At 41.1% G+C, this 288,358-nt stretch overlaps 2 protein-coding genes, 1 long non-coding RNA gene, 1 other non-coding gene and 1 pseudogene across 6 annotated transcripts; 2 read left to right on the top strand and 3 right to left on the bottom strand.

Moving 5' to 3' along the window:
• Positions 1 to 30,214: 30,214 nt before the first annotated feature.
• Positions 30,215 to 31,456, top strand: LOC123804014 (mitochondrial-processing peptidase subunit beta pseudogene; annotated as a pseudogene).
• Positions 31,457 to 40,332: 8,876 nt separating this feature from the next.
• On the bottom strand, positions 40,333 to 40,439 carry LOC123804115 (U6 spliceosomal RNA). The gene has a single exon (XR_006783080.1). It is a non-coding gene; the product is annotated as a U6 spliceosomal RNA (small nuclear RNA).
• A 45,203-nt stretch (positions 40,440 to 85,642) lies between these two features.
• Positions 85,643 to 128,847, bottom strand: KDR (kinase insert domain receptor). Of its 3 annotated transcripts, none has more exons than XM_045815861.2 (30): positions 128,472 to 128,831; positions 124,183 to 124,276; positions 122,000 to 122,196; positions 118,922 to 119,052; positions 118,519 to 118,687; positions 117,787 to 117,926; positions 116,932 to 117,109; positions 115,398 to 115,512; positions 115,148 to 115,311; positions 113,182 to 113,335; positions 112,144 to 112,267; positions 111,504 to 111,612; positions 110,320 to 110,661; positions 107,910 to 108,056; positions 107,443 to 107,574; positions 105,043 to 105,149; positions 104,475 to 104,610; positions 104,002 to 104,106; positions 102,562 to 102,675; positions 101,898 to 101,986; positions 101,161 to 101,314; positions 99,172 to 99,269; positions 96,808 to 96,930; positions 96,545 to 96,656; positions 96,219 to 96,318; positions 95,717 to 95,822; positions 94,471 to 94,622; positions 89,619 to 89,718; positions 89,032 to 89,117; positions 85,643 to 87,317 (listed from the first exon to the last, which is right to left on the bottom strand). In XM_045815861.2, the coding sequence occupies exons 1-30, from the start codon at positions 128,536 to 128,538 to the stop codon at positions 87,095 to 87,097; spliced, it is 4,068 nt and encodes a 1,355-aa protein (XP_045671817.2). In that variant the 5' UTR covers positions 128,539 to 128,831; the 3' UTR covers positions 85,643 to 87,094. The 3 variants fall into 3 exon arrangements, with proteins under 3 accessions (XP_045671817.2, XP_045671818.2, XP_087720258.1); XM_087864132.1 differs by lacking the exon at positions 85,643 to 87,317 and adding an exon at positions 87,384 to 87,902 and having other exon boundaries at positions 128,472 to 128,847; XM_045815862.2 differs by lacking the exon at positions 96,808 to 96,930 and having other exon boundaries at positions 128,472 to 128,847.
• Positions 128,848 to 165,380: 36,533 nt separating this feature from the next.
• On the bottom strand, positions 165,381 to 265,868 carry LOC123804066 (uncharacterized). Its single transcript, XR_006783052.2, has 4 exons — positions 265,730 to 265,868; positions 264,685 to 264,757; positions 166,761 to 166,856; positions 165,381 to 165,526 (listed from the first exon to the last, which is right to left on the bottom strand). It is a non-coding gene; the product is annotated as an uncharacterized LOC123804066 (long non-coding RNA).
• Positions 265,869 to 265,975: 107 nt separating this feature from the next.
• SRD5A3 (steroid 5 alpha-reductase 3) lies at positions 265,976 to 287,107 on the top strand. Its single transcript, XM_045815942.2, has 5 exons — positions 265,976 to 266,278; positions 273,081 to 273,223; positions 275,083 to 275,280; positions 278,807 to 278,941; positions 279,829 to 287,107. The coding sequence occupies exons 1-5, from the start codon at positions 266,058 to 266,060 to the stop codon at positions 280,086 to 280,088; spliced, it is 957 nt and encodes a 318-aa protein (XP_045671898.1). The 5' UTR covers positions 265,976 to 266,057; the 3' UTR covers positions 280,089 to 287,107.
• The last annotated feature ends 1,251 nt before the right edge of the window (positions 287,108 to 288,358 follow it).

The raw sequence follows: 288,358 nt of genomic DNA, 5'->3' as shown, positions 1-288,358 counted from the left end.
TCAACTCCTTTAGGGAAACACCAAAAAGTGCAATTGCTGAATGGTATGGTAAGGGTGTATTTAGTTCGTAAGAAACTGCCAGACTGTCTTTCAAAGTGGCTGTACCATTTTGCATTCCACCAACAATAATGAGAGTTCCTGCTGCTCCACATCCTCACCAGTGTTTGGTGATATCAGTGTTCTAGATTTCAGCCATTCTAATAGGTGTGTAGTGAAAATATCTTTTTTAACAAAGGAAATAACACTGCTCCCCTACTCAAAGTCTTCCACTGCCTTCAAACTCCTTATAATAGTCTGTTAGGAACTTGACCATATAATTTATATATCCAAGCCAGGCACTTCTGAGACTGAAAGGAGGCTCTGCAAATAGTGATGTCAGGAAAGATGACATCACCATGTAAGCCTTCCTTGTTCCCTCGGCTCCAACCACACTCACTGTGTTGCTCTTTTTTAATGGTTCCCACGTTGAGACTTTTGCACTAGCAAAAATTCAACAAGAATGAATGAAATGCCTGGTATGTATCAAGCCCTGTATCTGGGGACATAGTGAACAAAACAAAGTTTCTACTTTTATGGAGTTCACATTCTAGATGGTCCCTCTAAAAGACTCTCCCTGAAGATTCTCACATGGCTCACTCACTCACATCATTCAGGTGTTTATTCAAATGTCACCTTCTTGGAAAGGTCTTGCCTGAATATCCCATCTACGATAGCCAGCCCCCACCACACCGTCAATCTCTATTCCCTGACCCTGATTAATTGCTTTTTATTAGCACTTGAAATTATATTAGTATATTGTCTGTCTTTCTATAGTTATTTCACCCTAGGAATGTAAGCTTCCAGAAGGCAAGGATTTTGTCTGCTTTCATCACTGCTATATCCCCAACCCCAGGAACACTGCTTGAACCATCACTATTTGTCTCATAAATAAATAATGAACAGTTCATTGGGGACATTTAATATATGAAAACCTTTCCTCTGGGAACATTTAACCATGTTTTTGAAGAACATTTAATAATAGTGAATTCCCCAGAGCTATCTAAAGAGATAGCTCACAAACATTTCTTTTGAAAAAAAAATTTTTTTCTATCTCATTCACTTAATTTAAATGGCTGTTCTCTCTGCACTAAAAATTGGACTACACAAGTAGAATTCACATGTAATTCTGAATTCTCTTAGTATCACTAAAACCCAGACTGAAAGCACATGCATGAAAGAGTGGATAAGTCCTTTTTCTGGTGTCTTTCATAGCATATTTATCCACTATTCTCCCTAATAAAATGCTGCAACTTTTAAACTGCAGAGAAAGCCCTGGAAAGAGAGCTTTGTTTTTCCTGAATACCCTTAATGCTGAATTCTGAGATGCATGGGCTCCCTAGAGGTATGTCCACCTCTGGCCAAAGTCCAGCTGGCTCTCATTTTTGCAGGTTATTACCTATACGCTCCAGAGAGCTCTCTGTAGATAAGTATGTGAACAAGAATAAACTATACAGTTGACACTTGAGTGATGCAGAGCTTTAGGGCACTGACACCCCCATGCAGTCAAAAATCCACATGCAACTTTGGACTCCCCCAAAACTTAACTACTAATAGCCTACTGTTGACTGGAAGCCTTCCTGATAACAGCCAATCAACATATTTAGCTTGTTATATGTGTTATACCCTGTATTCTCACAATAAAGTAAGCTGGAGAAAAGAAAGTGTTATGAAAAAACCATAAGAAAGGGAAAATATGTTTCCAGTACTATGCTGTATTTATTGAAAAGAATCTGCAGATAAGTGGGCACGTGTAGTTCAAACCCGTGTTGTTTGAGGGTCAACTGTAAGTATAAAATAATGAAAATAATTTTTCTGTAGAACTTATGGATATCATTCTCATGAAGCCTGCCTGCCTAGTCAAATGTTTTCTCCTTCATTCTGCCAAGTTTCTCAGAAATTTAATTAAAAATGGCTTTGGTGGTGTGTATCCAAGGGAAACCAATTCCTGGTTTTAACTAAGGAAGAAATGAATACTTAAAGCAGGTTGCTATGATGGACTAGGAGAGCACAAGTAGGGCTTCAAGACACTGAACTGGCTTGCACGCCAAATCCAGGTGATGGCTTAAGGAATGTGTTGAGAAAGATGGTTGTTTAGAGCAGAGAATATCACAAAAGCATGTGATTCAGCATAATTTTTGAAAGATGTGTGTCAAGTACTCCTTGGAAAACAATTGCTTGGACCCTCCAGGCATAGCGCTTTGAGCATCCTGCAATCTCAATTTCGATTAGAATACTTCTTACAATGAATTTTATTCATATATTTCAATCCATTATTACTGGATTCCTTATGCTATCTTTTGTATTATTGTCTTGGACTGCAGTTGTGTTTTGGTGGAAAGAATGCAACTTGTGTTCAAATTCAACTTGAAAAGGTTCAAGTTTTCAATTTAAAGTTTGGCAAGATGCTTAATCTTTCTGTGGCTCAGTCTGTTTCACTGTAAGATGAAGCTAGTGATCCCTACATCTTGGGCTGCTATGAGAAGTGAATGGGATCATATGTGCGAGTGTTTGCCCTTCAGTTTGGTATGAGCAAGGCTGGGACCAAGGTGAGGGGAGTGGGGAGCAAAATTTAAGTCCCTTTCCCCCTGCAATTCAGCAATCGAGATAAAATAATTATTTAATGCAATATGTTTTAAAAGCCAAACTTGATGTAAAAAAAAAATCTATGAACAAAATATCAAAAGTGCTTGCCCTAGGTATGAGAATGTGTTATAATCATCTGTTTGGTAGAGCTATAAAGGAACTTTGGCCAACAGTGTTGCATTGTTACACGGTTTTAACACTGTTTTTTGTTTTCAGCAACTGGTTTCAGAGCCAGGTTGCCATCTGCTCCTACTTCCTCACTGTCAGGTCAGCTGGAAGCTGTTCTTAACTTGCTGTTTGCTTAAACTGGCTCTCTCTTCCTTGCAGTTACATGGTCACCTTTCTGACCATTCTCTCATCTTTCGAGTTCCTCCATTGTCCTGCAAGGGGCACTCTGGTTCTTTGAAAAACCTTTAGTTTTAGCTCAAGATTTGGTGCCAACAGTTTGTTTTTAATCTTGGTTTTCCTGACATGAACTCCTGAACCAAACACAGGTTTTTTCTGAGGCTCTCAAGGTGGTGAAATGTCAAAAGAATCACCTGCTTTAGGAGGCACCACAATTCTGGACTTGAAACTGTATCACAAAGCTGTAATCATAAGAGAGTATGGTACTGGCTCAAAAACAGGCATACGGGTCAATGGAACAGAAAAAGAACCCAGAAACGGACCTTCAACTCTATGGTCAACTAATCTTCAACAAAGCAGGAAAGACTATCCAATGAAAAAAGACAATCTTCACAAATGATGTTGGAGAAATTGGACAGCTACATGCAGAAGAATGAGACTGGACCATTTTCTTACACCATACACAAATATAGACTCAAAATGGATGAAAGACCTAAATGTGAGACAGGAATCCATCAAAATCCTAGAGAACACAGGCAGCAACCTCTTTGACCTTGGCAGCAGCAACTTCTTGCTAGACACGTCGTCAAAGGCAAGGGAAACAAAAGCAAAAATGAACTACTGGGACTTCATCAAGATAAAAAGCTTTTGCATAGCAAAGGAAACAGTCAACAAAACTAAAAGACAACCTACAGAGGAGAAGATATTTGCAAATGTCTTATCAGGTAAAGGGCTAGTATCCAAAATATATAAAGGACTTATCAAACTCAGCACCCAAAAAACAAATAATCCAGTCAAGAAATGGGCAGAAGACATTAACAGACGTTTCTCCAAAGAAGACACACAAATGGCCAACAGACACATGAAAAAAATGCTCCACATCACTCAGCATCAAGGAAATACAAATCAAAACCACAATGAAATACCACCTTACACCAGTCAGAATAGCTAAAATTAACAAGTCAGGAAATAACAGATGTTGGTGAGGATGAGGAGAAAGGGGAACCCTCGTACACTGTCGGTGGGAATGCAAGCTGGTATAGCCACTCTGGAAAACATTATGGAGTTTCCTCAAAAAGCTAAAAATAGAGCTACCCTATGACCCAGCAATTGCACTCCTAGGTATTTATCCAAAAGATACAAACATAGTGATCTGAAGGAGCACATGCACCCCAATGTTTATAGCAGCAATGTCCACAATAGCCAAACTGTGGAAAAAGCCCAGATGTCCATCGACAGATGAATGGATAAAGAAGAGATGATACACACACACACACACACACACACACACACACACACACACACTGGAATATTACTCAGCCATCAAAAAAAATGAAATCTTACCATTTGCGATGACATGGATGGAACTAGAGGGTATTGTGCTAAGTGAAATAAGTCAATCGGAGAAAGACAATTATCATGATTTCACTCATATGTGGAGTTAAGAAACAAAGCAGATGAACATAGGGAAAGGGAGGGAAAAATAGATAAGATGAAACCAGAGAGAGAGACAAACCATAAGAGACTCTTAACTATAGGAAACAAACTGAGGGTTGCTGGAGGGGAGGTGAGCGGGGGGATAGGGTAATTGGGTGATGGGCATTAAGGAGGGCACTAGATGTAATTAGCACTGGGTGTTACATGCAACTGATGAATCACTAAACTCTACCTCTGAAACTAATAATACACTATATGTTAATTAATTGACTTTAGATAAAATTTTTAAAATGCTAACAACAACAACAAAAGAGTCACCTGCTTTAATGTACACTCACTCTCGGTGCATTGTGCACCTAGAACTGCATTCACTGGTCCAGCGAGGAGACAAGTCCATGCCTACAACCTGCACATTTCATGGAACAGAAAGGCAACCAGTATTTAAATATGGAATAAATGATGCAAGTTCAGAAGTCTAGGACGTGTGGGGTGCCTAGGTGGTGCAGTCAGTTAAGCATCCAATTCTTGGTTTCAGCTCTGACCCATGATCTCAGGGTCATGAGATTGAGCCCTGTATCAGTCTCCCCACTCAGCTCGGAGACTGCTGGAGATTCTCTCTCCGTCTCCCTCTGCCCCTCCCACTTGAGCTTGCTCTCTTTCTCTCTCTCTCATAAATAAATTTAAAAAAATAATAAGTCTAGGACATGTATCCCACAGAGAGAACCTACTCAAACTCTCTCCTCTTATGAAAGAAAGGGGTTATTCATTGATTTATTGTTATCACCATAACCAGATTCATATTCTACCAATAATAACTACTCTTTACTGCTTACGTACTAAGTACCAGTTGCTCTGCATACATTATCTCATTCAATCCTTACAACATCCATTTGGAGTAGGAATTACTAGCAATAACAGATCCATTCATTTATCCATGTAACAAATACTTACAAATTTTCTTCAGTGATTGGGGCTCTGTGTTAGTATCTTTGGAGGCTGAAACAGACTCTGACTGTGTTAAACAGAAAGGGATTCATTAAAGAATATTAAATAGCTCGCAGAATCCTAGCGTGATGTGGCTATGCCAAGGGACAAAGCCTAAAGTCACATCGCAGACCCAGTCTGGTGAGGAAACTGTCATACTGACTTTGTTATCGTGGGCACTGAGCGATGCCGTCAGCAGCATGAGCACTGCTACCCTGGGGGCTTCGTCCTGCTGCACTGCCAGCTCTAGCAAAGAGCATCTTTGCTGTTCTTGCTGCCTTGCACCATTAGCTTTCCATTCAAGGCCTCATTTGTGGCATCTGTTTGCAAGAGTATAAGTCACATGGACACATCTTAACTCTAAAGACACCTGGGAACATGAGTGTCTGGGAACTTCTATAGTAGAAGGTGGGAAGGGTCTTCAACAAAGACTCAACTCTCAAAATATAGAAAGGGACTTCAGATACTGGTACATCCAAAACAATAACACGTGACCACTACATTGACTCCTTGACTTCCAGGCACTTACAAATTGACAGGAGTAAAGAGGCACGCAAATGACCACAGTATGTAAGATATGCCACCAAAGTGAGGTGGACAAGAAGTGTCACTTGTGGGGAGAGTAGGAGATCAGTTCTGGCTAGAGATAACAGGACAGACTCAAAGAATGGGTCGCACTGCTGTTGGGTCTTAAAGAGTGGTAGAATTGGGATAGATAAAAATGGGAGTGGGTCAGATAGGAAAGGCAATTCAAAGAATGAGGCAACCAGGCAAAAAGGCCCTAGGATGAGTCCTCAGATTGTGCTGAGACAGAGAGAAGAGAAGGTCTGTTGCAGAGAGCTAGGTGTGAGAGGATAAATATGTCTGTGGGAAAGGGAAATAAGGAATGAACTCAGGAGTAATCATGTATGAAGCAACAACTGAGCTTATTTCTCCTTTCAGCGCTTGTCCTGGTTGGGACTCCTTATATGTGTCTATGATGACTTAAGTAACATCTGTCTTCTCTGTCAGACAGCGGCCACCAGGAGGCAGGGAACATGTCTGCTATTCCCCCACCCCCCATACACCCAGAGCCATGCACAGTGCCAGCTGAATAGAAGGAGCTCAGTAGATATTTACTGAAGGGAAGACAGGTTGATAGACTGATATATAATTTGATAGAGAAAAGGAAATGAAGATAACAGATAATTCTGAGGTTTGGGTCATATAGAAGTCTTACTGACATTTTGAATTTGAGGTTCAAAAGGGACATCTCAGGGGAAATTTTCCAATGAGTTTTTGGAGATGAGGGAAAAATGATTTCTAGCTCAACAGTATTAGACAAGTAAGTCTGTTCTATATAAATGGGCAGTGGCTACCATATCTCAAGCGTGCATTGTCATGATGACATATTACATATGCAGTATAAAAAATTGGCTTAGGGAAGAAATGATGTTTGACTATTATCTTTTATTTCATATTACCCATGCCACTGTTCATACATTCCCCTGACAGATACAAGTATTCTGACAGTACTGTGTGGCCTGAGTGGAGAGCTGTATCTCCTTGGTTAAGCTTTGTTCAACTGCCAACCTCGTACACCTGCTGTATGAAACAGAATAAGAGTGAACATCCAATCGAGGTTGGGAGAAGAAAAAGAATGTATGTCAAAGATGCAGCCCCCAAGTCCCCCTGGGGGCAGTATAAGAGGGTCCCCCCCTACCACGGTATACATAAGTGTGTTCCTTGGTCTTACACCATAATTCACATCAAGAGCTGAGGCTCTTAGTGTGTGTCTTTGTTCTTCAGTCTTGCTCTTCTGGGGTCGAGTGACCCAAGCAGGGTTTGGTGGCTAATACGGGCACAGGATTTAAGGAATAGCACAAGAGCTGGAAGGTTCCCAATGATCTCCCCTGGTAACGCAGTGAGGTGATGGGGAACATTTTATAAATTAATCTGCTTTAACTAGGAAAGGAGGCAGAACTGTTGCTTCCTTACAGTTAACTATTTCTCTCCCAATAATCAGAAAAATAAATGACATATGTCCGCTATGTCTCCCCCAAATTCAGGTATATATAAACCACTGAATCTGGGCCATAGGGATCTCAGAAGAAACTTAATTGTCCTGGCTAGTAAACAGGGGACATGTCTGAAGAAGGGACAACCAGGTAGCGGACATTTGAGACTCTGAGCTACCCAGCGGCCTTTATTTTGGCAACAGAACACACACCTTCCCTTGACAATCGCACCTCCTTGGTCTCAGTCCAGGCTACCAGAATGGGCATGTGGCCCAAACTGCTTCCAGACGTCCAAGAACATTGCACCCCTGGCTGGCAAGGTTGGTTTAGGGATTGGCGTATTTCTCACCAAGTCAGTCAGAGAAAACCCTGGAGTCTATAGCTATTCTTATTTTGAGGTAGTTTCAGAAATGTCTGAGTCCAGCCTCATAACATAGTTATATCAAAAGGGTAACAAACAAATAACCCAGTCAAAAAATGTGCAGAAGACATGAACAGGCCCTTCTCCAAAGAAGACATACAAATGGCAAGCAGACACATGAAAAAATGGTCAAGGTCATTAACCATCAGGGAAATACAAATCAAAACCACAATGAGATACTACTTTACACCAGTTAGAATGGCAAAAATTAACAGAACAGGAAACAACAAATGTTGGTGAGGATGTGGAGAAAGGGGAACACTCTTACACTGTTGGTGGGAATGCAAGCTGGTACAGCCACTCTGGAAAACAGTGTGGAGGTTCCTCAAGATGTTAAAAATAGAGCTACCCTATGACCCAGCAATTGCACTACTGGGTATTTACCTCAAAGATACAGAGGTAGTGAAAAGAAGGGGCACATGCACCCCAATGTTCATAGCAGCAATGTCCACAATAGCCAAACTGTGGAAGGAGCTGAGATGCCCTTCAACATATGAATGAATAAGAAGATGTGGTCCATATATACAATGGAATATTATTCAGCCATTAGAAAGGATGAATACCCACCATTTGCATTGAAATGAATGGAACTGGAGGAGATTATGCTAAGTAAAGTAAGTCAAACAGAGAAAGACAATTAGCATATGGTTTCACTCATATGTGGAACATAAGGAATAGCACGGAGGACCATAGGAAAAGGGAAGGAAATCTGAAGGGGAAGAAATCAGAGAGGGAGACAAACCATGAGAGACTATGGACCCTGGGATACAAACTGAGGGTTTCAGAAGGGAGGGGGAGTCGGGGGAGGGGGTAATAGGGTGATGGGTATTAAGGAGTGCACGTGTTGTGATGAGCACTGGGTGTTACACGTAACTATTGAATCATTGAACACTACCATCAAAAACTAACGATGTACTATACAGTGGCTAACTGAATATAATTTTAAAAAGGATATAAAAATTTCTTTTGAAAATGAATTTACCCCAAAGCTCTTTGTTTACACTTTAAAACAACACTAAACACAAGTGTTATAGATTGAATGTTTGTGTCCCCCAGAATTCAGATGTTGAAATCCTAACTCCTGATGTGATGGTACTGGGGAGGGTTGGTCTTTGGCAGGTGATCAGGTCTGAGGTTGGAGTGCTCATGAATGAGATTAGTGCCCTTATAATAGTCAGGAGAGTTTGCTCCCTCTCTCTGCTCTCTGCCATGCAAGGATACAACAAGGAGACAGCCTTCTGCAAACCAGAAAGAAGGTCCTCACTAGACACTGGATCTGTCAGTGTCTTGATCGTGGATTTACCAACTTGAAGAATGGTGAGAAATAAATGTCTGTTGTATAAGCCACCCAGCCTATGGCATGCTGTTTTAGCAACCCAAACCAACTAAGACAACAAGCTACTTTGTATGAGAATTATTTGTGTATTTATGTGTTCCCCCTCACTGGGCTATGGATGCAGGGGACAAAGTCCACATCTCTCTCTTTTTGAAGTCTTATGTTCCCAGAGCACTAGATACATTTAGATACATTTAATAAAAATGTGTCAACCTCAGCTTTGCCCAAGCATGGGTGATTGATCCCCTAAAATGGATTGACATCATGGTAAAGTGCTATTCAGGGAGATTCTACAAACTACCCAAGGCTTCATTTCATGGATATATCTTTTTTAAATTTTATTTTATTTATTTTTTTATTTGACAGAGAGACAGAGAGAGAGCACAGTAGGGGGAGCAGCAGGAAGAGGGAGAGGAAGAAGCAGGCTCCCCAAGCAGGGAGCCTGATGTGGGGCTCTATCCCAGGACCCTGGGACCATGACCTGAGCCAAAGGCAGACACTTAACTGACAGAGCCACCCAGGCGCTCCTCATGGATATATCTTAAAATAGGTAACTTTATGAAAACGTTCCTTCATTTTCTGAAGTCTTCCATGAGACATCTTCAGAACTAAAAAGCAAAATGCTTTACTTCCTGAGAAAACAGTATTTTTTCCCTAGTGGATAATAATATCTGTGTAAATGACCATATTTCTTTCTTTGCTTTGGCCATCAGAAAACTTTGAAGTGAATTTACTGCTCAATTATTGTAACTGTGTAAGATCTTTTTAGTTCCCTCATCTTTATTCTGTACTTTTTCTAATTTACATTTCTCTGCCCTTTTATTCAATTTTAAACTTATATTTTATTATATGTATTTCCTATATTATTTGTTGGACAAGGTATGGGATATTAATAAGCCAATTCTCGCACAAAAAATGCAATTTTTTCAGTGTATGAATGCTTGAGATAACAGTGCTGTCTAGAACAAGGAGCTCTTTGCTTGATTCTTATTAGGTGGAATGCTTTGTTTTCCTAAAGTGTAACTCCTGTTCTGGAGGTGGTACAAGTGGTAGGAACGCTGGGCTTCTGCCCTGACCAGCAATGAGTGATTCAACCTCGACAGTTTCGCTTTTCTAATACGGGGTTGGCATTGCTCACTGCTCAACTCCATTTGGATCAAAGGGTTAATGTTTGAAATCATTTTGAATGTGAAAATTCTGGGTCGTTCTTATCTTAGTTGCAACATTAATCCTTGTCTTTGTGACAGATGAGTATGCTTAAAGTCTTTCTATTCTATGAAACCACTTCCTTTAAAAGTCTGGGGAAGTCACCAGTAAACTCGGTAGAGCCAGCCACCACCAAGAAGAAATCCAATCTGAACATCTGAATATGACTCAGAGACACCAAACAAGAGACATAGAAAGAGGTCGGGGGCAAGAATTTAGGTCTTGCGGGGACACAGGACCATCAAGATTTCTAGGAGAAATTATGGAAACATCTGCAAGGTCAGGGCAGGAAGTCCAGGGCTACTTCTCAGAGAGGGAAGTGCCTCTCTTGGGAACCGCTGTGGCAGCACTGAAATGCTGCATAATGCAGGGCCCCAGAGGCCCACTGAAGACCAGGGAGTAGATGCTGGGAAGGACCAACAGGCCATCAATCCAACTCCAAGTCCTTCATCCACACAGAGGGGAAGCCAAGCCTTAGGACTTTGGGACCCAGTGAATTGCGTTAGCGGGGCCAAGACGTAGCTCACCATTAGTTGCATTACAATGAAGAACTGTGTTCAGGAAATCTCTTGAGTGCTTTTGCTTCTGTTCCCACCCAGGCTTTGCCAATCGTGCTCTGCAAAGGGCAAACCAACGGATAACGCAAACAAAGGTCAATTGATGAATTATAATCAAATAGTTGTGAAACTTCACAATTTTGGTGCTTGAAAAATACAAAGTGTACAAAATATCAGCTGAATAACAGATAATTGGCCAGAAAAATACATCCAAGAGGGGCTTGGACTGCTTTGGGTGTGTAAGGAGTGCCTCCCTTCAGCACCATGGGGGTGTGGTGAGGTGGGACTGGGGTGGGAGCTGGACAACTGGGGACTCACTTCAAGTTCTGCCAGCTCGGCAAAGTGTCTCCTGCTTCTCTGGGCTGGCCCACCCAGCCCACATCCCACCCTTCTCTGCTTGCTGTACAACCTTTCACACTGTTGCCCAGAAGAGCTCACTTTCAGCCTTAACACTTAGAATCACACTACCTTTGTGACCCTCACCCTTCACATCAGTCCAGCATTGTTCAGCCTGACAGATGACCCAGCCTCCTGGTTTTCTTTAAATAATGGGAGAACTTTTGCTGTCTGGAAATATCAGCCTGCATCCAAATTTAAAAAAGAAAAATAAGAGAGGAAAGCATTCAAACAAAACTCTTGGAACTGGGCTCCTGTGGTAACATACCGAATAAAGGAAAACAGGAAAGCAATTGCAATATTAAAAATAGATGACTTCCTGCATGTAAATTCTTCACTGACCTTGTTGATTAGAGCAATGTTTACTGGCCTGCCACCTCCTGACTTCATGAGGGTTCATACCAAGGGACAGTTGTCCAGGGTTCAAAAATCCCCCTCTCGCCATTTTAAAAGCATTTGTTTATAAATTTGCCTATTGGCATCAAAACTTTTCTCCCTGGTCCTCAATGCCTATCAGAGATCAATTCCTTCTCCTTTGCTTCATTGTTGCATCTAAGGAGAAGGTACCGAATATTGAGAATAACTCAGAGGACCCTGGAGCAGAGAGGGTACCTGAGCATAGCACCACGCACCCTGATACCGGCAGCCACTGCCCACACGATGTGAGAGTAGGAGTAGGGAAGATCATGCTTCATCACCCTGCTGAGAGCCCGTTCCTCTACTCAGCGAATATTTAATGAGCACATGCTACATGCCAGGTACTGCTCTATACACTCGGGACATACCTGTGCCCTCAGCGGGCTTATGTTGTAGTTAGAGAAAACAACGATATACAATAAGCAGAGTAAATCAGTAAATGACATAGTATATTATAAGATAGATGTACAACAACAATAACAACAACAACAAGAAAGGACAAGAAAAGTAGGGTGAGGAGGACTGGGCAGGTGGGTGGTATTCAATAAGGTCAGGTGGGCCCTGGTAAGAAGGTAATATAAGCAAAGGCTAGTAGCTAGGCAGATCTCTCAGAAGGTGTCCAGGCTGACACAGAAGCCCAAGGGAAGGTCCTGAGGCAGAACCATTGATGGGTCTCCCTGAGACTTGAATTCCCTCTCCTCTGCTGTCAGGGAGACCTCAGACAAGACAGTTATTCTCTGTGGACAGCAGAGGGGATGACTTTGCAGCAGCAAGAACAACAAGGAAGATGGTTTCAGCAGGGGTAGCTCTTTGAAACTGGGCTGTGCCTGGGTGAAAAGGAGGGGTAAAAAGTTAAAAAAAAAAAAAAAAAAAAAAAAAAAAGGAGCACGTTCCAAGATTCCACTCCCTGAGTGGAGAGTAAGAACTGGAATCTAAAGGGCACACCCAAAACAAATCAGCAGGAGACAAGGAGCGCCGGTCATAGGGTTTTGATTCCTCATGCAATTACAAGTACTGCTTGGTGTCTTCTGAAGCACTCGTGGAATTTGGCCTTGGATCACAGAATTTTAGGACTGAATTGTTTCTTCCTAGCTGTGCTTATTCCTTAATCCCCTTCTCTGCATCGCTTTGGTCCCTGGAGTTTTCTTAACCATTTTCTGTTCAGGGCCGCTCTTGAAACTAGATCTAGCCATGGGATGATCAGTAGCTCTTAGCACTGCTCCCTCCTCTCTCCGCCAAGGCAGACTAGTTTACTGTAATCTGAGGTCCTGGGGGGAATTCATACCCATGGTTAGAGAGGTATGGGAGTGACCAGAGCCTGGGAACTCAAATAATTATCAAAAAGCATTTGATTTTCTCCCATAGCTGTTATGGTGTAATGATGAAACAGAGAGAGAGAGAGAGAGAAAGATGGAACTAGAAGTATGTGTATTTAAAATCCTCCCAGCTACCCATCTTTCTTGCAAGAAAATCAACACTCCTTAAATGTCTTCATGACTCTGGTCTACCTTTCCAAATCTCCCTCCCCACTAACTGAACACCTTGGCACTTGCCTGAGGGGCTCTGCTTTCTATTGCCTCCAGGTACCCGTACCTGCTATCCTGGAGACCCTTCGAGCCCCTCCTCACCTGGCTAAAGCCTTCTCATCCCTCAAGTGCCAGCTTAGTCAGTCCTGCCTTGGGGAAAGATTTCCTAACCCCCTAGACTAGAATGGGCCCTTGTCCTTCCAGAACTTTCATGGCATCTGACCCATAGTAAGTGCTTAATACAAATTGTTGCTTTATGAATTCATTTGATGGATGAATGAAAGAGTAAATGAACAGAAAGAGAAGCTACGATCAATGTGAATTTTTTTAAATTGAGGACCAGGAGGACAAAGAGAAGGAATGGGGAATCAAAGAAAATAAATTATTTAAGGTCTGAAGTGCTTTTGCATAAGGCAATATTCAGGCCAGGTCAACCAGGTCAATCACCAGAGAAACCAACAGGGATTTGTTCTAGGACACTCATTTTCTGGCTTTCTGTTGAAAGTAACATTGTTAGCCATGTTAGGTGACACTGAAAATGAGCTGGATCCCCCACCAGGGCCGAAGGGGTAACACAAGGGCACAACCAGGAAAGTTAAACACATCCAACTTGGAGGGGTGAAGAAACTAAATTCAAGAACATAATTTCAACATTTTGCTCTGTCTTGATCCACTGGGGTGGTGATCTTGGGCAAGTCACTTAACTTTTTGAATTACACTTTTGTTGTCCAAAAAAATAAATTTGGGGCCATTTGGGAAAAAAAGGATATTAGCCAGGCTTATGTATGACCAAAGGTCCCACACAATAGTGGTATTATTAATGATCACCAATGCTATCCCCAGCTGTTCCCTGTAGGGTTTTATTAGTCCCACTGCTGTTTCCTGATTCGTTTCCATTCAGGAAGCTTTGAAATAATGGTTAGCAGAGGGGCACATTGCAAAAATAAAAATTTTCACTCTTAACTTTTCCATCCACTTTAATCCCACTGCCCATCCTTCCTCCCTCCCCAGCTTCAGCTGGAGTCCTGCCATTCCTGTGATCAATCATGCACTGGAGAGAATCTTACTCGTGGTGGGGGTGGGACGGTGGGGGCAGGGGGAGCTCTGGGCCAGCATGACTGTTGAGTGTGATGTCCTTTTGTGGTGCCCTCAAAAACAGAAGTGAGGAAACAGGCCATCATTTATCATGTGGCTTTGTAATGGATGCTGATAATGCAAAACAGCCAGGCGGCTCTTGAGGTCGCTCCACTGAAGTACTGAGTCAGCTGTTGGGGGCCAAGTCGGAAAGGGAGGTTCCCTGTGTGACTTGCCCTTCTGCCAGGGATCTCCCTGCAGTGACAACTGCCCACTTGCTGATGGAGCCTGACATTTGCCCTCGGAAGGCACACAGCCTCCTACCTTATGCACATTGACAGTTTGGGGCCTCTAGGGGGAGCTAAAGACCTCTCTCCTTTCCAGCCACTCGAACCCGTCCTCCCCAAGCCAGGCACGCTATTGGATGCAGGTGCTAGAGGGTGGAGCTTTTGGCAAGATGGCGGGTGCTGGCCCCTGAACCAATCATTCCGACAGAGGAAATGTAGCATTCTGGCTGGCCAAGCCTAGGTCACGGGCCCACTACTGGTTGGAAGAGAGGCAATCTAAGCCATATATATATATATATATATATATATGCCACAGTGAAGCATGATTCCAGAGTGAAGGAAGACGAAGTGTAATGCGCACCATAGCAACCACTAGAATTATGTCTCCCATTTCTTTGCCTTCCCATGCTTTCGCCCAAAGGAAGGTTCCATCAGTACGGCTTTACTGGCAAAAAAAACCCCTTGAAACCACAAATTAACACATGATAAAAAGCCATGCACAGGCAGAGCTCCAAGAAAAACTTTTTTTTTTTTTTTTTTAAGAAACTGTTCTCCACCAGGTATCCACCTAAGAAGATGTCAAGCCAAGAGAATGGCGTTACTAAAATAAAGTAGACTGGTCCAGGTTCTCAAACGCACTTACCATTCTTTCCTTCTGACCTTTGCTGCTCTTCAAGGTCACAATGACCTCCATGTTGCTGTGTCCAGGGCTCATTTCTCAGGCTTTGTCTGACTTGCCCCATCAGCGGCATTGGACCCAGTTGGTAACTTTCTGATCCTTGAAAGCTTTTCTTCCCCAGGCTTTTAGCACATCACACTGGCTTTGTTTTCTTCCTACCTCACTGGCCATTCATTCTAGGATTCTTTCGCTGATTCTCCTCATCCCTCCAGTCTCTGAGTATTCAGTGTCCAGGGATCAGTAACTGGACCTCTATTTTTCTTTTCTTTTTTTTTTAAAGATGTTATTTATTTATTTGACAGAGAGAGAGACAGCCAGCGAGAGAGGGAACACAAGCAGGGGGAGTGGGAGACGAAGCAGCAGGGGGAGTGGGAGACGAAGCAGCAGGCTCCCAGCGGAGGAGCCTGATGCGGGGGCTCAATCCCAGGACTCTGGGATCCTGCCCTGAGCTGAAGGCAGGTGCTTAACGACTGAGCCACCCAGGTGCCCCTGGATCTTTACTTTTCTATCCATGCTCACTCTTTAGGTGATCTCATCCAGTTTATGTCTTTACTACCATCCATGGGCTACAACTCCAATATGAACCCCAGACCTTACATATATATATATATTTCCAGTTGATATTTCTGCTTGAATGTCTAGTAGACATCTGCAACCTATCCCATGTTAAATTGAGGCCAGGATAGCTCCCTTCAGCTACTATCGAAAGAAACAGTTCCTCCAATAATCCAGTCATTCAGGCAAAAATCCATCATGCTGCTCTTGACTAACCCTTCTCCCCACCTTACATTCCCCATCATGTCCATCAGAATATTCTGTAGGCTCTCTCTTAAAAATATATTCAAGATTGAATACCCTCCCCACTGCTACCACCCTACTCCTAGCAGGTCTCCCTGCTTTTGCCTTTGTCTTCTACCCCGTATTCATCCTCATGGTCCAGTCTCAACATGCTGGCCCCACTGATTCCATTAAATATTAGTCAGATCATGTCAATCCTCTGCTTAAAAAACCATAGTGTCAGAGTAAAAGCTAAGTTCTTGCTACCTGTAGGTGGACCAATGCCAATCTGCCTCTAACTTATCTTGCTCACTATATATGCTGCTAATCTCACCCTTATTACCTGCAATAGCCACTCCATCCCCTTCTTCAGATACTACAAGCATGCTTCCACCTCTGGGCCTTTGTACTTGCTCTTCCCTCTTCCTGGAAATCTCTTCTCCCACATGGCTTACTCCATAACTTCTTTAAGTCTTTACTCACAAGTCACCTTCTTAGAGAGTTTTCTCTGGAAAGCCTGTCTAAAATTCAACACCCTCGCTATTCTTGTCCCCCTTCCCTTCTTGTTTTTTTTTTTTCCTTTTCTTTTATCACTATCTAACATTCATATATTATTTTTTACTTATTTTATCTTGTGCATTATGTCTTCTCCCACTAGATCATTAGCTCCCTGAGGATAGAGCTATTTTTGTTTTTATCATTAATATCTTCTTAGGACCTACAACAGTCCTTTTATATGAAAAAGGAAAATAAACAAAATAACATAATTGTACAACTAAGATTTGAGACCCTTGAAACCCATGCTCTATATTTGGGCTTGACTTTTAATTAAATTCAGGCATGGGGCAGGATTGGTTTCCAACTCTCCAGGCCCATTCTTGGTGTAGAGGAAGCCAGGAAGATTTTCTATTCATGTCATTTACTAGCTCAAAAGTTTGCAATAGCTTCCCTGTTGCATTAGGGATCAAATTCATCCTTCCATCATCCATACTTTTCCAGGGTTATCTCCTGTGTCAGCATTACATTTGCTTTCTCCAGTTAAATTGGTTTATCCACTATTTCCCCAAATTATCTTACTCATATTATTTCTTCTCCTTTTTTTCTCATCTGAAATACCCTCCCTCATCTCCTCCATCCATCCATGCAAACCCATCCCATCCTTCATCATCTCTTTCCTTCTCCACCTGTTGATGTCCAACTCATTTATTTAACTCACATGGTGACTCCTTTATAAAGTCCTCCTTCAATATTCCAGATGGAATGAAATGCTCCTTATCTAGTAATTTTACAGTACTTTTTCTAAGCTTACTCCAGCTTGTTTCACAGTACCATAGTGAAGTAGAAAGGTAAGGGCCCACAGCAGTCTAGAACATAACTGCATTAATTCAAATCCAGGTCCTGCCACTAACTGATTGTATGACCTTGGGCAAGTAATATAACCTCTCTGTGCCTCAGTTTATTTCTTTGTAAAATGAGGACAATAGTTACCTATCTTAAAGGGTTTTATGAGGATTAAATGCACTAATATGTAAAATACCTGGAATAGTGTCTCTACTCCGAATGTTTGCTATTATTGTGGTGGTTGTGGTGGTTAACAATCCATTTTTCAGTCCACTTGATTTTTGGGGGTGTGAAACATAACAGGTGGGTTTATTTCTAGTTGCTTAAAACATATATCTTAATTTTATTAATAAGTATATCTTTTTTTCCTGTTTTTCCCAAATTAAAGGTATAGGTGAATTAAATCCATGATAGGGAATTCTTGGTACTATAAAAAATTTCATTGATTTTTTTTCTGCATACACAATATACAACCACAATGCAAGTGTAACGTTGACTTGAACTGACTTCAACTCCTGTTTATTGAATTAACCCACTGTGAGGAACAGAAACATGAAAACAAGGTCCTTCCCTGAACCACTGTCTACTCAGAAAGATTAACATATGCACAAATAACTTCCCAATATCTGTGATATGCTACATACTATATAGTTCTTTTATTTTTATATTAAGATTTCAGCTTTCCTCAATTTTTCAGTTATAGCTTTTTTATAATTTTGAATCCAGGATGCATTAGTTCATTTGGACTAGTTTCTTGTTTTAATGCAGGGACACAAGACATTAGTTGTAGTCTATTACTGTCTACTTAGTGAAATGGTTTTTGAAACCCTCCCTGTTAACCTTTAACCCTGAGGCCCGTGTATAGTTTCCATATTCAAATAAATGATTAACTCACTTACCAGTGGTATTTATGAGTTCTTGGCTCAGCTTGAACCTTCCTGGCCTAGTTCAAAGACTGAGGAGGTTCCAGAATCACCTCCCCAGGCTTCTCCTGAGACACATCTCGGGCTCCCTCATTTGTCTTCCCTTTCCTGGTCATCGCCCCACTCCTATTCTCCCACCCCTCCTCACTCCCCCAGGAGGTGAATGCATCTGGTCCTCATTGTGGTGATCACTCAACTTTGCAGTTATTTTTATAGATGTTTAATCAGGTATACAGGTGAAAAGATGAAAAGTAAATGGTGCATCTTTCTCAATATTTATTCAAAAAACAAATTCAGCAATATTCAATCTAGCCTCCTGTCTTCCTCAGGGGCATTGCATCAACATCCTTTTGTTCAACAGTGGCCTGAGGAACTTTGCCCCAGAAGATGAATCCTGGAACTACTGCTTAATACCCATGAAATTAATTGTTTTTTCACACCTAATAGTATCCTTACTCTCCACTAGTATAAACAGGCTCAGAAGTGGTTTATATGCCAGGTTGTTTTCCTTCTGAAAGATGATCCTTAAAGTAACTTCAGAAAACAGAAGGGCAACTCCAGAGATAAAAAAGGAGGCCATGATTATGTTAAAAAAAACTTCTCAGTAGGCTATGATGCTGTTCACAAAAGTTATAAAAACCATTTTCCACCAGTTACTCATTTTAAAATAGTTTAGAGCAATAGGACTTATAAGGAAAGATGCCTATGAGGATAGTAGCTTTGGTCATTTTTCTGAAGGTAGTTAAGATAAAGCAAAGTACTCTACAATCTGATACACGTCACTTTAGGATATAAAACACTAAGTATTTACCTGTTGAAAGGGACAAAGAGATATCAAACAATGGCATGGATTAAAGAGATCATGGTAATGGCTCATTTTCCTAAAAATCAACAAGACTGGCCAAAAGAGAATGGTTCTTCCACATTGCTTTGGAAATACATAAGCTTCACCTTTAAGATATCTCTGAGGTTCAAAGTCTGGGATTGTGAGTCAGCCTTCCCAAGTATACTCAATGCCCCTTGTCCCAAGCTAATAATGACAAAGGGAAGGAGCCACACAATTTAAGAATCCAGCTTGAAGTAGACATAAAGAAAATATAAGAACCACCAAAATTCATCTCCGGAAGTTAAGAAGATTACTTTTCTCAATGAGGCCATAACCAAACTATGACCACAGTGTTTTGGTGAACAGAGCCCTATCTTTTACCAAGTATTTGAACATCCCAATAAAATGGTTATATCATTTACAAAAGATTAGAGGAATCCACATAATTCCCCAGACCAAGAACTCCTGAGAGGATGTGTAGTTTGATCAGTGACCATAGGGATAAATAAAAGAGGAATTCGAGGTCACAAATCTCAAAGAGATGAAGGAGATGGATGAACCTTCATGGGCAGAAAGAGAAGCAGAGGCAGCAGAGATCTCTGTCCACAGCGCTCAAAAAAAAGAAGTTGCATTAGAAAAGACCGAACTACCAGAAGATTTAACTGCTATTTCCAAGGTCTTCATAAAAGGTGGAGGGAACCCATCTGTTTTGTTGAATGGTTTTCTGGAACTTCATCAAAGTGAAAGAGAACCCTGTCTAATTCGTCAGAGTCTATCAGATGCACACCTGAAAGGAAGCTAAAGCCAACACTCATTAAAACGAAGGTCAGGTTCTTGGACCTCAGTGAAAGGCACTGGAACCTTTGCCAGAAGGTAGTACATTAGTGCTCTTCTGTGGCGGGAAAATGTCTCTGGATGACAACCTGACATTAAAGCATAAAAGTACCCATCAATTAAAATAAAGAAAACGGTGTCAAATATTTTTGTATATTACCTTATTTAATCTTCTCAACACTATGTGAGGTTCCCAAGGAAACCAAGGCTTGGGGAAGCAAAGCAGTTTTACCAATTTTACCTAGTTAGTAAGTTTCTACCCAGACTTTATGTCTAAAATGAAAGTTTCTAGAGTCCCTGCTATCTTCACAACACACTGCCTCCATATGGGGCAATAAGCTCTGTGTGGATGAGAGAGAAAAAAGACCAAGATAGTGCTTTGAAGAGAAAAACATGAAGCCTTCTGTTCTGGAATAGTAAAATAATCCCTGGAGGACAAATGGGTAAGCCGTTCCGCCTGTAGGTGCTAATGAGATCACTTTAATATGTCAGTTTTTGCTGTCTCCAGAGCCCCATCGGCTGAACATCAGGACATCAACATCAGCTGAACATCTACTTCTTCTCCATTGAGATTCTCTCCCCTTTAGAATCTCCGGGAATCCCCAGGGTGTCATGGGCACGGCAGACTAATGCCATCCTTTAGTAACACTGCTGCTATTCCTCAGGTCCCAGCTGCCTATTCGCACACCTCAGGGTTCCACCTGCAGCACTGCCATCTCTCAGCTGTCTCCCCTATGCTGAAGATTACTGAGCTACTTCTCTACTTCTCCCTACTCTGGCTACCTTCTCTGAGCTCTGGACCTATAGATTCAAATGCCTTTCAGACATCCCAGTAGGATGTCTTAAAGACATCTCAAAAGGAACACATCCAAAAGAGAAATTATCTTTTCCAAAAATCTTCTTTGCCTCTTGTGGACTGAATTTTGATAAATAAATAACACCAGAACTCACAGTTACTCAAGTCAGGAACCTAGAATCACCCTATGGTCTCTTCAACCAGACATCAAGTCCTATCAGTTCTACCGTCCTCACCACTGTCTTATCATTCCTTCCTATTCCCTGAAGGGTGAATCGGTAAACCAAATGTTCTTGGGCCACACCCGCATTTTTATACACCTTGTTCCGGGCCTCTTTATCTTCCTGCTCTTCACCGTGTTCCATGTTTCTTACCAGGATCATCATTCCAAAATGCATATTGTATCAAGTTACCACATTCCATACAATGCAAAGTCTTAAGCTTGGCATTCAAAGCCCCTCATGATTTGCCCCCTAATCAGTTTCCACCCAAATTAAATCATTGGCCTATTTACACTTCCTTCAACCTACTGACTCCAAAACAGCATGGAGAGATGGAGACACTGGAGCTCAGATGTAGACAGTGAATAATAGGGTTACATTTTCCAAGAACAAGAAAGTTAGATTATGCATAACTGATATGTCAAAGAAGAAATAAAGGATGGCTTGCTATCTGAAATGAGCAACAATATAGGGGATTGAAAATACTGAACTTCAGCAACTCTCTTAATCGTATCTGTTTTCCTGTGTTCCATGTTCCAACTAATGAAACAGTACTCAAAGCAAACAGCTTTGGAATGAAAATAACTTTATTAAGAACGTATGGACTGAAGGTAATCTGTGTAAAAGGTGTGAGTCAATGAATACCAGTGGAGAGCGGAAACAAGACTGATGGTTTGATAAAGAATCAATGGAGACTCAGCAAAATATGAAAATGATTAACACTGAGAGATAAAACAGCCTACTGCAGAATCTGGGAGAAATTTCTACTAACTGTAAGGTGAGTGGAAGTGTACTGGGGAGAGAAGGAAGGGAAAAATGAAGGGGGAGGGACAGAGGGGGAGATGAACCATGAGAGACTATGGACTCCAGGAAACAAACTGAGGGTTTTAGAGGGGAGGGGGATGAGGGGATGGGCTAGCCCAGGGATGGGCATTAAGGAGGGCACGTATTGCATGGAGCACTGGGTGTTATAGGCAAACAATGAATCATGGAACACTACACCAAAAACTAATGATGTACTGTATGGTGACTAACATAACATAATAATAATGATTTTTTAAAAAGAGAAAGTGGACTGGAAAAACAAAATGATTGTGAGTTCCCACATGAAACAGCGAGAACTATTAGCAACCTGAGAGAAGGTAGCGAGACACACATATTCCTTTCTCTTGCTCAGAGACGCAGAGTCGTATTTAAGACCTACTTAAGACTCACTTTACGTCATAGTCTAGAGCAACTTATAGACTACTAACTTCTCTAAGACAACGTTGTGTGTGTGTGTCCATCCTTAAGCAGGTGCTTATGACTAGAGTAGTAAGTAGAGGGATAAAGGTATGAGTAAAAAGCAAAAGAGTCTATGCTAAGAATTCTTGTCCTTTTAATAATAAGAAGAGGGGTAAGAAGGAAAACATTCTTACAGTACTTAATACGCTAGACATTCATCCAAGTGCTTTTTATATATTAATTCATGTTTATAACAACCCTGTATTGGTCAGAATAGCATAAGCTATGTTGTGGTAAAAATAAAATAAATAACTCCCAATCTCCATCTTTGGCACAACACAAGTTTATTTCTTGCTCATTCAAAGTTCGATTTGGGTAAGCAGACACTCTCCTGTACCTGGTAACTCAAGGACTCAGGCTGCCTCCACCTTGAGACACCACCCAACAGCACTATTATACAGAAAGAGAGCGATGCAGAGGGCAAACTGGCTCTTACCTGCCCCAGTCTTGAAATAACATGTGAACTTTCCACTCCCAGGCCACTGACCAGAACTAGTCACATGGCCCCAATCACACCAAGGGAGGCTGGGAAATGTTGAGGAACCCATGGATATCCCAGTGAGCACCGTCTCTTTTACAGCCATTATGAGAAAGATGATAACATAATCCCCATGACTTTTACAGTTGATAGGAAACTGGCAAAAAGTAAAAGTAATTTACCCAAATTTGGGGCTCCTGGGTGGCTCAGTCAGTTCAGCGTCTGCCTTCGGCTTGGGTCATGATCTCAGGGTCATGATCTCAGGGTCCATGTGGGGCTCCCTGCTCAGTGGGGAGCCTGCTTCTCCTTCTCCTCAGGGCTATCCCCCCCCCTTGTCCATGCTCTCTCTCTAATAAATAAATAAAATCTTTTTAAAAAAATGTAATTTACCTAAATTCACAGTAAGTGGTAGACCTGATACTTTAACCAGACAATCTGATTCCAGAATTCATGTTTCTAAAAATTAAATCATAATGCCTTTCAAAAGTAGTAGAAATACCAGTGATTTCACTAATGGTTTATATCAATGAAAGAAACTGTGGATGGAGATAGAAAATCTCTTAGAATCTCAGAGCCAGGTTACATGAGCACCAGCTGGACACTGGGAATTACACATAAAATGTACAATCACTTTTCTGTAGACCTGAGAAAGGACTCAACCAGAAGGCTGGCATTCAGCAAGGACAATCAAGGGAAATCCCTGCATCCTGCTTATTGGCAAACACACAGTCTAGAGATATCTCTCTTACTGAGGATGAGTAGCATGAAGAAAATCAACTCAAGACATATGAGAAAAGTACCGAAAATCCAAGATAAAGGAAATAAGAGATTGATAATATAGGAGTCTATTCTCTAGAGCAGGGGTAAACAAACTTTTTTGTAAAGGTCCAGATGGTAAATTTTTTAAGCTTTGCAGACCATATTGTTTCTGTCACAATTATGCAACTCTGCAAAAAAGGCACGAAAGAAGTCATAGAAAATACATAAATGAAAAAGGTGTGGCTGTGTCCCAATAAAATTCTGCTTACAGAAACAGACTGAGAACTAGATTTGGCCCATGGACTGTAGTTTGCCAAATCTTGCTCTAAAGAAAAGGGCATTAAGAAATATAAACGATCAATAAACATTTGAAAAATATTCAACATAGTAGGAATCCAAGAATTACAAATCTAAACAAAGAGGTAATTGTTTATCAACAAACAACTGACAAATATTTTAAAGAAGTTATTGTTAGAAAAGTTTCAGTGGGATGATTTTATTTTATTTATTTTTTTTGAAAGGGAAAATAATAGTTTTATTTCATGCTTAAATAGCAAAACTACTTATTAATGAAATGTGTGCACCTGTGGGACACCACTTATTTATATACTTCTGATAAGGGTGTGAATAGGTGAAATTTAGCCTGAAATGAATATGTTGTAGAAAATTATATATATACATATGTATAAAATATATATATGTAAAATAAATATGCATATATGTTATATGCATATTATGTTAAGTGAAATAAGTCAGAGAAAGACAAATATTGTATGATATCACTTATATATGGAATTAAAAAGCCAAACCCAGAAATAGAAAGCAGAATGGTGGTTGCCAGGGGCTGGAGATTGGGGTAAATGGGAAGACGTTGGTCACAGCATACAAACTTCCGGTCATAAGGTGAATAAGTTCTGGCGGTCTAATGCACAGTGTGGTGACTAGTATATTAATAATACTATTTTGTGTACTTAAAAGTTAATAAGATATTAGAACTTAAATATTTTCATATAACTTTGTACAAAAAAGATAATTATGTGAGGTGATAGATGTGTCAACTTACCTCATTTTGGCAATCATTTTGCAATATATATGTGTATCAAATTATCGCATTGTATACCTTAAACTTACACAAGGTTATATGTGTGTATATTATTATAGATTATATCTCAATTAAGCTGGAAAAAATATATACATGCATTTATATGTGCCAATTTTATAAATATATATTTAAGACTGCATAAGATAAGACAGAAGACAAACCATAAAGTGTTAATGGTGAGTTAGGGTGCAGGATATGGGAAGGTACGTCTTTATTTGAATTTTTCTACATAAATGTTTCATACTCAGAAAAAAATTATAGAATACAAAAGGAATTTTGTATTCATTTTGAGTCAAACTTGAACTGAATTCTCAGCTACATACTAGCTGGTGACCTTAGTCAAATTACTTTATATCTCTGACCTTTAATTTTTTCACTTAAAAAAGTAGATGTAATCATATATATATATATATATATATATATATATATATATATATATGTGTGTGTGTGTGTGTGTGTGTGTGTATGTGTGTATATATATATAAAGCACACAGCATATATTAGAATCTCAATAAATATTAGTTATGCTTTTAGAAAGACATAAATTTGGGATTGCGCGGAAAAGGCTGAGAGACTGGAAAACTGGGGAATGATCATTGTAGAAGCTTTTGAAAGTTGAAGAGACAGCTAAGAGATTCTTGCACGTGGTAGGAGGGAAAAGAGAAGGGGAGAGAGATGGAGAGTGAGAGAGGAGACAGAAGGGAGAGTGGTTGGGGAGAAAAAGAGACAGAGAGAGAGGAAGAAGGAGGGAGATTGAGATTGTTGCAGAGATACTTCAGTCAATGGTGGATTATGGATGATTTTTCTAGTCAGGATACTGATGACCATAAAACACTTTCAGTTAGGAGTTGAGAGACAGAACTGGGATGCAGGAAGAAACACTGTGGTTTCTTTTCTGAACACAGGAGCTGAAAGAAAAGCCCTCTTTTAGAGAAAAGCTGGCAAGGAGGCCCTGGGGATTAGGGGCCAGGGCCAACGTGGGGCTCAACACAGCAGGAAGCTCAGATTGCATTGTCCACGCCTGATGAACAAGGTGTGCCTAGAGAGGAAGGTCATGGACTGCACCCCGGATCCTGCCCCTGTGGGTTTGTTCCCCGAGAGTCCTACATTGCAGCACAACTCCTCCAACATAGCACAGGGTTGCAGTAGAAACCTTTAGGGAAGTAAAGGAAGAGGAAGAGAGAAAAGAAGAATACCAAAGAGATGAAGTGAGAGAAGGACTTGGCTCTCACCGTGGATCTTCAGAGCAGAGGAATCCTCCAGCCTGCTGCTGGGCAGGTCACCAGGGAATCTTCCATAGGCAAAAGAGCCCACTCACCAGACACCAGACAGGCAAGGTGGAGCATCAGTAGCAGTTGGGCAAACAGTTCCTCAAATATCCCTTGCACCTCTCACCTCCAAGCACCCCAAAAGGTGTACGTTCACACCAGACGCATTTTCCAAATGCCTCATCTCTGTCTCTTCCTCACACTCCACTAAACACACAGGGGCGCGTGCATGCATGTGCACACATGTCAGCTCTGTTGGCTGACTCCCTATTTACACATTTACCTTTGAGCACTGATGTCCCTATATCTGGGCTGTGACTCCCAGAACCCTATGTTGAAACCTGTGTGGCACTCACTGCTCTGCAACGGCATTGCCTGTGTGTTGGTCAGTCTCATGCACTGACCTGTGGTGAGCAATTTGAGGACAGAGATGCTGTCTCATGGCCATTGTTCCTACATTCCTAGCACAATACCCAGCACACAAATGTGGCTGGGCTTTTCTTACAGTCACTTTTCAGCATGCCTCCTTCATCAACACACTCAACAAGGCTCTTTTAGTTTAAGACCCAACTTCTGGCACACAAGACAAAGTGATCTCAAGGATCCTGGAGTGAGAAGCAAAGAGGCACTGCAGGCAACAGAGACCTGTACCCAATGGGGATGATGGACTCAAGCTATGGCAACAGACAGGATCAGGACTGCAAAACAATGGCATAAGTTTAAACTCTCTCACCTTCTGAATGTCCTCCCATTAAAGTATTTGCCAAAGACTAGGCAGAGGTGACTGTAGGAAATCAGTCTACCAGTCCCCAATTTGACTTCCCATTACTGCTCTCCATACAATCTTAAACCTAAATCTGTAGTCTCTCTTTTCTTGGCAATCAGTCAGCAACCCATTCTTGGTAAAATTGAAGACATGACGCTCTTATTAGTAAGGAAATCAGAATGACACTACTTACTTTATTTATTGAGCACTCACTCTTGCCCTATGCTAGGTGCTTTACACACATTTCACTTAGTCTTCCAAGAAACCTTTGAGATGAACATGATTGTACAATTCTACACATGAAGAAGCTAATGAAGAGTCATTTGCCCAAGGTCATACATTTAAAAAGTGTTATAGTCAGAATTTGATACAAGTCTTTTGGTCCTGTCCAAACTGTACTGCCAAGAATTATAGATATAAGGGACTGAGTTGAGATCATTCAGCAGAAGTTGAGTTGGGAAAGACCCCAATCTCAAATTCTATGTTCAGCTATAATGGTAAATGACTTATCTAAAAGACCAGGGTTTGGGTTAGACTACTGATAAATATGCAGTCTTTAAGAGACTTGGGCTGTAGTGGTAGCAATCACAGAACTTAAAAGCATGTTGGAAGTTGACCCCAATTAACACCACTGGGCATACTCAGTTTAGCTGTAATATCATGTAACTTCTACAACATCCTTAAAGCTCCAGGTTCTCTTTTCCAGGGTCATTGATGACAGTTTTGTTTTCAGAACAAACAGCTAGAGTGGGAATAGGGATTCCCAGTGGATATTTAGTCTCTAGCAGTGTCTATGACCCACATTTTAAGCCCTAGAAATAAACACAGTCCACTTGCCAAAAGGTCTGTCCATCATGTTGGTTCAGACAAAGATAAACCCAATTAGGTATAACCAAGAAAGTGAAGAAAATTGCTGAGTGGAGGAAAATTCCATACCATTAAAAAGGCATCAAGACAAATCTACTCTTCTAGGGGTTTAAAAGTACCGGGGTAACTGGATTAACTCTGACATCTGTGCTCAGATTTGAACCTTTGGTGGAAGAAAAGCTTATAGCTTAATTTTGCAAGACCCAGCATGAAACCTTTGTTGGCCAGTAGGGAGATGAGGTATGAGAAAATTGGATTAGAGCTTCTGATATAAGGGCTTGAACAATCAAGAGGAAAATGCAGTTGAAAACAGTTGTACCAGACAAGTCATTCCTCTGTGTGATGTTTCAATTCCAGAAAAGATCACAGGCCAGACCAAACCAACACTGATCTGTTCCATCGAGCAAGTGGTTGAACCTGAAAAGCTTCTGTGCTGATAACTATAAGGAATAAATCCTTTTTAAAGGCAATAGTTTTAAGCTCTTATTATTTCCCCTTCTTTTAGAGAAAAAGGAGGAGCCAGCTCCTATAAGAATGCTCCATCTTTACCTCTATCCTCTATCTCACCACCCATTTCAGTCAGCAACCACCTTCCCTTTTCCCACCCCAAAGCTATACATGAGCTGGTCTCAGTGGTGATGTCCTTCCCAATGTTCTTATAACCCCTATCATTTAACTCACCACAATATATTAAAATCGTTTCTATATCTTCCCATATGAGAATGTAAGCTCTTTGTCTTACCCATTTTGTCAGTATCTAGCACAGTGTCACACGCATGGCAAGTTCTCAAGAAAGGTTTATTGAATGAATTCACAAATGGATGGATGAATGGGTGGATGAGTAAATGAGTTAAATGAGTAAATGATTGACCTACAGGATCCTCTGAAGGCTTGCTCTAGGAAGACATGCCAAGATGATCTTTCAGAACATTCCAGCTCCTTCTGTGTCCTTCTGATGAGTTACTTACCATCATTGAGGCTTAGATTTCTTATTTATAAAATGAAAACAATGTTACCCATTTTAATGAAATGGTTGTTGTGAAGCTCAGAGTAACTCATGCTGGGTGCTGATCCATGCACCAGACACTGTTCCTCATCATTCTCTCTATATTTTGTCTGTCTTCTACTGGCAGAAGTTGTCCATCATTGCACTAGTACTGTAGCAGCCATGCTATAGTGAGATAAAATGATAATGTGGCTCTAAAAGGTCAGGAGTTTGAGTGCTCGGAGGATTTTCTTTATCGGGGTAGGCGGAAAACTATATCAATGCCTCAATTCAGCTTACTTTACAATAGAAACCTTGTAAATTACAGTCTTTAAGAATAGTGCCAAAACTTCCACTTCCCACAAATTAAAGAATAAATATTATGAAGAATCTTCCTGGCTTATGACGCCTTAAAACACTGGATAAAAGACGTTAAAATGCTTAAATGAACTGTCAGGAAAATAATGGAAATCATCAGAGTCTAAAAATATAAGAAAACACAAATTTTCAGAGGTAACCCCCTGAAGCAATGGCACCCTGAAGACATTTACTTATCCCTGGTGGCCTAGAGTCTTCATTTTAATGGAAATCAACAAGGGATAAAATGCAATGCTTAGGACCTGAACAGGGTGAACACAGAAAAAAAAATCCCTAAATAGGCTAGGACCCAGAAGTTGACATCTTTAATGTGAGGGTAAACCAAAAGAAGAAAATCTAGCCCACAAAAGAAAATAGTAAAGAAACTTTCTAATCTCAATCTTGACTCTGAATCTAAAATTCCTATTCACAAGTGGTTCTCATGAGGGTTTAGAGCCAGAATCTAGAATTCACACTACATATGTGATCCCCAAGAACCTAACCTTAGAATTTAATTTAAAGTGACTCAAGATTACTAATGCTTTGGGGTGCCTGGGTGGCACAGTGGTTAAGCGTCTGCCTTCGGCTCAGGGCGTGATCCCAGCGTTATGGGATCGAGCCCCACATCGGGCTCCTCCGCTGTGAGCCTGCTTCTTCCTCTCCCACTCATCCTGCTTGTGTTCCCTCTCTCGCTGGCTGTCTCTATCTCTGTCAAATAAATAAATAAAATCTTTAAAAAAAAAAAAAAGATTACTAATGCTTTCCTAGGTAAATATGCATACCTGAAACCAAGGCCTCAAATATTTCCTCAGGTAATTCTAGACTCACTGAAATATAAAAACACAAAACACAAGAGGAAACAAGTCATTTGAATGAGAATAAGTAGAAATAACAAACAACAGGATTATAGTTACAAAAATAGCTGATATTGGAATTATCAATTAAGAAATATAAAATAGGTTTGATATACTTATTTTTACAAAAAGAATAATTGAGGTGTAACAAGGTATGAGAACTACGAAATATGATCAGGTAGATTTGAAAAAAAGAACCAACTAGAACTTCCAGGTGAAAAAAAACCCACATAATAGATGAAATTAAAAACTCAGTAGATGTATGTAACATTAGATACAATGAAAGAGAGAATGAACTGGACGAAAGAACTGAAGAGTTAATCAATGTGCAGAAGAGGGAAAAAGAAATTGAAAAAAAATTAAATGGAAGTTAAGACATGGGGAGGAGATGGCAGCAGTAGACATTTGAGTCATGCTGTTGCCCATGCTCTAGGGTTTCTCTGAGAGGCTCCTGATCAGAGGTGCCAATGAAATATATAAGGCACTACACAGGTTGTTCTGGATGATCCCGAGGGATGAATAACATGTTTGAAAATGGATGTAGTGGCCTCTGAAGACTCTGGATTCTCAAATTACACAGTTGGGCTTTGATTGATTGATCTTGGAAGCTTAAGTGAAAATAAGAAGAATAATGGAACATTTTATTCTCTGGAACATATGGATTTCAAGGGCACCAAGAAGAGAACCAAATTAGATCTGGAACTTAAAAATGAAAGCATAGGTGCTCATTTCAATGCTTATACCTCCAGAAAGTAGACCATATATTTGCCAAAGAACTCTTTAAAGATTTGCCAACAGCTTTAGAAATCCTTGTTGATATAATAAAAAACAGTGCATTGGGAGAAACAGAGTCAAAGCCAAGAAGTTGGTTTTTATTATCTACATGCCACAACTTATCAAAATACTGCACTTGGATGGACAGTTGGGGGACCAATGGAAAATATCAAACCTAAAAATCATAAGGACTTAGTGAACTATGTCACCACATATTACAAAGGGCCAAGAAGTGTCCCTACTGTGACTGGAGGAGTTTCCTATGATGAATAGCTTGAGTTAGCAAGGTTTCATTTTTGTGACTTTTTGTCTACACACAAAGGAGAAATACCAACCCTGCCTCCTTGCAAATTCACTGGAAGTAAGAACTGAATGAAGAATGACAAGGTGGCTTTGGCACGCCTTGCAAGAGCTGTTGAAACTGTTGGCTAGGCGTATCCACATACAATCTCTTTCATGGTTATAAACACACTGATTGACAACTAGGAATGCCATTTCAGAGGAGGAATAAATTTATCTAGCAAGTCAGCCAAGCTCATTTGTCATGGCAACCTCTGTCATAGCTACCAGTCTTTCCATATTTCCTATACAGATACAGGCTTGTGGGGAATCTGTATGAGTTATGAATCAGCCATTGTTGCAGACATGTTACATATTGTTTGAAAAGAATAGATGTGACTGTGGATACATATCACTGAAAATAAAGTTCACAAGCCAATTCTTCTAAAAACAAATATGTTGTTGCAACCCTATGGTTTGAGTCCAAACTGTAATGATATTGGTAGGTAAATGTTATGCTAGGTAAAGCAAAAGTAGAAAATCTGGACTCAACACTGCGGATGCTGAGACAGTTCAAGAAGCGTGCACTGAATATATTTAAGATAAGGGCCCAGCTATGCTGCCATTGGTTTCACTGAGCAAGACTGGATTTGCAGTAACATATGCTGGTTTTGTGATTAAAATGCATCGAACTTTACATCAGAAACCAGGGATGTACTGTATGGTGACTAACATAATATAATAAAAAAACATTAAGATAAAAAAATGCTCTTAACCAAAATATTTTGAATATACTTAGTTATAAAACTACCAGAGATCTGCAAGTTTTAAGCTATTAAACCTTATAGAAAAAAATATCAGTGAACATGTATATTTGAGAAAGAAGCCTATAATTAAGATATCTAACTTATATCAAATCAGAGTACAAGAAAGAAATAATAGAGAAAATGTAGAAGCAATATTCAAAGAGATGTTGACAAAGAATTATTATGAATTTACAAAAGACAGAAACCCTCAGATTTAAGGATCCCAATGAATTCCAAGCAGAATAAATAAAAAGAAATACAAGGCAGATAGACACATTGTAATGATACTGCAGAACATGGAAGGAAGGAAGGAAGGAAGGAAGGAAGGAAGGAAGGAAGGAAGGAAGGAGAGAAAGAGAGAGGGAAGGAAAAGGAAGGGAAGGGAAGGGAAGGGAAGGAAAGGAAAAGGGGAAAAAGAAGGAAAATCTTAAAAGCAGCTAGGGAAAAAAAGATAGATTACTGGCAGAGGCAAAGGAGAAAGTTAGGTTGACATCTGGTTTCCAAATAGGCAGGATGAAAAATCTGAATATAATGGAATTTTTTTTTAAGTAGAAAGGAAATAACCATCAAGAATGATATGACCAGGGGCGCCTGGGTGGCACAGCGGTTAAGCATCTGCCTTCGGCTCAGGGCGTGATCCCGGCGTTATGGGATCGAGTCCCACATCAGGCTCCTCCAGTATGAGCCTGCTTCTTCCTCTCCCACTCCCCCTGCTTGTGTTCCCTCTCTCGCTGGCTGTCTCTATCTCTGTCGAATAAATAAATAAAATCTTTAAAAAAAAAAAAAGAATGATATGACCATAGAAATTGTCTATCAAGAACAGAATAAACCTAAGGCAATATTCAGAAAATAAAAATTGAGACACCCTTTCAAAAAGAATTTCTAGAAGATGTACTCAAGAAAGAAGAATGAGCCCCAGGGAAGTCTGAGATTCAAGAAGAAATGATGAGCCAAGAAAATGTTAAATAAGTGGGTGAATCTAAAACAACATTGTAATTTGAGAGGTTAATGATTAGAAGAACTAAAGTATGGGATAATTTTAGCAAATATTCATAAGCTGGGAAGGGGTAATCAAAATTAAAGCATTTTAAGTTTTTTATATCATTTGAGAAAAGAATAAATGAATGGATTAACTTTAGACCTGCTAAGTTAAAATGCATTCTATAATTTCTAGGGAATAATTTAAAAATAAAAATAGAGGTATAATTTCCAATTAGTTGAGGGGAAATTAAATGAGGAAAAAAACAAACTTAATCCAAAATAAAGTAACAAAAAAAGAGAAAAAGACATATAAAAAGATATATAGAAAACACAACATGAATAGCAAAATGAATTCAAATACACCAGTAATCACAATAAATGTAAGCACATAAACTCTTCAGTTAAAAGTCAGAGACTGTCAGACTGGATAAAGAAACAAATCCACCTATATATTATATACAAGAGACCCAACTAAAAGGGACACAAAAAGCTTCAAAGTAAAAGGATGAAAGAATATATCATGCAAATATCAAATAAAACCTAAGTTGACATTAGAAAAAATCAATTTTAAGGCACAAAACATTATTAAAGACACAGAGTTACTACATAATTTTTTAAAAATTAAACTTGTTAGCAAGGTGTAGAAACTATAAAATTAACACACCTAGCACCATAGTGAGAAATTTTAATGTATTTTTCTTAGTAAGTGGGAGACCAGATAGACAAAAGAACCAGCTAAAAATATGAGCCTGAGCAACATAATTGACAGGCTTGATCTAATGGACATGTGTAGAACAATATGTCTAAATTTTGGTAATTGACATTATTTTCAAACATACACAGAATACATATGAAAATTGGCTATGTGTAAGACCATAAAATAAGTCTCAACAAATTTCAAAGACTCAGAATTTATACAAAACAAGTTATCTGATTAATATATAATTATGTCAGAAACTAATAACAAAAATATAACCAAATCTCTTTTGCTTTTAAAATTTTAAAAACATGCTTCTAAATAACTTTAGTCAAAGAAGAAATTATAAGGAAAAATTTTAAATACCTAAAATGAAAAGATAATGAAACATGTGTGATGTAGCCACAGGAATACTTACAGGGAAATTTGGAAACTTAAATGTTTTTCTAAAAAAAAAAAAAGACTGGAAAGTTAGCAAGCTAAGTATGTAACCTAGGAATGTAGTAAAAAAAAAAAAAACAGAAAGTATGTAAAGTAGAAAGCAAGACGTAGTAAATATACAAGCTTAAGTTAATGAAATAAACAGAATATTACCAAAGCAAAAGTTGGCTCCTTTCAAACAGCAGTAAATCAACAAAACTCTGACTAAATTGAGAAGAGAAAAAAAGAAAAGTAATGAATTAGCAATGTTTGAAATAATTAAGTGAACATCATTACTGATGCAGAATAGATTGACAGAATAACAGTGAATATTAATAACAACTAAATTTGAAAACATAGATAACACGAACAAATTTAAAGGAAAAAAACAAAAACAAAAGCAACTCCAGAAGATATAGATAACCTAATCTTACATTTATTAAAGAAATAAATAATTATAAATCTCTCCACAAAGTCAAAATTAGCCCTCAAACATTTTACTTGAGCATTCTACAAAACCTCAAAGAACAGATAATGCCCATCTTGCACAACCTCAGAGAAGAAGGAAGGAAGGAAGGAAGGAAGGAAGGAAGGAAGGGAGGGAGGGAGGGAGGGAGGAAGGGCAAAACTGCCCACATGGAGTGTTTACATGGAGTAGACACACTTACCCCTAATACTCCCACTAAATAGAGTTAAAACCACTAAACATCATATATAAAAGAAATATAAGAAGACTTGAACTTCAGAGAGAAGGCAGATTGTCTAATGACATCATGGCCCAAGGAATGGCACAGTGGTGAATGCCCTGGGTTTTATTTTTCCTCTTTGTCTCAGACTGGATGCTGCAGAAGCTGACAACCAGGAAGTGTCAATGGACACAAAGAGTGTCCTCTCAGAGTCTATTCTCTCTACAAAGGACCAGGAAAGGAACAACCTAGCAAGACAGTAAACTTTTAGACAGTAACTACTGTACTCTAGGGAAACACTTCGGAAAAAAATGCAGCCCCACCGCCATTATCAAAGGCCAAGTGGGAGCAGGATCAAGGTGCTCCTTCCCCTCCCAGCCAACTTGTACCAGTGGAGGCCTGGGAAGGAGTCCGATCTCCTACCCCCACCCAGCAGTAATGGAATAACATGCCTCTCACTGTCCACAGAGGCCAAGAGGAAAACCTGGTCTTCTCCCCATCAGATAGCAGGTGACACACTGCCCACTTTCCTCTACGAGCACTGTATTAAAGGTAGCCTACTAAAACAGAAGATTCAAATAAGATTGAGTCTAATAACATAATATTCAAAATATCCAAAATACAATTAAAAAACAAAACAAAACACCTTACTTCGTATACAAAAAACCAGAGGGAAGAAAACTCAGGGAAATCTAATCTCAACTTGAATGAGGAAATATAATCAGCAGACACCAACACAGAAATGACATAAATGTTGACATTACCTAACAAAGATTTTAAAGTGGCTATCACAAAAATGCTTCAACAAGCAATTACAAACATACTTGAAACAAATGAAAAATAGAAAAAGAAGTATCAATAAAGTAATAAAAAATACAAAGAAGAATCAAATGGAAATTTTAGAATTGAAAAAATCATCTAAATTTTAAAACTCATTGGATGGGCTCAATGACAGAATAGAGAGGACAGAAGAAAGAATTAGTGCTTGGAGATAGAACAATTGCAATCTGAACAACAGAAAGAAAATAAAATAAAAACATAAAATAAAAACATACTTAAACCCTAACATATCAATAATTACATTAAATATAAGTGGTCTGAATATACCAATTACAAGACAGAGGCTGGCAGAATAGATTAAAAAACATGACCTAGCTCTATGCTCAAGGGCACTTGGCTGAGTGAAAAAAGCCAATCTCAAAAGGTCATATACTAAATGATTCCATTTATATAAAATCCCAAAAAAAATCACAAAATTATAAAAATAAAAAGCAGATTAGCCACTGCCAGGGGTTAGGGATGGGGGTGGGAGGGGCTTGGTATGACTATAAGGGGAGAGCTTTGTGATGATGGAACAGTTCTGCATCTTGACTTTGGTGGTGGTTATATGAATCTACACATGTGACAAAATGGCATAGAACCAGACCCACACATTGCAGCAATGTCAGTTTCCTACTTTTGACATTGTTCCATAGTTATGTAAGGTATCATCATTGGGGGAAACTGAGTTGAAGGGTACATGGGACCTCCCTGTACTATTTTTGCAACTTCCTTTGAATTTATAATTTTTTCAAAATAAAAAACCTATCAAACACTTATTTTGCCAAGTTTTGACATAAAGGACAAACAAAACAGGGCTTTAGAAAATCCTGCCATCTGGTTGACTTTATAATCCTTTTAAGTGAGTGGGTAAAATCCAAATATATTAAAAATACAAAGAGCAACAGAAAAAGGGTTGTAAGCTCTATGAGTAGTTCTGGGGTTACAAAGTCCAACAGCACCAAGACCCACGTATTGAGTCTTTAGAATAGCAATTCAAAATGATAACTATTGGAAAAAACAGCCGTAGTTCAATGTCAAATTTATGCAATCAAGGTAAAAAGTAGAGTATCCCAGTAGTGGTTCAAAGGCCTTACCCCAGAACAGTCCTCAGTTTTCTGCATGGAAAATTATCTAAAATAGATCTCATTGCATACAACATTCATGTGCTTAGTGGCATGTCTTTCCCATACTGATCACCACTTGTCCACCCAGACCACTTGCCAACCTGAGTAATAGGGTGTAAGCCTGGGCACAGGCCCTGGTCACAAGGCCATCTGTCCATGTTCTGGGAGGAGCTCCAGGGGCACACATATTATGCAGATCCTCCCTGACAGAGAGCAATCTATCACTTCTCATATGACCCGTCCCCCCCCATAATTTAGTGAGACCGATGTTACCAAGATCTCATTTTTCTTGGCAATGAGCCATTAGAAATTTTTGTTCTTTGTTCTCTCTTTGTTCACTTTTTTTTTTTTACAAATTAAAAAGCAATTTATTATGTAATATTCCGTGCCTACAAAGAAATATGTGCAATACATGTAAGCCCACTTGGCCAACAGAAGATCCCAATATTAACACTATAATTGCAATTAGCTGTGTCCTCCTCTCCAATTTCCATCCTCCTGCCTTCTCCTCATTCAACCACTTTCCTGATTTTTGTGTTTATCATACCCTCACTTTTTTAAAAATAACTGACCATAATGTATTTCTCCCTAAACATTTGCTCATCTCTGCTTATTTTTGAAAATATAGATAGTACTGTCATTAACGGTCTTATAAATGTCTCCTAATGCTCATGGGCAAGAGTTTCTCTAGGGTACACACCCAAGAGTAAAATTGCTGGGCCACAGAAATGTAACCTTTACCTGTGCTAGACATGCCAAGTTATTTTCCAAAGAAACTGTGCTATTTTACAGTCCCAACAGTGGTATATAAGATTCTGTTTTTCCACATCCTTGCCAACATAGAGTATTATCAGACTTCAGAATTTTTTGTCCACCTAGTGGATATAAAATGATATCTCGTTATGATTTTAATTTGCATTTCCCTGATTGTTAACAAAGTTGAGAATCTTTCATTTTTATTTATTTATTTTTTTAAGATTTTATGTATTTATTTGACAGAGAGAGCGAGAGAGAGCACAAGCAGGGGAGCAGCAGAGGAAGAGGAAGAACCCAGCTCCTTGCTCAGCAGCACCCTGGGATCATGACCTGAGCCAAAGGCAGACGCTTATGACTGAGCCACCCAGGTGCCCCAAGAATCTTTTAATTTTTTAAAGATTTATTTATTTATTTGAAAGAGCGAGAGACAGCATGAGAGCAGGAGGGTCAGAGAGAGAGGGAGAGGGAATCTCAAGCAAACTCTGTGTTCGGTATGTAGCCCAACACGGGGCTCAATCCCAGGACCCTGAGATCATAACCTGAGCCAAAACCAAGACTCAGATGCCACCCAGGCACCTCAAAGTTGAGAATCTTTTAGTATCTTGATTTATTATTGTGAATTACATCATGTTTTCTGGACATTTTTTTGACAGATTTTGCAGGCATCCTTTATGTATTCTGGATCCTATTGCTTTGTCAGATGTGGTATCAAGATTTTCTCAGAGTTCGTGGCAGATCTTTTTACTCTCTTTATGATATTTTCAGTAAGCAGAAGTTATTAATTTCAATGAAGTGAAACACACATCTTTTCCTTTTTGGCTTATGCACTTTGTGACTTTCATTTCCATAGAGAAGGAGGAATTCATTGTGAAAGGGAAAACTGGGAATCTTTTAGAAGAAAATACAGCAGAATGACCCTTAGGGCCTTTGGGTAGAGAAGGATTTAAACAAGACCCCAGAAGTGCTCATCATAAACCATTGCTATGTTAATAAACATTTTTTAAGGATTGATAGAATAAATCAGGAGGATAAGCTGAGCCCTAGCCACTGTTGTTTTATTATTTTCCCAGGAGAAACATAGCACTCTGTAGTGTTATTAGGGGGTGGTCTCAGAGCAAAGGGCTGTTGGTGTGGCACCAGCAACGGCCCCTGTCCCATCCCTCTCACCTCGAGGCCACCAGCTTCCCAGAAGGGAGGCACGGGGACCTGCAGCGGTTTCTTCACCTTTAGTTCTTTTTTGTTCCTAGTGCTGATGGGGGTCTGTTTCCGCTAATCTTAACTGTGGCAAAATGCTCCAGGATGTCTATTCTTCTGGTTACATATGGAATTTCCTGGACTTCAGTTGATTGCTTGGGATGGAGGCTGATTAGACGCAGCTATTTCCAGGCATCCTTGCCTTTTCTTTCCTGAAAAACCATTGTGTTAGCAACATATTTTTAGGTGGGGCTATGTTATACACATACATTTTTTCTTTTTCACCAATTTCAAACCAAGTTTTCTTCCAGAAAAAAAAAAACACGCTAGCAACAAGGGTTACTTTCAACAATCCTGTTCTTTGTGATACTATTTATATAGTCCTTGTAATACTGTACTTTCATATATTTACGATTTTAAGGCCCATTTTTTCCCTGTGCGCTCTCATGAGGCTTTCCTCAATCCTTCTCATCACCCTCTGCTCCTTTCCCATCTATCTATTTATGGGTCATTATCCCCTTCTCCATCAACGTCTTCTCAGCATAGCTGAATGCTCCAGGGAGACTGGGTTGGTGTGAGGCTCTGCCATGATGAATGGGTTTCTTTTCACTCTTCAGTAATGAGCTGGCTTCCACGAAGTGTAGCTAATTTCTTTGTAGCTACTTGGAGTAAGTAGATTAGGTTACCAGTACCACTGCTTATCTCATTCTACAATCAATGATCCAATTCACACAATCACCACCTATAAATCCGGCAAAACTATTTTACAGAAACCCTAGTAATTGATTCATAGGCATTTTCTGAAATGAATCATTTACGAGACAATGTCTTGGTTCCCAGCCTATTTCTGAGGCAATTACGACCTAGTGAGTTGCTTATTTGTTGACTCTTTGATGATGGCCATTTATTCTGGTATAATATCTGAATCTTATCCCTCCTTTCTCAGTGTTTGGGCCACCAGCTGTTTCTCATTTCTTTGTCCTGTGCTTCTTTCTGAAACCTTCTCAGGTAGGTGCCCAGTCTGTGATACAGTAGATTCTGAGTTTCTGTCCATCTGTTGATTTTGATGGCATTGAAATGTCATAGCTGTTTTGACCCTTGAAGCAAGTCATAGCCAGGATCTGCCTCCTCCTGCTTTACTTCCCCAGGTCCAGCTGACCATAGCAGAGGAAAAGGCTGAAGCAACGTGTAGGTAGGGGACACACAGAATACCTTGCCTCTCATCCCAAGACCTGAATGGTAATGTGGCATGCCAAGAGAGAATGGCTGCTCTCCAACATGAGGGGCTGCTCGAGGCCGAAATCTTTGTTTTTCCAATCAGATAAGCATGAGGTATTTATGATTTTGTATATGCCAGGCACTAAATTATAGACTGTGCCTTAAAATCTGAGTGTGGGAGGGGGGTGCCTGGGTGGCTCATTTGGTTAAGCGTCTGCCTTCGGCTCAGGTCATGACCTCAGGGTCCTGGGATTGAGTCCCACGTTGGACTCCCTGCTCAGCAGAGAGTCTGCTTCTCCCTCTCCCTTTGCCCCCCCCCCCCAATTCATGCTCTCTCTCTCTTTTTCACTCTTTCTCTCTCTTTCAAATAAATAAAATCTTTTAAAAAACATCTGAGTGGGACAAGAAGTCAGATCATTGCTGCCATACACTGAGCACTTTCTGTGAACAAGGTGATTTGTGCTAAGAGTTTTACCTACACCCTCTTAATGAATTGTATAACCATATTTGTCCTAGGTGTTATCACCTATATGAAAAACAAGGTGGAGAAAGGTTGGGTACATTTTCTAGGTCATTCAACTAACAAGTGAAGAAATTAAATTCGAACATACACTTAGCTAACTCAAGAGGGTGCTTTCAACCACTACACCACACTGCCTCCCCCTTAAAAAAATAAATGATAGGCCAGAATCACATGATACTAAGTAAAAGGAGGTCACAGAAAGTAGAGTTCCCGGTAGGCTAGACTAGCCACGGGCTATAGAGTAGAAGGGAGGCGTCCATAAAGAACATCTAATCCCAGATTTCTCAGACCTTTTTTTAAAAAAATGTGGTAAAAATCATATAACATAAACAAAATATGGAATGCTTCATGCAGTTGCATGGCATCCTTGCAAAGGAGCCATGCTAATCTTCCTAGCGTCATTTCAGCTTTAGTATATGTGCTGCTAAAGCAAGCACTCTCAAACTTTTTAACTTCCAACCCACAACGTGAAATGTAGTTTACATCATGACCCAGGAAACACATGCATAAATAACTGCAATGAAATTCTACTACACAATACTTGCCCTAATGTATGCAGTGCAGTCCATTTTTCTACTATGTTTTATATCTTTAAAATAATTCTGGTTATGGTCTATTAAATAGAATTTATGACCTAGAAATACTGGTCTAGGAACCTCAACAGATGGGATAATTGAGACCTAGAGATGCCTTGGGTACCTAGCACAATGTCTTGCAAACAGTAATTCTAAGTGTTTTTGTTTTCTTTCCTTAGGTGACTCAGCACACCCACACAGCACCTCAGTGGCAGAGCTGGGATGGAACACAGATTTCCTGATTCCCAATCCAGAGTTTTTCTTTCAAGGAAAGTTTGTCAAAGAGGGACTCTCCCATGGCAGAGTTTCTTCACAGGTGTGGGTAGAAGTAGGAGGAAACAAACAGTGAAGTTGTGGAAGACTCACACTGCCCCACCCCCCAGTGGGCCTTGCCCAAGGTCACCGGGTGCTAGAATGAGCTAATATAGCTGTCTAATTCCAAATTTGAATGAGCTAATATAGCTGTCTAATTCCAAAACTGATGCTTTTCTCGGGTTCTCTATACTGGTTGCTCTGTGAAATCTGGGAGCTCTTTAACATGACTAATGTCCAGGCTACACTCAGATTGATTTCATCTGATTAGTTAAGGATGGGGTATGTTCTAAAAGCTCCTCAGGTAATTTTAATACACAGTGACCATCTCAATAAGAAGATATCCCTTAAAACTGTTCCTGCTTATTCTTTAAGCTCCTGCCAAAGTGCCTCCCTCCCGGCCTGATAGCATCCTGACTCAAATTCACAGTCAAAAGTAACTGCCTTTCTGGGGCACCTGGGTGGCACAGCGGTTAAGCGTCTGCCTTCGGCTCAGGGCGTGATCCCGGCGTTATGGGATCGAGCCCCACATCAGGCTCCTCCACTATGAGCCTGCTTCTTCCTCTTCCTCTCCCACTCCCCCTGCTTGTGTTCCCTCTCTCGCTGGCTGTCTCTTTCTCTGTCAAATAAATAAATAAAATCTTAAAAAAAAAAAAAAAGTAACTGCCTTTCTATTATTGTATTCATCCAGCCCTCCTAGAGCCTTTTATCCTGTGTTTATCCCCGGCCAGATGATGCACTTAGCGAGTGCGGAGCTTATGTCTTACTCATCTTTGTATCCAAGCATGCAATAAATATTTACAGAATGCCCTTTGCTCAGATGGTTCGTCTTCCTCAAACAACCCAGACCTCCAAACTCTACCGTGATTCAACTGTAACTCCTAATGAGGGTGATGGAAATTCTCCCCAGGATCAGTCCTACTAAGGACAAGAGGGACGCTCACTGTAGGAGCTGGAGACTCCTGACCAGGGAAGACAGCAGTCACTAAAGGCAGTGAGACTGCAGCATCTCTTCTTGTGTGTCTGGGCTTTCTCCCCCCATCTTCCTCCTGCAGTGTCTCCTCCAGCCTTTCAGATTTCTGACAAGGCAGTGCAGCCCAGTGTGCAGAACCCTGGACAGGAAGTGGGAAAGACGGACTTCCTGTCCTGGTCACGACCATCAGCGCGTTGTGCGGTAGAACTCACTTTTCCGTTTTGTTAGCTGAGAATGACAGCATTCCTAACTAAATTGTCACCCTCTGCTTCTGTCCCCTTGGGGATTATATAAGAACTCATATATGAAAACAAGCTTCGTTCGGGTCCTTGAGCTTTTCTGAGGACAGCTTTGTATAAATATAAGATACCTTTTGTTATTGTTTATAGCCCAAGGGATTTGCGGAAAGAAGTTGAGAGCCAGCGACGCTCTTTTTTATAGGCAGAAAATAGCTGCTGGAAAAACAACCTGGTGTGTAGAGCACAATGTTCTTATCGAACAGACAGAATTATCTTTCCCAGGCAGCCATGAACACAGAACACCTGGTGCACACGTTTCCTGCCCCTTCGCATATTTTGAAAGAAAGGGACCTTTACCCTGACCTGTCAAGCAGTGATCTTCGTGAACTTCTGTCCACAGACTCTGCGACAGTTATCTTGGCTTGCTGCTGTGGACGTCAATGGTAAACATAGCTGACCGTCACTTATGGGGCATCTTCTCCAGATAGCACTCAGAACTTATCAGATCCACACATGTGCGGTTCTTTTTCCTTAAAATGCAGCCACTGGATGGGTGAAGAGTCAGGGGCTTCCTACCACATTCTCCCAGCCCTGTTTTGGGTGCTGCTGAGAAAAATGGGGACCTTAAAGACTTGATCCTGACCCAGTGATTGTTTAAAATCTTTGCGGAAAGAAAACAAAATAAACCCACTGAAAACATTTAGCGAAAGATACAAATCTATCCGTAATAAGATTCACTGTCTACCTTAAAGACTCAAAGGTGTTTAAAGAAGGTAGAAATCAGTATGGGAAAGCTTTATGAAGGACAAGGACACAATACACACAGGAGGTGCTCAATAATATTGGTTAAGTAAATAAAGGAAACTTGATATGGGAAGAGCATGTGAAATGGCAGACGAAGGAGCAAATAACCATGGCTGGAAAAGCCATGTTGCACAGTGGTTTAAGTATTGACTGTGGAGTGAGGTGGATTGACCTGGGTATGGCACACACCAGCTGCGTTTCAGAGCAGGTTAAGTAACATCCCTAGCTCTACTCTGCTCTTTCATGAGAAGTGAGTACTAACAACACCTCCAGCATAGATTTCGGGGAGAATTGAATGAGCTAATAGAGGCAAAGCTCCTACCACAACGTTGGGCATATAGTGACTGTTCAAACAGTATTTGTTCTTGCTGTCGTTGTTACTATAAGGGAAAATGTGAACAAGGGCGGGGATTACTTAGTCTATAATAAAATAATCAAAATAGTTGGTATTAAGTGTGATTCATGTGAATTTGAGCAGACAGAACCTGCCCCCATCAGCACTGTGAAGGAACGAAATATGTATTACCTCCTCAAGCTTGATTTCTTGCCTTTTCCTTATTTTAGCACCCTCCCCACCCCCACTGCCTCTGTATCCCCACCTTGCCGCAACGAGCTCACAATCCTCCTTCTTTGTCCTCCATCCCCACGGATCCCCTGCCTCCCCTCACCCAGGGCTGGATGAGAGCCTGGTGAATCATAAGGAAGGCGTCTGCAATAGTGGCCTTTCAGGCAACAAGGACAGAATAAGGGGTCTAGGGACAGAGATTCTCTTGGATATTTCTTGATCCTATCAATTCCTAGATAGATAGATAGATAGATAGATAGATAGATAGATAGATAGATAGATATTCTATATATAGATAGCCAACCTCCCTCTAACATAAGAGGCACTCAGCAGGAGAATTTCAAGTCTTCTCCAGCCTTTGGAGTCTTCAACCCTTTGTTCCAGGTTGTTTAGATCCCAAAAGTTTGGTGCATAATAGATGCTTAAGAAATAGTTCTTGAGTGAATGAATGAGTTCTGTCTTCAATAATAGCGTTTATTATGATGTATGCTAATTGTCCTACTTACTTCTTGGTTTCCTCCTCAGACTGTGAGCTTCTCAAAAGGGTGAAGTGAAGGGAAATTGTTTGTTTTGTATCTGTGTTCCCAGACTGTCACCCAGTGACTCATAAGGTAGGCTTCAAGTAAAAGTTTGACAAATTAATGAATTTCTAATATATCTTTTTGCAAAAGTTATTTTTTCTCATTATGCATTCTTTATTTAATGATTAGGCTGTCCTCTCTTAGCACTGGGTTGAGAGAAGGGACAGGAAAGAGTACAGAGTCTTTTGTTATCTTACCTCTCCAGCATATAGCCAAAAAAATGAAAAGCAGGAGCAGGGGAAGCCTCTCTTAGGTTAGAGTCCTTGGAATCAGAGGTTGAGCTGGGGGCCTTGGGCAAATGCTCCCAGGGAAGACTTGTAAGGGAGTGAGAGAAGCAAGACAGGGCACGTGAGAAGCAAAGTGAGGACATGGGTTCAGCTGTGGTCCAGCCTCAGCTCAATCCTATGGGAAGTTCTGGGACAAGGGTGGCCTCACAGAATTGTCCCACCTGGAGGCAAAGGGGCTGGGCTTTTATACTGCTTCATCAGTAGTTGTCAGCAAGTCACACCCAGAAGTCAGGGGACAACCTCCCAAGCAGTTCTGGGTGGATCAGCTCCAGAGGGCCAAGAGCAAGTCTTCAGTGATGGGTATGGCTGTAAGCCATTGGTCACCAACACTCACAGCAGCTGAGTGACAAGAGAACTGGTCTGGTGAAAGAATCTGAACAGCGAAGCAAATGCCCTTACCACACCCCTAAAAATAAAGACAGTAGAAAGTGTTTACTCCTAGAAGGATTATCCAAGACTTTATTTAAAACCTGTCTACTCCTACTAGATCAACAAGTCTCTTTGGACTAGAGCCTCACTCCTTAACAGATGAGAAACAGCAAGAGAGAAGAGAGTGCAGAAACTCTTAAAGGTAAATACAACAATTGAGAAGTAAAAATCAAACAGGAACTCCAAAAAGCATAGCAGTCTGGAACCCTGGAGTATAAAACCCTAGAGGATTACAAATTAAAGTCCAAAAACACTGAGATTTACAATGATGCCCTAACTCGACAAGAAAAGGTTAAATAAGCTATGTTTGGCATTCTACCTTTAAGAACCCAGGGTGATATGCAACATAATTTTAGAAGATTTCATTTGAAACGTGGAAGCTGTAGGTATATGAACAATTACACAGACATTTTACTTTTGCAGAGTCTCTCCTTCCCTGCCAGCCCTAGATAAAGGAGGTGTCACTGAGTTACACCTTGGAGAACGTCTGATCCCTAGGAACCTGTTGCAACTTCTCAGATGGTAGCATAATCTTAGCTTTTTTTAAAATGTTCTGACCATTCTGATTCCACCTAGCACAAGTGATGAAATAATCAGAGCTGACAGAAAGCTCTAATCACCATATGTATACATAGTCTGATAGAGAGAGCTCTAGCCTAGCAGCCAGAGTACAAATTCCTCCACTGTCTTTAACATCTGTGTGACCCTATACAAGCCATTTATCTTCTCTGAGTCTCAGTGTCTTCATCTGAAGGGAAAAATTATCATATTATTATTAATATTTATTATATTACATATTCTACCAATATAATATACTATGTGTAATATTGTATTTATTATATTAACAATATTATTATTATTATTATGTCTCATCAGCCTGCTGTGAGGAGCAAATGAGATAATGCTTGTGTAGTTGCTTTATAAAGGGCAAAGAATAATTAAAGTGGGAGTGGAATATTTGGGAAAGTAACAATCATTTCATCCCTTTCTTTTTTTCAATGAACCCTTTGACAGTTTTTCTAAACCTCTAAAACTGGTGAGATAGACATGGATGCCATTTCCCAGATTTATGCTGACCCAGTTCACTGCCATCTGGTTTCCTCTGCTGCCCTCTCAGTAGCCGACCTGTACTCCTATTTCTTGCTCCTATTTCAGAAAGACTGTCTTTGGAGAATGGGGTTTCTCAGGAAGGACATTGCACAATCAGAAATCGCTGATCTGCCAAGGCCGTAACATTTTTTTTCCTGGAGCCCTTTCAGGAATGTGTCACAGGAGGTGGGGGAGATGGGCCATGGAACAGAGAGTACTAGGCACCAGCAACCAGGTAATAAAATGTTTCAGCATTCCTTTTCAAAATCTAATGAAGACATCAATCTTCATTAAGTCAAAGAGTCTGGGGTCTACAGTAGTAAGATTTACTGAGCTGCATCCAATAGTGGGAGAAACAACGGCCGAAATGCAGGCCAGAGAGGGAGAGGCAGTAAATTCTAGAACTTGATGACATCTATTTTCAACAACTGTTGAGTTTGCCAATAGCTATTATCCCTAAACATGAGCCTCAAGCTCACTGGTGTGCCAGAGCCAGCTTGCACCAACTCAAGAGAGCCAATTACTCATGGCTCTTCCCAACTCCATGCTCAGTGATGTCATGTTGGTAGCCTGCAATCCGCCATGGTGTCAGTATTTACCATGGAGATCAGCAGGTGCCACAAATAGGGGTTTTTTTCCTTCCAGAGAGCCAGCTTACCAGCACACCACTGCTTAAGCTTGCATCCAAATGTCAACAAGATGTGTGGAACCATGAAATGGCTTTCAGAAGAGCAGTGTTGTTCGTGAATTTCCACAAGAACCACTGAAAAAAATAGTTTATGTGTGTATAAATATCAGAAATCCTTTGCTTTGGGGCACCTGGGTGGCTCAGTTGTTGAGTGTCTGCCTTCGGCTCAGGGCGTGATCCCGGCGTTATGGGATCGAGCCCCACATCAGGCTCCTCCGCTATGAGCCTGCTTCTTCCTCTCCCACTCCCCCTGCTTGTGTTCCCTCTCTCGCTGGCTGTCTCTATCTCTGTCAAATAAATTAAAAAATTCTTTAAAAAAAAAAAGAAAAAGAAATCCTTTGCTTTTATATTCCAAATTCACCTTCCTCATATAGCCTCTTTTTTCTTTGAGGCTGAATGTGGAGAGCTGCTGCTACTGAACTGAGAAAAACCTGAGTCAGTGTTATATCCTTGGCATTGTCAACAGGATTGTTTTTCTCATGAGTGTTTCCCAAGCTCTGCCCTCCACTGGTACAGAGGATGCCTATGGAAAGCAAGTTTTCTTCAAGGAGTATGCCCTCAGAGCTTGAGGTATCTGTAGAAAAGTAGCAGCAAGATGCTGCTCTCTGCTTGGAGGAATTTTGCCAAACAGATTTCATATAGCTGAAAGGAGCCAACTTTCGTAGGAGAACATAATTCTCTTCTTTCTTTTCATACTCAACTGTAGGATTAACAAAGAATAAAGGGGAATAAAAATACAAACATACACAATATTCACCACCACAGAACTTTCTTTCACTAATGTCTTTGTGGCTATAGCTAATGATTTTCACCACTGTTTCCCATAACTTACCTAGAAGCTAGAAGGAAAGGGGATGGGGAAGAAAAATTGGCATTTATAGAGCACTATCTTTGTATGAGGTACTAGAGTGTCTTATTTAATTACCACAGTGACCACGCAAAGAAGGTACTGTTACTTCTATTTTCTCAGAGGAGGAAAGGCAAGCATTACCTAAGGCTAGCCAGCTAATGGGGTTTTGGAACTGGAATTTGAATACAGGTCTCTGACCAGATTTTTTGTGCTCAAAATTTTATCTTTTGATTTTGTGCCTTTTCTACTACTTTATTGACTTATGGCAAAAACAAAGCCCAGTTGTGGACCCAGTTCTGGACACATGGGTGCAGGCTGAGTCTGCTCCCTCGGCGCTGGCCTTCCACAAAGATACACATTGGATTGTCTAATTGGATTGGAATGTGTAAAGATACACATTGGATTTTTCTAGAGAAAGCTCAGAGTCTTCCTGGATACAGGACTTGCAATTTCTTAGGGGCAGTTTTGAGATAAACACCAATTCTCTGTTGTCATGCCCTTTTAAAGATGTAAAATAGGAAAAGAGCACAGAAATCAGAAGTGAATCTTAGACAAGGATTTTTTTAAGTACCCTTGTTTTAACGGCCTAATCCACTTGCTACTAACAGAGGCTCAAATTGCCACCTGTGTTGTTTAAAGAAAGAAAGGAAAGATTGTCTTTTCCAGTAATCTCATACTGGGAGAAATACATAATGGTTTTACCTGTAAATTTCACAGTAGCAGTCACATTTTGGGTGACTATGTCATATCTCAGCCTAAGGAATGTGACACATGCCCTTTGGTTTCCTAGGATAAACCTAACAAAATCTTATTTTTTCAAGTTTCAGTGATAAAGATATTACTGATACTCATACTTTACTTTCAGAGTTTACCAACTCATGCCAACTCAGAGAGGTTAGCAGAATTATTTATTTGATTTTGGATGAAGTGGTGGAGAGACATTGCATTTCTGCACATGATCCCTTTACACACTCAAAAACAATCACTTATAGGAGGAGTTAAGATGGCGGAGGAGTAGGAGACACCGTTTTCAGCCGGTCCCCCGAGTCGAGCTGGATCGGTACCAGACCAGCCTAAACAACCACGGAACCAGCCTGAGACGCAGGAAGACGCATCTGGATCTCTACAAATGAACATCTCCAGCGCTGAGTATTGAGGTACGAAGCGGGGAGCCATGAAACCGTGCACAGATATCCGAAGATAAACGGAAGGGGGAGGGAGCCGCCGCGTTCGGGCGCCGGGAAGCGGTAGCCACTTGCACGGGAGAGCGGGCGGGGCTCGCGGACGGCACCTGCAAAACAGCAGACTGAGACCGAGAGCCGGGTGCGCGCGCCACCAGGCATCTCGCGGAACCCCGGAATCCCGGTGCGCTCACGGGATCCAGACTGAGACCGGGAGCTCCCGGAGCGCGCGCGGGGCGGCTGGCGGCGTTAGAAACACAAAGGACAGAGACGCGCCGGCCCTGGAAGTGAGGGCTGGGACGCTGGGTGTGGGGCGCACATCCTGGGACGCTGCAGGGTTGAGCAGCACCAACAGAAACAGAGTTAAAGTGGCCAGAACATTAGTAGAGAACGGGCCGCAATCCTTCTGTTCCGTGACAGAGGCTGAAATTTGGCCGCTGCTGCTCTGACTCTCAGAAGAGGCACAGCAAACCGCCAGGGAAAGCCGCCAGAGAACAAAAGCCTGGAAATACCGGCTCAGGGAGTGCCCATCCCCATCCCCCCTCGCAGGGGACGCCGAGACTCTACCCAAACAGGGCTGCCTGAGTATCGGCACGGCAGGCCCCTCCCCCAGAAGGCAGGCTGAAAAATCAAGAAGCCCACAACCGGAGGCGCCTGGGTGGCGCAGTCATTGAGCGCCTGCCTTCGGCTTAGGGTGTGATCCCGGCGTTCCGGAAAGGAGTCCCTCATCGGGCTCCTCCGCTGGGAGCCTGCTTCTTCCTCTCCCACTCCCCTGCTTCTGTTCCCTCTCTCGCTGGTTGGCTGCCACATAAATAAATAAATAAAATCTTTAAAGAAGAAGCCCACATCCCTAAGATCCCTATAAAACAAGGGGCACGGCCTGGGACCCAGTCAATAATTTGGGCTCTGGAAACCCCGCAACCTCTCTTCATCAGAATGACAAGAAGGAGAAGCCCCCCCCAGCAAAGAAAAGACAGTGAGTCAGTGGCCTCTGCCACAGAAATAATGGATATGGATGCAACCAAATTATCAGAAATGGAATTCAGAGCAACGATGGTCAAAATGATGAGTAGAATTGAAAAAAGTATAAACGAAAAGGTTACTGAGAATATAGAATCCCTAAGGACAGAAATGAGAGCGAATCTGACAGAAATTAAAAATTCTATGAGCCAAATGCAGGCAAAACTAGAGGCTCTGACAGCCAGGGTCGCAGAAGCAGAGGAAAGGGTTAGTGAATTGGAGGATGGGTTAATAGAGGAAAAAATGAAAATAGAAGATGGCCTTAAAAAAATCCATGCCCACGAATGTAGGTTACGGGAGATTACTGACTCAATGAAACGATCCAATGTTAGAATCATCGGCATCCCCGAGGGGGTGGAGAAAAACAGAGGTCTAGAAGAGATATTTGAACAAATTGTAGCTGAAAACTTCCCTAATCTAGCAAGGGAAACAAACATTCGTGTCCAAGAGGCAGAGAGGACCCCTCCCAAGCTCAACCACGACAAACCTACGCCACGTCATGTCATAGTGCATTTCGCAAATATTAGATGCAAGGATACAGTATTGAAAGCGGCCAGGGCAAAGAAATTTCTCACGTACCAAGGCAAAAGCATCAGAATTACGTCAGACCTGTCTACACAGACCTGGAATGAGAGCAAGGGTTGGGGGAGCATATTTAAAGCTCTTTCAGAGAAAAACATGCAGCCAAGGATCCTTTATCCAGCAAGGCTGTCATTCAGAATTGATGGAGAAATAAAGACATTTCAGAATCGCCAGTCACTAACCAATTTTGTAACTACGAAACCAGCCCTACAGGAGATATTACGGGGGGTTCTATAAAAGTAAAAAGGCCCCAAGAGTCATACAGAACAGAAAGTCACAGCCAATACAAACAAAGACTTTACTGGCAACATGGCAACATTAAAATCATATCTCTCAGTAATCAGTCTTAATGTAAATGGTTTGAACCATCCGATAAAACGCCACAGGGTTGCAGATTGGATAAAAAGAAATGACCCATCCATTTGCTGTCTACAAGAGACTCATTTCAAACCCAAAGATGCATTCAGACTGAGAGTAAGGGGATGGAGTACCATCTTTCACGCAAATGGTCCTCAAAAGAAAGCTGGGGTAGCAATTCTCATATCAGATAAATTGGATTTTAAACTACAGACTATAGTTAGAGACGCAGAAGGGCACTATATTATTCTTAAGGGAAGTATTCAACAAGTGGATATGACAATTATAAATATATATGCCCCCAACAGGGGAGCAGCAAGATACACAAGCCAACTCCTATCCAGAATAAAGAGACATATAAATGAAAATACATTAATAGTAGGGGACCTCAACACTCCACTATCAGAAATAGACAGAACACCCTGGCAAAAACTAAGCAAAGAATCAAAGGCTTTGAATGCCATACTCGACGAGTTGGACCTCTTAGATATATATAGAACACTACACCCCAGAACCAAAGAATACTCATTCTATTCTAATGCCCATGTAACATTCTCAAGAATAGACCATGTTCTGGGACACAAAACAGGTCTCAACCGATACCAAAAGATTGAAATTATCCCCTGCATATTCTCAGACCACAACGCTCTGAAATTGGAACTCAACCACAAGGAAAAATTTGGAAGAAACTCAAACACTTGGAGACTAAGAGCCATACTGCTCAGGAATGACTCGATAAACCAGGAAATCAAAAATCAAATTAAACAATTTATGGAGACCAATGAGAATGAAAATACAACAGTCCAAAACCTATGGGATACTGCAAAGGCAGTCCTAAGGGGGAAATACATAGCCATCCAAGCCTCACTCAAAAGAATAGAAAAATCTAAAATGCAGTTTTTATATTCTCACCTCAAGAAACTGGAACAGCAACAGAGGGACAGGCCTAATCCACGCATGAGGAAGCAGTTGACCAAAATTAGAGCTGAAATCAATCAAGCAGAAACCAGAAGTACAGTAGAGCAGATCAACAGGACTAGAAGCTGGTTCTTGGAGAGAATCAATAAAATTGACAGACCACTGGCAAGACTTATCCAAAAGAAAAGAGAAAGGACCCAGATTATTAAAATTATGAATGAAAAAGGAGAGGTCACGACGAGCACCATTGAAATTGGAAGGATTATTAGAAATTTTTATCAACAGCTATATGCCAATAAACTAAGCAATCTGGAAGAGATGGAATCCTTCCTGGAAACCTATAAACTACCAAGATTGAAACCGGAAGAAATTGATTCCTTAAACAGGCCAATTAATTATGAAGAAATTGAGTCAGTGATAAACAACCTTCCAAATAACAAAACTCCAGGCCCGGACGGTTTTCCTGGGGAATTCTACCAAACATTCAAAGAAGAAATAATACCTATTCTCCTAAAGCTATTTCAAAAAATAGAAACAGAAGGAAAGCTACCAAACTCATTCTATGAGGCCAATATTACCTTGATCCCCAAACCAGGCAAAGACCCCCTCAAAAAGGAGAATTACAGACCGATTTCCCTAATGAATATGGACGCCAAAATCCTCAACAAGATACTTGCTAATAGAATCCAACAGTACATTAAAAGGATTATCCATCACGATCAAGTGGGATTCATACCTGGGATGCAAGCGTGGTTCAATATTCGCAAATCAATCAGCGTGATACATCATATCAACAAGAAAAGACTCAGGAACCATAAGATCCTCTCAATCGATGCCGAAAAAGCATTTGACAAAATACAGCATCCTTTCCTGATTAAAACCCTTCAGAGTGTAGGAATAGAGGGTACATTTCTCAATCTCATAAAAGCCATCTATGAAAAGCCTACTACAAATATTATTCTCAATGGAGAAAAGCTGGAAGCCTTTCCCTTAAGATCAGGAACTCGACAAGAATGCCCACTCTCGCCACTATTATTCAACATAGTACTAGAAGTCCTTGCAACAGCAATCAGACAACAAAAAGGGATCAAAGGTATTCAAATTGGCAAAGAAGAAGTCAAAATGTCTCTCTTTGCAGATGACATGATACTCTATATGGAAAACCCAAAAGAAGCCACTCCCAAATTATTAGAAGTTATAGAGCAATTCAGTAACGTGGCAGGATACAAAATAAATGCTCAGAAATCAGTTGCATTTCTATACACGAATAACGAGACCGAAGAAAGAGAAATTAGGGAATCCATCCCATTTACAATAGCACCAAAAACCATACGTTACCTTGGAATTAACTTAACCAGAGACGTAAAGGACCTATATTCTAGAAACTATAAATCACTCTTGAAAGACATTGAGGAAGACATAAAAAGATGGAAAGATATTCCATGCTCATGGATCGGAAGAATTAACATAGTTAAAATGTCCATGCTACCCAGAGCAATCTACACTTTCAATGCTATCCCGATCAAAATACCAAGGACATTTTTCAAAGAACTGGAACAAACAGTCCTTAAATTTGTATGGAACCAGAAAAGGCCCCGAATCTCCAAGGAACTGTTGAAAAGGAAAAACAAAGCTGGGGGCATCACAATGCCAGATTTCGAGCTGTACTACAAAGCTGTGATCACAAAGACAGCATGGTACTGGCACAAAAACAGACACATAGACCAATGGAACAGAATAGAGAGCCCAGAAATGGACCCTCGGCTCTTTGGGCAACTAATATTTGATAAAGCAGGAAAAAATATCCGGTGGGAAAAAGACAGTCTCTTCAATAAATGGTGCTGGGAAAATTGGACAGCTACATGCAAAAGAATGAAACTTGACCACTATCTCACACCATACACAAAAATAAACTCCAAATGGATGAAAGACCTCAATGTGAGACAGGAATCCATCAAAATTCTAGAGGAGAACATAGGCAACAACCTCTACGACATCGGCCAAAGCAACCTTTTTCATGACACATCCCCAAAGGCAAGAGAAACAAAAGATAAAATGAATTTATGGGACTTCATCAAGATTAAAAGTTTCTGCACAGCCAAGGAAACAGTCAGAAAAACTAAGAGGCAGCCCACGGAATGGGAGAATATATTTGCAAATGACACTACAGATAAAGGACTGGTATCCAAGATCTACAAAGAACTTCTCAAACTCAATACACGAGAAACAAATAAACAAATCAAAAAATGGGCAGAAGATATGAACAGACACTTTTCCAATGAAGACATACAAATGGCTAACAGACACATGAAAAAATGTTCAAAATCATTAGCCATCAAGGAAATTCAAATCAAAACCACACTGAGATACCACCTTCCGCCAGTTAGAATGGCAAAAATAGACAAGGCAAGAAACAACAATTGTTGGAGAGGATGTGGAGAAAGGGGATCCCTCCTACATTGTTGGTGGGAATGCAAGTTGGTACAGCCACTCTGGAAAACCGTGTGGAGGTCCCTTAAAAAGTTAAAAATTGAGCTACCCTATGATCCAGCCATTGCACTACTGGGTGTTTACCCCAAAGATACAGACGTAGTGAAGAGAAGGGCCATATGCACCCCAATGTTCATAGCAGCAATGTCCACAATAGCTAAATCGTGGAAGGAGCCGAGATGCCCTTCAACAGATGACTGGATTAAGAAGTTGTGGTCCATATATACAATGGAATATTACTCAGCTATCAGAAAGAACGAGTTCTCAACATTTGCTACAACATGGACAGCACTGGAGGAGATAATGCTAAGTGAAATAAGTCAAGCAGAGAAAGACAACTATCATATGATTTCTCTCATCTATGGAACATAAGAACTAGGATGATCAGTAGGGGAAGAAAGGGATAAAGAAAGGGGGGGTAATCAGAAGGGGGAATGAAACATGAGAGACTATGGACTATGAGAAACAAACTGAGGACTTCAGAGGGGAGGGGGGTGGGGGAATGGGATAGACCGGTGATGGGTAGTAAGGAGGGCACGTATTGCATGGTGCACTGGGTGTTATACACAACTAATGAATCATCGAGCCTTACATCGGAAACCGGGGATGTAATGTATGGTGACTAACATAATATAATAAAAAATCATTAAAAAAATAAATAAATAAAAAATAAATAAAAATAAAAAAATAAAAAAATAAAAAAAACAAAACAATCACTTACGTTCCTTCCAAATCATTTTTTCTCCTGGGCAGTAACTTCATTTAATAGACTTTTTAAATTTGTGATTGTGTAAGTAATAGATATTCAAAGGTTAAACAATGAAAAAGTCTAATGTAAAATGATGAAGTATAGCATGTTACTGTAATTTTAACTTTAATTATTAATTTTTAGAGGGGGGAGGGGCGGAGGGAGGGGAGAGAGAGGATCTTAAGCTCTCTCACAACCCTGAGATCATTACCTGAGCTAAAATGAAGAGTCAGGCACTTAACCAACTGAGCCACCCAGGTACCCCTAGGATGTTACCCTAATTTTTAAAGTGCATACTTTAGGAATCTAGCATTGGTACCCAAATATTTTTAGTAAATATAAAAATCTCATATAAAATTTTTGTAAAATATTTTATAAATATGCCAATGTGAAAGCCTAAAGTCTAGCAGGAGAGAAAGAGAGAGAGCGAGAGAGAGAATATGTATGTGAGTTAAGTCTTCAACACTTTTCAGTTAGACAGGCCTTTACGACCTCTAAGTGGAAACGTACATGGCTAAATATGTAGGTCTGGAACTCAGGAGAGAGCTTTATTTATTTTTTTTTAAAGATTTTATTTATTTATTTGACAGAGATAGAGACAGCTAGTGAGAGAGGGAACACAAGCAGGGGGGAGTGGGAGAGGAAGAAGCAGGCTCATAGCAGAGGAGCCTGATGTGGGGCTTGATCCCATAACGCCGGGATCACGCCCTGAGCTGAAGGCAGACGCTTAACCGCTGTGCCACCCAGGCGCCCCAGGAGAGAGCTTTAGACTACAGGTACAGATTTGGAATTCAATAGTATGTAGATGGTAATTTGAGTCATAAGAATCGAACATAACAACCAGTCAAAGTATAGAGTAAGAAAAGGCTGGGGTCCAGAACTGAACCAAAAAAATTTCCCACATTTAAAAGTCAAGACTGTTCAGATGTCTAGAGCCACTCAAAAATCTCTGGGCCCATTCTGTCTTCCACCTCCTAGGCAAGTTCTGGGCCAGAGAAGAGGCTTAACTGACATTACAGATCATGTTGGAGTCCTCCTTGCACCAATGAAAAAGCTTTTAGAATTGGCTTTTTTTTAAAATAGCATGAGAGCGCTTATATTTCTAGTTAGGATGTAGAGGCAGTCAATAGAAGCAGATAGAAAGATGGTCCAATTATGAGAACTACCATATCAAGACTTTAGAACAACTATTATAAATATGTTAAATAATTTATAAGAAAATATAGATATAATACATAAAGAAATGGAGTATTTCAGGAGAACAATTCAAACACTAAAAAAATTAAAAATATAGAACTGAAAAATATGTCTAAGATATTCGGGGGCCTACAAGTAACAAGTGGACACTGCAGAAGAAAAGATCAGTGAATGGGAAGCAAAATCAACAGAGATTATTCAAACAAAAGGAAAGAGAAGAAAAAGGTAGGAAAGTAGATATATTATTGATAAGCATGGAATAATACCAAGTGTCTAACATATATGTAATTGCAGTCCCTGAAGGTGAGGAGAAGGAGAATCAGGCAGAAAAAATACTTGAAGAAATAATAACTGAAACTTTCCAAACTTGATGAAAACATCAAACCGTGGATCTGTGAAGCTCAACGAGCCCCATGCAAGATGAAACAGAGAAAACCCCTCCTAAACACACGATAATCAAATTGATGAAACATTTTAAAGAGAAAAAGAACATCTTAAAAGTAACCAGAAAATTTGGTGTACCTGGGTGGCACAGTCATTAAGCGTCTGCCTTTGGCTCAGGGCCTGATCCCGGAGTTCTAGGATCGAGTCCCACATCGGGCTCCTCCGCTAGGAGCCTGCTTCTTCCTCTCCCACTCCCCCTGCTTGTGTTCCCTCTCTCACTGCCTGTCTCTCTCTCTGTCAAATAAATAAATAAAATCTTTAAAAAAAAAAAAAAGTAACCAGAAAATTAAAGACATACTTACCAGGAACAGTGATATGAATGGAGGCTGATTTTTCTTTAGAAACTATGCAAGACAGAAAATGTATCAGAAGATAATGGAATAACATCTTTAAAGGGAAAAAAACTGTCCCTGTAGAATTCTATACTCATCTAAAAAAATTCTCCAAAAATGAAGGTAACATGGAAACATTTTCAGATTAAAGAAGGCGGAGAGAACTTGCTGCAAGCACACCTATACTAAAATAAATGCTGAAAAAATTTTCTTCAGACTAAAGATACCAGATAGAAACTTGAATATACAGGAAGGAAGAAAAAAATTAGGAAAATAGGTAACACATTTCCAGTTTCTAGTCCAGCAAGGAACTTAGAAGTTGTCACTCTGTCCTAACAAGTTAAAAACTTAAGCTGAAAAATTAGCAGCTCTTTTCATATCTGTCAGAGAAGTGAGGTCACAGGCAAACCATTGCCCTCTCATACTGGAGAAACAGGTGAATACAGAAAATCATGACTTATTGCAGCAGAAATTCACAAGCAGAAGCCTCCTTGGGACCCAGTGCCAAGGTAAAAAAACTTGAACTGTAATTGGTGAATTGTTGGAGGCTGAGTGTGGACAACTCTGAAAGTTAAAAACTGAAGGGGTCCCAGGCATTCAAGGCTAGATCAACATTCAAAAATCAATTAATGTAATTCAATACTTCAACAAACCAAAAAAGAAAAATCGCATGATCACATCAATAGATGCAGAAAAACATGTGACAAAATCTAACACCTATTCATGATAAAGGAACGCTTTAAATGCTTGATAAAATAGGAATAAAGGAGAACTTTCTCAATTTGGCAAAAGCTATCTGCAAAAACCCTATAGCTAACGTCATACTCAATGGTGAGAAACTCAAAGCTTTCCCATTAAGATCAGGGAGAAGGCAAGGATGTCCTCTCCTACCACTCCCTTTCAAAATCATATTGGAAGTCCTACTAACACAATAAGGCAAGAAAATAAATAAAAGGCACACAGATTGACAAGGAAGATATAAAACTGTCTTTGTTCTCAGATGACATGATTTTCTGTGTAGAAAATCCAAAAGAATTAGCAAAAATGCTCCTGGAACGAATAAGCAATCATTGCAAGTTTGCAGGATATAAGGTTAAATACAAATGTCAATTGCTTTCCTATAAACCAACAATGAATAAGTGAAATCTGAAATTGAAAACACATTTTTTTGCCTTATAAAAAGGCATCCATGTTTGGCTTTTAATATAAAATAAGACAGAAAACCATAAAAAGAAAATATCATACAGGACAGTTATTGAAAAAAACATCCCCAACAAACAAATTTCAGTCACATTCCCTCTCTTCAGCCTGGATTAGAAAACAGGAAACTATAAAGCAACCAATGTCTGTCCCTTTGAAAAAAATCTTATTAAAAAAAAAAAAGGAAGAAAAACAATCTATGAAATATGGCAGGTGGTTGTTAGAGGCCACTGGAAGCTTTCCTTAACCAACTTGGTGAAATGGAATAAATACGGCCATTGGAATATGACCACCTCCTTGTTTGTTGCTAGTAATGCTCTTCATCCAAAGGGAGAGTGCTGGCCTGGGCACCATTTGATGCCACTATGCATAAGAGGCAATCTGAGGTCTCAAGGTCAAGCAGGCTTAGAGTCCTCCATTTCATATCTTCACTGACTCTCCCCCAGATACAGTTTCTTCTCACTGGAAGCAGAAAGTGATGGGCTCATGGGGGATGGGGGGGAACCACTTCATTGATGCAGCCAGTGTGATCAGGCAACTCATACAAAATCCTCCTGCTTGTGGTATCCCACACATACACAAACCTGTCCGCTGAGCGAGCGTCTCCTTTGCTTCCATCAGATGACCAACAGCATGTCAGAAGATTCTTTTCAAAGTTGTGCACACTTCCTTAAAATGTATTATTTACATTATCACCTCCAAAAATGAAATACTTATAAAAGTAACAAAATATGTCTAAGATCTATATTGAGGAAAACTACAAAACTGATGAACAAAATCGAAAGAACTAAATAAATGGAGAGATATTCCATGTTCATGGATCAGAAGACTCAATGTTGTCAAGATGATTGTTATTCCCAACTTGATCTATAGATCCGATGCAATCCCAATTAAAATCCCAGCAAGTTATTTTACAGATCAACAAACCGAAGCTAAAGTTTACATGGAGAGGCAGAACAAATAGAATAGCCAACACAATATTAAAGGAGAAGAACAAACTTGGAGGACTGAAACTTCCCAACTTCAAGACTTACTATAAAGCAACAATAATCACAACAGTGTGGTACTGGCAAAAGAAGACAATTGATTAATGGAAGAGAACAGAGAGCCCAGCAATAGAGCCCCAAATAAAGTCAACTGGTCTTTGACACAATACAGTGGAGCAAAGATAGCCTTTCAATAACTGGTGTGGGTAGGACATCTGGGGGTTTAGTCAGTTAAGTGTCCTAGTCTTGATTTCCACTCAGGTCATGATCTTAGGGTCATGAGATTGAGCCCCATGTCAGCTCCACACTGGGCGTGGAGCCTACTTGGGATTCTTTCTCTCCCTCTCCCTCTGCCACCCCCGCCGCCATGCCCTGCTTGCGTGCATGTGCTTTCTCTTGGAAGGAAAAAAAAAAAAATCTGGTGTGGGAACAACTGAACACCCACATGCAAAAAAACAAAAAACCCTAGACACAGACCTTAAACCCTTCACAAAAATTGACTCAAAATGACTGATCACAGACCTAAATGTAAAACACAAAACTATAAAGCTCCTTGAAGAGAACATAGGACAAAACCTTGATGACCTTGGGTAGGGCAGTGACTTTTTAGATACAATACCACAGGCATGATCCATAAAAGAAAGAATTGAGAAGCTGAACTTCATTAAAATTAAAAACTTCTGCTCTGTGAAAAACAATGTCAAAAGAATGAGAAGACAGTCCACAGATTGATATTTGCAAAAGAAATACCTCATAAAGGATAAAGGACTGTTACCCAAAATATACAAAGAACTCTTGACATTCAACAATAAGGAAAAAAATAATGTAATTAAAAATGGGCCAAAGGTCTTAACAGACACCTCACCAATGAAGATAAACAGATGGCAAATAAGCATATGAAAAGATGTCCCACATCAACTTTCATCAGGGAAATACAAATTAAAACATCAATGAGACACCACCATATGCCAAGTAGAATGACAAAGCAATAAACAGGTAATCCTGAGACGTTTAGGAAATATTTGCAATTCGTTGATCTAAGAAAGGACCGTATCTAGAACACAAAGAAGTCACAGGACTCAATAAAATAGTATGGTTAAAAAATGGGCAGTAGGCTGAAACAGACACTTCATAAAATATATCATTAGTCATCAGGAAAATGCAAATTAAAACCACATTAAGATACCATTTCACACCCATTAAAATGGCTAAAATTAAAACGAAGGACACCAATGCAAGCAAAGATATAGAAGTAGATTGGTTAACTCCTGCTGGCAGGCCAAAGCCAGCTCACCCCCTGTTTTTGTAAATAAACTTTTTTTTTTTTGGTAAATAAACTTTTACTGGAACACAACCAAATTCATATGTTTATAAAACGTGAATAGCAGAGTTGTTTAGCTGCGACATAGTCCATATAGCTCACAAAGCCTAAAATATTTCCTCTCTGGCCTTTAAGAGAAAAAAAAAAAAACAAACCCAACCCCCAATGTAAATCAGCTACAACTCTTACGCATTTATTGATGGAGTATAAAATGGTACATTCACTTTGGAAAACAGTTGGCAATATCTAATAAAGTTAAACATGTACTTGTCTTTGATGCAGCAATTCTACTGGTAGGTATTTACCCCAAAGAAGTAAAAACATATGTTCACAAAGTACTTGTACAAGAATGTTCACAGTGGGGGCACCGGAGTGGCTCAGTCAGTTAAGCAGCTGCTTTCATTTTTTTTTTTTTAATAATGATTTTTTATTATATTATGTTAGTCACCATACAGTACATCCCCGGTTTCCGATGTAAGGCTCGATGATTCATTAGTTGCGTATAACACCCAGTGCACCATGCAGTATGTGCCCTCCTTACTACCCATCACCGGTCTATCCCATTCCCCCACCCCTCCCCTCTGCTTTCAGCTCAGGTTGATCCCGGGGGCCTGGGACCAAGTCTCGCATTGGGCTCCCTGCTCAATGGGGAGCCTACTTCTCTCGCTCCCGCTCCCCCTGTTTGTGCATGTCCTCTCTCTCTCTCTCTGTGTCAAATAAATAAAATCTTAAAAAAAAAAAAAAAGGAATGTTCACAGTGGCTTTATTTAAAATATACTAAAACTGGAAACATTCCAGCTGTTCAATAGGAAAGCAGATAAACACACTGTGGCATATTCATAAAATGAATACTACCCAGTCATATAAAGGAGTGAACTAAAGTGATGAATCTTAAAAATATTATGCTGAATGGAAAAAGCCTTACACAAAGAGCATATTCTGTACAAATTCACTTATCCAAAATTCTAGAACAAGGAAAAAAAGTATTCTCTGGCGGAAAAAATAAGATCTGTGGTTGACGTTGGTGGGGGCAGGAATTGGCAGAAATTGAGAAGGGAAGGGCATAAAACAACTTCCTGGGCCTGATGCTACTGCCTTGTTTCCTGAAAGAGGTTTGGGTTATACAGTGTCATGAATTGTCAAAATCAGCAAATATGTACCTAATACTTACGGAGATTTATTTATTTATTATTTGTTTATTTTACATCAAAGGAAAAACTATAAATGAATACTGAACTCTACTTAACGTTATGCAAGCTGAAATACTTATAGGGAAGCATACTGATGCTGCAATTTATTTTGCAATAAAGAAAAAAATGGGTCAATGGTTATTTAGGGAAATAAATAGATCGATATATACATCAGAAAGCAAATATAGTTAAATGTCAATGGCAGACTATAGGTAAAGAATGTTCAGGTATACACGACAAAATTCCCTCACCTATGGTGTAGCTTGAAATATTCATCGTTCAAATCCTGGACATTTAAAAAAGAAAAAAAGAAGCCCAACAAATTCTTTAGGAAAGGGGTAGGCAGGCAGGGAGGGAGTAGTTGGGGAATTACTCCTTCTTTGCTGTGATTCTTGCTTTACAGATAGAAGAAAATGCTTCTATAAAAACTGACTAAAGGATCCCAGGAGAACAGAATTTTACAGGATATCTATATTAAGTGGTTTCCAAACCTTCCAGAATAGGTCGGAAATGTCCAGGTTCCTGAAGTTGTAGATTTCCTTGCCTGAATTTGCCACGGCCAGTTCATGCCTGGTGTCCTGTTTGGGATTGAGCTAGGGATCCCCAAATGTAGCACACATTTGCTTCCCAAAACACTCAGACTAAGAGACCTATTGAGAAAATAAGGTCTATAAATGGGCATCTCAAAAGATCTTGTTCTTCTACTATAACCCATAGGATATTTCCTATATAGTCCTAAAAAAGGATAAAAAGAAAAAAAAAACAAACCCTACAGTATAAACCCCATGAAGGCAGAAGTGTATCTGTCTTGCTCACCATTTTATCTCTAGCACTTACTATAGTGTCTAGCACAAAGTAAAGCCCTGTTGAGTATTTATTGAATGAATGAGTGAATAGTGATCCCTCCTGTTGGAAATCTTGGAGTAACTTTCAAGATAAATGATCCACTCATTTCAACCACCCTCTCTACTCAGCTCTAGCAGAAAAAAAAACTTCCCAGCAAGGTCTTGATTAAATACACTATTTTACGTCTTTGTCTAAATGGCTAGTATGTTCTTCCCATAAGAGAACAACCAAAACAATTACTACTGCTACTACCATTCATTGAGCAAGTACTGTAAAGCTAGGGACTATGTTAAGCACCTTACCTTGTTGCTGATCTTTGCAATAATCCTGAAAGGTAAGAATGAGATAAGAAAACCAGGCCTAGCCAGCATAAATAATTTACCGAATGATATGCTGCTAGTAAGACCCAAAGCACTCAAATATAAGCTGCCTAACGCTAAAGCTTATCAGCTACAACACCTAGCACAGTATAAGGTAAATGTGTTCTGTACAACATGTAAATAAAGGTAGAAAGGCTAGTACCTAGTCAGCTTGCCTTCCCACATGTGCATATATGGAGAATCTACTCTTGGCAAGCACATACTGTAGACCGTGGTGTATGTGTTGGGGGGGGGTGACTGCCTAAACAATTAAAAGGAGGAAGGAAGCACATCCTCCCTGGCCTTTGGCCTCTCCCTTCCTCACCCTCTAGTAAATACAAGCCTGTCCAAACCAGAAAGCTCTTCCTACCTCTAATAGAAATAGTTGCCCCAGCATTATTATTCTCCACCTAGCACAGTTTTATGGTTTTTTGTTTTTGTTTTTGTTGTTTTGTTTTGGATATCTGTTCTCATGAGAGGACTGCTCCTGGGGTTTGTTGTTTCTCCATGCCCTTGATAACACTCCCGAGCCCTGTTCCTCTCCCCACTGAAGGTCACTTTGAACACTGGACATGTATAAATGTTCCTGCTCTGCTCATACCCACCCCTAAACAACAGCATAAGAATAGCACCCTATGGCGACATAAGAACCATAGAACGGGTGAAGAAGCTCACCCTGCAGGATGGACCTAAAATGTGTCTTTAGTGCGATCCTTCACTCCCAACACTGTCTCTCTTCTCCATGTTGAAAAACCTTCTTATCGAACTGGACCTTACTTAGAAATGAATACCTAGATGGGTCTGAGTTAGGACAAGCAATTTCTAGGCCACAGTGAAAATGCTGTCAAGCTGTTACAAGTACAGACTTAATATTATAAATCAGGGTTCCATTTTTGAAAACATACATATCACTAGATATGAAAATGGATAAAAATAAATATGAAATAAAACCCTATATATTTCCTTCTTAATATGAGATCTATCATAATCCAGAAGAGTGATAAGACTTAGATGTAGTTAAAATAATTATAAACTTAATACCCATCTTAAGACTTAAATCCCAAAAGAGATCCACTTCTGAGGACAAATACCTAATTCAAGAAATTGAATATATCCAGTATCCCTGAACCCTCCCAACATGGTTCTCCCCAGTTACATTCTCCTGTTTCCTCATCAGAGATAATCACTAAGTAATCTTTAGTGATAAAAATTCCTGGTTGTTCCTCACAGTTTTAGTATGTATATGTCCCAAAACAACATAATTTGGGTTTGCCTGATTTTGAACTTCACACAAATGGACATTTACCAAAAGAATTCTAACCATAGGTATCCTTCTGTCACTTGCACCTGCCTCTCATTACATCTATGGATAGGATTCATCTGTGTTGTTGCTCAAATAATGTTTTAAAATATTAATGTTGAGCTATTTTGTAAATGTTCACCTTCATAAATATTTCTTCCTATACCGGCCTAGGTGGACTGAAGACCTCATCTTCCTTCTGGGTAAATCTCCAAATAGTAAACACAGGTATTCTTTCTTGCTACACACTGCCTTGAACCTTTTTGTTGCATTTTTTATTTGCAGCAATGTCTTTAAAAAGAAAATGTTGGGGATAATAACTTCATTCTCTTTTTCTCTTTTCCTTTTTCTCCCTCATTGCCTTCTCCTTCCTTTCCTCCTTAAAGATCACTGGAGACCATTTTTGAGGCTGCCTACTGCAATTCACTTTACCATCCCACAAACCCATCATATGTGAGAACTATTTGATCCACAAGTAACAGATGAGGAAACTAAAGCACAGAAATGCTAATTACCTTAATGCCATACAGAGAGCCAAGATATGAGAGATGTGAAGGAAAAATCTAGGCAACTTGGAAGATAGGATGAAAATCTCCAATCTCCAACACATCTACAGAAATTCCAGAAAGAACAGAGAGAATGAAAGAGAGGAATATTCAAAGAGCTTATAGCTGAGAATTTTCTGGAAATGAAGAAATAAATGAGACCTCAGATTGAAGGAGCACCCTAAATCCCAAGCAGTATAGATAAAAATAAATCTATACCTAGGCTCATTGTAGTAAAACTGCAAATATTAAATTCAAAAACAAAAGTGTTAAAGCCGCAAGGGAGAAAAAACAATTATCTCCCAAAGAAATGCTATTAGACAACAAATCCTCAATTGCAATAATAATTACCAGAAGATAATGGAATAATATGTTCATAGTTATGAAAAAAACTGTTTTAAAATAATTGTATAACTGACTAAATTATCAGTCAAGACTGAAGGTGAGATAGATATCATCAGATTAACAAAGGTTGAGAAAGTTTTTTTTGAGAGAGAGAGAAAGACCAAGCAGGTAAGGGAGGGGCAGAGGGAGAGAGAAAATTTTAAGGAGACTCCACACCCAGCAAGGGGCTCGATCTCACAACCCTGAGATCAAGACCTGAGACGAAATCAAGGGCCAGATGCTTAACCAAGTGCACCATCCAGGCACCCCAAGGAAGTTTTTAATGCGTAAATCCTCACAGAAAAGAATGGATGCAAAAAGAAATTGAAGAAATTGAAACCAGAAATCAGAAATGAATGTATATAGTAATATATACAACAACAACAAAAAATTGGTAAATTTTTGGTAAAGCTCTATTCCCCCAAAAAGAGATTCACTCATTAACAGCTGAGTATTCATTATGAAAAAGGTTGTAACATTTTGAAAATTATAAGTTTTAGAAGTCAACTGCTACAATCCACAGTGGGAGAGCACCTCAGCGGGAGAGCATCTCAGCTTCTGTGTGATGCTAGGAAACTACTTTAACTCTCTGGATGTTACTTTTCCACATCTGAAAAATAAGAGTTATAGGATTTCCAAAAACCCTCCCAGTAATGTGTTTCTAATGCATTTGGATTGTTTCCAAAATTTGATGTTATAAAGGATGCTGCCAGTAACATCTTTTTTTTTTTTTAAGATTTTATTTATTTATTTGACAGAGAGTGAGCGAGAGAGGGAACACAAGCAGGGGGAGTGGGAGAGGGAGAAGCCGGCTTCCCGCTGAGCAGGGAGCCCGATGCAGGGCTCGATCCCAGGACCCTGGGATCATGACCTGAGCCGAAGGCAGACACTTAACGACTGAGCCACCCAGGCGCCCTGCCAGTAGCATCTTTGTACAGATAGTCCTCTCCTACTTTTGTCTAATTCAGATTAATTCTTCAGCATAAATTCCCAGGAACAGGATTAATAGATATAAACATATTTAAGGCTTTCGATACAATTGACCAAATACATTCGCTAAATTGTTTTCCTAGATCATACCAATCATATCCGTTGATAAATTGGCAATAGTTATTAAAGGCTGTAAACAATGTTCGTATTCTTAAGTCTGCCACTGCGCCTCTAGGAATAGGTCCCCAAAAGAAAGAAAAAGCAATACGATGATGTTTGTCAAATTACTATTTATAATAAAGAAAATGTGAAAAGGAAACAAATGTCAAACAACAAATATCATAACAGGCTGTTAACAATGGAATACTGTGACCATCAAGAATTAGAATTTAGAAGAGTATTTAATAAAATGAGGAAATGTTCACAGGATATTTTTAGTGAAAAAGCAGATATACAAAACACCGTGCTTATTATAATTCCATTATATCCACATATATATATGCATGTGTGTGTATACATATAGAATACACATATACACACATATACACAAAATATATATGTGTGTGTTATTAACATTTGACTTGTAACTATATATATATTTGCCTTCTAATCATGTTTTCTGTATATTTATGTATCCTATATACAAATCTATATACTATATATACATGTTATATGGATATATTCTAAGTATACATATTTATATGAATATACACATATAAATCTGTATTTAGAATATATATGTGGGTAGAAATCAAAATTTAATAATGTTATCAGTTAAAAAGAATATGGTTTTAATTTCCTGAATTTTAAAAATTTTGCACTAAGAACATGTATTACTTTTGTGACCTGAAAACAAAGTAGTAAAAGCCAAAGAAAAATCAAGCCGAACGTCCCTCCAGTTCACCTCATCACTCATAGAGCACTCTACTCCAGCGAGCACTCGAATTGCCTACCTCATCCGTACTTCCATTTTCCTTTGGTAACAAACCCGGGTCTACAGGGACACGGAGGCTTCCCGGCAAAGCTCTGGGCTTCGCAATCCCACCTCCAGTTCCAAGGGGGCTCCTGATTGGTCCTTGCCAGTGATTGATTCAGAAATGGGCCAATTCTGGCCAAGGAGCTGTTATGCGAAGTCTTGTTGGAGATGGGGAACTACTGGGGACCATTTGCTTGTTGCTGAGGGAGAGCCCCAGGATGAGATGGTTTCTCTTTTTTCTTACACTAGCACTGCCTTACACTAGTCCGGGCCAGCTGCAGCCATCTTGCTTCCTGTAAAACACTGACCCCGCCGCGGATGATGGGAAAGCAGAGTAATGGAAATAACCTGGGTCCTCGGGGACATTGTGGTGCTGCTGAAGCTCCCTCTTTCTCTAGACTTACTGTCATGGGAGGGAATAAATTTCTTATTGCTTAAATCAGTGGTTCTTAACCTTCACAGTGTGTCAGAATCTCTAGGGAGATTTTAAAAGCTACTGATCCCCAGATGATTCTAAGGTAAAGTCAGGGTCTTCAGAGGCAAACCCACCAGTGCCAGAGTTTTCTGTTAGTTTCACCTGAGAGCATTTTGACTAATGAAGACACCTTCGCGGACACGTCCGTCTTTGTTTTCCTTAAACCTCCAAGGCAGGGATTTGCTTTGGGGTGGTCCATAGAGGTCCCTCCTGCGGCTGAGGTCTTTGCTTCTAAAATACATCACGTGTCACGTGTCACGTTCCACGTGACTGCGTATTTGTAACACGTTAAGGATCAAGGATGTGAATGAATCTGCTCATTTTATGAAAGTGTTTATTTTTTGTTTTCAAAAAATACTTTGTCTAGCGTTACCTTTAACAAAACGGTTTCACTGCACTTTAGTAATTATCGAATTTAGTTTTAACTATCAAGTGAATACAATATTTAAATATCTTCTGTGTTTGGTTGGTATGTTATGGAAGGTACAGGGCTCTGGAATGTTCACACATTCCGGTTTTAGAAATTGCCACCAGGCTTCAAAAAGCCTTTTTTCATGCAAGAATATCGGTAAAATCACTCTTAGCCAAAGGGCTGTGATAAATAGTACCTGCTTAAAAGAGGAGTACCCCAAACTCTCAGAAATCAAATCTGCCACAGCATCAAATCTCGCCACAGATTATCAAAGCACCGTGTGTGTCTGAACAGTTGGTGGGTGCAGTGGGGGACCGTGTGTGTGTGGGGGGGGGGGTGACTTAGGTATCTTTTGAGGTAAATAGTGGGGAAAGAATCAGAGAGCCACAAATAAGAATGGCCGCTTTCAAACCGACCCACCACCCTCTCTAACCAGGAAGCAAGCTGGTCTGAGGAGACAGCCCTGCACTTTTCAGGGACCAACTATTCGCGGGGATGGCCGCACAATTAACACAAGCTGTGGGTTGCCAATAAAACATAATAAGCCAGGCCGACAAGACGGCGGGATCCCTGTGGGAACCGGTCAGGCCTACCACACCACTGATGGTTTTCGTGCCATTAAACAGCGAGCAAGTTCATAATTGCAGTGGTTTATCTCAACGCTCCCTGCTGCTCTTAACGCTTAATTCAAATGTAATGTTCGTCAGCCGCTGCCAGTAGGCAAGAGGGAGAGCTTTATCAGAAAATGTAAAGATCGCTTTGTGATTATTATTTCACCTTAGGGCAACGCTGCCCTAAGTGCCCCACACAGCGCCTGGTGGGACGTTATCTCCTGAAGACTCTGGAAATGAGTACCTCGGCATTTAGATTTCCCTCCGTGCCTGCCCCACTCCACCCCCCCCCCCGCACTTTTTCCGTTTAATACTGGGCTGTGTTAAATCACGCGAAATGGGAATTGATAAGATACAGAGTCAGCTGTGCTTTCGTTTCGGCATCGCCTGGCTGACCTGGGCACTCTACTCCAGGCCCACCTGGTTCTTGCTGTCCACAAAGCCACTTACTTCCTTGCCATCCCAAGTCTACTGGACATACTCTGTTACCCAGTGCGCTAAATGCTCGGGGCCATCATAGTGTGCCCTTGCGGGGACTCGGTGCTTTACAGCGCAGGGCCCGGGCAGGACCGTGACTAAGAACGCCAGCGGCTTGCGGCGGAGGTCAGTAGTAGCCTGAGACCAACTTTTAATTAAGTGCCTGGTGGGAAAATCTTCTGTCCTTTCAGAGAAATCATAAAAGCTTCTTCTTAGAGTGATTCCGTCCCTAGGGATTTCCCATCACAGGTCAGTGGATCAAAGATCCAGCCAGCATCACAAAGAGAGCCCTTGCGTCACTCAGCAGTCACATCGTAGTCTGCCCCTGCAGTGAATGCAAATCGGATTCTCAGCTCAGACATCTTTAGTGTTCAGCGGTTTCTGATTGGAAGATGCATAGAGGAGGCTGGAAGAGAAAGAGAATGTCAACTCCGAAAAAGGTAGCATGCCAACCACCACCCTTGAGCATCTTATCCTCTCCAGGCACACGAACTCCAAAGAGATAGCTGGCCATTTCAAAGGAAAGACGCTGTCTCTAGATTTGCTTATTAATCCCAAATTTTAACTTGTAGTGATCGCCCCAGCATCCCACCCTGTTTGTTATTTGCCTAGAAAACCCTGTCTCTCTAAAATTTGAAGACACTCAAAGGACATGATTACAATTGCTTTTCACGGATCACTTGGTTCTTTCATCATTTCAGAAAGTTCCTAAACAACATAAAGTCAACTATGACAGAAAAGTGCCAAATGAATTTCCAAAGATCAGACTAGACCAGGCAGACAAAGAGGAGATAGAGAAGAGAGTATTACGATACACTCTACCAACATATTTTTCTAATACATTTTATTTTGGGTTGATCTTGATACCAACTGGAGTCTGAGAAATGGCAGATTTTTCCACAAGCCTTGTGGAGAGAGGTTTCTAATAAGCCTTAATGTATTTGTTATAAATTTTAGCTCTGAATCAGCTTCTGGGATTAAAACCTGTATCCACTACTTACTAACAGTACAACTTTGTACAAATAAGTTAACCTGCTTAAACCTCAGTTTCCTCACCTATAAATTGGTGATGATATTACTACCTAACTCATAGGGTTGTTATGAGAAAGACACCCGACAGTAGACCCATAACTGCTGAGTACTCTGCCTAGCACAGAGCAGGCTCTTAGTCAGGGTCCACTAGTAGTGTTGCTGTTACCGTTTTTATTGAATCAATGGAGGTGCCATGGAGGTGCCATTGGTGCACACAGTGAGGGCCATTTAGTAGCTCCTTGGCCACAAGCGAGACTTCCGTCTGACAGACTGCAGCTTCATCCAGCTGGCAGTTCTGGGGGGTGGGGAGTGGGGCTCAGCCTTCCCCAAGACCACCTGGCAACCTGACCATAGTGCCAAACCCCGCGTTAGCAGGAAACACTAAGTGAGCCGGCTCCGTAGTGAGCCTTGATCTGACTTATTCGAAGCCTCCCCCAAAGAGGACTCTCTGACCCTCCCAAGATTAGAGAAACAAGAGGCCCATGGGCTTGGGTTGTTCATGGCTGCAGCTCCCCCAGGTCCTGCGGAGTCTTCTGGTTGCTGCAGCTACCATAAGCTCAGTCTCTTGGTCTATCAGCAAGTTGTGATACTAACGATCTGGCAGGAAAAGATACGCGCTCTCAGTTCCCCTAGTGTGGTCTCGCATGAATTTGTGAACCAGAAAAGCACCTCTTCCTCGCTACTTAATATGCTTAACAGCTAATTACATCTGTGTAGGGATTACACTTTACATTGTCCAGCGTGATGGAAACAAACCCCCAGGCTTCCTCAGATTCCCTTAAACAGCTCCTTATCTCTGAGAGAGAGATTCTTATCAGGGCCATATGTTAGAGGTCCTGTGCAGTTTCCAAATGACCCCAGGAAAGTCTGGGGCCTAATCCATCTGCAGGCCCAAAAAGGGAACTGAGCAGGGTTCCAACCTGAACCAGCGGGGAGGCCAGAGCCTTCCCCCATCCATAAACCTGTCACAGGCTGAGTCTGGACAGAGATGATCCACATTAGTTCCTCTCCCCAGGTGACATGGGCTTCCTATGTTGACCTTCATGCAATGTGGAGCTTGAGTGTGTAAATCCCAACGGATTATGGGGTACCTAACCCAAAGTCAAAGTGAAAACTTTGTCCTTTCCAGGGCTGCCATGGAAGAACTATTTTGGTAGCAACACTGGGCTTTTTAACTCACAAGCTAGCTAAGCCCCTCCAACCCCTGAGGAAACAATACGACCATCTTCCTTTGGCCAAGATGGCAAGGTAGGCCCCGGCGAGAGAACCAACTGGCCTGACACACAATTTTCTCAAGGCTTGGGAGATTCCCAGCCTTGGCAGACACTAACAACACTCCTTCCCTGGGCTTACAACAATCCAGTTAAAGACCTTGTCTTAAGGAACTCTTGGGGGAGGGGGTGTGGGGAGTGCAAAGAGCAGGAAATGTCTCCCAGTGTGAGGAGCCCAGGAGCCAGAGGGGCCCTGCTGGAGCTTCCCAGCCTGTGACTCACGGGGGCCACTTCCCTGCTTAACCCAGCCTGGACTGCAGCTCCTCGGCCACTGTGTCTCAGTGCCTCTTCCTGTCTCCATCCCGCCCAGACCACTGAACAAAGCAGAAGTCTGGAGTCCACGGCAAACACTAAAGTGTTGTGTATATATTTGGGCGTCATCTGTGGAAGCAGCTATTTCGAAAGCAAAAAATAACTTCCCTGCCCTCAGAAGAACTTAGTGAGCTCTTAGAAGTGTCTACCTTAACCATTTGAGACTGAAACATTGGTTATTACCCCTTCAAAAAAGAAAGGTAGCTATAGTATATTCCTTTTCATTGATTCAGAATAATAGGTGAGGCATTCGTCCAGTGCTTATTATGTGCCAGGCACTGAACTAAGTGCTTTACACGCATTACTTTATTCAGTCCTTACAGTAACCTTATAAGATATGCAGTGTTACTATCTCTACCTTATGAATGAGGAAACTTAGACTGTATTACTCCAGAGTGTAGCTTCTTGGTCTCTGATGTGCTGGGCTGAAAGGGAAGTTGGAGGCAACTGGTGCTCTGATTCCTTAACTCCTTACAACTTCTTTTTTTTTTTTTTTAAGATTTTATTTATTTGACAGAGAGAAAGGCAGCAAGAGAAGGAACACAAGCAGGGGGAGTGGGAGAGGGAGAAGCAGGCTTCCCGCTGAGCAGGGAGCCCGATGTGGGGCTCGATCCCAGAACGCTGGGATCATGACCTGAGCCGAAGGCAGACGCTTAACAACTGAGCCACCAGGGCGCCCTTCCTTACAACTTCTTAATCCCTCTCCAACAACCCTATAGCACAGAACACTCTCTACTTACTCCAGGGAAGGGAGAATCCATGAGGCACAAAGGAAATGGCATGTGATTGGGAATCAGATAACCCAGGGTCTGCCACTCTCATGGTTTCTGTCCATTGATTGAATTTGCCCTTTCGGAAGACAAAGGAAAGTCAGAGTACTTTCCATGGAAGCCCCTTCATATACTAAAAGAGAGCCTTTGCATATTCCTTAAATCTTCTCCAATCTAACTATTTCCACAGCCATTCTTTATGTAAGATTATCCTGGTAACCTTCCTCTGGGTACGTTACCACTTGTCAAGTTACCTCTTAAATGTGGTTACAAGAATGGAGCGTCAGAATTCAAGTGGGTCTGAGCAGCTTGGAGACAGCGAGACAATTCCCCTCTTTGGTATCTGCATGTTTACCTAGTTACCCAGCTTAAAATTTTCCTCACCTCTCTGGAAACCCCAACATACCTTGAAAACACAGTCAACAAAAACCCCTACATTTTTTTGCCCCTGCTAGTGCCTAGTAGAGCAAGCCAAAACGCCAAAAATCAATTTGCTGAGGGCCAATTGGCTGAAATTCCATTTACCAACTGACTGATTTTATCCTTGCATTCCTATTTATGTGAGCCTACTATTGTCAGGCACTGTTGTAGGCACTGGAGATAAAGCAGTGAACCAAAGAGACAAAAATGTCTGTCTTGATGGAGCTAACATCCTTAATACAATGGAATTGTGCCAGACACTTTTGAGTTCTTCTGGTTCCTTTTGAATGTCATTTCAACAATGCCTCAACTGGCATATAAGCCTCAATTTAGCATTTTTAGCAATTGGAAAGAAAAATTCATCATTTCATATTGATGTGATTAGCTTGGATCCCTTCACAGAATTTTCACATTAATGGCAATATATAATATAATCTTGTGCTGAAATTGATGAATATGAATGAATCCTTGGAAACAAATATATTCGTGGGAAATTTAAGCCTATGTCCATCAACTTCTGAAAAATTGAGCATCCTATAAAATTTGGCTGTGAAGACCGAGTAAAAACCAGTCTGTTACAACTTCAAAGAAATCATCCATACAAATCTTCAATACAAATTTTTGTAAACTTTATAAATAATATTTAAAAATTTGCATTTCTTGGTGAATTTAACTTGATGAGTTAATCATTGGGCAAACTGATTTTTAGCAAATTGGTCATTGTCTAACTGGTTTTGGCAAACTGACATTTATTAACCAATTTAAAGCTGTTGCTCAGCCATGGTGCCTCATCTCAAAATTGTGCAGAACAATCAAATTGATTTATTTGACTCAGCCTTTGAATTCTGACCAGTGAGGTCTTTCTGAATCCACACTCTATCACATTGCAGTCTTCCCAGGTACATGTCAACCAGCAATTCGTTCCTCATGCTATGAGAGTCCTTATGCAAGTTTAAAGCACCAGGTAGATGAGTACGTTCCATTGGACCCATCCTATTTGTCGATGGTAAATTAAAAATCTTCAAGAAATGTCATTCAACAAGTTATAAATCTGTCTAACTTACCTATCACCAGCATCATCATCAGAAAATAATAATGACTAACCTTTACTGAATGCTTTCCACCTGTCAGGTAGTATGGTAGGTGCTTTGCACACATATCTCTTTTAATTCTCATCCAGATGAGGAAAGCAAGACTGAGGAGGTTAAGTTCTCACTCAAGACCATACGGTTAGTAAATAATACACTGTCTTTCCACTGGCAGTTAGATGGTTATTGTAACACTAGGCTTTTCTGTGTAATCATTGTCTAGTGGATTTATCTTATAGATAAACCTGCCTGAAAGATGGGACTATTGGAGCCAACACATACTAACTAAGACACTTATAGGAACCAGGCCACCTCACTATGTACCTTTCATTTGGTTAGTTGATTTATCAGAGGATGAATCAGCTCACTACCTTCCATCAAGACAGAAGATTCCATCCCGGTTCCTATCTCAAATATGAATATGTGCCCAACGTGTAAGTAGCCTGGATTTAATCCTGGTATCACCTTACCTGCTGGGGCTTCAAATCTTAACTGCTGATCTTTTAATTGTGACATGGTGATAATGGCACCTAACACAAGGGTCCATGGCAAGGATTCCATGAGATAATATCTGAGGAGGGCATAGCTCAATGCCTGGCATATGGTAGATGATCAAGGTTAGTTCTCTGCTCTTCCAGCTACTCAGGTCTGAGTGACTGCACAGCTACTTGAAACATCTATCACCATGAGATAGAGAAACAGAGCTAAAGTTAAATCCATCATATATATTTATTTAAAATTCTATTCTGTCATGATTAAACTTGCTCTAAGATACGTCATCCAAAATTAATACCCACTGGTACTTCAAGTTTACATTACTAATTCTGTAAGACCTGACTCAGGAATGGTTTCTGGCATGGCATCCTTGTGTCTTGCTCCTCAAAGAAGGAACAACTCTCCTCAGGTACAAATGACTTCAAGAACGAAAGCTGGGCAGAACACTGAAATTCACTGATGAATAAGGGTGATAAGAGAAGAATGGGGATCTTTTTTTCTCTCTTCATGACAGACCCTCAAGGCAATTTGCCAACCATACTACACAGGAGAGAGGGGGAAAAGGCACAGCAACATACCATGATCTATTCATGATGATAGAATAAAAGAAAGTTCACTTCTATCGACTTCAAGCACAGGCTACTTAAAAGATTTTCAGGGTAGTTTACACAGGAGTACACTTTGATCTGTGAAACAGATGTACTGATGAAATGTTGCATGGTACCTGATAATATTTTGAATACCGAAGAAGTAATTACATAAAATAATCCCTACTGAAGAATTTCTAGTAAAACTAATAACAATGGTGGAATTTATTCTTTCTGTACTTTGGATTTTCATCCCCTGGAAAAGTTTAAAATGCAGAACAGTAGTACACAGCGTTACTTACGATTAAACCAAAGGTTTTTTCTGTGTTGCCATACCATGCCCGCCAACTTGGAATTCTGGAGCACTATCAGAATCTCATCTTGCTATACAAGCCAAATGCAAATTTTGCAACGTGAGGTGAACCAGACAAATATAAGCCTAATTTCTTCAACCCTCTGTGAGATGGCTTCTTAAGTGGTTTTTCTAATGAGCATCCTGACTATAAAGTCAGGTTAAGTCCCCCCATGGTGGAATCTATGTATTACAATACCTGCAAGGGTTTTTGAACTCAGATCTCCATTCAAGAATGACTGAATGAACAATGAGCCGATAATAGGAACTATGAATCAATTTAAGGTGAGATCTTAAGGATATACAGAGAGCTCTGGAAAAAGATTGGAGTTCCTTCTATGTTTTCGTTGATAGCTCTTAACCCATGTAGCTAAGGGAATAGTTAGGACCACTGCCTGCTAAGGTGACCAGCACATCATAAATGCCTACCAGACACTCGTTGAAACCATCAGTGAGGATCTTTTTATGTATCCTAGTTTGGCTTGCCAGCTGGTCTACCTTGTGATGCCTACATCATTCTTCCTTATTAATTACATGAATTAATATTAATAAACTTTTAAAAAGAGTATCTGGCACATTGTAAGTTTTTTATAAGTACAGTTAAATATAAACAAAAATAAATAAAATATTACTTGCTTTAAAAGTTTTGTAGCAAGGGCTGAATCTTGGTATCTGATTTCTATGGAAGGCCTTGCTTTCCTCCCACGTGTGCTTCAGGATATTGTCTGCCAGTTTTCTGTCAATGAGGGGGATGAAGGTGAGATGTTGTTGCTCACCTTATATCTAGCCTGAATTCCATACTTTGCATCTGGGTTTTCATTTCCATTCCTGTTCTCCTTGTGGCAATGAATGGAATGTTTTCAATCTTCCTTCGTCAGCATAAGGCATTTCAGCCTAAGAGATGCCCCATGCACAGCAGCCAGTAACAGTAGCTCAGAGGGCTCTTGATGAGTCATTTCATGCCCCACATCCCGTGAGTTGCATGCGGACTCAGTCAGGCAGTGAGAGTACCTTTAACACTGAAGAACCCAACCGACGTTCCTTAAGTTATTCTCCCTAAATGTCACTTCCTGAAGAAGGGAGAGGACAAACAGCAAAGAATAGAAAAAACTGGATCAAAGTCCAGTTTTCTTATTCCCTGCCCTCTTTCTACTGCAATATATCCCAAAGTGGAGCTTCAACAATTCAGGTATGAGGGTACACCGTCGTTGCTGTTGGTAAGTACGATTGTTATTGGTGAGTACACCGATCATATCATAGGTTCTAAAGTCCTTGGAATAAACCAGCGAAGCTGAAATAAAAAATTAAAGCACAGAGTTTCATGCTTTTATTTCTAAACAAAAACACTGGAATGGTGGGGGGGAGGAGTTAAGATGGCGGAGGAGTAGGGGACCCCTTTTTCAGCCGGTCCCCTGAGTCGAGCTGGATAGGTACCAGACCAGCCTAAATAACCACGGAATCAGCCTGAGACGCAGGATGATGCATCTGGATCTCTACAAATGAACATCTCCAGCGCTGAGTATTGAGGTACCAAGAGGGGAGCTGTAAACCGTGCACGGATATCGGAAGATAAACGGAAGGGGGAGGGAGCCGCCGCGTTTGGGCGCCGGGAAGCGGTAGCCACCTGCACGGGGGAGCGGGCGGACACACAGAGGGCACCCGCGAGAGAGCGGACTGAGACCGGTGAGCCGTGAACGCGCGCGCCGCCAGGCATCTCTCGGAACACCGGAATCCCGGTGTGCTCACGGGATCCAGACTGAGACCGGGAGCTCCCGGAGCGCGCGCGGGGCGGCTGGCGGGCCACCTGCACGGGGGAGCGGGCGGGCTCGCGGTCGGCACCCGCGAAACAGCAGACTGAGACCCTGAACCGGGTGCGCGCGCCACCAGGCTTCTCACGAAACTCCGGAATCGAGGTGTGCTCACCGGGCATAGACTGAGACCAGGAGACCCGGGAGCGCGCGCGGGGCGGCTGGCGGCATTAGAAACACAAAGGACAGAGACGCGCCGGCCCTGGAAGTGAGGGCAGGGACGCCGAGTTGGTGCGCACATCCCGGGACGCTGCAGGGTTGAGCAGCACCGACGGTAACAGAGTTAAAGTGGCCAGAACATCAGTGGAGAACGGGCCGCAATCCCTCTGTTCTGCGACAATGCAGCCTCTGCTGCTCTGACCCTCAGAAGAGGCACAGCAAACCGCCAGGGAAAGCCGCCAGAGAACAAAAGCCTGGAAATACCGGCTCAGAGAGTGCCCATCCCCATCCTCCCTCGCAGGGGACACGGAGACTCTACCCAAACAGGGTTGCCTGAGTATCGGCGCGGCAGGCCCCTCCCCCAGAACACAGAAGGCAGGCTGAAAAATCAAGAAGCCCACAACCCGAGGCGCCTGGGTGGCGCCGTCGTTGAGCGCCTGTCTTCGGCTTAGGGCGTGATCCTGGCGTTCCGGAAAGGAGTCCCTCATCGGGCTCCTCCGCTGGGAGCCTGCTTCTTCCTCTCCCACTCCCCTGCTTCTGTTTCGTTCTTGCTGACTGTCTGTCTCCCTCTCTCAGATAAGTAAATAAATAAAATCTTTAAAGAAGAAGCCCATATCTCTAAGATCCCTATAAAACAAGGGGCACGGCCTGGGACCCAGTCAATAATTTTGGGCTCTGGAAACCCCGCAACCTCTCTTCATCAGAATGACAAGAAGGAGAAGCCCCCCCCCCCCCAGCAAAGAAAAGACAGTGAGTCAGTGGCCTCTGCCACAGAAGTAACGGATATGGATGTAACCAAATTATCAGAAATGGAATTCAGAGTAACAATGGTCAAGATAATGAGTAGACTTGAAAAAAGTATTCAGGAAAATATTACTGAGAATATAGAATCCCTAAGGGCGGAAATGAGAGCGAATTTGACAGAAATTAAAAATTCTATGAGCCAAATGCAGGCAAAACTAGAGGCTCTGACGGCCAGGGTCACGGAAGCGAGGAAAGGGTTAGTGAATTGGAGGATGGGTTAATAGAGGAAAAAATAAAAATAGAAGATGGTCTTAAAAAAATCCACGCCCACGAATGTTGGCTACAGGAGATTACTGACTCAACGAAACGATCCAATGTTAGAATCATCGGCATCCCCGAGGGGGTGGAGAAAAACAGAGGTCTAGAAGAGATATTTGAACAAATTGTAGCTGAAAACTTCCCTAATCTAGCAAGGGAAACAAACATTCGTGTCCAAGAGGCAGAGAGGACCCCTCCCAAGCTCAACCATGACAGACCTACACCATGTCACGTCATAGTGCAACTCGCAAATATGAGATCCAAGGATACAGTATTGAAAGCGGCCAGGGCAAAGAAATTTCTCACGTACCAAGGCAAAGGCATCAGAATTACATCAGACCTGTCTACACAGACCTGGAATGAGAGAAAGGGTTGGGGGAGCATTTTTAAAGCTCTTTCAGAGAAAAACATGCAGCCAAGGATCCTTTATCCAGCAAGGCTGTCATTCAGAATTGATGGAGAAATAAAGACATTTCAGAATCGACAGTCACTAGCTAATTTCGTAACCACGAAACCAGCCCTACAGGAGGTATTACGGGGGGTTCTATAAAAGTAAAAAGGCCCCAAGAGTGATACAAAACAGAAAGTCACAGCCAATACAAACAAAGACTTTACTGACAACATGGCAGAATTAAAAGCATATCTCTCAGTACTCAGCCTGAACATTAATGGTTTAAATTCTGGTTTCAAACGCCACAGGGTTGCAGATTGGATAAAAAGAAATGACCCATCCATTTGCTGTCTACAAGACACTCATTTCGAACCCAAAGATGCATTCAGACTGAGAGTAAGGGGATGGAGTACCATCTTTCACGCAAATGGACCTCAAAAGAAAGCTGGGGTAGCAATTCTCATATCAGATAAATTGGATTTTAAACTACAGACTATAGTTAGAGATGCAGAAGGGCACTATATTATTCTTAAAGGAAGTATTCAACAAGTGGATATGACAATTATAAATATATATGCCCCCAACAGGGGAGCAGCAAGATACACAAGCCAACTCTTAACCAGAATAAAGAGACATATAGATAAAAATACATTAATAGTAGGGGACCTCAACACTCCACTCTCAGAAATAGACAGAACACCCTGGCAAAAACTAAGCAAAGAATCAAAGGCTTTGAATGCCATACTCGACGAGTTGGACCTCTTAGATATATATAGAACACTACACCCCAGAACCAAAGAATACTCATTCTATTCTAATGCCCATGGAACATTTTCAAGAATAGACCATGTTCTGGGACACAAAACAGGTCTCAGCCGATACCAAAAGATTGAAATTATCCCCTGCATATTCTCAGACCACAACGCTCTGAAATTGGAACTCAACCACAAGGAAAAATTTGGAAGAAACTCAAACACTTGGAGACTAAGAGCCATCCTGCTCAGGAATGACTCGATAAACCAGGAAATCAAAAATCAAATTAAACAATTTATGGAGACCAATGAGAATGAAAATACAACAGTCCAAAACCTATGGGATACTGCAAAGGCAGTCCTAAGGGGGAAATACATAGCCATCCAAGCCTCACTCAAAAGAATAGAAAAATCTAAAATGCAGTTTTTATATTCTCACCTCAAGAAGCTGGAACAGCAACAGAGGGACAGGCCTAATCCACGCACAAGGAAGCAGCTGACCAAAATTAAAGCTGAAATCAATCAAGCAGAAACCAGAAGTACAGTAGAGCAGATCAACAGGACTAGAAGCTGGTTCTTGGAGAGAATCAATAAAATTGACAGACCACTGGCAAGACTTATCCAAAAGAAAAGAGAAAGGACCCAGATTATTAAAATTATGAATGAAAAAGGAGAGGTCACGACGAACACCATTGAAATTGGAAGGATTATTAGAAATTTTTATCAACAGCTATATGCCAATAAACTAAGCAATCTGGAAGAGATGGAATCCTTCCTGGAAACCTATAAACTACCAAGATTGAAAAAGGAAGAAATTGATTCCTTAAACAGGCCAATTAATTATGAAGAAATTGAGTCAGTGATAAACAACCTTCCAAATAACAAAACTCCAGGCCCGGACGGTTTTCCTGGGGAATTCTACCAAACATTCAAAGAAGAAATAATACCTATTCTCCTAAAGCTATTTCAAAAAATAGAAACAGAAGGAAAGCTACCAAACTCATTCTATGAGGCCAATATTACCTTGATCCCCAAACCAGGCAAAGACCCCCTCAAAAAGGAGAATTACAGACCGATTTCCCTAATGAATATGGACGCCAAAATCCTCAACAAGATCCTGGCTAATAGAATCCAACAGTTCATTAAAAGGATTATCCACCACGATCAAGTGGGATTCATACCTGGGATGCAAGCGTGGTTCAATATTCGCAAATCAATCAGCGTGATACATCATATCAACAAGAAAAGACTCAAGAACCATATGATCCTCTCAATCGATGCCGAAAAAGCATTTGACAAAATACAGCATCCTTTCCTGATTAAAACCCTTCAGAGTGTAGGAATAGAGGGTACATTTCTCAATCTCATAAAAGCCATCTATGAAAAGCCTACAGCAAATATTATTCTCAATGGGGAAAAGCTGGAAGCCTTTCCCTTAAGATCAGGAACACGACAAGGATGCCCACTCTCGCCACTATTATTCAACATAGTACTAGAAGTCCTTGCAACAGCAATCAGACAACAAAAAGGGATCAAAGGTATTCAAATCGGCAAAGAAGAAGTCAAAATGTCTCTCTTTGCAGATGACATGATACTCTATATGGAAAACCCAAAAGAAGCCACTCCCAAACTATTAGAAGTTATAGAGCAATTCAGTAACGTGGCGGGATACAAAATCAATGCTCAGAAATCAGTTGCATTTCTGTACACGAATAACGAGAACGAAGAAAGAGAAATCAGGGAATCCATCCCATTTACAATAGCACCAAAAACCATACGTTACCTTGGAATTAACTTAACCAGAGACGTAAAGGACCTTTATTCTAGAAACTATAAATCACTCTTAAAAGACATTGAGGAAGACATAAAAAGATGGAAAGATATTCCATGCTCATGGATTGGAAGAATTAACATAGTTAAAATGTCCATGCTACCCAGAGCAATCTACACTTTCAATGCTATCCCGATCAAAATACCGAGGACATTTTTCAAAGAACTGGAACAAACAGTCCTTAAATTTGTATGGAACCAGAAAAGACCCCGAATCTCCAAGGAACTGTTGAAAAGGAAAAACAAAGCTGGGGGCATCACAATGCCAGATTTCGAGCTGTACTACAAAGCTGTGATCACAAAGACAGCATGGTACTGGCACAAAAACAGACACATAGACCAATGGAACAGAATAGAGAGCCCAGAAATGGACCCTCGGCTCTTTGGGCAACTAATATTTGATAAAGCAGGAAAAAATATCCGGTGGGAAAAAGACAGTCTCTTCAATAAATGGTGCTGGGAAAATTGGACAGCTACATGCAAAAGAATGAAACTTGACCACTATCTCACACCATACACAAAAATAAACTCCAAATGGATGAAAGACCTCAATGTGAGACAGGAATCCATCAAAATTCTAGAGGAGAACATAGGCAACAACCTCTACGACATCGGCCAAAGCAACCTTTTTCATGACACATCCCCAAAGGCAAGAGAAACAAAAGATAAAATGAATTTATGGGACTTCATCAAGATTAAAAGTTTCTGCACAGCCAAGGAAACAGTCAGAAAAACTAAGAGGCAGCCCACGGAATGGGAGAATATATTTGCAAATGACACTACAGATAAAGGACTGGTATCCAAGATCTACAAAGAACTTCTCAAACTCAATACACGAGAAACAAATAAACAAATCAAAAAATGGGCAGAAGATATGAACAGACACTTTTCCAATGAAGACATACAAATGGCTAACAGACACATGAAAAAATGTTCAAAATCATTAGCCATCAAGGAAATTCAAATCAAAACCACACTGAGATACCACCTTCCGCCAGTTAGAATGGCAAAAATAGACAAGGCAAGAAACAACAATTGTTGGAGAGGATGTGGAGAAAGGGGATCCCTCCTACATTGTTGGTGGGAATGCAAGTTGGTACAGCCACTCTGGAAAACCGTGTGGAGGTCCCTTAAAAAGTTAAAAATTGAGCTACCCTATGATCCAGCCATTGCACTACTGGGTGTTTACCCCAAAGATACAGACGTAGTGAAGAGAAGGGCCATATGCACCCCAATGTTCATAGCAGCAATGTCCACAATAGCTAAATCGTGGAAGGAGCCGAGATGCCCTGCAACAGATGACTGGATTAAGAAGTTGTGGTCCATATATACAATGGAATATTACTCAGCAATCAGAAAGAATGAGTTCTCAACATTTGCTACAACATGGACGGCACTGAAGGAGATAATGCTTAGTGAAATAAGTCAAGCAGAGAAAGACAACTATCATATGATTTCTCTCATCTATGGAACATAAGAACTAGAATGATCAGTAGGGGAAGAAAGGGATAAAGAAAGGGGGGGTAATCAGAAGGGGGAATGAAACATGAGAGACTATGGACTAAGAGAAACAAACTGAGGGCTACAGAGGGGAGGGGGGTGGGGGAATGGGATAGACCGGTGATGGGTAGTAAGGAGGGCACATATTGCATGGTGCACTGGGTGTTATACACAACTAATGAATCATCGAGCCTTACATCGAAAACCGGGGATGTACTGTATGGTGACTAACATAATATAATAAAAAAATCATTATTAATAAAAAAAAAAACACTGGAATGAAACTACTGAATTTAATGTTGTTTTTACAGGTGTCAAGATGACACATATAGGTCGTACATAGTGTTGTAAAGAAAATAAAATCTAAGGTGCACTTTGATGTCTTCTCACTAACATTTGCTTGATATCAATCACAGTTAGCTGTAATAGGTTGCCTTATCCATAGTCATCATTAGACTACTTTCTTTTCTCAGAGCCCCTGCCTCCGAGCAGATCTCAGCTGCGGCTGGTATGTTCTACTACTTTAGCTCCAGAGCTTCAGGCCAACTTGGCTGTTGAATTCCTCTCTGGGTTGCTCTTCCTAGATTCCTCACTTCTCTCCATTCTCATCAAAATCAGAGTAAATGACTTTATTTTACCTTTTTAATTTCTTTATCACCTAAGAGCATTCTGTAATTTATCCCAAAAAACTGGACTTAAAACTGCTTTCAGGGCACCTAGGTAGCTTAGTCAGTTAAGCATCTGACTCTTGATCTCAACTCAGGTCTTGATCTCAGGGTCGTGAGTTCGAGTCCCGCATTTGGCGCCACACTGGGTATGGAGCCTACTTAAAAAAAAAAAAAAACTGCTTTCAAGAAGACTGCCCAGATTTTCACTTATGTCTAAGATTAGATTAGAATGGATTAGAGCCCCCTTTGAGCTGTGCTCACTACATACCCAAAAAAGCATAGACATGATATGCCTACTGCCCCTACAAGGAAAGAATATGCAAATGTGCAAAAGTGTATATGAAAAGCCAGTCTCTCAAAGGCTTTAGCCTCCTGGGTTTGCCTACATTTTGTCATCTTGGAGGTTAACGTGTGAGTGAGAGGTAGAAAGAAAGACATGCTAGGGGGATATAGGAAAATAGTGTTAACTACAAAGTTGTGAGTTTGAGATTTTTTACTTTTCTACTTTTCTTTCATTGAAGAGGACAAAGGAATGTGCCTTGATGGGAAAGCTTAGTGGGGTAATGAGCTCAAATCCCCCACAGCTCTCTCTGTCCTATGATGATGGGGGAGAAAGGCTGCAGGGGACGGGGCTGGAGGGTGCAGGACAGAGGAAGGTTAGCGGAAAGAGAGAAATGGAAGGTGAAGGGCCAGAGGAGTTTGAAAGGAGGCAGACAAACAAAGCAAGTAAACGGACAGAAGGAGGGAGGCCGGGAGCCAAGGGGAGGGGGTAGTCACACCCAAAATACACCAAATGTCTCCAATTAAAGCTCTGAAAATGAGACCATGCAGGAAGCACTTTCAAAAGCCACAAAAGTTCTCTTCAATTCAAGGGCAAATGAAGAGAGAAAAGGAGCTAAGAACAAGGAGCATGGAAGACAGAAAAGAGAGGAAGGAGAGAGCCAAACCTCACCTCCTAACCATCCTGCCTGAGGTGCTGAAAGCATTTCTTTATAAAGTGTGAAGTTTCAGCTGAATCCAAATTCCCAGCATTGGAGACACTGCCAGGGGCCGCTTACGAGAAACAAAATCTCTTTTTCCTAAACTGAAGAAAATTCTGTTTTTCTATCAGGGTGTCTCCATCTTGAACCACCTAGACTCTTCTTCCATTCATTTGCTGGATGCCACCGTCATAACAGGAAAAGACGAGGTCAGGTCTGACAGATAGTGTAACTACGTCTGTCAGAGACCCGAACCCACTAATCCTGGCCAACAGCTCACATCTGTAAGCGCTGCCCCAGGAATCACACACGCCCATGGCTACCCTTTTCCCCGTCATAAAATTGTACAGCATGTCTCAGTGAGATAAAAGGGTTTGAAAATGGTACAATGCATATTTCCCCAACCATGGAGGCAAAGAGGTATATTGACTCAAGAGCACTGCTGTGATCAACAACTAATTGAAGAAAACAAAGGCAGATTTCTACCTCCCTCCATATACAAAAATACATGCGGACTGGATTTAAGTGTAATAGAAGAACATTTAGAACTTATTTCAGAACTGAGAAGACCTTCTGCACTAAGATTTAAAAACCCAGAAGCCATCAAAAATGATATGAGGGGTGCTGGGGTGGCTTAGTTGGTTGAGCATGTGACTCTTGATTTTTGGCTCAGGTCATGATCTTGGGGTCGTGGGATCAAACCCTATTTCGGGCTCCACACTCAGCACGGAGATTCTCTCTCTCCCTCTCCGTCTGCCCCTCCCCCTGCTCATGACCTCTAAAATAAAGAAACAAAAAAAAAATATCTTTTAGAAATGATAGGTCTATGGGACTATACAAATATTGCAACACTGTATAAAAAAATACCACAAAGAGTAAGGCCACTCACAGGTGCCAGGGACTTTTAGTAATCACTGTATCCAGGTAAAAGTAATCACTCAAGATGGCAACGTGGGGTCTGATGTTCCGAGCCTGTAAGTATAGTCAGCATTGAAAACTGGAAGTATGCTCCACATTTCCCTGCAGTGCCTGGGTCTGGCCACCTGGCTGGGGATCTCTCACCCTCTGATTTTCGTAGTTGGCGGTAGTAACAGGCACAGGGTTTCCTGGAGAGCCACGGATACTGTTAGAGTACTTGTATCTCTCAGTCCATGTTTTAAGAATCTCAAAAGTGCTCAGAATATGATGAGAGTTCACATGTGCATGAATTATTTGTGTAACAAAAAGTGGAAGCAACTCTACCTCAAGTCAGAAGTACTTGCCCTCAAAATAGTCGTGATAATATTAGACCGTTGTGGTTTTTTTTTTACTAAGCATACATTTATTGGTTTAAAAAGTATAAACTACTTGATGAAAACCCCCCTTATAAGAAGAGTAAGGAAACGATTAAAAATGAAAAACCATGTGGCAATTACGTCTGATTCCCCCTCCTCCACCTTAGGAGTGAGAGAAATGGTAAGAACAGAAATGCAACCTTGCAAAGAGACTCATTTAAGTTTTTCAATTTTTTTTTTAATAAAATGGCGTCAATTGCTGAAAGCATTATGGCCTTTGTTATGCTACATAATACTGGTATAAAATGTGAATAGTACAAAGTTCATCATATATAATATAAGGTTTTAATATATTACATTTGTTTCTACATAAACAGACTATAAATATATGTGCCATAGCATGTTTTACAGTCATGGTTCCCAGCATCTCACACTATGGTACCAAACGAAAAATACATTTTCTTTTTTAAAAAGGAAAGAACAAGGGCAGAAACCAGTAGAAATAGCTTTACATGTTAAAAGTCTAAATAATACAATAGATGTTGTTAAAACTTTGGCTATAAAATAATTTTGAAATCTGGCTAATAGTCATTCAGAGAGTGAACAAACCAAATCAGCTTTTACTAGCGTGTAGAGGCCAAATTACTAAAATACTGACTGGGGTGGAAAGAGGGCGAAGGTTCAGGGAGGGGAGAAGGAACAAAAGAGTAAAATCCTTCCTGAAGCTTTGACCCCACAGCTTGATGCGGAACCTACTGCATTCAGGCTCAGACATATATCACATCAGGACAGATATGTGGGTATTCATCCAGAAGAAACCAGAAGCTGGTTTACACAGAACTCTTCGACACGACAGGGAGCCTCCGTCTGAACGTCCTCTCTTTATGGTGTTCTGAGTAAAGGATCAGCCTGGGAGACAAGGAGCCAGAGCTGCATCATTTCCTTCCTGGGGCTCGGCCAGGAGACACGTAAGAGTCCGGAAGGAACTCTCATTAGGAGTTGGAAACAGCCCAAGGAGCTCTCATTTAGCCCAACTAGGAAGAGCACGCAACCTTCTAAAACCAGTAACCTCATCTGAAGCCTTTACATTTCCTCACGGACCCCGTGCCCACCTCCACCAGAGCCGACACAATGCATCTGCAGACCCCAGTACGCTCTCAAAGCCAGCCAACGTCTTCCTTTCCGTCAATCCAAACCCCACACGTAAGACTTGGCTCAGGACCCGATCCCAAACAAAGCTTCTTGGATGGCTCAGCCCTAAAGGTCTTTCCCATCTTCAACACCTAAAGCACTTGCATTGCCTGGCTTATCTTCTGCTTTTACAGAGACGGGTCAGCTCCCCAGGTGCTGCCACTTCATGGAGGAATCGGCCACTTCTTGAACTTCTTTTCTTAAAGCCCATGGGGAGACCCACAGTAAGGGGCATCATACGTGCTTTCTAAATGCATAAACAGAAGGTCAACACCGGGAGAAAACACAAACACATTCTTGAGTCACAAACATCTTCTCAGGAAATGCCTAGGGGACTGGCTCCCTGCAGTCTGAGGTCCTTTTTTTGAAATGAAAATCAAATGTGGCTACTTCCTAGTGATGGAAAGAACGACACTTGAAAATCTGAGCAGCACCTCTCATGTGATTTCCAGGAGTGGGGGACGTGGGTGCCTCCTTTTAAACAGGAGGAGAGCTCAATGTGGGCCCAGAGTCAGGCTGGAGAATCTGGGCTGCGCTGCCAGCTTGTGGTCCAATCTCCATCAGCTTTAACAGTTCGGCCTCCTCGCTGGAGTACACAGTGGTGTCCGTGTCATCGGAGTGATACCCAGACTGGTAGCCACTCGTGTGGTTAGAGCCTTCGGATGCCACAGACTCCTTGCTTTTGCTGGGCATCAGTCCACTGTGGAAGAAATGGCAACCAAATGAGTTGATGGAGAGAAGGCAGTTCTTTCCCCTCTTACCCTCACCCTGTTCCCGACCCCATGTGGGCTGTAATCTCCCTGGAGACACCAGCCCCTATCTCTCCCACTTGTTAATGAACGTATCAGGTTTACTCAGACAATGTCTATTTTCAGGTACTAGCATGAGCTGGTAGTTTCAGATAAGTCCTCTTATTCAGGTCCAAGTCTTTCAAGCCCGTGATGAGATGAAAGGCAGTTCTCCTGAGTTATGCAAAGGCTCCAACCAACGGAGCATTTTTACGGCATTGAAGATTGACAGGTTTGTATACAATGATAGGAGCCAAGGGGACTCTTTGACGATGTGAAAGGAAATTGGGACGTTCTGAGAGTCCACTTTGCTTTCCTCACGGGTTGATCAGGGATTCCAAGGCATGTGCACGATGTTAATAAAGTTCTTGAGCAACTTTAAACTTGAGTAAGTTGAAGCGTGTGTGTGCAATCAAGCCAGTCTGTCAAAAACTGCTTTTTACTCATCAAAACCACATTCTTTGGAAGGACTGAGGGCCCGGATCACTCAGCAGCAACTAGGGAATATTTTCAATGGCGTAGAATCATGACAGACCATAATCATGTGAAAGCCTAAAAGTGTAGGCTGTGTTGATCTAAAACTTCGGATTTACATTTTTCTCAAGCCATTCTGAGGTGTGGGTTTTTCCCCTTAATACATGTTTTACCAAATTACTGGTGTTAAAAACTACAAAAAGGATTTCATTAACTCTACTTCCATTTATGGTTTAAAAGTTATTTCAAATGACCAGAATTGCAATTTTTCTTTCAATCCAACCTCAAGAAAATGAGTTAAGTGTCTCAAACAATGGCATGGTACCTGGCACATAGCCACCGCTGAATAAATATATTTTAAATCAGTGAATGAAACATATAATTGGCTCTAAAAATTTCTCACCTTGGGCCTAAAAGCAAACAATAAAATTGTACGATGACTCGCTTTAATTTTCTTTTTCTTTACATGAACATCCCTCAATAACCCAAGGGTGTTCCCATTTTACACAATGGTTAGGTTATAAGTACATCAAAGTCTTCTCAATTCTCACCTAAAGTGAGCTCACTAGCAAATAAGTAACTGCTCTTTATCTTACTATTTTTATAGAGATTTTCATTTATATGTTAGGTTGAAAGTAGGTACATCTATCCAAAACAGCTACAAATTCCTACAGAACCACATGGGGGAAATCATATTCAAAACCAAATTTAATATTTTTCCCATAATTAAGCCAATAATAATAATAAGACAAATAATTCAGCCAACAATTATTAAGTATCTCAAACAAATAGATATTGGCTTATTTATGCATCATACTTCTGAAGACAGATGCGCTCATTTATGGACAGGTTTGAAAATTCTTCAGAGTCCACAAAGATTTTGATCATCTCAATTTGAGGGATTATATCCAATGACCTTTGTTATTTAGCCAGTACCATACAAACTGACCAAATCCCCTAATTTCAGATTCTATTTCAGACGTGCCACGTCATTTATTTGTTTGATTAGCTGCAGTTCTTTATTAGTTCGGTTGATGCAAATTTGCCTAACCAACAAAGACACAAAGGGAAAACTGCATCTACACTGAAAGTCCTGAGTTCCTTCCAGAAATTCCTGTTGAGATTTGTCTTTTCTATTTGGCTGAGCCTTACCTAAAAGATGGAGCTAATTTGGTTCTGTCTTCCAAGGTTTTCAGCTCTTCTGATGCCAGGACCATACCACTGTCCGTCTGGTTGTCCTTTTTAAGAGACAAGGAGATGGCACAGTTGATTGAGTGTGCACACTGAGCAACTACTTAATTAAACCAATTTCTTAACCCACTTATCAGTCAATATGCTCCAGCGTTCCCCAGAGGGCGGTAAAGATATCATAGCCAGAAACTGTATCAGCTACAAGGAGAAATAACTGCTTCCTAGTAGTAAACTCAGGCCCAGAAGAAAAGAAGAATTCAGGAAGCAGCAGCTGAGACCTGCTGCCATCCCTCTTTTCACAATGATACTAGTTACAGTTGAGTGGAATTGGGCATGAAGCTAGATTATCTAGAACCTTGGACTAGGGGCTGTCCTTATAGTAAAACCAATGGGGGGGAGGGGAGCTGATAATTCCATCTCCATAGTGACCCCACAATACATACCTTTATAATGAGGCTCCAAGGCTCTAATGCTTAGGCTAATATTTATCTAGCTAATGTTTCACCCTTCGTGTTATTTTTAAGACTATTTTTAAAAGATGTACTTACATCTGGGATTACTTTTACTTCTGGTTCTTCCAACGGGATATCTTCAAATGTTTTTACACTCACAGGCCGGCTCTTTCGCTTACTGTTCTGCAGATACTGGCTGCAAAAAAACCAATATTTATATTTGGGTGGTGGTATATTTGGCTGCAAAGACCAAAAGTGATACCTAAGTTCATTATCCTTCAACCACAAGTTTAATAGCAACCTTCAAAACCTCCTTTCGAAAAAGAAAAACAAAACAAAACAAAACAAAAATCTTTCTCTGCAAGCACACAGTGAAGGCTTCATTTCCTGTGAGGGCCTATTTAAAAGTATAATCTAAGCGAGGGGCCTAGATGAGCTCCTGTTCCTTTGAATCCTACTTCTGAGGGCCAGGGCTGGACTAAAGACAACAACGGCAAACTAAGTGATCGACCGCTTTCTGCATGGTTTCCTGATTGCCTGAGATTCCTCCACTGGGCTCTCAACATATTACGGAGCATTACACATCTTTCCAGCCACCTCCAGAAAAATTTCTCTAGATAATGCCCATGGAGCAACCATTCAGTGAAAGAAGGGCAGGGGAAACACCTGCAGATCTCACTGGATCTCACCTGGGTTACAGGACACTGAACCCAGCAGGATCTAGAGACGACCTCCACCTTCTGCATGTAATAGAGGCTTAGTGGTGGGGGGGGGGGGTGGGAGTGAGTCTCACAATCCCCTATTTTCAGCCCACCGAATTGCTGGTCTTGGGAAAAGGCAGTGGTTCAAGAGAATCATGAGATGTTTCATCTACTTCGACGTCTACCACTGACTATACAAACTTGGGAAAGACAGGAATATTTCTATGCCTCTATTGCCCAGTCTTCAAAATGTGTCAGCAATTCACAGAGACAGAGATATCTGGAGGATGAATGAGGTGGGTGGCAAGTGTTCTTAAAAAGAATGATGCTCTATCAGCCAAAGCTTTTTTTCCTCCTTTGAATTCCAAAGGGTACCAGTTTCCTTCAGGACTTCAAAGAATAGGACTTGTCAGACAACATACCACTTGTTTCCTGGGGGTGCTCCTTCCCTGCCATGTGGCTTTGGGGGAGTCTGATTCTGTTAAAAGCACAAACAGCCCAAGTGGAAAGAAGGGAAGTCCTTTTCACAGCAAGGGACAGCAAATTCACTCTCCACTCTTAGCCCAGCATACTTCCCCCCATAGGCAGGCTTCTGGACGTGTTATATATTCCTGTGTTTTCTGTGACCAAGTGGAGTGAGAACACACTTGAGCCAAAGGAGGAGAATGGAAATCAAGTCCGCCTCCTCTGAAACCAGGACGCTGGTTCCTCCCCTTACACAGAGGAGAGAATGAGGTTCACCAGTGACATCCTTACTCAGGAAACTCCACAAGAAAGAGGACATAATATATAAGGAGACAGAGGAAAAGCCCACTTCTCCCGAGTCCAGTCCCTAGAAGTGGCTGTTGCTAGAAACTATTGGTGTTACAGTTAATCATTCATTGATTCACTCACTCACTCACTCACTCACTCACTCACTCACTCAGGAATCCTTTCCTGAGAATCTACCACATGCCAGGCACTGTGCTAAATGTTCCCCAACTGCTGTCTCACAGCATCATTATAAACGGTATCTGTTAGGGGTGGGTACTACTATCCCAACTTTAGAAGAGGAAACCGAGGCACAGCAAGGTTAAGGAACTTGTCCAAAATCACATAACTAGGCTATTTGGGTTATGAGTAGTCACTGAAGGATTTGAAGCATGAGATTGACAAAGTCAGATGCGCCCTTTACAAGGATGGCTCTGGGTAGAGGAAGGTGAAAACAGGCAGTGAGACCAATTAGGGGACTCTTTTCCATGTCTCTAGAAGAAAGAAGGGCAGCCTGCCCAAGAGAGGTGATGCCCATAGGGTTTGGAGAAGTAGACAGATTCCAGAGGTCTGCGGCATATAGAATCAACTGGAGTGTTGAGCTTGGGCAATCATACAGCTGCCTTGGAAAAAAACAGTTGAGGAAGCTAAGACTTAGGGAGGAAATGGCTAGGACTGGGATTCGAAATTGGCCTTCAGATTCTCAAGCCCATTGTTTTGCTTTGTTTTGCTACCCTACTCCACACTGACTCCCTTGGAAAAGTATCAGGAAGGAAAAAGTAGAAGGGAACAATGGATATGACAGTTCAAGTCTTTATGAAGCACCTACTATGTGCACAGCACTGCTCTCTCCCACGCAGGCAACTGACCGTGTGGTGGGACCAGCGCAGGGGAGAAGACAGACAGAAAGTGGAGAAAGGACAGTTTCACTTCAAGCAGTCTGATATCACAGCCAAATTCAGGAACGTCTAGCCAGGAGGCTGTCCCAGACATCAATCCACAAGGAGCACTTAATCATCACCAGCAATTAACCAAAATGAAGAAAAATGGTATGTGCCAAAATCTTTCTCTGGGAGAGAAAAGAAATCTTTGATAAGCTGCTTGGAGTGGGAGGTAAAACTCCCGGGGGGAAAATGACGGAGCAACCACAGATGGTCCCCAAACTGCCCTCAAAGAAAGAGGAGTCCAATTAATATGTGTTTTCTTGCAGAAAGCATGTGAACTTGGGGCCAGAGCTGATCACAGGGGAAATTAGAGACAAAGCGAAGTCTAGACACTAGTGATCCGTCCTGCTCGCCCTTTCCCACTCCCCACACCTCTTGGCCTCTTTGCTAAGTAAATGCTGAACAAATATTTTTAATAATTTAAAGGGGCAACAGATCACGAGGTTGGTGCCCACCGTGATGTCTCTGTCCAGCTCTATTTATAATGTGATGAGATTGAAACTATAAAGAGGAAGCAAATGAGAGAGACTCCTCAGCTTTTCTACCTGACTGGAAATGGGAAAAAGGACAGAACAAGTCCACTGAGAAGGACACCAGCCTCATCTCTGGTCTCCCCAGGGAAACAGAATCAAAAGAGAGCCTCAAAACGAGGTGTGCTGGGTGCCTCAATACTGTGTTTCTTTAAACCCAGATGATTATAATGTGACTGTGGAGTCTTGTTTTTATAAAAGGAAAAAGGATGGCGGGGTTGAAGAGAGGGCTGCAGACAAAAGATTCCAACTTCCATTTTATTTTTCAAATTATGGCTGGATAAAAGAGAAACTGGACCAATTCAAAAATCACAGACAGAAAATAGGAGCCAGGCCTGCGTTCAGAGTGTGGTGTCACATTTGTCCGTGCTTCTGGGGATAAACGTTAGCAGCCCTGACTTAGATTCAGCATTGCATTTGGCACTTCCATTACACACACATGACTTCACCAACTCTCGGCACCATATGCAAAGCGTCCAAGGGAGCCAAGAGACTGCCGCTCAGGTCCTCACTCCACCTGGTCACACAAAACCCAAGGCATGGAGTTCATGATCAAATGGTTTTCTGATAAAGAAGGAAGCCGCGTTGTGGGAATAATTACCACACCACAAGGCCAGCCGAGCTTGACCTAGAGGTTTTTAAACATGAGAAGTGGAACTATTGGCTTTCGGTTCATTCACCTTTCTCTTTGAGGGTCCCCCCTTGGTGTGGCAGAAAACAGGACTGCGAGAGAGATCGGAGGAACTGGAGTCATCCTAGGGATGTGATTTTAAGCAGCTTGCTGAATAGCTATCACATATCCAGCGCTCTCTAAGTGCCAGGCACGCAGAAATATGTTACACCATGCGATTCTCAAAATAATCATTTTTGAACACCAGTGTCTTCACCTGCGTCACAGTGAAGCTGTGCGCCGGGTCCCTAAGAGGCAGACTGAGTAGTCCAACCAGTTCTATCTGGCTCTAAAATCTGGACCTTTAACCACAATTGTTTACTTCCATCACGTGATTGCTCTGAGCCTCACGTTCAACGTCTCTTCACGAGAGATAATAGTTTCTCCCTTGCGAAACTCTGCGAGGTATCATGTAGGCAAAATCTGGTAACAGAAGGAAAAGTTCTTTGAAAAAATGCTAAAAGTTCTTGACCCAAATGTAACAGGCAGCTTACATGTTGGCTTCTGCCACCCCATGTGATTCCACAGAACAAACTGCCCACAACCCGGCTCACCTAGGGCTCCATGGCCCCCCCTGCAGCCACAGCACACACATGAGAGCAGGCTGGACCCTGCGGTCAGGGGGGTCTGGGTACCAGAGGAAAACACCCAAAAGAGTGTGGGGGGGGACAAAGCAAAGAAGTCCCAGGCTTAGAAAAAGGCAATTTTAATATCATATTGTAGACACAATATCCACTCTGTCCTCAGGCACAGGTGCTGGGAGAGAGAAAAAAGAAAGCTGCCTTCAGAACCGCTTTATAGATCAGGAGAGGACAGCAGTGCATGTGTTTTAAATAAGTCCAGAAGTCCCATTATGCAAATAAAATGCTGAAAATCAGGCCAGGGAGGGGCTTCTGAAGATGTGCTGTCCAGTCCAATTCAGGACACATCCCCACGGCACAGGGCATCCCAGCCAGAGAGGCAAAGTGTGTTCTCATCTATGCATAAAACCCTTCCTTCCTGAATCTTTCCTAAGCCATTTAATTCACATTAATAAAAGAGTACATGGGGATAATTTAAATACAGATGTCTATATAAAATTGGTCTCTTTTTCTGGAGATTAACAAACTGTGGCATTCCAGCTATTTGCAGCTGCAGGGCTTAGAATTCGAAAGAAACAGCTATGGCAGCAATGTGGACCACAGATGGGAAGCAACTCACCTACCCCGGCCCTCTTCAAGGAGCACTTCCCTTGATGGCAGTCTCAGGGCTTAGGTTCAATGTGGAAGTGAGATACAGCCTTCCTTCCACCCCCTTCCCCAAATGACCTTGAAGTGCCCCCATCCCCCTGGGGATGTTGACCATATACAGTACCTGATTCCTGCTGTGTTGTCATAATGGAATTTGGGGTCACACACTTCCTCTTCCTCCATACAGGAAACAGGTGAGGTAGGCAGAGAGAGTCCAGAATCCTCTTCCATGCTCAAAGTCTCTGCTATCGGGAGAACAATGTAGTCTTTGCCATCCTGAAACAACAAACACGGAATGCTCTTGCTATGGCTACGGCGCCAGCCCCTCAAGAGCCTTTTCATGAGAAACAAAGGCCATGGGGGCTTCTTGGTGATGAGGTCTGTCGCTTTCATATCTGAGCGCTGAACTTAAAGACAACATTAAACATGGTTTGTCAAAAACAAAAGGGCACTTGAAAGGGATGTTTATATATGAAAGTATGTGAAAAGAGTTAATATTAAAGCAAGAGGAGTAAGGGGACCGACCGCAGAGAACGCTGGTCACGAGGAAGACAAAGCAGGCTGTGGGCAGAGACGTGGCAACAGAACACGGAGAGCTGAGAAATCATTTCTTCACAAAGCCCTACCTACTGGAGCCAGGTCTTTTAAAGGGCATGTCATCCAATTTTAGCCTCTGCATTTCAAGGCAATGGAAAATCTGATGACAGTCAAGAGAAAAGCAATAAATGTGCAGGAAAATGGGTCTTCTGAGAAAAGGTTGCACAATTTAACGTTATTTCATCAAGAGAAAGAAAGAAAGGGCAATGTGATACCTTTAAATGTTTGAAAGGCTTACTGATAAAAACAGATTTGACCCATTGTCCCCCACCTGTTCAAAAGAAAAGCAGGAGGAAATTGGCTTCCATTCGTGGCAGTAAGAAGCCGTTGACTGGAGATTAAATAACTTTCTAATGGTAAAGGTTACAATTCTAAAATCCTCCAGTGGAATTTATGGGGGCCGGGGATTCTACTGAAGAAAAAGCCCATTTATTTTGCAGGGTTCACATGTGGTTTTGCCTGCACAGTGTTTAAATTCCTTAAAATTCTGTCCATTGTTGATATTCTGTGGATGAACTAATTTTTATTGATTAATTGATTGATTTTACTTTAGAAGAGCATCTGAAGACAACAAAAAGAAACATCAGGAGGAATGAGTGGTCTGTTGCCAGGTTATGGATTAGGATCTCATTAGGACCTCACCTGTCTTTAATCGGGTAGTTACAGCTTTTAAAATAGCGTTATTGTTCAAATGTGCAAGAATATGGTGGCCATGAGAGGGTTCAGGGAGGAGAGGAGCCCTTGGATACATTGCTTGGATGGAGGTCACAAACCTGCTGAGCATTAGCTTGTAACAGATTTCCCAAGTGTTCCACCAGCTCTGAAAACGTGGGTCTCTGATTGGGCTCCCCGTGCCAGCAGTCAAGCATGGTCTGGTACCTAGAGAAGTAAAACACTAACGTCACTAACTGCCTCCTTCTTCCTCATCTGATGCTGAAAATACGCACTCGAATGAGTAAACATTTATGAAAAGTCCCCCATGATGCTAAACAGTAATACAACACCATATAAAACACAGAGCCCTACAGTTGGGGCATCAAGTATGTATGGAAAATGTTAGAAGCCAACATCTAATAAAAACGAACTGGTGGGTATAGATAAAGGGCTGTTGTTTCAAGAAGAGATGACCCTCTGCTTGAGATTACCAAGGAAGACTTCCAGGAGAAGTAGGACAGGGACGGGGCCATGAAAGAGGTCTGTATCATGAAAAGTCTTCTGGGCGGGGGGAGGTTTTATGAGCAAAGAAAGGATAGAAAGATGTTTTCGAAGTCTTACATTTCTGGTGTGGTATAATCAGGGGCCCTCATTCTAGTGCCTTCTTTCAATCGCCTACAAAATTCCTCATCAATCTTTACTCCAGGATACGGAGAAGCACCTAGAATAAAACAGGAATGGGACATGACTTGATTTGATTTTTTTCTTATAGAAAACCCTGATTCTTGAACATCATCCCAAATATATATATCTCCAAAGCTTCCCGGTAACTTTCGCTAGATAAAGGTGGAACACGGGAGAGGTAAAGGTGCACTGGGACCACGGAACACTGACTTTCGTCATTTTATTTGGAGTATGGATGGAGGGACAAAAAACAAGTGACTTACCTAAGGAAAATATTTCCCAGAGCAAGACACCAAAAGACCACACATCACTCTGAATTGTGTACACTCTGTCAAAAATTGTTTCTGGGGCCATCCATTTCAAAGGGAGGCGAGCCTAAGAAGGTAGAAGACAAGGAGTCAGAACCCAACTTAGCACGTATCTGAAGAAAACACTTCCTTTGTTCCCAACGCAGGTCCTGAAGCTTGCAACGAGGAATTTGGATCCTGCAACTTCACAGAGCACTACGTTCACCTTTAAAACTTACATCTCCTTTTCTGACATAATCTGGGTCTTTATAAATATCCCGGGCCAAGCCAAAGTCACAGATTTTAACCACGTTCTTCTCCGACAGGAGGATGTTGCGTGCCGCCAGGTCCCTGTGGATACACTGCAAAAAGAATCGTGTGTGCGTTAGGCTTCTGCACAGCTGATGTCTTCTGCATCTGTTGTGACCTCATGCTTAAAAAAGCCCCACATCAGAAAACCAACTGATGAACAGGCACTGGGCTAATACCTTTCATCAACACTTCAAGAAAGAAGTCTGACTTTTGTTGAGACACACATCTGCTTATCCCATAAAGAGTCCCAGACTTTGGAGTTAAATAATTAAGTTATAGTAGGATGATGGAGTCATAAATAGACTTCTCTTAGACACAATTAAGAATGTGTTTCTGGTCACATCCACATATCCCTTTTGCCTGGCACCATATACGGTTAAAACGTGTTACTCTAAGGAGGCCTTCGAATGCCCTCCTATTTTGAATGAATGCTCGGAAATCAGGAACAAGGGGCTCTCCTTGGTTTGGTGCCCTTTGTTGGTTTCTCCGTTCCATATGGAACTGAAACTGCCCGGCTCTGATAAACCAGCTCCCGTGGGGCTCATCCTGTTTTCAAAGTGTTGGAGTACCATCGAGGTCTACGGAAGAGAGGTCGGCTTCTCACGGGTCAGGCTGGTTCTCCCGTGCACTAAAAAGGAAAACCGAATTCCCCCTGCTTTCTCTCCACTCTTTTCCGGTCCTCGGTTTCTCTCTTCTTGATATCCCCAACCTCATCTAACTCCCTGCTACTGAGCAGCTGTAGCTGCACCTGCAGATTTGTAAGGAAATTAGAGTCTGGGGAACATTTACACGGGAATGAAAGGCTCCGAGGAGAATGCCGAAGCCATCGCGGTAGGGATGGGGAGCCGAGCCGGGAGCCCGGGCAAGGCTGACCGCCCCACACCCTGCCTCTGTGTGGCACTTCCTTCGGAAAGAGGCGTATTCAAAAGCATTCTGTCAAGCATGACTGAGCAAGACAGGAGATTCCAAAAACCAAACTGTCCTCTCTACTTTTCCCCCCAACCAAACAGCTTCCTTTTTTAGCCCAACAACCAGGTAGTTTTCAAGAAACCAGCTGGTAGACGCAAAGGGAAGTTAAGGGTCCCCGAGGACCCCACCCCCTTCCCAGTCGAAAGATTCCCTGACTAAACAGCAGCCTCTGGCCTTTAAAAATAATAATAAAATAAAATCGGAATCTCCAAGAAAGGCAAAGGTTCTTGCCCCGTGGGCGAATCCCGTAAGACCACACTTCTCTCCTTTCCCCTTGGGAGAAAGGACACAAGAGCTCCCGGGCAGACACTTTTGAGATCCTGAGGCTCTGAGAGCTGTGTCCAGCTTTAGGCTTCAGAAAAAGAAATGGGTTAGAGATTTCACTCTAAATTAGAAAAACAAAACTCTTCAGTCTTTCTTCCCCCCTCCCAGGAGGGTGCAGCCCATGCATTCTCCAACTGATCATTTTTCCCGAACCTTAATTTGAATTTTCCCTGTTTAATAGAAAACCACCCACTCTACCCTTTCCAGAGGGGTGACTTTAACCGACCCCGCTCCCGCTGTGGTGTTTACAGCCTCTGGAATATTTGTAACTTGTCACGTCCCCACCTCAGCCTTTGTTTGGCCTACTTTTCTAATTTTAGCTTTTATAATCGCTCTCATCTGAAGCCTGTCCTTCCTGCTTTCTAATTATACCACTAACAAATACTTTTTGATGGATGGTGATGAATGTAAAATAAATTAAAAATAGACGCTCTCACGCCGAGATATCTGCAAGGCTCAGTCCCTCACCTTTTCCAGGTCGCTGCTCAGATGTCGCAGTCTTATAAAGCTTCCCTTGTCCATTCTGTTTAAAATTGATGTCACAAACACAGAGGCGTATACACACTCAAACATACCAGTCCCGTGGAGTCCTAGCCCTTTCCTGCTTATTTTTCTCCGCCGAGCTTATTCCCATCCAGCCCACCATGTACTTGACTTGTTTATATTGCTCACCGCCTGTTCCGCCCAATAGGATGTAACCTCTATGCAGGCGGAGAGTTTCGCCTGTTGGATCACACATCATCCTTAAGCGCTCAGAGGACCGGCTGCACTTAGTAGATGGTCAGTAAGTATTGATCCCATGAACGAATTAATTTCACGAAATCCTCACACCTCCTTAAATTAGCAGGAACGGGGCCTCTCCAACAGGACTCTTTGCATGGTCCCAGCAGTGGAGAACGGATTACAGTCCCAAACACACACCAGTGGCTGGCACTGGACATCTTCCTTCCAGATATGTGATGTGAAGAGATATCTTGGTCCCCCCTGGGCTGTCTTACCTTCCGGGATGCCAAAAACTCCATGCCCTTAGCCACTTGGAAGCTGTAGCAGATGAGGTGCTCCAAGGTCAGGAAGTTCTTGTACAGATCTTCGGAAACTGGCGGGAGAGGGAGGAGGACAGAGATCAGTATTGCCACCAGAAACGATTCGTTCCTAAGTGTGTTAGAGTAATCTTCATTTTAACATTTGGGAGTTAAACTTCTGGAAATAGAAGCAGAGAGAAAATGCCTGTATCTTCTGTACATTTGCTGAATCCCGGTATTATTAGCTTTCATCATACCCCTTAGCAAAAAAAAAAATGTTAGTTTTTCCATCTTAGTCAAATTGAACCAGCAGAGATGGCAGGGAGCGAAAGAGGACTTGTTTAAGTTTGCTGTTTTAAACTGTTGGGGTTTTTTTCATGTACCCAGAGGGATAAACAATAGTTTCATATCAAGAACTCTAAAAATAAAACAACAATATTCAGGGTCATTGAATCTTTTCTCTCCAGGCTTTGTCCTGGGACAAAGGCCAAAGGTCAAATTATAATCTACAACAGATAACTAAAAATACCAGAAATATATTTACTTCTCTCACTTTCAAGCTGAGAAAGTGCTGTAAACACATTAAAAGAGGCCTGTGAGGATGCTTTTTTCCCTTCAAGGATATGAATGAGAGGTGACAGGAACATCGAGAGAAAGATGGTTTTACGTAAATTGGTGGTATTTATTTCCGTGCAACTGGTACAAATAAACACTAAGACATTAATGGGTGTTTCAACATGATCTCTTAACTTTGGTCAGATAAGATAAGACATGGCTTCTCTCCTAGAGACAAATACCAGAGTAAATGAAAACTCACTTGTAATAATAACCTTGTAAGTATTAAAAAGACTCAGAGCATTTTTCTCAATGATTTTTTTTAATGCTTAGGGCTAGAGGGCTCTCAGTGAGCAATTAGTGCGATCCCATCATTTTCCAAATGAAGAAATGGAGGACATATTCCAGGCCAAGACCCTTTCTACTCCGAGTACCCCAATTCTTTGGGTTTCTGGTGCACCGGCCACCATTTTGTGAGAGAGAATGACGGGACAGAGAGGGCCCCACTCAGTGTGGACCCAGTTAGGTGAGGTCTAGATGGCCTCTCCACACTCCTCTAGAGCAAGTTCCAGCTTCGCATACCCTACTCGGCTTCTTAGAGAAAGAAGCCACATTTAAGGTCTATCTGTAGCCTCATGTCTAAGGAAAGGGTAGCAGGTTTCTTTCACTATTTCATGACTGGATTCTTCTAAGCTCATGCTCAAGAGGAGCCAGATGTCAGGAAGCCCCATCTCTATATCCATGGAGCTGTCTCTGCTCCTTCTGAGGGAAGCAGACAGACAGTGTATCCTGGAGCTGGAAGAAATCCTGGAAGTTAGACTGCGAACACAGCTCTACTCAGAGAGAGCACTAAAATATCACTGGAAGCATAACTGGATAAAGAAAAATATGCTTACCAAGACTCCTCTGAGGAAGTATGGCTGCAAGAAAGACTTGATAAGCCACTTGGAATGAGATAGAAACAGCAAGTGACCCCTATGCTGCCTTGGAGTGGTGGGGTGACTTTGGAAATGTGGGGCTGAACTGCTTAGGGCAACGGGGAGGCTAATCAACTACCAGAGAGCCTCCTTTGTCCTTTGGGAACAAAGCGCTGAGCCTCTCCTGCTACTAAATGCTGAACCAACAGTCTCAAAGCATTGGTTCGGCTGTTGCTGACTGCTTCGCCCTCCTGGGGTACCGAGATTTCTCAGGCTCGCCCGTGTTTTGCCTCACAACCAAGCCAGCTGCTGATTTAGGGCTTCCACAGCTCACTTCTTGGAAAACTGAATGGAGGCAGTCTAGAAATTTAGGTCTCTTCCAAATATTAGGGAGTACTAAACTTTTTTCATGACAAAATTCATCCTAACACCCCATCACCTTCTCGTTTCTGCAAGAGCACGCGTTAAGTGTGGAGAAAGCAATGGCAGGTACCTTCCTCTTCCTCCACGTCACTGAGGGATTTCTCCTCAACAAATCCAGAGCTGGCTGAGCTCTGACTACTGGTGATACTGTCCAAGCGGCGTTTCGGATCCATAGTGATCTCCCCAACGTACTCTTTCCCTTGACGGAATCGTGCCCCTTTGCTCTATAAAGAAACAAATGCACGAACTCCTTGAATACAAAAGAGATCTCTAGAAAACAACTATAGCTATTAAAAGCAGACAAGAATTACATCGATTTCAGGAATATGGAATCTTTGGGCTGGAATTTGGGGTAAGTGTTCTGCATAACAGATCTTCTTCCATAAAGCCTAGTTCCTTCTTTAGCTTAAAGAGATAAACACCTTGTTTCAAGTCTGTTTCAGACACACTTCCAACATTAGGGTGCTCTTTACTGAGGGACTGACACTCCATGGGGCCAAATACTGCTAGGAGACAGAGAGAATAATCCAGAGACATCCTCCGCTCCATCCTTCCCTTTCCCTAATTACACCCACCTTCTCCCCTCCTCAAACACCATCTCTAATGGGTCAGTAGATTAAAGTCACAAAAAAACAAAAACAAAAATCGACCAGGAGAAGAGATGTCCACCAGCAGGTAAAAGAGGAAGTTACAACAACCAAAAGAAGACTCCTCACAAGTTCTTCACAGTGTTTTACCAGAGAAAGATTAACCTGTATTTTCCTCCATTTTACAATGTGGCCAGAGCTGAGTTAAGAAATGCCATACCTTGTAGGGGACAAATTCGTTTCTCTTGCTCCTTAAGTAAGTCGACAAGTTTCCAAACTTGCAAAATTCCACAATCACCATGAGTGGCCCTGCAGACAGCAGAGCATGTCAAGAAAGGGAAACATTTCCATTCATGTATCTCATCAAGTGTTTAATACATGGATGAGCCAGAAAACCTCACAGAAGGACACTACAAACTTTCACTGGGGACAGGATCATAGATATCAGCCGGTCCCAATGCCCTTAGAGTATTGCTTTTCTTTTACCAATTGGCAATTCACAGCAAGATGAACCAAAATTTCGGAAGAAAATCCACCCACTTGCTTTTCAGCACAATCACCTAAGATGATTCCATTTTAGGGGGAACAACTCTTAAGGACTTTGCTTTCAAGTTTTTTGAGAGGTTTACTTTTCTCATATGAACCTCTTACACAAGCAGCAAACTTCAGTACAGTGAGATGGCATTTTTTAATTCACAGAAGTTCTAGAATAATTAATAAAGTGCCCATTAAACGCCATGAAATATATTTTTATCTAGGAATCTGGCAAAGTATCCTAAGTTAAGGAAATCAAGGCCATGGGAGTTAAGTGGTTTCCCTGAAACACCAGCAGACAATTATATGCCAAAATCATCAGGCAACCAGAAACATCCACAGATACTCACCTCCTGGCTTGGTACAGGCACCTAGAAGATTGACCACATTGAGATGGTGGCCAATATGAATGAGGATCTTGAGTTCAGACATGAGAGCTCGGTGTTCACTGTGTGTTGCTCCTTCTACAAATAGATGGCAAAGAAGAAAATCATCAATGTGGGCATTAATGGAGGAGGACCGGTGCCCCACTGCACGCATGTGTGCAACTTACCCTCTAGGGATAATACAACTGCAACCCAATTTACAGGCTAGGTGCACTGAAAGTCACGTGTAAATTATATTTTCCAATTCTAAATCCAATTCTTACTTTAAGTGCACCCAGAATGTTTGATATTTAAAGGAATCCATTGTGAAGTCTTTTGCAAAGTGGAGAATACATCTGCAAATGGAATCATGCCCAGATTTTCTTCTCTTACAAAGTTGGATTTTCATATATCAGGTTGACTATGCTTCTTAGGGCCTGATTATTTCAGTCCTTCCTGGTAAGGAAGCAACACCATGTATTAAATATCCTTATGTGTTAGGGGCTATGCTGAAGTTCCCGCCAATCAGTGCCAAGCAGGAAACTTAACAGGGGCCAACTGGCAAGGCCAATTGGCACAAGAGGCTGATGAGGCTAAAACTGCAAGTGTGATCCTGCACAGACCGGTACACCTCCCTCTAATTCACACGCGGTCCACACCTCAGACCCTACTGAGCCACCTCGAAATTGCATTCCCCCTTAGCCACAAGGAAAAACAGGCAAAAGGAGAGAGATGGCTTTGAAATGCACAGGATCTACTGGCCCAGGGTCTGTAGCCCTGCCTCCATCAAGGAAAGCACATCACTACTGGAGCCCACGGCTGTCCACGCATCACCTCCCCAAATTAAAATGACAAGACCAGAATTCCGTTACTATTAGGATTCACCATTGTTTATAAAGCTTTCAATTTTTAAAATGCCACCTGTGGTCCATTTCTTCCTAGTGCAACCATTATCTTTATAGGAGAAAATCTTTCACATAATATCCCAATTCTAGGAAACACGCTGTTTTTACACTCTACTATTTTTACTTATTAAATTTCTTTCCATGTCTCTACATGGTCTATAATTATCTCACTAATGCACCATATTATATTAAGAAACAATTTTTACATAAGCAAGGTACTATTTTCCTATAGTTGGGCTACTAAGTACAGTTGTATAAGCTATGGCCTTGTGCAGGCATAGGTGGGGAAGTGGGTGAGGCTGCAGCCCATCCTCGACTTGCCTGCCAGGCCATGCACCCTGACATGAGGCTATGAGAGAGGAACTGTTTCCCAGTTTGTGCAAAGGCATCACCTAGGCTGGCTGCACTCTTGGCTAGCGGGCTCACCTAACCACAGAGCTGCTGATACAAGTCTTTCATCATGTTTACAGACCAGATGAAACAGACAGAGGGATGTATCACCATACAATTTTGCTTTTACCTTTTAACATTTTGACGGCCACTGTCTTGCAAGTTGCTGTCTTGTCGATTCCAAAGGCATCTGCTTCAATCACTTGGCCAAAGGCACCACGGCCAAGAGGCTTACCTATAGTCAACGATGAGAGCAAACAAAACAGACTCGGACTATGACAGCACTAAAGTGACCTGCAGAGACTCCGACTACGTTGGGTCACCACACATCCCAGGTTAACTTGGAGAAGGCAGGTCAACTCCGTTGTCTTGGCTTCATTATTTAATACCTCCCCCATTGCTCTCCAAATGTCCTGCTTTAGATAATTGTGCAGGGACCCTACTTCTAAGTGACCAAAAGGATGATTACTCAAATTCAAGAGACAGAATGAATACTCTGAACCTGGATCCATCATGTGAATAGACTAGATCTGTCATCATCCTAAAGAAGGAAGAGATGTCCTGATAAACTCAACGTCAAATTAATACCACTTGAAAACACACCTAGTTTCAGCCGGTCTCTGGGGAACTCCCATTTGCTGGCATCGTAAGGCAGGCGCTCACAGTGCTCATCCAAGGGGAGCTCATCTGGATCCATGACGATGGACAAGTAGCCTGTCTTCAGTTCCCCTCCATTGGCCTGGAAAGTATTAGTCCTTCCAGTTACACACGCTCTGTTGTCTGTCTGTTGTTTCTTGTGTGCTTATTATTGTTGTTTATAGAAGCCCCATTCCTGATGTCTCATTTTCAAATAAAACTCATGGAGTTTGAGAGTAAGTCCTATTATAATCCTGCATCCAGTGTCCCCTCAACCCTCAAATGAGCTCAGAATGAAGTACTTAAATCTTAATTACACTAGACAGTCCAAGCCCTTTTCTCCTCTAGTGGCTTCTATCAATTAAAGCCCAGTGGTCCAGCCAAAAGAAAGTGGGAAAGAATGTTATTGTATTGAAATAAAATTGTGCCCATTGAGCCAATAACAATGGGAAGAAACAACTCAAAGAGCCCCAGTCAGCTTTCATTAATCATGAAAACCAACGTACATGGGATGGAAGGGAAATGATTTTGTTACCCGCTTAACGGTCCGTAGAACGATGACAAGTAATAACCAGAAGAACATGGCAATCACTGCCGTGCCTACTAGAATAATGACTTCCAAGTTTGTCTTCTCCTGGGCACCTGGAAAGATGCAACTGAATGAGCATCAACAGTGGAAACTCATACCTTTTGCTATAAGATGACAAAGTTCTACACTAAAGCAAGATCTCAAGTTCGCCAACTTGGAAAAAATCCTAGACAGTAATAGTCTAAGTTGGAGGGAGTCTATAACATTCTTAATGGATAATTGAAAGTTTGCAAAACACTGCCCATGAAAGCCTCTAACGATAAAATTCCAAATTTAAGGACAGAAATTAAGGATATCAAGGATAGAAATGTCGATGTCCTATAAGAAAAACATATGAAGTGTTTGGAGAAAGAGAAGTCTTTGGTGGAAAGAAAACAGATCACATTCTATAGGGGAGAAAAGAAGCATGTTTTAATTCACAGGAAGTTCTAGAATGACTTATAGTGGCCTTTTTCTGGGGAAAATAAATGTCTGGTTTTGCACGGATAGTCTGTTTTCATTTGTACAGAGTTCGAGAAAGGATTATATAAGAAATGGCCAGTGAGTGATTGGTTGCCATGCACCCCCTAGGTGCTCATTACTTTAAATACGTCATCCCACTTAATCTTCTCAACAACGTTCAGTTTTCAGATGGAGAAACAAGATCAGAGAGGTTAAGCTCCTTCATTAAGGGCATACAGCAAGTTGGGGGAATGGTCAAGAGTTAAACAAAGTCTGTCCAACACCAGTTAGCCACTACACTTCCCTGCCCTTGTGTGACAGGAGCCTGAGTTAGGAAAAGAGAGAAAGCAGAGATGAGTGCATCCTGCATGGTCTGGCAATAAAATGAGTTTAAACCACCCATGAAAGGTAAGGTAGAGGTCGGTAGGGAAAGCTGCAGATGCTCAGGGCTCCAGAGGACAGCTCTGAGTGGGAGAAATTAAATGCCAGAGGAGGCTTTCAACTAGGAGTGATTAGCGAAGAGGTGATAAGGAACCAGTTATCACCCAGGGCCCCCCCTGGGTGAGTGCGGTGTGAATCAAATAAGCTGGTCACATGGCTCAAGGCAGCCTCAAAAAGGCAGAAGGACAAGGAATTAACTAGTTAGCCAAGTAAGAGCTAACCTTGGAGAACCAAGTACCAAGTATGGCTCGAAAGTCGATTCTGTTTCTCTGGTGGTCCTATTGAAATAATTTTCTTTTTATACACAGAGGCCTAAAGGTCCATTATACATAGTACAAAGTTCAAAGATTCAATTGTCTATGAAGTTAGTGTGTTAATATTCCCATAGTAACATTTGGGAACCTACAGAAGAATTAAATATCTGCCTCTCTTCTTAGTATTCCCTTCGGGTACTCAGTAAATACAAGCTCTGTGCCAGTGTTCCCTGCTTAGGCACGGGGAGCCCGCTGCAAACAGCCAACAGAGATGAGGCAGAGCATGGGAGAGAGCCGGAAGGCCCTGCTAGGATCTGCCCTCAACATGAAGCCCCTTGGAAGTGACAAAACACCATGTCACTTGAAATTTTTATTTATTTCACACACTTGAAATCTTTTTTGCAAGTGCAGTTCTGAAATGGTGATAAGCCTACAAATTGGAAAACAAGTCATCAACATTTGACAGATGTAGGGGACTAAAATCTAGACTTTGAGAGACAAGTTAAGATGAGTTCATAAAAATTCATCAGTTCTTCCTTCTGTCACCATCCTTCTTTCTTCCCCTTGCGTATACCATTCCTTCACCCACGTAATAGAGTTTCATTGCTCCCCTGATGGATTCTTTTTTAAAACAGAAATACACTTCTGAAGAGAAAATAGCCTGTCGCAAATTACCTTTCCCATCTGGGAAAATGCCAGATTTCACTTCACTCCTGCATACACATGGGAGTTTCCTTTCACATCTAGACACCCTAAAACTTCCACATCAGAGAAGCAAGGGCCTATTGTTCACAAATACATTTTAACTGTCTGTAGTCCAGTGAAAACTGTGAACCCCTGTGATTATCAGGATGGCATTGATTTTCATAGCTGAGCAATAATTCCAATGTTTTTCCAAGTAAATATAGAGGTATCGCTTCCACAACAAGTTAACCGAACCATTCAAATGAAGAAAAAATAAGGGCAAGGAGGGTATTCCACCTGCCTGGCTAAGAATTTTTCCAAAACGAGAAACTGCAAGGATAGGAAGTGTGATGCAAGCAGAATTAAAATAACACTGATTATGTTTTCTGGTTAAAATAATACGCACTTAGAGTAGAACATACACAAAGTACAAAGAATACCAAAAATCACTCAAAGTGAGTGAGTGTATATACAATACAAGCTAAGTTTTTAAAACCACCTGACATGTCCATGCATCTCCACTGACCTTCTACTATGAAAAATGCCTCCACTTTTGCACACCCAAGGACACTGCATGCCTGGCAGGTGTAGAGGCCTTCATCCTCCTTCCTCACCCTGCGGATGGTTAGGTTCCGGTTCCCATCTTTCAGTACAATTCCTAAGAGAAAATAAAAATGATTATTTCTATTTGTGATGTGATCTGGCAGAGTTTTTCAGGAAAAAAATCTAAAAATATCAACGGTGTCCTTTTCTTGGACTAGTATCTACTTCCAAAGAGTGGCACAGGACGCACTGCTGATTCACCACCCCGCTTCCATGAGAATTCACCAAGGCTCTGAATACTTTAATTCTGAGTCCAGGAAATGAGCCAGACCATGGACACTAATATTGCTTTTTTTTTCTACCTAAAACAAATCAAGACGTCACGTGGGGTTTAGAGCACGTCTCCAAGAGAATTCTGCAACCAACGAGAGATAGACATAGTCTATTCACCTGAGTCTTCTACAAGTGTCTCATTGTCTTTAAACCACGTAACTTGTGGAGGGGGATTCCCAGACGTGGTGCATGAGACTTCAATGGTTTCCCCAATGCTTGTAGTCTGATTCTCCAGGTTTCCAGTGATCATGGGCGCCACACGCTCTATGCACACACACAAAAATCATACAACATTTAGTTATAACTTTCGAAATGGTTTTATCAGTAAACTAATAAGTAGTTTAAACTTCATAAACAGTTAAGCTGTTGATTTACTAAACTGCAAATACACAGAAGTTGATGACGGTACTGTTGGTCACTGAGTCAAGTTAAGTGCAACAAGTCAGCACAGTTGGGATAGATCACTACACCTCTTTGAACATTCCTAATTAGTCATCCAATTAGAACGACTATTAAACATTAACATTAAACATTCTAGCTGGTTGTCACATCACAAAATAAAGGTTGTCACCTTTATGGGGTTTTCCTCTAATCAGACACAGCTTCCCCAAGGGGAAACTTTCCCTCCCATGAAACTTCTAGCCAGGGACACCCATGAATGCTGCCATGTTTCTCTTGGAAAGTGTGAAACTTCAGTGTAATTCAACAAAGAATGCCTTATATTTATTTGGCACTTTTTACAAACTCACCTATGCTATTTCTGTTGCTCACTATCAGTCCTAGGACGGACAAGAACATTAATCTTATGTCACAGATGAAAGAATTGCAGTTTGGGGCCGGGGGTAAACAACTTGTCCCAGTCCCTATAACTAAGTAAGCGTTTGAACTAATAACAGAATCTGGTGAACCTAAAAGACTAGTCCAGTGCTGTTTCCACTAAAACATAGATGAGCAAGACAATAATCCCTAAAGAAAAGTCAAAGATTTCAAGAAAATTAAGCCCATGGTTTCAATGTATAGCAAAACTTCAGATTTGCCATTCCATCAAAGGGTTATAGAAATATCTTGTCCAAAGCAAGCAAAAGAAATCTTTTTTTTATAATACGTTAGTCGCCATACAGTACATTATTAGTTTTTGATGTAGTGTTCCCTGATTCATTGTTTGCGTATACCACCCAGTGCTGCATGCAATACGTGCCCTCCTTAATACCCACGACTGGGCTAGCCTATACCCCACCCCCCTCCCCTCTAAAACCCTCAGTTTGTTTCCCAGAGAAATCTTGCTGAAAGGATCCCCTTCAACATTTAACAGAATGAGATTACCTCAGTGGTGAACTACACTGGGGTTTAAGCAAATGTCCTGGGCTCTAGTCTATTTCTAAGAATAATTTTAGGGAAACAACTTAGGAGTCCTTAGAGAAGCAAACCAGCTCATTGTGGGCACAAATTTCCTGGGCATGGCCTCCTTCACATCTCTCTCTGAATTCTTCCATTAATTTGAAACCAGACCAAGGCGAACCGAAAACACACGATCATGCACATGATATGATATGAGGGCCCTGGGAATGACTTCACCCAAAAGTATTCCTTCCTTTGACACCTAAGTCTTAACACTAGCAAACACTTTCCTAGGATCTGTCTGAAGATACCTCTTAAAATATGCCAAGGCCTCTGAAGAAGATATTATTCCTCTAAAACTTTGGGCAGATTCATTCACCTGGGCAGTTTGTTTCCCTACTTAAGAGTAAAATCAGACACCACATGCATCCCAGAAACTGGGAAGGGACACTAAGAAGAGGAGAAAATGGAGAGAGTGGACACAAAGAGAACTTTCCACATTTGTCTGATTTCCCCAGAGACAGAGGCATGGTTGCATAGCTTTTGTGCAAGACGAAGGTTAGCTGAGGTGTGGGGAGTGACTCCCTGGGGAATGTACAAAGCTATCTGCTCACTGAAATTATCATCCTATTGATCTTTATGCTGGGTCCTAAACAACCCCCTGATCATACTCTTCACGCTGCAGACACCTTACTGAGCACCTAGTATACGCCGCTATGTTCCACGATACAAGCTACAGCAAGGAGTAAGACAGAAAACAATTCCTGTCCTCACGGACACAGAGACCTCAATGTGCCATGACTGCCCAGTGGTTGCCTGTGTTCTCACCTCGTCTACCTACTCACCACTGTGAATTTCTGAAACCTTCTTAGCTCATAGTAGGAATTCTCTATGAAAATAAATGAATGCCAAGAATAAAGCAGGAATTTTCCCAGTTTAAGCTTATTCCTTGGAGATACTAGTGAAATCCTATCATCAGAGTTGGAAAGAAACATGTTATTTTCTCTTTTAAATACATCATTTCATCATTATTAGCCTCTTTCTGCCTCAAGAACGTTCAGTGAATAAGGTAAGTGTGCACCAGTCTACCTCGTATGCTCCTATGGGACAGTAATCTTCTTACAGTCCCTAAACGCACTACACTGAAGGCATTCCAACTGTCTTTGATGACCCAGAATTGCCTCCTTACCTAACACTTTGAGCTGTCTGACCACACAATGTCTTTTCTTGGTCTTCCTGTCCTGAGCAAAGCACACATAGTCTCCTTGGTCCCGCAAGGATGCGTTCTGGAGCTCCATGATCAAAATGTCACTTGTGCCATTAGAAAACTTGGTGGCGTTCATTTTCCAAAGAGCATCCAAGTTCTTGCAAACAGGTGTGGGCAACTCTCCCGCATGGACTGGCAGAGCGTGTGGGCCAAGCTTGTACCACGTGAGGTTCTCAAACATAGTTCTGTCTGCAGTACACCACAAGGACACGTTCTCCCGCTCGGTGGGCTGGGTGTCAGGTTGCAAAGTGATTTCAGGGCCCCCTGAAATATAAAACCCATGGTTAGAAAATGATGATTTAATCTGGGCAGCACGCTAGTCTCTTCTTGTTGCCTTCGGACTGCTATAAAGCACCAAGAACAGTGAAGCTCTAGCAATCCCAGACAATGCAACACCAGGAGACAATCAAACTAGGTGGTTTGGGCCCCAAATGCCTTATTTTACCAAGATGCATTCCACAGACACATATGATATCTCCACTTTGAGCTCTAAACCCAGTTTTTGAGATTTAAAAAAAATCTAAAACATGTTCAAAGCAGATCACTATAACATAGAACTTTAAAAATTAGTTCCTCATTGACGCACCACACTCAATGACATTAAAGCTGTATTTATGACAACACATTAGCCCGGACTGAACTCTTCCACCTAGTCCTGTCAGCTAGAGCTTATCCACAGAACGAAGATGAACACGAAGACTCAGCAGCATGGGGAGGAAACTGCCCCGATGACATTACAACTGCCTCCAGAAAACTCACTGCTGTCAACCGCTCAGCAGCAAGCCCACCAACACCGAAGGAACCCCAAGAAGCCAAGCGCTGGGCTAGACTCGGATGGTGGAGACATAACGATGACGCAGGACTTGTGGGTAAAAACTATGGGACACCATTCTCTCCCCTGAGGGGATGGGAAGGTCAGCTGTCCCGACTTCACAGGAGCCCAGGCGCTAGCTGAGGAGTCTTCATTTATGAGCAGAAGCACCCGGAATCCGCCCGAGCCCTTCCCTGAAACACCATGGCACTCAGGAATGGAAGGACCACAGAGTATCAGACACTCAGCGCCCACCTGGCGACAGACCCAACCCCCCGCAGAGAGTGGTACTCACGAGTCACGTGGAAGGAGATCACCCTCTCTCCTCTCCCAACTTTGTTGATGGCTTCACATTTGTACAAAGCTGACACATTTGCCGCTTGGATAACAAGGGTACTTACAGTCTATGGAAAAAAAAAAAAGAAAACAAACACAAATCCCGGGCCATAAACAATGGAGGCTGTGTTTATGCACATGCATTCAGACTAGAAGTCAACCCGTGAGACCCGCCTACTCCATTCATACTGCTGCACTGACTTCTCTCAAATCCACGCAATTACGACTACGCTGGCGTGGCTCATGCATCACACAACATGGGCATTGGAAACCGACAAGGAAATAAAGCGCTCTAACACAGTACACGTTTTCTCACTTCCGTATCTGTAAAATCAGAATCACCTTACAACAGACGTATGGATTTAACAGCAGACACGTTTTACCTTTCTCTGATAAGATATCAGTAAGTCGATGGCACTTCTAAAGTCTTTGGTGTTTTCAAACTGACTTAATATATTAGTTTTTCATTGTACAATTAATGTGACTATCAATCTCCAATATCCCTCACGTATGATTGACCCCATGCTTCCACTCCACCCTTCTATCCTTCCAGAAAAGAGAGAGAGACAGATTTTGAAATTAAAGAACTTCAAACTCACTTTGTTTTTTCCTTCAATTAGGGCAAATTGATTTTTGTTGACTTCAATTTTATTGCCCCCCTGGAAGTCATCCACATCCCTCCATTCCTTACAAGTATATGGGTTTGTCATCAAGACAGCTTGGCTGTAAGGAAGAAATCACAGCTCTTGTTATTTTTCTTTAGTTCAAATCCACAGCAAGGAAAGGAATCAGACTTTGGTTATTATGTTCTTAGAAATAACTTTCAACGCACCCTACCTACCACATTACGCGATTTGGCGCCAATTAAAAATAGGCCTCAGCAAAGAAGGAAGAGGTTCTAGGTAGATTCATTCAGGATACAGGAGGGAAACAGCTATTCTGGGAACAAACCTCCATTCATAAATTGAATCGACAAGACAATTCAAGTTAATTTAGTTCAAAGGAAGACAAGGAAACTCAGAAGTCATTGGGCTTCTTAAAGTAATCTCCCTGGGACTGTGGCCTTTGTGTAGGAAATGGTCAGCATCTGAGGAAGAAACTAGTGGTGGCCATCTCAAAAACAACAACAGGAAGTGAACTGCTTGGGGTGGCAGTGGGTGGCCTGTTGTTTTGTCTTCCTAAGGATGTCTGGACTTGTGTGAGAACCTGATAAGCCGGGCCTGAGAATCCAAAGGCTGCAGCTAGACCTGTGGCTCCCCCATATCCATCAGCTCTTCCTCTGAGATGGACCTTCTCCCAGATAAGAAGGAGAGAGGTGGTATTCACCAGTTGATTGGCATAAGGAGAAACACCAAAGATTAGCAGCTGGCAAAGTGAGCAAAGAGCCTGCGTTTGGAGAGGCGTGCACACCAGGGCTAAGCTGGGAAGAGGGAGCTAGCTCATCTCAAGGTGGGACACCCCAAGGAAAGACATGTCCTAAAACGTTAAGACATGGAGAAAGATGGAAGGATAGCGAAAGTACCACGTGGGGCATAACTTTCTCTAGGAATGGCCTTCTTGGGATGGAATGGAGTCATACCACAGTGTGGCTGTAAGAAACGCACAACAGCAGGCAAATGAGGATGTGGGCTACTCACGTGGGCTTATAGGCGCACTCCTCCAGCTGCCAATACCAGCGAATGTGATGCGGCGGGGGGACGGAGTAGACCGTGCATGTCAGGGTTTGTGTGGTGCCGTACTGGTAGGAATCCACCAGAGAGATCAGGGATTTCTCACCGATCTGGGGTGGGACTGGAGATGGGAAGAGCCACGTTTTAATCATCGGTCCACTTTGAGGAACAGAAAGTGCCTACGTTTCTATAAGCATATGATTTTGCCCTCCTTTCCTTTTTCAAAGAACATCTAGACTTGGACACGGGAGATGTGACTTCGAGTTATACCCGTCATCCTCCTAAGTGGAGGACTGTGTGCAAGTCTGGCCGCCCTCTGCCTCAGTTTTTCTCGGTCCACATGATAGGGATAACTCTCCCCATGCTCCCAATCTCAAAAGATCAGAAAGAAAGAAAATCATTGTGACTAGCACAGCAAGTACGTCCATTACGGGCTAGCCATTGTTCTGAGTGCTCTGCATAGATTAATTCATTTAATCACACATGAGAAAATTGAAAAAAAATGTTAAATATCTTGCCCAAGGTCACCCACTTCTCTTCCTTCTCCCTCCCCTTCTTTCACTTCCTTCCCTCCTTCCTCCCTCCCTCTCTCCCTCCCTCTCTTCATTGTCTTCCCTCCCCCTCTCCCTCTTTCTCACCCTTTTTTTCTGTCTTTCCTTTTCTTGGTTCCAAAGTCGTTAATGCAAAACGACTCCCCCATCACTATCAACTTAGAGCCTTAGATTATACTCTCAGATTTTGACCTTTTACGTTTATTTTATATAGTAGGGTAAATGCTAGGGTGAGCCAAACGTTTAGTGACTTCACGAATTCTTGAGATGGATTAGACACTGTCCATTTTTACATCTTTATTTTGTGTTCATTTTCTTCTCCCCACCCTACTTACTAGCTTTCCAGCTTCTCGCCATGCCCCAACGCCCTACTCCTGAGTGGCTTCTGAGTGACATTTCTGGAACCTGTTTCTTTAAAATTCTCCCTGAAGCTGATGTCCCAGAAAAGAAATGAAGCCGAGCTCAGCAGACTGATACAGAGCAGTGGCAGGATATATGGGAAAGCACCTTAATTTACAAAAGATCGTGACATTTTCATATGCCATGGTGATAGGGAGAACGAAGAATTCCAACAGAAGCGCATTTCCCAAACTGTGTTTGGGACAAGAGGTTAATAGATTTCCAGGGTGGAAGGGGAATGCTCTGGTCAAATAACTGTCAAACCCTCCATACTCTACGTCTTCCCCTGGAGAATGGCAATATACGTGAACGTGTCAAATGAAGATCCTGATAAGTCCTGCTATAAAGACACCTGTTATACAACGACTTAACATCTCCTACACTTACTTGACTGACCACGATACCATTTTATTCCCCACCCAGAACACTTGCAGTTTGGAAAAACAACGTTCAGATCATCCTTAAATCAAAAACTTAGTATTTGCCCTTTACAGCCTCAGAGTCAGATAGATCCTAGACTACTGTTTAAAAAAAAAAAATTTAAGTTCCAACAAGCCAACAGTGTCAACCTGCAAAAGTCTTCTGAGTTGGAACCTGCCTGTGCATCCAACTAGCAGCCTCCCACAAAATTCAAAAAGACTTACACGTTTGCATGCCAGGTGTGCAATTTCATGAGAAAAGAGGAAAGGTAGCACAGCAACTGTCCCTGGCGGCATTCCTATTTCACAGCATGTAGCCAGGAAGTGCATCATGTACGTCAATATGTCCATTTACATGGCGTCTTAAGCCAACATGCCCAGAGCGCACTGCCCTACACCTCATTTCCACTCTACAGCTCTGGGTCACTTTTATAAATAGGAGCCCGTTCATGATGTGAGTGAAGCAACAGGTGACAAAGGAACGGTGGCCTGGCTGTTTAAGAAGATATAATCGCACTCTTTATAATCAATTTTGGGCAGAGAAGGAAAACTGAATGAACTCACCATTCACAAGCAGAGATACCACGTGGCTCTGTTTCTCTTTTGAAATGGGGTTGGTGAGGATGACAGTATAATTTCCTGTATCTTTTTCACTCACTTCCATAATAATTAGTTCCTTCTCCCCTTTTATTGTGTGATTGGATTCAATGGGTCTTCCATTTTTATACCTTGGGGGGAAAGTCCCAGGAATTAGTATAACTGAAGGGTTTGCTTCCAGGTAGAACAACACTTTGCACTTATTTGCAATACTTACCATTTTATTTCGGGGGTAGGGTAAGCCAGGTACTTCACAGGGACTTCAACACGGTTCCCCACTGTGACTTCCACCAAAGATTCCATGCCACTATCAAAAGCAACAAAAGGTTTTTCTGGAAGAAAATAAAAATAATTATTCTCATAAATGTTGACTTATTATAAATGGTCATTTGGTTTAGCTTTTCATTTCAAGTGAAGAGTCAAAGATCTGGGCAGTCTGCGTTGCCCCAGTGCAGGGATTTCCCCACACTTCCTTTCCTTGGTCACGGTCCAGCTTCTCCCACACAACTGGCCTCTGCATTTGCTTCTCTCTCTCTCTCCAGGTGCACACTGCAAGCCTACCGACTGTTCAAGTCGCAATTCAAACGTTTGCTCCTCTGTGAAGCTTTCTCCAAGTCCTCCAGGGACCTTAGGGTGCTCCTTCTCTGCTCCTATGGCACCCTATACCTACCCGCCATATGCCCCAGGACTCAGTCCTCAGACCACTTCTCTTTACCTACACCTTCCTCCAGGCTCAGCCATAAACTGCCATTCACATTCCTCCTAAATTTGTATCTCCTCCCCTGACTTCTCTGGGTTCCAGGTTTATATATTAAATATCTCCCCTTAGATGGTTAGTGGGCATGTCCAAATAAACATACGCAACACTGTTTCCCCAAATCTTACTTCCCTGTCAGTCTTCCCTAACTCAGTAAATAAAACTACCATTCACTCACTTGCTCACACTAAAAATTCAAATCATCTTCCATTCTTTTTCTCTTACCCCCCAGAGCCACTGAGTCAAAAAGCAGATCCTGCTGGCTTATCTTCAAAAATATATCCAGAATCAGATCACTTCCCCAAGCCACTCACCATCTCTCACCTGGATAATTGCAACTAGCCCCCATTGGTCCCTCTACTTTCACCCTTACTTCCCTAAAGTTTTCTCAAAAAAATACACAGTAATCCTACAAAAACATAAACCGGCGCATGCCTCTCTCTGCAAAAACCCTTCTATGAACTCCCATATTATAAAACCCAAAATCATTACCAAGGCCTATAAGTTGGGTGCCATATGAATTATCACCTAAACTGAGACATTTATGTGTTATTATGTGACATCATTATAAGCAAAAGAGAATAAATAAGAAAGTAGGTTATTTGTTCAAAGCCCCACAGATAGTAATTGAATCCAGGCCTCCCCAATTACAAAGACCATGCTTATGCACACAGGCCTCTCAGCCTTGCAATAAAATGAAAATTTAAAAACTACCTTAGATAATAATACTCTGCTTATTATACTACTAATAATAGCATCAACAACAACCACAACAAGTAAAATTTAGTGAGCGCTTACCATATTAGCTCATCTCATTATTAAAGTTGGGATTTGAACTCAAGCTGTGCTCTTGACCTCTAGGTCATATGGCCTCCCTAGCAGGAGCTCAGAAATGTCTTCTGAATGATCACAAAAGGAATCACCAGCTGACCTATATTTATTTAAATTATCTCACTTCTCAAGGCACGGCATCGCTCCAAAGATCTTAGCTTACCATGGACCCTGACGAATGTGCTGTTCCGCTTGGTCATCAGCCCACTGGAAGCTGCACAGGTGTACCAGCCTTGGTCACTCCGGGTTACACCATCTATAGTCAAGGTGCTCAAAAATTTCTTCATCTCACTCCCAGACTGGGTTTTTAGGTCCCGGTTAACAAGTTTTTTATGCTGATGCTGAAAAAGAGTTCACTGAACTCTCAAAGTCCAGCATAACATCACCTGGTAGCTTCTAGATACCCACAAGATCAAGTCTTCACCCCTAGGGAGCACTATTCATGCTAGTAATAGGGACTTCAGAATAGTTCATATCATCTAGACAACCAATATATTTGGTTTCGGGAGAAATAAATGGAACCAACTGAATTAAAATTTTGAAAGCCTCATATAGCAGGAATGAGATGGATATGGACGGCAGAAACACAATAAATATGACCACTGTTTAAGGAGAAGTATGTCTCATGCCACCTCTTAAAGACAAATTCCCTTAAAGGGAAAACAGAACAAAGACTTCGGAGCACAGAGAAATAATGCAACCCGAAAAGATGTAATCACCTAGAGAAAACTAACCTTCTCAGCCTGATAGTAACAAAGTGGGACCAAGTTCTTGGCATTGCATCTGTTTTCCATGGATGCTATGTGTTCTGCAATTCTTTTAAAGTGTGTGTGTGTGTGTGTGTGTGTGTGTGTGTGTGTGTGTGAGAGAGAGAGAGAGAGAGAGAGAGAGAGAAAGAGAGAGAGAGAGTTAAGGCCCTTACATTTTATCTGGCCAGAGGTCCCTATCTCTCAAGCCAACTCTGTTGGGGCTTATTATCAAAGTATCGAGAGGTCTGGCTTTGAATTGTTAGTGTTACCTTCAAAGAAGGGTATTCCCAGTTGAAGTCAATCCCCACATTTAGTTCAGTCCTCGCTGTACAATTTAAGACAAGCCTCTCTCCAACAGACAGCTCAACTCTGTGATGGGGGCTGAGTACCACATCATAAATCTTGTACCCTGGAGCAAGTAAATTGAAAACATAGAGAAAGAGAGAGAAAACAAATCTATAACTGAGCATGGATTTTTTTCAAAAATGATGCAACTTCAAAATGTGCCATTATCGCTTTTCCCTGAGGGCCTCACCAATACTTGGTAACTCCCAGCAAAATGGCCTATGGAGACTTAGAAAACAAACCTGCAGGAATCTCGAAGATGTAGCCCAGTGGACAGAAAAGCAGTAAATTTGAGTAGTCAATAGCCAATGAAGCCAGCCTTAGTAAATTACTGAACTTTCCATAAAATAGGTATAATTAAAAGAACTGATGCCAAGCAATGCTCTGAACACTGAATTTTCCATAAAACATGCTCTGGTAATAACACTCTTTTCCATCCTTGGTCTTGGCAAGAAAAAGAGAAAAACTCAATTGCACATAGGTTTATTTGGTAGAGAAGAGTAGATGTAATGAATTTCCCTACACCAGATCTTGAATTAATATATTTTTCATTATCCTTTGTCCTTCCCCCTATACCTTAACCTCCAGGATCTTAATATAGGAAACCAACCTGTAATGTCTGATATTAATGATATGGAAAGAAACTGTCCACTTACCTACAACCACCACTATGTACATAATAGACTGGTAACTTTCATCATTAATTTTTGCTTCACAGAAGACCATGCCAGCATAGCTGATCATGTAGCTGGGAATAGTAAAGCCTTTCTTACTGTCCCAGGAAATTCTGTGACCATCAGGAACAAACCTCTTTTCTGGATACCTCTGGGTAGAAAAAGAAATATCAAATATTTAATAAAGTGCTATCCCAAAGTGAAAAACCATGTAAAATCATCACTAAAGAATTCATCACTAAAGAATATAAACTGGTTTTATTTATTGCCATTTCGACCCTTCCCAAACGATCTTTAAAACACATGGTTGATGATATATTATATACAGGCTACCCATCTTAACATTATGAAACCATGGCAGATGATTGGAGAGGATGTAACTTACTGCACAAAGTGACACATTGAGGTTGGAAATGGACCCAAGACATGGAATCACCACAGTTTTGTTTTTGTTCTCAGTGATGTACACAACTCCATGCTGGTCGCTAACAGAAGCAATAAATGGAGATCTGTAATCTAGAAGAAAATTTAATTCCCTTAGTTAATAGCATTTACTAGAGAAGTTGATCTTGTTTCCTGTTCATAAACTCTAACCAGAGAAGTAAATGATTGAGAACTGACATTTCACACCAGGCAAAGGAGTCCACAGGTTGCTCTGCTGGTAGGTATCTGGCTCCAAAGATATGCTGGAGAAAGGGTGTGTGTGTGTGTGTGTGTGTGTGTGTGTATGAAAAATCTGAAAGAAAACCCCTAGAATGAAACTGACTCCTTTTACTAGGATCATCAACGAGTAGAGTATATTTTATAGGTTCCACATTTAAACAGATGGATCATTATAATTTTTTTCAAAATGAAGGAGCATACTTCATTTTTCATATATACTTTCATATACACATATACATTCTTCATATACACTAAATCTTTTTCAAGCACATAAATTTTAAAGTAATTTTTTAATTTTAAATTAATTTTAAAGTTCAATCTGTACTTTACCTACTGAATTTTATTGATGCTAAAAAAAGCATATTCTCTCTTCAGGCAAATAATGTCCAGGGGCCATGAGAATAAACTAATGGATTCCAAAGGATCTTTAAAATAAGCAGAAAAATAACTAACAACTTTTGGATTCAATTATTCAAGAGAAGAATTCATGTGGGTATTTTAAGATTGTGAACACTACATATGAGATTCTTTATAAAATAATGTTCAGTGGTTATTGAATTCAGTAAAAATTCAGCAATCATTAATATCTTCAATGACAAAAACTCAAAAAGCCGCCATGGCAAAAAGTGAAAAGAAAACAAAAGAGATTGTAATGTCATTCGACCATTGTTCGTACAATGTGAATACACCGAGACAGAGTTGCTGTAGTACGAAGTAGTACTTGAACTCGCAGAGCTAATGGTTCAGACCGCTATGCCCAACACACCTGATCAAGCATTTCCAGAGCTCTTCAGGATGGCTGGTCCAAGTAAAGAAGGAGTTAATTAAACCAAGGGGAGAAAGGCAGCTAATTCCCTGCAACAGCAGAAGTTTGATTTCCTTCCCAGCTGGAAAGCACAGAAAGGCAGCCAATCCAGCCCACCACATGCCATAGCCATTATCTTATGAGGCCAAGACCCACTTCCTGGCTCCATCCATTGCTGGAGGGAACGGGGTCAGAAGACTAAGGAAGTAAGGTAGGGACCGGGAGGACATTAAAGGGCTGTCCATGGGGAATACTTCAGTGCTTTTTTTCTCATTGTTAAACTTCATGACCAAAATCTTGGACAGCTCACCTCCTAGAACATTAGTCTTAGACAGGAAGCAGAATTTAATGGTATCCCCAAAGACAGGCAGTGCACAAGTAAACAGTGTCAGGGATTGCTACTTCTGAATATTACCTACCTCTCATCCACGTACTATGAAATATTACCAAGCTTGCTTACAGAAGTCGTCTTTGGAAGCTAAGTTAACCCCTTACGTAAGACTAAAGCTATTTAGTAAATCAATTCTATTTCAGGATTCCAAAAAAAGGAAATAAACAAAAGAAACCCAAACAACCACCCGTCCTCTCAAAATAAAATATTTACTGTAACTCGTGAAATGAATTTTCACATGTCTCCAGGTTTCCTGACTTGGGAAGAAGGAAATAACGAGATATTATGGGAGAGGTTCATCTTGTAGTATTTCCAGACAGGCTAAAAGCAGGAAATCCTTGCAATCTTCTGAGAAAGCCTGATCTCCCAAGACTGCCAGATCAAAAGGAGCCAGAAATTCTCGAAGATCTGAGCCTTGTCTCTTTCAAATTCTGCAGAGGCAGGAGGAGGGCATAGAATTCTATCTTGGACTGTGCTCACCCTGGGCAAAAACAGTTCTCAAATATTGTGCAGTCCAGGAATGACATACGTTATTTTGATGTAGTCTCCGTTTTCCCACCGTACTGGCCATATTGCACTGTTGAAACATGGAGATATGCAAGTGTGTTTCCCAAAGCTAATGAAATTTCCGTTCTATGAAAGATGCTTCTGGAAAAAAGTCTAAGCCATCTTCACCTGCCTCAAATCCTCAGGGATGCAAATATATATATACAAATGTATAAGTAAAATGTCTAAACAGCTCATTTTCACTGAAAAGAAAAATATTTAGTATATTCAAGCAAAGTACTATACAACACTAACATTCCCCAAAATTATATGACAGAATTATAACTATCTTAGATAAGGTCGGGTTTCTACAGGAAAATTAAGGTAGTACAAGATTTTTGAAACACAAACGAAAAACTAATTTATATTATAAATCCTAAATACGGGCAACGTTTTGTTTTATTCTACATGGATATTAAACTGACCTCCGTGGTATCAATTGCAAACTCTGGAAAGACGTGGCGTATCATCCAAGATCTTGGACCACACAAGCAAAGGAAAGAAACACTGTCCTCAAAAGGCCCTTTGAGGTAGTATCTTCGTTTGCACAAGAGGATGAAAATTGTTTTTCACAAAGTATAAGTCAGAAGAGGAAAGTTCTCACGTCGAAGCAGCTCCAGAGCCGCTGGCTGTTTCCCTGCGCATTCTTGAGAAAATCTTCTACCCTGTTGTAGATAACCTATCTCCCCACAGAAACTCCATCATAACGCACCCCTGAATCCTCCTTTTCAAGGATTTCAGGTTCTTTTTCTCAAACATCAGAAGGCTTTTTACAAATCCCCACAGCCAGTTGTGAACACAGATTTCCCTTAGAAACAAAGATCAGAACCACACTGACTGGGCAAAAGAAATGTAACAGGGCCAAGTTTCAGAACAAATCAATGAGTCTTATTCTCAGAGGAAGCCTTAAGAGAGAATAATTTTGTGTATTCCTGTTGGCAAACAGCCTTTGGAAGGAGCCTTTTGTCGTACTCCATTGTACTCGATTCTTCTCTGTGCCTATCCTGTTTTATCGCTGGTAAATCAGCTTAGGAAATGAGTTTCATGTAACTACTTACCTTGGACGTAGACATAAATGACCGAGGCCGTGTCAGCGTCCCGATAGAAGCACTTGTAGGCTCCAGTATCATTTCCAATCACTTTTGGAATCATAAGAGTCTTACAGAAGAGGCTGTCACTGCACTCGGCCACCTCCACTCTTTTCTCAGAGCCACTCTGATTGTTGGGCCAGAGCCAGTCCAAGTCCCTCTGTCCCCTGAAAAATTAATTCCAGGGAAGTAATCATGGGAAATGCCACACTATGAGGCTGTTTCTAAGAAAACAGAAGGTTTGTTTCTCAAACTTATATAAACTCAACAGACAGATTCACAGCCTTCTACCAACAATGACAGGCTGGATGGACGAATGACAGAAAGTCATAAACTCAGCTTCAGACATCACTTACAAGGGTTCCTGAGTTTTCTATTAACTAACTCATTCACTCAACAAATATTTCTTAAGCAGGTGCTATGGGCCAAATGTTAAAGTCTGGGGATACAGCAGTGAACAAATCAGACAAAAATCAATGCCTTTATGGAACTTCAGTCTAATCAGAGGAAACAGGCAACAAAATAGTAAGTCAACCTCAATAAAGCTGATTTTTTTTAAAGTAAGTAAAATAATATGGTGTAAGTAAAATGTAAGGTGGTGATAAGTACTACGGAGAAAATATAGAATATACGAAGAGTAAAGAGTTCTGGAGGGAGGGGGCTTGATGAAGCCATATGAATACACAGAGGAATAGTGTTCCAGGCAGAGGGAACAGAAAATGTAAAGGTCTTGGGGCAGGAGTATCTGGAGTATCAGGGGAATGGCAAGGAAGCCGGAGTAGTCAGGTAACAGTGTGCAGGCAAGACAATAAGGAGTAAGGTTCCGAAGGCAGAGGGTGCAACTGTCTAAGAGCCTCATGAGACCTTATACAGACTACATTCAAAGATTACTTCCATTGCAGCATTTCCCTGCAAAGCCCTAAGAAAGATAGTCCACATCAAAAAGAATGTAACAACATTGATTCTTCTTTCAAAGAATCTGAAATTTCCACGAAGTTGCAGCTACATTAGTGAAATTACTTTAACGCACTCCATAGCTTTTTCAGGACATAAGAAATTCTTTCGAATGAGTTTTAAAAGGGGGTATGGGATCTGTGGGGATTTTAAATAGCCTCTGTTATTGAGGATGGGTAAGAGGAAAATCCACTAAGAAATGTGTCTTCAGATAGCACAGCTAGAGAAACAGCATGGTTACTATGTCTTCTCCCAAGGGCTGGGTATCGGTTGCCTACCCTTGATAAGGGGACGAGAGTATCCTTCACAGTCTGCAGTCTAAAATAGATCTGTGTCGTGTTGAACACTGGTGTTCATTAGCGTAAGCAATGCAGTAAGTTGCCCAAGGTTCTCTGTGGACCCCTAGCTCTCTTCTCAGAGGACAGCATCACCTCCACCTGTCCCTCCACATTTCTGCCAAAAACACACTGAAGGGTTCCTGAGAAGCCTCCGGGTCACTGCATTAAACCCCAAGGTCTTCTCTTTCCTTTTGGGGTCAGGGCTATGAGACAAAATCTAAATGCTTCTTCATCCTTTCAAAGAACCCTGCTTCCCCAGTTAGCAAAAAATCAGTAGCATGACTTCTTGCTAGCACATGAGAAGGGAGGCATTCCAGAACATCAAGCCAAAGCATAAAGTCCATTACCTGTGCAGAACGTGCATTCAGCAATATTAATGGCTCAATATTAAATTGCTACTACAGTCATAATTTTATCATAAAATAAAATTCCTGGCAAGGGCTAAACAAATGTCCAAGAGCCATTCTGAATATAATAAATATGACCCCAAATTCCTTCAACTCCATCCCTTAAGGGTAAAAGGGTAAGTCCTCATTTCACTTATTTATTCAATATTTATTGAATGTCTCCTATATACTATGTGCCAGGTGCTATACTGTGTGCATGTGCGCATGTGTGTGCGTGTGCGTGTACGTGTGTGTGTGTGTTGGCAGGGAGTAGCAGGAAAAAACTTCCAGCAAAATCCTACAAAATTTTTGGAGAAGAGCTTTCTCACTTTTTCATTATTAAATCATTTATTAGAAACCTCACTACTTACAATTACTACAACTCCATTACAATTCTGCTTATGGAAATTATTTTTCCCTCAATAAACGATGAGTTACTTAACACAGGAAATCTGAATCTAAAATGAATCCTTACCTGCAAGTAATCTGAAGAGTTGTATTAGCCGTAATTGTAAGTATGTCTTTTTGTATGCTGAGTCTGGGTGGATCAAGGGAAACACTAGGCAAACCTAGAAACAAATTAAATAAATGAATATAGTTGCTACTGAGTCAGACCCACTAGGAAACACCTTCCATAAACAATGCACACTCTATACTTTAAAAGGCCTCTTCAGCAATTCATTGTGTAAAACTGTGAATTTACTTTTCACCATTCCCAGTAAAAGTTCACAAACTGTGTCATAACAGGAAGAATGGGCAGATGGTCATAAACCAACACAAAAGTTCTGCAATTCATGGAGCTGGGGTGGAGTTCCTGTTTTCCTGCATTGCCAACTTCAAGGTCTTACAAAAGGATATAGGACATTGAAACCAAATGAACCTTCATGTGATGATCTCACTCCCTTGGGAAAGGACCCACTGACATTTCTTATAAAGCATAGGATGCACACATTGGACTAAATTGCTGATTAATGAATACTACTAAGAGAGATTTCTATACAGTTCATCTATGTTCCCTGTTGGGGGGGGGAGCAGTGCCCATGACATTGTCTCATTTTCCTTTATCAATTTTCTAGTGCACTTCCTCTGGTAACTGAACTGCCAAAGTTGGAATCCTGTACGTTAAAACTAGGTAAGAGGAATTGAGGGAAAAAAATATTTGCCAGTGTCCATATAATGCTCCTATTAATACACTTTTCCTTAGAGAATGGAACTAAAAAAGGGTAATGCTAACAAATTACTACTGGGGACTCTCAACTTATTAATCAAAGCTCTGAGGTCTTCCTGATACCAAGCTTACAGTACAAGGAAGCTGTCTTTACCTAAAAAAACCACAGGACAGATTCCTCACCATGGGTCCCTCCACAGCAAGAAAACAGAGTTCTCCCTGAACTAAATGTGAAGAGCTAGTAAGCAATGAAAAACTATCAGAGATAGAAAAACTGTCCGCCATGCGAGGGCCTTAACTAATACCCAGATCTCCAAAACATCACCTTAAAAAGTGATGGGTGCTGGTAAGCACCCAAGCTTAGTACGATCCTTAACTCACAACAACTAAGAACAAATGACTGTCTACCCTAAGAAAATGAAAACACTAATTCAAAAAGATACATGCACCCCTGTGTTTACTGCAGCATTATTTACATTAGCCAAGATACGGAAGCAACCCTGTGTCCATCAAGAGATGAGTGGATAAAGAAGATGTAGACACCAGGGGGTATTACTCAGCCATCAAAAAGAATGAAACCTAGCCATTTTGCAACGACGTGAATGGAGCGAGAGAGTACTATTCTAAACAAAGTCAGTCAGTCAGAGAAAGACAAATACCAAAGGTTTCACTCACTTGTGGAACTTAAGAAACAAAACAAACAAATAAAAAAAATAGACTCTTAAATACAGAGAACAAACTGATGGTTACCAGAGGGGAGGTGGGTGGGGGGATGGGTGATACAGGCGATGGGGATGAAGAGGACACTTATCAGGGTGAGCACTGAGTAACATATAGAACTGATGAATCACTATATTGTGGACCTGAAACTTATGTAACACTGCATGTGAATTATACTAGAATTTTAAAAATAAGTAAATAAATTTTTTTTAGAAAAAGAACCACTGACTCTCGAGGCCTAAAGTGGCACTGATCTTGTTGGGTAAATAAGACGGTATTAGCAAATACGAAAAAGTATGAGTAAAGAGAGTGAGCAAATACCCAGTGCAAATATCCAGTACATTGAATCTATGGACCTCAATGTGAACAGCTGCAGGCAAAATGAACAACTGCTTACACATATTTCTACACACTCACCCAGATGTGCAAAACAGGTTGCTGACACAACTGTAGATTTGTTGATCAATATCATGGTTTAAAAAAAAAACACCTAGAAATTAAGTTATATCAATAAATCTCAGAAACTAATTGGTATTGGTACTGACTTGTGTTTGGGCTAGTAATTCTTAAACTTTAGGACGGGTAAGCCATCCCTAGCCCTACAAATCTGCATTTTAACAAGCATTTCAGATGACTCAGTCACACAGTGGTCTATGGGACACTCTTGGACAGCTATTGATCTGGCTTATCATGTTCAGTTAATTAGCATAGCACTTTTCAATATGGAAGGAAATAACTGCCCCGAAAGGAGACCAACAATAAATCCAAGTGTTTAAAAGCAATAGAAAGCCTTCGAACAATAGCGTCTCACTTTAGGAAAAGGAAAACGAAAACAACTCATTTGGATGAGTACAAGTATCAAACTTGGCTGGGAAACACTATGTTGAGAAACATGTTGGAAACAGTACTTAATACAATGCGTACAATGATCCAAACGAGAAAGAACCCATCATTTGGGCACATTTATGTGAGAAAAAAAAATGGTAGTAAAGGCAAAGCTCTAAATAAACCATGTTCATCCTATCACCAAAATAAGTGGTTCTTGAAGATCTCTCATAAATTACTGTCACCGATTATCTCACACTCTAGACACACTTTCTTCTGTTAAAAAAAATTAAAGACATGTTCTCCATTTATAGGAAGCTAAGACAATACCATACTATTCTAGAGACATGTATACAACAAAAATCTTTTCAACAAGGCTATATCAATAATGATAACTTCAAATTCATGTATGTGGACCAACCAACATTCAAGTTTGTTTTGCTCCATTAAGCTTCATTCATTTTCATTGGCAAGTTTAAGTTCTGCTCTTCAGAAAATTCTAAAGAAATAACTATAAGACGTTCATATGCTGCTACTCAATAAAAAGCCCTTCTATGTTCAAATCCCTTAACCAAAATTAATTAATTTGTGCGCTATTACCCTTCCAGCTCAAAGACAGGAAGGAAAAACAACAGTGCCTCTGTCTCTAGAATTTGATGGCACCAATTACAGCCCAATCCAATTAAGCAAGTCACACACTCCAAAAGGGCAACCTCATCATTATATTGAGGACAACCCGATTACAGTTACTACTGCTGCGCTATGAAACACCCCAGGCTTAGAAGCAACTCACTTCTTTGTGGGATACAGAACAACCACATGTTCCAGACCAGAAAGGGGGAGAGAGAGGTCTTGTCGGGGACAAATGAGTGTCCATGGTGGAGCTGGTCTTCATGAACCAAGTCATTATTAAGAAAATTTAATAACTATAGACAGATGATCTTGTTACTGTATACGAGTGTCTTTTTTTTTAAGACATGTGATTCTTTTATTTCAATATAAGGAATTTTTCCCTGAATTATTTGACTTTTTTTCCCTCCACCCTCTCCCCTTTCTCACCCTCCAAAGAGAGGAAATCTGGAAATCAGCGAACTGTGACTACAGAAAAGAGATACGAGAAGGGGGCGTGGGGGGTGGTAAAGCGAAAAGAGAAAGACAGACAGGTATTGCATCAAGAGCATGTGTGTTCCTAATCCTAAAGGAGACTGAAATTTTAGGTGGTAAGGAAAGTGCCAAGCGGCGTTAAATCTAGCTACCGAGTCCCGCAGAGTAAGTTTTCAGAACGTGAACTTCTGACCATGCGCTTATCCCAAGGACCAAAGCTTTGAAAGATGTTATTGTTTTACGTAAGAAGGTGACTGTTACTTGGAGACATTTTGGGAAGCTGTCACAACCCCGGCTCAGAGCCTAATTTCACCCTCTCTCTGCAAGGAGAGCAACATCCTGCACCAAGGAAGGAAAAAAAAGTTTCCCTCCCTGAACTGCACCTCATACACTGGGTGTGTTTGTGGGTTCCACCCAGAAGGGAAAGCACACCGGGGTCCGCTCGACTCCTGCAGAGGCGGAGCTGAGTGCACGATGCATGCGATCCGAGCGAACCTGCTTGCGCTCCCTGCAAGGCTTCCTTGCCCGCACCCGGGCAAGGATGGTGCGCCCAGCCGGACAACTTTCCACCGCCTGCCTGTTCCCGCCTGCGGGGACACCTCCTGTCTGCCAGCCCCGGGCGCCTGCCATCCCACCCCCGCCTCCCAGAGAGCCCGAGGGGGTGTCGGCTCCGCAGGACTAGCTCCAGCAGAGGCCCTGATCGGAGACCAGAGTCGTGGAAAAGGACCTGGGCTCGGGAGACCACCAACTCTCTGGATAATCTTGGGCCAATCAAAGAGCCTGTCTCCTCATTGGTAAATGAAAAAACACAAAGTGTCAAGTCACTTTTCATCTTTCCAGGTCTCTGATTCCGAGTTAGATCCGGCCTCCAGGACCTCTCCGCATCCTCCCATCTCTCCGCCCGCACCCGACCTCTCCGCCTTCTTTCTAGGGAGTGGGCTCCTTACCCACGGAGGCAGCCCTGGTCTCCACGCAGAGCCACAGAGCGATGGCCAGCAGCGCCTTGCTCTCCATCCCGCACCTCGCGCCGGGCGCAGTGCCCAGGACTCGGGCGCCGGTTCTTTCTCCCCGGGCCTGCCCCGCGAAGGAGGCGCGGAGGTGGAACGAGCGCCGCAGCGTAAGACTGTGGGGCTCAAAGGGGAGGGTGCCCTGGCTCCGGCCACGGCTTGCAGGGGCGTCTGCGGGTGCCGGGAGAAGAGGAAATCCCCGCTGCGCGACAGCTCTGGGCTTTCCGTAGCGCGCAAGTGATGCCCCGCGCGGGCAGAGGAAACACAACCACCCACCGCCAGCTCTCCCGGGGTCCCGGGACTCAGTGCAGGGTGGGAGCTGGAGGCCGAAACTCTAGAGCTTGGGGGCGGGGCTATGAGGGGCGGGTCCGGGGCGGGGTTCCCCTCTGCTGCCGGCCCCGCCTCTCAACCGGGTACCCGGGCCGGGACCCGCCGCTTCCCGTGCGCTCTTCGTCTCCTGATCTCCGCGCTCCCCTGGCACTGCCTCTGGCCCCGAGTCTCCCGAGGGGGAACGTCCCAGGCGCAACAACTCCATTTCTGGTAGAGATGAAATGTAGCCCATAAGGACTTCTGAGACACTCCAAGCTTCAGTAGGTTGGGGCACTCCGAGATGCGGGTGGGGCCGAAGGAGGGGACAGCTTGGCGAGCGCGGGCGAGGGACACTGAGCCTTCAGGAGGCGCGCCAAAATTTGCGACCGCCTTCGGGGCCCGCACGTTCCTGAAGTGACTGGGGGTCAGACCGTGGATCAGCAGCAGGTTGAAGCAACCAGGGAAAAGCGGGTACTGAGCCCAGGCGAATGCAGGATCGCAGACCGGCAGCGACTCCAGCCAGGACGAGTGTTTTGCTTGGCTAGCAAAATTGTAGTTTAGAAATCTGAATCTGAATGCCTTTAGTCAGAATATACACACGCTCAGTTCTCCAGAGTTCCCCCTATTTCCTCTTACACCTGGCAGCTTCGAATGTTTTTAAGTTGCCAGCCTAGCTCCCAAAGGCATTTAAATTTGAGACCCCCTTACCGGGCTTTCACCAAAAACCTACATCAGGACACCAGGGAGCTGTAGGTACCCAGGGCCCTTATGTACCCGCAACGTGAGAGTCACCCGTCCCTGAGCGAGGCTCTCTCCTCGGGAAGGGGCTTTTGTTCACCGTGTTACCTGACAAGGAACCCCTATGTGACTCTTCCTGGGCTTTTGACCAGGCCCCTTTTCAGAACAGAGCTTCCAGCCAAGATAGCCTTAGGCCAAGGAGAAGGAGGCCGGCTTCCCTGGAGAAGCAATGAAGCAGACGCTCCCAGACCCCCGGCACCCAGAACACGCCGTACCAAACCTCCCGGCTATCTGCCTCGGCATGTGTAAACTCCTCATGGTGCTGTTTGGAGAATTCAGATTCCTTTAGACATTTTCTTTCCTTTTCTCTCCGATTCTCCCCACCCCTTGAGAGTGACAGCAAACGTCCCCTAACTTCATTACATAGGGATCTTGCAGAACTCTCTTCGGTAAATGACCATCATTCGGGGTGAGGAAGAGGTAGAATTATTATTTCTGCATCTAGGCCAAAGGCCCCTTCCTGAAATACCCAATGTAAAGTGTTGCTTTTCTTCTCCTATGTTTAAAATGTTTGCTGTATTTACTCTTCTACTTTGCCAGGTTGACAACTGAAATACTTTAACTCTGAAATATAATGAATGTATATGTTTAAAACTTTTTTATACTATGAAAAAGTTTTGAATGAAAAGGCCTTCCTCAGCAGAGGCAAGCATTTTCACCCTTCCTCTTTTGTTCCAAGCCAACTGTATGCACGTAGAGCTATGGGTGTATCACCAAGGGTGGCTCTGGCATAAATACTGTGTGTTGGCTTTTTTCATTTTAAAATATAACTTGAGGGGCGCCTGGGTCACTCAGTTGGCTAAGCGTCTGCCTTTGGCTCAGGTCAGGATCCCAGGGAGAGCCTGCTTCTCCTTCTCCCTCTGTCCCTCTCCCCACTAGTTCCTCTCTCTCTCTCTCTCCTCTCTCTCTCAAATAAATAAATAAAGTCTTTTAAAAAATAAAATATAACTTAAAGATCATTCTTCATCAACCCGTAGGGCTCCATCTTATTCTTTTTAATAGTGGCATGACGTTCCACTGTAGAGATGTACCAATATTTAATCTAGGAGATATTTATTTGTAAGAGGCACAGGTATCCTTAAAGAAATTCCTCTCTTCCTGCTAGTAAACTTAGCAAATAAAACAGGACAGGCTCTGGCAAAGCTGGACATGGGGGAGGGGATAGAACCTGGTTTGGAAAAGGCCATTTTTCTCCATTTCCATCTACAAACAATTCTTTTCTCCCAGGCTTATTTACAATTCATGACACTTCCTCTTCCAGGTCTTACTTAGGAAGATAGTGTCTCCTCCGAATGCAAACCAGAACCTGCAGGCCCCGTGGTAATAGCCCCCTTTAGAAGTCTTGGAGGAAATGATGCGTCTTTGATGGCCACAAGACCAGAATTTGGCAGGGTCTCAATGAAATCAGTCTACCACATTCCCTCCCACACAGTACTTAGAAGTGCCTTATGTTCATGAAAAATGACAAAGTCCGTGTTTTGAAAAACGTCTGGTCTATGGGCAGCACCCTCCCATTATCCGGCACCACGGGCGTGATTGTGCGAGTTAACCCTGCCGTACAGGTACAACCACAGCCTGTCCAAGTGCCCACGTGTGTTCAGTGCTCATAGATGGGATTCAGACACATCTGGGGGTGAAGCAGCAAAGACTGTGGCTAAGTGCACAGACTCTGGGGCCATGCTGACTGGGCTTAACCCCCAGATCTACCCCTTACTATCCATGGGCTCTTGACCCACTTACTGGTTGCATACCTATGGAACACAAAAGATGATAATAGGACTTTCTTCATAGGGTTTTTTGCAAGAATTAAATGAGTTACTGCATGGAAGGCACTCAGAATAGGACCCAACAGCTGGTGAGCGCAGGCGCCTAGCGCCTAGTAAGCACCTAATACATTGGGAAGCATTCTGTGAAGGCTAGTCATGCTACAGTGTGTGGCCTCCTTTGTGCTACAGAGATCTACACTGCAAATAAGGCTCATGCATTCGACAGCAGTTTCTGAGCACCTACTATGTGCTTGGCACTCTAATAGAAACTACAGTGACAACGGTGAAAATAGAGGCAATATGAGCATGAATGAGCGGTCATCACATAGCTCCGTCTAGGGCAACTTTAGCTCCATCACAGAGTGCTCTGTATTCCAGCTACTTCTTTGGGTTTCGTGCACACAGAATATACGTTGTTCGTATCACCAAAGCACACTACATAAATGATACTCCGTGATGCCAAATTTGGCGCCATCACCACAAGCATTTTGGACTTCGTATGTTAGAAAGTAAATATGAAAACTAGCAAAATTTAATCCTCGTGGAAGTTGGATGCTGAGTATATATGGGTTCATTTTACTATTCTCTTTACTTTTACATGTTTAAAATTTTCCGTGCTAAATAACTTGTAAGTAACTACAACCGAAGTGATGCCTGATCTAGTATATTATCACTACCTTTTCCACTGTCAGTGTCTTGACATTAGCTCTGGAAAAATGGCTGAGGCAAGGAGGCAGATGGGTGAGAATTTGCACTTTTTACTTGATATATTTCTATAACACTTCATCAAAAGAAAAAGTGTTACTTTTACAAATAAAAAAATGTAAAGATCAACTCTCTCTTCTAGTGGCTGTTATATTTTTAAATACTGACATTTGTTGATTACATATTTGCATAGCATTTTCTCATGTTTACTCCTTTCAATTTGTTTCCAATATTTGTTTATGCTGTAACTTGCCAGAGCCTGTGACTTGCCAGATGTTGGCTTGATTTCATAGCACATCTATACCCATGACTATCATGCCATGGGAGATTATGAGCATACCCTTCATCTCTCATTCACCGTCCTTCCATACCCACATTTATTTCACTCTCTGTGTGATTTATATTTTGAACTTAAATTCAAATATATTTGTATGTTCAAGGAAAAAAAGGCTATATCATCACAAAGCCAGGTTTGACTTCCATGTTTCTATCAGTGGTTGGTTTTATTCATAAAATCTTACATTCTAATAAATATAAAACAAACTCCTCATCCTTTTTGTGAAACAGAATTTCATTACTTGTCACCCACAAAGGAAAAATCCCGGTTACTCTAAGTAGGTATGTCTATGTGCCCTCCCCAAACTCTCCCATATAGTTTCTTGTTATATCTCACATAAGGATAAACAACAATTTTTAAATGTGGAAAGCACACAGGGAATTTAAGTAATCAACTGCAAATTCACACAGCACCAGAGAAGGATGCTGGGAAACAATACAAGTATCCAGCACGCATTGGGCACATCCTTTGGGCAGGCACTGTTCTGAATACTTGACTTCACCCCTTGCTTTGTCCTTATAACATCCCATGAGGGCGGCAAGCACTATTAGCAATTCTTAGTAAAGAAGAGAAGTAAAGACAAATTATTTATTTTTAACTTAAGTAGTATTCCTTTGCTTTCCTAAAAGTCTTGCTGGAGAAGTTGCTTTATCTGTTTGCAAACAATAGATGACATAGTTTTCTCACCATTAGTTAATGACATAAAAGAAGTCAAGACACTCTTTACTTTTTTAAAGAAGAAGGAGGAGGAGGAGATTTGGGGAGCACTTACTATGTGCCAGGTAGTTTCCTCGGATTATTTTATTTTAATGTTCACAGTAACCCAATGTAAAAGATACTCATAGTGGCTTGTGGCAAGGGCGGGGGCAGAGGGGATGAGATTTAGAAGGTTTAACTTTTCCAGAATCCCACAAGTGGTGGAATCAGAATTGCAAGGCAGAGAGGATTTAAACATCCAAGAGAGATACCTCCAAGCACATAGGACAGTTTCTTATTGACGGCTGGTCTCTTGCAAGGGATGAGACTGAGTCAGTCAACACCACTGCCTTCCTCAGCCTCTCTATGATGACCACTTCCATTTTCCTAAGCAGATAGAAGGCCAAGGGTGACTTAGGATAATCACTCTGGGACAAACGACCAAGAAAGAGGAAACAAACTGAGGGTTGCAGAAGGGGAGGTGGGTGGGGGATGGGGTAGCTGGGTGATGGGCATTAAGGAGGACACATGATGTAATGAGCACGGTGTTATATGCAATTATGAATAACTCTACATCTGAAACTAATGATACACTATATGTTAAGTAATTTAATTTAAATAAAATAACAATTTAAAAAAGAAAGATGCTTTCTACACAGAAAAAAAACCAAAAAAAGAGTGAAAAGCAGGTAATAAGATCTCTCCTTCACCCACACCAGGAATCCCAACCCAACTGTGTCTTTACCTTTCACCCAGCCTCTGCACCACTGATCTTTTCTTCTAAAGAAAGGTAGTTGTTACTACAAACAAAATCATTTGTGCATTTGGGGCATTTCTTTTCCACCATGAATTTTTTTTGTCCTTTAGTCTCCTGGAAAACTTTTAGTCAACCTTCAATACTCAGCTCAAATGTCCATCCCAAGTGGTATGTTTTAGTTTTTTGTTCCATGTCTTCTTCAACTGAAATCTTCCCAGAAAAAAATAGTCAGGGGTTAAGTCTTACCTGAGCAGGTAGTTGAGTTTAAAAGGATGGTTGTCAAGTTTTATAAGAATGGTGAAATGCATGATGATGAGGCTTATTTTATAAAATGTATCTTATATACCATAGACTTATGGTGACACGTCTAATTAAATAGTTATTGTCAAAGATACCATGGGGTGCAAATTATACATGCTAACTATGTTTCATGCACCTTACATGATCATTCTTAAGTTCATATTTAAATAAGAGTCATACATTTAATAAATATATACAGAGCTATACTGAATTTATACTTTATTCTAAATAAATTAATATGAACTATTTTGTTATTCACAGAGCTAGGAAATTGCTTTCCTTTTTCTTTTTTTTTTTTAAAGATTTTATTTATTTATTTGACAGAGAGACAGACAGCCAGCAAGAGCGGGAACACAAGCAGGGGGAGTGGGAGAGGAAGAAGCAGGCTCCCAGCGGAGGAGCCTGATGCAGGGCTTGATTCCAGAACGCTGGGATCACGCCCTGAGCCTAAGGCAGACGCTTAACAACTGAGCCACCCGGCACCCCGCTTTCCTTTTTCTATATACACACAGCACTTATACAATATGATATATCATATATTATATAGTCATATGTTTATGTGAACAATTCTCCCTCAAAAGCGAAAATAAGGTCAAATTCATTTTGTATGCTCAGTGCCTAATAGTCTGTGCATTCTTGCCTCTCAATATATTGATGAATTTCAAATAATTTTTGTCATTTTCTTTTATGCTAGCCTTTGCTCCTCCTTCACTTTTTCCCCTCAGAATCACATGCCTCTTGGGTATCCATCACAATTATATTTACAGAGAGCAACTTGTTGAAATAAAGAGAACTATACAGTGGCAACATAGACACGAAAAGAATGAAAAAGTTCTTAATTTATTAAGCAGTGGCAATCGGAGTTTTGGTTTTGATTTTGAGTAATGAAGAAAAAGAAAAAAAGCATTAATTAGACTTGCATGTGCTATACAACAAATCTGTGACTTGAATTTCATGTCTGTGTCTTTTGCAGATTGTAACCATTTTCCAGTGAATTAAGACCATCTCCCCCTTTAAAAGCTTATCAAAATTTTTGAAGAACTGAATAGTGCATTAAAAAAAAAAAGCCTTTGTTTCCTGCAGAAGTGTTACAAGTCATTCAACCTTCACAGGAAAAATATATACAATTCCAGCTTCGTTGTACCAGTTTTCAGTGCTGCTCACATTTTTACAGAATAAAGAGTGTTTCCCAGTAATGTTGCTTCACCAGCATTAAGAGCTAGTCAATGACAGCAGAAAAGTTTTATGTTCTTTGTATATAAATATAGTCTCCAGAGTTTCCAAAACATTGGTGAGTATTCCCCTGCGGCACAAATAAAAATTCTCTCTTGAGCAGTGTTTCTGAACGTTCATTTCTAGTACTTCACTACCTTGGTGCACATACAAAAAAATTAAACACACACACACACACACACACACACACACACACACACACCAAATGAAACTACTCACCAAGGAAAACTCCACACAGAGGGAAATTTTTAAATAGGATAAAAAATACAACTTCAGATCTAACTGATAATCATCCAAAAATTGGTCAGGCTGGTTATAGGCACATGAAAGGCCATAAGGGAGTCATTTCATGCATCTGACCACATAATATAAATAGAAGTTCCAGATGTGGAGAAAATGAGTCTAGTAACAAAGCAACACATCGAAAATATTAGACCTTAGAATGGTCTTTGGATTGTGTACAAAAACACTTACATTTCCTCATCTTAAGAAAACTTGACCTCGCTTTTCCCTAAAGCTACTCTGCTGTCTAGGACTTCTGCCTTTCCTTCATCATAGAGGTTCTTGAAGGAGGAGAGGCCATCCATCACCTTCTCTCTTCAAGGACAATAGCTTCTTCCTAGTCTTGACTCTGCCCGGCATCTCCACAGTCCCCATCCTGTTGTCCACCCCCTTGAAGCCCTGCCTCTGTTTCACGCTCCTAATACTGTGCACGCCACCTCTCCAGCCAAAGCCTTTCAGAGGCTTGAACTCCTTTGCTCAACCCTAAACATAGGGAATCTCCATTTCCACTTTCCGTCATCATCCTATGTGCTTTTCTACAACTTTCTGAGGGATCTCATTCCCCTTCGTGCCATCAACTATCTTCTTTGTGGGAATCACGTGCAGAATTGTGCTTTCCAGCTCTGATTTCCTGCGGTCACTCTAGACTAATCTCCAACACTTCCTACACGTCTCCAATGTGTATGTTCCACTGATTACAAGCGTCCAAAACTGAACTCTTCATCACTTCACTCCTACACTGCCTCCTCCAGCCTTCTCAAGGGCAGGGTCCTTCCAGACACTTACTCCATACCGCGTAGGCATGGCATTCCCTGCTTTTCCTTTCCACCCAGATCCAATCTGGCCTACCGTCTTTACATCTCTCATATCCACCCTCTATTTTTGCTCATCAGACTGCCCTGATTCATGACCATTTCGCCTTTGTCCTGGAATATTCCAATCCATCCATCACTCTGCTGCCAGTTATCTTTCTAAAACACAAGGTTCAGCTGTCTTTTATCTTTGACGGTTGGCATTTACACACAGCATAAAGCCCCAAATCCTAAGCCTGGTGTTCAAAGGCTTCATTCTTTGCCTGCTTCCTGTTTTTCTAGGTTACCTTTCAATGTACCACATACATACTCTCTATCCCAGCCAGACAGGGTCCACTGACCACTTCCAGAAAATGCCTTATACTCTCTTGTCTCCAGGCTTACGCTCAAGGTGTTCTCTTTGCTTGGAATGTACTTTATTCTACTATCTTCCTGTAGGAGGCTGGCATCTCTTCAAAACCAGGCCCCAAGAAGTTTCCTTCATCCCTACCCTTCCTGCCCTGCCCACGTGAATTACTGTCTCCCTGACTACAACAGTCAGGATTTCTTGGGTTTTAAGCAACAGAAAAGCCAACTTGAGCTGGCTTAAATGTATAGGATCATGTTGCTTTAAGTTATAGACTGGCTTCAGATAGTTCTGTCAACAGTCTCAGTGTGTCATCCTGCCATTTTTCTGTGATTTTCTTAATTCTGCTCTCAGGATTTCTTCATAGTTGGAAAAAAAATGGTTGTACATCCTCACAATACACCGTCCACAGAAAGAGAAGATTCTTTGCCAGAAGAACTTGAGAAATACTGAGGAAGATTCATTGTCTTCAGCAAACATCTCCTTGTATCTTCTTTGCCTACATCCCTACACCAATTATAGGGACAGTGTCTTAGCCCATTCAGGTTATTATAACAAGAAACCACAGACTGGGTGACTCGTAATCAACAGAAATGTATTTCTCCCAGTTCTGGAGGCGGGGAAGTCTGAGATCAAGGTGCCAGCAGGTTTGGTTTGAGAGAGCACACTTTCTGCTTCACAGAAAGCAATCTTCTTGCTATGTCCTCACGTGGTGGAAGAGTTTGAGAAGGTCCTCTGTGGTCTTTTTTGTAAAAACACTAATCCCATTCATGAAGACTCTACCCTCATGATCTAATAACCTCCCAGAGACCCCACCTACCAATATCATCAACTTTGGAAGTGAGAATTTCAACATATGGATTAGGGGGGGTTGACATAAACATTTAGATCATAGCAGGCAGGAAGGATGCCAATAGGCTTAGATCAATCAGAGTCCATCCCTGCAATTCAGAGTGGCATTGATAACATCAAAAACATATCATTGAAATGGGAAATTACTGAAATTATTTCTCAAAGAAAAATCTGGAGAATTTTTTTTTTTAAAAGTAGGCTCCACACCCAGTTTGGAGCCCAACATGGAGCTTGAACTCACAACCCTGAGATTAAGACCTGAGCTGATATCAAGAGTTAGATGCTTAAACAACTGAGCCACCAGGCGCCCTCCAGAAGATTTTTAAGAATGCAAGGGGAAATGGTTGTTAAGGAGACAACCAACCAATGACCACAGTGTTCCTCATACTCCAAGAACCCATCATTCAATATCTGTTGTAGCATATATGATACTCTGCTTTACTTCAGATTTATTTGGGTTACGTGTGTCTGTCTTCCCCAACATATTGTGAGATAGACAGCAGGCTTTGTGCAGTTTTCATAACTGTTTTCTCTAAACTTCTAATTAATTGAAGACAAGACTTTTTATTCTTCCTGTGAAATATTTCCCCTTCCTTCAATGGTATTATCATAGAAATAACTAACATTTATTGAGTTACCATGTGTCAGGCCCTGTCATAAGCACTTTACTCGTGTTGACTCCTTTAATCCTCACCAATAATCTACAAGGTAGGTACTATTATTATCTTTATTTCATAGATGTAGAAAAAAAGGCTCAGAGAGGTTAAGTAACTTGCCCAATGTCGTACAGCTTGTGTGTGGTAGAGCCAGGACTTGAGCCAGGGCAGAATGAATCCAAAGTTACACTTGAAAGAAGACTCTTAATGCTGGTTCATCGCTTAGTAAAATACATCTCCTGGTAAAACAGTTACAAAGCTACTTCTTGTCTTTCAGCTCTCCCATTCAGAGCATCTCACAATCTTGCCAATTACTCTTTCCTAACATATCTGTTCTTACTAGTTTGTTCTTATATTAAATCAACCATCCAAGTTTTGATATCTCTTGACTAGGCTCCTAGGATGAGTGATCTGAGGATCATTCAATCTTCTATCTTCAAAAACTATCCTCTGTGCCTCAATATTCTCTTCCTGACCTGATGTCCAATATCAAAGGCTTCATGGCTTTCAGCTCACAATCATAAGAGAATAAACCCATGAGGAACTAATGCTGGGTCATATTTGGAGTTACCCCTGACAATAATTCTTACGGGACGGTGTGTCAGTTGACTCCTTAGTGCTGTTCATCCTGTGAGTTGAAAATCATAGAACTATGGGGGCCCTCAGGAGATTATACAGCCCAGTCTCCTGTCTTCAGTTAATGAGTCATTAACTTCTAAAGACAGATTTTGATTATGTGCATCTTAAGGAAGTATTGAAAAGATCCTCCACAGTCACAATTGGCAACACAGAATTTCTTCCGGCATGTGACTCCGGCATGTCACCACCATAAGATTTTGCCCCACGCTCTGTACCCAGAATTCTGCTGTAATACCAGAGGCCTGCTCCTTGAGTACAAGTGGCAGATTGTCCAGCAATCTCAATTCACTCAGCAAATTATTAATTTACTTTTTAATGGCAAGGTAATTATGACATATTGATGCAAGCACCAGAATTTTAGACTTTTTGGAAGTATTGCCCATGAATTAGATACATTGTTCTTGTTTTGTGTTAGAGAATTTATCTTTATTTTTATTTATATTTATTATATATTTACATTTATTTTACATATTATAATGATATATTATATATTATTTATAGTATACTATTTATATGTATGTATTTACATAATATATTTTATTTTTATTTTAAAATTTTGTATAGTAATTAATTTATTCAAGTATTTATTAATGTTAAACCGGGCGGTTCTCAATCCTGACTACACATTAGAATCTCCTGAGTCTGGGAAGCTTCAAAAAAATCCTGGTACCTGGCACCATCCTACATCAAATGAATCAGAATCTCTGGGAGGAAAACCTGAAGAACAGACAATTTTGTGTGTTCTAATGCAATTCTAATCATTCTAATCTTGTTAAACTCTTGCTCATGAGAACAGAAAAGATTCTTCCAAAACTTAGAAACTAAAACATTATAGCTCCAGAACCACTTCATTCACTGAATACTATAGTCGCAGTGAGCTTTCTAAAGAGTACCAAAAATATATGAGAAATTTTAAAAGTATGACTCATTAGAACAAAATAACTTCTTAGCAAACTCGAAATTATTTTAAAAATACTTAGCAAAAAAATAGCTACAATAGTTAAAATAGACCCCAAAAATCTATTTAATGTGAATGCATTTTAATGTGTTTGCCATGATTCAGCATAAATCTTCCAAAAGTAAGAACATCCACAATATTAAAAAGTCTTAAAACACCCTTGAATACTTCAAATGACAATTCAGTATTTACCACGTGTCATGTTCCTATCTACAGCTGAGAAAATACCAAGAAAGTAAGGGTCTGAAGTCAACAGTCTGGTAACAACAATTCATTTTGATAGAAAGAATTACAACTTTCCAGGTCTTGGCTTCAAACAGAAGAAAAGCTTTTTATGTTTACTGAAGCAACTCTCCCATTTTTTTCTGAGTTATGCTTTTTGTCAGATGCTATTCTGAACGAAAGAACCTGCTTGGGGGAGGTCAGGTGTGAGGCAGACACCAAAATTGAGTTTCAACAAAGATGAATCATCCAAATCAGTTTCTCTGATCTAAAAACACTGCTGAATGCAATGAAATAGGTGATGCTGTCCTTCACCCTCCCTAACTCCTCAAGTCAAAAGCTAAATTCCAACAAAAGAAAGCCATCCGTGGTGCTGGCTCTTACATCCAGTTCCAAGAATTCTTCGGGGTCCAAAATGAAGACCCCAGACTACAACAATCCTTAAAATTCTTTATGAGGTTGTGTTTCAAAAAGTTCAAAAATGTCTGCATGACGTGTTTGTGTACAACAGACGAAAAGCATACACATCAGAATTTAACAGTGATTAGTCCTCAGTAAGAAAAACGGGGATGACTTAAATTTTCTTCAAGAATCACATAATACTTTTTATACATATATGCATAGAAGAAGTCCTAAAGGGCACACATGAACCTTGAAAATAATTACCCCTGAGGACCAGGATGGGGATGGGAGAAGAGAAGAGATTTCATTTATTACACTAAACTCTTTTATATTTTTGAATATTTTTATTGGTAAATGATAATTTTACATTATAATTCAAATAACAATAAACATAATAAACTCTGAATCTGAAAAAAGCTGCTAAAGAACGCATTCCTCATCTTAACGTGGAGGTGTCCTTATTGACATTGCATTTGCCCAGAAATGCTTGCCCTTCCACCTGCCAAGGATGGGATAGCTCTCTCTGTCTCCTCCTGTGTTCCATGGTAATGTCAAAGCAGAACTTGACCTCAGAGAACTCGTAAGTTATCAGGAGCAATTCATTTTAAAATCTAAAATGTGTTAAACTCTAGCTGTACAAAATGTTTTTTTAATACCATAATACCTGGCTTGCTAAAATGTAACACAGAGGCTGCTAATGGCAGGGAAGGTTTCCGAGAAGGGCGTAGGCCTCTGGAATGCCGAGACCTGTGTGACCACTCTGCCATTGGAATGCCGTGGGGAGTTGCCTTCCTGAAGCTTTCTTAGCCCAAACAGCAGCGCTGTGATCTAAGAGATGTCGGCACTGTCCCTTAGGCTATGTTTAGCAGAACTCTTGAACACGCAGATTTGCATATCGTATCTTTCCGGTAAACAGATCCTCCCAGTTTCAGTAAGACCCCTTGTCACACATCACGTGCCGGAGAAACAGTGATAAGGATTTGTGATTAGCCTGAAGGACCAATAAAAGCGGGAGCAAAGAAGAGCAAAGGGGCTTCGTCTCTGAGCATTGACCCCCTTGCCTACTCCTCTCTTTCACAACAAAATTTGGAATCATCTTTCATTCATCAGTACAGGGATTGCTGGCCATTCCCAACAAGTGTCCTCAAATGGAAAGAAATTAAAATTATGAAACAATCAAGAATTTTGAATAGTAACTGGATATCAGTCTAAGATGGTAATATTTCTGGTGACATAATTCTCTTAAACATTTTGTAGTTCTCCTACAACTCTTCCTTTTTAGGGCAGGGAGAGAGGTGGTGCAGAAGGAGAGAGGGAGAGAATCTTAAGCAGACTCCATACCTAGTGTGGAGCCCAACGCAAGGCTCAGTCTCACAACCCTGAGATCATGACCTGAGCTGAAATCAAGAGTTGGATGCTTAACCAACTGAGCCACCCAGATACCTGTTTCCTACAAATCTACTTAGAGATTCACTCTATTAGTCAAAATCCACATCCATAAATCTCTTTGAAGTGAGTGTTCCTCTACCTTGGGCTTCTGATGACACTGCCGGGAAACAATAGCCTTGAAGTTTCTTAGAAGCCCAGTTGTTTGCCTGAATAAACTCTGAGACAATATCTTAGATCTTTCTGCTAAACTTTCTGCCTCCAGTGTCTGGTAATATCTTCTTTATTTTCCTTTGAGCTCATACTGGCAGCCTTCTCAAATGCCATTATGCTTTTGCCACCAAACTCATCAATTTTCTTTTTAAAAAAATACAATTCCTCCTACACATACATATTTTAATGGGTTAACAAAAATTTTATGTGGGAAAGCTTCAATATACAGGGCTTGGTCCATATTATATTTTAATTTTATATTGATTGATGGCATTTTTTTATTGATGCCTGTTCAATTCTTCAGCATAGGTCCTTGCTTCATTAGTAGCTCCTAAATAACTATCCCCATGACTGGAAAGGGGGAAATCCATTAAAATACATTCCACATGACTTTGAAGGGAGAAGAATCCTCAAAATACACAGGGGATTCACATTACCTTACATATAAAGGCTGCCATTATTGTTTTTAATACTAATTTCCTATGGAATAGTATACAGTAATATTTAGTCTCACATAGCTAGTCCTGAAGACAATTTTCTCTTCACAGTCTTCCATATTTGTTTGAAAGGGTAGTACTACAGTGGAAGGGTGGGAGTTTTGGTGCCCGATGAACCAAGATTAGATTCTCAAAGCCAGACGAAGACACCACAAGAAAAGACAACTACAGCCCAGTATCCCTGATGAGCACTGATGCACAAATCCTCAATGGAATACTAGCAAACTGAATGCAACAGCACATTAAAGGGATTATACACCATGACCAAGTGGGATTAATCCCTGGGATACAAGGATGTTCAATGTACAAAAATCAATTAACATGATACACCACATTAACAGAATGAAGGATAAAAATCACATGATCATCTCTTCAATATTCTTTAGGCTTCCACTAACATGATTCTCAAAGTCTTGACAGCCTCTTCTGACCATCCTATTCAAAAGCCACTCTCATATTTTTAAATATTTATTATGGCAGCACCTCAGTTCTAGACACCAAAACCTGTGTTAAGTGCCTATTACTGCATAAAAAATTAGTCCAAAACCTAGTGGCTTCAAACAGTAAGCATTCATTATTGCAAAGTTTCTGTTGTTCATGAGTGTGGCTCAGGGGCTGGGGAGTAATTTAGCTTATTGTAGTTCTAGGTCTTTAAGAGGTTGCATTCAAGATGTCAGCCATGGATGCAGTCCTGGGAAGGTTTGACTGGGGCTGAGGAATCCATTTCTACTGTGACTCACTCACATGACTATTGAAGAAGGATTCAGATCCCCCACTGAATGTCGGGGGTCTCCATAGGGCTACTCAAGTGTCCTTGTGACATGGAAATCGGCTTCTCTAGAGCAAGGGATCCAAGATAGCAAGGTGGAAACCACAGTGTGTTTTGTGACTAAAACTGAGGTTATACACTGTCATGTGCACAATATCCTATTAGTTACGTAGTTTAGCCCTATTCACTGTGGGAGGACGTTAATATCGGGGCTTGAATATCAGGAGATAGGGGTCATTGGGGATTATCACAGACTCTACTACAGTTTCTCTCAGTAATGCTTTATAGTTTTCAGCATCCAAACCTTGACCATTTTGATAGATTTAACTCAAAGTATTTCATGTTCTTTGATGCCACTGTAAATGGTACTGTTTGTTAAGTTTTAATATCTATTATCTTGTGCTAGTATATAAAAGTACAATTAATTTTTATATTGTCCTTGTAACCTGTGCCCTTCTAGACTGACATATTAGTTCTTGTAACTTTTTGGTTGATTCTTTGGAATTTTCTATGATAATCATGTTGCTGTGAATGAAGACAGTTTTATTTCTTCCTTTCCAATCTGTGTGCTTTTATTTGTTGGCTTATTACCTGGGCTAGGATTTCTACAGAATGTCAAATAGAAATGATGAAAGAGGACATCCTTACCTCATATTCATACATGAGGAAAAAATGCACACAATCTTTTACTATTAACTATAATGTTATAAATTTTTCATAGATTCCTTTTATCAAGCTGAGGAAGTTCCCTTCTAGCCCTAATTTATTGGAATTTATTATGAATGGATGTTGAATTTTGTCAAATGCTTCTTCTGAGTCTATTAAGATAATCATATGGTTGTACCGGCAAATTGCACTGATTGATTTTTGAACGTCGAACCAACCTTGCATTTCACTTGAACTTGATTTGCTAATTTTTTTTTTTATTATTTGACTAGCTATGATTTGAAAATATTTTGTTAAGGATTTTTTAATCCATGTTCAGGAAGAACAATGGCCTATAGTTTACTTTCCTTGTAGTATCTTTCTCTGGTTTTGTTATCATGATAGGGGTAGTCTCATAAAATTAGTTAGGAAGTGTTCCCTTTTCTTCTAATTTTCTGGACCATATACATTTACAAGAAAAATGATAATATTATCTTGGATTTGCTCAGAAATAATTTGGGATGGGGGAGGGATGAATGTGAATATAGATGAAACAAGATAGGCCATGAATTGATAATTATTCAAGTTTAGCAATAGGTATTTGGGGATTTGTTATACTTTTCTCTGCCCTTCAGTATATGTTTGAAATTTTCAATAGTACAATATTTTCTCTTAAAAATAAATCAGTGTCCTTTCCACAGCTCTATCCTACTTTCCAGTTAGTATGCTGAGAGAGGAGAGTGTCCTAAAATTTCAGCGAAGAGGGAAGCAGTGGCTTAGACACTGAGAGTTCCCGAATCCTTTTAAAGAGTGGACTAGTCATGAGTATCCAAATGTGTATTGAGAGGACAGTAGGATAATAAATCAATTACAGCTTCAATTTATATGTGCGATTTGAGACCATCTTAATTTCTTGGCTATTTCTTCAACTTAGCTTTAACAAATTCTATCCTATAATGCAATGGTTGTCAAACACTAACATGCATGAGAACCACTCAAAGGGCCTCTTAAAACAGAGATTGCTTAGGGCACTGAAACAATTCTGTATGCTACTGTAATCTTGGACAATGTCATGCATTTGTCAAAATGTTTGGGTAGTAATGATGTATCAATATACTTTTGTCAGGTAGAACGAATGTACCACTCTGGTGTGGGATGTTGATAGAGGGGGAAGCTGTGCATGGAGACAGGGCTTATATGGAAGCTCTCTACTTTCTACTTAATTTTGGTGAACCTAAAACCGCTCTTTAAAAAATCTGTTTGTTTTTTTTTTAGTATAGTTGACCCACAATGTTAAATTGGTTTCAATCGTACAACGTAATGATTCAACAACTCTATACATTACGCTGTGAGCATCACAAGTGCAGCCACCATCTGTCACCATACAGCACTATTACAATATCATTGACTACATTTGCTATGTTGGACCTTTCGTCCCCATGACATATTCATTTCATAACTGGAGGTCTGTATCTCCCACTTCCTTTCACCCATTTTGTTCATACCCCCACTGGCAACCATCACTTTGTTCTCTGTATTTATAGGTCTGATTCTGCTTTTTGTTTGTTTTTTCATTTGCAAAAAATAAAATCTATTTAAAAACTGACAATGAAAACACAGGTTGTCAAACTCCACCTTAGAGTTTCTCATGCAGTAAGTTTGGGTTAGAGCCCAAGAATCTGCATTTCTAATAAGCTCCTAGGTGATCATGATGATGTTGGTCCAGCAACCACAAGAGAATTCCTGCTTTAATGTAAAGTCTCTGATTTTAGAAATTTCAAGATTTCTTCAATATATGTTCTGGGTTCCATCCAAGTAGAATATTATTTAGTTCACAAGCTACATTGACTCTAAATTCTGCTTGATTCATTTTGGCAAACTTTGTTTGGACGTCTACGATGCACCAACTCCTCTGTTAGCCTCTAGAGATACAAGAATACATAGTAATTGCATTTTTCCCTGTCCTGAAGATTTTATAGTCTGATCTCCTTTAGTCCCGTTTATTAATTTTAGAAAATATTCTGTTCAATTCTAAGCTGTTTCATCTGTAATGGATTATTTTAAACTTTCCTGCTGCAAAATAAATTAACAGTTCAGTTTAGCTTGTAGTATTAGATATTACAATGTTTTTCTACATCTTGGTCTTATAACATAGTCCAAGACCTCCTTGTTTCTCTCAGAAGGGACCTTAGAGATCATCTCATTCGTTCACTCACCCCCATTTTGCAGTTGAGGGAGCAGAACCTAGAAAAATGAGGCAACTTTCCCAGGGTGACTTAGTAGGGCTAGAACTAAATCCATAAGTCATTGGACTCCTAATATAGTGATCTTTCCATGATCTCTGGCCTCATGACTTAAATTCCAACATCAAAAAGAATTATGGATTCCATATTTGGGAAATATTTCACAAATTTCAGTGGAATGTCAAAATTAAATTATTAAAGATCTTTGTGAATTAAAGGAGAAAAGGTGGAGAGAAAAAAAGATGATGGATGGAGTGGTGGTGGTGGTAGTCATAGTAATGGCATTGGTAGTAGTAGTAAAATAGTAGTAGGACTAGATAATGTCCTATGTGCTACATGCTATGACTTTCTTAGAACATTCACTCTTCTCAATAACCCTATGAGTTACATACAATTATTATACCCATTTTAAGATGATAAAACTGAGGCACAAAGAAGTTTAGTAAATTCCATCTAATGGCCTCTAATCCCCCCAAATGTAACCTAATTCTGCTAGGGGAAAGAATTAAGTAATAGTGAATCACTCTGTAGAGTTACATAGTTCTTCAAAGCCCCACGTCCTTTTGGAAAGCTTGACGACTCTCAGTGAAATAGTTGAAAACCAAAGGAAATTTCAAATTCTTTCTTCTAGGCCTGTTATAACAGATCTAACAACTCCATTCTTCTGAAGAGATCAAATATTAAATTTTAAAAGTTCTTCTGCACTTGGGATTCATAAATAGGTCAATAGGCTTCATTGGAGTGGAGCATGTACCAGGTACACACACAGAAAGAGACACGTACACACACACACACCCTCATTCAATTTCATGTGTAAACAAACATTACCTTATACCCTTGGGAAGTATTTTTAGCTATCTCAGCCAAACTGGTTTCACTTGGCAAACGACAGCCCCTACAGGTGGCACCTACTCTCTGTGAAGTGCTTCCTTTTCCCAGAACTGAGACACTGGCACCACATACCTCCTTACCCTTCACAACATCTGTTTCTACTTACATGCCAGCTAAGGCCACCTGTGAAAGGAAACAAAACAAAGGTTCGTGGTCATTGTCTACCAAAATGTCATGTTTTGGTCCACCCAGACCCTGGAAACACAGGCTGGGAAACTCAAATGGGATGTCAGGCATTGGTCTACTTTAGGAAGGGTCTATGGAAAAAAAACAAAAAACAAAAAACAAAAACTTCCCTTATTCATCTGTTGGCACTGAATAGAAAATAAGGTAGAATTGGAGTCCAGAGAATTCCATTTTTAAAGTGGTTAAGTAGTCACTATTCTTTTCAAAGCATTGCATGTTGCTAAAGAGGTGCTACAAAGTATTTAGAGAGATAGAAAGCCTGCCACGAAGAGTTTCTAAGATAAGCAAGGCAGAATACATAACATTAGAAAATAAATACGTAAAGCTAAGTACACAGCATGTCAAATTTACAGGACAAGCAGTAAGTATCATTGGCATTCTTAGGAGCAAAAACCCAGGGCTGGGATGACAGGTAAACCCTTAGTGGCAATACTTGAAGAAAAAAATAGTAACTTATTTTGTGACAAATGAAATCACTTTTTTTAGTTTACCGGAATGAAACTTACTAAGTCACATATCTACTAAGAGCTGATCTTCATGGTATCCGACTACGTCTTTGTCCCTATTCCCTAAATAAATTTCTTTTCTGCTTCTCTTCTTTTCCTGTAGTCAGCTTTCAATTACCTGTACCAGTTAAGGAGAGAGACTAAAGAGGGTAACTCTAGAGACATGTCATACCCTTTATTTTTGCCTTCGGGTTCTGTTTCCAGTTTTTAAAACTATCACCAGGGTTGCATAGCAAACACCAGAATGCAGTGATTTAAAGATGTACATGTGGGGTGCTTGGGTGGCTCAGTCGGTTAGGCATCTGCCTGCAGCTCAGGTCACGATCCCAGGGTCCTGGGATCCAGCCCCACATTGGGCTCCCTGCTCAGGGGGGAGTCTGCTTCTCGCTCTCGCGCACGCTCTCTCTCTCTTTCAAAAAAATAATTAAATAAAATCTTTTATTAGAAAAAGATGTACACGTACAAGTCTACAAAGTTCCCGTGACAAGGATATTCATTACAGTATGAGATGATTTGAAGGCTTAAAAAGTGAAAACAACTTCAATATCTATCCATAGGGAGGAGTTAAATATATTGATGATGGAAAAAGCAAACGGCCAAGTAGGTGTGTTCTGATGTGATCCCATTTAGTTAAAACAAAAGAGGACATCTGTACCTCGTGAATGCACCTCATGCCCATTCCAGGTCCAGGAGGCAATATGAGAAATTATTAACAATGTGGATATCTGTGAGTTTGGAAGCTGCCTTCTATTTTTCATTTTATTTTCTGTGCTGGTGGAGATTTTTAGATACATATTACATTAATAGTTTTAAAAAATAGTTATTAATACACATGTATGTATATGTGCAATATTGACATCTTTGTTTTTCAGATACTCTGCTTTACCAACAAATGACCTAGAATAGTCCGCTTAGAATGAGTGAGGCAGAATATTAACAAAAGGGCCATAAAAATAAACCATTATGCATGAAGAATTGTCATTACACACCAATTTTTTAATTTAAGAGTATTAGTCATTGTCCCACAGAAGATCAAATTTTCCTCAAGCAACAGATGAATGAATATTTTGACTTCTTGGTGATGATAAATAATTCAAGCCCTCAGAAGCGTGAGTATCAAAGCTGAAACAACATATGTCTCATGCAACTGATCACAGATTGAGAGGCTACAGGCTTAAGAAGTGGGAAACATGTTGATAGGATACTCCGTTGGCTGACGACACTCTGAGACAGTTGCCAGCCTTGAGCGAGATTGAGGAGTGCTAGATGTCCAAGTGGCCTTTCTTCTGCTTTGTGTGCTAGAGCTCTGAGCAGGGCCACTGGATGGGCACGAGCTCTGTGTTTGGGATCTGGAGGTAAGTGGGAGAGGCTCAGCCCGTTCTGCTGATGCACCAGGTCAGGGAAAGTTAGTTGACGCAGCCCTTTGCCTTCCTCTTGGCTTGAATCAAATCAGGAAAAGTGGTTTAGACTCAGTACTTTCTCTGCTCTCCTCGGGGTCCACATGTTTCCTGACCCTTGACCTTTTTTTTCTGTCCAAGGGCAGTCACCTGCACATGAGCATAGCTGACAGTGACATCCTGCCCATCGCTCTGTCCTGGACCCATCATTGTAGTTCATCAGTCTGCCCACATCTTCTGCAGATGATTCGCTCCACGTCCAGCCATTGTGCAACCACACCATTGCCTAACCATGCCGCCCAGCTGGTCTTCTGGTTCAATGGCCACAGCAACCTTGGGAATGGAAGCGTTGGAGGGAGTCTCTAAAAACTCATGAGCTCATTTACATAGTAAACATAACCTCCAGGAAATTATTATAATTAGAAGTATGAATACCCTTTTGCTCAGAATTCACTCCTTGGAATCTGACTACAGAAATGCTAGCACTAGTATGAAAGGTCAGGTACCCTAGATCAGTGCTCAGTCTGCAATGGGATATGAATCTTCCGGGGATCTGGTTAAAATGTGATGCAAATTCAGTAGGTTGGGGCCGGAACCTGAGATTCTGAAGATCTCTAAAACTCCCAGATGATGCCAATGTTGCAAATCCATGGACCACACCTGAGTAGCAAGGGTGTTTGTGATAGCACCATCCATTAAAAAATCAAATTAATAACCAGAAATAATGAGTGAACACTCATCAACAGGCTCAATACATTATAAAATATCCACATTATTGAGTACTGTGCAGGCACTTAAAATACTGAAATAAAGGAACACTGGTTGATTTGGAGGGAACTCCACAGGGAACATACAGGAAAATAGTATAATATGATCCTATTCTTGTAAAAACAGTGACAAAAATTCCATTCGTGTATGTGTGTATTGTAGCATTATATTATCATAGATAAAATATGACAGAATATTTTTTAGGGTTTTTTAAAGAATTTATTTATTTATTTGAGAGAGAGATAGAGCACACAGGCACAGGAGTGGGGGGGACAAGGGGGGGGGGCAGAAGGAGAAGCAGACTCCCTGCCGAGCAGGGATCACAAAGTGGGGTTTGATCCCAGGACCCTGAGATTATGGCCTGAGACGAAGGCAGATGCTTAACCAACTGAGTCATCCAGGCGCCCCTTTTAAGGGTTTTAGTATTAATTACCTTGTGGAGGGGACAAAGGTAATGTGGAAGGGGGGAAGAAGATAAGCATTAAAAAAGGAGAGAATCCAAAAGTTTATACTAAAAATAGCATGTTTGTAATCATATTAATGGATATTGATGTATATGTGTAAATACATGCATAAGGATTTTTCTATTCTAACTGTTTCAGATAAAAAAAGTTAAAGGAATAAAATATAAGCACAACAAAAGTAAACCAAAAAAATTGAAATCTAGGTTCTTAATCTTCCAAAATTAGTTTTTTAACTTTGGTTAAGTCACTTCCATGGAACACTTAGTGATACCTTAAATATCTCTAAGAATTTCTGTGGTCCCATCTAAGTCCTAAAATTCTGTGACCACAGTCGCTTTGGCAAACAGCCTGGCAGCTCCTCAAAAGGCTAGCATATGACCCAGCAGTTTCACTCCCAGGTGTATACCCAAGAGAAAGGAAAACATGTCTCCACAAAAACTTGTACAAGAATGTTAAGAGCAGCATTTGTCATAATAGCCAAAAAGTTGAAACACTCCAAATGTCCATCAACTGATGAATACGTAAATAAAAAGTGCTATATCCGTACCATGGAATATCATCAGACAATAAGAAAGAATGAGGAACTGATATGTACTACAATAAACCTTTAATACAGTATGCTAAGTAAACAAAGCCTGTCACAACAGACCACATATTGTATGATTCCATTTAAGTGAAATGTTCAGAATGGCCAAAATCTATAGGGACAGAAAGTAGATTAATGGTTAATATTCTTTTTAGTAGCTGCATGATATTCTGTTATATGAATGTGTTATAATTTATTCAATTATTCCTTGATAGGTATTTGGGTTGTCTACAGTCCCCTGGTAAATAACTCTACCATAAATCTTGTAAGTCAGCCCATGTATCTGGTGCTTTTGTTTCTTCAAGCTAAATCCTTAGATGTGTACTTCTAGGTCAAAATCTATGTCGATTTAAATTTTAATGGGTACAGACATGTTTTAGCAAATCCTAAAAATTTTAGCACTTCATCTCCCAACAATATAGAAAGAGCATCTTTCCCCCAGCTCTGGCCCATATGGGATGTTATCGATATTTTAAACATTTAACAATCTAAAGGCGGGGAAAGTCATTTCATTGTTATTTGCATTTCCTGAGTACTGGAGAAATTAAAAACATAGACCTACAGTCAGATAATATCTCAGTGTTAAGTTAATGTACGTGTTTTCTGTGTTCTCTCACTGGTACCTTTGGACTCTGATGGCTATTTTTCTATCACCACCCCCACCCCCACTCTAAGCTGAAACAAAGACTCAAAGAAACCTCAGGCCTAAAGGCAGAGTAGGGGGGCTTTAATGCCTGCTTTTCCTCTCCCCAAGATTAGATAGGGCTGTGGCTAGAACAAAGAAGAAGCGGAAATTAGGAACAGAGAATCCATCCTAGCTAGCGGCAGAGAAAGGGATGGATAGACTAGGACTCCAGATCACAGAGTGGAAAGGAGAAATATCTTCCACAAAGAGAACCAGGAAACAGAGCAGCAGGAAATCACTGCCAGGTAGTTCTCAAGAGTGTACTTTCAACAGCTCACTCCCCAACCACTAACCACCTTCCACCCCAACGTCCTGGACTCAGCAAACAGAGGAAAAGGAACTTATACATCTTGAAAGATAATAGGGGTGGGAAGTGGGGTGTTGTCAGAAAGCAGGAGGGAGGAGAAGAACTTTAAGAAAAACCTAGGTTACTGACCAAAGAGAAACCAAAGAGAAAAACTGGGAGATTCCCTAAAAGCCTGTTAGCACCCCACACACTGCCACTGTTAATATTTATCAACCATTTGCACTTTATCTCCTGTGAATTGCCAGTTCATATCTATTGCCCATTTTTTAATTGGACTTTTTTTAAATGTCAGTTTTATAAAAGTTCTTTGTAGATTACAGACACAAATATATTTGTGTTGCAAATATATTTCCTCTTACTTAATCACTGGACTTTTGGTTTTGCTTATGGTATCTTGTCAATGAGTTTTTTGTTTAATGTCAGACTAATGTTTTTTCTTTATTTCTTCTGGAATTTCTGTCTTGCTTAAGAAATTTTCTTTAATTTCAAGATTATGTAACTGTTCCTTTGGGTTATCATTTTACAGTGTATTAGTGTCATAAAGATGTTATTTTATACATTTAAATTTTTTTAAAGATTTTATTTATTCATTTGACAGAGATAGAGACAGCTAGCGAGAGAGGGAACACAAGCAGGGGGAGTGGGAGAGGAAGAAGCAGGCTTCCAGCGGAGGAGGCTGATGTGGGGCTCAATCCCAGAACACCGGGATCACACCCTGAGCCGAAGGCAGACGCTTAACGACTGAGCCACCCAGGCGCCCCATATACATTTAAATTTTTAATCCATCTGAAATTCAGTTGTTTTTGGTTTTGGGGTGTTTTAGTTGGCTCCACGCCCTGCACAGAGCCCAACTTGGGGCTTGAACTTACAACCCTGAGATCAAGACCTGAGCTGAGATCAAGAGTCAGACACTGAACTGACTAAGCCATCTGGGAGCCCCTGAAATTGAGTCTTTATATGGAATAAACCAGGTACTGATCTAATTTTACTGCCCAGGTTCAAATCCTGACTCCCTGACTTATTAGCTGTGTAACTTTGAATCAGTTACTAAACCTCCCTGTGTTTCCATTTTTTCTTCTTCAAATGGGGATAATAAGAGTTTCTATCTTGGGGCACCTGGGTGGTTCAGTCAGTTAAGCATCTGCCTTCAGATCAGGTCATGATCCTGGGGTCCTGGGACCCAGCCCCATATCAGGCTCCCCGCTCAGCAGGGAGTCTGCTTCTCCCTCTCCCTCTGCCCCTCCCCACCTCTCCACCTCCCCCAAACGCGCTTGCTCCCTCTCTCTCACTCTCTCAAATAAATAAATAAAATATTTTATAAAGAGTTTTTATCTCAAAAGGTTGTTATGAGGATAGAGTTAATACATGGAAAGCTCTTAGAATAATACCTGGCACATAGCAAATGCTCCTTAAATACTAGCTATTCACTGACCCCACTGAAAAGCCCTGCCACCACTTATTAAACAATTAAAAAAATGCCCCTTTTAGCAATATAAAGATAGCATATGTATATTTGAATCTGTTCCAGACTCTCTTATGTTCCGTTGATCTATATATGAGTAATATATTGTTTTATTATTAGCTTTAGAGCAAATTTTAATGTCTGATGTGTCAAGCTCCTCTCCCTAATCTTCCTTTTCATACTTTCTTGATGATTTCCCATAGTATTTATGTGGGGGAATATTTATCCTATATTTATTCTCTCCCATTCATTCATTCATTTGTTCATTCAAACAAATCCCACTGTTCCACTCTGCATTGCTCCATTATGGAAATCTAAAAGCTTTACACCTGCAAGACAAGAGCACACACAGGCAAAACAGGTCACTTAGAAGCAGCTATTTTCACCGAATTGTCCTTAATTTGGCTAAGTGTTAGCTTCTCCCTACACTGTGCTCATGGGGCACAACATAAGGATTCTCATGTGTTTACTTTAAACTGGGTTTGCATGTATGCTTTCTAGGATAAAATGGTTTATCAGGATTTGCAAAATCATTTCCTGTCATTCTAAGATCAAGCACCATCTTGACTGCAAACATGTACTCTTCTGTCTGCCCACGCCGCTTAGAGGGCACCAATTCAGGTTTCCCTTCTGATCCTGACCAGGAAGAGGCCCAATAAATATTTCAAACATAAAAGGATTGTTATAACAAAGGGGTCTTAAAATCCTCCTGGGTTATCTGAACAGCTTTCCGTTTTGTTTTGTTTTCACCTCTATACCCTTGAAACTGGAAGAGTATTGGGGGAGGGGGGAGATGAAACAAAAGTTTATGCGCACATAGGTTGAGATTAGGAAAAAAAATGAGCAACAGCAACAAAACGAGACTCTCCCGAGTGAAGATATAAATATTAAGGGGGAGAGAAAACTATGTCAAGAAGACAGTCCGACCCCAGGCCAGGCTTGGGAATCCCCGTTCAGGATGTGTCTCTTGAAAGCGAGCAGTTGCTGCCTCAGTGACCACTCCATGTACTTGTGTTACAAACACAAACCTTGCAGGGCATATATTACACACACCTTACTGTCACATGGCAAACGGTGCCTGGCTTCCAAGATAAGCTTTTACGGAGAGTGAAGAGGAAGGGACATAGGTGAGAGGCCCAGAAAAAAAAAAAAAAAAGAAAGAAAGACTTCCCTTAATCCTTTGATGTCACCAAAGTGATTAGTGATAAAAGAAGCATAATTCTTCCTCCCCCTTTCCCCTTCCACAGATTGAAATTAGAGGCGCGATATCGTCCAAGATGGCTCTGTTTACGGAGATGGCTTTCTATGGGCCTCAAACCAAAACCCAAAGCACATAATAGTGGATGTGTTGGCTGGGCATAACTGCAAGGCGTTTCTCCAGCTTTATTTCTTCAAAGTCACTCACACTGAGTGTCATTCTGAACTATCTCCAAGAGACTTTATTCTTTTAATCTTATACAGATTAAAGAAGGGAAGTGACAACCCCCTGGAAATTGTTACAGAAGCCTGACAGCCCAAGGTAATTTACAAGAGGCTTAAATTTACAGAAAGTTAAAGTTGACAGTGAGATATTTATTAAATTAGGGATAACAATATCTGGCTCAGCAGAAACAAACTACAATACAGCAAGAGCATCTGGACAATTAATCAAGTCAAAACTATATATTATGCAATGACTGTGAGCCCGGTTCCGTGAAAGATGCTGGCTGGAGAGCCGTAAGAATGAGCCGCACAACCTCGCCCCTCCAACGACCATCTTTCTTATTAGAATATTAGCTAGGCAATGGATTTCAGTAATATGGGGCAGTATATGATTACACTTTGTAAGCTCTGCAGAGACCATACATGCATTTAGAGTTCCAGTAAGGAAGAAAATAGTCCTTTGGATTTAATTATAACGAGATAACGTAGAACCCAAGCCACAGGCTCAGTTCTTTCAATATACAAACTATGCTAGCTAAAGTATACTTCTTTTTCTTGAAACACAACTTTAGGCTTTTTCCTCCTCTAAATTCTAGTATGTAGTTGTTTAGAGAGGATTTTTCTCTCATTAGAATTCTCAAGTTTATATACATATATACTATATTTGACCTTATTCAACTATTTAAAACGAATCTGATCTGAAATAAAGTAAATAATAACATTATATTTTCCTCCCTGAATAAGATTTGTCTTAGCTGGAACTATGAAACCTCACATTAAACAATTTAATAGTATTTAATTACAATTTGAAATAAGAATGAATTAAATTTTTAAAAAGGAATGAATTAGGTATAGGAAATAACATGGAATCAAAGCCAATTATTACTCATAACATAGACATTTTCCATAATAAAAAATGGAAGGTTCAACAAGCAATCACGGAGAAAATGAACAGTTGCAGAGGATGGTGCCGATAACTCACCCCACAAATGCCCCAAAGCCGCTGACAGCATGATGTAGGAGGCCCGGGTTACTCAGACCCACAGGTCCACACTGATCAGACCATATAGACAGCTGCTTACAGCAGGAGCCACTCAATAAATACGTATCATATTGAGCTAAATATCCAACTCTCCACTTAAAGCAGTCGTACCCTAAATGATTAGATGAATCAAATAGCAGATGCAGGAATTAACCTAAACTCATGTAATAATAGCCAATGTTTATATACTACTCGATCATTCATAAAGAACTTCCAACTCACAGAAACTGCCTCCTTTGTCTCTAAACAGAACCCTGGGAGTAGCTAAGGGGTAAGTGTCATCCTCACATTAAAGAACGGAATCTCAGGGAGGTGAAATGACCATACTCACCCGAGGTCACCCCAACAAGTGAACCCAGCTCTCTGACACTCCCACTCACTCTGGCTGAGTTGCGAAAACAGCCCCCAGTTTCACAACCTGCACATGTGTGATTGTTGAGGGAAGACTCAATTCATCGGAGGTGTATATACATAATATGTTTTCACTTTTTCAAATGACTACTACCAGCGGAGGACAAGCTTCCTCCCCCTTTTCCAGCTGGAAAGCACCTCCCTTAGTGACCTCTCAGCCTGATTTCATAACTTCCCATCACGTTTTGGTTAATGAAGCGGACTCATTTCAGGCAGCGCCCTTCCCGGAGCGGGCAGTCAAGGGTGGCCCTGGGCTGAGAGTTGGGGCGCAGAGTAGGGGCGAGGTGGGCATCTCTGCCGCGCAAGGGGAGGAGGCGGTCCCCTCTCGTGGACCACCGGGGCTGCGGGTGCTGTGATTGTGGAGGCCTCCACATGCCGTGCCGGAGCGGCCACGGGCGGGTGTCCCCGGGGGCCTCGTCTGGCCTCGGAGGAGAGTGGCACCGCGGGCCGGGAGGCGCGCCTCTCCGCGGGGCTCCTGTAATGCCCGGCGAGCTGCAGTCCCGGCTCCTCGCATCCCAGCGCCGTTAACTCCCGCCCCGGCCCAAAATGGGCCCTCCAGCCCAGGCCTCGCCCCGGGGCCGCCCCTCTCTGCTGCTTCTCCCTGGGCACCTGCCCGCGCTCCCGGAGCTGCGCCTCTACGCAGGCTATCAGCCGGGGCAGAAGATGTCAGTCTTGCCTTTTTTCAGACACCCACGAAGTTCAGATCTTTTGGAGACTCGCTCTCGCTCCCTAGGCTTTGAGAAGAAGTGGCGAGCGCGCCGCTCCCTAGCCAGGGCCCCTTGGCCACCGGACGCCGGACCGGGACGCGTTCTGGCTGCGCTCCCCGCACCGACCCTGGTCCCTGTGCCTCCAGCCCGCCCTGAGGGCAACTCGATTCTTCATTACTTCCGAATTCCGTGCCGATCATTACCCCTGTACACCAGCACCACCAGGTAAACTCTGAGAAAAGCAAAAGATCTCAGGAAACGCCCCCACGCCAACCACACGCTAGCGTCTGTGCGCATGAACGTCGCCTTGCTGGAGCGGTGCTTACCTTCCCGATTTATTTTTGCTTTGTTTCCAGCAATGTGAGTTGCACAAAACAGGCTCTCAGCAAAATTCTTATTTGTTTCCTATCTACCTGACCCTCTTCTGGGTCAGTTTTGTAAAACCTACTTTTAAAGAACTTGACATAATTCCATTCGTTTTTTATACTCTGCATTTTATACTTTTCACTGTGGATTTGAAGTGACCCTTATAATAGTAAGTAAACCTTTCCAACTTTTTAAGGTAAAAAAATAATTGCAGCAGGTGTTAGTAAAGTTAGAATAATATAAACCACAAGTTCCAGGTGTGTATACAGCCTTACTCAAGTGACAAAGTTATGAAAGCTATTAAAACTTTATTTCCATAATAGAATTATAACCTTTCACTCCCATAGTTCTTAATGTATGTCAGGCTCTGTTCTAAATGCTTTAGGAACATTATATGTGTTAACTCATTTCATCCTCCTCAGAATCTTTTGGAATAGGAGACCTGAGATCCCCATTTCACAGAAGAGAAAACTGAGGCCGAAGGCTCCTAACTAGAAAGAGAGCAGAATTTGAGTCCAGGGTTTCTACTACTTTTAACCACCTCACAATATTCTCTCTCTGACCTTATGTTTCTGGAGACTACAAAAACAATCTCTTACATGGATTTCTGTCAGCTCTAGAATTGCCTAGAATTAATTAAAGCTTTACACTTTTACATGACCACTCTGAGAGCTTTAAGAGCATCGTGTTATTTAACCTCAACTTCTGCCACCCCCCTAAAACTCCTCCCACAAAGCAGATGTGAAAGCATCTCCAAGACAAGTTCCTTGGCCAAGGTCATGACATTAGCAAGTGTCAAAGCCAGGCCATAAAACCAGGTCTGCTTGATACCAGAGTCTGTGGTCTAAACCATGACACTTTGAGTTCTGTTTAAAGTGAACTAAGTGAGGTTTAAGCCCGACCCGATATTCAGCCACCTGGCGCAATCACTGATGTCATTATCAAGTCAGAGATTACAAACTGATGACTTCTGGGTTTCCAGCCCCTCTGTGAAGCATTGAAGATCTGGCAGCTCAGGGCTCACGCTGCACATACACATGCCCCTTGGATAGGATTGAACAGTGACAGCTTCCTTTAATCAGGCAAGTGCTCAATACCTCCCCCCAGTCCACATCACCCAACTCTACCAGCTGCCTGGCCTGCCTCAGGCATCTGAGTTTTTAATTCCAATCTAGGGATGCTCAGGCCACTGCTGGGTCTCATCTAACCATTGCAAACTGGTGCAGAATATGAAATAAATACTTGCCAATTGAGTCTGGTTTTCCCACAGTGTAAAGCTAGACATTTAGCACTGGAAAGTTCCAGTCTCAATGCCCTCTTGGTATTAGGCCAACTCAATTTTACAAACCCACATCAAGGGTCTAAGATATGGCTGCTGGTAACGGGTGGGCGGTGCTAACTCTGCTCTCGGGGGAACACGACCTCTGGCATCGGGCTAACGTCAACCTCTGTTTGCCATTTGTGGTCTCGGCAGTCTCTTTTCTCTCTCTGTAGATTGCCACCACACATCTACTTAAGCCTTCTGAGCCTCCTCTTTTCCTCGGGACCTGGAGGGTAACGACAATCTGTAACATCAGTGTGATTCATGCATTAACGTGGCAAGATGCTCCTCTGAAAAGAGAAGCTTGGCTTCCAAGAGCTCCAGATAAGAATCGGAATGTGAAGAGTAAAGACTAAAGAGGGAGAAGGGACACCTAGTTTTTGTAAAACAGATCAAATGAACACAATAAGGTTGGACGGACAGGGAGGGGATTTGTAGAGAACGCTGGCTATCTGAATACCATGTGGTTGTCAGAAACACATTTGGGGCAAGAAAAAGAATAATATGAATGTTCATCCTAACGTATTTTGGAAAGCAGCCAACAGGAACACTCTCTCATCACTGAGATATTTTTCTTTTTTTAACACCATGAAAATTAACCATATTCTGACAATTAATTTCTTGAGGCTATAAATTTGTATATTGATAGATTCTTCCTTGCTGAGTACAGAATACTTAGATTACCAATTATTGGAGTTTTTTTTTAAAGGCTCAAATCAACTTGAACAAAAAGAAAATTCATTTTATTTGTTCGTATAACAAATATCCAAGCTATTCTGGCTTCAAGTATGGCTGGATCCAGATACTCATATGGTGTCATCAGGAATCGGTATCCATCCCTGGCTCTGCTTTCCTTTATGTTGGCTTCCTTCTCTGGAAGACTCCCCAACTGTGGTAAAAGATGGCCTCCAGCAGATCTAGGTGTACCTTCTGCCAGCTTAGCAATCCCAACAGAAAGAAATTATCTCTCTCCCAAAAAATTTGAGCAAGAGGATCAGGATTGTCTCTGTTTGATCTGGCGTTGGTCAAAGGCCCACCCCAGAATTAGTTACTGTAGCCAGAGGGATGTGGTATTCTCCTGGATTGGAGTGGAGCCCCCACCACAGCTACGGGGTAGTGCCATCTCTATCCAAAGCATAAGATTGGTATCAGAGAGATGTGATTTTTCCAAAAGAAAGAGAGGGATTATGTGTGCAGAAGAAGGGCACTGCATTGGCCAACCACCAGATGGTCACTATAGCATTCTTCACTCAGAGTTTTGGGAGGCTTCAATTAATTCATTTTTCCCCTGGTCCTTTTTCAGTACTGAGTTCCTTAGCTTCTAGGTCTAACCCACAAATAAACCAGAAAAGTAAAAATTATTATTTTCATTGGATCACTGTACCAAATACAATAAAACAGGAGCCAATATATCAACAAAGGAACTCTTTTCATGAGATTTCCTGGCTAGTCTTACAGACCCAATAGTTACCTCCAGGTAATATTAAGCATCAAAATGTTAATCACCCAAACTCCTATATATTAATTCTAAGGCTCCCACTGGCACAGAGCCAACTCTTAATTATTGAAGGACATAGAATATGGACAACCATGGATAAAACCCAAAGTCTTGTTTTTAGTCAACAGATTCAGCCTCTATCCCAGATAAACCTTCATCCCAGCTGCAGGGAGCAGCCACACTGACTAATTTGACTTTCACATCTGGTGGAACTGCTCCCACACATACCTAGATAGATCATAACTCCTTGACACACTTCACAGAGCCTGATTAATTCATATCAACTTACCCCAAATGCAAAGGGGAGCATTTTATCATTTTGGCAAAAAGACTCAATTAACCAAAAACTCAAAAAGCCAACGGTGAAAAGCAAGTACAAAACCTGTCATTTTAAACTGAATTCCTTCCTGCACGACCCCCCATCTCCAGGTTAGCTGACACTCCCAACCATCTTTCCTACCATCCCCATCACATAAAATGACTTCTTGCTCATCTACCCTTAATTATTACTGCCTAAGCATAAACAGATCACCAGGCAGAGACTGTAGATGAGAAAGGAAAGGTTGAAGTTCTATTAGCTCGCAGTTAGTTTGATTTCATGGTAGACTCCCTCACCTCATTTACTCCAACGCCAACAACCTCGTTCTATTCACTAGAAGCCTTCTCTATCCTCTCTTTAGGAAATTGTGATATGGACTGCGTATTGTACCCAGTCTGATGGCTAACTGTCCAGTCTTTTTTTGTTTTTGAAGTAGAGGTGACACACGGTATTACATTAGTTTCAGGTGTCCAACACCATGATGGGACAACTCTGTAAGTTACACTATGCTCACCGCAAGTGTAGCTACCATCTGTCACCATGAGATGCTCTTACAAGAGCATTAACTGTATTCTTGATGTTGTGCCTCTTCTTCCCATGACTATTCATTCCACAACTGGACATCTGAACCTCCCACTCCCCTTCATCCACTTTGCCCATCCCCCACCCCCCAACTGCCCATTCTTGACAGTGGTTTGTGCCGATGCTGTGACAACCTGCTAACATTCATTCAGGCTTCCTGTGTGTCAGGCACAGTGTAAAACACTGGGCATGGATTATTGGGCTCAGTCCTCACAGTAATTCCACAGAATGGAATACTTTTGTTATCCCCATTTTCCAGATGAGGAAATTAGGTTTAAAATGATAAAGTAACTTGCCCAGGGTGAACCCATTAGTAAGTAGCAGAGCAGTGAAATGAGACAAAAATGGAGAGGAGAAAGAAGAAATGGACACAATCCACCCAGTGCCTGATCAGTTGTTCCATGACTAGACTATGTTTATGTTTTTAAGTAAAGCTATGATTCTTTTTTCTAGAATTTCCATAAACAAACACTTGATAAATGCAGAGACTCTATTCTTTAATATAAATCATGTAAAGACATTAGGAAGAATTAAAACTATAGAAATCATTTTTCAGGATCAACATATTCTAATAACGTTGCGCTCCAAAGAAATATTTGGGAGGTTTTTTTCTAGGAGCTTAAGTCCCTCCCTTAACTGGGGAAGAACTGAGACCCTATGACATTGACAGGCTTGGTGGTTTAAGTTTAAATTCTAGCTCCCAAGAATAAATCCTAATCCCCCCCCCATTGCAATTTCAGCATTAAATGCTAACGTACAGTGGAATTCACATAAAATGTGGAGCCAGGAGTTTGGGGCTGGAATTTCAGGTGCTGATTAGCTATGAGATTCAGGACAAATCTCTTAACTCTACAGGTAATGAGAATGATCATAATACATATGCACAAGATTACCATGATAGTGAATGGGAAAATGCTTGGCACCTAGCACGTGCTTAAAAAAAGAAATTTAAATTGCCCATTGCAATCGAAATTTTAAATACATCTATTCTTTGAATTGGCAACCCCCACTGGGACATAACACCTCTAGGACATAACTATACCTCAGAAAGAAAAGCAAAAGACACAAAGATGTATGTACAAAGATGTTCATTAAACACGGAAATAACAAGAAAGAAACTAGGATGGCCAACCAAACTGGTCCATCCATGGCACAGCGGCTACGGATGCAGGTTACGGAGCAGAGGTTATGTGGGTCTAGAGCCGAGCTGCCTGAGCTGGAACCCTGGGTGCATGAATGCTGTATGATCCTGAGCAAATGACTTGGCCTCTCGCGGTCTTCCTCTCTCACCTCTCTAAAATGGGAATGACAAGAATGGTTGCCTCCTAGGTCATTGTGAGGACTAAAGTGAGTTAATACTTGTAAAGTGCTTAGAAGAATACATAGCACATCATAAACTTTGCTAAATGTCGACTATTTTGTAACCATTTTTAAAAAGGAAGAATTTTAGATGTTGGTATGGAAAATCTGAGTGGCAAATTGCATCCCATTTTAAGAAAGTAGGTATATACATAATTATTATATAATTTATGTTATATTTATATAATAAATACATGTATTTATAAATAAGTATTTAACTTATATAAATAACATATTTATAAATGTATGTATAATATATTTATATCATAATATATATTATATATTTATATGTATAATATTTTATATTTATATTACAAATGTATGTATTTCTATATGTATTAAAATTGCCTGTTTTATAGATATCATTGCATGGTTAAGAAAAGAAATGGGAGGAACCTTTTTTTTTCTACAGTCATGGAATGAGAAGACTAAAGACACTCTACTTACAGAATTTGTCCAAGTGATGGGATTATGTATAAGTTTTTCCTTGTCAACTTTAAATTTTTTCAAAGAAATAAAAACATTAATGTTACTTGCTTCCGAAGCTCCACTGGAAAGGGGCCTCCTCCTTTCCTAGGAACCCCTGCAACACAGACACTGAGGCTCCTGGTCCTCTAAGGGATCTGAGGAGAAAGAAAGGGGGCCTCCAGAGGGGCTTTCGAACATTTCTTGAAGCCTAGGAGAAATGCTGCATTCACTGATTACAAGGCTGCTTAGCATAGCTGAAGCAACCCGTGTCCGTGCCAACGCCAGAGTTACAGTAATCCAGTATAATACTTATTATCTCAGGCTGGGGAGACATTCTGAGGGGTAGTTTTATTTTTTACAGATTATGATTGATTATTTTCACAGAGGGAAAACAACGCTGGGCTGAATAAATGAAAGCAGTCTCTCTCGGCTGTTGCTGCCTGATATGAAGAACTTTAAAGGCTTCAAGTCAGGTGGCAGTTTTTGCCAATTAACAACTTGATGGTCTCCAGGTCCGACCTAACCTTGCCACGATCTCTCACTTATTTTTGCCAGATAGGGAGTCGTAAATAATATACCAGCTACACCAGCTCTGCCCACCGCCGTAAGTTACCTCTGGCCCCTCTCTGCGGGAGGACCCCTGGCCTCGTCCTCCCCAGCGGAGCCAGGCGGCGTGGCTGACCGTTTAGTCATCCTTCGGAGCCACTCTTCCAGGAAAAGACCATTGTTCCTGCATTTCCTGATCACTTACTTCCTGTCATTTTTTTTCGAAAGGGAAAGAATAAAGACCATTCGAAAATCACAGAGGGTTCTGCTCGATTTCACAACTGTAGTTTATTGTACTATAATTATTTGCTTGATTTGGGGGCCATCTAACTACACCACCACTTGCCTAACCTAATCACCAGTGTCCCAAAGCCACGGACAGATTCCACATCCACCCCCTGTAGGAGGGTCCCCCGGTTTTCATTCACAAGTCCCCGTGGCTTGCAGCTAATTTTGCTCCAAGACATCAAAGAAGGCCCATAAGAGTCTCCACCTTATCCCCCTTACCCTGTGACACATTTGATGAAGAAGATGCTCAGATACAGTGAGGGTCAGCACCTTCCTCAGCTGGAGAGGGGGCGGCAGGCACATGAAGACCTGGCAATGCCTCCTCTCTGTTCCTGCCGTCCCCCCCAACTCACAGCTGAGTGAGTGGAATGATCATAACTGGGCCAGACGAACTGAGTCTTGCTGTCCAGAAGGGACTGAGTCAGCAGGAGGGGGAAAATGAAGAGGTTGGAGCTCAGGAAACCAGGAATCTGGGTTTGAATCTTGGCACACACATGCACACATGCACCCCTACACACACACACACACACACACACACACACACACACACACGTGCACAAGCATTTTAAGGGTTTGCTTTGTTCTCAGCACTGTGCGAAGAAGCATTTATATACACTAACGCCATTTATTTCGACACGCCCGTGACAGTTTCTTTTATCCTTGCCATTTACATCTTAATTAACGTGTCCAAGTTCATGCAGCTAGTAAAGTGGCTGAGCCACAGCTCACTCTACGCTTAACCCTCCACTGACTGTGTGATTCCTGTGAGTCACTTAACCATGCTGAACCTCTCTGTCCTCACTTGTAAAATGGGAATAATAAAACCATAAGGGGTGCCTGGGTGACTTCGTCAGTTAAGCATATGACTCTTGATTTTGGCTCAGGTCATGATCTCAGGGTCGTGAGATCGAGCCCCAAGTTGGGCTCCATGCTGAGCGTGCAGACGGCTTAAGATTTTCTCCCTCCCTCACACTCCGTCCCACCCCCCACATGCTCGCACATGTACCCTCTCTAAAAAAAAATTTAAAAATAAAAATAAAAAACTCAATAAAACCTGCCTCCATATTTGTTGAAAAGTAAATGAATTTATGCATATAAACTATCCCACACAAAGGTTCATTTCTCTTCCTTTTCTCAGCTTTGGTTCGCTTCTAGGTAAAATGCTTACGTCACTGGGTTATTATAAGAATTGAATGAGAAAACAATGGACATGCTTTGGAAACCATTGTTTGCAACATAAAATTAATTACTATTATTCTCAGATATATTTTAAATAAGGCTATATGACCATGACATGTAAATATGTATATATGATTACTCAGTTCTGTATAGACCAGCACCATCCCGTAGAAATACAATGCAAGCAGCAGATGTAAGCCACATAGGTAACTTTACATTTTCTAGTACTACAAAGAAAGTAGAAAGAAATAGGTAGGGGTACCTGGGTGGCTCAGTAGGTTCAGCATCTGCCTTCGGCTCAGATCATGGTCTCAGGGTCCTGGGATCGAGCCCCATATCAGGCTCCTTGCTCAGCAGGAGGCTGCTTCTCCCTCTGCCTGCCGCTCCCCCTGCTTGTGCTCTCTCACTCCATCTGTCAAATAAATAAATAAAATCTTTAAAAAAAAAAAAAGAAAGAAAGAAAGAAAGAAAGAAAGAAAGAAAGAAAGAAAGAAAGAAAGAAAGAAAGAAAGAAAGAAATAGGGATGCCTGGGTGGCTCAGTCGGTCAAGCGTCTGCCTTTGGCTCAGGTCATGATTCTGGGGTCCTGGGATCAAGTCCCACATCAGGCTCCCTGATCAGCAGGGACTTGCTTCTCCCTCTGCCTGCTGCTCTCCCTGCTTGTGCTTGTTTGCTCTTTCTCTCTGACAAATAAATAAATTAAATCAAATTTAAAAAAAAGAAATAAGCAAAATTCATTTAAGAATATCCAAAATATGATCACCTCAATATACAATCAATACAACAATTATTTATGAGATATTTACATGCTTTCTTTCATAAGTCTTTGAAATATGGTGTGTATTTTACAGTTACAGCACACCTCAGTCTGGACTGGCCACTCTTCATGTGTTCAGTGCAGCTGGACACACACTGGCACTTGTGGGAAGCAGTCACCCTACTGGACATGTGGGTATAGTTAGCTCCACAAGAAACTGGTCATAATGGTTGCCTGGTGAAGAACCTCTCTGGGGATGGACGTAAAAGTGAGAATTACTTTTGTCTCTCTACCTTTTTGCGCACACTTTCTTAATTTTATGCCTGTGCATGGATTGCCTTTTCAGAATAAAATGAATAATTTTTACAGCACTTTTTTACGGTAACTTCTTATTCACGCTAGATACAAATAGGGACTGATGATTCATGCAGCATGAAGACAATTATCAGTGATGAATAACTCTTTCCTATTCCTCTTACCCTTGTCATTGTTCAGTAATTTAAAGAATCTGTCTCAGAGAAGTGACTGTAGAGCAATGATTTGCTCTGAGAGAATAGTCAGGCGAGGAGCATATTCCCAAACTGTGGAAATCGGTCAAATTAGAAATGGGGTTTTGTAACCAGTTTATAGCCAGGGGAGTGGAATATACAAAGTTCCTACCTGGTGGGGAATCTTCTCAAACATCCCCACCATATGCTCATAGCAGGTCAACAGAGCAGGAAATTGTGGGGGGCACATGAAGGCAAGGACAAGAAGACAGGAACAGGAAGGACAGGTGAAGAAAGATGAGATTTCCATAAACAGGAAACAACCGTATGGCCTCTTTACCTCTTACATCTTATGTGGAGACAAGCAGAGAACCCCACTCCCAACCAGGAGAGAGGACCTACCTTCTCCCATCCATCCAGCTTAGTCCTGGCAAATATTCAACTCAGGTGAGGTCAATTTATCTTCCTCTAATTCCTTCACTGGGGCAAGGTGGGTTTCTGTGGGGAGAGAAAAGGCAGAGTAGATTGGTTGGTTGAAGGGAAGGTGACACCGCAAGTTCCAGGGAGAAGACGTCACAGAAGTCAGGGAGACACAGGGTGGAGAGGAGCAATAGCCAAGAAAAGTGGTGTGGCTGTGTGCAAAGATTTAGCCACCGGGACATTGAGCAAAACATCGTCCATGACCTGGAAACACTGAAGACAGCCCCTGTGTCTTCATTAGGGGGTTATTTGTGACATAATTCGGAGGAAAAAGCAAATTATAGAACAATAGGACATGATCGTTCCACTCATAAAAGTAGCCACAGGCACACACATACACACCCACACACATGACTGGACAGATATTTGTTAAAATAAAAGGGGAAGTGGTGGGACTATAGATGTTTGTCAATCTTTCCTTTTGCTCATTTGAATTTTCCAGCTTTTTGGACAGTGAGCACATATTCATCAGCAATAATCCGGGGGGGGTCACAAATTTATCTTGGGTATGCAGAGAAGAGGTAGTTTCCCTATTGGATCTGTAACTAACCCATTCTTCTTTATAATACCTATTTGTTAGAGGGGAAACCTTAACTTTTCATCCTATCTATTTAACCCGGTTCAATCTAGTGCATTAAACGGTCCCTCTAAATATGCATTGTCCAGTATGTTAATTAATTAACATTTAAATTTCAATTCCACACACATCTGTTTGATTTTCCTTTTGATTCTTTCAAATAATTTTCAAAAAAAATACAAAATAAATCTGTATTTTCCCTGCCCTTTATTCGGAAATATTTTAGCTCTCTTCCTAGTCATGCTTAGAGGTAAAAAAATTAAAAGTTAATTTTTATCTTGTTTGTGTTCTATGATTTCAGAATGGAAAAATAGATATCCAAGAGAATAAAGACTAAGAGAGAATAAAAACTTTGTTATAGTGCGAAGATTATGAGGGCTACTGTTTTCTATTTTAAATACTCTCTCAATGCTGTGACTTCCTTTTTGCGATACAAAAAGTTAAAATTGAGAAGGAATTCAATCCCTCAAGGTTCCTAGCCACATTGCAAGTGTTTAACAGCCACAGGTGGCTCCTGGCTACCCTACCGGACATTTAGAATGTCTGCCTCGTTGCAGAATGTTCTATCAGAGAGTGCCATTCCAAATAAAGCTCCATCTCAGATTTCTGGGCCATCTGGCCCCTCTCTGGCTGCTGGGTTCTGGGTGAGGCCTGGAGGGTTCTGGGTACGTGGAGAAAAGAGTGTGGCTTGGTGGACACGAGCCCTTTGGCGTACTGCTGGTCTTTGTGGGCTCAGGCTGCCTCAACCTTGGGGCCCTTGAGTAGTTTTTACGTACCCACACAAACATCCCTTATTTGACTCCCTGACTCCAGGGTTTTTACAGAGGCCCAGGCTCTATTTGTCTATTCACATGGTCCCCCAGTCCACAAGCAGGCCTGAGTGGGGCCAGGGGAAGCCAGCCCGCTTCCTCACTGGACCACTTTCTGTGACCCATTCTGCAGTGTGGGCCCACGGGATTCCCTGAACGGCCTCAGCACCTCAAGAAACTGGAAACTTCCACCAGAAGCCTCCCTCAGCCATGTCTGATCAAGTCTGCAGGCCACCCAGTTTTCCAGAGTCTGATACATCAAGGACCTCTCCAGAGAGACTACAACTGTCCCAGACTGTACCCAAGAAGTTGGGAGAAGGCTCCACCCCTCAGACTCCCCGAAACTTCTCTGACTGCTTTTAACACACATCCTCCCTGAGAAGTTCCAGCCCAGAGTGGGACAGGCCCAGGTGCCTGCTTCTCACCTCTCCCTGCTCTCCCTCTCTCTCCTGCTCACTTCTATTCTTTCCATCAAATCTCAGGGCTGGAAATGGGTGGGATATTCGTTTACCACCCAGTGTTCTATGGCAGAGCAACAAGCCCAGTAATCAAGCTATCTCATCTCTAGTCGGGAAAGCAATGCCTTTTCCTCTGTGTGTTTTAAGGGGAAATTAAGGAATTCAGAAAATCCCTCCTCAAAACAATAACTGTCTTCCGGCAGAATGCAATTTCATTTCCAACATTAGGGAGGGATTATTACTTGCACCTTTGTCTTTGCATTCTATATGTAAGATTGCCAATGTCCAAACTGCTCCCTTACGTTTTCCCACGCCACCCACTCAGGCAGATGGGTGCCCTGGTCTCACCAGGGCTAAGGTCATTTCCTCAGAATATTAACCCCACAAAAGCACGCGAACGAGTTCCAAATCATCCTACCAGTTACAACAAGGAGGACAAAAATTAATTTAAAATTTTTTCATCGTAATTGTTGGGTGAGACTAATCAGAAACTGTCGTGAGAGAGGAGGGAATTGCCAAGGTCACCTTTTTATCTGTAATTGGGCAGGCATCAGATGGAGGTTAAAGACTGACGTCCGAAATCACCACACTACCAGCTCTGTGACATTGAGCAACTGGTTTTACCACTCTTTGCCTGTTTCCTCATCCATAAAATGGACATAATAGCGATGCTATCATGCACTATCAAGAAACTGATACTAAATGAAATTGAGTATGTAAAGCACAAAGTCTGCAACACAGTAGCCACTCAGGAAACGTCCCATGACCATGTGATGACTAAAAAGAAAAACATTAAACAGAGAAATCTTAGAGCAGAGAGTAATAGTAATAGCCAAACTCTTGCTTTTCAGCCCAGGATTATGGTTTAAAATGGCTCCAAGTATAACCATTAAATGGTTTTATCTCCTAAGATCTCAAAGTGTAGTGGAATCCCAGGGATGTCAGATCCTTACGGACCACAGACTCAACACCCGGTCAGACATGAGGATCTCTAACTCCAGTGAGACACCTGCTTCCATCCTTGGGTATCTCCAGAGGAGGGGAACTCTGCTTCCAAAGGCAACTGACTTTTTTTTTTTTTTTTTGAGTTCTGATGGTTCCAATTCTCTTTTTCACCTTATGTGTTACTTTCTGTCATTACAACTTTTTCTCATTTATTATCTTCAAAAATCCATAATTCAAACAACACAGCAGTTTGTAAGGTGAAATAGCATAAAAGTTTGCAAAGCACAACGTTAAAGTTCTCCTATTGCACTCAGCAAAATTCTACTCTCCAGAGAAAACTCCTCTCAGCGGGAGTGTTTCCATCCTATTTACTCAGACATTTTCTGTTCATACACAAAGTTATGGATGCATGCACTTTTACATAAATGGGACCAGCCAGAATCTACATAGACTTCTGCCACCAGCTTTGTTTATAGTGTATCATGGACATAGTCCCATATCCTGACACGAGGACTGATATCACTGCCAGGACGGTCCATGATGAATCTAACATGTTTCTCCTCGGCGGGCCTCTCACAGGCCCTCATTTGGCCTTCTGCTGCCACTTGAAAGAGTCTTGATGGTTTTAAAACATTTCCGGTCAGCCAGCTAGCTTCCATATGAGAACTTTCTCTAAACCAAACACCCCTCATTCCTAATGTTGTTCTTCACATGGCATAGTTCTAGATTCCTCCAAATGTGCTGGAGCTTCCCTGAACTCAACAGCATGGCCAGGACAGCTGATCCCATCGGTACTAAGTTCAGGAGGCCAGGCCTTCCCTCCTGCTGGAGAGCTTGGGAGGCCGCGCTCATTGGCCAGACAGCCAGTCTCCCTCATCATTCATAGTTCGTGACAACACAATTTATCTTCTAAACCCGAACACTTTTGAGAGTGGAAAGTAGGCCAACCGGATGGGATATGGAAAAACCAGAACAATTCAAGGCAAAATTGAGAGCTTTTCATGTGAAAGTTGAAATCAGTTAAAATTTTAAGGCCTTCCTTTTTATACCAACTGATTTTAAGCCAAGCGCCAAAGCTACAGGACATGCATTACAGACAAACTGGTCTCCATTGGGGGTAGACTTGATTTTGAAAAAAGCAAATTTTTGTCAGAGCAGACATGAGAAATAAACTATTCTAATTTCTTTTATAGATGAAGAATGAAGCCCAGAGGAGCTAAGGGATTTATTAAGTTTATTATTCAGTTAATCAGTAACACCTTTTTTAAGGAAAAATATTTATTGGAGAAACGGAATAGAAATTCTAACCAGTGCCTATTATGTATCAGTCACCATGTTAGGATTTTTTAAATGTGTTACTATTTATTCAGTTAATTTTATTGAGTTAGTAGTCAGTTAATATTAACTGAACATCTACTACATGCCAGCCACTGTTTTATGTGCTTGGGATGCCTTCCCTGTTCTCAAACAGTTTACCAATCTATTGACTCAGGGAACCTACCAACAACCCACCAGAGTTCATATTCTTATCGCATTTGAGGATATGTGGAGACACATAGGAGAGTGACACATATGTAGGAAGAAATGGAGGCCCAGAAAAGTGAACATATTTTCCCAAAGTCACATAATAAGTGGGAGAGCAAGATTCTGACTGCCCGCCTTCCTCCCAGGACTCACAGCACAGCCTGCTCGAACCCTAGCAGAGAGTTTAGCATCGGGAAGCCCGGAGCGAGGGGGCAGGGGAGTCTCAGGACTGACCTTGATCAGTGCACAGTGTCTGTGAGCCACAGCAGAGGGGGAGGGGACCTCCTCGATACCTCTGACGACACTCCTCACCCAGGGCTTGTCTAATGTGAGAAAAATCAGAATTTATTTTTTTAAAGTCTACTTTAGATTCCAGATATAATTTTTTGTAACACGCTACGGAGAAGCACAGTTATCCTGCGGAACTTCACACAACCACCAGCATCCGAGAGGGGCTGCGCAGCTTTCTAAGTGCCCTGGTGCGCATCCTCGCGCTGAACCCTTACAACGACCTTACGACGAGGGAGGAGGGCAGGCTTCACGACCCTAATCCTATGGACAGACCAGGGGGTGGGGAGCAGCTTCCCGAAAATGCCGGAAGTGACGGGCAGGAGCGTGTATACCAACCCGGACCTCTCGTTCTACACGGATCCGTAGGCGATCTCTGTCCATTTCATTAGGCGGCATGGAACACGCCCGTGTTATTTGGTTAACTGCAGTTCACGAAAGCGATGCCTTTCCTTCTCACCAGTGCCTTGGAGGTGATTTAAACTACAAGGGCACGTTCCATCCATCGCTCTCAGGCTGGATCCCATCAGAGCAAACAGGCCGCCTGGCTCGGGTTTCCTTTCCTTGGTGTTTTCTTATCTGTGTCCCACCAATGGCTTAGCCTCTGTTGGTGAGTGGGGTCAGGAAGTGGCATACAGTCTCTGTTTTTATTCTCTGTGTGGAAATTTTCTAATTATAGGTCACACCAAGAGTTTCCATTCTCCCCCATGGCACTTCACTCTGTTTATGTAACTTAATAAGCAAAGACCCAGCACTTTTTTTTTTTTTGAAGACTTAAACCATGAAGCTTTTAATGAGGAATCAAACTCATTCCCTTATCTTTCTGACTAGTGAATAACCGGTTGTCTGTTATCTGCTTAGTCTGTAGCTGAAATTACGATCGCCTCTCTGGTCAGGATTTTATAGTCTGATTACGCCTTAAGCTTCCTGTGTAAGCAAGCCATCAGGGGAAGTAGGGACATTAACTCTCCTCCACCGCCACCACCACCAAAAAATAGATTCAAATACATCCTTTAAACTCCAGGCTTCACAGAATAAAGACATATCACAGAAGCAAGAAATAAGAGTTTTAGTTCAAGAGGGATAGATAAACCTTAGCATATGATGCAGGAAAGGTGCCCATTTAGACCAAAAATGGGGGGAGATTTTAGACAGTTGCGATGTTTCAGTGAACACAAACTAAGGGCTAAGATTTAAAGAATTTTATTCTAATCACATAGATATTTCTTCCCCAATGTAACTGCCTGAAAAGATAGTTTTTGAGTTTATGCCATTTCAGTCCAGGATCTACTGGAAATGTATTCAATAATAGTAATTTCTAGGCAAAACTTGCTCAGTAGCATAAACCAGTACTATAGAACAGAACAAGGCAAAAACACATTTTTAAGCCAGATTTTTTCTAAGTCAAAAAACAGTTATGTAGCAAAGATTCTGTTCTCTCCCTGCCGGCAGTGTGTCAAAAGAAATCTCTTTTGCAGAGCCTCTCTGCAATAGAGGCCGAAAAGGAAATATAAAAGACAGGATTTTGGTGAAAGACCCTGACCCTGAAGCCCTACACTAATATTAATTATTATAAAATTAACTTTGTAATTATCCTCCAGGGGCTGCAGAACTCATCTAAATGAAAGGAAGCTAATTTATGAATCAAGCTGCCAAGTGGGATCAAGGAAGGTGCTTGCTGTTCAGGAAGAAACAGCTCCGAAACAAGAATGCAGGACCCAGAAAGAAAAGTCATCCGACCCCAGGAAAGTGTAATCACTTTGCCAAAGCAGCAAGGTAGCAGCCGCACCACCAAAACTTTTCTTAATGAGTCCTTAATGCAGTGAAGACTGAAGGGGGTGCCACGTGGTATGTTTCCAGCACAGAACCTGGCACAGAGTCCATGTCATTGCAATCATTGTTGTTGCTATTATTTGGGAGTTCCCAGGAGATGTCCATTTTGGAGTACTTGAAACGCAGATAAACAGACATCTTTCAGCCTTTAGTTTTCTTGGTCAGTTTTTGTTTTAGGCTATGTCCCATTTTGCTAAGTGGAAAAGGCTTACTCTGCTGTCTCAACTAGAGTTCAGTATGTTCCCTGTGTGGGAATATCCCTGGGAATCCCTAAAGAATCTGTCTTTTTATGTGGGCTCGCCAGCCAGGAAGGATTTGTTGAGCTTCACTTTTGTGATTATACTATGAAAGGAGTCCATATTTTCTATTGCTCAGTATAATACAGAATGTTTCACGTATATAGTATTATAGTGCCTTATATTACATGCCTTAATATGGTATCAGACTGAATATGTTTTCCCCAAGCATACATAAGCCACTGTCTCCTCTCCCCAACACCTCTCACCGAGCCTTTCATGAAAATCACTGTTTTAGGACTTAGTTTAGGGGAATTATTCCATCTCTGATGCAGGTTGAAGGGTGGTCTTCGAAAGAAGCAGGACATCGGGAGCTCACTGAATTCCCATGAGCTGAAGCAAGAGAGCATTCAGGAGCATAGACACACTATGGAAAAAAGCTACACGAGGAAGAGGAATAGATTGATTACACTGGTGAAAAATAAATATGATGCTCCTTAGCCCCTCCACACAGTGAAAGCGCTGCCCTGCGCCACCAGACCTGTAACACGGAAGGAATCCAAATACACGCGCTCAAATACAATCATAAGGTCACGTGGTGACCAGCCCACGTGGTGCTTTTAGACAAATTCGAAAAGGACACCCCTTCAAGGCACTTTACTTTCATCTTCTAAAAGTCACTGTACTATACTGACCTTTTTTAAGAACAAGAAACTTAACTCCCATGTGCTTTAAAAGTATCATATAAATTTGTACAAAGCCACGACGTCTAGGATATGAATGACACTCCATAGAAGGAACTTTGTTCAGTCTAAGCTCAAGCTCAATGATGTACAGCTCCCCTGGGAACCACTTGTTTCGTGCCCATCACACCGACCATGAGCAGTTGTGTCTGCTTTATGCCTGGCTTCAGCTCAGTTCCTGGAAAGAGTATGTTCTCAATAGATATCAGTTGAATGGTCGAATGATTAAATGAATGAGTGAGTGAATGGCTCTCCGTTAACACAAGCATCTACTGCAAAAGTGAAAAAGAAAAGTATGGCTAATGTTTACCGAGCACTTTCTGTGCATCAGGACCTACGCTAGAAGCATAGATGCATTCTCAAGAGAACTCTGTGAAGTGACCTTCCATAGCCCCAGAGGCTCAAAGAGGTTAAGCCACTTTCCAAAGTTATTCTGCTGGTTGAGTCACAAACCACATGACCACCATCATCACGTTCCTATCCACCACAGTAGCAAGTCAGTCTGTAGTCTGCATTGCTCTGGGAGGCTACTAACCAATTGAAAACACAAGGAATTCTTTCCCTGTGTGGCCAGCTCAAGAGAAAGAAGGCACCAGAAGCTCCATAGTCTGGTTTCGCTTTCTGTCTATAGAGACAAAGTTATCCTCTTCATGTAACTTAAGCCAGGAATGAGGTCACACAACATTCCTGGTCCTGGCCCGCATGGAAGACTCATCGTTGAAGTCAGCAGAAATGCATTCAGCCACAGAGTAACAGGCCCTTTTATCACCTGTGGGGGGCAACACCTGGCCAGACAGCACATTCTGAAACGTCCTGGCCACTAGATGGCACCGAAGCTCAAATGTCACAAGTCTGTGGCCCATTTCTCCCGCCATGTTTTCATTTAGATCGGAACACCAGTGGTGTTATTATTAAGCAGTGATGGCATTATTAAGCACTTCCTGGGTACTGGGTACTCTCCCACGGTCCCTGCAAGCATCATCTAACCCTCGCAACAACTCTACGGAGCCGATGTCTTACTATCTCAATTTTACAGATAAAGAAGCTGAGCCTGAGGAAGGTGAGAATCCCGGCCAAGGAAACCCAACATGGGAAGAGAAGAGCAAGGATTTTAACCTAGCTAAGCTGGTGTTCCCCAACCTAGTTCTTAACCACTCCACTGTTGTGTTTCCTCCTATGCTATCTTCAACCTTGCACTTAGCTGCTGAGCACAGGTTCAGTAACTCCTTTGCAAAATCTTCTCTCAAGGGGAAGGAAGAAAACCCCATTCAATTCACATAAGCATGTCAGACACAAGCCAAGATTTAGGTTTACTGAAGCTATTTATGCAAGGGCACCACCCCAAAAGAACATCATCCTGGTGGTGAAAAAAACTGGGTCACAGCCTGTGGTGCAGGGAAGCTAAATCGCTGCTCTGGCTGCCATGTCTTACATACTAGAGAGAGCCCCCAGCAGATGACCTGGGGCTGGAGGGTACCCTGGCTCCTCCACATCCATCAGGGGATCTAGAGCCGGTCCTTAAAATCTCGAGCTTCTGGTACTGTATCTGTTTAAAGGGGTAGATAATTTGTGCCCTGTCCTCTTTATGGGGTAAAAATAAAACATGTCCAAGTGTTCACTGTTATTGTTTAATGATAAGTAAAGCATAATATATAAACCTTTTCCTCTTTTCACCTAAGCAGTCTCTTCTTTGGCCTCCCTGCCCTCAGCCTTTCCTTTTTACAACCTAAGTCTGTTTACAGAAAAGTATTCTTACAGCATAGATCTTACCAGATCTGCTCTCACTCCCAGCGATTGACTCTATCACCAACTCCAAACATGGTGGTGAAGTCCTTCCATTGCCCACTTTCAACCTCTTCTTCCTCATCTCTCCCAACTCAGACCCCTCCTTCACCTTACGCCCTAGCCAGACTAGATTATTTGCTATGCTCAGACATTCTTGTTATTTCCCCACCTCTGTGTCTCTATTCAGTTATTCCCACCACCTGTCTATGGTTCATGGTGCCCATCACCGGAGCCATTGGCCTTTGATTACAGCCCATGATCTTCCTTTCAGGAATGATTCCTCTGGCACTGTATGGGCCAACAGGTGGGCACATGGTCCAAGTGATACCTGTCAGGCCTTCCCACCTTGAAATTTGTACCTTGAGAGAAGTGACCTGACCCAACAGTGTTGAAGTTGACCCATCCCTATAGACTGTGCTCTGGAAAAAAAAAAAATCTGAAACCAATCCTGATACATCAATTCACAACGTCTGTTCCCTTTTATTTCAATTCAGGAGCGACTCCCACAATACCCAATACATGCCCCCTTTTTCCTTTTTTTCTCCCTGCCTTCAGTTAGCCAGAGCCCATTTCTGCTGCCTGCAGCCACTAAATGATCCTTCAACATTGAGTTCAAGTGACAATTCCTTCATAAAGCCAAATTTCAAGCACATTGTACAGCAATTCTTTGTATGTATTTTTATTTCCCCTCTAGATTGTTTATTCCTTTAATTCAGGAACTGGGGCTTATTCATCTTTGTATTCCCCACAGTTCTTGGTATAGTGCCTACTACATGGTTGTTTCTTGATAAACATTTGTTAACTTGAATGTCAAGCCATTTAACAACAGAGTTTAAAGCAACTTAGAGGGTTTGGTAGTATGTTAATTCTGTATTCTGTAATGTTCATACATGTTCTCAGCTAATTGGATTTGTTTTTCTACAGGAATCTTCTCTACAAATTCTACAACCATTATATTTTCAAGAAAGCCCAAAAGCGACAGTGAATTTGAAGGTGCTATTCAGATCCAGAGACTTCTAACTCCTGCCCTGCTTCTCCTCCCAGCTAAAATGTCAGGCCTCTGGCAGCTGCCATAATCAGATCCCAAACAAGCGTGTGAATAACAATGGGAAGTGTGACAATTCCCTAGTTTTTTTTTTTTTTTTTTTAAGCTTTCACAGGAAGATCTTGACTATGTAGAAATCTATGTTTAGACTGTTGTCTTTTGTATTCGGTTTAGTAAACTGCATTTCAAGGCCCCTAGGATGCAAGTTATACTCATTATATGCACAAACAATTTCCCCTTCAACATGATTTTCACGTCAGAATGATAAAGGGTAACAGAAAAATAAGAACCCTTGCAGCACCAAACTGACCCATCATTAGTCTAAAACCTTAAATGAGTACAACTGAACTGTTTCTTGAAGCAGCTATATCATATATATATATATATATATATATATATATATATATATATATATATGATAAAATTGAAGCATGATTTCTGTTATCTCTGTGATGAAAGGGTGCTACTTTCTTCTTTCCAGATTTGAGATCATTTTGAAGCAAAGGAAGAAAGAATAGTAAAAGAGGGAGAAGGGAAGTTGACAAGTTTTCTGAGCCTACCGGTTTTTCCTCTCCCCACCAAGAAGTCAGCTTATCAGAGGCAGTCCTGGTGACAGGACCCATCTAATGGAAGTGCAGGGGGAGTTCTAGATCTACTGTAAATATTCACTAAATTAGGCATCCCTACGTACCCTAAGTACTAGTGCTTATCCACTTTCAATAATTTGCTGAACAGCTGTCATGACAAGATCAAAAAACCATCACAAAAAGCTATTTCCCAGCATACCCCATATTTCCATATTTCCTTAACACAGCAAAAGATAAGGTTAATCTTGACCTATGTTTAAGAGCAAAATCCAGGGACATTGTCCATGCATAAAAACAAAATGTACAGTCTGGGAGGATAGAGTAGATGCACTTTTTCCTATTCCTCCTATTAACTACAACTAAAAACTCATGATATGTAAAACAAATATTAAAAGACTCTGAAAGGTGGAGAGAAGAAGGCAGACCGAAAAGAAGGAAGGCATAACAAAGAGTCGAAATCAATGAAAATGGGGGCGCCTGGGTGGCTCAGTCGTTAAGCGTCTGCCTTAGGCTCAGGGTGTGATCCCAGGGTCCTGGGATCGAGCCCCACATCAGGCTCCTCCACTGGGAGCCTGCTTCTTCCTCTCCCACTCCCCCTGCTTGTGTTCCCTCTCTCACTGGCTGTCTCTCTCTCTGTCAAATAAATAAATAAAATCTTTCAAAAAAAAAAAAGAAATCAATGAAAATGAAAATATTAAAAACAGAAAATTAACATCTGGTGCCTTGGAAAGATCAATAAAACTGAAAAACCTCTAGCAAAATTGACAAAGAGAAAAGAGAGAAGACACCAATTGCCAATATAAGCATCAGAAAAAATAAAGGGATATCCCTATAGACCCTGCAGACATCAAAAGGAGACTAGGGGAGTACTGCACACATGTTTAACAACTGAGACTAAATAGACCAACTCCTCAAAAAACAGAAACTACCACAATTCACACAAAATGAAAGAGATAATATGAATAGCTATATAATAATATATCAATCAATGCAGAAAAGGAATTGACAAATTCAAGACATGCATGTTAACCACTCTCAGAAAAATAATAACAGAAAGGAACTTCCACAGCTTGATCAAGAGCATCTACCAAAAACTTGCAACTAACATATTACTTAACAGTGAAAGAAAATGTTTTCCCTCTAAGATCAGCAATAAAGTGGGATGTCTACTTTTACCACTGTTATTCAACACAGTGTTGGGAAGTTCTAGCCAGTGCAATAACGCAAGAAAAGGAAATAGAAGATATATAGACCATAAAGGAGAAAATAAAACTGTCCTCATTTTCAAATGTCGTAATTGTCGACAGAGAAAAGTCCCAAGGAGTCTACCAAAAAAAAAAAAAAAAAAAATCCAGACCTAATAGTCGAGTTCAGCAAGGTCACAGAATACAATTAAGCAAACTATACTTAATCATATTTATATAAACTAGCAATGAACACATGAACATTTAAATTAAAAATACAGTTCCATTTACAATCACTCAAATAAAATGAAATGCTTAGGTGTAAATCTAACGGAACATGTATAGAACTTGTATGATGAAAACCACAGAACAATGATGAAAGAAATCAAAGAAGATCTAAATGAATAGAAAGGGATACCATACCCATGGATTGGAAGACCCAATAGAGTCAAGAAATCGGTTGTCCCCAAATTGTTTTACTGGCTTACTAAAATTCCTAGCAAAACCTCAGCAAGATTCTCTTGTAGGTCCAAGATTATTTTAAAATTTATATGGAAAGGTAAAGGAACTGGAATAGCTAAAACAATTTTGGAAAAAAAGAATAAAGTGGAAGGTTAAGTCTCCTTAATTTCAGAAAGTGATACAGCTACAGTAATAAAGACTGTGAAATACTGGTGGAGGGATAGACATACAGATCAATGAAACAGAACAAAGTCCCCACAAATAGATTCACACAAATATGCCCAACTGGTTTTTGACAAAGATGCAAAAAAAAAATTCAATGGAGGAAATCCTTTTCAAGAAATAACGCTGCAGAATTTGAACAGTCATAGGCAAAAAAAAAAAGCAAAAAACCTTGACCTAAGTCTCATTCCTTATACAAAAATGAACTCAAAATGGATCACAGACTTAATGTAAAACATTAAACTTAGGGGAAAAATGGGGACATCTGTGGAATCTAGGGCTACAAAGGTTTGTAGACTTAACGCCAAAAACACAACCCATAAATGGAATAATTGATAAATCAGAGTTCATTGAAATTGAAAACTTTTGCTTTGTGAAAGACCCTGTTAAAAGGGTGAAAAGACAAGCTACTGACTAGAAAAAACTGTTTGCAAACCACAAATTTAAAAAAAAAAAAAAAAGACTGGTATCTTAACTATATAAAGAACTCTGGAAACTCAAGAGTAAAAAAAAAAAAAAAAAAAAACCAGAAGTGGGTAAATTAGAAATTAGAAAATAGGTAAAACACTTGGAGATATATCTCATTGAAGAAGATGTCAAATGACAAATTAAGAACATGACATGATGCTGAACTCCAGAGAATTACGCTGGGTGAAAAAAAACCAAACACAAAGTGTTACTACTATATGTTTCTGTTTACATAACATTCTTGAAGTTACAAACTTATGTAGAAACGTAGAATGGGGGCGCCTGGGCGGCAGAGCAGTTGAGCGTCTGCCTTCGGCTCAGGGCGTGATCCCAGCGTTCTGGGATCTAGCCCCACATCAGGCTCTTCCACTATGAGCCTGCTTCTTCCTCTCCCACTCCCCCGGCTTGTGTTCCCTCTCTCGCTGGCTGTCTCTATCTCTGTCGAATAAATAAATAAAATCTTAAAAAAAAAAAAAAAGAAATGTAGAATGATTAGCGGATTGCCAGGGGGTACACAGGAAAGGGGGGAGGGGAAGGAGGGAAGCAGAGCAGCTATAAAAGGCTAACATGAGGGATTCTCATCAGGATAGGAATCTTCTGTGTCTTGTGCCTTGACTCCATCAACGTCAATATCTTGATTATGGTACTGCACTATAGTTTTGCAAGATGTTAACATTGGGGAAAACTGTGTATAAAATATACAGCATTGCTCTGTATTATTTCTTACAACTGCATGTGAATCCATAGTTATCACAAACTAAAAAGTTTAGTTAAAAATGTTTTATAAAATAATAAAAGGTACCATGTTGAAGGGAAACACAGATGAAGTTAACATAATAGATTAAACGTAGTCTGCTAACTGTAATATATAGTTTTTATTCCCACTTTTATTTTCAAACTATTGGAACCCCTTCTTTTCAGGATAAAACAAGACAAAGTAAGAGGGAAATTTTTGAAGGGGATTGCATACCAGTTGGTTAATTGTAACACGAAAAGAGTTGAACATTATAGTAAAACAGGGTGTACATAAACTGGAGAAAATACACCGTGGAGCCAGTGAAAGTGGAAAGATCTCACTCAACCTGTTACATATGGCCTGTGAGCCTACAAGGCCTGAAAGATTCATCACAGACAAAAGAAGGGAAAACAAATATTTTAGATGACTAGATTTAAATGGAGAGAGAGTAGAGAAACCCAATTTCAAATTGGTATTTGATTTTCAAAGTCTTTTCTATTCTTAGCCTTCACACTTTTTTACTGTTGTCATTTTGCAATTTGAATATCACAGTTAATTCTCAAGATTATGGAGGACAAAAGTAAAATACGTCCCCAGGCTCAGAAAATGTGTTGCTATCAAAGAGAGGTTTTTAAAATTTTACAGTTACCATAAGGGAAAAAATTATTATTAGTCTATAAAAAAAATCAACAACTCTTCCCCAGCCATACCATTTATAAACATGCATCTGATAAATCTTAGCTTAAGTACTGCATTAATCGTTAGTTACAAAGCATCTCCTCTATTTGAGATCTTACTAAAGTTTAACTCTTAGGCCAGTGGTGCAGCATTCATACATCACAATTCATATGATGGAATTTTCTTTCAGAATCCAGACAAAAACTGTCACAAGAGCATCTGTACATTCCTTCCAACAGACTTCATGAAAAATTATATTTAAAGGAAAAAAATATTTCCTCAAAAGCAAGAAATAAATCACTGTCACAAATGGTACAATTAAGAACTCAGCCACAGTAGAACAGGGTAAATGGAAGATGAAAATTTATATTCAGTCATTATTTTGATTCTACAGAGATGAGACAGTCTAGTGTACAACAGCTTAATTTCTAGCCTTGATTTGGCCTCTGAATGAAGTAAATAATTTTAACCAATCCTTCCTTGTTTAATATCATCAGAAGAAATTTTTCTTCATGTGATAGGACCAGATAAACCTGATTTAGGTGGCCTGATTCATGGCCATTTATTATTAATAAGCAGTAATACAGAATCCATGTTCCTTGTCCCTTCACATGTTTTAAAATAAGTAGAGACTATTAAACAAGTCAAGAATATGGAAGCAACTTGGACTTTTACCCTGCGTGGATACTGTAGGAGTAAAAACAAAAGTTGGCCACGATTCAGATTTGTAAAATGTCATTTTCTCTCTTAGTGTTATTTTAGGCTATCTATTTCTAAAATCTAGTGAAAATCCCACAAACATGTATAGGTTTACTTGTCTCCAACATAAAAGAAGTCCAGAGGTAAACAATTTAGAGCTGGAAGTTCCACAGATACCAGAGATCCAGATTCACTTTATCTTTCTGCTCCACTGTTCTTTGCACATGACTTTCACGATATATTAGCTAGGGTTCTCTAGACAACCAGAACCAAAAGGATGTGTCTGTCTATATCCACACAGAAGACGACTTTAAGGAATTGACTCATGTGATTGTGGAGGCTGGCAAATCCAAAATCTGTAGAGTAGGCCAATAGGGCTGGAGATCCAGGAGAGGTTTGATATTTCAATTCAAGGGCAAAGGCAAACTATAGGCAGAATCTCCTTTTCCTCAACGGACATATGTTTTATTTCTCTTATGAACTTCAACTGACTTTTTGAGGTCCACCCACATGATAGAGGGTAAGCTGCTTTATTCAGTCTTCTGACTTCAATATTAATCTTTCTTTTAAAAATACCTTCACAGCAAGGTTTAACCACGTATTTGAGAACCATGGCTTAGCCAGATTGACACATAAAGTTAACAATTATCATGGCCTAATGAAGCAATCTAGCTTAGCTATCATACCTCATTTCAAGAAGCAGGAAGGAGGTAGTGGGCAAGGACAAAGGGTTTGTGACAGGGTCTATTTCTCTTAAGGGATTTTCCTGGAAATCTTAATCAACAAATTCCACTTACATCTCAGTGACTAATCTTCATTTCAAAATAGTTTGGAAATTGTAATGGTTTAGTTGGATAAAACTAATAGTCTGCCAAAGTAACTAAGTCTGATAATCCAGGCCCCAGAGTAAATCTTTGTATTTATCCTGCTTGGGTTCCATATCACTCTTTGGATTTGTGGCTTGATACATTCTGTAAGTTTCAGGGAACTCTCATCATTCTTTAAGTATTGTTTCTGTTTTATTCTTTATTTCCTCTCCTGGTTCTCCAATCACACACATCTTAGATCTTTTCATTCCTTATATTCCTATGTCTCTTATATTCTATTTTGTATTTTCCATACTTTATTCTCTCGATTATTTGGTCATGATATTATTTTCTGATCCATCTTCCAGTTTCTTAACATTTTCTTTGCTGTCCAATGTGCTCTTAAAACCATCTATTGAATTCCTAACTTCAAGTATTGACATTTTCAATTGTAAAACTACTGCTTTCATTGTTTCTAGTTCTCTGCTGAAATTTTCCACTGTCATCTAATCTCGTAAACATATTATTTTAAAGCCTGTGTGTACTACCTCAAATATCAGGATATTTTCACTGGTCTATCGCTATTTTCTGGCTTTCTGCTTGATTTTTGATCATTTGGTTTATCTGCTAGTATGCCTGGTAAAGTTTTATTGCATGCCAGACATTGAAGATGAAAAGCTATGGCAATTAACTGAGGCTCTGTGCAATATTATATTCCCCCAGAGATTATTTACTTTTGCTTCTGGCAAGTATACAGAGTAAGAGCAGATCACTTTAAACCAATCAAGAGGTTTTCGGTGGGGGGGGGATGGGGTAGCTGGGTGATGGGCATTAAGGAGGGCACGTGTGAAGAACACTGGGTGTTATACACAACTAATGAATCGTTGAACACTACATCAAAAACTAATTATGTTCTGTATAGTGGCTAACTTAACATAATAAAAAAATAAAAAATAAACAAAAATTTTTTAAAAATTAAAAAAAAAGAAGAATTATTTGCTCCAAAACAAAAACGTTGTCTTCTTAACTCCTGCTCAAGGCTTTTTTCATGATGAAGCGCTAGCTGTTAGTTTGAAAAAGTGATTTCTATTTATCTGTCTCTCTTCCTCCATTATGCACTTAAACTTTTGAAAAACTTTACTAAAAAAAAAAATGTATTTCCAAAAGGATGAGTCATGTAATCCTTATATAAAGTACAATTTTTCTACCGAATTTTTTAAAATAATGAACATAGCTCAAAAGAAGACCCATTACTACCTTCAAGAAATTAATGGGATATGAAATTGCCCCTTCTGCCAGAAGTTTACAATCTCTATGTAGAAAGATACACAAATGAATGATTATACTCTAAGGAAGTATATGTTAACTTGATATACGATATATGATACACACATAAATAACATGCATTTGTGTAACATATTCATGTATATGAGATATATGAATAGGGTGGTCATCTTATGTCTGCCTCCTCTGACAGAGTAGGAGCTCCTCGAAAGCAAGAATTCTAGCTTTTCATTGTCAGCTTCAGCTTGGGGTCTGCAACATAACAAACTGTAAAATAAGTGAGATTCTTCAAATCTATGTAACTGGTCAAAACAATAAATATTCTAGGGATATTCAGAGGAGGTTAGAACACTCTGAACTCAAATCGTTGAGTAAAAACATCATGAAGATGCAGGGGGCGGTAGACTTCTGTTAACATCCGGGCTAACATGGAGAGGCTCAAGTAGATTGCCACATGAGCTGAGATGCTGTACTAGCTTCCTATTGCTGCTGTAACAAATCACCACAAACCCAGTGGCTTAAAACAGCACTAATTTGTTATCTTATAGTTCTGGAGGTCAGAAGTCTGAAATGAGTCTGATCGAATCAATGTGTTGACAGAATGTTGTCCTTTCTAGAGGCTCCAGGAGAGAATCTGATTCCTTGCCCTTTCTATCTTCTTAAGACCACCTGAATTCCTGGTTTATGGCCACTGCCTTCATCTTGGAGTGCATCATGAACCTCTGCTTCTGTCATCACATCTCCCTTTTCTGCCTCCGGCCCTCTACTCTTAAAAGGGCCATTGTAATTACCCTGGGCCCACCCAGATAATCTAGGGTAATCTTCTCATCTCAAAATCCTTAACTTAACCACATCTGCCAAAGTCCCTTTTGTCATGTAAACTGACATAGTCATAGAATTTGGGGATTGGAATGCAGACATGCTTGGAGGGCCATTATTTAGTCTACCATAGAGGTTTTAAGCAAAGGTCTAATGTAGTGGTTCTCAAAATGTGGTCCCTGAGCCAGTAGCAAGAGCATCACCTGGTAATTTGTTAGAAATGCACATTCTCGGGCCTTACCCCAGACCTACTGAATCAGAAACTCTGGTGAGTCCCAGCGACCTGTGTGGTCCCCAAACTCTCGAGGTGATTCTGATACACACTAAACCACTCTGAGAGCTGCTACCCTAGAGTTTGGAAAAAAGCAAAACATGTTCAGAGGGCTGGGAGCAGTTGAATTTCACCGGGGGGGGGGGGGGGGAGGGGGGCGAGATTCCTAAAGCACACAAACACTGAGACTGCATGGATGGAACCAGGGCCTGGGCTCTCCAGTGAAGGGGCACAGCACGAGTAAATTTCTGGCTCCAAATGGGGATTGAGTGGCCTTCTTACACATTTCACAAAATAAATTACTTAACTGAAAAGGCTCATTGATGTCATGAGGCATAAAATTAATCTGTTCAAACTCACAAATTAAACAGGCTGACCTAGAAAAATAATTTCTCTTACTTGAAAAAACGCAAATCAAAAATTTATTGTAAGGATTTCTAGATTAAAGGCACACTTTCTTATCAAAATAAAGAAAATATTCAAAGGTTACTGAATATTTTTATTTCATAAATTGTTCCTCAAATTAGTTATAACAATAGCTGTAATTCATCAGCAATTTTACCATTTTCATTTTTTTCCTTGAACAAGCAGCATAGTGAGGAATTTTTAACAGCACTGTTGTTATCTCTGGAAGTCTAAGTCCTCTGAAGAATCGCAGGTGACTTCCCAGGAGGCTTGATTAAGAGCAGAGGACAATTGCCTTCCCCAAGGCAGAGAAATGGGGCCATTTAGAATTGTGCTCTCCTGGAGGCAAACAGGAAACAGGAAGCTCTCTGTCAGCCATTCCTACCCTGCCCCCAGAGCAGGAAGAGCAGTAGGAGGAGCCATATCAGTTACTTTGACCCAGCCTAGGAAATAAGATGGCTTATTCAGTATGTAGACCTGGGAGGGTAGGTAGAGTGCAGACAGCAGCTATAACCCAGTAACTCTCCCTGACAGCCAGATAACGTCCACTCAGTGTGAATACTGAGGAAATGAAAAGGAATGTAAACTCAAAACACATTAATTAGGCTTTAAACAAAAGGAGAGATAACAGTTTTGTCAAAAAGCAGTAAACAAGCAGAAGACAAGCTACCCTCTATCTCCGAAAGTCTTGTGTTGGGCCCAAAACTCCTCTGGTTGAATCCCATCCTACACCACACCATACCATAGCACTCACCTATAAGAATTCGAAATGAGAACGAACAGTAAGATGACGTACAGCACCCCTAGCAAATATAACAATAAGACACTTCCATATTTATTGCTGTCCCTAGCTTCCTAGATCTGGTATAAAAGTGCACCCACAGCTTGGAACATTTCTTTCGTTAAAGTTTCTTCAACAAGATTTAACAATACTCTGGAATGAGTTTGAGTTTAGAAATAGAAGAGTCAAGTGTTGAATGTGCCAAAATATATCAATATACAAATATCATCACAATTAAACATTCTAAAACTTCTCTTCAGGGCACCAAAAAGGATCTACCCTAGGACCTGTATTATACAGACAAAGTGTAAGGGATCTGTACTTCGAGATCACTATTTGCAGAACAAAAAGAAGAATTCAAGTCATGTATCAGGTGCTGTTAATTAACTTAAATACAGGTTCTGATTGCTGCTAGGTCAAGTCCACTGATCATATGACTTAACATAATTCCAAATGTGTTTTTCCTTCAAACTTCTCCTTTAGAAATGGCATCAGCAGCCCAGTCACCCAGAGGAGAAACCTTAGAGCCATTCTTGCCTTTATCTTCTCCTTTTCCCTCCCTACTCCCTCCATACACATATGGTTTCAGCCACCTGAGACCCTTATTCATTTTATCTCTGAAATGCCCTTACCTCTGCCTCCCTCAGTCCCCACAGCCCTACTTTTGCCCCCATCAACTCTCTCTCTCTCTCTCTCTCTCTCTCTCTCTCTCTCTCTCTCTCCCGGCTATTAACACTGCCTCTTGACTCATGTCCAAATCCTTGAAGCGTTGACCAGAAGGCCCAGACACCTTCAACACAGTTGGCCAAATATCCTTCGTGTATATCTCAAGCCCCCAGGAAATTTCCATGGTTCCTTCATCAATGTTACCACGTCTCTTTTATTTTTAATGAAATCATTGTGTAAAATTTTCTTGAGATATAACATATACAATTAAGGACACAAATCTTAAGTGTTGATTAACTTTTACATATATGTACACCTGTAACCACCACCACATCAACAAATCAAATACTCCGGCAGCTCAGCAAACTCAGTACTTTCTCCCAGTCAACACTTTGCCACCTAAAGGTCACTGCCATTTTAACTTCTACTGCAGTAGGTTAATTTACCTGTTTTTGAGCTTTATAGAAATGAAATCGTACACTATGTACTTTTTTGTGTGTGTTCTACTTCATGAATATAACACAACTAGTTTACCTACTCTGTGAATGGACACACGCGGGCTGCTTCAATTCGGGGGCTATTATGAACAAAGCTGCCATGAACATTCTTGTACCTTCTTTTGTGCACATATGCACTCATTTCTGTTTGGTATATACCCAGATGTGGAATTGCTAGGTCATATAGTGTGTGTGTGTGTGTGTGTGTTTTCCTTGAGCATATATTGCTAAACAGTTTTCCAAAGTAGTTGTATTTACCACTTTCTAGATCTCTGCATTATTCCAATAGTTATGCTATTTTAATGTTAGTTTTTTATGTCTATTCTCTGACCACATTTGAGCTCTTTGAACACAGATCCCTATGTTACCTCACCCCATATACCCAATATATAGATTATGGTCACAATGAAATATTTATATTACATACACATCACAGACTTGTATGCATTCATAGAGCATGGCATTATAGAAAGGCTTAGGAATCTCCCATTCACCTCTCTCTGGACCCAGCCCAGAGGTGACACATGCCTATCCTAGCCCTGTCAACACCTCAGTCACCCAAAAGGAGGAGGAATATTCAAATCAGTTCGCAACATTCCTCGGTCCCCCACTGAGTGCCCACGAGCTCAGTTGCCTCATCTGCCTGGTATTACCGGGTTTTAAACTTGCTGGTATGTATTCAGTCCCTCATTAAGTTGCTGGAAACTTTAATAGGCTAGAAAACTTCCAAAGTTCAACTCTTGTTTTCCCTGCAACTTTGTGCACATTCATTATGAAATGTGCTAAGAAAAGTGTGCTCATTAACTATCCAACCTGCGTTCTAACGTGGAATCAATTAGTGCTGAAGCCCTCCACCTCAATCCGGAGAGAGAAAATGCCTCCCAGAGAAACACCCCAAAAGATGCATGTCCCTTGATCTGTTTGCGCAGATGGAGGGTATTAGTTACACAAACACATGGAGAGAAGATAGGATTACGGAGGAAGTCCTCCAAAGTCCTCCAGCTCTCCCTGAAAGTGAATTTCTTGTTCTTCCTGTTTTTGCTTCTGAGTCTTAAATTTTTCACCGCTCTTATATTTCGGTGTCATGGCATGAACCACTTTCTGCTCCTTTTTGCAGAGACTGTTTTCTGCTTTTTGATGTTGCTTTCAATAAAACATTGGCTCTAGACAGCTTCTGTAACCACGTCCAAAAGAAGACCTCCACAACCTTGAAACTGTAGCCCTCTCTGAACTAAGAGTAAAAGGAAACTCCTAGAGATAAAGATTTATAAAAACTATGCAAAATGGAAAATATATATTGTTATTATTTTTTTTCCAAGAGGTAAAGTTAAAATGTCCTTTTGGTTTTAAGTAAGGATTTTATTCTTTCGGATAAGAGAAGCTCATGTGTCTGAGTTACTTGCTGTTGCTACCCTATTCGGTAGGTTTTATAGGGAAATTCTGATCTGGCAGTAGGCAGCCATTCTGTGAAATAGAGGCACCTCATTTTTCCATCTTAAGAGATGCGTCTGAAATAAGTCCAACAAATAAGTATTTCTGAACACCCTCTGGCTTTTCACCAGCCTGTAGTTCCCACCCCCCGCTCTCATAATCACAGTTAGTAAAATAACTGCTGTTGGAATTCATTGAAAACTGGCAAACATTGTCATTCATCCTGGGCCAGGGGTCAAGTTACCATTGGCAGAGTGGGATGCACAGTGTAATAATCTGGCTGCTGCTTTAGGAAAACCTCAGGCAGTTTAAAAAAAGTTATGTGTCCTGTGACATTTTCAGAGGCTTTACAAATGTCCCACCCGATCCTGCCAAGTCACTATGCCACTCACTCCTCAGGATTCCCAATAGAGATGGCACATAATCTCCAACTCAAGTACATTTTTGTATTTAAATATCAAAAAATGGTAGCAAAGGACATATAGACATTTGTAGGTTGCAGCATGCATTAATTATCATTTAAAACAAAATATGTAATTTGTAGTGATATGAACATTTCCCACAACTTTTAGAGCAAAGAATCTCCCTTTCTTTAGTCTCTTTTATCTTAGATCTCATTTCCTCTCACTTCTTTCTTTTGTATTTACCTCTATCTTTTCCTCTCCCCCCAACACACACACACACACACACACACACACACTTTCCTGCTTTGGCATACTTAATCCCCACATCACCATAACACCACGTCTAACTGATGTTGTTGATCTGAACAACCTCATGATATATAATTTGCTCCAACTGACCCAACACATTGGTCTTTTGTGAGTACCAAGCAAGCACCATTTTTACTATTCTTTGCATGTCCCTTCCAGGCCCGTGGTACAAGGGGATAGCAGAGTTCACACTGTCATCCCATGACTCAGCCATGGAATAATTACAATTTGATGAGGCACCACGGTTTTAACAATAAATTTGACATAGATTAAAGTAACAATAAAAAATACTAATAATAAGTCTAATAATGATAGTTATAATAAATTACACATAATCCTGCCCCGGTAATACCAATTTTCACTTTTTATATTTAATTTTACATAATTGAATATATTGCATGCACATGTAATTTTATGCTTTTTCTATTTAACACTATGCTAAACATTTTCCCATGTTTCCACATAATCTTAACATTTCATCTTATAATGACTGTCCAGTGTTTTTACTTAAAATTCATCTAATCTTGTCATCACTAATGTCAACTGGCTAGTCCAGAAATTTTTTTTTCTAAAGATTTTATTTATTTATTTATTTGAGAGAGAGAGAGAGTATGTGCGTGCTCACAAGAGGGGGGTGGTGGAGGGAGAGGGAGAAGCAGACTCCCCACTAAGCAGGGAGCCCTACATGGGGCTGGATTCCAGGACCCTGGGATGATGACCTGAGCCAAAGGCAGATGCTTAACTGACAGAACCCCCCATAACCTATCAATTCTAAGACTACACTCCTAAGTTGCACAACTTGATATACCCAATAAAACTAAATATATCTCATTATTATTTAGCATATCTAATTATTAATATATCTAATTATCTATTAATATCTAAATTATTGCTATATCTAATTATTAATCTAATTATTATATCTCATTATTAATAATTGCTTGTGCTAGTAGATGGGATACTGATTTTTATTCTGTTTTTGTACTTCCTAAATTTTCTATAATGAACATGTATCTTTTTATTTTAAAACTTTAACAATAATAATAATAATAATAATAGCTACCACTTACCAAGTGTTTACTATGTAGCAGGAACTCTTCTAAGTGCTTCATTTAATACTTGACCTTATAACATTTAATTCTTATTACCAACCCTCAAAAATAGATCCTATTACTATGCCCATTTTGCAGATGAGGAAACTGAGGCTCAGTAGAATTAAGGTACTTGCACAAAGTTACAGAGCTAATAAGCAGAGTAGCCCGGATTTTAATTCAGGCAGTCCAACTTCAGAATTTATACTCTTGCCCTATATGCTACACTTAAAAAAAAAGACTATACTTTCTAAATATATTTAAGCTATAACCACCTTAAAATAGTCCACTGCCTGGCTTCATATTGCCATGGGATTCCATGATGTTTCTGATATTTTGAGATTGCTGTGTGCCCAATGTAGCACCATCCTACCACCACCACTACCACCATCATCATCATCGTCATCATCGTCATCATCACTACCATCAACCCCAATACCACCATCATTAAAAACCTTCATTAAGCTTTTAGTGTGTGCAGAACACAGTACCACGCACTTGGGGGAAATACAAACTATGTAAAACACATGTTCTTTATTCTTGAGAATACCAGAGCTAGTCTGAGAACAGTTTCAAAACAAAAAGGCAATAAGTATCTATGAAACATGAATCAAAAACTCACATTATTATCAGGAAGTTATAGACAAAAAATAAAAACTACTACCTGGAATACAAAGATAATTGAAAATAATGCATAATGGAGCTCTTTTATTTATCTAGATAATGACCTGAGATCCCCTCTCCACCTTACATATATAAACATAAAGTTTTATAGAGAAGAAAAATGAAGATCAATGTCAGCTGTGTATACTACACTCTTCCTTTATGATACTTTCAGCCTGGATCATATAATCTCCTAGTTCTTATGTCAAATTAAAAATAACTATTTGCATATGCAATATGGAATTGTGTGAAATGAATTTAATGAAATTAGATTCTGACTCTTTGTTTTCCAAAATATTTTGAATACCATTAGTAAAAGAAAGTTGCTAATTTTAATCAGTGGATACTAATTGCAAATATATTAAACAGGTTGCAAGTCTAAAATTAAGTAATGGCTCTGCCAGTTTATTGAAATGAATGTGCTTGCCTCCTCTAGCCTATCATGAGTTTTTGAAGCTGACCTGATCTATTTGGTATAATACGCTAAAGGGACACACACATTTTTGAAGAACGAAAAACCCACTTCTTACCAATTAAGAATTTTCTTAATTTTACATATGTACATTTCCCTTCAAATACATACTAAGACCAAACTAATAAAATGAGGCTTATGTCCTCAGGAAGCTATTTTAGCTGAAAATAAAAATAAATTTTAGAGCAAAGAATCTCTATAGTCTATAAATTGTATATAAAATGTTTTTCTGAAACACTAGGATGTGCTTAATTATGATTAGTTCCCTCAAGCATGTTAAATATCTTCATGCCCTCTTGTATAAATTATTATATTATTTGGCAATTTTTTTCACAGATAATTAAAAGTAAACTTCCATTAATCTGGAACCCATGGTAATCCAATCAACAAGAATGTCTTTGGATTGGAGTAAACTCCCGATCATCATAACATTTCCCTGTCATTTCTCAACTCTGACCTTGTAGGTGTCCTTGACCTTGGTTCTAGTGAAATCTTTCAAAGTCAGGCCCTTCTTTGGAGCAGATTTATTTTCCTTTCATTTTGGGTCAATACTTTATTTATTTATTTTTTCTGTGACTTTAATTTTCATCAATCCATTTAGCCAACTTCTCACTTATTTCATGTATATATTCCACAAGAATAATGTATTTCATGGGTTTGTGAAAGATTTATTTTATACGTCTTAGAGGGGGCAGGGCTAAGCATAAAGCCCGACACGGGGCTCGATCTCACAACTCTGAGATCACGACCTGAGCCGAAACCAAGAGTTGGACGCTCAACCACCCAGGCACCCTCTATGTTTTAAAAGAATTAAATATAATGATGTCTTTAAGACATTTCTTTCCTGTGAAAAACTGAAAACATTTTCACACACTTATTTTTATAATAACCTTTAAGCTTTAAAAGTCTGAAGAAAATGATTTCTCTTATGGAGATAAAGCTGGAAAATAAAAACAAAAACTACAAGGTTCATAACTATCCCTCAGATAAAGTCTAGACTCTTTCACTGAGCATTCAAGTCCTTCCATAATCTGACCCCTGGTCTGCCGGTGAAATCTTAGCTTCCACTCCTCAAAACTACTGCCTTCAGGGCTCATAAGTTCAAACCATTATTCCAGGGTCCTCACCTGTAAAATGTGTTATTAATCTTTATTTCTAACTGTTTCTGTATAAAGTAAGGATGAACACACCGGGCACTGAGGCCAGCCCATAGAAAACATTGAGAAAACAGGAGGAGACATAGGAGTCATACAGATTTGGGTCTAAATCTCAAAGAATTGCTCTCATGACATCATTACTCTCTCTGAGCCTCAGTTTCCTCATCTGTAAAATTGAGATATATTATTAGGTAGGGCTCGACATAAAGCATGTAGCACAGAATAGAGCAGGCTCCAAGTAGACACATGTAGTGAGAGAATAAATCAATGCTGATAACTTCGGTGGACAGCAAGGGAAATTGACATAGATTTCCAGAGATTCACTTTTTTTTTTAAGGTTTATTTATTTATTTTAGAGAGAGAGAGAGAATCTCTAGCAGATGCTGTGCTGAGCGTGGAGCTAGATGCAGGGCTCGATCTCATGACCTGAGCCAAAATCAAGAGTCTGACGTTTAACTGACTGAGACATCCAGGCACCCCCAAAGATTCACTTTAAATCACCTCTCCAAACCAGAGAACACATGCTCTCAAAAGGCAGAGGCAAAGCACCATCATTGGAATTTCCTTCTAAAATTTATTCCAGAGCTCAGCTTTGCTCAGAAGAGCTGAGCTGAAATCTGGCTGCCTATGAGGGCTGGCTCTGGACCCAGTGAAAAAATGAACAGTGAGGGCCCTTGGCAAAACCTGGCCTAGCCAATTACCTGAAACAAGAATCAAACACAAAGTTTACTAGGGCAGTTCTTATCTCTCACAGACCTTCTACTCTGGGTCACCGCTCCATGGTGAACGGGAGATGACAAGGTTAATAAAGTAAAAGGCACCTCTTTGTTTAGGAGACGTAACATTCGTCTGTCTTTAAGTTTACAATCAGGAACATGAGGGTTGATGCAACGATGGAGTCTTGAAATGGAAACTTCAATCCCTACTAGAATCCAGAGAGACAGACATTTAGGACCAAGAAGCAGAGGAAAGGACAAACAGCAAGTCCACAGGAAGGCAGGAGAGGAAAAGAGAAACCATTGGCGGGGGGTGGGGGGGGTGGGGGGTGGAGAAAGAGGCCAAGGGAGGAAAAAGGGAACAAGAAACCACTATGGAGCCTCAGAAGAAACAATAAATTCATAAAAGAAAGAGGTGACGTTCTGGTGCTGAGGAATCAGATCCAACAGGGAAGGGAAGGAAAACAAATGCTCGGGGTACTGAGCCGGGCCCTGGCACGCTTGTGCTCATGACTCCTATATTTCAGGTGAGGCACATTAACAGTGACTAAATAAACTTTACAGGGTGATTACAGCAAAAATTCAACCAAGTCTCTGACAACGTAAGGAAAAAGAGGATGCAGGACATTTGACCTTCGCTCCTGCACTTTATCTCATGAGTTGGATGTCAGTGAGGTTTCTAACCGAGTCCGGTTGTGCGAGCAAGCACCACCGCTCCCACTCACAGGTAAAGACGAGGATTATTTCTCCGTCATCGTTGTCCTCCAGCACAGTGGCTCGTACATAAAAGAGATGTCACAAAAGCCAGCTGAATTTCCCTGAAGAGGTGATACATTACTAAAGCATGTTCGTGTCCGATTTTTTTTTAGAGCAACAAACAAAGGCTTAAGGCCTTGGATGAGGCAAATGCCCATCTTCCAATCCAGCACCCCTGAAAATATTCAACCTCCTCCCCTGCCTTTGGCTTTCCGCCACGGGTTGCTGATGCCGTCGGGATTATTAAAGCCAACGGAATTCTTCTGGCAAGAAATGGAGAGAGGAAAACAACCCTACCAGAGCATTTAATTATATAACCCCCTTATCTTATGTACTGCGTGGTATCCTTGGTTATTTTCCAGTGATCCTAAAGTCTGATTCTTCGAAAGAAACTGTGCTTTGTATCCTTCTGTGTATCCCCTCCCCCTGCAGGCCTTCAAACTCTAGGGGTTCAATAAATGTTTCATTGATACTGACAGTCTAACATAAAATTTAGAAATGCCCTCTCAAAGTCTGTTTTTGAAAAAAATTAAATTATCACCCTCATTCTTCAAGCGTTTCTGGAAATCACCCTTACTTAAACCAAAGCAAAGAATTAGTAGATTAGGTTGATCAAATAGCCTTGAGTTCCTTTTATGTTCTAGTTTAGAGTCTCCTTATCTCTTGTTTGGATAAGCTTTCCTACCTGGCTTTCTCTGTCCACAACTTCTTCCCTTCAACCCATTCTTTCCACTGATGCCAGAATGATGTTTGCAAAACACAACTTTGTTCGGGTCACTCGCCACTCCCCACCCCCTGGCCCCCAGCAGAAAACCTTAATGGCTCTCTCTTGCCTGTAGAATGAAGTTCCAACATCCTTGGTATAGTATGCAGGCCCTTCCAAAGTCCAACACCAGTTTACCTTTTTTACCTGGACACCTTAAATCTATCCATAAAACCTACATTCCAAGCCCAACAGACCATTAGCTGAATATGCCATGCATTTTCAGGCCTTGCTATTGTGTTCATCCCATTTCTTCACCCTAGATGGCCCTTCTTCCCATTCTTCATCTACCAAAGTCCAACTCATCCTCCAAGATGCAAATCAAGTTTCATCCTTCTACAAAACCACTTTAGAGATCCCTAAATGGAATTAATGATTCATTTTCTGTGTTCCCATTGTACTATGCACCACTAATAATACTTACTTTCTATATGTTTCTGTAATGGTTGGTTGTATAATGGTATCTTTGCTGCTAGTCCAGAAGCTCGCTAAAAGCAGGCCCCATAAATTTATTATTCATATTTGTTTCCTTCACAGTGGTGAGCCCAGGGTCTTGCACAGAGTAGAAGACTGATAAATAAAGAATGAATGAATGAGTACATGACATAATGTAGTCCGTGAACCATCAGCAGCTTCTTAATCAATGGAGTGAGGCAGCTGAAGTTTATGAACTGGGAAGACTTGGTTCAGCCCCTCAGAACCAAGAGAGCAAACAGAAGCACTTAACTGAAAATATACATTTTGCTCAAAATAAGGGGAAGGTATCTCCTGGTGAAGACGATGGCTCATCCTGATGGCTGGCCCATTAAATATTTAATGAAAGCAAGCTGTTTTCTCCCTTTTTTGCTTCCAGCCTTGTACTGTGATTGCCCTTGGCCCAGTTTGCTCAGTGCCCAGCACATGGGAAGTGCCCCAGCCCCTGCCTGGACCTGAAGCCAAATCAGCAGTACCTCTCAGACCAAGAGTTTCCACAACAGGCCAGGATCCCAGTGTCAGGTGCCAATGCAGCAGCAACGTACCCAGAAGAAATACTGGACAGAAATGAAGGAATCGGGAAAGTGGTAGAAAGCATGGGGGGAGACCAGGGTGGGCGGACAGCAGATGGTAGAGGCTAACAGAGATTCTTCTGTAAGGGCTCAGGGGCTGGGAAGTCTTCTGCTTGAAGGCTGACTCCGTACCTGGCTCCTAGGCACACTCCCTGTAATCCCTGGTGACTCCTGGCAAGCCAAAGACTTGGATTCTAGCTTAAGCCAAGTCATCTGGTGCTAGAACCAAATGTATTCAAATCCATAGGGAAATTAAGTTTGCTTTCAACTACCCACCATATCTTGGTAGTGTGAGTGTTGGTGAGCAAAAAGGGAGTTGAAGGGAAAGCTAGAGAAATGGAACGCCTTTACCTCCCTTATTATGACAGCATATTGTGAATGCTTTCAGCAATATTTTTATTTTAGCAATCTTAAAATTGGTGTGACATAAGAGAGGCTCTCCAACCGGACAGTGCCAAGTGAAATCATGACCATACCAAGACATGGATAGGCAGGGGATTCTCACCCATATGGCACCATGGATAAAAAGCGTAGCCCCTCTGCCCAGTTAACCTAATCTGTGTGTAAAAGGGAATGGGTAACTTTTGTTCTAGATTGTAGAATTCTGACTATAAGTAATTGAATTCACAAGAAATGAACACCTTATTGAACAGTCTCATGGCTCCCTGATTATGAAGGAGTGGCCACTTCTGCTTCCTCAAAACAGGCCTGGAAAATAGATCCTCATGAGGCAGCAGAAAGGAAGACGCTTAACAGAACTAATGATCAAAGTATCTGACTGCCTGTTTGGGGAAGCTCTCTAGGTTGTGTTTACCAACTCCCTGCCTTTCTTCCTCCTAAACACAGAAGAAAAACAAAGTGGGATCCTGAAGTGCATTTCAGAAACGCCCGTGCAAAATTCAGGATTAAAATCAGGGACACTCAGAGCTCTAGAAACAATAGAGTTACTAGTTAAGATGGAAGCTGACATAGAAATACAGGAAATGCCAGGAACAAGACCCACAATATAAGGGGGCAAAAAACATAAGCCTCTTAAATATTTTGACTGATTTTCCTCCAGAACCTTTCAGAGCTATGGTTATATATTTAGATGAGTGTTCTCCCTCTAATTAAGGAAGACAAATCATGTATAAAAATAACCATAGGAGGCAATAGGAGGAGGCAAGTTCTCTAAGATTTATATGTACTGTGTGTTTGATGCAAGAAGAGGGAGAGACCTTCCCGGCTGGGGGAGTGGAAATGACCTCATGGGGGGAGAGGGAGGGCAAAAGGACTGCATCTTCAAGAATATCAATGTAAAGAAAGACTCAGAGGCAATTCAGTTTGGTTGGTGGGTAAGATTCATGCATTATCAGAGTAAGGCAAAACTGGAATGGAAGGGTGAGCTGGGACCAAATCATGAAGGCCTTGAGCTCAAAGCTCAGTCTGTACTCAGTAAACAATATGGGGTCATTGAAGGTTTAGGAGCAGTAATGTGATCCAAGCTCTGATTTTTGGATCGGTTGATTGTTTCTTTCCCAGGTGAGAAGGCAGGGGAGAGATGTGACCAGGGAAGAAAGTGGGAAGGAAAGGCTATTGGGAGACTATGGCAATAATCTGGTGAAAGGGAAGGACGGCTTGAACTAGTGTAACAGAAACTCTGATGATGCCACTATGGACAGGGATGGTCTGGAATAAGCAAAGAAGCCTTTAATGGTGATTTAAAAAATCAAACAGAACTGTCAGTATGAGCATCTGAAATAAATATGGCAGTGGGACTCAAGATGTTTAGCAGTTCATGGGACTAAAAGGCCAAGTCCACAGTGATCAGTTTCCTGAAAGGTTGACGTGGCTATTAATGGAAGGGCCAAGTACTCACTGCTGCCAGGAAAACAGTCATTCTGGAAGCCACAGGCCTGGAGCAGCAGCTTCAAGTATAAAATATGATAAATATTAAGATACAGATGATGACACAAAGAACTGTCCTAAAATTCACAGAAGGAGAAATATCAATGGCCTATAATATTTTTTAAAAACTGAAACCTCACTAGCCACAAAGAAAAAAAGAAAATAAAAAAATAACATTCCTTACCTATCAGTTTTTCAAAGATTTTTAAAACTTTTTCATACTCAGGTTAGGGAGAGTGAGGAGCCATTTAGCAATAAGTAACAGAAGTCTTAAACTTCAGTTTTTCTGACTTGAAAGTCAGTGCTGCTTTCTGTCTACTTGCACAATACTGTTACTGTGCATTTAATGTACGTGCTTACTTATCTGGATTCTCTGAATCATGGTAAACAATGCTTCTTGTTGTAGAGATTTTACCTGAAATATTTATTTTTAATCACTGACAATGGAAATAGATTTAATTCAAATATTTATTGGATGCTTACAAAGTGCCAGGTCCTGTATTAGGCTCTCGAATATGCATTTCAGCTGTATTATCCCATTTAGTACTCTTAAGGGATCTTCCAATTCCCTTCCAATCCTAAGATTGTTTAATTGTTGAGTGTCTGCCTTATGGAATATACATGGTTGTACAGGCTCTAACTTCTCCAGATGATGAAGTTAGTTAGGTTTTAATATTTATGTGCTTAGAAGTTAGGTCAGCAGCTCTAAATTTTATAATTTAAATGACCTCTTTGAAGAATTCTATTAAGGTTTACAGATGGACTTTTTTTCTATAAGCTTGTATTATTAAGCCCTAAATTTCTTATTCTTAGTTTCTGTGTTTGGAGTTTTATTAAATGTTTAAACATAATCTGCAATGGAAGTTACAATGGTATTGAACACTAACATGTTAGTCCATGAATAAAGATCTGGAATCAGGGCTTGAAAAAAAAAAAAAGAAGTCTTAAACTTGCTTGTGTTCTTTGGCTCAGTAAGTCCATTTCTAGAAACGGTGCTAAGAAAATCATCATTGATACTTGCAGATACCGAGTTCATTTATATTACTGAAAATTGGAAATAACCCAAAAGTCCATAATTAGGGATTTCTTAAGTAATTTTTGTTTCATCCATACAATGAAATACTATGTAGCCATTTAAAAGTACACTGCAAAACATTAGGTAGTGACTTGGAAACTGGTTCATTACACAGTAATTGGAAAAACCATACCTGAGCAAAACAATATATGAAATACCTTTTTAAAAAAGCTTTTATTTATTTATTTTAGGGAGAGAGTGAGCAGAGAGAGAGGGACAAGCAGACTGCCTGCAGAGCACAGAGTCTGACACGGGGCTCTATCCCACCACCCTGAGATCATGACCTGGGCCGAAATCAAGAGTCCGACGCTCAACTGACTGAGCCACCCAGGCGCCCCGAAATATAACACCATTCTTGAAAAATATATTGATAGGATTGATAAAGATATAGGATTGAAAGATTATACCGTATGCTAAAGTTAACGATGCTTATCTATGAAGGGTAAGGTAACAAGTGATATTATTCCTTTTTATCTTTTTTGTAAAGTTTCTATAACAAACATGTACTACCATACTAAGAAAAACAGGCATTTTAAAAACAGAACTGGTTAGTGGGCCTCGGCACTATAATTATTGTCACAAATAGTTGTTGAGCACCTACTATGGGCCAGTAGATCTAAGTGACAGGAAAGCAGGTAATATCCCTGTTCTCATGAGACTTGTGATTTAGACTTCATTTTTATTGCTCAGTCATTTAAAGTGGGGAAGATAAGTACCTTCTAGCAAGATTCCTTTCATTGCAAATAACAACAGACAGCTCAAACAGACTTTGGCAGAAAAGAAAATTTGGGAGTTTACAAAACTGAAGCCCATGTATAACTCGATTATTTGGAATCTTCAGAACTTGATATCTCATGAAATTGCAGCCTCCTTTTCTTTGTGATTGCTCATTATCAGCCAGGCTCTCCTGATGGTGTCAAGATGGCCGTCAACAAATCCAGACTTATATCCAATGCCCTCAACAACAAAGCCAAAATATGATACTGTCTTTCCAATAGTCTACAAAAAAAAAAAAAAAAAAAGGAAAAAAGGAAGGCAGTTCAGTTGGTTTTGACAGGGCCGTAAACCCATCCCTGAACCACTCACCATCGCCAGAGGAACGTAACGGGGCCACGGCTAAGAGGGGCCAATTCTAGGTCACATGGCTTGTGCTCAGCAGGAACTGAGGATGGAGGAGACATTTTCCCCAAGCAAATCATAAGGCTGCTACCAAAAGAACAAGAAATGGATGCTGAGATGGTAAAACAACAGAGATGTCCACTATAGCCCCACGGCAGAAGCACAGAAGGCTGATGATAAACAAGTTGGAGTCCTGGCTTCAAAGTATGAAACTTAATCCAAAAGAAACCCTGAGCTTCATTTGACTCTGTATTTAGCGTACACAGAGAATGTGAACATCACCAGGCAGGTTTACTTTTAGACTCACATCAATCTAGTTATAGATGTATTTTGAAAACATACTTACTTATATGTATATTTTGCCATGTGACTCCTGATCTCATGCATATGGGTGAACAGAAAATCAATTATGTTAGAAATCGGCTCATTAGGCAGCCAACGTGAAGGGGACCCAACATCTTGCCACTACACAGCAGCCCAGGGACTCTGACTTTCCTCTTTCCTTCCAGCATTTCTGCTGCACCTTGAGGACTTTCTATCCCATATAACTCCAGCCAACAATAATTTTTCAGACTTTTAAGATTACACTGTGAATGAAGCACACTTGAAACTTTAATAGACAGCTCATAAACACCTCATTTTTGCTCTGACTAAAGATTAAACAGTCTCTATCTATAGGAATATCTAATTAGCAACATACGTCCCCCATTTATCCCTAAGGCCCACTTCAAGTAAGTGTTTCCTTTATTAATTATTTTCTGTAAGTATTTTAACATTTCAAAGCTCACACTTAATACTAAGAAATCAGGCTTGCCAAATATATTCAGAGTAGAACATCTGTCATTCTATAAGTAGTTCTACCTTCTGCTCACCCGTCTCTCCATAACTGGGAATGAGATTAATGATCAATTCTAGGACTTGGGTACATATGGAAGGTGCTAGGTTTGGAATAGGCTAGGAATAAGATCAAGATCTAGTAATTAGGATTAGGATCCAAGATCAGAACTGGTCCAGTAGTAAGTCTGATTCGATGTTGAGTGAATGAGTGTAACTCACGGCCCTTAATAACTTCCTTTCCACCTGCACGCTTGGTCAAAGACCCTATAAGCAGCTGTGTCTACGATTCCATGGCTCAGGGACTTCCTCCAGGTTCCACCTTCCATTCTTTACTTTGAACCCTATTGTTTTGCTCTGGTTTCCCTGGTTCCTTCCTGTTTCCTTGAATCTGGATTTTCCCTCTTTGCCTATTCCCTTTAGGTTGATAACTGGGTTGCCTGGCTTGCTTTGCAACCCTTGGCCAGTCTTTTCTTCCCTTCTCCATACCAAGCCGTGGTGATTTCAGCTGGGCTAGTAGTAGCCTTTGTCCAGTGGCCTGGCCCCTTACTTGTCTGAGAAGAGAGACTAGAAACTGAATTCTCTTGAATGGAGCTCCTGGAATCCATTTAGTGTAAGATAAAGATTAAATCTAGGGTGGGTCAGGAACTCCTTGACAGATACTAATTATGTGCCAGGTATTACTCTAGATGCTGGGGGTATAACAGGGAACAAAACAAAATCTCTGATTTCATGGAGTTTATAATAGAGGATGGAAAGGACAGATATATAAACAACTAGACAGAATAATAATAATTACAAGTCAGGTTAAACTTGTGCTGTAATAAAAATAAAACGGTGGTATGGACAGATTCTAGGCTAGTCAAGTAAGAACTCTTGAGGAGAGATACAGGTGACAAGAAGCAACTGGTCTCGGGAAGATTTAGAGGAAAAGGATTTTGAAGGAGAGAAAGAAACAGATATAAAGGCTCTGGGGCAGGAATGAGCTTGGCATCTTCCGGGGATGGAAAAAAGACCAGCAGGGCTGGAGCCCAGAGACAAAGCCATAATCGACAAATAAATAATTTGCTTTAAACATGAAAGGGGGCTCAAAAATTCAGCTTAAGCGTGTGCCAGTTTTTCTTCCCAATTGAACCAGGATTGCAACATAACCGTGATGGATGCTTGTACATGTTTCTGTGGGCGCAGATCTCACTGGCAGCCCTGGTAAATACATGTAGGACCAGTTGGGGTCTCCTTGACGCCTATCACAACTGTGAACACAGCCTCTGATAACACTGTTTTGTCACTTTTCACTCCCACCAGCAATGAAGACAGATAAATGGCTTCCTGACAAATGGCCCCACTTTTCAGAGCCCGAGGCTCTAAAGGAAGGAGACTTGAAGGAGACGTGAGCCTTGGAACATTGCTCAGGGTGGACTCTTTGAAGGGTTCATGGCCATGAGCCCTCTGAGTCTGCGCCAGAAGGAGCCACTGCATTATTTCTTCCGAAAAATTAGATTTTGCTTGCAGTTCATTAAAATTTCAAAAGGCTTATGAAATGGATTCCAGACTATGTACCGTTGCAATTTGCAACAGAAAATACCTGTTTGTAGAAATAATAGGGATTTAAAATGAAAACTACTTTATGTTTTGCCTGTGTCTAGCCATAGGGCCCTAGAGAAAATAAAAATATGTCATTTGGGGGGTGTTGATTTTCACCTAGTTCATATTCTTCCCAGGGAAAACAGAAACAAAGGGTTGAATAGTGTCCCCCCAAAATTTGTGTGCACCCAGAACTCCAGAATGTGACCCTATTTGGAAATAGAGTCTTTGCAGATATAATTAGTTAAGATGAGGTCATTTTGGATCAGGGTGGGTTCTAAATCCAATGACTGGTGTCTTTATAAGAGAAAAGAGAGGAGATTCAGATACAGACACAAACACACAGGGAAGGAGGCCATGTGAAGATAGAGGAAGGGATCGGCAAGGTCGCTGCAAAGCAAGGAACACGAAGGACTGCTGGGACCCACCAGAAGCTAGGCGAGGCAAGGACGGATTCTTCCCTAGAGCCTTCAGAGGGAGTGCGGCCCTGCCAACACCTTGATTTCAGACTTCTAGCCTCCAGAACTGTAAGTGAATACATTTCTCTGGTTTTAAGCCATCCAGTTTGTAGTGCTGTGTTACTGCACTGCCAGGAAGCTGAAACAGCAGCCATGGGTGCCTTTGCCCTCGCACCAGAAGGGAGAGAGAAAATTCCAGGTGATGGGAATCAAGTGTCCCCACACCAACAAAGTAGAAAACCGAATAGTTACTTGAGCAGTTGTTTGGTGAATTTGACCAACGGCAACTTGGGGATAGGGACTTAATTGTATGGGGTTAAAAGTTGGGGCTTTGCAGGGGCACCTGGGTGGCACAGCGGTTAAGCATCTGCCTTCGGCTCAGGGCGTGATCCCGGCATTATGGGATCGAGCCCCACATCAGGCTCTTCCGCTATGAGCCTGCTTCTTCCTCTCCCACTCCCCCTGCTTGTGTTCCCTCTCTCACTGGCTGTCTCTATCTCTGTCGAATAAATAAATAAAATCTTTAAAAAAAAAAAAAAGTTGGGGCTTTGCAATCGGAATGTCTGTGTTGGGTCTTAACTCTGTCATTGACCTTGCACAGGTTACTAAACTCTAAACCTCAGCTTTTCCTAGATAGAATGGGGACTTGCCTCACAAAGTGACTGTGAGGTTCAAACCTCTGTGAAGAGCTTAGCAAGGGCCTGTCCCACAGTGAGCCCCCAGTGAAGCCGTGGTTGTGTTATTACTCCTCCTCCATCTTCAGAAATGCTTCCTACCCCTTCAGGAACAAATGAGTGGTTATATTCAAACGTGCTTTCGGAGTCTCGGTTCAGCTACCACTCAGCAGGACCAGTCCATACACTAGAAGCAGAAAACGTTCACCAAGTCCGAATGAGAGACAGCCTTGCTATGTTCACAGCAAGTCCAGACTCCAAAAACATATTTTGAAACAATTTCTTGCCAGTCCCAAGATATAAATATTTTCCCTGAAAAAATGTGTTTTAAGGACCATAGTATCTTCAACAACAATGTTGATTGAGAGTTCGTCTTATGCTGGACACTTCCCAGATGTTTTTCAGTCAGACCTCACAACTCTGCACACTAGGCTATAATCCTGTCTTACAGATGAGGAGGCTGAGGCTCAGAGAAGCTTCTGAGTGAAGATTTCAGACTGACTGCAAATGTAAAGTAGGGCATGAAAACAGTGTTGAGGAAAGGAATGAAGGAGGCAGGGATGTTGTCACAGATACACGGCTTTCTGGAAGGCAGAAGAAAAGTGACTGGAGGGCCGGGACCAGGCATGAGGAGGCCTGCCCTGGTTCTAGCCTGGGCTGCACCATCACCCAGCTGAGTGAAGTGCTGTTTCTCTCTGTGCCTCAGTGTCCTTCTGTGAAGTGAGGAATGTGGTGTAGGTGATTTCTAACAGTGTTTTCAGCTATTAATCAAAATCAAAAAATTTTTTTAATTCAAACTTATGAAGTCAAAATGTTATGATACGTGGCATCATGAATTTTAATGAGCCTCTATCAGCAATGTGAGGTGGAAAAGCTCTAAAGCTGCTGAGGTTGAAACTTTCCAAATAAATTCATAATATTTACAGTATGGTATTGTAATTTTGGTTTTGATTACGCTGATCCGACTCCTTTATTTCTGTAGTTAGTTCGTATCAAAACAAAAGCGGGGGTATTTTTCACCAAAATCCTATTTTTTTTCTTTTTATGTAGGGAAGTCTGAGTAATACCAAAATAAAAATAATAATGCTTCATATTTAAATAGTATCTTTGATCTGAAGTCTTCCTGTATAGTATTTTTGTAAGACATGAGTGCTATTATTTTTGTTTTGGTAGGTCACATGAAAGTGCTAGGATGTCTAGACCCTTGGTATTAAGAGAGCTCTTCAAACTAACACAACGGCGCTTAATAATAAACTCAGCCTTTGGCTTCAATTGCACCTTACATCCAGGAAGTGCTGCACCTTTTCGTTTAAACTGACGTTTCATCACCCCATGCACTTTCTAGGTAGAACACCGGAATCGAGGCAGATTCTAAAGAAGAATCCAGACATGTGTGACGTTTATCAGTAATAGTAGCAAGCACTTATTAGGTGTCTAGTCTGTCCCAGGCATCGTTCTAAGCACCTTATGAGTATTAACACCCTTGAGCCTCACAACGCTAGGAGGTTCGTATGACATCTCCTTGTACAGATGAGGAAACTGAGGCACAGAGAAGGGAGTAACCTGGATCAAGGGCTGACTGCTAGTCACTCATGAAACTGGGACTCAGCTCCAGCGTCTGACTCCAGAACCCACAGTCATCACCTCCACCCTCTTGTGAGGGTGCTGTGGCTCATGAAAGGGTAGTAACTTGAACGGCTGTCCCTATTTCTCATACACTCACTATCCCGTGGTGACAATCCATCAGCCTGTCACTCCGAGAGGAACGAAATAGCTCTATCAATACCGTGGACCGGCTCCACCAACTTGCACTGTTCTTCGTCTTTAGTGAGTCCCAGGCTGAAGACTCTGCTAGACCACATTAACCTTTGCGTCCTATAGTAAATGCTTCAGCTGTCGGACACTTGATCCTCACGTTCTATTAAAATATACAGCAAAAAAAAAAAAAAAAAAAGAGCAAAGTTCATGCTAGTCTTTATTTCTGAGCAGACTGAGTTTCACATCAAATATTTCATCTCCTTCCAATATATAATCCAATCACTTCCAAAACCCTATTATTATTTTCTTTGCATATTCATGCATTGCAAGAAATTAAAAAAAAAAAAACCCACCTGAAAAAACCTTCAGTATTGGGCTAAATCCACTCTGAAACATTTATTGCTGTTTTTTATTCCTTGGAATTACTCTAGGCCGCAGTGGTTAAAATTGCTATCATCTGTGAAACATTTTAAATCCCTCGACTCAGAAGCACACTGGTCAAACTTGATTTTTAGTGAGTTATTTTACCAGACGTTACCTTCCTCCTACGATGTCAACTCTCACTCAGGGGAAACAGACTTCATCTCTCCCCCAGAGGAAGGTGGGATGACCTCTGAAGCTGATAAAACTGCAACAAAGGAGCAATGATTATCCTGTTCTAGAATCACTCTTCATAAAACTTGTACACATAGAGTTTAGCAGCAAAGCAAACTTCTGGATTATATATAATTTTATAAAATTTATTTGATCATTTATTTCTTTATTCCATGCCTTGCTCTACCAAGGATTCAAAGCTCATGTTTTTTTAAGGTATGCCGCTTAAGAATTTTTATCTTCCAAAGTGACAGATTTATTCATAGCTAAAGGCAATGCTTTCCTCGTATTCCTGACTTCCCTCCATTTTTTGTGTCAGGTAAGATCTTAGATCCAAAATAATATTAATGTGCCTCCCAACAAAACCCCTCTCCTACTGCCCACCCCTAACCAATTTCCTAGGGACCTCTATAAAGAAGTCCAGAAATTAAATTCAGAACTATCGTGCATCATCACAAAAACAAAAAACAAACAAAAAAAAAACCAGAAAGAGCGTTTTTCAGTGTGTAGAAATTAGCTTTATCTTTCATGCATTTGCTTCTATTATTAAGCCCACCATCTCTCCATCTGCCAAAAAGGGCTGACATCAGTTTGAGGCAATCAAAGTTATCAGGCCGTGTGAGGGGAGGAGGGGCGTGGAGGTGGGGGGCTGGACACACAGACTTGCAGAGCGGGGCCATGTCATAAGCATTCTTTCCAGAGGAAACCAGGCCAAAAGGCTGATAAACCCCAATCTCTTTTCACAGCTTGCCTTCGGAGCCCCTTAATGCAACTCCCTCATTTGTTCATCAGCACTTTATGAGAAAATAAACAAAAACATGGTCTGTTTCCTCATTGTCAGCACATCAGAACACTTCCTGCTCAGAGAGGCCACGATCCCACCCTAAGAGTCAGGGGTCCTCTCTCTATTTTGCCTCAACTTTTTAACAGCTCATTTGCTAAGCTGAATTCCAAGGCCCTAATCAAATCTGAAAGCCCACCCGCCCACCCAATCTCTGAATGGGTTAGATGTCCTAGACTCCAACACCCTGCACAGCTGGAGGCTCCTCTAGAAAGACCAGGAGTGAGCTACACTGAAGCCATGGAGGTCATTTCCTTTTTCTCCATTCTTATATTACTTAAACAAATAAATAAATAAAGAGGCTGAGGAAACAAAGAAACACTTAAAATAATTAGCTTTTCATCAAATTACTGGTTCTATGATGTATCACAAATTCTATAATTGTTGTAACCTTTTCAAATCAATTCAATCTTTCCAGATTTTTCACTAAATCTGACTAGTAGAAGGAAAAAAAAGGAAAAGATAGTGGAACAGAAGAAGGAGAAGAAGAAGAAAAGGAAGGAAGGAATAGTCATGGCAAATACAAGAGCTAGAGGGTTATGACTCCTATGTTTAAATTCCCAACTGGCGGGGTGCCTGGGTGGCACAGCAGTTAAGCGTCTGCCTTCGGCTCAGGGCGTGATCCCAGCGTTATGGGATCGAGCCCCCATCAGGCTCTTCCACTATGAGCCTACTTCTTCCTCTCCCACTCCCCCTGCTTGTGTTCCCTCTCTCGCTGACTGTCTCTATCTCTGTCGAATAAATAAAATCTTAAAATAAATAAATAAATAAATTCCCAACTGGCTCACCAGTGCCCCATGATAGAACGAGCATTGCTATCTCCCTTCTTGAGAAGATGCGAACATCGAAGAGGGACCGGGTGGACACAGAGTCTAGCTGGAGAGCACATCCAAGATTTTGGATGGATGTTGGAATGTTTCAATAGCTCAGAAGTACAGTGGGTGCCCACCATGCCAACTTCCAGGACTCTGGTATTTAAGATACATGAATATAGAGTGCCTGGGTGGCTCAATTGGTTAAGTCTGCCTTCAGCTCAGGTCATGATCTTGAGGTCCTGGGATGGAGCCCCACCATTGGGCTCCCTGCTCAGCAGAGAGTCTGCTTCTCCTTCTCCCTCTGCACCCGCCCCCCACCCCGGCTCATGCTCTCTCTCTCTCTCTCTCTCTCTCTCTCGCAAATAAATAAATTCTTTAAAAAAAACACACGAATAGTATGGAACCACAGTTAAGGGCACAGGCTCTGAAGCCTGACTTGGGTTTTTACAGCATAACCCCAGTACACACTATATCTGAGAACCTAAACAAGTTCCTTAAACTCTCTAAGCCTCCATATCTGCTTCATAGGATGGTTATGACAGTTAAGTGCATTGAATGAGCAGAGGCCTGTGCCTTTGGGCTCAAGAAATGTTAGCTGTTAAATATCAGATGACATTAGCGGATTCCAACATTTCTTACACTGTGCAGATTATGAGCATACTCCCAAGGGGCTGTTTTTTATTTTAAAAATAAAGAAAAAAATAAAATAAAATTTAAATTTATTTTTTTTTAAATGAGGAAAGAAAGAAAGTACAGACACAGTGGAAACTAACTTGGTCATATTTGCTGAAGAGTAGAGCTCAGTGTAAGTTGCCTCTCTCTCTTAGACCCCATGCAACAGTGTTTGTATTATGACAAAACAAAGACCTCATTTAGAAACAAAGCAACTCCTGGCATGAGCCTGGGGCTCTAGCATACTTTGGAACCAAAATCCTGAGGAAATAAGTGAACATTGCCACCAACTGTGTAACCATGTGATCTTGGGCAAGGCTCTTAACCTCTCACTGCTCTTATTTAAAAAAAGAAAGAAAGATACACACAACTAATGAATCATCGAGCCTTACATCGGAAACCGGGGATGTAATGTATGGTGACTAACATAATATAATAAAAAATCCTTAAAAAAAATTAAAAAATAAAAAAAATAATAAAATAAAAATTAAAAAAAGAAAGAACTTAGGCAAAAGGTATCAGAAATATCTGAGTGCCATTCACCCTAACATTCTATGATTCTATTTCATGCCAAGAATCGTCTAAAGTAGAATAAAACCAGATAATGAGAGCAATAGCCCCCAAGTTGACACAGTCTAGGATAGAAAACTTAGTATTAGATCATTTAGACTCCCATGAATATAGTATTGTTGAAAGTCTTTTAGTTTTGTCTCCCCAACTACATGAAAATCTCTTTGAAAACAGAGATCGTGCATCATTCTTACTCCTCTTTGTCCTCTGCCCAGCACTGAACACCTAGTAGCCATCAGGAATGTGCGTAAGTAGAGCCTAATTCCATAAGCCATACACATCCATCCATGTTATGACTTTATAGTCATGCTGGGCACTTGTTGGTCAATGACAGCAACCTAACCCAAAACAGGCACCAGAGGGAAAAGCGAGGCACGTGACTCAATAAGGCATATTTGTATCCTTTTATTCATTCACAAATATTTACCTAATTACTGTGATGGGCCAGACACGGTGCCAGATGGTAGGGCTGCTCTATACCACCATCCCCATCTTTACACGGGTCAACCACCTTTTCTTTTTTTCCCCAAACCATGCTTCCCCTTGCAGATGAAGGGACTCCACAGTTCCCCCCTGGAGTTTTATTAGTATTTTATCATGTCAACAGGTGTGGTGTTACGAAGTCTTCCGTAAAAATGCATTTATAGAGCTTTGTCGCAGTACAAAACCTCGTATTTATCAACAATATTTGGCCTCTCTTAAAACAGAACTATTATGCTGTAGACTGGTGACTCTTATTCCCAGAAGCCTTCTGAACTTAACATTTCCTGCTGCTGTGTTTCTGGTCTTAAGTATGTCAGCAAAATACTCCATGGTCTGTAGATTATCTGTAAACCAACTGACAAGTATCCACTGCAGACCATGCGCAGACATTTCTTTGCCCCTATCACTGCCCTCAGATGATGCTGTGAAAAGTAAAAGTTCATCAGATGCTGGCGGGGTTCACCATAGACCCGCACTGTGAATTCCTAAGGCTGAAAGGCCGTTTGCAATTCATCACTCCTCCAGCTTATCAGCCACAGAGTGACTTTCCTCCATTTAAATAGCAGCCTGCTTCCCTCCTATGGCTCCGTCCCAGTTGCCAAGGTTCTCTAAATGCTAATCAGGAGATAGAGAACACTCTGTGATCTTGTAAAGTGCTCACCCAGCAATTCGGTAAAAACAGAGTATAAACATCATGCCTGGATACCTGCATTTGTTGGTCAAGGATCAATACAGAAATGACTACCACAGAGGCTGTGCCTGCCACCACAAAGGGAAATGGAATATTCAGATGTTTTTCTAGAAATTTCAGATGTCTTTAAAATAATAATAAAACCAGTTCACTTATATCAAGGTTATTTGTGGCAAAAAAAAAAAAAAATGGAGGGGGGATTGAAATGATAAAGCTCACGGATCTAAGGCTAATATATAGAGACATAACCTGACTCTATTAAAAAATATTTGTGATAGGAATATACAAACATTTCCAAACAATGTGAATAATGGCATTTGGGTGCTCAGTTGGCAAATAAGAGAATCAACAATATTACGTTCCACAGTCTTTTTTAGAAAGTTGCCATGGTTTCGTGGATAGAAAAATCAACCTGGAATTGAGAGGTCTTTGTTTGATTCAATAAGTGTTTATGGAGGGCCTTCCCAGCTTCAGCACAAATACAATGAGTGAATATCATAAAGTCATGGCTCCTCCCTACAGTTTGCTTTGTCAAGTCTTCCATGAAAAAATCCAGTCCGGTAGGTTTTTCAAGGCTTTCAGTCATCAATGGTACTTATAAGAAATATACAAGATAATCAACCAACAGATCACCTCACTTGAAAGCTAGTACAAAACTCTGTGTGATGACTTCTAAAGAATCACCTGCTAATTTTAGATATACCGAGGCTCACAGAATCTCAGAGCTGGAAGCATCCTCAAGAGGTCACAAAATGGAGTAAAATTTGGCAAAAATCCATATATGAGTAAATCAATCTGAACAGAACAATTCATGTTCAGCGTTAATCAAGTAGAGGATCATAAGGGACCTGACTGTGCAGAAATCAACACGAGATGGCTCCCAGAGGGAAACAACAAAGATAAGATGTTGAGCCAGGATTACAAAATCAAAGTTAACCTCAAAACCATCAGAGAAATGTATTCCCCTGGGATGCTAGTAATTTCAAACCAGCATAACTTCTTTTGAATTTTTATTCATTAATGTCAAGCCTAGTTTTAATATTAATTGCTAAGGGTCAAGTTCAGACACAAAAAAGCATAGGCAGGCAAGTAGATACAACCTGACGTGTTTATCTTTTCAGCGCACACTTTCTGCTGCAGGCGTGTGCCAGATGTAGCAGCAGCTGTAGGAAGTTGTTTATCTACCCTCTTGACCTTTGTGAAGTGTTAGGAGATGGTAAAAATCATGTTTTTAAATTATAGGCATCTCCCTTCAAACTAGCATCTTCTTGGTATCAGTCAAAACACATCAATAAAGACCTAAGAAGGTCAAGAAGATATGATTGTGTCCCAATGATATCTGTAAAAACATACTTGGATGGTTATTTACAATGCCACAAGGGTTCCCTGCTTACTTCCAAATTCGCTCCCTCCATTCATTATTCAGTAAATACTTATTGCAGTCCTACTGTGTGCAGGGCACAATTTAAAAGTGCAAGTCAGACCCTAATACCTGTAATGTGTGTCTTATCTGAATTTTTACACGTCAGTTGTGCTTTGAAAATTTACCCTTTAAATTTTTCAAAATCTATTAATAGTCCCAGGATCAGAGATGGTTCAAGATCTTTAGGCATACTTACTAAGAAACATTATTGGGGGGGGGGGGAGTGGCAGTTCACAGACAAATGTAAAAATTCCAGAGGAAAATGTCACATCCTTCTTGCCGAGAAGAGAGCTTTGACCAAGCTTCGGGGCCACACAACTTCTGTGCTGATGGGTCATCACTCAGGTCTGCAGGGATTACACTAAATGCAAGCGGGACTGATCTATCAATCCCTCATGAGAAATTATCACTCATGAGAAATAATAACAATGTCATTAACTAAGTTTCCAAAACAACCCAGTTCCTGCTTGAAAGCCAATCCTTCAGAAGCATGCTAAGACTTGCTTTTGTTATGACATTTGGATGAAGTCACAAAGGTTCATTTGGTCTTTCTCTGTCAACGTCAATGTCCTCTGGGGAAACCAGTGTGGTGATATCAAAAAACAAAGAGAAACAAGTAAGGGTCTCCAAAGAGAAGGCACAAACAATAATTATTTTTAAGACACTCAGTTAGTTTCTCATTTTGGTCTAGGAAAAATTAGAAAATGTTATATTTCTTTCCCCAAAGGTCAGCTCGCAACCAAAATCAGAATGTATTCTCATACATTTTGAATCATTTTCATTAATTTATTAGAATTCTCCTAACCTGATAAAATATTTGTGAACTTGGACAGTCACATTCAGCTATATTTAGACACATTTACTATGTGTATATAATTCATTTATAGAAGCATAGATGGAGTCTAACTCTAAGTAAAAGAACTGACATAAAATTTTATTTCTCACTGAGATGTGTGCTCATTGTTTGCATTTGTGTGTGTACACACAAGTGTGCATACATGCTTACGTATGTGTGTTTGCTGGGACTACGAAGATTGACAGTCCTGGCGCTTGCCTTCAAGGAGCTCTTAATCCAGTAGTTGCACTTAGAAGCATGCGCTTGGCAAGAATTTATCTGGCAATCTTTGTTTATATAGTAAAAGACCATTTATTCACTGTGCAGTGATACGGTATAAGATTTTGAATTTTCAGCTTCCACAACTGGCTCTCTTGTTTTCCCTTCAGTATGTAACCTGAAATTAGCCTTTAAACCCTCTGAGCCTCCACTTTTCACTATCACATCAACTTGCCTTAGAGAGATGACATCATTCTTTCAACACAACAATCTCTAGGCATTCTGTTGTAACAACAACCCGTTCAACTGATTTTCCAGTCTGCAAATTGCATATACTCAGGCTGAAGGAATGACTATGGCAAGACTAAGAGAAACAGGAAAATAATTCTGAAAATATTTTCAGATGCCAAAGAACAAGACAATTATTCAATCATTCAATAAATATGACCTAGATATCTACTTGGTGCTAGCTGTTGTGACAGAAAATTACTTCCAAATGTCTTCCTCACTCATTTTAGAGCCGTAGTGAATCATGATGACCAAGTCTTGGCCATAGTCATAAAAAAAAAAAAAAAAAAAAAAAAAAAAAACCAGCCCAAATCCCCTGCCTAAGACATTTTTGCTAGGATTCCTGTGAGAATGTGTTGACCGGGGGGGAAAAGTTGAGTGCTACTGAAGGCAAAAACATGTGTATTATTGGAAAGATATATGGACTATCCATATGGTGTGATATACATAAATATGGAGTGATTTTAGGGAAAAAAAGGGAAATGGTCCCTATGACACCAAAAGCATGGCCAACAACAACAAAAATAGATAAATTGGACTGCATTAAAATTGAAAACATCTGTGCCAAAGGAGATAACCAACAGAATGAAAACGCAAGTAGTGGAATAGAAGGAAATATTTGTAAATCAAATATCTGATAAGATGTTAATATCCAGGAGATAGATAGGTAGATAGATATAAAGAAATCATACAACTCAACAAAAACAAAAACAATTTAAAAATGCACAAAGGACTTGAGTAGAAATTTCTCCAAAGAAGACATACAAATGGCCAGTAAGTACATGAAAAGATGTTCAGCATCACTAATCATGAGGGTAATGTAAGCCCCTATCAACTAAGCAGACAATAACAAATGTTGGCAAGGATATGGAGAAATTGGAATTTTGTGCCCTGTTGGTGGGAATATAAAGTGGAATATCCACTATTGAAAACAGTAGGGTAGTTATTCAAAAAATTAAACATAGAACTATGATAGGATCCAGCAGTTCCACTTCTGGATGTATATCAAAAAGAATTAAGAGGAGGGCTCAGAGATATTTGTACATTTATGATTATAGCAGCATTATTCACAGTAGCCATAAGGTGGAAGCAACCCAAACATCTATTGCTAGATGAATGGATAAATAAAATGTGGTAATACATACAATGGAATATTATTTAGCCTTAAAAAGGAAGGAAACTCTGATATATGCTGTAACATGGATGACCCTTGATGACATTGTGCCAAGTGAAATAAGCCAGGCACAAAAGACAAATAGTATATGATTCCACTTATATGAGGTATCTAGAGTAGTCAGGAGAAGCAAATTGGAAGTCGTTGTTCAATGGGTATAAAGTTTCATTTTTAGAAAGATGAAGAGTTCTGGAAATCTGTTTCACAGCAATATGAATATATTTAACACTACTGGACTGTATGCTTAAAATGGCTAAGATTGGGGCACCTGGGTGGCTCAGTCGTTGAGCGTCTGCCTTCGGCTCACAGCGTGATCCTGGAGTTCTGGGATCGAGCCCCGCATCAGGCTCCTCTGCTGGGAGCCTGCTTCTTCCTCTCCCACTCCCCTGCTTGTGTTCCCTCTCTCGCTGGCTGTCTCTCTGTCAAATAAATAAATAAAATCTTTTTTTAAAAAAATGGCTAAGATTGGGGCGCCTGGGTGGCTCAGTCAGTTAAGCATCTGCCTTCAGCTCAGGGGCCCTGGGATCGAGCCCCGCATCAGGCTCCCTGCTCACTGGGGAGCCTGCTTCTCCCTCTTCTGCTCTCCCTGCTTGTGCTCTCTCTGTCAAATAAATAAATAAAATCTTTTTAAAAAATGGCTAAGATTGTAAGTTTTGTATTACATCTATTTTACCACAATTAAAAATAATAAGTAAATGGTCCCAAAGCAATTTTAGGAAGTTGATTTCTTTAAACAAATACTCTTTTCAAGGCTTTTAAAAATCTACAAAATTTCAACTGGAGTCAGAGTGCCACCAGCCCAAAGGAATAGAGTCTTCAAAATCTGAGACAGGGTCAACAAGCCTTTCTCCTCATAACGGAGAGTAGTAAGAATAGCACACAACAGAAGGGATGACTTTAAGACTTTGGGAACAACAACTAGTAATTGCATTAGTCAAAGTTCACCAGTGAAACAGAACCAATAGGATATATGTAGAGACAGATTTATTTTAAGGAATTGGCTCTCATGAGTGTAGGGGCTGGCATGTCTAAAATCTATAGAACAAACTGAAGACTGGAAATTTGTGCAGGAGTTGATGCTGTAGTCTTGAGTCCAAACACTAGAAACTCAGGCAGGAGGCAGAATTCTTTCCTGTTCAGGGACCTCAGTCTATAATGTTAAGGCCTTCAAATAATTAGATGAGGCCCACCCACCTAATGGAGGGTGATCTGCTTTATTCAAAAACTTTAAATTTAACTTTTATGTATGCTTAATAAGTAATGATGGAAAAAATATACACCAAAATATTAGCAGGAATAATGTCTGAGTAGTGAGATTATAGTTTCATTGTTGTTGTCTTATTTTGCTTTGTTGTTGGCTTGTCTGTACTTTCTGTTTTCTACAATGATATGTATTGCTTTTATGAAGAAGAAAAAATTTTTAAAAATTAAAGTTGAAAATATCAAGTAAAAGAATGATTTGCCTGTATGTCATCAACACAATTCAGACTGGCGCTAGTCAACTGATCTCTGTTTGGTAGTAACAGTATCTGTAATAGCAATTATAAGGATGATAACAATAAGTACTTTATAACAAACTATACAAATGGTCCCTCTATTAATTGATTGGGCTTCATATGTGTCTCACTGTAAATCAGTTAGCTGGAATTTGGGTTTAGAAATTAATTTAGTGTGAATTTAGTTGACATGAATCAATCTCCCTTGGTCAGTTATAACTGGGAAGAAAATCAAATTTCTGAATTTGCAAAATTAAAAAACCCATATGATTGTGTCTTGATTATCTTATTGTATGATCCCTCAAGTCTGACAAAGATACGAGATAACTACATAAGATAATGGCAGTCTCTTCCCACAAAAAACTAGGTTCATGGATAGATTATTTCCATTTTTAAAGTGTTTGTCTTTTTATAACTTTTTCTTAAGTTGTTGGGATTATCACTTACTGCTGGAAAATACTAGCAGCTGACAAAATGAATGATAAAATAGCAAACAAATATTAATAAACAACAATTCATTTAATAACCCATTGTTACTTTTTCACAGACAATAGTGTTTTAGATTTTGCATAATTTCGGGGCCTCCAGGAAACAGGACCTCCAGGAAGCAGAATTAGAAATATAATAAATAGATGTATTGGGGGAAATGCTCATGAAGGACAAAGGGGAGAAGGAGCAGGAGCAGGCCAAGAGAAACTCCAGACCATGGTTCTGGTCTGACACCTATGACAGGAGAGAGGGAAGGACTTGGTAGCAAGAGCCTCAGACTGCAGTGACCTCTGTGAAAGTCTCAGCCAGACTCATAGGGAAGCTCAGAGTTTGCCCATTGCCCGTTGAGACAGCCCGTTGGGAAATTTGCCCACTGAGAAGTTCCAAGTTGAAGGAGAAATGGCCCAGCTCTAGTATCTCTGTCATGACCATTGGCTGGAACTTGGCTTTGGCATGAATGCTGGAGCTGACCCCAAATGTGCAACAGTTATGGCTCACTGCTTTCCTCACAGAAGGTTCTGTCTTGAAGGGAGATCTGGGTGGCATACTTGGATCACTGTCACAGGTTGATTTTTTAATTTTTTACATGTAGATTTATTTTTTGCTACTAAAATTGTTCTTACTTCCTATGATGGAAGTAAATATAGCATTCTTTCCCCCATGTTCCAAAAAGAGCATAGTGTTCCTAATTGCAATCTACAAAGACTGTGATTTCCAGGTGTTCCCACTTTAACAATTTGAGACCCATTTCTGCTTTGGGCTCAGAAGATTTGGACACCTTCATCACTTTCTACCTGCATTGCCTTGAGCAAGATACCTGACCTTGCTGAACCTCAATTTCCTTATCTGTAAAGTGGGAATATCCATGCCTAGCCCCAGAGGACTGTCTTAAAGATTAAATTCAATAACATATGTGCAAATCCCTGGCATAGAAAAAGAGCTTGAGGGGCGCCTGGGTGGCACAGCGATTGGGCGTCTACCTTCGGCTCAGGGCGTGATCCCAGCCTTATGGGATCGAGCCCTGCATCAGGTTCCTCTGCTATGAGCCTGCTTCTTCCTCTCCCACTCCCCCTGCTTGTGTTCCCTCTCTCGCTGACTGTCTCTATCTCTGTTGAATAAATAAATAAAATCTTTAAAAAAAAAGAAAAAAGAAAAAGAGCTTGATAACAGGTACTATCCCATCTAGCTTGTCAACATTACCTTACTTTACCTGGACAAGTTATCTAATTCATAAGCCTCAATTTCCTCATCTATAACATAGAGTAATATAATTCCCTGTGGCACTGGATTATTGAAATAATTAGATTAAATAATACAAATAGAGCATTTATTCCATACCTGACATGGCATAAGCCCTCAATAAATGTTACTGATTAGAATTATTTGCTATATTGGGGCACCTGGGTGGCTCAGTCATTAAGCATCTGCCTTTGGCTCAGGGCATGATCCCGGCGTTCTGGGATCGAGCCCCACATCAGGCTCCTCTGCTGGGAGCCTGCTTCTTCCTCTCCCACTCCCCCTGGTTGTGTTCCCTCTCTCGCTGGCTCTCTCTCTCTCTCTGTCAAATAAATAAATAAAATCTTTTTTAAAAAAAAGAATTATTTGCTATAAGCACATTCATTCATTTTAATTTTGAAATTCAGACAATTTATTTCCTATTCTATGGCAATCTTAGTTTCATAGGAACTAATAATATCTCAATTGTTATTATTCTCAAATTGACATCTCCTTTGAAGTAAGTATACACAAACACCACTACTTATTGAAGATGGCCCAGTACTGTATGATAATAACTAGACTAAGATAACAAGCAGTTTTACTTTATTGAACATCCACTTTCAAATTTGCTCTTCTGATAGAAAGACATGCTTGGATTTTTCCACATGTTAGTCACTGATTATTACTATCACCATTAAAAATAATAACAATGATTAAATAATAATAATGATTATAATAATGACATAATTTTTACCTGAAAGCCTCAATTTTTTTTTTTAGGTATTTATTCTTAGTTTCAAAGTTTCAGCTGGACATTTAAAATGTAAATTGGATTCATTTCCTTCTGTTCATCCATCAATTTTGTCCCTGACAGTTTATCACTTGAAACTTCATAGAGTTAGGGACAGGAAAATATTGAGGGGGGGATGATTTAAAATAAGGAAAGACTACAGAAATATATATTCGATATCCATTCATCTGTCGATGGACATGTGGGCTTTTTCCATATTTTACAATGGAATATTACTCAGCCATCAAAAAGAATGAAATCTAACCATTTGCAGTGACATGGATGGAACCAGAGGGTATTATGCTAAGTGAAATAAGTCAGTCAGAGAAAGATAATTATCATCTGATTTTACTCACATGGGGAATTTAAGAAACAAAACAGATGACCATAGGGGAAGGGAGAGAAAAACAAAATAAGAAAAAAAGCAAATAAATAAGCCTGCCACTTCCCCTGCTTGTGCCTTCTCTCTCTGACAAATAAATAAAGCGTTTTTAAAAAATCTGTGACTCAAAATCTAGATTTTCAAGATTTTTATTCAAAATGTATAATTTTCCACCATCACAGATCACCAAGAATTCAAAAATATTGATCACCTTTGACAATCAGAGAGACAAGCCATAAGGGACTCTTAACGATAGGAAACAACTGAGGGTTGCAGGAGGGAAGGCAGGTAGGGGGATGGGGTAACGGGGTGATGGACATTAAGGAGGACACATGATGTAATGAGCACTGGGTGTTATATGCAACTGCTGAATCACTAAACTCTACCTCTGAAACTAATAATACACTATATGTTAATTAATTGAATTTAAATTTAAAAAAAAGAAATATATATTCTATAATCCCTTGAAAGTAAGATGGGAATGAAAAAAGAGATGGCATTCGAAGCTTCCAAAGGCAGAACTACAAACTCTCACCTTGACCACCGAGTACTGGAAAATGAAAGATGGTCATAGATAAGCCAAGATTTTTTTTCTATACATCCACAGATTGATAATTCCAGATTTCACAAGTCTGGTACACTAGACTAGGTGAGTCTCTAGACTGTGGATGGGAAGCCTTTCTTCCAAATTTGAGAAAAAAAAAAAAAAAGGAAATCTCATTGTTGACTTCAAGCTCTTGGGTAAAATTGTCAAACATGCTTGTTTCTAATAAGGAAACCAATTTGATTAAAAGTGCATTAAGACTACAAGCTCTTTTCTCCTAGAGCCAAAAAGCAGTCACCCCTCAGTGAGTAACAATTTTTCCATTCTAATCAACAGAGCTTAATTACAGGAACTAACTCACTCGGTCTTTTATTAAATTAGTTATTAATTCAGAAATCTATGACTTGGGACACCTGGTGGCACCATCAGTTGAGCATCCGCCTTCGGCTCAGGTCATGATCCTGGGGTCCTGGGATCAAGTCCCACATTGGGCTCCTTGCTCAGTGGGGAGCCTGCTTCTCCCTCTGCCTGTCACTCCTCCTGCTTGTGCACTCTTGCTCTCTCTCTGACAAATAAATAAGTAAAATCTTTTTAAAAATCTATGACTCAAAATCTAGATTTTCAAGATTTTTATTCAAAATGTATAATTTTCTACCAACACGGATCACCAAGAATTCAAAAATCTTGATCACCTTTGACAAAGATGCAATAGAACTATATTACCAAGCATAGATCATTTTTCATGAACCAAGAGTCAGGACCCAGCTTTCAATCGAGGCCACAATCCATGAAATTCAGTTTACCAGGTCCTCTCTCCCAGATATGGAGGCAACTCACTAGCTAAAAAGAGTAGGCTTTGTCTCCCAGAAGTGAAAAGGGAAAAAAAAGAAGCAGCTAGAACTGCAGAGGTTGATGCAATTTTAAAACACAAACAAACAAAACTCCTGATAGAAATCAACTTGATGAACAGAGGAAGCCACAGATGGTTTGAGCAATTGGCAGATGTGTATCATTTCTTCATTCCATTATCAGGCATTTATTATGTGCCTACTGTATGCCAAGCTCACTGGGAGTTGAACAGGATTAACCATACTGCAATTTCAGGCAGCCAAGAAATCCTCACACAAGCAACAAGTGTAATACCACTTACAAGTCTGATTCCTTTTTTACTTTTTTAAATTTCTTATTTATTTTATTTTTTTAAGATTTTATTTATTTATTTGTCAGAGAGAGAGAGAGAGAGCGTGCACAAGCAGGGGGAGGGAGAAGCAGGCCCCCAGCTGAGCAAGGAGCCCGATGCAAGACTTGATCCCAGGAGTCTGGAATCATGACCTGAGCTGAAGGCAGATGCTTAACTGAACCACCCAGGCATCCCACAAGTCTGATTCCTAATAACTGGGCCCCCTCTACGAAAAAGGGACTTCTGCTATCAAGTGACTCAGAAAATAAGTCCCCCCACCCCGCCTTGATATTGCAGGTGATAAAATTTACTTCAAGACTTCAATGGCTTAGATTTTTTTCAGGTACAAATTAAAGACCTAAACTAGGTATTTTTTGTATTAAGTTTTTTAAAAAGCTAAGTGAAATATAGCAATATCTCTCCCTATCTATCTCACTTCTACATACAGATTCTTAGTTTGCATACAATTCCCAACATAAGTCACTTGACACGCTCTTCTAAAATACGCCTTGATATAAAATGAGAGAGTGCAAAAATAGTGAGAGATGGAGTTAGGAATACAGCACACTGCTCAGAGAGCTGTTTTAATGCAATTTTGTTATTGAAGCTTGGAATCTAAAATATGAGTATGAGAGGAGATAGGACTCATGGTGGTCATGTTGTACCGAGGTCCCTGCTCACCCTCCCCAGCATTAACATAACCACAGGAGTGGTAAAGCCGTAGAAAAATGTTTGCTATTCTGAAAAGCTTCATTCATGCTGGCATTTCAACAAACCCCAGTATATGTTTGGTTCCCTTTTATAAAAACAGCATAATGCTTTCGGCCACAAGTCATTAAAAGACCATGGAGGACAATGTAGGTGTCAATTTTCATTTTCATCTCAACAACCCTCATTTCTGTCATCTTTAATCAGACATCAATTACCTACTCAGTTTCCTCTGCCCTTCAAGTAAGAAAAGCAATTCCCTGGAGGAGACCGAAGAAAAAGCAACTGATAGGATGCTTGAAAAAGAGGTTAAAATGGGTGAATCGAAGGTTCATGTCCCCTCAACCCAAAAAACGATCAGGTCAACTTAGAAAATCTGCCCTTCAGTTGAAATCTGTGGCAGACTAGAACAAGGCAGCTTTGCCAGAAAGTTTGCGTAACTTGGCTTCCAGGCAATTTGGTAGGTTAGGACCAGTGGAAGAGAGACCAAAACAAAAATAAAGAAAAATGCTAATAAATGATCGTGTTTTAGGAGAAACTTTGTTCAGTTTCATAAAACCACTCATTTCAATAATTATTACCATAGCTAACATCTAGTGCTGGGAAATACAAGGCACCATATCAAGCCCTTTACAAAGATCATATTTAATTCTCACAAAAGTCCTATGAAGAATGTACTATTATTATCCCCATTTTCCAGATGAGCACATTGAGATACACAGAAGTGAAGGAACTTGCACAAAGTCAAGAAGCTAGCAAGTTCCAGATTCTAACTCCAAAGTCCTAATGGTCAGCAATAGTCTGGGAGTCTGGCCTCTTCCCAGAGGAATTGTTCCAATTATCTATTGCTGTGTACAAACCACCCCCAAAACTTAATGACTTAAAACTTTTATTTGCTCTTCTCTCTCAGGGTTCTGTGGCTTGACTGAGCTCAGTGAGGCAGTTCTTGCAGGTTCACACGGTTGCAATAATATGATGGCTGGGCCAAAAGCTGTCTGAGGGCATGAACGGGCTGGGCTGGGTGTCCAAGATGGCACATTTACATGGCTGTCCAGTGATGCTGGCGCCAGGTACACACCCAGATGGGGATGTCAACTAGAGTGCCAATACATGGCCACCTGTGTGACATGTGTTTCTCATAGCACAGCCCCAGTTTCCAAGAAGGAGTGTTCTGAGAAAGGAGTGTCCTGAGAGCAAGCATTCCAAGAGACCCAAGCAGAGGTTTATGACCTAGTCTCATAAGTCCTGTCATATCTCCTCCACCAAATTCTATTGGTCAATAGTGAGTCCCAGCCACAGCCGGATTCAAGGGGAGGAGACTATAAAAAAACATGAATTCCAAGAGATGTTGGGTTGATCTCTGGAGACCCACTACCATAGTCATATCTGTAAAGTACAAATTTTTATGCTCCCCTTTGAAAAGAAGCCGGAGAAGGGAGTTCAACCGCACACAGCTCTGGGAATGGAGAAATTCTAACAAAGATGTTAACCTAAGGACATTACTAAGAGGCAGATCTGAAAACAATGACAAGAAAAGCAAATGCTAGTTAAAGACCTAAATTTAAATTTAATCCTACTACATGATCTGTGCAGAAATGACCACTTATTGCACAGAAATAATGAATTCCTCAGCATCTTCTCCAAAGCACTGCCCAAAACATAGTCCTCTGAAGGCCTAATATATTTTGTGGAATACATGTGATTTCTTCTTTTTTTACTTATCCTTCCTTTATATATCATACTAATTAGAGACATTATGGCATAAGCAGAAAGGTGGTGGTGAGCTCTAGAATCAAACAGGCCTGAATTCAAATCCAGACTCTATCAGTACCCTGAGTCCTTAGGTAAAACTTGAATTTTTCTGACATTCTGTTTCTTCATCTGAATAACAGAAATAATAATATCTGCATCTATAACTGGGTGTTATTTATATACATAGTCATTATATATTCAATTGAATATTCAAATCAAATACATACACATATTCATTTTTCTCTACAGCTCACAGTAGCTAATAGAAAAAAAAACAATTAAGTCATGGTCAGGCTTCGTTTTATAAAGAAGGACACCGAGAAAGAATTAAAGAAACTAGTAAGAACTTCAGCAGAGCAGCAGCCTCAAAGCTCTAGCCCCTGGAGACCATCCATTGTCCACTTTGCTCTGTAGTGGGATGTCTACCCAGCCAGGTCCTGTATCTAGGAATATATGATCCTAAAAATTCTAAATCTAGGCAGGAAGACTGTGTGAGGCAGGAATAGAAAGGGGAGAAAAGGCATAGCACAAAGATGGTTTTCATTACACAGTACCTGCCTCAGAATAGATATACTAATTCTTGTTGAGTGGGTAAGGCACATGATTAGATGAGTAGATAAATGGATGGATAGACGGATGGCTTTTAGTTGCAAATCTTTTACCTCGTGGTGGCATCAGGAGATGGACTCCCACTTCCACCTCAAGAAGTTCCTAACCATTCTATACTCCTTAAACAGAGATAGAACAAAAGACCATGTCTCCCTTCCCTGCAAATATTCTTTCCACCTCAGTTTGTTCTCTCAATGCATATTTTCCTCTTTCCTCCATCACCTGCCATAGAATATTTAAGGAGAGAGATCAATGGCCAAGGCCAGTTCTGTGCACTTTTAGCCTATGAGGGGGGTGCATCCCTTTCCTCTCTGTTTAATTTTGAAAACATGGTCCTATCCTTCAGTTTCTATATCTGGTGTCAGGAGAAGTGTCCAGATTCCGGAAGTTTCCCCCAGCAGGGTGCTCCTATGTCAGAGGAGGTTGTGTAGGACTTTTCCTGTTGCCCTGGAAAAAGGACTAGGGCTCCTGGCTGAGTACAAAGAGGCCAAATACCACCATACTCTGAAGTGAGCCACAACAAAGGACTTTCTGAAAATCAGCAGAACCAGCCCTACTATCATCACCACCACCTCAACCCCCCCCCTCCGCACACATAAAACCTTTTCCAATGTAATTTAAGAAAGAAAGACAAAGGATAAAGAGTTGGAATTAAGAGCTACCAACACATGGGTCCTTGGAAAGAGATATTTCTGTACAAGACTGAAGATGTATGCTTCCTTATCTTCACAAAGCCAAGAGATGGGCAGGATTGCAGAAAAATCACTTTTAGAGACTAAGGGTATCTGAAAAAGAAGAAACTGGCGTCTCACTCTTGGATGGATGCCCACTGAATTATACAATCTGAAGGTCCCATACTGGGGTTGTTATCCAAGTGGAATGTAGTAAGAGGTCTTCTAGGAGATCTTGGCATGCTCTTCCTAGATTTGGGGGCCATCCATGAATGTAGAGCTTGGTTCCTGCTGCTTGTCTAGAGATTTATGAAGGCAGATTCCTTGCTGAATAGCACTGAGAAGAAGATGGAAACGATATCTATCAGAGGATTCACAAGAGGGCTGCAGTAGCTCCCAAGGCTACCATATGGGACATGGAGTTAGAAGAACATAGAGTTAGAGGGAGAAGCAGAATTTGGGGGTTGCTCAAGGGACTACCAGGCAAAGGGAAGTGAACCCTCCTTTTACCCTGAGGCTACCCCTTCCCCCAGAGAAAGTAGAGGAGGCATGGATCACTGGTGGGGACAAAGGAAGACACACCTACTCTCGAAGATGGTCCTCAGCAATAGAGAGGTCCAGAGGAAGACGAACATCATCCATCAGGACTTCCAGTCACATTGTCTATATGGACATCACCATACTAGCAGCAGAAAGATCCAGATGAAACAAGACCCAAAGGACAACCTGGGATTCCTTCCTACCACTGATTCAGGCCCATAAATCTAGTAAGGTCTTGCTCCTCCATCCCTTTTCCATGACCCCAATCTAGGGTGGTTCCAGTGGTACTCCACAGGGCAGAATGGTCCCCCTAGGAGCTGTTTGGAGAAGTGGGAAAGAGGTTGGTTCTCATAAAGATGAACATGCTATGGGGATTTTTATTGGGGATGGAGGGGAAGAAATGTTAAATATTCAGAAAAGTACAGAACATTTCCACTCTGAGAATCATCCCACCCAAAATGACAATAGCACTCCCCATGGGGAAACATACCTGTAGAGTCAGGAGAGGGAGGAGGTCTGTATCTCTAGGTAGACTATTTCTCCTCCATCCCCCACCTCTTGCTTATCACCTCCCTCTCTGTTCCAAAGTGCTAGGTCTGAGGAAAAGTGAAAAGGTGGGATGCCTGGGTAGCTCCATTGGTTAAGCATCTGCCTTCAGCTCAGGTTATGAGTCTAGGGTCCTGGGATCGAGTCCTGCATTGGGCTCCTTGCTCAGCAGGGAGCCTGCTTCTGTCTCTGCCTGCCGCTCCCCCTGCTTGTGCACTCACTCTCTCTCTCTCTGACAAATAAATAAATAAAATCTTTTTAAAAAGAGCAGGGGGGGGAGGCAGTTTATACATTCCTGCCCCAGATTTCCCAGGCCTCAGGTCAAACCCGTGGTTTAGATGAGGTAGGAGATTAGATTTAAATTGAGTCTGAGATGGACTTTTTAAACAAGAATGGACTGAAATTTTTATAACTGAAAGAAAGCAGAAAGTTATGGAAACTGTCAGAGATGTTAAAGAGTGGAAAATGGGAATTCAGTTGAACACTATAGAAATCAATAATTGGAGGTGCTCCTGGGTGGCTCAGTCGGTTAAGCATCTAACTTCGGTTTCAGCTCAGGTCGTGATCTTGTGGTTGTGGGATCAAGCCCCAAGCTGGGCTTCACACTCAGTGCAGAGTCTGTTTCAGATTCTTTCTCTCTCCCCCTCTGCCCCTCCCTGCTCAGTCTCTCTCTCTCTCTCTCTCTCTCTCTCTCTGAAATAAACAAAATCTTAAAAAAAAAAATCAATAAGTGGAGAAAATACAAACATTTCATGTTTATGCCCCACGTACTTAAAACTCCTCAGTTACCTCCTCCATAAAGGGGAGTGGGGTCATGGTTTTCAAATACTCCAAGGAAGGAAGGTCACAGAGAATGTTTCTGTCTGCCATACTGACCACTGCAGATAAGCAGCTGCTGCTCACCCTGCTTGGAAACATTACATCCTGTTTCCACCAAGGGCCCTGGGTGGAGCCCACAGGCTGCCATCTAGGGCTATGGCAGTCGGATGGGAACTCACGGGAAGCTTAGGAGGGGTGCTGGCCATGGGCACAGACACTGCACTCCTACTAAAAGGTGACAATGGGTAATGTAGTGAGTTTTCCTTTCCCCTTGCCATGGCAGGTGCTTGATATCAGAGGCCACTGTTAAATGATCCAAGAGGGAAAATGCCCAGGTCAGGGCAAGCCTGGGGAGCATGTGCCTCTGACACCGCTCACAATTTTCCCTGAGCTTCCATTCTTCCATGCAGGTCTGGGTTGTCTGCACTCACACAAAACACAAATACTCAAATCCCAACTTCCCTTAGGATTCTTCCCAACTCCCTCCCTATCAATCCTTTCATCTACACTTAGAGAAGCACATAACTGGAAAGTGTCCTGGCTAAAACTATATCAGATAACAGCCCACCTAGTAAAAAATACCAGTTGGTATGGACTTTTGGAGGACAATTTAGCAATATCTATTAAATTTTTAATGTGCTTACCCTCTGACCCAGCAATTCCTCTGGGTATTTATCCTGTGAGTGTGCCATGCACAGCTGTATTCCCAGTGCCTAGAGCCTTAGAATGAACGGTACCAGGTAGAGAGTGGGTGCTCAATAAAAATGTGTTAAATGATGAAATGAATGAATACGCAATTTGAAAAGATAAATTGACAAGCAGGCCAACACATAAGTTATCACATGACCCAGGTTTATAAAAAGCACAAATTATATTTTTCCTGCCATTTAGAAAACTTTGTAAACCTTTTCAGTTCACAGCACATTATTGGAGGTCCAGAAGTCAACGACATGCTCTCTGTGCACGATCCCTCTGTTACCTTTTTTTATTCTTTTATTTTATTCTTCTGTGTCTCTTCCCCCTTTCATATCCTTCACAGCTTCGCTTCCATTTTCTGCCCCACATTCATGTTTATGATAAATGTCCTTGCATCTGGATGTATTATTGAAAGATAAATAACGATTTTACATACGTGTTTTTATTTCCCATTAGCGATATTGCATATAAATCTTACTCAACTTCTTGCTCTTTATTAGGTTTTTAAGATCAATCCATTTAAACTGTGGATACACTTGTTCGCTGAACTGTGGCTGCTGCATAGTATTCGGTACTAGATATTCACTGTGATTTACTTACCCATTCCCACTGTGATGGACAAGTCTCTTCCAACTCCCTATCATCACAAACAATGTTGCCAAAAAATATTAAAATGCTCCTATGTTGATTCCTTATACCTGTGCAAGACCTCTGGAGCGTACGACCAGAAAAGGGATTGTGGGCGACAGAGAATATGCATTCTTCTCAATTTCACTAAGGAGCACCAGATTGTTCTTCAGAACGACTGCACCAAATCACACCCGCTAGCATGTGAGGGTCTCTCTTTCCTCAAATGCAATTATCTGACCAGTGATCAGAATTATCAAACCTTACCATTTTTTGTTAATTTTATCCTCATAATGTGGTATCTTAACTGCTTCATCTGCAGTTCTGATTTCAACAAGATTCATGTCCCTTGTACATGGTCTGCTTTTTCTTTAGGAAGATTTTAGAATTTTTTATCTTGGTCTTTGAGAATCTTTATTTTCACTTTAATCTATCTAATTGGTGAGTGTCCTATTCTCAATGATCTTGAAGAATGAATAAATGGCCAAGGTTATCCACACAGTTATAATGGTGAATAGATCTGAGAAGTCATTCATCTTCTATTCAAACTGCTCATGTGATGCCGAAATCCCCTTCTGCAGTATCTCTGCACATGAATCCAGTCTCTGTTTGAAATGTCAGAGCAGAATCCTCTCATACTGACGGACATCTCAGCTTGTTGTTCCCACCTTCCTTAGCGCTTGAGTACTTGAGTCAGGCGCAGCACCTGATACACATGGGTCTCAATAAATAAGGGCTTCCTTCCTTCCCTTCTATATGCCTAGTTCCAATGTCTTGGGTGCCAATCCCTGTACAGCCCTTTAAGTATCTGAAAACAGCCACCCAGTCTCCCTCCGTGTTCCCTTCCTTCAGTTTCACAGCTCCCTTATCGGACTTTCTATACCACTCAACTTCCTGTTGGTTCTCTCAGCAAACAATCTGATTTGGAAGTCTCCTGGTGCCCCTTAAAATGTGGTGGCCAAAAAATGGACCTCCAGGTAAACTCTGAACAGAACAAAGCACAGTGGGCGTATGACCTCCTCCTATTATGCAAAGTAAGGACGCTTCCCAGTCTTAGCAGTAGCAGCACCTGATGGCTCACTGAACTTGCAGCCAGCTCAACCCCCCAGGCCTTTTTCACATGAATACTTGCTTCTACCTGTGGAATTCATTCTGAGAACTGCATGGATGGCTCAGAATGCAAACTGAAATCTAAATCTGTGGCTCAACCCACCTTTCAAGCGCTCACCTCCAATTTAATTAACTCCCGGCCTTTTCGCCTTTCTTTTCTCCATTCAGCTGCTATATGATTGTTCAGACTTTAGTACTACATAGACCAGGGTTCAAATCCTTCCTCTGTCTCCTCCTAACTCAGTGAACTTGGGAAAGTTATTTGTTCTCTCTGAACTTTTGTTGCTTTGATCACCTTGGAAATAATAACCTTTACTTTAAGTATGTGAAGGTCTATGAAGATTAAATAAGATATAATATTATAAAATGGCTGACACATAGAAGCCTCTCAGCATGTGAGTTCCTTTCTCCTGACTCCTTGCCTTTTCTGTCTGGACTTCAAAAAGGAAAAGAAAGCACCCAATTCTTCTCAGCTATGTCTAGACTCCTGATTCCCACAACAAAAACTGTCCATCCGCCTTCACATTTCCTCAACTCTGCGCTCTCTGGTACAAAACACATTAACTGATCCAAGATAGTGCGGGAAGAGGTCACGGTGGATCGAGATGTTCCTCTTCCAGATGATATTTACAACTTCACAGAAGTTTCCCAGATTCTCATTGCCTTAATGCTTTGAGGATCAAAGTCAGAATACAGGATACAAAGTCAGGCAAAAAGGATTCTCCCCACCTCGGTGGTTTGATGTTGGCACAGTGTGGCTGTGATATGCCTCAGTGGGAGATGGCAGAGATGAGAGCATCAGACTGAGGAGCCATACCAGTCCAGTGGCTGCCACAGTGGTGAGGAGCTTTGCAGGGCTCGGAGGAGGCCAAGAGCATTCACATCAGACATTGCTTCACGGGCTCCAGCCACCTCTGTGCAATCACACATCAAGCTCCCCCTGCACATTATCAGAAACCGTTGAGGAGAAGACGGAGGTCTGCAGCAAATGGTGGTTGTGGTCTTTGCCAGACTCCCTTTGGCCCACCTGATTTCAGCATAGCTATGGTGGGCACCCTTGCTTACGACACCAGATTCCAACTCAAGGTCCTGCCAACGTATCTCCAGATTTTCTGCTCCAGAGATTTTCTCCAAAAAGCAAGGAAGACAACTGAGCCTGCATGTAGCCATAGCCCAGAAGAGAAAAAGAAGTGACACCCCCAGACACAGCCTTCAACTAATGGGGTAACAGACTCCGTGGATAAATAAATGCCCCAGTTTCCTGCCCCATGGAAGAATTACTCTGAGGTGCCTTCTATAAGGTTGTTCAGAGCCAGGTGCCCACTGTAGCAACCAGGCAATAAAATACTTTTATTGGATTTTCTTCCTTCCCTGTCTCATCCTCCCTACTTCTTCATTGTGCTTCCTGGGATTATTTTCCCCAAACTACCTGACCCTCGTCTGTCTCTCAGACTCTGCCACTGGAGATATCCAACTAGGGTTTTGACATCAGCTAGAGAAATGGTGAGCTTTTTGGTTCCTGTTAATTTGGCACAACATTATCTTCAGACTGATGTGCTCTGAGAATACAGAAACTTAAGTGTTACCTGAAACACTTGGTTATTCTCCAACCAGTACGAGGGTTGGTTACAAAGAGAATTAACTGCTCTTTCTTCTGTGATCTTCAGCATCTCATATGTGCTTTTAGTACTCATGGAGATGTCAAATAACTTGCCCAAGTTCACACAGCTGGTGAGAGGTAGAGCAGAGATTTGAACCTGTGACCCCAGAGTTTATACTCTTTCCACCAGACCTCCCAGGATGTGAACCAGACCTCCGCCTCCTCCCAGGGCTCCCTGGTCAGGGAATCTGGAGACAAGAGTTTAATTCCTGGCTTGACCACCAAGTAATTTAGGCCAATTTACCTCTTTAAAGGTTTTACTGACTCCACTGAAAATATAACTGTATTTTGCATAGCATCATAAGAACACAGAAAGAATGAGCTCATGTTTATAAAGTACCATACAAAGCCTAAATATACTTTTATCTTTAGCATATTCTCATATACAGATGAAAATCATACTCAAAAAGGCGTTCTAGAACCCCAAACTAAGAATTAGGTTTCAATGTCTCCATTTCTTAACCAGCCAGACACCAAATAACATCTTTCCCAACAGCATAGACGATGTTTTTTTGGAGCCTAGAAAATAAATGTCAATACTTGTGGTAATTTCTGAGAATTTAAAAGTGTTAGTCCCAGAATAAATATATATTGGGGAAGGAGATAATATAACCCAGGCCAATAAATATTCAAGAAAAATGCTCACATAGAAAACATGTGGGCATCTAAGTGTATTGATTCAAAAGGAGGAAAGTAAGTTGATACTCAGATTGGGCTGTGATGGTACTTGAACCCGGGACTCCCCTAGCTGCCTGTGACGTGCTGCTCACCATTTCTGGGAAGTCAGGGCCAGACACAAAACTCACACCCTCCCCGTGGGACAGAAATACCCTCCATGTGTCTGTTCCTTTTACTACCATGATATTTGATAAACTGGAGATTGGTTGCATTAATATGGGTGCTACAACCAGTCATTTCATTCTATATTCACAGAAATTATTAAATGTATCTAGAAACCATAGTTAACCATATCTTCCCTGACAGCATCAACCCGTTATCATAAATGTTGATAATCCAGGCCTAAAACTTCTCAAACTTTCTCGCGAAGTTTTCAAACTTTCCAACTTCATCAATCCCGCTTCAGCAAGGCCACCTGCAGTGTATGCTAAGGACCTGCCACTATCCTTATTTTCTGAGCCCTCGTGTGAGAGTTAATTTTATGGGTCAACTTAGCTAGGCCATGATACCCAGATATTTGGTCAACTATTATTGTAGATGTCTCTGTGAAGACACTTCGAGATACTATTAACACGTAAACCAGTAGGCTTTGAGTAAAGCAGATTACCTTCTACAATGTGAGGAGGCCTCATCCATTCAGTTGAAGGCATTAGTAGAAAAAGACTCACCTTGTGGGAGAAGTCCAGCAGACCACCTTCAGACTCAAACTGCAACCCGTCCCTGGCTCTCCAGACTGCCAGCCTACCCTGCAAATTTTAGGCCAAGCCCCCACAATCATGTGAGCTAGCTCCTTAAAAAGAATCTAGATAGGTAGGTGGATAGATGATAGACAAATCAATCGATTGACCAATCGATTGAAAGACAGACATCCTATTGATTCAGTTTCTCTGAAGAACAATGACTAATACTCCTAGTGAGAATCACAGAATTGACCATACTACCAAAGGGACATGAAAAACATTTGCAACGTGGCATGTGGGGTACCTCCCAACAGCTGCAGATTCGGCCACAGGTATCTCAACTGCAACAGGTCCCAAAACAACAGGCAAGGGTTCAAATTCCGACTGTGCCTCTTGTTAGCTATGTGACTACAGGATGTTACCCAACCTCCTTGAGCCTCAGTGCCCTCGTCTGTCCAAGAATACTAGTACTTCCTGCATAAAGTTATCATAAGGATAAAATAAGGTACTACACACAAAACATTTAGAAACACACCTGGCAGAGAATGTGAGCTCGTTCGATGTTGTCATAATCCCCTCTCAACCTCCACCTGCTTCTGCTTTCCATCGAATTCTCACCTTAGGTAGGAGCATCCCAGCAATACCTAAAAACCTCATCTTATCTTCATCTTCTCTCTTTCTCTTACCAACTTACTCCCCACCCTTAGAACCTATGGATTCTACACCCCCAGTGTCTTTTCCATCTGTGCTTTATTTACTCTTCATTCTACAGACATCTACTGACCACTATTTCTGGGCCTGACACTGGGTTTGGAAGTGTTGTGAATATACAAATAAGTAAACAAAGGACTACTATGTAGTGGAGGGCACTTTTCGTTCCCATTGCCCCACCTTTGGTCAGTCTCCAACCTCTTCCTTGGATTACTGATGGAGCTTCCTAAGCAGCATTCCAATCTCTCACCCTGCAATCCATCCTTCATCTGACACTTCCCAAATTCAGGTCAGTTTGTTTCTCTTGGCCTTGGGAATAAAGTCCACAACTGTCCCTAAACAATGTTTATTTCATCTTCTCCCAATATTATTCTCCACAGTGGGCTTTCTGACATAGAACACTGTGCTCCTAGGTGCTCTGTGACCCTGCGCCTGCAGCTGGTCCTCACTCTGATCACCTGCCCAATGCCTTCCTTGACCTTCCCGGTCAGAAGTAACCATTCTTCCCTCTCATGGTTCTTGTCCTTGCACTTGACATTCCAGCTGTCATTGTTTATGTAGCTGAGCCCTGGCTTGAACGCAGGCCATCTTCACGCCAGGATCCAGACAGGGCCTGGGCAAACCTGGAGGGCCCCTAGGGTGGGTCTGCCAAGGTTCTATTGCATGAGGGTCTGAGGAGCCTCCTGGGAAATGAACTCATCCTGAGGGAAAAGAAGGCCAAGTCACACAAACATGTTCCAAGGACAGTCAGCCAGTGTCCAAGGAAGGGAAAATTTTGAGTGCAGCATGGTGTCTGTCACTCAGCTTGTCCTTGGCCAAGTTCACAGGGATGCATGCCTGAGTCATTTAGTCACCCATTCGTACTCAACAAACATTTAATGAGCACCTACTCTGGGTCAGGCTCTATCCTGGGCACTGGGGATACACAAGCAAGCAAAAGAGACCCATTCCCTGACCTGAAGGAGCTTAACTTGAAGCTTAGTGGGAGCTCTAAAGACAGGGGAGTGGCAACCAAAAAGTGGGTAGTTTTTCTGTGTTTTGTTTGTTTATTTTTTTAATAACTTTTTGTAATTTTAATTTTTATGTTTATAATTTGTATTTCTGTGTGACTGGGATACCAGAGCGTAACCTCCTTTGTGGTCTATGTGAGAGAATACACCAAAATTAGAGATAAAGGATGCTTTTCCCATGTGATATGAAAGTTGGGGAAAGCCAAGGTGAAAAGTGGCTCAATGGTTCGAGAATGGAGCTGGACCAGCCAGAGGAGAAACAAGATGGCATCGTCATGCGCAGCATCTGAGCACCTGGGATGACTGGCAACCCGCCTCTGCAGCAGGAGCCCGTGAAAGACGGACACTGTGGGGGCCGGTGAGGCAGCACTGGAAAGGGATATGCCTGGAAGCCCTGCAATTCCATGTGTGTTAGGACCCTATTTCTGCCTCAAGAGAACATGTTAGGGAAACCAGCATGTTTTCATGTCTTGTCCACCAAGCTGTCATATCAGGAAGGCCAGGCACTATGTCATATTGTTTGGGAAATCAAATCAATAACTAGCCAAAAGTAGGCACGGAACAAAATTTCATTGAATTAAAATGAATATGAAGAATGTTCATTTAAGTAAATAGAGTATGCAGGTGCGCAGAGAAAGAAAGTAAAGAATACTCAGAGTTAGGTGGGGGCTTCCCCCCTCCTATTACAAAGCAAATTTTGCACTTGTTCTTCATTCCACTTTGGAGGCTTAAGGGAGAATTAAAATGAATAGAGTTAGTGTGTTGCTGGTCATTTTATATTAGTTCTTTGTTGTTATTATAATACATTCTCATGATGAAAAAATAAACAGCCTGGTAAAAGGTGGAAAGGTGAAAGTAAGAGTAGATACCATGCAAACACAGGGTACAATGTTAAATGGTGGAACTGAATAGAATTGGATCATTTGGAAACTCCAGAACTATCTTTTTCCTCCCACTTCTCTACACTTCAATCATAATAATTCCATCACCTGGGACAGAGATGGAAACAGGAACAAAGTAATAGGGACTTTCTCACAATCACACAAACTAGCTGGCTTCAAAAATCCAGAATAGTGTAAGAGCCTGATTTCTGGACAAGAGGAATTGAACATCATTGGTTCAGCAACCAAAGCTTTGGCCCTTCTGAAGGCACTCATCACAAATTCCAACCATAACTCGCTGGTGAGAAGGAAGATACTAGCAATAGTCAAGCCACTCAACAGGGACTCCAAGTTCATTTTTCATTCTTTGTTTTCTGGGGAAACAACAAAAGAAAATTTTAAATTATAAAGATTGAGTGTGTCTATTTTCACTCTTCATCTGCTCATACCATGATAGAGAAAAAGGGTGTTCTAGTGAAAGCAGAAACAGGAAACAGAAACACTAGACCTGCTTCGCTGCTTAGTAGCTGGATGACCTACAGCAAATCATTTAACTTTCTGAGCTGCTGTTTTCTCTTTGGCAAAAAGGAACAATAATTCCTACCCTGCCTAGCTCCCAAAGCTGTGGTAAAGAAAGATGAGTTTCTGTTTTTGAAAATTCTCAAGAGGGTTAGAAATGGACAGTGTGAAGCCTACATCACTCTGCAATATTATACCAGAGGGTCTCAGATATTCTTTCCCTGTATCTCCCCCCCAAATCCTTCACCCAAAACTTAACCCCCACTACGTCCTACTATCACATCATCCTCCTTCTGGCAGGATTCTCTTATTACTGGAAAAGTACCCAACACCCAAGGATCATCAGCACAAGGCCAAGAGATGACTGTCAGCAAGAAAGAAAGGCAGACCAAAGAAACGACGACCACAGGAGAAAACATTTTGTTTCCATGGCTTTGCCTCTAAGGTGCACATGAAGGTGGGTATACCATAAAAACTCTGGCTGCTAGTGCTAGGGTGGGGGAGGGTGCTGCACAGTGTAACACAGAACACAGAGGGGAACTTGTTCCAAGAATGCCCAAGTGGGTGCAACACACCAGTCCTAGAGCCAGACTACAAGGGTCATTGGATAGTTATGGAACTTTGAGCAAGTCAGAGTCCTTCAGTGCCTCTGTTTCCTCGTCCACGAAAGGAAGATTCTAATAATGGCACCTACTCCATGAGGCTGTCCTGAGGACTAGGTGAATGAACATGGGTGAGGTACTTAGCGCTGTAGCTGAAGCAAGGGAGTGACAGGTGAGTGCTGATGGTGATAAATGGTGATAGTAATGATAACAGCACGGGTGATGGTGGTGGCAGTGATGGTGACAATGGTATGGTGGTGGTTTTGACTACACCTCCCACTTCTCCCACATAAAACCATGAGGCAGGACAGAACAGAGAAAGAAGTGCCGCAGGAAGAGGCAGCAGGCCTCTGCTTTCTACAGAGGGCACACTGAAGGAAACCAGGTGTCCTAGTCCATTCAGGCTGCTATGATAAGAGTACCAGAAACTGGGTGGCTCAAACAACAAACCTTTATTTCTCCCAATTCTGGAGCCCGAAAGGCCAAGACTGAGGTGCCTGCAGTTTCGGTGTCTAGTGAGAACCCACTTTCTGGTTCATTACTGGCCATCTTCTCACTGTGTCCTCACACAGTGGAAGGGACAAGAGAGCTCTTTTAAAAGGCTACTACCAATCACCTACCAAAGGTTTCACCTCCAAATGCCATCACATTGGGAGTTAGAATTTCAACATATGAATTTGGGGTAGGAGGGACAGAAACATTCAGTATAACACAAGGCTTCCTCAAGGTCAGGCCATGTAGAGGTCTTACAGTAGCAAAGCAGAAACAACAAGACCCCAAGCTGTACGACTGGGTCTCCTTAGACTGTGCATTTTGCACAGCTTCATTCAGATGCACTGAGAAATCCTACTGATTTCTATCAAAACCCTGATAAAGGAAAGAGCCCATTCCAATGCACGTGAACATGAGGTGTGGATGAGTACGGTGCAGAAAAGAGCCTCTGGGACAACGCAAAGCCAGGGCCAAGAAAGAAAGTGAGCCAAGGCACATGGAGCCAGGGGAGAATGATTTCCCTGGCCTCTCTCCACTGAAGGGGTTACTGAGTTCACAGTTACTGAGGAGAGATGGGTTAATACCAGACCTGTTCTTTTCACATACTTAAAACGGTGCTTTTTAAGACACTTGCTTATGCGAACTGTTCAGTAAAGTGTTCATAGCTCATCCTGTAGTTGGGGTTCATCAATGAATTGTTTTCACTTGTTCATTCAGCAGATATTTATGGATTGCTGCAGAATTCCACACCCTGCGCTCAGGAATGCAAGTCCAGGGCCAACAGCTTAGCGGGGGAGTTAGAATGGTAAACAACTGTAACCCCGCAGGCTGGAGTTCTGCTCGAGCACGAAGCACCCAGGGCTACAGAAGCACTGCGATGGTTAGAAGGGAAGATCTCGAAGGGCCCTGGAGCCTTGTTAAAGGTTTGGCACGGGGGCCATTAAAAGATACATCAGGTTAAATATTCTACCAGTATTGTTACAAATGCTCAGGCAAGGTGAACCCCAAATATCTCATCCAGATTCTGGCACCCAGAATGAACTGGATTAACCCCTTACAGGGGCACCTGGGCGGCTCAGTTAAGCATCCAACTCTTGATTTCGGCTCAGGTCATGATCTCAGGGTCATGATCTCAGGGTCATGAGATTGAGCCCCACAGCAGGCTGGGTGTGGAGCCTGCTTAAGATTCCCTCTCTCCCTCTCCCTCTACCCCTCCCCCAAAACCTCCCCAACACCCCCCACCCTCAAGCCCTCTAAATAAATAAATAAATAAAATCTTAAGAGAGAAAAAACCCTCCCCTTGCAAAATCATTACCACCCACAGATTATTCCTTTTGGGGGTGGCTTTAGTTATATTGTGCTCCCCCACAGCAGTGCACGCCTAGGCAATGGCTCCCCTGAGGTCTCGGAGAGGTAAAACTTTATTCAGCAGACTAAAACCCAGGAATCCTCTTTTTAAAATAGGAATGCTATTCAGGCAAGCAATGCTTTCATTTACTGTTAAGACTCCAAGATTATCCAAAGATTCTCATAAGATCAGAGATGCCCAAGGCCAGGGCTTTGCCAGTTAGCTACTAAAATTTTAAAGGCAAAAGGAAGGAATCTGAGTCACTTTCGTTGTAAAAATAGAGTATGCTGGATGGAGGCCAGCCACCTATTGTAATAATCAAGACACTGCTCTTTCGGTGTTTGAGGGATAAGGTCAAAATTCACACCAGCAATGTTTATTTTATTTTCCAAACCCTGTGAGAAGCCTTTCTCAGTGGCAGCAGCACAGTTCCCACAAAGGAGGGACTTAGGGCCAACCACCTGCTTGGAAGAGAGTCATCACGAAGCAACATTTGTGTAACCAGCATACTGTTTTTATTCAGATTGTATGATTATTTGTAATGGCTGGGAGAGTAAAGAGAGGCAGCTAAAATACCCCAAACTACCCTTTCGTCATGCCACCACTACCCATCCACAAACGTGGTGTATCTCACCAAGGGTAGTTAACTACGAGGTTGGTCAGTACTCCTGATGGGACGTTAAGGCCGAGCTACTGGAAGGAAACGCGACGCTACCTGAGGGGTTTCATCCATGGATATTGTCTTCCCACTCAGTGTGATGATTTCTGCCCTCTAGGAATGAAATGAAAGAATAAATGTCATTACCTGTGGGCATGACACTTAGTCCAAACTAACTATGAGGGAGATTTGGGGAGCACTGGGAGATCTCACATCATTTCTTTCTACCCCTTAAGCCCTCCCTGCCTGATGCTGAAAATTCCCACATTTTTTACTTTTTTGAGTGAAGACATTAAAAGCTACTATGAAAATGCACATTTTATCTGGGAGGGGTAGCACATTGAGTCATTAATAATAACAATTATTCGGATGACTTCATCTAGTTATCCGGCCAGTTACTGGGAAGTTTCCAGAGTCATAGTAAAGACGCCTTTTGATCCTGGGGAGGAGGCCAGAGGACGTCTGTCTGAAAGACAGACTCTGGGTGTGGGTCCAGGAAGACACTAAAAAGAACCTTACTGCTTCCCCCCCTTTGCCGGGACTGACCTGGTCTCGGTGTTGGAGTGATTTGGGCTGAGGTCATGAGAAGTATTCTGGCTACAGCTAAGAACTTTATTGTAAACTTCAGGCCACGTGAACAGAATGGATGGAGTGTCTGGGTCACACATTAACAAACTATGTGAATTTACATGTTTTACTTGAAGTCTTAGAGCCTTGATTTCTCATAAAAAATGGAATAATAAATGGGCCTCCACTCAGAGAGCTCTGGTGAAAATCAAGTAAATTAATAAATGTGAGAGCATATAAAAGAGGCCATGTTTGATCCAGCAGTCACACTCCTTGGTATGTATTTATCCAAACGAGTCGAAAACTTCTGTCCATATAAATGATGCAGTTGCCAATATAAGGAAGTAACAAAGATGTTCTTCAGTAAGTAAATGGATAAACAAAGTGGTCCATCCATACGATGGAATATTATTCAGCAATAACAAGGAATGAGCTATCAAGCCACATAAAGGTGTGCAGGAACCTTAAATGCATATCACTAAATGCAAGAAGCCAATCTAAAAAGGATACATACTGTATGATTCCAACTATCTGACATTCTGGAAAAGGCACAAACTATGGAGACAGTGAAAAGACCAGTGGTTGGCGGAGGTCTGGAAGGAAAGAAGGATCAATAGGTAAAGCATGAGGGATTTGTAGGACAGTAAAACGACACTGTATGAGACTGTAAAGGTGGATACATGTTCCTACCCACTTGTCAAAACCCACAGAATGTACAACACAATGAATAAAACTTAACTACGCACTTCGGTTACTAATAATATGTGAAAGGACCATGTTACTTCTGATTCAAACCCTTCAGCACCCAACTAAATCCCATGCTCTGCACCACAGCATCCAAAGCCCTCCATCAATGGTCTCGTGTTCTGCCTATCCTGGATAACTAGGAGTTCCCTAAATAAACTTCCATGTTCATCTGCTTGTTTTGCCCAACATCCACTTTTCCTTCTTCTGCGAATATTACATTTTCCTTCAGGAAACAACACCTAATTCACCTTCAGTGAGGTGATTTGGTTGGGGCTGCCCTACCACACTCCTATTCCAGGTTAGGAATGTGGTACACGTCAGTCCAATCAGAGATAATCCAAAAGCTTTAGCTGGAACCATTAGGAAAAGCAAACTCTCTCTCCACTGGGGTGTCTCAGAGGCTAGATTGAAACCTGAGTGTTTGTGGCCATCTCTGCCACCTCATAGGAAGATCCTGCCTAACGGACGCCAACAGAGAGAAAACAGGGTCTGGAGAAGGAAGAAGCCCAGGCCTAATGGCAACCATCGAATGCCTGGATCCAGCTGACTCGGAAACTGGCTCTGCATTTCCCACCCCCTTAGAATATTCAATTATGTGAGCCAATGAAGCTTCCCTTTATGCTTAAACCCATTTGCATTGGCCGTTTATCATCTTACAACCATGATTCATGTAAGGAGGATGTTTTCTTGTGCTTCATTCTGCTCCTTCTCCTCACCACATCCTATCAATCTACCAAACACCTCACTCTTCAAGATTCAGTTCTTATTTGTTAAAGATTTTATTTAGAGAGAGAGAGAGAGAGAGCATGCATGTGCAAATGGGGGTGAGGGGCTGAGGAAGAGAGAGAGAATCTCAAGCAGACTCCCCTCTGAGCACCAGAGCCCAACAGGAGACTCGATCTCACAACCCCAAGACCATGACCTGAGCCAAAATCGAGACTCTGACACTTAACCAACTGAGCCACGTAGGCGCCCCAAGATTCAATTCTAAGACCACCTCTTTGAACCTTTCTAGACCAGTCCCCAACTCCACTCTACTCAGAAAAGGTCCCTCTCTCCCTAGAGCCCCCACAACACCCTTACTGACTTCCAACAGAGTATTCCATCTCTGGTTTATACTAATCATACTTCATTGTGTATTTGTCTCCACCAGCCACTAGCCAGCCTATAAGTTCCTCAGTCCCTCAATGGGATGTATTATAGCCTGCTATCCCCAGCACTTTCTGAATGCTTGTTGAATGGAAAAGACATTATCAAAACAGGACTTTGTGGATAGATGTGGTGATAACAAGGAAAGGAAAAGAAAAAGTAGGAGAAACTGTGACCAAACATCTAGTTTAGAACAGAAACTGAATCTAAATAAGATGGAGGAAAGGTAATGCACAGGACAAAAGTGAGTGGCATTCCTGATACAGTCATTGCTCTGGTAGAAGTCCTTATTCTCTTCTCGCTCCCCTATCACCTAACACCCTGGGTCGTTTCTGCTTTACTTCTTGTTTTAAAAGCTCTCTGTTGTCTCTCAATATCTGTTCCCCTCTTCTCCTATAGAAATAGAAACCCAAATATGATGCTGGATACAAGGATGCCCAGAATTAAAACTACATTTCCCAGAGTCCATTGCAACAAGGTATGGCCACTGATCATATTCTAGCCACTAGAATGTGAGCTGAAGCAGTACACACAAATTCCTAAAGAGCAGATGCTTGCTTGCTTGCTTCCCCATTTTTTCCTTCCCACAAGCTGGATGACTGAGCCATTGTGGGCTATGAGGATGAGAACAACAGATGGAAGTAGGCCAGGTCCCTGAAGTTCCCATGCCAGCCCTGGGCCATAACACCACAACTGTTACATGAGAGAAAAGACCAACTTCTAACTTACTTAAGCCACTGTGATTGGGGGGGGGGGGGGTGTCTCTCTTCCAGCTGGCAAACTCATATACTTATGTAACTCAGGCACCTCTCTTTTTTGTGTCTCATGTGTTTTTTCTTTCCCCTCCTTTTGCTCTGAATTGAAACTATTAGAATTGGGTGTTCCCAGAAGTCAAAGCTGCAGTCACAAGTAAAATTCATAATGTTTCTCTGTCTTGCAGCCTTTCAACTGTCCTCAAGCAATCATATATATCCACTGCAAAAATCCCCACTGTTCTGCAAAACAGACTGGTTTCAAAAGCACGTTTGCCTAAAATACATTGATGACACCATCTTGTTTGGATACTAGAAAACCAACAAATCCCAACTTGCTCATGACAACATACATTTAGGGTAGTTAAAAATTGAAAACACCCCCATTCCCAACATAGGAATTGTCAAGTAAATTTGAATATATCTCCTGGGTTTAACATAACTTACTAGCCATTAAAACTAACATTTATAAGGAGTATATAATGATATGGGGGATGACTACAATGAAAAGAGAAAAAAGGCAGGATATAAAATTGTATCATACAAAAAACAGTATGATTTCCATATGTAGAAAAGATTGGAAAGAAAACAATACTCATGACAAAACCCTACCATGTATTAGGGACTTACTGCATACCAGGCACTGTGCTAAGCACTATATATACATTTTCTCATTTAATCCCCAAGAACACCATGATGTACAATTAGTATTTCAATTTTATTAATGAGAAAATGGACTGGAGGAGACTAAGCAACTTTCCCAAAATTTCACAGAACACAAATTTAGGTGTATCTGACACCAAAGCTTAGGCTTATTAGACTGTGCTGTCAGCAAACTTTTCCATGAGGTATTAGAATGATTTTTTTAAATATCTTTTTGCTTTTCTTTAGTGTCTAAATTTTCTAAAAGTAGTATTATCTTTCCACTTTAAAAAGACACAAAATAAACTGTTTTTATTTTTTTTTTTAAAGATTTTATTTATTCGACAGAGATAGAGACAGCCAGCGAGAGAGGGAACACAAGCAGGGGGAGTGGGAGAGGAAGAAGCAGGCTCATAGCGGAGGAGCCTGATGTGGGGCTCGATCCCAGAACGCCGGGATCACGCCCTGAGCCGAAGGCAGACGCTTAACCACTGTGCCACCCAGGCGCCCCAAATAAACTGTTTTTAAAGAAGGAATGCGTGTCTGTAAAAAACAAAATGTTTTGCTTTTTCCTAAAATGTTGGTGTCAGAGTGGTACACCAGAGCCTCAAAGAAGAGCCAACCTAAGTGAGCTGACAATTGAGTGGGTTTATAATTCTCGGGTTTCTTCATTCACCTTTCAACAAAGTCTCATCACCAGAAATGCTACAAGTCAGTAGTATTTAACCTCTGGGGGGTCATGACTCCTCTGAGAATCTGCTGAGACCCATAAACCCTCTTCCCAGGACAATGGGAGAAGCACTCATGTACATTCGCTCACACGCACACATTTGGCACATAATTTCAGAAGACTGACAGATGCAACCACACTTGTGGATGAGCCCCAGGTAACACAAGAAGTCAACTTCTGTCTGACTTGTTGAAGCTCAGCTCCAAGTCTGGCACCATCATCTACACAAGAAGCCATAGATGCCAGCCTTGTTTGCCAAGACAGCCTACCAACAGTAGGGATGTGCTCTGAGGTCTTTGTTGGTGGGAAGATGGATTTCAGCAGATTTATCTACATTTTCGATGGATTCCCTGATAAGTGTCTGGGGATGATGCTGAGGAAAACTAACAGGCTACATGGATATGAACTCATGCGGAAAGTCATGAAAACAACACAAGGGTAACTCCCAGGAGTCTATCCATTTACAGTTAGGAAACATTTTCAAACCCTTGATCTCAGTTGACACCCCCAGCCCAACTCCGTTACACAGAGAGCGTCATTAGCCTATTTTACATATAACCCAGGTCTCTGCTCTCAACTTCATCTACAAGAACCGACTATATTTTAGCCAAACCCCAAGCCTGACCATAAACTCAACCCCTTCATCATTGCAATAAGAAATCCCATTGATTTAATTAAGTATATCATAATTTTTCTAGAATTATTAAAGATTCATGGAGCCCCTGGAAGGGTCATCTCATACAGTACACATCTCTACAAAATCCCAGTTAGACCCCTCTGGTGTCTCTCTTCCTGCTCCACTCCCCAGATCTCCCCATGCACCCCCACAACCCCCGCTTTCTCTTCTATATTACACAGAGTAGTTTTCTTCTTTTACATCAATAAAAGGCTATTAAAGCATATTATCAACAAAGCTAATGCATTAGATAATTGGGGGCGGTTCTTTGAATTATTTTGTTTCTTAACTTGCCACCCAGTATCCACTTCCTTTTCTTGTGGTTAATAAGCCTTTATTTTTCTTTAGAGAGCCATTCTCCCCAGTTCTCAGTCCATGTGGTCCTAAATAGCTGATACCATGATCCTATGACCTTGGCCAAGCCAATCAGAGCCTCACATCCCTCTGGTCACAGTGACTGGTTTGGGAACAGATAAGTGACTCCTCAGATGCAAGGAAGCCCTATAAGACTTTCTCTGAGGCTGGGAGAGAGGATTTGACTCAGTCAGTTATGAAGCTGAGAGGATATAAAATTGAGAGCTCCTGCCACCATCTTGCTATAAATGGAGCCTGAGACCAAAGCCACACATGAAGGATAGCTGGAAGATGGTATGAAACCGAGACCTGATGGCATAATTTGGGCCCGATGCCAGCAATATCTGAAGCCAGTGTCTGTAGCGGGTTGAATGGTGGCCATAAAGATATATCTACATCTTAGTCCCTGGAACACGTAAATGCTACCTTATATGGTAAAAAGTGACTATTATCTTATATGGCAAAAAAATGTGAGGAGGAACATCTCGAGGATTATCCAGGCTCTAAATGGAATCACACACATTCCTATAAAGAGAGGAAGATTTGAGGCAGACCAAAGAAGAGAAAACACAGACACACAAAGAAGAAGCTGATATGAAGATGAAGGCTGAGAGGGGAGTGACATGGTTGTAATCACTCCACTTGTGGTTCTGGCGGTGGTTCCAGCCCTAAGGAACACCAAGGATGCCAGGTAGCCACAGGAAGCTAGAAGAGACAAGACCCCCAGAGCCTCCAGAGGGAGTACAGCCCTGCCAACACCTTGAGTTCAGACTTCTGGCCTCCAGAACTATGAAATGAATTTCTGTTGTTTTAAGCCACCAATGTTGTAGCAATTTAGAAACTAATATACCAGCCCCATCCCTGAATTTTTCATTTACTGAGCCAGTAACTTCCCTTTGTCCTTAGGCCATTTTAAGCTGAGCTTTTTTGTCATTTGTAGCAGACTTTAAAAAAAAAAGATTTTCTTTATTAATTTGAGAGACAGAGAAAGAGAGAGCATGAGCAGAAGGGTGGGGCAGAGGGAGAGGGAGAAGCAGACTCCCCATGGAGCAGGGAGCCAAATTCGAAGCTGGATCTCAGGACTCTGGGATCATGACCCGAGCCAAAGGCAGATGCTTAACCGACGGAGCCACCCAGGCACCCCTATAGCAGACTTTTAAACAATACAGTTGGTCTATCCTTAAAAATGAATTCCCATAACAGCCATTAAAATCATAAAATTTTCTACATCTCATTACATACAAATGAGGAAACCTTTCAAAGAGATGAGATTATTTTCTGAAGGTGATATCGCAAGTACACCCCAGACATGCATCACAAGTATAAAATCCAAAATCTTGTCACATGGCTCCAGGAGAGTTCTCTGACTTGGCATGTCAGGTTCTGCAGGATGGGTTTTGCTCGAGTTAGAGAGCACCGTCATGACCACACACAAGGGTCCAGCCACACACGATGATGCAGACACCAGCATTAGCAAATTAAACTCCAGGGCACACAGTGAAGTACAGGGGACCATGTGAAGAGTTCTAGTCCATTCATTTTGTTAGAGGCGCCAAAATTCAAGATGGGATAAAGCCAAACCCCCAGAACATTTCTCACTTGGGCCACGATACCCCAGATGTTTTCCCAGTTCCCTGCCCTATATTTTGTTTTAAGCCCCTATGCGAACCCTCACAGTACGGATGCACAGTTATCTTCTTTTCCCTAGATGATTTCTATCTTCTATTTAGAGTTTCACTCTAAAGGGAGTATACGATGGTAAATTTTTTTAAAAGATTTATTTATTTATTTGAGAGCAAGATCACGGATGGTGGGGAGAGGGGTGTGCAGAGGGCAAGAATCTCAGGCGGACTTCCCACGAAGCATGGAACCCAATCAGGGCTCGAGCTCACAATCTGAGATCTGACCTGAGCTGAAATCAAGAGTTGACCACCCAACCAACTGAGCCACCCAGGAGCCCTGTGATGGTTAATTTTATCCGTCAAGTTCACTGGGCCACAGGGGTACTCAGATGTTTGGTTAAACATTACTCTGGGGTGTGTCTAGCAGGATGTTTCTGGATGAGATTAACATTTGAACCAGTAGACTCAGTAGTTTGCCCTTCCCAGTGCAGGCGGGCCTCAGCCAATCCATTCAAGGCCTGAATGGAATAAAAGGCAAAATAAGGGAGCATTCATTGTCATTCTCATTCTCTCTCTTTCTCTCTCTGCCTGCTGTCTTTATGCAACATCGGTTTTCTCCTCCCCTCGGATTTGGATTCAGCTGTCACACCGTTGGCTCTCCTGCTTCTGGGGCCTTTGGACTTGGATTGGACCTATCCTGTTGGCTGTCCTGAGAATAGACTTTTCTGCCTCCATAATTGTGTGAGTCAATTTCTTATAACAAATCTCTTGACTTATAGATATAGATAGATAGATAGATAGATAGATAGATAGATAGATAGATAGATAGATAGATCCTATTGGTTCTGTTTCTCTATATATGCATACATATGTCCTACATTGGTCCTCAGAAACTTGGAGACATTGTATATACAGGTATCCCCAGCTTTTCAAAAGTTCACATTATGCCACTTCGCGTTTATGAAAGACCAACGTTAGTACCTGTTCTCACTAACTGAAAGAAATCCGAAGAGGTTTTCACTTCTGCAGAAAAAGGCGAAAGGGGGAAATAGCATTCAGCATGTTGATTTGCAGTGAGGCAGTACAGAGGCTGCATGCTGCCCGAGCAGTGAGCAAGGGGGGCCCTGCCAAGCTGCTTCCCCAGGAACTGTATTCAGCACCATCAAGCCACCATAGCTTTGTACGGTGTCTGTGAGCATCTGTGCTTCATCTGGATTTATTTTGTGCATCCATTAGCAAGATGGGTGCTAAGGTATCAGAAAAGCCTAAGAGAGGTTATTATCCAGGTCTGGGAATGCTCACAGGGTTTGAGGTGCCTTGTGTCTTAGGGAGTTGGTGAGTGAAACAGGGTGACACCAGAACCCACTTGCCTCCAGTCAGAGGCCTTTGCTGGTGCCACTGACACTGAACTTCGCCACCCTGAGCCCCATTCTTCCTCCTCACTTTCAGATTATCCCCCCTTTATCCTCTCTCATTATTTCTCTCCCTAAACCCCAATTTCCTTTAGGGTGGCCCTTCCAAGGCCACAGCTAGGTGTGATATCCAGTTGGCTGGCTGGCTGGCCATATCCTACCATGCTCACCCTAGAATTCAGAGCTTTCTTCTGTAATCCCAGCACAAGCATCTTAGTCTCGAACATTGAGTCCCGCCTTGAGAATGCCACCAAAATTACAAGCAAATAAGAATCTTCCACCAACTCTTCCCAAAGCTAGCCGCTGGCCCGTTCAACTGATCTCCACTCTTGATGCACTAATGAGGCCCAGCAGAGCCAAGGAACCACTACTTTCAGCCAATCAATCCAAAGATCTGATGGCACTTTTAAACAACAACCAATATTGGGACATAAGGCTTTATTGTTGACAAAGTCCTGCCAGGAACCACAGGCCCAGCTCATAAGGTGGGAGATTTCAGAAAGCACTTCCTCTACGATAGCGTGAAACCCTCTATTCTAAATCAAATGATTTCAATCATCACTTGATGTTCAGAGTCAATTAAACTGTGGACCAAGAAAGGAAACAAGTAGCAGCCAACAAATCACGTTCACAATAGAACTGAAATCATCAGAGCGTTTAATTCAACATTCCTTCTAACCAACTGTGAAAATTATAGAGCATTTATCTTAGCCATAATAACAAATATTTCCGTTGTGTTTATGAAAGAAAAACTGTCTCCAAGAATTTGGGGTGCAAAATTGCCAGCCAGTTGACTCTGGCTGCACTGGGGAGTGGGAGCAAGAAGGTATCTTTGCCTCCCCCACTGGCACAATGGAGGAGCTCAGTAAAAGAGCAAGGACACTGAGCAAGCGCAAGCTCCTATGAACCCTGATGTCCTGCTCCCCTACACCCAATCTGCCCCGTGTGGCTGGGCTTCTTCTCAGGGGCCTCAGGCCCCTCCTTAGGTCTGTGTTTTCTGACAACAGTTGCAGAGAGGATTTGTATTCTTGCCACTTGTGCAGAGTAGGAGGTGTTCCTGAACCAACTGTGAGACAATTGTGACGTTGCCCAATCGCTCCAGAATAGTTAAGAGGCCTGTCTACCCTGAGGACCCACAGCACCTCAGGGCCTGAAGTCCCACTGAGCCAAGACAGCCTCATACATTGTTGGGGTTTTAGTAGGCATGCAGGAGAAGCGCCCATTTCATGCTGGGTTTCAACTCTAAGTTTAAAGATACACAGTTGACCCTTGAGTAACATGGGTTTGAACTGTGCATGTCCACTTACATGCAGATTTTTTTTCAGTAAATACAGTGCATTACTCTAAATGTATTTTCTCTTCCTTATGATGTTCTTAACCTTTTCTTTTCTCTAGCTTACTTTATTGTAAGAATAGAGAATATAACACATCTAACATAAAAAATCTGTGTTAATCAACTGTTTATGTTCATGGTAAGGCTTCCGGTCAAGAGTAGGCTATTAGTAGCTGTGTGCTGGGGGAGTCAAAAGTTATACGTAGATTTTTGATGGCATGGGGGTCAATGCCCCTAACCTCTGCATTTTTCGAGGGCCAACTGTATTATATTCCAAATGAGCAATGCAGGAACATACTCATAAAGAAAATAACAGAGGGAATAAGAGAAAATGACCTCTCTGAGTGGTTAAAAAAAAATGACTATAGCAGACATTTATCAAATCTGGATAGAAGGCAGATATGCTTATATCTGAAAATGCATTTTCTTCAAGACATCTATTTCATCTTAACAATGGTTGCCTCTGAGTGGAATTTTCTACATTATACTCCCTCAAAATTTTTCAGGTTTTGAATAATGCACATGTAGTAGTCTCAAATCAAAAAATACATACTTATTGTTCAAATGCTACAGTGCAGGTCCCAATATCTAAAAACATTTCATAGACTGGACATAGAATACACCCACCATAGAAACACAAGAAGGGGAAAGTGAGCATGTGATCATTGGATAGCATCTCTGAAGAACTTCTAAATATAGCCTCATATTCCAGAGCTGCATCATGGATTGGGATACTATGAGAATTTCCAGTATGGGATCCAGAGCCCTGTTGTGTATAGAACTCTGGACCTCACCACGATGCCAAGCATTTTCTCCGGCCCCTATCTAGGGGTGCTGGGAAGGACTAGATCTGGGAAGGGACTCCTCACTGCTTAATGAGGACATAAGAACTCATTAAGGAGGACATTTCTGCCATAAGAAGAAAATTAGGGTAAAAACGCAAATCCACACAACAATGAAATGTCTTTTTCGTCCATCCCATCAGAATGGCATTATGTTTCATGTTTGAAAATATCAGGTATTGATGAGGATTTGAGGAAATGTGTTTTCTTGCACAGTGCTGGCAAGAGTATAAGTTGGTATAGGCGTTTGGGAGGGCGGTTTGCATTGCACTATTAATTCATTAACTACACATACATAAACACACAGAACTGGGTCAAATGCACACTTGATTATTGCAAGAGTAAACACAATACTTTAAAAAAAAAACAAAAACCCAATACTTTTCAGTCGGTCTGTAATATCACAAAAGCACAAAAATAAAGACCCTAAAAATTGTATTGTACAAAACTGGCAATGTACTGAAATGAGAGAATCTCAAGTGATCATGGTAAGAGATCTTTAGTTAACTGCCTTTTGAGAACAAGAGTTAGGTGGAGGATGGAGGCCAGTCAACAGATTTTGTTATATCCAGATTCACGGCATTATAGTATCTACCTTAGAGAAACATCACATGATACGAGATCACACATTGGAACCCTGTGGTGGAATGGAAATCACCTGTAAGTCCATCAGTAGGGGAAGTACTTAACTTACCATCCTGGCTTCATACTATGAAGGAGTCAAAGAATGAGGCAGATATGTATGTCCAGACATGGGAATATCTCCAAGACATGGTATTGGATAAAATTTTAAAAATAAGCTGTAGGATGATAAATGCAACTGCCACCAGTCATGTAAAAATAATAATAATATATGTTTATCTAGATAAACGTGTACAAATTAATTTCAAAAGTTTTAGAAAAATACACGCTAAAATGATAGCAATAGTTACACTTGAAGTAGGGCTAAAGGAGGTCAAAAGAGACTTTAATTTGATCTGTAATATTCAATTTTTAAAATTTACTATGGAAATGTATTTGTGTATTTCCTGTGCGGTTAACATAAACGTTTAAAAAAAAAAAAAAAAGCTCTTAGAAAGACGGGCACAAACCCATGTAAGCTGTAACCACCGGGGAAACTCCATGTATTTATGGCTTCACTTCTTTGGTGCTTTCCCTGAAAATGCGGGGAAAAAAACACATTTAGCAAAAAAAAAGACTTCCAACTCTTGCTCACGTGTGTTCTAAGTTCTTTTTAAATTTCCCCTGGTTATGTAGTAAAGAAAGCTTCATACCTCAAGGAGAAAAATGTGCGGAGAGGGGGGGAGGAGGAGAGGGTGTGGGAGAGAAGAGGGGGAAGAGGAGGGAGAGAGGAAGGTAAAGTGGACAAAACTAGGGAGAACTACACTCGCCTCCATACCCTGTGAGAAAAAAAGGGCTCCTGTCTTAGAACCCTGACCCTCCCACTTCATAGCTCTGTGAACCTGAGCAAGCATCTTCATTTCTGGATCCTGTGTTCTCCATTCTGCAGACAAGTGAGGACGAAAGCCCGGGTAAGTTGCGTAGCTTGGTGTCCGGTGCACAGCAGGGAGTAAGGCAGCATGCTTGTGAGCGGGGCAATAGGGAGCTGAGAGCCTGGGGGCAAGGTGCGGGCAGGCTCTTCTACTCTGCAGTACGATTAATTCCATCTGATGGGGGCTGACCAACCTCCCATCTGTTATTACACAAAGAAAAGAGAAGGAGATTTCATCAGTGAACCTGAACCTTCAGTCTACAGAAATCCGCAGACGTAAGATTCATGGGTTCCATAGGTCTTTGTTATCATTAGACCACATTTGCAGCCCTTGATAATTTGCAAAGCGCTTTCCTTTCCATTACTTAATGTGATTCTCACAACAACTTGGTTAGGTTATCGGGCAGATAATATTTGCATTTCCAGAGGAGGAAATTGAGGCTCGGGGTAGCTAAGTGACTCTAGGAGAGCAGAGATTCAAAGTCAGACCCGTGTGGTTATGAAGCCTATCCCACTTCCACACCCCACTGTACCTTACCACTGATCACTCAATAAGGGCAATGAGTGCAGGTGGAGTGGGTGAGGAGGGTGAGGGTTTGGGAGAGGCAAAAGCATTATCACTTCTGGATTATCTCCCACTCCCACTTCATCCCATGTCACTATCTACTTTGTGGCTACTCCATAGAAAAGACCAGCTTCCTCCGTGGGAAAATTCTCTCTCAATTCAACCTTGTACAGAATCCAAAACTATCACGGTTGAATCTCCCTGTCTGCTCTAAGATAGCATTCACATCAGGGCCGTTGTCTGTCTTTCTACTTGATAAAGTTTTCCCCCTTTCTCCAGCTCTCCACTCCTTTTCCAAACACACAACACGGGGAAATTCTCAGACTCCATATTTGTTTGGGCATCTTCTGAATCCTTGGAGGCTATTCTGAGATCATGTTCTGTCCCTGAATCGTTTTTTCCAGGACCCCCTTCCAGTATCAGAAGCAGACTGTCCCTTAATCTTTGGGGAATTAAAATAGATTTTCCTTCTCCGTATGTGTGTAGTGAACTGTGACTGCTTGGCTTAGGTGGCTTTGTTCCTGGCCAGCAACAAAAGAGGGAATTTGATGAGGAAAAATCATTTGGGCTGGTTTTCAAGAACCTAGTGAAAAGTTTTAAGATTGATGTGTTCTCAGATGTAGTCACACACGGAGAAGAAAAAGGTGGAAGGGGGTGGGAGAAAGAAGTGGAAGAGGGAGAAAGAGAAGAAAAGAAAAAACAAATCAAAAAGAAAAGAATCCCTTTTGTATCGGGAAATGTTGACACTTTAAAAACAATGTATCTTTTTCCTCCTGCGAAACTAATGCAAGGCATCCAAATCAGAACCTACAAAAGTCAGCCCAAAGACACGTTTCCATAGTGTCTCTTTGCTTCGATAATATGCTAAAGTAGTTATAAATCCTTTGTCTGAAAGATAGGAAGGAAAGACAGATTTTTCATCCAGGCAACTAGGATAAGATAGGAAGCCAAGTACCATAATGTCTTCATAAGCCCTTCAACAAAATTACTTAACAGACTGGTTTTCACCACCAAAGCAAAGTAAAGAACTAAAGCAGTTTGCTGCATAAGTTAGATGAACTTGGCCCAATTCCATCAAAAAATGGAGAATTAGGGGACCTGGGGGGAGTAGACTTTCTTTGTCTGAGGAGTAGCCTCACTTCTGTGTTCCATTTGTCACTGGATATCAAGTTTCCCTAAAAAGTAAAGTCAGCACGCATGAATGTAGCTTATTGATAATTCTCTTAGTCTACAAAATTAACATTATTGAGTATTAAGTTATGCCACAGACTTTGCATATATCATCTCACTTAATTCTTATGACATATCCTCAGGAAAAAAAATATATCAACTCTAATTTTCAGGTGAGGAAATGTATGTTCCAAGAGACCTTCACTAAGCTACCCAAGGTGACAGTGCCAGGGGGCCACAAAGAAAGGATTTGAACTGAATTCTATCTCTCTCTCTCTCTCTCTCTCTCTCACACACACACCATTTTGTATTATATGCATCAAAAACAGCACATAAAAACTGCTGGGAAATCCATGCGTGATACAATATAATGCATATATTTTTACAACGGTTATATGGGAGGAATTTATATTATGATGTGAGTTGTCAGAAATCATATCATGAATTCAACCTATACAGCCATGAAAGAGATTTCCTATTCTTTCTTTTTTTAATTTAAAATCAATTAATTAACATACAGTGTATTATTAGTTTCAGAGGCAGAGTTTAGTGATTCATCAGTTGCATGTAACACCCAGTGCTCATTACATCACATGCCCTCCTGAATGCCCATCACCCAGTTACCCCATCCCCCCCTCCAGCAACCTTCAGTTTGTTTCCTGTAATTAAGAGTCTCTTATGGTTTGTCTCCCTCTCTGATTTCATCTTATTTTATGTTTCCTTCCCTTCCCCTATGTTCATCTGTTTTGTTTCTTAAATTCCATGTATAAGTGAAATCATATAATAATTATCTTTCTCTGATATGCCTTATTTCACTTAACGTAATACCCTCTAGTTCCATCCACATCATTGCAAATGGCAAGATTTCATTCTTTCTGATGGCTGAGTGGTATTCCATTGTATATATATACCACCTCTTCTTTATCCATTCAGCTGTCGATGGGCATCTGGGCTCTTTCCATAGTTTGGCTATTGTGGACATTACTGCTATAAACATTGGGGTGCAGGTGCCCCTTCGGATCACTACATTAGTATCTTTGGGGTAAATGCCCAGTAGTGCAATTGCTGGGTTGTAGGGTAGCTCTATTTTCAACTTTTTGAGGAACCTCCATACTGTTTTCCAGACTGCCTGCACCAGCTTGCATTCCCACCCACAGAGTAGGAGGGTTACCCTTTCTCCGCAACCTCGCCAACATCTGTCGTTTCCTGACCTGTTCATTTTAGCCATTCTGACTGGTGTGAGGTGGTATCTCATTGTGGCTTTGATTTGTATTTCCCTGATGCCCAGTGATGTAGAGCATGTTTTCGTGTGTCTGTTGGCCATTTGTATGTCTTCTTTAGAGAAGTGTTTGTTCATGTCTTATAGATGGAGAAATACAGTTTCAATGACTTGGCTGAGGTTGTCATTAAAGAGTCATGAGAACTAAGAGCAAAAGTACCTGGAATTTTTGCTCTCTGATCTTATTTTAAATATGTTAGCTTTTATCATTACAAAAGACAACCCTCTTCCTCAAATTCAGCTTAAGAAAGAGGAAAAGAGTTTCTTCAAGTAGTGTAGTAGTTATGGAAATGAACTGTAGGGCCCAACAGACTAGATTTGAATTCGTGTTCCACTACCTTAAATTTTTTTAAGTTTGGGGGAGGGAGAGAGAGAGAATCTCAAGCCGGCTCCCTGCTGAGCATGGAGCCCAACTCAGGGCTCCATCTCACGACCCATGAGATCTTACCTGAGCCAAAACCAAGAGTTGCATGCTTAAACAACTGAGCCACCCAGGTGCCCCCATGCTCTACCTCCTAATGGTCATGTGCCCAGCGCAAGTTCTTGAATCCCCAGAGCACCTATTTCCTCTCTTGAAATGTGGGGATAATGAAAGTATCTATCTTACTGGTTAACTGTGAAGATGAGTTAACATTTTTTTTTTTTTAGTTAACACATTTAAACCCCTTGTTCACCATACCTGACATATTTTTGTTATCATTAGAGACACACTCAAAAGAAATAATACAAAGCTTTCAAAAAATTGGAGATTGGGCATATCTTCTTAAAACTAAGCCTAAGTATTAAAATTATTCTTCCAGAAAATGTAATCTCCCAGGTATAGCATGACTAAAATATAGACAAAATTACAGGGTTGAAATTGAAAATTAATTTTTGTATTCATCATTTCCCTTTCAGAAAATTCAGCATGTAAAACCACCAATGCAAAGTGCTAGTCATCCTGTACTAGATAAAACTGAAGGAGAAATATTTTCCTCCTCTTCATATAAGAACAATGTCACAAAGTAACTATTTAAATCAGCAAGTAATAAAGTCAGCAGTTCTCCTATTTCCACTTGTCCTCTATTAAAGAGCTGGTCACCATACTATGTCTAAAAATATTATATAATCAGACATCAATCTTCTATAGCTCGTCCTTCCAAGAATGGGTAACAGTGATTTTATGTATTTCTTCCATAATTCACTTTGGCATAATTACCAATAATTTTGTTGGATGTTAGTTATTGGACAAACTCACAGAGAATATAATATGCTTACCATTAATATTCCCTGTAAACATAAATTATGAAATGAATCAATGAAGAGAAGAAACTACATGAGTAAATAGTGTTCAAGTGGCCTTTGTAGTGCTCTCCCGCACGCAAAAACGTTTTCAAGGACGAAACAAAGTACATTAGCGCCACCTGGAGGCAGGATTCTACTTAGAATTGTGGGATAGAAAGTAGACCTGAATTGTGGGATAATGCTATCAGTGCTAAATTGGGCAGCGGAGATGGTCTAGCCCTGTGGTCCTACTTGGTACACACGTTGCTATTGAGCCCTTGAAATATGACTAGTCCAAACTGAGATGTGTACACACCAGATTTCAAAGACTTAATATGGAAAAAATATTAAATATCTTATTCATCATTTTATATTGATGTTACAAAAATATTTTTGATTCTATCGGGTTAAAATGTTACCACAATTAATTTTACCTATTTATTTTTACCTTTTTAATGTGGCTTCTAGACATTTAAAATTAAACATGTACCTCACCTTATTTTTCTATTTGACAATGATGATCTCGCCTTCACCACTCAGAATGTGGGCCATGGATCAGCACGGCGGGTGTTCCTTACCTGAGAGCTTCTTAGAAATGCAGAAACTCAGGCCCCATCCCCCACCTACTGAATAGGAATCTATATTTTAGCAAAATCCCCAGGGCACTCTTCTTTTGAAACAATCCAGGCCCCTTGTTTTACAAATGAGCAAACTGAGACCCAGAGTGGTAATGTGGCTTGTTCGTGGTTATCTAGTTGGCTGTCCTAAAGTCTGATTGCCTGGGGGTCTTGAAACTGCCAAATACCGCACCAACACTGTATCTTCCTGCGTATCTTTCCCTCTCAGAGTAAAAATAAAACAGACTGCTGCTTCACTGGCATAAAACAAAATATTATTATAAATACATAAGACTATATCGTGTCTTCAATGATATTTGTAACAGAATTCTAAGGTATTCTTCGGCACATGTACAAAATTCACTGTAAGTCACTACATAAGACATACAAAACCTGTACCTAAACCATTCCTACAAATAACATCCTTTGAGCATGAAAAAAGGCCAGAGTTTGAAATCAATAATGTGCATTCCAATCACTGAGTCACTAAGAACAATTTTTTTTTCCTTTTCAGATTTTAGCTAAATCCTGTTTCCATCAGTATTCACTCTTTGCACTGTACAGTTCTACGGACTGCGTCAAATGCATGTCATGTACCCACTATTACAGCATGATACAAATGGTTTCATCACCCTAAAACTTCCCTGTGCTCCACCTATTCATCCCTCCCTACTCACCTGCCAAGCCCCTGGCAACTGCTTTTTTTTTTTTTTTTACACTCTATAATTGTCTTTTTCAGAATGATGTCCCATGGTTAAAATCACACAATATGTAGCCTTCTCAGTATGTAGGCTTCTTTCACTCAGCATAGTCATTTCTTATCCACCCATGTCTTTGGGGGGCTCGATAGCTCATTTCTTTTTATTACTCCTCCCTATGCAATTGTATGGATGTATCATGGTTTGTTCATTCATTCACCTATTGAGAGACATCTTGGCTGCCTCCGGTTTTTAGAAATCCAGCAAACTCCTATCCTTGTTCCTCTATAGGTTTTCAAGATTTTTTCTCTGATTTTCTGCAACATTAATCCAATATGGCTAGGGTGTAGATTTTTTGGTACTTATCCTGCTGATGTTCTCTGAGCTTTCTGGATCTGAATGTCATCAATTTTGAAAATTCTCAGCCATTATTATTAGATATTTTTGCTGCTCCTTTCTCCTCCTGCTCCCTCTGATATTCCCGTTACACATAGATCAACTTCTTTGTAATTGCTCCCACAGTTCTTTGATATTCTGTTCAATTTTTCCATTCTCTTTTTCTGTTTGCATTTCAATCTGGGAAGTTTCTATTGAAGTATCTTCAAACTCACTGATTCTCTCCATAGCCATGTCCAGTCTAATGATCAGCCCTTTCAAGGTATTTTTCATTTCTGTTACCCTGTTTTTGACTTACAGCATTTCTTTTGAATTCTTAGAGTCTCCCTCTCTCTGCTTCACCTACCCATCTGGTCTTGCATGTTATCCACTTTTTTTCATTGGATACCATAAAACATAGTTATTTTAAATTCCTGGCCTCCAGGAATTTAAATTCCAAAAACTCTGCCATATCTGAATCTTGTGTACTGCTTGCTTTGTTGTTGTTTCTTGCCTCGTAATTTTTTGTTGAAAGACACATGTGATGTTTCAGGGAATAGGAACTGAGGAGAGACCATTAGTTGTGAGGTTTTATGTTTACCTTGGTAGGAGTTAGGCCAGGTTTACAAGAGGGGTTTTTTCCCAGCTTTTACTGGGTCAGTATAGTCCCCATTGCCTTCTCAAGGCTGCGTCCTTGCAAATGGCCAAGAACAGTTTAAAGGAGACAGATTCCTTCAGGATAAGAAAGAAGGTAGAAGAAGGAGTTTTAGTTTATAACCCAGCTCCTTGCAAGATGGTCTTATTCATTCCTTGAATGTCAAGCTCTTCGCATTATGTTTAGCACGCAGAAGGATTTTGAATAATATGTGGTGAACAAGCAGATTAGTTTCTGTTGATCAGGTTCTATACCTCAGGAAATGTTCCCTTCTTTACATTGTCTGGTAACAATGTAAAGAAATTCAGGAAAACACTTAAGTAGGACCGTGTCTAAAATTAGTAGTGCTTTTATGTCAAAACCCCTTTGTAATTAAGCACATTGTTAAAAGAAAATACATATAGATACCAACTTTGGTGGTGAGAATATAATCCATTGCATAGAAAAAGGGGGTTCCAGGTAAAATAATATTGGCAAGGAATTCCAAGGAGCAGATGTCGTTAAAATATTTTCACTCATTTTTGTAAAGATTTTTACTAACAGATGTGCATATGACCCAAATGTTTTCTCTCATAAGACATTATGCCTTTTTATGCCAACTGGAAAATGTAGATTTAACTTAGGAAATGAATTTCTGTGTTATATAAATTGAACATACCAAGTGGAATAGGAAGCACATTAATGAAATGAATTTTTTAAATGATGTAAGTCATATAGGAAGGAAAGTTTAACTCCCACTCTCTTCCTTTCAATTGTCCCATTTCCTCATGTTTTATCCATTACTCATGTCAGGTTTTGTTATTAACCTAAATAAAATAAGAGCACATCAATCCTGCTTGTTTTATGTAACAATGGACAGATAGTTGTTGCATATAATTACTGGAATGTAATAATAATGAAAATAATATGCAAAAATATTAATTTCTATACCATTGATTTGGCAATGAAGTGTGCACTGCCTTACATTTCTTGTATTGATGTCTTGAACAGATACGAAATGATTCATTATCCAATCATTCAACAATATACATTGAGTACCTATATGGCAGGCAGTGACACGGGAATTAGAAAAATAGGAAATAAAACAATTGCTACCCCCTGGTGCATTTATTTTTGTGGGGAAAGATGGAAAATAAACACATAAATGATGGCATACATGGTATATCAGACTGTAATAAATGATGTGGGGCATACTGGGGGAGGGAGTGCAAAGGAAGGAGGTACTATTTTATACAGGGTGGTATCCCTTAATTTTGAGTGGGAACCCAAAGGAATGGAGGGACGCGGTCATGCAGATAACTGGGGGAGAGCTGCCTGGTCAAATGGAACGAAAACACAAAGGCCATAAGGTAGGACCCTGCTTAGCGGTTTGAGAAGCATCACAGAGGCCAGTGTGAAGGGGGGGCATGGCGAGAGGAGGAGGAGATGAAGTCAGAGAGGTAGCAGGGGCCAGATCAGGGAGGACCAAGGACGCCACTGTAAGGATTTTGGGTGTTGCTCTAAGCACAAGGAAAGCCACTAGAGGGTTATCGCAGAGGCGTAACATGAACTGACTTCACCTTTGGAAGGACTCACTCCAGCTGCTGTAGGGAAATAGACCTTAGGGACTAAGGCAGAAGCAGGAATTAGAAGATTATTATAATAATCCAGGCAGCCAGGAAGTGATGGGAACTTGAACAAGAATGATAGTCACAGGGATACTGAAATGGTATCAAGTTCTAGACATATTTTGAAGGTGAAACTTGCAGGATTTTCGGGTAGATTAGATGTGGTGTGTGAGAAGACAAGATAAGATCGAGATTTTTTGAGCAATGGAGATAACCACCTCCTGGGAAAACTGAGACATGAATAGATTTGCATGGGGAAAAGAAGGGAGGGAAGAAATTGCTTTTAGAGATGAATTTAAGATGACTTTTAAATATTCATTTTTAAAATTAGATAGACTAGACTAATTCAAGGGAAAGGCTGAGGTCTTGGCATTATTTCAGTCCCTGAGACACGCGATTCCCCAAAGAAGTGAGTGGAAACAGAGCTGAGAGGAGTTTCAGGACCAAGACTTAGAATATTCAACACCGAAAGGGGCTGAGCTGATTGTTGTGCAGCTGTCCAGATGTTTCATGTTGTCATCCCCCCCAACCAAAATGCCAGCTCCCTGAGGCTACAGCCCCGTCTTTCTATTCCCTACTATGCACTGTGCCCACAGTGAGGGCTCAATAAATAGTTGGTGTATGAGTGAATAAAGGAACATACCAGGCAATGTTTAGAGGGGCTACCAAGATAAAGGAAAAAAAAGTACAGGAGGACGATACCAGATGTACTTCTCCAGTCCCCATCACTCACTCCTTCCTCCCCATGGGAGAAAGAATGACTTACCTGCTTGATGAATTTGGGAAAGGAAATTGAGACTGAAAGGCTCAGCAGACTCTGCGCCAGTGGGGGCTAGGAGAGGGAGAGGGGAGTGATACATTACACACACACACACACCACCCCCAAATCTCAATGTATTGTTCTGTGGTCTTGGGTGACTGGTTTCTTTTACTTAGCATACTGTTTTCAAGGTTCATCGTGTCATTGCATGTATTGGTCCTTCGTTCATTTTTGCAGCCAAATATTATTCCATTGTATGGCTCTACCACCTTTTGCTTATGCATGCATCAGCTGATAGACATTCGGATTGTCTCCACCTTCGGCTAGTAGGAAGAATGCTGCTGCGAACATGCATGCCCAAGCTTCTGTGTGGGCACATGTTTTCAATTCTTGTGGTTACATGCCTAGCAGTACAATTGCTAGACCACATGGTATCTCCATGTTTAACTTGTTGAGGAATTTCCCAACTGTTTTTCAAGGTAGGCGCACCATTTTACATTCCCACTAGTAGTGTATGAGGGTTCTGATTTCTCCACCTTTGTTATTATCTGATTATAGTTGTACCACTGGGTGTGAAGTGGTATCTCACTGAGGTTTCGGTTTACATTTTGCTGAAAGATAACAATGTTGAGGATCTTTTGCCATGCTTACTGGCCATTTATATATTTTCCTTTATTCCTTTCCCCACCACATACAGACTGGTTTGAATCCTACTTGTATTTTAAGTATAAGTTGACCTTACATTTTTAACATTAACTTCAGGCTTTGAGTCAAACATGGTAGTTCTTAGCCTCCCAAACACAAAGACCTTAAAAGAAATGTACCACTTCATCCCATCAACTGTTATCTAGTAATTTATTCCAACTTTATTTTTTTTTTTTAAAGATTTTATTTATTTATACGACAGAGATAGAGACAGCCAGCGAGGAGGGAACACAAGCAGGGGGAGTGGGAGAGGAAGAAGCAGGCTCATAGCAGAGGAGCCTGATGTGGGGCTCGATCCCATAACGCCGGGATCACGCCCTGAGCCGAAGGCAGACGCTTAACCGCTGTGCCACCCAGGCGCCCCCCAACTTTATTTTTTATACAAGCTTGTCAATAACATTATCTTATGAAATCAGTGCTCACTTAGTAACCTGAGTAAACACTCACACTTGCCAATTACACTGTTTACCATCGTTCACTACATTTCACTCTTTCTTTCTGGGTTTGATTTCCTTTGTTCTAGAGGACTGTACTTTTTTCAGTAGGACCTTATGAGTGATAAATTACATTCCTTCAATTTTCAAAAATTCTATTCTTGAGTGGTAGTTTCTTATGTGTCGATTCTAATTGACAGTTACTTTGCTTTAATATTTTGAAATATGATTCCACTGATTTCTGAATTATATTATTATGTTGTTGGTCTAATTATTACTCCTCTAGGTAATTTGTCTTTTTTCTCTGGCTGCATTTAAGACTTTCTATATGTGTTTTGTCTGACTCATTTTTACTTCTGGTCCAGATGTATATTTTTATTTATTCTGCTTAAGTTTCATTCTGTTCCTTAGATATGAAGAGTCACAATTTTAGTCAAATTGGAAAAATTCTCAACTGCTACCTTTTCAAATTTTATCTGTTCTGCATTTTCTCTCATCTTTCCTTCTGGCCTCCTATTGGTTATAGGTTGGCCCACTTCCTTCCTCCTCGTTTCTCTTCTTCTTTCATTTTCCATCTCTAACAATTCATTGCTTTCTGAGTATTTACCACAGATTTAGCTTCCCAGTCTCTTTTCAGCTCTCTAATGGGTTATCAATCACTTTTTGCCTTTTCTTTTTTTTTTTTTTAAGATTGATTAATTGATTGATTGATTGATTTGAGGGACAGGGGAGAGGGAGAAGGAAAGGGAGAGAAATTCCCAAGCAGACTCCATGCTGAGCACAGAGCCTGACTCAGGGCTCGATCCCACAACCCTCAGACCATGACCTAAGCCGAAACCAAGAGTCAGAAGCTTAACCAACTGCGCCACCCAAATGCCCTGTGCCCCACTTTTGCCTTTTCTAGAACTTACATTTGTGTCTATAAAACTTGTCTGGTCTTTTCCAATAGTGCATTATTTCTAGGGTTTTGATTCTTTCTATTGTGTCTTTGATCATTTTGAACATACTAATTTTATACCTTTCAGACTGTAATTTAATTATCTCAGTTTCTTAGAGTTCTATATTCCTAATTTTTGTCATTCAAAGTAGATTGATTCCATATGAGTTCATTACCTTTTTAGGAACCCATCTTTAAAGAACCCAGAGTTCTCTTTCTCTGACAATCTTTTCCAAGTGTTTTGGCATTTGGTTGTGCCAGGCAGAAGTATCAAAGGCTTAGACCAATTTTTTATGTTATTTTTTCAGTTGAGAAAGACAACTAAATGAAAAGATAGAACCATTGTCCAGGAAATTGGATCTAAGGTAAACATGTAGAAAGCAGACAGGTAGAGAGTTTTGAGCAGAGGAGTGACATGATTCACTTACATTTCTAACAAGATTACCTCTGGCTACTGTGTTGAGAAGAGATTTTAAGGGGGACAGGGATAGAAGCAGGATACTAGTTAGGAAGCTATTACAATAATACAGTAGAGAGGCAAAAGTGGCTTGGACTGGGGTAGTAGGAATGACTTGGTAAGAAATGGTCAGATTATGAATATACTTTTCTAACACTTTTACGGTGAAATGCAATAAAAATATGTAAAAGTACATAAACACAAGTATACAGCGTAACAATAATTATAAAGTAAACACCTATGCAGCCACCACACAGGTCAATAAATACAACACCACCGGGACCCCAGAAGTCTCTCATATAAATCCCTTACCAAACACAAACTTCTCTCCCTTGAAAGTAACCTGCCTTTTATGATGATTGTGTCTTTGCTTTTCTGTCCTGTTTTTAAATTTTATGTAAGTAGGATAATACAGTGCATAATTTTGTGTCTTGCCTTTTCTCACCCAACATTGTTTATGAGATTTGTCCATATTACACGGACCTATATCAGGTTCCTTGCAATCAAGCTAGAATATTGGATTGTCTGAAAATGGCTCACTGTATTTATCTATTCTATTGCTGATAGACATTTGGGTTGTTTCCAGTTTTGAATTATCATGAATGTCCTTTGAATATTATTGTCTATATCTCTTGGAGCACATGCATGGGTCCTGCTTTAACATACATCCAGGAGTGGAAGAGCTAAGTCATAGAATATGATATCTTCAACTTTGCTAGATAATGCCAACCTGTCTCCCAAAGTGGTTGTAACAATTTATCCTGCCTCAGCACTGTTCGATGATTCCAGTTGCTCTAGAACTTTAACACTCAGTATCTCAGTTGTTTTAATTTTAACCATTCTGATGTAATATTATATTCCATTTTAGTTTGATTTTCAATTTCCTGGTTATTTATATGATTGGTCACATTATTGTATGTTCTTGGTAATCTGAGTATCTTTGGGGAAGTGCCCACTCAAGTCTTTTGCCCATTTTTCTATCAAGTTGCTTGTCTTTTTTTTTTCTATTTGCATTTTAAAAATTTTTTTAAATTTAATCCTATATTGGTTATATGTATAGCAAATACCTTTCCCCATTCTGTGCCTTGTATTTCACTCTGTGGTGTCTTTTAATGAAGATAAGATTTTAATTTTAATGTTGTAGAATGTACTGATATTTTCTTCTAGTTGTTTTTTATATCTGGGGGGGGGGGACTTCCCTACCTTGAGATCAGGTAGTTTCTTATATAACCTTCTAGAAGATACAGGAGAAGGTAGTCTCCTATATTACCTTCTAAGTTTATTTTTGCCTTTCACATTAGGTCTTTAATCCACCTGGAATTGATTTTTTTACTAATGGAGTGAGGAAGACGTCCCATTTTTTTCTCTCTTTTCCTTATCTGTCACTACCCATGTCTATCTCCTGAGATTTACTCATTTGTCCTAGACTCACTTATTATAAAGTACATCCTTTCCCAACTGATGTATCATGGAACCTCAATCATACATCAAGTGTTTGTATACATGGGGATTTGTTTCTGGGCTCTCTACCATGCTCCAGGGTCTATTGTCTATCCCTACTTCCATACCACACTGACATCATTACTACAGCTCTGTGTTGCCTTGGTGTCTCATAGAGCAAGCCCTCCAACCTTCTCCTTCATCTTCAAGAGTGCCTTGGCCATCTTTAACCCTTCCTACTTCAATACAAATTTTTTAAAAAGATTTATTTACTTGATATAGAGAGAGAGCAAGAGAGTGAGAGCAGAGGGAGGGGTAGAGGGAGAGGGAGAGAATCTCAAGCAGACACCCCACTGAGCACAGAGCCCAAGGCGGGGCTCAATCTCATGACCCCGAGATTATGACCTGAGCCGAAACCAAGAGTCTGATGCTCAACTGACTGAGCCACACAGGTGCCCCCTCCGTATAAATTTTAGAATCAACTTGTTAAGTTCCACAAAAAGTTGGGATTTAATCAGGATTACATTTATTCCATAAATCAGCCTGGGGAGAATTATCATCTTAACCAGTCTGTGAGCTTAGTATAGCTCTCATTTTAGATATGTCTTTCTTAATACCAGTATGATTTCATTTTCTTTGAAAAAGACTTACATATCTTTTATGAGATTTAGTACTAAATGTAATATTTTATGCCATTTAAAATCGAATCTTCTGGTTTTGCTGGGAAATAAAATGATCAATATTTATAAATTGATTTTTGTATCCAGCAACCTTACCAAACTCTCCAATTAGTTCTAATATCTTATCTTAGACTCTATTGGAGTTTCTGATTATCTCCAAATAATGACAGTTTGCTTCTTGTTTTGCAGGCCTTAGAACTTTCCTTTCTTTTTCTTATTTATTGACCTGGCTAGGGTCTTTAGTAAAGCACTGACTCCAAAGGTTTCATTGAATTGGCTGAATTTGGGTTTCATATTTTGAAGCACAACCAGCAGGATTTGCTGACTAATTGTAGTTAGGCTGTGCAAGAAAGAGTGGAATCAAGGTTGAGTTCAAGGTTTTTGGCCTGAACAACTGGAAGAATGGCATTGTCATTTAGTGAAGGCAAGGCCAGAGATTTGTTGATCATATAGTGCTGGTAATTAAATGAAGAAAGATAAAAACTGGCTTTTACTTTTTGGTAATGATCTCTTGAACAGACTTTAGCATGGTTTTCCACTTCTGAAATAATTCACTCCAGGAAGGATTTAAACAAATACAAATTGCTCTCCATAGGGCTTGACTTGTGACTTCCTCTTCAGCCACTGCCCTCTACAGGGGGTTTGCCTGAATATAAGCTGTACACTCTGATTAAAATCTGAATCAAAAAGGAGAGAGAAATAACTTGTCCCTCTAGCCTCAATCTTTCCTATTTTATTACACACACACACACACACACTCTTTATCTCTCTCTCTCTCTCTCTCTCTCTCACACACACACACACCTATCTTGTTTTGCAATCTTTCCCAAGTCAAATAATTAAAAGAGAATCTCACTCACCCAGGAAACTTGGTCCCGGAAGTAGTCTGGAAAGATGTCCTAGAAAGACCAGCTGCACTTCTGTGGTGTTGACCTAAAAACAATGAAGAAAAATGAAGGGGTGACTCCTGCTGAAGAGATCCTGAGTCATACAAAAAGGCCTCATTGTCCCAGCTAGAAGGTCAATTAGATGATCCTTTATCACATGGCTCTCAGGGTACTGGTAAAGCCTTAAGTATTCTTGCACAAAGAAGCAAAACTCTAATAATCCTTTGGATTGTCAAAGTCACATTAACCTACCCACCCAGTTGCTTGATGTTTATTCAACACACATGTAGGGTATCTCGTTGTGGTAAAAGTGATAAGCCAACTGCTTCTCCCCTTCTCACCTCTCACCTGACACTCAAATCACAAGAATGTAAGCTCCAAAAACGCAGTGACATTGTCCTGTAAACTTCTCTGTCCTCACTGTCCGGAATGGTGCTTGTCATATAATAGGCATACAGTATTTTTTGGAATTGACATTTTAAAGGTTTTTAAAAAATTATCTAAAAGAGTTAAATTTTCATTTATCGTAACTGAAAATCAATATTTAAAGTGATTGAACTTATTGATTTAAATTTATTAAATCCAAATTTTAAAAGTTTAAAATTGATGAGTCAATAGCATTGTTATTACATAGAGTTAAAAACTGCCTCTAAGGAGTAGAACCCTAAGGAAAGGAATGCTGTTTTTCAAATACGATCTTTACCACTTTCACTTTTGGGTTTTATGCAATTGCCTTGATGATTTTCTATTTCACAGGTTTAAATTATACATATTCCCAACATTCTAATGCAATTACTCATTTTTGTGTATGACCTGCCTTCTTCATCAATATTTACATGTATTTGTATTAGTATGGTTGTTTGCAATGACAGCTATGAATTTTATAGTCAACTGATTTTCACTTAACCTACTGCTTCAGCTATCATAAACGGCGTTCCGTGTTTCTACAGTCTTCATCATTACCATGTTGTCTGCATGATATCACAACGTGTTATTGTAACATAATTTAACTAAGTACCTTAAAGTGAACCATTCAGGGTTGTTTCCAGTTTTCCATTGAAAATAATGCAGCACTCAGGCTTGCAGTTCTTCGAATCATATTGATGAATCATACTCTGGGGTTCCGCCTGCAGGTCCCTGAGTCACATTAGGGACTGAAGACGACCAAGGAGCGTCAGCGTGACCCCGCCCCCGAGGCGGGTTCTGGGCGGGGCCGCGCACGTTTCCGTTCCGCACTGCGTCACCGACGCCCCGCCCAGCTGAGCCAAGCGTGCGGCGCGCGAGCGGCCGCTGTAGTGAGGGCGGGTGTTTCGGGCCGTGGGGCGCGGAAGCCTGGCGCGTTGGCTATGGCTCCCTGGGCTGCGGCCCAGCTCTGGGCGCTGAACCCGCTGCGCGCTCTGTGGCTCACGCTGACCGCCGCCTTCTTGCTGACCCTGCTGCTGCAGCTAGTGCCGCCTGGCCTGCTCCCGGGCTGCGCGCTTTTCCAGGACCTGATCCGCTATGGGAAAACCAAGCGTGAGGGGCAGTCGCGCCCGGCAGTCTGCCGGGTCTTTGATGTCCCCAAGAGGTAACCGCGCCCCGGCTCAAGCCCGGGAAGCCGAGGCGCGGAGAGCCCGGAGCGCCCCATTCGGGCAGCCGGCAGGGGGCAGCAGAGGCGGGCGCGGGGCCGGCGCGGCCCGGACCCGGGCGACCCTGACGGGTCTCCGGGTGCGCCGCTGCCTCGGCTGGGCCGCAGGGTTCTGCCGCGTCCGCGTCGTGGCCCAGAGGGCGGAATGCCCCGAGGGCCTGCGGACACTGAGGATGCTGAGCCGCGGGTGAACGTGAACTTGTGGCCCGCACTGAGTCTTTCCTTGGGGGAAATGGCAGCGCTTCCGAATGTAGGCCTGGTCACCAGGTGGCAGGTTAAAGCCTTTTGGCCCCAAATTCTTTTTCGCCACCCCTGCACTCTAGGGCTCATAATCTGAGGTCACTCACTTGTAGACGTGAAGGCAGGCCGGCGCTTCGCTCCTCTGTTTCCCCAATTAGTCTCTCTGACCCTCGAAGTCCCGATGAGGGGCTAGCCGCTCGTCACCACGCGGGCGCCACCTCCTTCCGCCGCACCGACCGTCCTAACTAACACCTTGGCGGGTGCCCCTGGAGAAAGTGGCCCAAGAGTGCACATTTTTGGCAAGCCCGACCCCGAAGCTTTGACTTTCAACAGATTTCATAACCAAGTTCAATGAAAGATTACATCGTTAGGGCTTAAGTAGGAGTCTTTCAGAAATGTGTAAAGACTTGTTATAGTTTGCTTTTGTTTGGAGGTTTTTTGTTTGCTTTTTTACTTTGAATTCAGAACATAGCTTGGAAGAGTCAGCCAAACACTTCTAGACGGTAGGGAAATAGCTGTGGCTTTTCTGTCCTTAAGGTGCATCTAAAGTTGATATTTAGGAAGGAATCTGGAGGAACGTGGTAAGGTTTCAATGTATTAAAACACCAGGGTTATCGCTTGAACCTCTCTGAGAGAGTGTCCCAGGTCCACAGACAAGAAGGCAGTTGAGAGTAACTTGGCTTCTGAAACTGGGTAACACCCCGCCCCCACTTTTGTCTGTTGGAGAAAGATTCATCAGGTGTTAACACTGAGAAGGAAGAACTAGGTCATTCACAGAAAGAGGAAAGGGAATGAGGCCCTGAGAAGAGACAGAAGTATTGAGGACAAATTAGTCAAACCCCCTATATATTAGAAGCTCTTTTTAAGTAAAAATTATCCATCATCCTATTTTTATTTTTTTACTTATTTTTTTTAAGATTTTATTTATTTATTTGACAGAGAGACAGCCTGCGAGAGAGGGAACACAAGCATAAGGAGTGGGAGAGGAAGAAGCAGGCTCCCAGTAGAGGAGCCTGATGTGGGGCTCGATCTCAGAACACCAGGATCACGCCCTGAGCCAAAGGCAGACGCTTAACGACTGAGCCACCCAGGCGCCCCCATCATCCTATTTTTAATTAAGTTTGATTACAGTGCATCCTTTTCTGCTTTATAGCAATGGCATTCCCAGATTACCATTTTTTAATGTTATAAAGTAAAGAAAAAATATTTCTTAGTGTGAATTCTAACAATTTGTTTTCTGAATTCTGAAAAAGGTATTGGTGTCCCTAGATTAAAGGACACATTCCCCAGCTGTTAGTGCTCAAGCAGATGATTATATGACAGCTAAGAAACACACTTGGTACCTTTCCTTTATTCCTTACTACTCTTTGGGCTTGTAATTTCTCCCATAATTTACACCTTTGTCTTCAAGAATTCTAAAGTAGAACCTCCCATGATGTCCAAGTGATGTTTTGTTTTGTTTTGTTTTTCTAAATTTAAACCATTTATTTTAGTATTGAAAGAAGATAGAGCAAGTCCACGCCAAGAAAGAAAGACAAATATGCCTAGATACTATATTTAAATACTCTTCCTTGCAGAAAATTCAATCGTACTCTTAAAAGCAAAAATAAGCCTGTAATTTTTACACTTAGAGGCAGCTGCAAATCACATTTCTGCATCTAAAATGTGCTTAGGTAATTTTGTTTGGGGTTATTTTTTCCTAAGGAGGCAAGAATAAAACCTTAAATCAGTTCATGGCATGTTCAGTTCCATTACCGCTGTTGGGTAGGGTTTTTTCCTAAATTAAGGTGATGATGGTTTTCTTGTTTTCCTTTTGATTCATAGATTATTGATTTCCCAGAAAATCTGAATAAATAGGCGATGTCCAACATGAGTCACAATGATCTTGACTTGTGTAATGTGTGTGGAAGTACTTCTGCTTCTAAATTTCAAAATGGTATCAAAGCATTACAGTTGAATTGAGCTCTGGAGGCAAAGAGCCATCCAGACTTTTCTCCAGGGGTTCAGCAGTCCTATCCAGAGGTCTGGGGGACCTACGGACAGAATTCAGTGCAAACCTGGATTAGAAAAAATTATGTCTTTATTTCACTAACCTCTAGCCAAAATTCAGCATTTCCTTAGTGATAAATGTAATCAATAAACCACAGTAGAATTAGCAGTACTTGCAATATTGTGACAGGTTTTTTTAATATCACTTTGAAAATATTGAAAAGACATCAAAACACTTTCATCACCACAAGAATAAATCCCTAGGTCTTGTTATTTGATACAGTATTTAAGCACTTGTATTACTATATCACAAATTTCTTTTTTTAGTAGTTGTGGTACCTGTATTTCAATATAATTGGTTTCCTTGGTAATCCCTATGTGTTTTATAATTGAAGTAACATTTTGAGAAGTGTCCAGTAGCCTTCACCGGACTGCCAGTGGAGTCCGTGGAAGAAAAATGTTAAGAACCCCTGCTCTAGACTATAAACTGGCCATAAGTTTACATTTGTCTTGTTTGTTACCATATCCCTGGTTCAGTACCTGACAAATAATAAGGTCCTTGATCACTATGTTTTGAATGAATTTAAGAAAAAGAGGGTTTAGGTTTAGTTGGTTTGTTGATTAACTGCGGAACCAGTGTTTATAGAGTACTTATGTGCCAAGAGCTTTCGTTCTTATAAGACAGGCAGTAAATATGTAAACAAATCTTACAAAACAAGATAATTTTGGATGGTAATAAGTGCTTCAGAGGAAATCCAGCAGGATTACTTGATCATGAGCAAAATGGGGTGGCCATGACAGTGACAACACTGGAGAGGATGGTCAGGGAGGGGTGGGGCAGGAGATGAGCTCACTGGGGGAGGCAGGGTTGGCTCACCAGGGCCATGGTGGAGATGAGATTTTATTCTGAGTGTATGGAAAGCCTTTGATGGCTTTAGGATAGGGAAGAAGGCATGGCATGATGTGATTCGTGTTTTGAAGGGATGACTAGCCATTGTGTGAAGAAGACCTAATAAGAGGCTATTATAATGGTCCAGGCAAAAGGCAGTGGTATGGATTAGAGTGCTCATATAGTAATACCCCCCTGTCATATAGGTGGTGATGACATTAAAGCACTTAGCACAGGCTAGGCACCTAGTCAGAACTCAGTAAACATTACTCCCCTAATGGGGCCTTGGATCAGTTCCAGCCATCAGCAAATATGTATTATTAGATCTTGCCTCCTGGCTCAAAAGTATCCAGTGGCTTCCAGCTCACTCACAGGAAGAGCCCAAGACCCTATATAGTTTTGTTCCCACCACCTCACTGACTTTGTGTCCTGTAGTTAGCCCCCCATGTGGGTGCCAATCCAGTTTTGTAGTCCTTTCTGCTACTCTTTTTTCCTACCTCAGGGCCTTTGCAATACCTATTCCCTCTACCTAAAAGCTCTTCCCCCACGTAGCCACATACATGATTTTTGTTCTTACTTCCTATAATTCTACTCAGATATTACCTACTCAATGAGGTATTGCCTATCCACCCTGTTTAAAAGTAAAATTCAACCATCCCCCGTTATTCCTTCTTCCTGGCTTTCATTTTCTCAGTGACAATTACCACCTGCTGGCATGCTATAAATTTTACTTTTGTGTGTGAGTGTAAGTGCCATGAGGGCCGGAATTAACTGTTGTTTTTATTGCTGTATCCCTAGAGCAGTCCCTAGCTTCTAATTAAAACTGAAATATTTATTAAAGGAGTGCTTGTTTGGTGCCAAGTCCTGTGTTACCATAAGGGTCTCCTTATCTGTTTTCCCACGGGCTTGGAAAATAGTGCTACAATTAAGCAAAGTGCCAATGGAGGAAAAAGAGGGAGAATGTCTAAAACAGAAAGTAGAGTTCTTAGATCTGTTGTTTGAGGCTAAAGCTGGGTCTTTGTAAAAAGCAAGAGATTTATAGAGTAGAAGGTGTTTCTCATAGAGGGAAATCAGGCAAGCAAAACAAGAGATAGAATGTATAAAACGTAGGAATAAGAACAGCAGTCTGCCTGTGAATTAGCAACATCAGGGCACAGTAGGGCATAGTAAGTGTGGCTTAGCAGGTTATACCAAACCCATTGGAGTGATTGGTTGACTTCAAGCTTGGTATAAATTGGCACATGTAATAGAAAAGTTCAGGTTCAGGCGGGTGTAGGTTGCATGAATTACAAGTGCAGCGGTGTAGGGGCATCTGGGTGGCTCAGCTGGTTAAGTGTCCGAATATTGTTCTCAGCTTGGGTCTTGGTCTCAGGGTTGTTGAGTTCAAGCCCTACGTTGGGCGTGGAGCCTACTTTAAAAAAAAAAAAAGAAAAGTGTGATTTTTAACTTTAGAGTCATCTAGGCTGAGTCTGGAGCTAAATGCTGCCACTTACTGTGTGACCTTGGCTGTGTAACTTAACATCTGACCTTTCATTTTCTCATCTGCCACATGAAGATAGCCAAATCAACTTTACAGGATTGTTTCTGCCTACTTACCAGAGGAATTTCTTTTTAACTTTAAAAAGAGTGAAATGAATAAGCAATGTGTGTGTGTGTGTGTGTGTGTGTGTGTGTGTGTGTGTTAAACTATACATGACATAACACTTAACATTTTAACCCTTTTCAGGTGTGGAGTTCATTGGTTTTGAATACATTCACATTGTTGTGCAGCCATCAGCACTATCAATTTCCAGAACTTTTCTATCAGCCAGAAGGATTTTAAAACATAACTTATTTAAGTCGCTCTGCACAAATGGCTCCCCATCACACTGAATAAAAGCTGGTGTCCTTCTAAGACCCTATAGCATCTGCTTCTCCACACAAGTGTCCTTTATTGTTCCTCAGAGCCTTTGTGGTTGTCATTTCCTCTGCCTAGAAAATTCTTAACCCTAGAAGTTCGCTGGGGTTTTTCATTCTAGCCAAATATCACTTCCAGAGAGACCATCCTTGACCACCCATCCAGAATGGCCTCCCTTCTGCACCCTTTCTGGCCCCTAACCCAATATTATGCTAGATATCTATAGGTTCATTTGTTGACCATATGCTGAAAGGTAAACATCAAGGCGGAGACCTGGTCTGTTTGCTCCCTGCTGAGTTCCCAGATCCTAGAACATTGCCCGGCATATTCTACGTTCTCAATAAATATTTTTGAAGAAATGAAGTAGGTATAGTGGCTGGCCCAGAAGATGCTTTTCAAAAGTCAGCACCTCCCCTTTGCATGGAAGCCTTCAGGGCAGGGTGCTGCTGACATTCTGCTCCACTCCTACAGCTCAGACCATACCTGGGCTCAGTTTTAGGAAGTGTGCTTTAAGAAAGACCCTGGAAGGCAACCAAAAACCAGTGGCCAGGTGGGGGAGGGGGTATTGGAAGTTACACGGGTGAACTTTTGAGGAAACGAAGCTCTGGAGCCCAGAGAAGATCGGAATCAGAAACAACAGCCTAGATCAGCAAGGGCAGATCCAGTGATAGAATTTTTAACAGTAGTTGGGAGAATTAAGAGGGTTGCTTTGGAATGATCAGATTAGATCAGTATTTGTCAGACGGGGTTGTGGGCATGGTCTTGGGGGGAGCTATAAATTCTGGTACAAACATATTCTGGATCATCTAGGAGAAGAATCCCTGAGTTCGATGTACTTTATTGCTATGGGGAGGAGGCTTAATACAAAGTGATGTGTTGAAGACCAGGGAGGACCCCCTGCAGAGTCAGAAAGATTTTTTTTAAATTGATTTAAATAAAGAAAAATAGAAGGTTAGGTAAAGGGACCTCAAAAGAACCTGTGTTAGGCCTTTGTGCCATAGTAGGTGATTTCATTTCAGTAAGCCAGCATCCTCTTTCACATTAAAGTATCCTTGCTAATTTCAATGTCCATTGGCTCTGGTCTTATTTGTATTTCATTTATAGCTGTGCTGATTGCAAAATACGCACTGAACTTAATGAGAGCTTTAACCATCAGGAGGGATCCCTTGTTTTATGAGTTAATATTTGTCGTGTTATTATAAAAGTAATTTAGGTCAACACAATTTAGGAAAACATTGAATCAGAAGACCTTTAAGGTTTCTGGAAGCACTGAGAGCTTGTGGTTTTGCAAATCTTGTGCAACAGTTGTATGGCTATTGCAGCAACATGGCTCAGGATTTAGAAATCTTTCACACATTTGGCTTCTGTTGGCACAATCTAGGTTCTCTATGCCAGGGTCTGGTGCCCCCCTTTGGAACTTGAGCCAATCCTGTTACCCAGAGATAAGAGAGATTGCTAATTGACCCTCTTTCCAGGTTTAACAAGGTCAATCATGTTCTCGTTAACCTCAGGAGGCCTGTTTTTCCTGAGTTAACCAGTCCCATCATTTGAAAGGAAATTTTAAAAGTCTGAATGCCTGCAGGATTCGGGTTCTATTAAAAAACAAAAACAAAAAACTGTACTTTGGGAAAGGGGGAAAGAGGCTCCAGAGCCTAAAAATAGTCTTCCTGCCTAATGCTTCAAAGTGGACCTCCTCTGATGATTGCCTAACTCGTTTAACCTTGCAGGTATTTTTCTCACTTCTACATCATCTCAGTGCTGTGGAATGGCTTCCTGCTTTGGCACCTTACTCAGTCTCTGTTCCTGGGAGTGCCTTTTCCAATCTGGCTTCATGGTCTGCTCAGAATTCTCGGGGCTTCCCAGTTCCAAGGTACGACTCTGCTGGTTAGTTACAACCGTTTCATCCTGTTCCCGCCTTTCCTGCCTGCAGTGAGCTGTTCCTGGTATTTCGCAGCCACCCCGAGGCTCCTGTGTGGGCCTAGGAAGTGGAGGGTGAGGGCAAAAAAAGAGTTCTGCATGGTTCCTAGCCTGGTGGCCACGGGATGTCTCCATGTCCTTCGCTGAGATTACAGCAGACCGAGAGTGAGCTCTTCGTCCCTGCCTTCCCAGCAAGTGCTAGGCTGTGTACAGGACTGGCTGTTCCCCCTCTGATATTTTTAGTACTATCGATAAATTTATACAGAAGTCTTTACACTTCAGTGGAAAAGCTCTTAGGATGCATCAGGTTTGCCTTGAAACATTTGTCATTTCTGTAGTTGAACCGAAGTCATGTCTCAGAACCCCAGACACATAATAGAAAATTACTTTTTGATCACCAGTTAAAGATGTTTGTTATACTGTAAGCTTTAGTCAGGTAATAAAATTGACTCTAAAGAGTTGTTGACTAGAGGTTTATAAAATAGCCTTTAAATTCACCTCACTATACCTTGGATAAAGGATACGTGGAACAATTTTAAAAACCAGGAGTTGAAGGTGAAAACCATAAGGTGGCCTCAGTGTCAGGGAGAGGGTGAGGGGCAGAATTAGAAACAAATTTACTCGTGCTCTCTCTGTCCTTTGTTCCAGCAGCCAAACCACTGGCTCCCTGGGAACAATCCTTTTCTGTATAACCAGAGGAACTCGTTACAAAAGATGACAGCCAGAGGGAAGACCTCTGCAGATCCTATTTGGGAGGGGTGGAGACCGCAGCAGATCCCACTTCACCCATTAAAACTTCATCTCTCCCTTTGTTTACTGAGGGGCTAGCTGGGGTTCTGGAATTTGGAAGGTTGGTTGTGAGTTTTATTTGTTTATTTGCTTTAACCTATTCCTAAAGAATTAAAACTAGGATTTACCGTATTTAAAATAGAAAAACCGTCAAAGCTATTCTGTACTGATAGAAGTCTGGATAGTTCTTACCCTTGTGGGGGGAGGCAGTGCCTGGAGGGGAGACAAGGGAGTGCTGGTTGTGTTCTGTTTTTTGATCTAGGTGCTGGGTATATGGGTAGAATAGGTTGGTTTAGTTTGTAAAAATTCGTTAAACTGTATCCTTATTATGTTCTTATGTGTGTGTATGTATCTTCTGTGTGTGTACATGTGACACTCATTTAAAAAACATCTAGGTGTTATGTCATTTTAAAAACCAGCATTTCTTCCGAATTCTTTTGGCAGAGGGATGAGAGGCAGGTAGGAAGATAGATCTCAAGGCTCACAGTCCCCTGAAAGTGTAATTCTCTTTTTTTTGTTGTTGTTTTTTTAATATGGAAAGAAATGCGTAGTTCCCTCTGTTTCTGTTCCTGTCCCGTTTTCTGCCTGTCCGGGTGCCTGTGTCTCATCTCCTCTGACCCAAGGATCCCACCGGGGCGGGGGGGGGGGGTTGTTAGAGGTCATCCGGGCATTCTTCCTGACCATCTTCAGCTGGCTGCTAGTGCCAGGAAGTGGAGATCCACAGACAGGTTCTGAGTGCACAGCCTCCTTCACAGTGACATACATGTAACCAGAAGGCTTTCACATGACGGAGGAGAGTCCAGAGACCTGAGTTTGTCACTGGCCAAATTCCTTAATTTCACTTGGCCCACTTCCTCATGACTGAAAAAAAAAAAAAAAAAAACAACTTGTAGGCTAGATGATTTTTAGGGCCCTCTCCTAGTTCTAGTCTTAAATTTAATACTCTGTTGAACAGCAGGGAAAAAATCTAACTTTGTATTAGTGCTGGGAAGAGAGATGCTAACGTTGCATTTTGAATTACAGGGGGTGAGCTGGCGCTGTCCGCATTCTTGGTATTAGTATTTTTGTGGCTACACAGCTTGCGAAGGCTCTTCGAATGCTTCTATGTCAGTGTCTTCTCCAATACTGTGATTCATATCGTGCAGTACTGTTTTGGACTTGTCTACTATGTCCTCACCGGCCTAACTGTGCTGAGTCAAGTGCCAATGGACGGCAGGAATGGTGAGTCATCCCTGGCGTCTATTAGCTGAGTCACTGGGCACATGAGGGGCTCTTCAGGCAAAGCAGTCCAGCATGACAGAAGTTTGAAAGTAGACCAGTCCAACCCACTTTGCATTTGAAGAGTTTGAACTCTGCTAGCCCTTAGAAAAAGTCAACATGCTCAAGAGTGTATACACCAACTATTACAAAATTGCTAAAGCCTGAAAGATACCAACATAAGCACTCATGCCCATGGTAAAGATAGTAAAGTACCAGATGTTCAGGAGGCTTGGTGGAAGGGCAAAGAATTGGGATGTGGGTCTGCCTTGGTGGGATTGAAGTCTGTGAACTCAAGCGGCGTTACTCTGGAAAGAAAGAGGGAGTATGGTCAAGAGTAGCACAGGAAGCAGGGGACACCCAGGAAAAGGAGAAGAGATCAGCAAAGAAAGTTGCTCCACCGAAGGTTCAGTCTTCCTGGGGTGCGTGTGTGGAAGGGGAAGGTTGGTGCAGGATTAAATCTCAGAAAACCGGAGGAGGAAGGGCTGACCTAGGCCAGTGGTGAACAGTTGTGATTTGAAGAGGGAGTAGAGAGCCATTTTGTGGTCATTATTTCTTAGGATGATTCTGATTATAACAAAGCTTTTCTTCAAGGGAGGCAGCCTGAGGGGAGAGGACAAAAGAGTACTGTGATGAGTCAGAATTGTGTCTGAACATTTTTGAGCTCCCACTAGCCAGGAAGAGGGAAGCAAAATCTTGACCTTTGTTTATGAGGAGGAAATGAAGTGTGTTGGGGGGGAGGAAGGCTGGAGATCTAACATATAGGACTATCATTTTTGTAAAAACAATGCATGCTTATTATACAGAACTCAAGTCATTTGGGGTGACTGACATTAGTTTTTAGTGCTGAGGCTAACTTCACCCTGGACCTTTGGTGTCCATCCGCCCAGACACTGTGGGTCAGACCATTCATGACTGTTTTCTCTAAGTTCAAATCTTCGTGTTTCCTAGCCATCCGTGTAAATAGAGACCAAAGTCTAGATGTTTCCAATACTCAGTGAGTGAGCTTTTTCCTCAGGTTTGTTTTCAGCATCAGAATAGCCCCTCGAATGTCCTCTCTCTGTTGCTGTAATACAACCCGAGGCCTCTATGGCTTGAGGAATGCTTTTATTTTTTATTATTTTTTTAATAATTTTTTATTATGTTATGTTAGTCATCATACAGTATATCCTTAGTTTCTAATGTAGTGTTCCATGATTCATTATTTGTGTATAACACCTAGTGCACCATGCAATATGTGGAATGCTTTTAGAGTACGACTTAGTAATGATCTCTCTTAATTCCTGAATTATTGATTGGCTCCAACCACTCAGCTAACATCTCTCCATCTGATGCCACTGAATTTAATCAAGTCAGTGTTTCCCCCCTGAACTCTCTGCTGTGGCATTCATGTGCAGCCGATATCAAGGTTTGAACTCTTACTTGTGGTGAACAGTGCTAGGATTTCCACCCAAAGGAGCTTTCTGAAGCATGCGGCTAACCAGCTAGCTTTCAGTCTGTTGGCCTCTGTTGGCATTACATAATCTCTTCTAGAGCTTCGTCTTCTAGCTCCACCTCAGCTTCTGCTCTCCCTCCCATAGAAACAGTCAAGAAAAGGCAGCTGAGATACCCACCAAAATCGCTTTCTAGACACTCCTTTCTGAAGCACCGACTTGTCTTTCATGAGGTCGTATGCAGGCATTTGGGACAATATGGGGAGAACTGGTTTCAGGAGTTCATTGAGAGAGAACATATTGGGACATTTGCCAGCTGTGGGGTCTGATAGGAATAGCCTGGGCTTGGGAGTCAGGGGGGCCTGAGTCTGAATTCCAGCTTACTTAACCACCCTGAACCTCAGAACCTTCATCTCTAACAGAGACATATCCCGATTTCAGAGAGTTCTTGTGAAAAGGAAGAGAAAGAATGTCTGTAAGCTGCCCAGACCTTCTCGTCTCCTTGTCTTCAAAGTCTAGAGGGTCTTCCTCCAGCCACTCTCCATTACACTGTTGTATTTTATTTTCTCCAGAGTGCTGTCTCTACCTGAGCTTGTCTTGGTTATCGATTTGCCTACTTGTTTCTGTCTGTCCCTTGCCACTGGAACGTGGGTTCCTGAGGACTGAGATCTTGCCTTACTTACTCTGCTTTATCCCTTGTGCAAGATGCCAGGCTCAGTAGACACTCAATCAGTAATTAATGGATAAACAAAGAGTTAAACACTACACAGATTGGACTGTCAGCCTCCACTTGCCTCCCCTTTCCTGTATTATAATTCCATCTTATTCTTAGGAATCTTTCCCTCATAGGTACTTTCTCTGATTCAGAGTAGGTGACTTGGCAGTGATGGGAACTCTCAAACACTTGCTTCAGTTTTTAATCCTAAAATGACTTGCTCTTAGGGCCCTCCAATTTAAAGCTATTTTTCATATTTTGTTTATCTTTAACCTATAAAAATGTAACTTGTTCGTTAAATGGTGAAGTCTAGGAAACATTAAGAGTCTACAGTGAACTGTTTATATAGGGCAAGTTTTTAAAAGAAATTAACACAGGTAGACATCGGTGGACTCTCATTAGTCATTAGCATTCATCACCTGAGTCCCACCTCCAGGTGCCTTTATGGAATCGCATGATTCTTGGTTCTCATACCTGAATCAACTCTGTAGGGGCTGTCTCTTCGTTCCAGACCCTCAGGCTCTTCCCCACAGTCAGTCCGCAGTCAATGGACAGCTTTGTTTCTTCAGTCAAGTTCCTACCTAGCCTGACTGCTTCCTGCTAATCATAAGGAAGTCCTTAATTTGCTTTTCTGACGCCAGTCCTCAGAAGTCCTGCATTCTTCCTGTCTTCTTGGTAGCTAGAGAAGAAAGAGGAAGATGATACTGTGAGTGTTTCTACTTCTGAACGAAATCCAACATGGTTCTCTCTAATCAGAAAGGGATATTGTTTGTGTTTTCATCTTGCAGTTTACATTTCTTCTCTTTTGAGAAGCTCCATCATGAGCCTTCACTTCCAGTGCTTTTCATCGGCTGGAGCCAGTCAAGTCAGTGTTCTGCATTCAGGGTCTCCCCTGAATGGCTTAGGGTGGCAGCTCAGGGTGAGATTCCTTTAGGAAGTGTTTTCCTGACAGTAGACTGTAAGAAAGAAGACATAAAACTGGGCTGAGAATTATAAACACGAAGCAGTCTCACCACATAAGAGTACATCACAAGAGGAGGAGACAGAGCCGACCTCTGTGCTTGAAGCATTTGAAGAGGGAGCAGGGAGCAGAATGTGTCCATGGGGCACTCTCTGTCAGGGGCCACTGAAGCTGCCCCCAGCTGAGTAGCATATGCCTTCACCCACAGGACAGTGCTCACCCTTCTGGACTTGGTAAATTATGTCAGGATAATTTTCTAGTCATGAGGAACAGAATAAGTGGATAATTGTGTTCTGCTAACTGTACAAGTCTACTAACTATCATCCCCTGAGCCTCTGAAATTTTGTAGGCTGGCTAATAAGCTAATTCTTTTTTCTGTAGCCTATGTGATAGGGAAAAATCTCTTGATGCAAGCTCGGTGGTTCCATATCCTCGGAATGCTGATGTTTATCTGGTCGTCTGTCCATCAGTACAAGTGCCATGTTATTCTTGGCAATCTCAGGAAAAATAAAGCAGGTGAGAGGTCTTTCAGAGCCACTGCATGTGGATTTTAACCCTCGGAAATTAGTTGTCCTTGTTCCTTTATTTTTTCCCCTCCGGCCCTAAATTAATTGATTCATGTATCAAATGCTTATTTTTGACAAGACACCTCTCTGGGTCTTGATCTTCCCCTTTGTAAAATGAGAGCGATATGCTAAAAGATTTCCCCGGCCCCTGACACTCTGTGATTCTATTCTGTGCCCACATCTGGGGGCCTGCACGGCAGATACGTGCCTAACCAGCACGTGAGCATTCATATTACCATGCTGAGTTAGTGTCATTCCAGCCACAGCAAAAACGAATTTGACTTTTTAGTTAGCTTGTGTTGACTTATCACAGGTACAGTTTTTATTAGGTTTTTTAAATATTAAAAATGGAATAATATTATTCAACATTTATCAAGTGCTTATTCTGTGCCAGGCCCTGTTCCTGGAGCTTTACATATAGCCTCATAGTGCTTAGTTGAGGTGGGGACAGTCTCATCATCCCTTTACAAATGTGGAAACTAAGGTACAGAGATGTGAAGCAACTTCTCTAAAGTTCCACAGCATGCAAGTGGTAGAGTCAGGATTTGAACTCAAGCAGTCTGACTCTGCAGTCTGAGCTCTTAATGACTAGCTTGGAGGCCTGGTGGAGAAACAGGCTTTCCTCTGTGCTTATTTTCAGCTGATAGTGTAACCTAAGCATGTAACTTTTTAATACATAGTAGGTTGGCAATGGAGGTGTGACAGGAAGTGGGTTTGCACATGGGTCAGCAAGCCTCTTTTTTAAATAAGAGTTTTTGTAAATGACTTGGGACCTGAGGTGGTAAACTCTCTTTCCACAACTTCATTTGTTCAGGAAGTCTTCTGTTTCTGTTTCAGGGGTGGTCATTCACTGTAACCACCGAATCCCTTTTGGAGACTGGTTTGAATACGTTTCTTCCCCAAACTACTTAGCAGAGCTGATGATCTACGTTTCCATGGCTGTCACCTTTGGATTCCACAACTTAACTTGGTGGCTAGTGGTGACGTATGTTTTCTTCAGCCAGGCCCTGTCTGCTTTCCTCAGCCACAAATTCTACAAAAGCAAATTTGTCTCCTATCCAAAGCATAGGAAAGCTTTCCTACCTTTCCTGTTTTAAGATAACCTCAGTCATGAAGCATGCAAACCAGATGACAGGTTCAATTCCTCAGGACAACAAAGTCTAGGGACCAAAGCACAGTTTCTGCAGAACTGTTTGAAATCCTGTGTTCCGTTTTTACACCCAAAAGTCTTCACTGAATTAGCAAAGCAAGACCCCTCAAGAAAATGAATCTTCAAAGAAGAAATACTTCTGGCAGGCCTGGGAGTGCTGCGTCTGCCTTCCGAAACGCTTTATCAAACCAACCAACTGCTAACAAGTAGATGAGACTTCTCCAAGCTGCCCCACAAGCACACTAACCAAGAATATGCAAATGGCTTCACACATGCACGTACATCCCCCGAGAAAGAGAGGAGACCATCCGTGGCTTTTTGTCAGGGACAAATGAGCTGGACCACATAGTAACCAATATAGTAGGTGCTCAGTAACTGTTGCATTTCAATAAAAGCAGAAGAGCTTTTAAAATAACAATATGTAATTTCACACCAACAGAGTCAGGGGAAAATGAGTTTGTTGGCGATAGTTTATGCTTTCACATACGGCCACAAAGATTTCCAGTTATGTAACCAGCAAGAGTGGTTTCCACTCATCTCCCCCTCAAATCATAGGAAACCTCTTTTATTTAATACTTTTTTTGACATGACTTTCAAGGAAGTACCTTAAAAGTGAAAGCATCTGAAAATAAAATATTTTTATATTTATGTGTAAAGAGCCTCCATGAATGGACCGACCTTCACTGCAGATGGCCTAGTGCTGTCCCTCGTTCATATGGAGTGACTCACACTGGAATAAGGTTTGCCTGAGTTTAACTATTGAACTATTTTAATAAAGTGAATCTGAAGATTTTTAGGAATAAATTTTACACTAAAACAGTTTACGTTCAAGAAAATACCCATGATTAAATCAAAGGGAAATAAATGTATGGTTTAAAAGGAAAACAAGAACTTGAAGAAAAGTACCACTACAGCCTAAGCAGCGCTGTAAAAACTGCACATTGTGCAGCGTAAGGTTTACTGGATCAGTGACTGAGGTATTAACTTGATGGCTTTTGTGCAGGTGTCACATTATAGTCTAGCTACCAAAGTTTTGTACTAATGGGTACCTTGCTATGGGAGAAAGAATCTCATTATTAATCAGCCGCATAATCAAATGCAGTCTAAGAACCTCCTCCCACCCTCATCCCTGGAGTAGTAACCCAAAGCTGTTAGACTGAGCTGCTTCTTAATCTAAACTTTCAATATAGGCATATGAAAGCACATTCTATGGTTTTTAAAATAATTCTGCTGTAGCATTTTCTTTCCCATCCATCAAATACCACTTCAATCTAGTTAGTCCAGGGAATGTTGTTGGGAGGTAGTCGGGTGTCATTTCCCCTTAGAAGCAACAGAATGACAGGTTGAGGCTATGCGACTAGGGCAGAGTTGCTCAGTCTATTACAGTAAATGACATACTTATTTCATTTATCATTTAGGTGCACCATCCTAAGGACCCGGACTCAGGAACAAAACTTTCCACACTTTAAATGGAAAGCATATTGCAGTTTGGTCTTAATTTCCACACAAATGGCACGAATAAATTTTAATGGCAAACTATTTGAGGGAAAAATGTATTTTGCTTTAGCAAGTCATTTCATACCTAGGTTAGTCTAGGAATTCGAATGATGTTCTGGAATTTCATTGTTCTTTTAAGTAAAATGATGATATCCCCTGTGAAGAGCCCTATCAGGGGCTGTTAGAAGGCATTCCCAGTCTCCAGTGTCCTCATCTCAAGCCCGCCACCCCCTACTGTCCCCTACTATCCCTCACACTTACTTCCATGTCTTTTACTTTCTGTCTCCCTTCTTGCCCAAATACTGCATTTCCAGGTGAAGGCTAAAGAGGAAGTAGTGATGTCCTCAAAGGGTTTCAGAACAAAATAGCGTGCTCTTTGATGAGAGCTTAAATCTGGAGAATAGCTGAGAATTGTGCTGTGCTGGCGAGATCACGACCGGCTTTGCTCTGCATGGTAGTGGAAATGCTCTGTGCGCCCAAGCAGAGAGGGGGCAAACCCATCCCGTGCAGAAGCCAGAAATAGGTTGGGGGTGGAGGCTCTTGATCCTCCTGCCACCCTAGTCGCATAGCCTCAACCTGTCATTCTGTTGCTACTAAGGAGAAACGGCACCCGACTACCTCCCAACAGCATTCCCTGGACTAACTACCGGCTGTAAAAGTGTGCTGAAAATAGCCTTTGTTTTTGTTAAGTCTCCAAGTTGTAGCTCACCCCCTATACTAACATTTGCTGTTAGTGAGTATGGATCATTTTGTCTCCACAGAGCCGTGTCCTATGTTATATTTTTAATATAATGAGTGATTATTGCTAGAATTCCTACCAAAAAAGAGGGGGCCTTTTCAGATATTTTTACATGACACTTAATAGTTTAAGGAGACTAAATTTTTGTATAGCTACCTGAGAATGCCAGGACATTGATAAGTAATGTACCAATGTTGTGAACCATTGTTTTAAAAGTGAACCAATGTTTTAAAAAAGATCTTCAAATAGTAAATGGGCAAGTAGAAGTTTTTTACACCTGTCTAAAGTAATTTCTGCCCACTCTTTCATGTTGCTTATCAGGGGAAAAAAGTCATTTAATTGGTTTTATAAATTACATGTATTAGTCTAACCTTCTAAGATTTTTCTAATAAATGGACAGAAACAGGGGAGCTGGCAGTGATCCACAAATAATTCATGCTACACATACTTCATCATGTTTCTCAAATACCAGTGACCTAGAAAGCCAGGTATTGATTTTAGGGAAAGCAACATTTAATTATCCAAGTAAAAACTGAATGATAAAGAGCTACTGTATGCACATAATTGAGAAAGTTTAGTTTGAGTCTCTTCCTTGAAAAAGATTCTCAGGGCACCTGGATGGCTCAATCGGTTGAGCATTTGCCTTCAGCTCAGGTCATGATCCCAGGGTCCAGGGATCGAGCCCCACATCAGGCTGCATGCTCAGTGGGGAGCCTGCTTCTCCCTCTGCCTCTGCTCCTCCCCTGTGCTTGTGTGTGTGCTCTCTCTCTGTGAAAGAAAGAAAGAGAAAGAAAGAAGGAAAGAAAGAAAGAAAGAAAAGAAAGAGGGAGGGAAAGAGGAAGGGAGGGAGGAAGAAAAGAAGGAACGAAGGAAGGAAAAGATTCTCAATTCTTGAAGCATGTAGAGGACAAAAGAACACAAGGGATTTCTCAGCAGAAAGACAAACTTGCCTCCTGAGTCCAGCCCTCTGGTAAAACTTTGTGGCATGTGTGCAGTTTTTATCAGGGCTCCTTGGCCTATACAACACCTTTCTGGGAATTAGAAAAGATATCACTGAGAACATCCCCATAATAGCAGAGCATGAACCTTTGTGGGCACAGAAGGCCGCTGGTGATGGGACTGCCCCTCAGTGAGCAGAGCTCAGGCTGAATCTCAGCCCCGCTCACCCTTTGTGCCTGGTGTCCTTTGTGCAGTGTTCCAACCGCACAACGTTCCACAGCATAGAGACCAGGTTCACTGCGCTGCCTATCTCTGCAGATTCTGTTCACTCTTGAAAAATCAGGACTTGATTTCATGGAATCATCTCATTGAGAAAGAAGAATAAAACTAGGAGAAGGTGGAATTAAGCAGTTCGTGCAAAACATCTGTGCTTCCACTTATAGAAAGGGGAATCTGATGGACAACAGGTGAGTGACCCTCAAACAGTGGAATGTCGGTTTGGATGCCGGAATTCCAGCCCCAAATAGAGAAAATATTTTGCTTACTTTCTGACTACCGACTCCTGTCTTTCCAGCTCATTGTTCTAGAACTGCAACTCCAACAGTCTTGCCACCCTATTGAGATCTCTAATCTATTGCTCTCATGGCATTTTTATTGTCCTTCACCCATAAGTCTTCTCTAATCTCCTTACCCTGCTTAAATTCCAAGAAATCACTGTCATCATTCCTTCATGTGTATCTTCAACTCTTGCCTCTTCCATTGCCTCTTCCTACTGATTTAGCAAAGCCACAACCCCGATTAGAGTCAGCTCTTCGCCTGGGTGTGTGGTGTGTATGCCCATGCAACTGAACAGTGGCTAGAGAAATACAGTCCATGGACAGCCCACTTCAAATTCATGACCGCTCAAGTGGTCTTTCATGCTGCAATCATACTAAAATTCTCTAGTCCGTTCACTCTCCCACTCTGCTGACTATGTTACATCTCTGTCCCCAGGAGAATGAAGCTACTGGAAGAGAATCCCCCACAAGTTATCACCACCTCCTCCACCCACCTAAGACATCTGTTCCTCCGTATGCTACTTTCCCTCGCTTCTATTATTGAAGGATACTTTTTTTTTTAATGTAAACTCATGATTCTCATACAAATATAAAATGGACATGTGTCAACAATTTTACTTTACTCATTAAGTAAGGGAGGAACCAGTAAATGTTAGAACCAGTTCAAAGAAGAATTCCTAAAAGGCACATATATGGATAACAAGGCATGCCAAAACGAATGTAATAGATGCAAATTAATTGCTCAATAGTTGCAAAACTAGCGTCTACAGCATGGGAGGGAAAGCAATTGTGCCTCCATCAGACAAAATTCATTTGTATGTCTATGAAAATTATTTGCATTCCTGTCAATTGTCTGAGTTGTAAAATAGCTCAAAGACTAGGGGTAGAGAACGCAAAGAGTGTGCTAGAAAGGACACCAGTAATATTTTTTGCTCACTTCAAAGTCATTACAATTTTTTCCTGAAACTATAAACAATCTCTCTGGATTTCTTCCCAAAGCTAGGTCCCCTACTTGAGCACGACATTCTACCTAAGGAGAATGCTTGGCCGTTCCTCCTGCTAGATCATTACATGTTTGCCCTTTCCTCAACATTTCTAAAAGCAGACAAATACTCTAACTCCATTTCCCTCATCAGATAACAAGCCCATTTCTGGGGGTTTTGTTTGGTTGGTTTGGTTCTGGTTTTGGTTTTTTTGCAGCAAAACTATAAAGATTTATTATATTCTTACTAGCTTTGGTTCTTCTCCCACTGTCAAGCCCACTTTCCTCACTCTGTAGACCTCATGACTCCAGTGAAACTGCTCCGGGAAAGATCTCCAACGACCCTACTAAATCTGGTGGTGGCTTCTCAGTATCGGTCCCAACACAGCAGCAGCACCTGGTCACTTGCCCTAATTGTCTCCAAGACACCACACCCCTGGATTCTCCTCCTAGCCCCCTGGCTGCTCCCACCCAGATTTCTCTACTGACTCCTTCCCTCTTTCCTGACTTCCGGATGCTTGGAGTGCACCAATTCGCAGTTCCTGGACCCTTTCTCTCTCTGTACTTGGTGATCTTATCCGGTCTCAGGACCTTAAATACTATTTATATGCTGACAACGCCTGCGTTTATATACCCGGCCTAAACATCACTCCTGCACTCCAGGCTCATACACCCAGTTGTCTACTCAGCATCTCTCCTTGATGTATAATAGATGTCTCAAGTTTTGACATGATTAAAAGTTAGTTTCTGACTTTCCATCCACCACACCTGATCCACCTACAGTCTTAGCATTTTTTACTTTCTCAAACCAAAAATGATGGCATCTTCCTTGACTCTTCTCCTCCTTTCACACCCCACAAACCGATCTGTGGTTCTACCCTCAGAGTACATCCAGAATCCGTCTCTGTCATCATAACTCTACTGACTTACCATCTTGATCTGAGCTGCCATCATGTCTTGCCTCATTTACTGCAACAGACTCTAATTGGTCTCCCTGCTTTCTCCCTTAATTCCTCACAGCTGATTTTCAACACAAGCTAGAGATCTTTCAAAAATCTGTATCAGCTCGTGTCGTACTCTTTCAGAACCTGTAACAGTGCCCCCTTTCTCTCAGATAAAGGCAAAAGTTCCCTATGATAACCTCCTAGCCCCCACATGATCTGGCCTCCAGTCACCTCTCTTACCTCATCTCCTACTTGTGTCCTCATCCACTCCTCCCACACAGTGGCCTCCTTGCCCTTCCTTATACATGTCAGTCCTGTTCCTCTGGTAGGCCTTTGCACTGGCTGTGCCCTCTGCCTGGAATGCTTTTCCCCTAGACAGCTGCCTCATGGTGAACTCCCTCACATCCTTCAAGTCACTATATTAGTTATCTATTACTGTATAACAAAGTACACCAAATTTTATCAGCTTGAAACAGCAAACATCTGATAGCTTCCGTGCATCAGGATTTCAGGCGCAGCAGAGCTGGGTGTCTTCACCCCAAGGATTCACTGCAGTCAAGGTGGCACCGGGGCTGAGATCTCATCCGGAAGCTCCACTGAAGGAGGACCCACCTCCCAACTTGCTCTTAGTTGTTAGCAGGATTCAGTTCCTTGTGAGCTATTGAACTAAGGGCCAGGAGCCTCCCTTGGTTCCCTGCCATGCAGGATTCCAGCCATAGAGCAGCTCATAGCACAGTACCCAGGTCCCATCAGAGCAAGCAGGCAGGGCTGTGCAAGACGAGAACACCAACTCTGCAACCTGATCTTGGAAATGACATCCCATTACTCTTGCTATATTATTCTCTTTGTTGGAAGGCAGTCCCTGGTCCAGTCCACACTCAAAGGAAGGTAATTATACAAAGGCAGGATGGCCAGGAGGTGTGGCTAAGGGGGGCCATCCAAGAGCCTGTTTACTACAGTCACCTTCTCAATGAAGTGACCTCCTCACTTAAAGTTGCAGCTTAGCCCTCTCTCATTTCCAACCCCCTTTGCTCTTATGAGCATTAACAAACGCTTACTGTTTTGAGCCCCTTCATTTTGAGGTGGTTTTGTTAAATAGCAATAGCTAACTGATGCACTCTCTTCTAAAAACAACTCTACAACGTGCCTTTTCACTTGTGCTTATTATTTCATTGTCTGTCTCTCACTGGACTGTAAAATGTTGTTTTGAGGTTTTCTGTTTTGTTTTGTTTTGCTTGCAGATGTATCCCCAGCACGAGAAGAGTGTCTGGTACATAATAGACACTCAATAAATATTCATCTAGAGAATGCTCCTATTGTCACCATTTTCTGCATAAGCACTAACCTCCTGCCTTCACTTCGTTGCAGAGTTGCAATAATACCTTGTGAGCACTGAGCATCATTCATATTCATGAGCATGAAAAGCAGTGATCCAATTGTGCATTCATACCACCCAGAAACCAGTAACAATTATGGTAAAGAGGAAATAAAATGAAGTTCAGTCAAAGAAATGCTTAGGAATCTATAAATTGTTACAATCCCACCCCCATAGTTCTTATCAGGTTTTATAAAAGAAATGCAGCATTTATGGGAAATTGGAATAAATACATTTATTCTTCAAAATATGAAGATTAAAGCCTATTTAGTGAAGAGGAAAGTGATTACTCTTCAACTTGATGCCTGTATCTAATTCTTGTTCCTACCCTACACTTTAAAAGAAAAAATCAGCACTTTGAGATTTTTTTTCTTCTTGACCTCTAGACCTATTACTCTGTGGCAGGCTATGACTAACTATGACCATCATTTTTTGAACATGTGTTTAAGATAAAATCTTTGAGATTTAAAGAAAAAACAAAAACCCACACCAGCAGAAGTATATAATTCAATAAATTGGAAAGAACTTAATCTGTTCCTCTGTAATACGCCTTCAATTCTGAGCTTATTTTTTTTTTTTAAGATTTTATTTGTGAGTAATCTCTACACCCAACGTGGGGCTCGAACTTAGAACTCTGAGATCAAGAGTCTTATGCTCAACCAACTGAGCCAGGCAGGTACCCCCAATTCTATGCTTATGAAATGGTGAGAATAAGTCATTTTTAGCGCAAAATATGGCCCATGCTAATGATTGAAAAGGGTGAACATTAGTTCAATATCCCATTTCTCATTCCCACCTAATTTTGGCTAAATTGCATTTCCAATTCATCTTTCTCCCTACCCATCTATAATTATCTATTGGAGTCTCCTTCCATGATTTTGCTTTAAGACATGGAAGAAAACTTTAGATTTCAGAGTAATCATCCAATTCAGGACTACAGCAATAGGTGAGGGGCAATGAAATAGGGATGGATCCCCTTCCTTCTCTTCCATACTCCAGGGATTACAATTCTGAGAGTAAAATTTGTTAGTGGATGAGGGCCTTCCATGAAATCAAGCTCAGAAACCTGGAGATGGAAAAGACCTCAAAATGCTTGATTTTTCTAAATAATGTGTTAATCTATTACAAATTTACCTAAATCCATTTGCGCCTCTTGTTCATAATCTCAGTAATAGCTTTGGTGA

This window comes from Ursus americanus, chromosome 8 (assembly GCF_024610735.1).
Source record: "Ursus americanus isolate L20-20 chromosome 8, mUrsAme1.1.p, whole genome shotgun sequence".
Lineage (NCBI taxonomy): Eukaryota > Metazoa > Chordata > Mammalia > Carnivora > Ursidae > Ursus > Ursus americanus.
The sequence above is the reverse complement of the archived record's forward strand: the minus strand, read 5'-3'. Positions and strand labels throughout refer to the sequence as shown.

What these genes read in the sequence shown, in the direction of transcription:
- KDR (XM_045815861.2), bottom strand. Translation starts at nt 128,538, where the DNA reads ATGGAGAGCAAGGCGCTGCTGGCCATCGCTCTGTGGCTCTGCGTGGAG. An exon ending in CCTACCCCCGAAATAAAATG is followed by an intron (nt 115,312 to 115,397) that starts GTAAGTATTGCA and finishes TTTCCCCCCAAG; the next exon opens with GTATAAAAATGGAAGACCCA. An exon ending in TACAAGCTAATGCTCAGCAG is followed by an intron (nt 94,623 to 95,716) that starts GTTTGTGACCTC and finishes TTGTTGTTTCAG; the next exon opens with GATGGCAAAGACTACATTGT.
- SRD5A3 (XM_045815942.2), top strand. Translation starts at nt 266,058, where the DNA reads ATGGCTCCCTGGGCTGCGGCCCAGCTCTGGGCGCTGAACCCGCTGCGC. An exon ending in GTCTTTGATGTCCCCAAGAG is followed by an intron (nt 266,279 to 273,080) that starts GTAACCGCGCCC and finishes TTAACCTTGCAG; the next exon opens with GTATTTTTCTCACTTCTACA. An exon ending in GCCAATGGACGGCAGGAATG is followed by an intron (nt 275,281 to 278,806) that starts GTGAGTCATCCC and finishes TTTTTTCTGTAG; the next exon opens with CCTATGTGATAGGGAAAAAT.